Raw genomic sequence first — 243,246 nt, 5'->3', positions numbered from 1 at the left:
GAATTGTAAAAATAGTATTAAGTAGCCCTCCTAAAAGACTACCATTTTACACTCTAACCAATGATGTCAGAAAGTACTTAATTCCTCCCACCTTTACCAACTGCTGATTGTTGAGTTTTAATTTTTGCAGCAACCTCATGCATGTAAAATGATCTCTTTAATTGTATTACACCAGTCCAAGTAAAGTTAATCAGTTTTTCCATGATAATTGGCTATTTGTATTTCTTTTCTGTGACATAATTGTTCATATTCTGTCCATTTCTTGATTCGACTTTTATTTTTATCAGTTAGTAGGAATCCTCCCCACTTGCTAACACAGGGTCTCTCAACTTTGGCACTACTGACATTTTAGGTCAGATAATTCTTTGTTGTGAGGACTGTCCTGTGTATTGTAGGATCTTTTTTCCTTTTTTTTTTTTTTTTTTTAAGATTTTAAGTAATCTCTACACCCAACCTGGGGCTCCAACCAACAACCCCTGAGATCAAGAGTCGCAGGCTCTACTGACTGAGTCAGCCAGGTGCCCTTTGGGATCTTCAATAACATCCATGGCATCTATTCACCAGATGCCTGTAGCAGCACTCCAAGTTGAAGAACAATTGCTTTAGAGAATTAGTTGGTACCGGCACAATCATAAACACACTCAGGCATTGAAGCCCTACAGTATTAATAGGTGATCATACAGATGACCCAGGATATAATGATCATTTTAGAAACATAATCGAGGGGCACCTGGGTGGCCCAGTTGGTTAAATGGCTTCGTTCAGCTCTGGTAGTGATCCCAGGGTCCTGGGATCCAGCCCCTTATTGGGCTCTTTGCTCAGCAGGGAGCCTGCTTCTCCCTCTTCTGCAGCTCCCCCGTTTTGTGCTATCTCTGTCAAATAAATAAATAAAATCTTTTTTAAAAAAGATTTTATTTATTTGGCAGAGAGAGAGATAGCCAGTGAGAGAGGGAACACAAGCAGGGGAAGGGGGAGAGGAAGAAGCAGGCTCCCAGAGGAGTAGCCCGATGTGGGGCTCGATCCCAGAACGCCAGGATCATGCCCTGAGCCGAAGGCAGACCCTTAACGACTGAGCCACCCAGGCGCCCCAGTAAATAAAATCTTTAAAAAACAAAACAAAAACACCTTACAATCAAAGTGGAAACACAAAATTGGAAAAAATCTCGTGGAAAAGTGTGCTGCTCTCCCCTTACCTCCAGTTTGAGAAACAACATAGCAAACCAGAGTCCTGGAAAGGACCCTTTCTCTTATTAACAGATGAGAAGACACGTTTTTAGGCAACCCGCCCACAGTGTCACCCCTACTAAGTAATAGAATCAAGGCCAAAGCTGCAGGAAATCTCATTCCAGAATTTTCCAACACACACTGGCCTCATCCTTAACACATTGCACTCAGAAGTTACCTTCAACCATGAAGGAAGAGTATTGAGATTTATTCTGTGTGATTCTAAGGACCAAAATTAAAACACACGGTAAGCCGATTTCAAGTCATTATAAAGGTAAACGTTCAAGTAGTACGTCAGAATGTAAAGGCAGAAAAAGATAACTTGATATAAACACACAAGTTTTACAAACAGCGAATACTTCGGTGGACAAGACTTCCCTTGACAAAACGCTAAATCACAGCCAACATCTGCTAACAATGCAGATAATTTATGACGATTTTTGCTCGGATAACCAATGAATTCTACGCAGAAACAGTGCTCTCTCAGGGCTGAAACAGTCACGATCAGCGCCAGAACCCTATCGATGCCTTTTGTCCCAGCACTGTCTTCCGGAAGCGCTCCGGCCGCACGGAAGAACCTGTGCATTACAGCCGCGGGGTTAGAGCAGACGCCACAGCTGCGTTCCGCCGCAATTCTTAGCCGCCTACAGGAGGAAACTACAACTCCCATCAGACAAGGCGAGCCAAGTGGGCGGGTATTCGCCGCGCGTGGGCGGCCCTGACCAATAACGACGGTCGTTACAGCGAACAGTTTGGCCGCGTTTGTAAAAGGCCGCGGCAGGCGAAGAGAGAGGAGGTGAGGGCGGTCATCAGCTTGGGGGCCTGGGGCCGCGGGGGGGTGGAGCGCAGGGCAGGTAAGGGGGCCGTGTTGCCCGAAGGCGGGGGCAGCAGTGCGACGAGGGCGTAGAGCCGGGAATCCCAGCGGAGAGCCTGGCCAGGGAGCAGGGTGCCGGCCAGGTGATGCTTTTCTTGGGCCTACTTAGAACCGGAAGTGAGCCGTCGCGCGGGGAGGATGCCGGGAAGCAGGTCCCAGAGTGGTGCTTCTGGGGGTGGGCCGGGTCCCGGAAGCCAGGTCGGATTCCCAGACTCGCGTCCGCAGGGCCACGGCGGTCCTTTTCCGCTATTCCGAGACAGCTCAGGGCTAATGGAAACCTAGGAATCGGGAGGCCTGGCTTCTAGGCATGTCCCTTACTTTTACTTGTGGTTTGCCAAGGAATCCTGTAAACTACAAACTCATGTTAGATTATCTGGTTGCTGGCTGTGAGACATTCATCCAATCACTACCGTCTTTGAGCCAATTTCTTCAACTCTAAGGTGGTAAATAGTACCCACTTTACTGGATCATGGTGAGCAGTACCTGAGTAAATGCATGGGAAGGGCTTACTTGTACTCAGTAAAAGTTAGCAAGTTTTATGTTTTATTCATGGTAATCATTCGTTCCCTTCAGTTACTGTTGCTTCGCAAGCATTAAACAGCATCCACCAAACTGTACAGCTCTACAGCTGAACGGTACCTGGATTAAAACGCACCACTTCCAGGAAGCATTCCTGGGTTAGCTCTCCCAGCATCAGCCCGTTTACACCATCTTGCTGAGGAGGCTGTATTGTAAACTTGGATTTTTTAGGCAGGATTCAAATACAGGTTCTTTTCTTACCTTTTTTTTTTTTTTAAGTTGAGGTAAAATTGACGTGTAACATACTAGTTTCAGGTGTACCACCTAATTCAGTATTTGTATACACTGTGAAGTGATCACCACAATAAGTGTACTTGTCAGTCACCATACAAAGTTACAAAAAAAAAAAAGGTTTTTTTCCTTGTGATGAGAACTTTTAGGATTTACTCTCTTGGCAGCTTTCAAATATGCAATATGATATTATCTACTTTAGTCATTGTGCAGGACGTTACATTCCCATGACTTATTTTATATCTGGAAGTTTGTACCTTTTGACCCCCTTCACCCATTTCTCCTACCCTCCCACCCTCCGCTCCCCTCTGGCAATCATCAGTCTGTTTTCTGTATGTATAAGTCTTGCTTTGTTTTGTTTTTTTAGATTCCACATACAAGTGAAATCATATGGTATTTGTCTTTCTCTGTCTTATTTCACTTAGCATAATATCTTGGAGGTCCATCCACATCCTTGCAAATGGCAAGATTTCCTTCTCTTTTATGTCTGAGTAGTATTCCATGGTGTATTCCAGTATAATATTCCATTTAAATGTGCACACCCCCCCCAAATGTTTATCCGTTCATCCATCAGTAGACACTTAGGTTGTTGCCATATCTTGTCTATTGTAAATAATACTGCAGTGGACACAGGAGTGCATATATGTTTTCAAATTAGTGTTTTCATTTTCTTTGGCAAATACAGGTTCTTTACAAGTTGTGTTAATTGTTTGTAAATGCTTGCAATATAGAATCGATAGAATGCCGTAGTATAAAACAGTGAAATGTAAGTCTCCCTCCTACTATTTCCCAAGTCCTAAAGTCACTTCTGAGACCATAGACGTGTGTGTGTATCCCTTCTTTTTTCTTTTTAAAACCAAGAGTATCCTACACGAAGTGACTTTTTTCATCCCACAGTATATCTTGATATGTCTTCCTTATCAGTACATATAGATCTATCTGATTCTATTTGGTGGCTTTACAGTAGCATATTGTATGCCTGTACCATAAGTTTTTTAGTCAGCTCTTAGACTGTTTGCATTCTTGGGCAGTTCTGGACAGCTTTGCATGGGGTACCCTTGTACATGGGTACACGTGAGAGGAGAACTCATGAAGTCTTAGAAGTGGAATTGCTAAGTTAAAGTATCTGTTGTGCATTTATTTTATTTACATCCCTTTAAAGACGATGTTGCAGTTTACATCCCCACCACCCAGGTGCCGTGCCTGTTTCTCCACATCTTCGTGAACACAGTAATAACATTTATCTTTTTTTGTCATTTTGCCATAGTATTATCTTGTTTTAATTTGCCTCTTGCTTATTGTAAGATAGAATTTTGGATGTTTAAAATCATTTTTGTTTCTTATTTTTCACAAGCCGTCTTTTCATGCTCTTTGCTCATTTTTCTAGTGGGTTTGTTTTTTTCTTATTGATTTGTGAAAAGCTCTTGTTTTTAAAAAAATTAGTTCTTTAGCATTTGCATTCCAAATGTTTTCCCTCTATTTTTAATGACACCTTTTTTAAAAAATTTGATTTTTTAAAGTAATCTCTATACCCAGTGTGGGGCTCAAACTCACAACCCCAAGATCAAGAGTCACAAGCTCCACCAACCAGACCAGCCAGGTGCCCCTTTTAATGACTGCTTTATTAGGATTGCCTGGGTGGCTCAGTCAGTTAAGTGTCCAACTCCTGGTTTCGGCTCAGGTATTTGATCTCTGAGTTGTGGGATGGGGCCTAGTGTTGGACTCTGCACTCAGCATGGAGTCTGCTTGTCCCCTCCCTCCCTCTCTAACCCTCCTCTCTCTCATAAATAAATAAATAAATAAATAAATAGGTAAATAGGTAAATAAATAAATAATAAAATCTTTTTTTTTTTTTTAAGATTTTATTTATTTATTCAACAGAGACAGAGACAGCCAGTGAGAGAGGGAACACAAGCAGGGGGAGCGGGAGAGGAAGAAGCAGGCTCATGGCGGAAGAGCCTGATGTGGGGCTCGATCCGACAACGCCGGGATCACGCCCTGAGCCGAAGGCAGACGCTTAACCGCTATGCCACCCAGGCGCCCCCATCTTTTTAAAAAGCTTTATTGAAATATAATTCACATAACATCAAATTCTTAATTTTAAAATGGGTGAAATATTTGAATCGTATTTCCCTGAAGAGACAGATATGTCTAAATAAGCATGTAATATGTTGCTCAACATCATTATTCGTTAGAGAAATGCAAGTTAAAAGCACAGTGAGGTACCACTTTACACCTATAATCCAATGGCTATAATAAAGAAGACAATATAACACATGTTGGCCAGGAAGTAGAGAAACATGAGCCCTCCTACATTGCTGGTATGACTATAAAACTTTTTGGAAAACAATTTGATGGTTTCTTAAAAAGTTAAAGGTAGGGGCGCCTGGGTGGCACAGCGGTTAAGCGTCTGCCTTCGGCTCAGGGCGTGATCCCGGTGTTATGGGATCGAGCCCCACATCAGGCTCCTCCGCTATGAGCCTGCTTCTTTCTCTCCCACCCCCCCTGCTTGTGTTCCCTCTCTCGCTGGCTGTCTCTATCTCTGTCAAATAAATAAATAAATAAAATATTAAAAAAAAAAATTAAAGGTAAACCATATGACCCTGCAATTCCACTTCTGGGTATCTAGATACCTAAGAGAAATGAAGAGAAATGCATGTTAATGTTCTCAGCCGCATGTCCATAATAGCCAAAAATTGGAAACAGAACAGTTATCTGTCTGCTGGTGAGTGGATAAACAAAATGATATATCCATTGGATGGAATGCTTTTCAGCAATTTAGATAATGAAATACTGATACATGTTACAATATGGTTGAACCTTGAAAACAGCACGTTGTGTGAAAGAAGCCAGACATAAAATACCACAGACTGTATGATTCCATCTATACGCAATGTTCAAAAAAGCTAAATCTATACAGACAAGAAAACAGATTAGTGATTGCCTGGGGATGGGAATGGTAATTGACTGTGAACGGCCAGAGGGATCTTTTGAGGGTGCTAGAAGTGTTCTCAAACTAGATTAGAGTGGTGGATGCCCAACTCCACAAATGTAATGACTATCATTGAATCCTGTACGTAAAATGGGTGAATTTTGTGGTCTGTAAAATATACCTCAATAAAGAGGTTTCTCTCTCTCTCTCTCTTTTTTTTTTAAGATTTTATTTATTTATTTGAGAGAGCGAGTACAAGCAGGGGGGACGGTGAGAAGCAGGCTCCCCACTAAGCAGAGAGCCTGATGGGAGACTCGATCCCAGGACTCTGGGATCATGACCTGAGCTGAAGGCAGACGCTTAACTGACTGAGCCACCCAGGCATCCAAAGAGGCTTCTTAAAAACAAAAACACAGTTGACAGCATATTATACTTGGCTGTTCTGTACCTTGCTTTTCCATTTAACATTTCTTAAAGATCTGAAAGATCAATACATAAAGAACTTACTCAGTCTTTTTTTAAATAGCTGTACAAGTATTTTATTTTATTTTATTTTATTTTATTTTATTTTATTTATTTTATTTTTGGAAATTATTCCATTATATGGATACACCATAATTAATTCAACCAGTTCCTTCTTGATGGACATTAGGTTGTTTCTAATGTTTTGCTGTTACAAAAATGCTTCAGTGAATAGCCTTATGAATCCCACATTCCACATGTGGAAGAATATCTGTAAGGTAAATTCTTACTAGTGGAATTACTGTGTGAAAAGAAATGCAGAGGGGCACCTGGATAGCTTAGTCAGTTGAGCATCTGACTCTTGGTTTCAGCTCAGGTCATGATCTCATGGGTCTTGGAATCTGCTGGCATTTGGGCTCCATGCTCATCGGGGAGTCCACTTGAGGATTCTCTCCCTCTGCCCCTTTCCCCCACTCGTGCACTCTCTCTCTAAAATAAATAGATAAATCTAAAAAAAAATATTTAGAGAAAACGTCAGATAAGCCCAAATTGAGGGACACTGTATAAAATACCTCTGACTCTTCAGAATTATCAAGATTATGAAAAACAAGATAAGGCAAACTTATAGATCCAAGAAGACTAAGAAGACATGACAATTAAATGCAATATGGTATCTTGGATTGCAACAGAAAAAAGGACAAAGTCTAGTTTAGTTAATTATAATGCACCAGTATTGGTTTCTTCGTTTTGAAGAATGTCCCATGGTAGTATATGATGTTAACATTAGGGGAAACTGAGTGAAAGGTATCTGGAAACTCTCTTTTTTCTTTTTTTTTTTTAAGATTGTATTTATTCTTTTGAGAGAGAGAAAGAGAGAGAATGAACGAGCAGGGGGTGGGGAAGAGGGACAAGCATATTTCCCCCCTGAGCAGGGGAGTCCACTGTGGGGCTCGATCCCAGGACCCTGAGATCATGACCTGAGCCAAAGGCAGACGCTTAACCAACTGAGCCACCCAGGAGCCCCCTCTGTATTCTATCTTTGCAACTTTTCTGAGAATGTGAAATTATTCTAAAACAAAAAACAAAAAGTTTATTCTTGGGGTGCCTGACTGGCTCAGTCAGTAGAGCATGTGACTCTTGATCTCGGGGTTGTGAGTTTGAGCCCCACATTAGGTGTAGAGATTGCCTAAAAATAAAATATTTTTGATTGATTGATTGATTGATTTTAGAGAGCACGCACATGCATGCACAAGGGGAGGGAAGGGGCAGAGGGAGAGAATCTCAAGCAGACTCCCTGCTGAACAGCAGCCTGATGCTGGGCTCGATCTCACAACCCCAGGATCATGACCTGAGCCAAAACGAAGAGTCAGACACTTAACTGACTGAGCCACCCAGGCACCCCATTAAAAATCTTTAAAAAAAGTTTATTCTTGGGCACATGGGTGGCTCAGTAGCTGTCACTCTTGTCATGATCCAGGGGTCCTGGGATCACCTGCATGGGCTCCCTGCTCAGCAGGAGTCTGCCTCTCTCTCTGCCACCCCCTACACTTGTGCTCTCTCTTATGCACTCTCACTCTCTCAAATAAATAAAGTCTTTTTTAAAAGAAAGGTTTTTTTTTAAGTGCCATTAGTGGGGAAACTGGTGAAATCCAAATAAAGTCTGTATACAGTAGAGTTAGTAGTATTGTACCAGTGTTAAAACCTTAGTTTTGACAAATGTCTCATGGTTAGGTAAAATGTTAACATTTGGGGGGCGCCTGGGTGGCTTAGTCGTTAAGCATCTGCCTTTGGCTCAGGGCGTGATCCCAGGGTCCTGGGATCAAGCCCCTCATCTGGCTCCCTGCTCCGGTATGAGCCTGCTTCTTCCTCTCCCACTCCCCCTGCTTGTGTTCCCTCTGTCACTGGCTGTCTCTGTCTCTGTCAAATAAACAAATAAAATCTTTAAAAAAAAAATTGGGAAAGGGTGAGGGTATACGGGAATGTCTGTATGACTTTTTATCTTTTCTATAAATCTAAAATTATCCCAAAATTAAAATTAAATGTGCATTTGTAATTTTGAAAGATACTAACAAATTGCCCTCTACAGAGAATAATCAAAAAAGTAAAATAAAAAATAAAAGGAAAAAGTGGAATTCCTATGATGATGCTGAAACTATGGCACCTTAAGGCTTCACCGTGGTAATTGGCAAACCAGTTCCTCCCTTAATGAGCAAAGTTGTTTTTTTCTACTTTAATGATATGTTAAGGAATCATCATCAATGAATTTTTAAAATTACTTTTTGTTAAGCTCTTTCACATATATGTATTTCACATACATATGTATATTTTTTTTTTCTGTTTTGTAAATGAAAAACACCCTGAAGCTCAGAACTGAAACTTGGTCACAGAGATAATTGGTGGTAAAGGGCAAACTAAATCTTTCATGTTTTGACTTTGGAACAATATTCTCTTCTAAGAACCCATGTGTGGCTGAATGAAATTACCTACTAAAGCAGTTTATTGACCTGGAAAGGAAATGCTGTGTTAACAGGCTACTGTCTCTAGGTCAGGGGGTTTTAATGGGTGATTTAGCCCCCCGAGAGGACATCCAGCAATATCTGGAGACATCTTTATTTTTTTAACAGCTTGGGGAGGAAGAGTTGACTACTACTGGCATCTAGTGGGTAGAGACCAGGGAGGCTACCAAACATTCTACAGTGTATAGGACAGTTCCCCACAACAAAGAATTATCCAACCCTAAATGGTAGTAGTGCCAAGATGAAAAAATCCTGCAATAGATCATATTTCACAAAACTTTATTCACGTAGTGGATGCTCAACAAATAGTACAGTTGGGAGATTAATTCATAGCACCAGTGAAAAGGTGAGCATTCTTAGATGTTTTACAATTTGTTGATTTACAAATAGATTGTAGAATATGTGGAGGGAAAATATTTTATCAAGATCATCCTTTGGGGTCAGGGGGCAAGAGCAATACTAACAGCCTATTTCAACATCACAAGCAGATTATCTTAAAAAATATATCAAACTTTGGGGTTCCTGGTTGGCTCAGTCTGTAGAGCATGTGACTCTTGATCTTGGGGTTGTGAGTTCAAGCCCCATGTTGGGTGTAGAGATTACTTAAAAATAAAAAAATAAAATCTTAAAAAATTAAATCTTTTTAAAATAGTTGAACTTTAGTTAATAATATGAGTGCTGAATTGGTGCCTGCAAATTTCTTTGAAATGATGGGGCGTCTGGGTGGCTTAGTCAGTTAAGTGGTTCAGGTCATGATCTCAGGGTCCTGGGATTGAGCCCCGAGTCAGGCTTCCTGCTCAGCAGGGAGTCTGCTTCTCCCCTCTGCCCCTCTCCCCCACTCGTGTGTGCGCTCTCTCTCTCTCTCTCTCAAATAAATAAAATGTTTTAAAAAATTACTTTGAAACGCAATAAAAGAGGGATTGATGGATGGAAAAAAGAATAAATAGATATGTAATAAAGCAAATAAAGTAAAATGTTAGTTGTAGAATCTAGTGGGTGGGCATGTGGAAGTTCACTGTAGAATTGTTTTTTTATATGTTTGAAATTTTTCTTTTTTTTTTAAGATTTTTATTCATTTGAGAAAGAGAGAGACAGAGCGCATGAGCAGCAGGGAGAGACAGAGGGAGAAGCAGACTCCTCGCTGAGCAAGGAGCCTGACATGGGGCTCGATTCCAGGACCTGGAGATCATGACCTGGGCCGAATGCAGACGCTTAACCATCTGAGCTACCCAGGTACCCTATGTTTGAAAATTTCATAATATTGGAGGGGAAATCAAAAGCAGAGATTCACACTCTTCTTAGCAGACACTGGAAACCACATTGCTGATTTTGCTGGGTGACCTCAGGCAAGTTACTTTTTTTTAATGTCAATTTTTTTTTTAGAGATTTATTTATTTATTTTAGAGAGAGAGCATGAGCAGGAGGAGGGAGAGGGGGAGAGAGAATCTCAAGCAGACTCCTGACTGAGCACAGAGTCCAACTTGGGGGTTGATCTCAGACCCTGAGATCATGACCTGAGCCAAAACCAAGAGTCGGACGCTTAACCAACTGAGCCACCCAGGCGCCCCTCAAATTTTTTTTAGAATTTTATTGTTGTTTTTTTTTTTTTAAGTATTCTTTATGCCAAGTGTGGGGCTCACACCCACGATCCCAAAATTAAAAGTCACATGCTCTACTTACTGAGCCAGCCAGGCACCCCAGGTTACTTAACTTTTTAATTTTTGTGTGAAAGGTGGTGGTTGTTTGGCTTAAATGAGATGCTAGTATTGTGAGGTTCAAATGAAATAATGTAAAAGCAGTTTGAAAAGCTTAAAGCACTCTAAAATATACTGCATTACTATTAGGAGGGATGAGTACCTGGCCAGTTATATGTCATGGCTCTCGGTGTTCTTGACAACTCGGCATGTGATGACATTAGCACTGTTTCACCTGCTTTAAGTTGGAGGTACAAAACAACCATTTCCATCACACTTTCTGTCAAATATTTTTCAAGTATCTGCGGAAGATTTAGATTCCCATTTTTAGAAGAGAGAATCATACTATCTTTATAACCTTAATATTTTTTGTTGTTTTATTTATAGATTTCCAAGATCTCCACTTAGGGCAGTGGGAATCTTCTTTGACTCTGGAACACCAGGCAGGATCTTTGCCATTGGCTGGCCAAGAAGGAGGGGGCAGAATGTCTGCATTGTTACACCATAGAGTTCAAACTTCAAAAGACTTTGGGTTAAACAGTATCATTTACTCTGCAAATGATTATGTCTTTGCCTGTCCTCTATGATCATCACAAACGAATGAAACACCTTCCACGTCTTCCGAGTTCAGGTTACACTGTTTTCCAGAAGCTCTGGCAGCTGGTTCAGGTAGGATTGGGCTGGGTTTTGTGGGGACTGTTGGAAAGGAAAGAACTCATCTTTCCCGTTCTCCAGTTCTTGTTCAAATTAAACATCTGTGCATGTAAAAATTAGGTTACCTAATCTAGGTTGTTGTGTAAGACCATATTGAGCCTAGAGAAATGCTTTAGTTATTACATTAGGATTTTAAAAATATATAATGATATGAAAGGCCAGGGTTCCTTCACTTCTGTTTGATGGCTTAAGTGAATGTTCTGTTTGAGGGTACAATTTGAAAATGGTAGCTAACCTCTTTACGTTTTACTTTCTGTACGAAATATCATAATTGATTTTAACTTTGTGTATGTATGTGTATGAATGTATATTCATGCCGATGGGCTTATTGCTTTTTCTAGGGCCTTTGAGAAATGGAACCCAACTCTCTGAGGACTAAAGTCCCAGCTTTCTTGTCTGATTTGGGGAAGGCCACATTGAGGGGAATCAGAAAGTGTCCCCGATGCGGCACATACAATGGAACCCGGGGGCTGAGCTGCAAGAACAAGACGTGTGGAACCATATTCCGCTATGGTGCACGGAAGCAGCCTAGCGTCGAAGCCGTCAAAATCATCACAGGCTCTGATCTACAGGTTTACTCGGTGCGGCAAAGAGACCGGGGCCCTGATCACCGATGCTTTGTGGAGCTAGGCGTGTCAGAGACGACAATCCAGACGGTGGACGGGACAATCATCACTCAGCTGAGCTCTGGACGGTGTTACGTGCCCTCATGCCTGAAAGCTGCCACCCAGGGTGTAGTGGAAAATCAGTGTCAGCACATCAAGCTGGCGGTGAACTGCCAGGCAGAAGCCACCCCTCTGACTCTGAAAAGCTCGGTCCTGAATGCAATGCAGGCCCCCCCAGAAACCAAGCAGACCATCTGGCAGCTGGCCACGGAACCCACAGGTCCCCTCGTACAGAGGATTACTAAAAACATTTTGGTGGTGAAGTGCAAGGCAAGCCAGAAGCACAGTTTGGGGTATTTGCATACATCCTTTGTGCAGAAAATCAGTGCCAAAAGCTTGCCCGAGCGCCGGTTCTTCTGCTCCTGCCAGGCTCTGAAATCACACAAGTCCAACGCCTCCAAGGAGGAGGTGGCCCAGAGATGTATTCATTTCTTTGCTTGCATCTGTGCCTTTGCCAGTGACGAGACATTGGCTCAGGAATTCTCAGACTTCCTAAATTTTGATTCCAGCGGTAGGTGGTGTGTTGACACAGTTACTCTGTTTTTCTAAAATGGCAATGAAAGAGTCCCACTGATGGCATTTGGAGATTGTCCTAGCAACCTTCAGAAGCAGTTGCTAGATAATTCAAATGAAAAGCCTTCCTTCTTTTAATCCCAGTCAGCACACTTGCATAAAGGTTGGTTGGTTGGTTGGTTGATTGGTTGGTTGGTTGGTTGGTTGGTTGGTTGGTTGGTTGGTTGGTTGAAATTAATGATCAAGAGACTTGGGCATTTTCACAGAGACAATGAATCTAGGAAAAGTTAGCTTTGCTTTTTTTTTTTTTCCACTTTTTCACAGATGCCCTATGTTAATAAAAACAAAGAATAAACAAACAAACAAAAAAAACCCTTTTATTTTGGGTTGCTTGCTTGTTTCTTATCTTTGAAAATGAGGGAAGCTAGTACCTGCTCAAAAGATCTTTAAAGACTGTACAGCAAGTCTTTTGTTGTGGTTTTTAACAGAGTTTATCTTGTAGGTGCTTTTTATTTTCATTTCTTTTTTTTTTTTTTTGTAAGATTTCATTCATTTGTTTGTGAGAGAGGAAGAACAAGCAGGGGGAGCTGCAGGCAGAGGGAGAAGCAGGCTGTCCGCTGAGCGAGGAGCCCGATGTGGGACTCGATCCCAGGACCCTGGGATTATGACCTGAGCTCATGGCAGCTGCTTAACTGACTAAGCCACCCAGGCATCCAGATTTATTTTCATTTCTTAATGATCTTTAGTTGGCAGTAGCTTCCAACTTTTTAGTTTTATTTCTCTGTAAAGTCTTTTATCATGCTAATGTTCCATGAACATAAACCTATGTCTTGGGGAGTTCTTTAAAGGAAATTATTTTAAAGCAGGCGATCACTCCATAATTTATTTTTTATAAATTCATTTTTCTCTAGGCAGGGGCCCGTACTTACTCTTGGATGGTATTAATAATTAAGAAATCTGTTGTATTTTAGGTCTTAAAGAGGTTATTGTGCCCCAGTTAGGTTGCCATTCAGAATCGACAGTAACGGCCTGTGAGTCCACTGCCTCTAAGCCAAAGAAGAGGAAGAAGGAGGAAGTACCTGGTGAGAAGCTGTTTGGGTTATTTGGTGGTGTTGTCTTTAGAGATTGTTTTACTGTATTTTACATGTTTCACTGAATCTTAGCAAATACAAAAATAATATTTGTTATTTTTTTTCCCCGAAAAAAGTTTTATCCTCCATTGATGATTCTTTGTACAGTTGGTTCTTTTGGCATAAGTATAAGATCCAACCAGACTCTACTTTTATTATTGTATATGTTGTTTAGCCCTTAAACATTTGGACTAGTCTTACACCTTAATCTGCCTTAGGACAGTGTTATGAAGTTTTCATCCATAGAGTGTTTTTAAAAATTTGTGACAATGGTTAATTATATTTTCCAAACTAATTTAAGAGTATAGTTTCTTAACTTCATTTTCAATATGTGGCACCATATATATATTTTTTCTCTTTTAATGTAAGAGTACCAGTGTCGGTTAAGTAGCAAAATAATCAATATGAAAATACTGTTCTAATAAATAAGTATTAAAAGACCTAGACTCTAAACAAAAGAAAAATATTCCAGTCCACACCTGTGGGTAAACATTTTTGTGGGTAGAGTATTTTTAGAGGTGGGTCAGATTGTCATATACAGGAGTTTTGGTGGTGGGATGTTGGAGAAAGGTGGAGGAACAAAGTGACATGGGCATTTCTGTTTTTAAGAAGTAATTCTGACAGCAATATAGAGCAGAGATTGTTGTTACATGTTTACTTATTAGTCTTTCCTAAGAAAACCTGAAATTCAAAAAAAAAGTTCTTTTTTTTTTTTAAAGATTTTATTTATTTGAGAGAGGGAGAGAGAGCGAGCACAAGCAAGTGGGAGAGGCAGAGGGAGAGGAAGACGCAAACTCTCTACTAAGGAGGAAGCCTGACCTTCGGCTCTGTCCTAGGACCCTGGGATCATGACCTGAGCCGAAGGCAGACGCTTAACCGACTGAGCCACCCAGGCACCCCCAAAAAGAAAGTTCTGATCCTTTGACTCAATAGACCTGATTCTAAATAATTTGGTTTTTTTAAGATTGATTAATTTATTGTTTAGCTTTATTTCTTTCATTTTTATTTTTATTTTTTTAAAGATTTCATTTATTTACTTGAGAGAGAGAGAGCACAGAGGGAAAGAGAGAGGGAGAAGGAGACCCCCACTGAGCAGGGAGCCCAACTCGGGGCTTGATCCCAGGACCCCAAGATCATGACCTGAGCTGAAGGCAGACGCTCAATCGACTGCACAGGCACCCCTTTTTATTTTAGAGAGAGAGAGAGTGAGTGTGTATACATGTGTAAGCAGGGGGATTATAAATAATCTTTTATAAGAAAATAATCCTTGATACAGGAAAAACATTTTGTCCACAGATATTCATTTTACAGATATTTATAATATTGAAAAATTAGAAACAAGGGCCAACCTCTAGGGATAGTTAAATAAGCCATGATAAAGCTACTTGATAGAATATCAGGTAGCCATTAAAAATTATTATTAAAAGGGCGCCTGGGTGACTCAGTCGGTGAAGCGCCTGTCTTGGGCTCAGGTCATGATCCCAGAGTCCTGGAATGGAGCCCCACATCAGGCTCCCTGCTCAGTGGGGAGTCTGCTTCTCCCTCTACCTGCCTCTCCCCCTGTTTGTGCTCTCTCTCTCACTTGCTCACTCTCAAATAAATAAAATCTTTTTAAAAACTATTATAAAGAATTATAAAAATTATTATAAAGAATTATTATAGGGGTGCCTGGATGGCTCAGTCAACTGAGTGTCTAGGTCTTGGTTTTGGCTCAGGTGGTGATCTCAGGGTCCTGGGATCAAGCCCCGCAGGAACCCCACTTCATGCTCAGCGCAGAGTCTGCTGGAAATTCTCTCTCCCTTTCTGTCCACCCTTCCCCCTCCTCATGCACGCACACACACTCTTTTTCTCTAAAATAAATAAATCTTTAAAAAAAAAAGAAGAATTATTATAGGTGCCCCTGGGTGGCCAGTCGTTAAGCATCTGCCTTTGGCTCAGGGCGTCATCCCAGGGTCCTGGGATTGAGCCCTGCATCAGGCTCCCTGCTCCGCTGGGAGCCTGCTTCTTCTTCTCCCACTCCCCTTGCTTGTGTTCCCTCTCTCACTGGCTCTCTCTGTCAAATAAATAAATAAAATCTTTTTTTTTTTTAAGATTTTTTATTTTTTATTATTATTATTTTTTTATTTGACAGAGATAGAGACAGCCAGTGAGAGAGGGAACACAAGCAGGGGGAGTGGGAGAGGAAGAAGCAGGCTCATAGGGGAAGAGCCTGATGTGGGGCTCGATCCCATAACGCCAGGATCATGCCCTGAGCCGAAGGCAGACGCTTAACCGCTGTGCCACCCAGGTGCCCCAAATAAATAAAATCTTAAAAAAAAAAAAGAATTATTATAAAGAAATGTTTAGATAACTCAGGTAAGAAACAATGCTCAGTTAAATTTGAGTTTCATACAAACAATAAGTAATTTTAGTATAAGTATGTCCCATGCAATATTTGGAACATTCTTATATTTAAAAAAGTATTTATTTGAAATTCAGAATTTTTTTGCTAAATTTGGCAATCCTGATATAATCACAGTTACTTAAAATCACAAAATCAGTAAAATCAACTATTCATACACACACACACAAACACACACACACACACAGACAATAGCTCACCAGAAAATTGATAGTGATTTTCTGAGAGGTGGGAACAGTGGGTGAATTTTTTTCTTCTTTTCACTTGTAGGTCCCACACCCCGATTTTCTGTAAAGAGCATATAAAACTTAAAATGTTATGTATAAAGTGTAATGCTAATTCTTTCTAGAAGCTGAAGCTAACTTAGAAATTAACAAAGATGTTTTAGGTTTTAGACTCTTCAGAAATTAATACTGGATCAATTTCTGCTCTGCAGATGTGTTATTAAACACTAATGATTTGTGGTTTAGGTGCGCAGACGAACAGTTCACTACTGCCTCAGGATGCAGTGAGCAGTCATCTAAGGAAAAGTGGCCTGAAAAAACCTGTGGTTGCTTCTTCATTAAAAAGGCAGGGTAAGTTTCCCTTCCCCAGGGAACGCTAAGGAGGTGGGAGATCTTCCTAAAGAAGCCCAAAGGAATATATATGGAAAGAAATGTTGCATGTTATCCCCCAAAGAGGGCTAAGATAAACACGACCAGGCACTGAGGCTGAGGTCTGTTCTGTTCCACTGGTTTCCAATCCCACTCAAAGCCAAATCGTGTTCTTTTAAATAACAAATGCAGCAAAAATTACTTCGTGTTTTGGCAGCACATGTTCTGTAGGATATTTTCCTTTTGTTGCTTTTTACCCACATGCAGTTGGCATGGAGCCTCAGAGTTGAAGAAGAAACATATTTTACAGTTATGCAGTAATAAATATTTGTTGAGAAAGACAAATATAATCTCTTCTCCAAAGTTCTACGTTTGGGGGCACCTGGCTGGCTCAGTCAGTAGAGCGTGCAACTCGATCTCAGGGTCGTGAGTTTGAGCCCCACGTTGGGCGTAGAGATTACTTTAAAAAATAATAAGTAAATAGGGGCACCTGGGTGGCTAAGTGTCTGCCTTCCGCTCAGGTTATGATCCCAGGGTCCTGGGATTGATTCCCACATGGGGCTCTCTGCTCAGCAGAGCGTGCTTCTCTCTGCCTGCAGCTCCCCCTGCTTGTGCACGCTCTCTCTCTCTCTGACAAACAAAATCTTTAAAAAAAAAAAAATAAGTAAATAAAATAAAAGTCAACATGTGTTAAAAAAAATTAATTTTGAAAACATACCTAAAAACAGTAGCATGGGTATCATTTTGAACGTATGAGACAAAATGACTTAATTTGAACATAACTTATATATTTACTTTTCTCATCAGAATAATTAAATTTGTACATTTGGAAATCAACATTTTCTTTTTTTTTTTTTTTAAAGATTTTACTTATTTATTCGACAGAGATAGAAACAGCCAGCGAGGGGCGCCTGGGTGGTACAGCGGTTGAGCGTCTGCCTTTGGCTCAGGGCGTGATCCCGGCGTTGTGGGATCGAGCCCCGCATCAGGCTCCTCTGCTGTGAGCCTGCTTCTTCCTCTCCCACTCCCCCTGCTTGTGTTCCCTCTCTCGCTGGCTGTCTCTATCTCTGTCAAATAAATAAATAAAATCTTTAAAAAAAAAAAAAAAGAAACAGCCAGCGAGAGAGGGAACACAAGCAGGGGGAGTGGGAGAGGAAGAAGCAGGCTCATAGCGGAGGAGCCTGATGTGGGGCTCTATTCCAGAACGCCAGGATCACGCCCTGAGCCGAAGGCAGACGCTCAACCGCTGTGCCACCAGGCGCCCCTGGAAATCAACATTTTCTTAACTCTCATATATTATGGCTGGGTGATTAAAAACCAGATATCATCCCTGCTCTCATACTCTGGTTTTGAAGATAAGACCAGTACATAAATAGGAACTAATACAAGACCTAATCATAATTAACCAATTAATTAAGAAGTTACACATTCCAGGAATAACTGTTTTTGGAAGGTCAGGGAGTGTGATCAAAAATATCAGGTAGGGAGTGCTAGGTGGCTCAGTCAGTTAAGCAGCTGCCTTCAGCTCGGGTCATGATTCCAGGGTCCTGGGATCGAGCCCCAGTTGGATTCCCTGCTCAGCAGGGAGTCTGCTTCTCCCTCTCCTCACCACTTGTGCTCTCTATCTCTGTCACTATTTCTGTCTCTCTCTCAAATAAATAAAATCTTAAAATATATATATATATATGTGTGTGTGTGTATATATATATATATATATATATATATGACTTGAACTTTAAAAAATATCAGGTAGAAGGTTTTTGTTTTTTTTAAGATTTTATTCACTTAAGAGAGAGGGAGAGAGCATGAGTGGGGGAAGTGGCGGAGGGAGAGGGACAAGCAGACTCCCCTCTCAGTAAGGAGCCTGATACAGGGCTCTGTCCCAGGACCCTGAGACCATGACCTGAGCTGAAGTCAGATGCTTAACCAACTGAGCCACCAGGCACCCCAGTTAGAAGATTTTTAACAAATTTTCATCACTTCCTTTGGTGCAAAGAAAAAATAAAATAGAATAAAATAGCTTTTCATCCAAATTATCACTATATACATTTACCTAATGAGAATTTAGTTTCAAATGAATAGTAGCTATGACATCATCATCTCCTGATTTATAGATCTCTAAAGCAGCCATTATACAAGGCCATTCTTCAATTCGCAGTTGACTTTTTTCAAAGTTTTTTTTTGTTTTTCAAAGATTTTATTTTTTTAAAGATTTATTTATTTATGAGAGAGAGCGAAAGAGCAGGGAGGAGGGGGAGAGGGAGAAAGAGTCTCGGGCAGACTCCAAGCTGAGCGCAGAGCCCGAAGTGGGGTTTGATGTCATGACCCTGAGATCAGGACCTGAGCCAAAACCAAGAGCCAAAACCGACTGCACCACCCAGGCGCCCCCCCAAAGATTTTATTTTTAAGTAATCTCTGTACCCAACATGGGGCTTGAATTCACAGCCCCAAGATCAAGAGTCACATGCTCTTCCAACTGAGGCAGCCAGGCGCCCCTTCAATTTCCAGTTTAATGTTGAAAGGCTGCAAACTTACTGTGGTTAATAATCTTAAACCCATGTATCTCCACAGTTTTTCACTTCTTTTTTTCTAGAAGGATTCTTAAAAACAAACAAACAAACAAACAAACACCTAGAATCTTCCATTTCACTTAATGTATCTAAATTTCTTTGAATTTCATCTTATTGCCCTTTTCTGTACAAAATCCGCAGCTTTTTCAAACTTCAGCTAACTGCTGTTTCTATAAAAAAAGATAAAAGTTACTGAAAAGTTTTTGTTTGTTTTTCCTAGCCTGTGGTCAGCTGTTAGATGAGGCCCAAGTGACCTTATCCTTCCAAGACTGGCTGGCCAGTGTCACAGAACGCATCCATCAAACCATGCACTATCAATTTGATGGTAAGTACTGGTCACCTAATGTGGCTATTGCGGAAAGGAGGAGAAATTAAAGTAGTTGTGTTGTAGTTCTATTCTGGGTTTTTTTTAATTAAGTTTTTATTTTAGTTCTAGTATAGTTAGCATACAGTGTTGTATTAGTTTCAGGTGTACAGTATAGCGATTCAGCGATTCCATACCTCACCCAGTACTCATCACAAGTGTACTTCTTATATCCCCATCACCTAGCTCCCCCATCCCCCAACCCACCTCCCGTCTGGTGACCATCTCTTTGTTCTCTGTTGTTAAGAGACTGGTTCTTGGTTTCTCTCTTCTTTTTTTCCCTTTGTTCATTTGTTTTGTCTCTTAATTCCACATATGAATAAAGTCATATGGTATTTGTCTTCTCTGACCGACTTACTTATCATTATACTTACTCTCTGGCTCCATCCGTGTCATTGCAAATGGTAGTTCTATTCTGTTTTTGTTCTTGTTTTACGATTTATTTATTTAATGTAGGGAGAGAGTGAGAGAGCGAGCAGGGGGGAGGGGCAGAGGGAGAAGGAGGGAGGCTTAAGCAGACACTGCGCTGTGCATGGAGCCCAACAGGGGGCTCCATCGGAGGACCCTGAGATCATGACCTGAGCCCAAATCACAAGGCGGAGGCTCAACTGACTGAGCCACCCAGACATCCCTAAGAGCCACTCTAAGTTATATCCAGGCAGGTAGTGGTCCTGGATGTTTCCCCTCTGTTGGGGCTAGCCTCTTGGGCAGTTTTTTGTGTTTTGTTTTTTAAAGGTTCATCCATTTATTATAGAGAGGGGGTTGCAGAGGGGCAGAAGGAAAGAGAATCCCAAGCAGACATCCTGCCAAGCGTGGAGCCTGATGTGGGGCTCGATCCCATGGCCCCAGGATCATGACCTGAGCCAAAGCCAAGAGCCAGACGCCCAACCGACTGAACCACATAAGCGCCCTGGCTTTTTTTGTTGTTTTTTGTTTTTTATGTAAGCTCTACACCCAATGTGGAACTTGAACTTATGACCCTGAGATCCGGAGTTTCATGCTCTACCCACTGAGCCAGCCAGACACCCCCCACTCTTGGACAGTTTTTAAGGAAAAATCTGAACTCTTCTGACCCCTCCCCTGAACACTCTTTCTGCTGACTTTTTGTTGACCCTTGTGTCTTGCAAGTTGCTTTAAGAGGTTTGTTAAATATTTTCAAACATTTTGCCTGCTTTGGGATCATATTCAAAGAGAAAGGCCAATGCTTATTGGATCAACAGTGTCCTGACTTTGGGGTCTGTGGCACTCATGGCCCAGACCATCTCAGTGGGTGCTTGCCCTTACTTCGCTTGGACATGAATGCACATAGCAAATGCCTGGGGACAGTGAGCGGGATTGAATCAAGTTTACCTTCTCAGTTCACCCTCATTGTTCTCATCTCATTTCAGATACTCTTTAAGGGAAAAGTCTGGGCTGTGGTGGTGTTTACAAAACATAGGATTTGAAGAGTCCTCTTTGGTGGATGACAAGGGTCTGCTGTATTTGTTACAATGGGGAGGGATCAAGAGTAGGGCTGGTGACCGTGCTTGACTCATAAAGGCCAATCAAAGGCTTCTTTTTGCCTCCGTATAAAGCAGCCTCCGTGGCAGTTTTCGTTACTATTGCCACCCAGTTTCGTTCCTTGCGCTTCTCCCTACACGTCAGAAAGCCCACTGAGTTTCTCCAAACGAGTTTCTTCTTATTTGCTGTAGGCAAACCAGAGCCACTGGTCTTCCACATTCCTCAGTCCTTTTTCGACGCCCTGCAACAAAGGATATCTATAGGAAGCGCAAAGAAACGGCTTCCCAACTCCACCACAGGTACGGGATTTTTTCCCTCAGGAATAGCAGTAGATGTCTTGACTTTAAAGAACCTTGTTTAGAAAAACCGTGTGAGATTTTCAGGATTGGGACGTTGAGTCACATACTCAGGGCATGAAGCCAGTCAGCTGTGGAGTAACGATCACCCTCCTGAAGGCCCCACACTTATTCCAGTAAAAGGTAATGGAAAGACTCAGAAAGCACAAACTTGGTAAACGAATAATGAGGTGCAATAACGGTGCCCACCAAGAAGTTTGATGTTTTTTATTTATTTTATTTATTTTGAAGATTTTATTTATTTGGGAGAGAGAGAGCATGAGCAGGGCGGGGAGGGGCAGAGGGAGAGGGACAAGCAGCCTCCCCACTGACCAGGGAGTCCAATGTGGGGCTCGATCCCAGGACCCCGAGATCATGACCTGAGCCGAAGGTAGATGCTTGGCTGATTGAGCCACCCAGGCGCCCTGAAGTTTGATATTTTTTAGATATAAACCCATTCCAAAAAGCATTGCAAGCTCCAATCATTACTTGGGCTGGCTTCTTGGAAGCATATTGAAGTATGTGTCAAAAACAAAAATTTGATTTTCATGATTCCCAATTTTTTTTTTTTAAAGATTTTATTTATCTATTCAACAGAGATAGAGACAGCCAGTGAGAGAGGGAACACAAGCAGGGGGAGTGGGAGAGGAAGAAGCAGGCTCATAGCGGAGGAGCCCGATGTGGGGCTCGATCCCATAACACTGGGATCACGCCCTGAGCCGAAGGCAGGCGCTTAACCGCTGTGCCACCCAGGCGCCCCCATGATTCCCAATTTTTGATGAAGGAAGATTTTATTTGTAGAGTAATTCTTGGGCTTGGAACCCTTTATTAGAGTTACATTATTGTGCATATGTCTTGGTTTTCTATTATATCTTCTACTAGAAATATCAAGATACTTACTCGGTACTGTAAGGAAATAAGGGGGAGAAAAGGAGGAGGAAAGGATGGCTCAGTGGCAAATAGCCCAAGAGTAACAACAGCTGGAAATTGACGCTATTTCTTTAGTTAGTAGTTATTTGAGGATATGACAGGGACTATTTGAGGTCTAATTCTTTGAATAGTACGAGCTGTGAATCACTGTTTAGGGCCATAAAAATCTTTGTCTTCACAGCTTATCTATCTGAGGCAGCGTTGATTCTTTCTTTCACGTTAAACTTAGGTCTTCTAATACATTAATTTTAATACATCCTTTCGCTATTTTTGCAGGCGCTTTGGTGAAACCCTTTGTAATCCTGCAGACAAGGCAATAGAGTGGCAACCACGTTAACTGGCTTAGACTCCGTACAATCCTTTTAAGAACTATAATTTGACTTCTGATATATCTAAAGTTGTAAGAGATTGTAAGAGGCTGTCTTATAATGGAATCCAGTGTGTGTGGCTGTACCAGACAAAGAAATAAGTCTCTAAGGTAGCAAAAACAAATAGCGTCTCAAAGAAGCGTCAGAGACTTTATTGAGCAGAAATCCATATCATTTATTGTCACATTTCTCCAAACCTATTACAGATTTGCCTCTAGAATTTCGTTTTCAAAGTGCTGAGATTCTATAAGGAGAGGATAGCACTGCACTGAACTTTCTAGAAACTGGATAACAAATACAGTGAAAGAGAATGTTATTTTTTGGTAGTCTAATCTTGTTCCCTTTTTACATTGAAGCTTTTGTTCGGAAAGATGCCTTGCCACTGGGGACCTTTTCCAAGTATACCTGGCATATCACTAATATCCTGCAAGTTAAACAAATCTTAGATACCCCGGAGGTAAGAGGATATTTCTACAATAGGAGGGCAAAGAGGGGAAGAGAGAGAAGCAAGTGCAAGAAGTATGTTTGCACCAGTTCCTTGAGTTACAGGCACCAAAGAGAATTTCTTTTTCTCATACTAAGAGATTATTCAGAAATATTCATGGCTGTATGGTGCTGACTGTGATTTTAATGGTTATTTCCTATGGCTTGAAAAAGTATCTTAAGTTGGAATATTCCTTTTCCTTGCCTTTGGGATCAAAAAACAGAGATCATTTTTCTTATAAATTAAATAATGAACCCCTACTAGCTATGGGGAGCCCTAGATCAACTGGCAGGGAGCTAGAAAGTATATAAATAATTTGAGATGATATACTATTTGTAAAGTCAATGAACACAGCACAGTTAAATGCTTCTCTGCAAACTGCAATCTAGTCTTCATTAGAGAAATGACCCTTAATTAATTTGTGTTCTTTTTTGCAAGGGAAATAGTAGACATTTTTAAACATTTTCTTTTTCAAGCAGATCCTGAAAATTTGAGGTTTTCCCCTTCCTACAGTAATGGAATATTGTAGAAAATTCAGCATAGTGTGATTTGATACATTAAGATTAGCTTGATTGGAAGGCATTGTTACATTCAGAAAAAGAATAAGTTGTTGGGTAGCTATAGAACTTACTTGTGAACCCTTGAAAAGGCTTGTGTTAGCACTAAAAACACTTGAGAAACTTCTTTAAATGTCAAATGTCACAGAGACAGCTTCTGGCCTGGAGCAGGGGTTCAGGGAGGCAGCGTTAGGTGAGGGAAGAGAGCTAAGAATCATGGAGTGTCTGTCGGCTGGGCATTACTTACCTGCATCACCTCATTCAAACTCACAACCATGCGTTGGTATTAACTGTATTTTGCAGATGAGAAACAGGCCATGAGAAGCTCACCCTGCTGTTTAGTGGCAAAGACCAGTTCAAGTTCTGTCTGGCTCCGTCCTAAGGACGGTGTGAAGCATGCAAGGTGTGAGGTCTGCTGTAGGTGCTGTCAGTGGAGCATTTAGAAGAATGATGCTAGCAGAGCAGCAGGGGAAGGAATAAAACTGATTTGAGAGCAAGTCCATGCCCGTAGCCATTGGATAGCCGTGAAGATGTTAGGGGTTCAGTTCATATGCACTTTGGCTGGGGTTCACCTTAAAGTTACAGAAGAAAAAGGAAAGCCATGAATGATGTAAAGGAGAAAAGGCAGATTTGTCGACAGTATTTACTTGAAAATACAAGAGGAAGTTGTAATTAATTGGAGTGTACTGAACAAAAAAGAATTAGTGAAAGATGTGTTGTCATCCAGATGTTTGTCTACTTTAAGTTTCTCCTTTCTCACCTTTCTTGGTATTGTCTCTGTGTCCAGATGCCCTTGGAAATCACTCGGAGTTTTATCCAGAACCGCGACGGGACTTACGAGCTGTTTAAATGCCCTAAAGTGGAAGTAGAGAGCATAGCAGAAACCTATGGTCGTATAGAAAAGCAACCCGTGCTGCGACCCTTGGAACTAAAAACTTTTCTCAAAGTTGGTAAGTGAAATTGTGTTTCCAATAGTGCATCTTCCTCGGAGGGTCAGCCTTGTGCTTTGCACTGCCCTAGACTTTGCATCTTGACCTTAAACAAAGAAGACACAGTCATTCATCTTGTAAAGGCCATTATGGAGCAAAGTGTTTTATGTCTTTTGAAACAGTGCTTTTAAAATAAAATTACAGGGGCGCCTGGGTGGCTCAGTCGGTTAAGCGTCTGACTCTTGATTTCGGCTCAGGTCATGATCTCAGGATCGTGAGATGGGGCCCGGTGTCAGGCTCTGTGCTAGACTTGGAACCTGCTTGAGATTCTCTCTCTCTCTCTCTCTGTCTACCCCTCCTTACCCCCTGCTTCTGCACAGGCTCTTTCTCTCTCTCTCCAAAAAAGTAATTAATTAATTAAATGACAGGGGGCATCTAGCTGGCTCAGTTGGTGGAGCACATGTCCCATGTTGGGTGTAGAGATGACTTAAAAATAAAGTCTTTAAAAATAAATAGAATAAAATAAAAGTGGGATGCCTGGGTGGCTCAGTGGGTTAAGCGCCTGCCTTCAACTCAGGTCATGATCTCAGCATCCTGGGATCAAGTCCAGCATTGGGCTCCTTGCTGAGCGGGGAGCCTGCTTCTCCCTCTGCCTGCTGCTCCCCCTGCTTGTGCTCTGTCTCTCTCTCTCTGACAAATAAATACATAAAACCTTAAAAAAAAAAAAAAAGAATAGAATAAAAGTAACACATGTTCATTATAGAGAAATCATAGATTTCATTATAAAGCATCAAAGAGAAAAATAAACCACCTATAATCCCATGTACCATAGAAGACATCACCAGTAGATTTTAGTATCTACTCTCTTCTGTGCATGAAAAGAATTTATAAAACATGGGATCATACCTCAGCTGCTTTTTTAACATAAAAATATACCATGAACAGTTTTCCCTATCTTCAACATTATTTTTTAACTTTTTTTTTAAGATTTTATTTATTTATTTGATAGAGAGAGACACAGCGAGAGAGGGAACACAAGCAGGGGGAGTGGGAGAGGAAGAAGCAGGCTCCCAGCGGAGGAGCCTGATGCGGGGCTCGATCCCAGAATTACAGGATCATGCCCTGAGCCGAAGGCAGACGCTTAATGACTGAGCCACCCAGGTGCCCCTATTTTTTAACTTTTTTGTTATAAAACATACATAATATAAAACTTTTCTAAGTGTATGTATGGTTCTCAGGCATTCAGTACAATTAAGTACATTTACATTGTGCAGCCGTCACCACCATCCACCTCCAGAACTTTTTTGTCTTCCTCCATGGAAACGGTACCCATTAAACAGTAACTCCCCTGGTCCCTGGCAACCACCATTCTACTTGCTGTTTATTAATTTGACTACTTTAGGTACCTCATCTAAGTAAAATCATACAGTATTTGTCTTTTCTCTGACTGGCTTATTTCGGTCAGCATAACGTCCTTAGGTTCATCCATGTTGGAGCATGTGTCAAAATTTCTTTCCTTTTTTTTTTTTAAAGTGAGCACTGTGCCCAACATCAGGCTTGAACTCACGACCCCAAGGTCAAAATGTGCACACGTACTGACTGAGCCAGCCAGGTGCCCCATAGTTTTGAAAGCTATACTATATTATTTTTATTTATTTATTTTTAAAGATTTTATTTATTTAGGGGTGCCTGGGTATGGGTGGCTCAGTCGTTAAGTGTCTGCCTTCGGCTCAGGTCATGATCCCAGGGTCCTGGAATCGAGCTCCACATCAGGCTCCCTGCTTGGCTCTCGCTACCTCTCTCTCTGTCAAATAAATAAATAAAATCTTAAAAAAAAAAGAAAAGAAAAGAAAATGGGGGGAAAAAAGATTTTATCTATTTATTTGTCAGAGAGAGAGGTAGCGAGAGAGGGAACACAAGCAGGGGGAGTGGGAGAGGGAGAAGCAGGCTTCCCGCCAAGCAGGGAGCCCGATGTGGGGCTCGATTCCAGGACCCTAGGATCATGACCTGAGCCGAAGGCAGATGCCCAACTGTCTGAGCCACCCAGGCGTCCCTATACTGTATTATTATTATTATTTTTAAAGATTTTATTTATTTATTTGACAGAGAGAGAGGCAGTGAAAGAGGGAACACAAGCAGGGGGAGTGGGAGAGGAAGAAGCAGGCTTCCCGTTGAGCAGGGAGCCCGATGTGGGGCTCGATGCCAGAACACTGGGATCATGACCTGAGCCGAAGGCAGACGCTCAACGACTGAGCCACCCAGGCGACCCCCTATACTGTATTATTTTTAATTCTGCTAGTGTTTTATATTTTTTTCAAGAGCATTCTTTAACCTGAGTTTTTCTTTTTTTCCTAAAGATTTTATTTATTTGTTTGTTTGTTTGAGAGAGAGCAGGAGCAAGAGGGAAAGGCAGAGGGAGAAGCAGACTTCCCACTGAGCAGGGAGCCTGACATGGGGCTCAATCCCAGGACACTGGGATCACGACCTGAGCCGAAGGCAGACACTTAGCCGACTGAACCACTCAGGCGCCCTCCCTGAAATTTTCTTTTGGATAGATATACCAGTAATCACTTTTCAAACTTCCCTTGATTCTTCTTGTCTTAGTTTTTTTTTTTTTTTCTTCTTTTTTTTATTCCTGAACAGAGTAACATCTGTCCAGCCTCAAATTTTGGAATGATACTAATCAGTGTTTCTTTCTTTCTTTTTTTTTCTTGTCTTCAGGCAACACTTCCCCAGATCAAAAGGAGCCAACACCTTTCATTATTGAGTGGATCCCAGATATCCTTCCCCAGTCCAAGATTGGCGAGCTGCGGATCAAGTTTGAGTATGGTCACCACCGAAATGGGCATGTTGCGGAGTACCAAGACCAGCGGCCACCACTGGACCAGCCCTTGGAACTGGCCCCTCTGACCACCATCACTTTCCCTTGAGGCAAAACAAAACAGTCTTTTGCTGCTAAATTTGCACATCCCCACCCCTTGACAATTTTAAATACTAGTTAGGCATTTAGATGGCCCCATTCCTTAGTGAACTGCTCTTAGCTAAGATGCAATTTCTCAGCGCATTCGAGTGGATTCTGTTGAAGAAAAACTCTTCTTGTAAATGGCCTTTTGGTGCTGCTGTGTACAGTCTTCATTATAAATCGGGTGATATGTCTGGCTAGAATTTTAAAGGAACAAAAAGGAAACCAGCTAGCTCACTTTCCTTCTTAAAGGACTCCTATTTTGAGTTTGTTTCAACCTTTTTCTAATTCTCTAAGAAGTTAGCAGCACTCTGCCTTACACTAACAGTGTTGGAAAGTTAATAATACCCTGGTTAGGGCAGAATGTTAAGGACCATCCTGACAGAGTTCCAGTCATGCCCTTTTATCCTGTTCTCAAATAAAGCACAGTGTCACTAGTTTTTCCAAAGTATATCTCATGTTGGCCTGATTATAAAATTATAAACCATTGGGGAGATTTAAGTAATAGTGAAATAGGAAAAAGAGGTCCGTGTGTCAAGGGAATATTGACATCTCAAACTAATGCTTCAATTGCTTATTTCATTCATATTTATTTCCTTCTTTATTCTCGAAAAAGTTTAATAGCCAGTAAGATTCAATTCCTATTGCTGAATTTATTGATCGCGGAATGGAGATACTGAAAGACACAGAAGTGGAAGCCTGCCTTCAAGGAGAAAAGAAGGGAATGAACATTTCCTATATGCCTACTATGTGCCAGGCACTCTCATTTACATTCCCAATCATTTTTCTCATTTAGTCCTCATTATTCTTTGAATTTAGGCATTACCCTTTTTTTAAGTTAAAGAGCCTCTCTGAGGTTATCTTGGTGGAAACAGCATTAAAAATAATGTTTCCTTTTATTGCAAAGGACATGTTCTTTCTACTTTGTCATGTTGCTTTGATATAAATTCCTTGTAATCCATTGTCCTTGAGAACACAAGAAAAATCCATACAAAGGAGGCTCTTGGTTTTCTTTTGACTGCAAGTAACAAAAACCCAACTCTAACCAGCTCAGGCAAAAACTGTAATGAATGACTGGTTCATGGACTCTAAAATAGGGCTGGACAGCCATTCTGGGGTGGCACTGGGGTGTGACTAGGCCTCCAGAACCCTGGAGCCCTCATGCATGTGACACATCCCTGTCTCTCCTGGGGTTTTGGGCCAGAATTCTGGCTCACGAGATGCCTGAAAGTATGACTTCCACCTCCACACTAGCACAGGACTGGCCGCTCTGCTCTGTCTCTCCTCCAAAGGGCAAAGACCCAGACGAAAGACTCTGATTGGCATTTTTGGTAAAAGGGGGAGCTGGCCCCCTACAAAGGGGAGACGGGTAGGCAAATTAAGTGTCAGTCCTGTGTGGTTGAGGGGATGGCTTGTGTGGAGAGCTCACAAATGCTTTAGACGGTGGTGGAATTCCTTGAAGAGACTCCGGAGAAGTCCACAGAGAACTTAGAACTTGCACTGGGCTTTAAGGGAGAAAGGGTTTGTATAGATATAAAGAGAAATTAAAATTAGGTGAAGCAGAGCCTTCCTGACAAGGAAGAATACCTAAGGAAACATACTGGTTGGCCCGTTCAAGAAACCCTTCAACCTGAGTACTTTGAGGACAGTAGTCACAGCTTTTTGACCAAAACAGATCTGTGAGTGACAGACAATGCCTGGGTCTAGCAGTACTTGACTGTATAGCCACAGGGACGAGAAGAACCATAGAGGCCATAAAACAGGTGGCTGGGACAAATGATCCACCCAAAGAAGTGCACACTCAAGTGCTAAGGTCTTCACCCAGGACCACCCCAGCCCACCATCACAGCCCATCAAAATCTGGAATGGGGTTCAGAGTTACGGTGACCCTGTTTTATGACTTGACACCCTCTCTAACAGGTCAACTACGGGCCCACGAGTACCAATCAGTTGGACTGCTGCACCCACTCTCAACATTCAGACCCCTCTGGGACGCCACCAGCATTGACCTCACTTCAGACTGACCCCACACTACCACTACAGAGTGATCCTAGAGACTCCCACCAGAAGAGGATCTGCAAACCCTGCACCCACCTGCCTCCCGACCCAACCACGCTCGCACCTGCTCTCCATTGTATACCTCCTCCATTAGTCGTAGGAATCTCCATCTCTGGGAGATGGCTTGTTCAGCTGCTGCCTTTCAACACTGCAGCCACCATTTGTATTCTGGAGTCAACAGCTCAAAATCCTCCATGTTCACGTAGCCGCCTGTCTACTGCACAGACTGATGATCCTCAGACTGAGTGTATTAACAGGTCTAAGATACCGCCTTAACTTCTCCAGGCAAGCTGGCTGCGTCCCTAATGTTGTGGGCATCATGAGAACAACCCGCTGCTCCTCCATCTAGAACACTTTGGTTCTAACCTATCGTGTCCCTGCTTCTACCAGAATGCTGTCATCTCAGCAGATTGTAGCTTAGAAGAGTAATAGGTCACTCAGAGACCTCCTGAAAATCTGACTCCAAGAACTACCCACCTAAGTGAAGGTCTGTAGGCCTGCCACCTGGCTCTCTCAAGGTACCAGATGTCATCAGCCCTGTGGCCTTCTGGGCCCAGCAATTCCCAGTCACAGAAGTCGGTCCTGTCTTTCACTGATTCCTGTTCTGTCCAGTCTGCCAATAACCTGCAGCTTCCCTCCAGCCCACATGTGCACACACATGCACACACACCCCAGCCTCCTGCGTGAGTAGGTGCCTCCCAGCTCTGGCTACCTACAGAATGCAACCTAGGTGTGTCATCTAAGATGCACTGTTCTGTTAGCGTCTGGTTCTCCCCTGTCAGAGCCTAGAACTTGCCCTCTGCTAAGATAATCCAGGGAAATCCCACAGTATCTGCTGAAGGTGAGAGAATGGGCAGACTGCCCTCCTCCGGCGCTTTGAATGACCTGGACCCTCTCAAGTATGAGTCGCATATAACACAGGAAAACCAACCACAGAGAAAAACCTTACCCCTTAACCTATTTCTCTTTTTCTTTTTTTATCTCCCAGATTCTGATTTCCTAAGTTTTCTTCCTTTGCATTTTGTGATGTTTTCTGATACTCCTTATTGGAGGCTTTTTAAAAAAGGTTGGGTTTTTTGTTTTTTTGTTTTTAAGTAATCTCTACACCCAGCTTGAGGCTCGAACTTAAAACCCCAAGATCAAGAGTTGCAGGCTCCACCGACTGAGCCAACCAGGCACCCCTTGGATCTTATTTTAACCCTCCTTACCGACCTTCCTCCCTGTCTGCCTGCCCTCCCACCACTCAGCTCTGCAAGCTCCCTTCACATCTTTCTACCACCCCACCTGCCTCACCAAGGGAGCAGGATGCCTTGTTTTACAATAGTGCTTTAACATGCATAGGGATCACCCAGGGATCTAGTTAGAATGCATATTCCAATTCAGTTCTAGGGTGCGGTCCAAGATTCTGCATTTGTGTCATCAACCTGGATGCCGACAGTACAGGACTGCAGAGATGCAGCTGGACTCCAGGCTGCACTTTGAGTAGCAAGACCTAATGCCTGACTTGGTACTGGGACTCCCACCGCTCACTGCCACTAATGGAAGAGGGCAGTCCTGGAGGTCGGTGACACTAGCAATCAGTGGCGGCTGCTAGAGCACTAGCTAACATGCACCTAAGTGCTTCAAGGCAATGTGTTGTGTGAGCTGCTATATGGCACGCTCCCACGAGGTTGCTCCAACGGATAGGCACTAGTCTGCCTCCGAACGGGTTCCAACTCAACAGTTACAGAAATATAAAGTCTGTAACCACACACACTCCCTGCGCGCTTTTTCTCCATTCTCCCCAGTACCACTTTTTCATTGATCTCTCCACACCATCTTAAGTTTCAGATTTTAAGCCCTGGGTTCAAACCCTGACTCCGCCACCCGCTATTAACTGGGCGACCTTGGGCGAGTTACTCAGCCCTACGATCCGGTGTCCTCATCCGGATGGTGTGCATACTAAATAAGATAGTGTGTGGGAAATCCTCATTAAATACTAGCCTATTGTTTGCACTTCTCTCTTCCTCTTCTACCGTTTTTTTCTAACAGCTTTGAGACTCGAACGTTGCTTTTTTGTTTGATGTAACAGAAAGGCTGGAAGTAAGTATGAAGGGGTGTGTGTGATGCTGGTATTCATTTTGTTCCTATCTTTCCCCCTTTTTTTTCAAATTTTCTATGACGAACAATATTACTTTGATAAGTTCGAAAAAGGCAAGGTTATACCCTTAAAAGAGTGGGCTTAAAGATGACTGCACACTCCACAGAAAGGTTCAAGAGAAAGAAAAAGACGCCCCGGCGCCGCAGGCGGGGGCTAGTCACGCGGCGGCCACCCCCTGCCCCCTCCCCCGCGAGATGACGTCAGGCACGTTCTCCTCCCGCCCGCGCAGCCGCTTCCGGCCGGTTTGGCAGCTCTTTCTTCCACCAGGCGGCGCCACAGCACGTTCTGTTGCCGACGGCTTCTGCGCAGCCTCGCTGGCGCCCGGGACACGTCACCACCTTCGCGTCTTTTCTGGAGAGCGCGGGAAGGCGAGTGTGCAGGAGGGTGGTGACGACACTGGGGTTCCCCGCGTGGCCCTCGGGGGCGGGGCCGGGGACGTGGCGCGGGTCGGGAGGGAGAAGGGGGGAGGTGGCGCCGCGCGCCGGCTGACTGAGCCACGCCCGCCTCGTGACCCACTGTGAGGCCGGGCGGCTGGAAAGGTGCTGACGAGGCGGGCTGGACGGGGAGCGGCGCAGGGCCCGCCGCGGGGCCCTTCCGAGGTCGTTCTTCGGCCCTGGCCGCCCTCAGACGTGCCCCGGGTGTCCCGGGCGCCTTTAGACCCAACTTTGGGCTGGGCACCGACTTTCTGGCACCCTCCTACGGGCGGGTCCGAGCCCGCGCTGCGACCGGCGCGTCCTCGGGGCAGCGGAGTGGACTTGGGCACGTGGGGCCGGGCCGCACCCCAGCTGCGGACCGCGCGGCTCTTTGGGGAAGGCGTAGCCGCTCCCTCCCCGCCGCGGCTCACGCTGTCCTCCTCCCCCGCCTCCTCGTATTGGCCAGTCCTAGTTCGGGCTGGTCCTGGCAGCGGGGCAGAGAGACGTGGGTTTGAATCCGGGCCCGCCGCTTACTGTTTTCGTTGAGCGAGTCATTCAGCTACCTCCGAATGTCGGTTTTGTCCTTTCTAAAATACAGATCCTACCATTCACTTAACGGATCTATTAGGCTGCCCCTGGCAAGGGTAGATGATGATCAGTCAAAATTTAAAAATTAGTTTCCACTTTTTGCCACCGGGTCTAGCATTAATCCCTGGGTGCTCTTGTAAGACTTTGTGTAGTTCCGTGTACCGGTTTTTAAGAGGCAGAGCTTCCCTTTTCTTAGTATGAGCTTCACAGCCTGCCCAGTGTGAACGTGGGGCCTAATCAGAATTTAGGGAGGGGTGGTTACTGGAATTTTGCCTGGGCCCTAGCCCCTCTGAAACTACTTAATGAGGAACCACAGGATTTCCTGCTGGAAGCCGTGTCTAGGGCCCACACTGCCTTGGGGCCCCCTTCAGTTGTCTTTCTCTTGTTGCCGTGCCTTCTCAGAATCTTTCATCTCATGTTACATTGCTGTGGCCAAGTCCTTTTTCCTGGGATGGCCTGATCCCTGGGGACATGCGAGCCTCCAGTAGCTTATACGAGGCTGGTCTGAGTAAACAGAAGGCAACACTATCTCTTGGAAGGAGGAAAACGAATGCACCCCGAAGTGCTTATTTAGCATGTGTCACAGACTGTATTAGGTTTTTCACACAAGTTACCATCTCGTTTGATTTCCACAACCTGTCCTGTGAGCTAGGTGGAATTATCATCCCTTTATATAGAAGAGGAAAGTGTGGTTCAGCAGGTTAAATAACATGCCTCACAACTAACAGCAAGGATATGGTAGAGCCAGTGTGCTTGGAGACCATACTAAGGTTTGGTTGCATGGCCTGGCAAGAAAGAGGCAGTGCCTGGTCAGCCTTTCTCTAGGGTGTCTGATGCTCAGGACCATCCTAAAGGGTATGAGTGAAGACATATTACACTGTGGGCTTCACTTCCATGTCCCCACTCCCTGGCCACCCCTGCCATTTGTATGAAAGCGAAACCAGTTCAAGTGACAGATAAAGGGCAACATTTGTGGCTCCAAAAGGCAGAAAAGGGGCAGCTTCCCCCCCACTTTGCCTTAGTCATGGATGTGTTAATGGAAGGACTCCTGTATATCAGACTTGGGCCTTTTTTTAGCACTGTCTGGCAGGAGCCACCTCTCCTTGCACCTGCTACTTGTACAAACCATTGCTCATTTGCCAGTCAGCAACGCAAAAGGCAGAAATGTGGTGCCTGAAAATTTGGATCCAGTGTACCTCAGGGATGGCTGTGTTCTCTGTATTATGTTGTGAGAATGGAATCCCATACCACTGCTGAGGCTATATGTGGAACTGCAAGAGACAAGAGAAAGGCAACAAAGGCAGAGGTCCCCTTTCCAGTTTCATTTTTTTTAAGTCTTGAACTTGGCTAGTGCAAAAGATTAAAAAATTCCCAGAATAAGGCAAGGTAATAGGACTCAGGTATTTTGGAGTAGGTCCTTAAAAAAAAAACCTTGGTTTTGAGCAAGGCAGGTAGTTTCTGCTCAAGAGAGCAGACAAGGCTACTTGACCCAGGGCCGCTTTGACTAGGCGGTATTTTTTTCTTCCTCTTTGCTGCCAAAGCAGTCCTTTCTGTCCTGACTCATAGACATTTTCTTGAAACCTATTAAGACAGGTGCTTATAGTCTAGTTGGAGAAATATCTTCTGTTTTGCCTAATACAGCCTGCACACCTAAGTGACAGGAAATAAGTTTGCCTTTAGCCCAGTAAAATCAGATGGAATGGATAACTAGCTAACCAGGAAAGTAAACCTTGAAGTTGTAAATTTATTGCCTGAAAGTTTGAGGATACCCTGAACACTGATCAGATGACTCAGAGCAGTCTCAGGAAGGGCGGGCTGAAAAGTGGTTGTAAGTTAGGTTAAGTCTAATCAATTGTGTTATAAAGTATTTTGGATACCTGAACGCAAGGGGTTTAGCCATCCTTGGAAGCATAGCAGTAAGCCCCAGCACTAGAAGGGCAGGGCGGGTCTTGACTAAGGGCACTTGAGCTCCATGATTTCTTTGGTCAGACTGCTCTTGTAGCAGGGAAGAGAGGCCTTGCCCTAAAGGAGAGATGTGACTTCACGTTAGTTACTTTTGTTCTAAGTCCCACATTTTTAAAAAAGATTTATTTATTTGAGAAAGAAAGCAGAGCAGGGGAAGGGGCAGAAGGAGAAGCAGATTGCCTGATGAGCAGGGAGCCTGATTTTGGGTCTCAATCTCAGGACCCTGGGATCATGACCTGAACCGAAGGCAGACACTTAACCGACTGAGCCATCCCGGTGCCCCCTAAGTTCCACATTTACCAAGCAATTTTTAGACCATGGGGAAAGGTCAGCCAGTCGCCTCAATTAAAGCATTCCAGTCCCTTAGAATGTCTGCTATTCTTCTTGTGAATCCATGCACTGATGGGCATTTGGTTTATATGTCCCTTGGCTCTGTGTGAGCTTAGTTAATAGGTGTTTGAGAGATGGGTCCCCTTGCAATGGGCCACCCTGAAAGTATAAGACCCAGATCTGGGTTCTTGTTTTAGTTCAGCGAGTTAAGTACTCCCTTGTGGGGACCTGTGGGAAAAGGGTAGGAGGTGGGGGAGCAAGGGTCGGAAGCCAGCTTTGCCAAGGAAATACTACCCTTGTCTTAATTGTTGACCTTCCTGTTGCAGTCACCTCCAGGAAAATTATGAGCACAAGGTAGGAAGTGCTAAATTGTAGTTGAGTGTTAGAGGCATTGAGTGCCATGGATTTGGAGGAAGGTGAGATTACTGTGGGAGATTAAATGATGGTGTCCCAGGAAGGTCGATAAGACTTGCTAAATGGATGTGACTTCAGCAGATGGAAGTATCAGAGGTGGAGAAGAAGTACCCACCGCCACTTTAGTGAAGTTCCCCTCCAGGCCTGATGTAAAATACACAGTCATCTGATCCCTTAGCGGTTAAGCCGAAGGAAAAATGTCGTGGCAGGAGAGGGAGTGGTGGGCCTCAGAGAAAACAAATGAAAAATCAAGTGTTTGTTAACAATTTGTTTATTCAACATTTATTGATTACCATGTGCCAGGCACCGAGCTGGGTCCTATGGATACAGAAATAAACAAACCAAACAGAAGCCCTACCTTCGAAAAGTTAATAGTCCAGTGAGGAGAGAGAGAGAGAAAGGCTATGAAAGGAAGGAAGGAAAGGAGAGGGAAGGAGGAAGGAAGGATGGTATAGTATGTCGGATGTGGTACGGAGAAAATTAAAACAAGGGATGGGGAGGTAGGAGGATATGCTGAGATGTTTTCCTACCAATTTTAAATGAATTATGTGCAAGTTAATATAGAGGTACAAGGGACACAGTCTTTGTTTTGTTTGTTTTTATTTTTTTAAAGATTTTATTTTCATTTGCCAGAGAGAGAGAGAGAGCACAAGCAGGGGGAGCATCAGGCGGAGGGAAAAGCAGGCTCCCCGCTGAGCAAGGGGTCTGATGCAGACAGGATCCCAGGACCCTGGGATCATGACCTGAGTCACCCAGGCATCCCTGGACACACAGTCTTTGGTCATTTTCTGTGAGTTGGAAGCTGATCAGGTTGTGACCAAGGAGATAAAGTTTGTGAATATGACTCACTGCCTGGGAAGAAATAAGTCAAGATCTCTGAGTGGAGCATTTTCTTCTGAAAGCCAGAAAAGCCAGGTGTGAAGACAGAGGAAAATGGAATTGTTTCCTAGACCCCTAAATTTAAAAACTATGGTTCTAAGGAAAGTGTTGGTAATAGAGCTAAGCAGGGAAGAGGAAAGAGCTAAAGAAGCTCCTTCTCAGCTACTTTTCCTGCCCAGGGGGTGGAGACTGGGGAATGGGGAGGAGAGGAAGGCAGGCCTTGAGATGGGTGGCCACGTGGCTGTGGAATATGCTGAGACCACATGTGTTTCCTCAGAAGGTTCCCTGTTCACAGGTGCGGGTGTGAGTGAGAGTGAAACCTGCCCACCTTGTGCTCCACGGCACTATTTTTCTGAACCAAGAATTTCAGAACTATGAAGTTCATTGTACTGCTTGGTGCCAGAAATGAAATTGGAATGCAAAAATACTGGTATTCTGAAGACAGACTAGAAGGAAGTAGAAGTTGTGGTTGACTCAAAGAAAGACAGTATGAGTACTAGTGTTAACAGGTAGTACCCACTGGAACAAGGCGATGTACAGCAGGTCCTCCAAAGTCTACGCCAACCTGCAAGACTTCAGAGTGTGTCGTCACCTACAGTCTCTTTGAAGCTGGGGAAATGGGGTGGAGGTGAGGCTGGTAGCTGAACTTGGCTCAGTAATTTACAATCCTGGTTTCACCTACCACTTTATGTGGTAAGGCTTGTACCCCAAGTCTGTCAAATCTTACAAATTTGGTCCAAGGCTGTTTAAGACAGGGCCCTGTCTGCTCAGAATCTGTGCATGAGGCTTTCCTTGCATCAGTTCATGTCCCCATATTCTCCATGCTCTTCTTCCCTGGAAAACAAAACAAAAACCCCAAAAAGCTACCTCTCAGTAATTGGAATGGGTGATTTTCATACCTGTGTTTGAGTTCTCCTTGCAAGCTGACAGATTTCTGAGAGCCTCAAGGACACAATCTGGCAGTTTCGCATCTGTTGGTTATCTTATATTTTTCAGTGACGAAAACTGTTCCAAGCCAGGATGTCCTGACAGGAAACCTGAGTAATATAATACGCCTTCTTCTTGCTGATGTGTTCTGTGTGAATATATGGAAGCCACAATGGTGCAGTAGCTTCTTGCTGCTTTTTATAATCTGTGGTGCTCATTATCCTCAACCTGGTTGGGATTTTCCTCTGAGAATAAACTAATGCAGAGTGAATCTCGTGGTATCACTCTTGGTGATGCTGTACATGTGTAATAAGGAGCGGGCATGAAGTGCATGGGGCCTTCTGCTCCGCGTTCCTAGCAAATTTAACAATGCTCGATGGCAGTGTTCTGGCCCAGCATCCTCCAGGGGTATGTGGTATGGTTCTAGATTCCTGAATCCCTGCCAAGCTCAGCGAAAGAATGACTTGCTTTTAGATTCCCATTTGACTTCAGAACCTTTCATTGAATACATCTGGCATACATACATCTCAAATTTCCTGCACATTAGCAAAAGAATTCTAGCCAATGAAAGCTGGAAACTCAAAGCTATGACACTGTGATGACTAAATTAACACTCTGAAAGGTTAGTGAATCTTACGTGGATGACATTACCTAAAGTTTGACCTCTGGTTGTGATCTTTGCAATATAAAAGCTATTTCCCCAAAACATTAAAAAAGGGAGAGGCAGGAGAAAGCCATTCCTATAAATCTTATTTCTGATACACACAGCTAACCATGAAAACGTCCACAACTCAATGATATAATTGATACCTTGCAAATGGATTTAAAGAACAAAACTAGGGATGCCTGGGTAGCGCAGTCGTTAAGTGTCTGCCTTCAGCTCAGGGCGTGATCCCGGTGCTCTGGGATCGAGCCCCACATCAGGCTCCTCCGCTAGGAGCCTGCTTCTTCCTCTCCCCCTCCCCCTGCTTGTGTTCCCTCTCTCTCTGGCTGTCTCTCTGTGTCAAATAAATAAATAAAATCTTTTAAGAAAGAAAGGAAGGAACGAACGAACGAACAAAACTAATGAGTCCAGACACATGTACGAGCTGACGGTGTCCTAACAGGGTTGTTAGAGATGTGGCAGGAGCTGGGTCTCATGTTCGTTTCTGTCCCCAGCACAGGGCCTCAGATAGCCATGGATACATATTAGGTGTCGATTAACGGTCATGGAATTACTAAATGGAAATTTACTGGGGCTCTCTGCACTGTTAGACTCCACACACAAATAGACCTGCCCTGTGGGATCCTTAGCAAGAGCAGATACTTTATGAGGGCTGTCACTCGAGTTGATTGGCTAGACAAAGTGAAACCAAGGGATTGTGTTTTTAAACCAAATATATTTACTCTGCTAAATTTTACAACTGGAATGTTCTACTTTGGGTGGGGAGTTGTACAAAATGACCTCTAATTTGAGGTCTGTAGGTTTAGGAAAATACAGATTTTTTTAAGGCACTGAGATGAACCCAGCAGGGCGAGCTGGCAGGAAGTCAGACTGCAGTCCTTGCCTGTGAGGATGACACAGGCCAAAGGAGAGAAGGAAAACAAGGCCGCCAGAGCTACTAAAGCATTTTGCAAAGTTTTGCAGAGCTTTCCAGGTTTTTCTGGAAAAAGGAAGAAAAGAGAGTAAAGGGCAAGAAGAGGATTGGTTAACAGCTGGCTTCAGAAATGCTGACAAGTGGATTTGCCTACTGGTTTTATTTTTCTAAGTCAGGGATAAGGAAAGAGAGTGTGGTTGGCCTGGCGCTGCTTGCTGGCAGGGCAGTCTCCCCTGGGCTGTGTGCTGATGCTGTTGTTAGAGCCACTGGAGGAGTCCAGAGGCTGCCCTGCATGTCTCATTGAGAAGGAGATGTGGACTGCCCTCCAAGGCAGTCTGAGGGGTGCGGGAGGGTAGAAATGGCAGGAGCTTTGTTTTATGTTATTTTGCTTTTAAAATGTTTATATGTGGTTACTTTTTGAATAGGTAATTCATCTACATCACTCAAAACTAAAAAAATATAAAAAGATAGAATGAAAAGTCTCTGTCCTGTTCCCGTGCCCCACCTGCTCATTTCCCCCACCTCAAATAGATAAACCTGTAGTTAGGTTTTTGCTGATCCCTCTAATGTTGTTTTTATGTATATACAAGCTAGAACAAAGATATACTCCTGTTTATTCCATTTTATCTTTAATGGTACCGTGTTATACACATTTTCTGCACCTTGTTGGGGTCCCACCCCACTAACACTGTATTTTCGAAACATTTCTTTATCAGTAACATAGAGAGCATTGTCTTTTTTATTTTTATGGCTATACAGTTTTACAGGATATGGTTATGCTATAATTTAACTGGTTCCCACTGAGGGATATTTAGGTTATTTCAAATTACAAATTAGGGCATGGACTTTAAAGACAGATGTGCTTTCAAATCCCAGTCCTGATGTTAACTAGATGATTGACTTTGGGCCTCATTGCCTTATTTGTAAAATGGGAATTATTTTATATTTTTATTACCTGTCCCATACATTGCTGCAAAAGATTAAATAACATAATACATAATGAACTTGAGAGATAGTAGGTGTGCAGTAAAAACAATACATCTTGCATCTGGACATACTAGAACATATTCTTGAAAAAGAAGATATTTTGATTGTTCCTACTGAAATAGAGCAATCATATTCATTTAAATACATTTTTTTTTAAAGAAGGAGTGCATGTTTGTTGTTTTTAAAAGTCCAGATAAGTAAAAATATAAATTGCTTATAATCTTATCACTCAGAAAATTACTGCTAACTTTTGATCTGTGTCTTTCTAGTCATTTCTCTAACCAAAGGTGCATCTAACGAATTCTCAATGGAATGGTACTATACGTGCTATTTTGTACCTGTCTTCTTTAGTTAACAGTGCATTGCAATCATCTCTTCATGTCCTAAAATATTTTTCCCATTGTTTTAAATGACTATATAATATTTTATCTTACCATGATATACAGATATACAGTAATTTATTAACAATTCTCTCTGGGTAGACATTTTTATACATAAATATTTAATTTTTCTGGAATTAATTTTGATACATTATATAAAGTAAGTAATCTAAATTTCCTTTTCACAAATGGTTAGCCCAACCTTCTTTATTGAGTAAGCCGTCTTTACCCTAGCAATTCAAATTACTATTTTATTTTTATTTATTTATTTTTAAAGATTTTATTCACTTATTTGAGAGAGCACAAGCAGGAGGAGGGACAGAGGGAGAGGGAGAAGCAGACTCCCCGCTGAGCAGGGTGCCTGACGTGGGGCTCGATCCCGGGACTCTGGGATCATGACCCGAGCCGAAGGCAGATGCTCAACTGATTGAGCCACCTATGCGCCCCTCGAATTACTATTTTAATCATATTCTAAATCTTTATAAATGTATAAGTAGATTTGATTTTAGACTTTATTCTGTGAGCTGGCTTCTTTATACTTATATAGTATCACAATTTCATTAAAATACATTTAAATATGTAGTGGTACAAGTCCTTTTCATTACAGTTCTGTTTTTCAAGAATGTTTTGGCCTTTTTTTTTTTTTTTTGTCTTGGCCATTCTTATGGTTTTTTTCTTTCATAATTTTAGAATAACTTTGTCAAATTCTAAAAAATGGAAGTGAAATGGAAAATTGAGTTGTATCTAATTTATACATCCATTTGGTGATGTATTAGTTTACTGTGTCTGCTGTAACAAATGACAGCTTAAATTTGATGGCTTAAAACAACAGAAATTTATTCTCTTACAGCTCCAGAGGCCAGAAATCTGAAATCGGTGTCACTTGGCTGAAATCCAAGTGTTGGTAGGGCCGCGCTCAATCCAGAGGCTCTACAGGACATTCCATTAATTACCTCTTCTGGTGGCTGCCTAGCATCCTTGACTACTGGCTGCATCACTCCAGCTTCTATGGTCACATTATCCCCTCTTCTGTGTCTAATCTCCTCTGCCTCTCTGTTATAAAGGCACCTTTGATGGCATTTACAACTCACTCGGATATTCCAGGAAAGTCTCCTCATTTAAAAATCCTTAATTTAATTACTTCTACAAGGACCTTTTTTCCAAGTAAGGTAACATTTATACATCCCAGAGATTTAGACATGGATATCGTTTGGAGGGACCATTCTTCAGTTCACCACATGGAATAATTGACATCTTTATAATTGTGATTTATAATAAGAGATATATATTTGGTCTTTATCCATTTCTAAAACCCTTGAAATTTCGTGTTAAGAGTGAAAAACAGGGGGCGCCTGGGTGGCATGGGGCGCCTGGGTGGCACAGCGGTTGGGCGTCTGCCTTCAGCTCAGGGCATGATCCCGGCGTTATGGGATCGAGCCCCACATCAGGCTCCTCTGCTATGAGCCTGCTGCTTCCTCTCCCACTCCCCCTGCTTGTGTTCCCTCTCTCGCTGGCTGTCTCTATCTCTGTCAAATAAATAAATAAAATCTTTAAAAAAAAAAAAAAAAAAAAGAGAGTGAAAAACAGGGACGCCTGGGTGGCACAGCGGTTAAGCGTCTGCCTTCGGCTCAGGGCGTGATCCTGGCGTTATAGGATCGAGCCCCACATCAGGCTCTTCTGCTATGAGCCTGCTTCTTCCTCTCCCACTCCCCCTGCTTGTGTACCCTCTCTCGCTGGCTGTCTCTATCTCTGTCGAATAAATAAATAAAATCTTTAAAAAAAAAAAAAAGAGTGAAAAACAAACCCCTTTCAATGGCATTGGAGTTTGTGTTAATGAGGTGACTTTTGGAAAGCACCTAAGGATGAGAATTGGTTGCCAGGGACACCAACCATTTTGTTAGAGGTTTGGAGAGGGATTAGAGGTTGAATCAGTTGCCAATGGCCAATGATATAATCAGTCATATCTATGTAATGAAGTCTCCATAAAAAAGGATAGGATTTGGAGAGCTTCCAGGTTAATTAACCAGAATGCCTCACTTATCAAGAGGGTGACATACCCTAAGCTCCAGACCCTTTTGGACCTTACCCTAAGTATCTCTTTATCTGGCTATTCATTCTTATCCTTTAATATCATTTGTGATAAAGTGGTTATCTAGTAGGCAAACCGGTTTCCTGAGTTCTCTGACCCGTTCTAGCAAATTAATCGAACTGGAGGGAGGGTGTCCTGGGAACTTCCAATATCTAGCCTGTGGTTCAGAAGCACAGGTTACAACCTGGATTTGTGATTGGCATCTGAAGTGGGAGCAAGTCTTGTGGGACTGAACCCTTAAGCTGTGAGATCTGATGCTGTCTCCATGTGGATGATGTCAGAATTGAATTGAATTGTAGGAGGCCCAACCAATGGACACTGAGAATTAGAGAAGTGCTTGGTGGCGTTGGAAGCACACACATACACACACACACACACACGAATAATATTTAGTTTTTCCATGCAAATCATAATGTTTGTCTAGTTATCCTTTTAGGCCTTTAGGTAAAGACCACATAGGCTCTGCATGTTTCTCATATAAGGGCTTTTTTTACCGTTATATTTTCTTTTTTTATGAGATAATTGTTTTATTTTCTTATTTTTATTTATTTATTTATTTATTTATTTATTTATTTTTAAAGATTTTATTTATTTATTTGACAGAGATACAGACAGCCAGCGAGAGAGGGAACACAAGCAGGGGGAGTGGGAGAGGAAGAAGCAGGCTCACAGCGGAGGAGCCTGACGTGGGGCTGGATTCCATAACGCCGGGACCACGCCCTGAGCCGAAGGCAGACGCCCAACTGCTGTGCCACCCAGGTGTTCCGTTATTTTTATTTTTTAAGATTTTATTTATTTATTAGAGCACGAGCAGGGGTGGGGGGCAGAGGGAGAGGGACAGGCAGACTCCCTACTGAGTGGAGGCCTGACGCAGGGCTCCAAGATCATGACCTGCACCAAAGTCAGACGCTTAACCAGCTAAGCCACTCAGGCACCCCTACCATTATATTTTCTAACTGTATTATTAGCATGTGGAAAACCTATCATTTTGTGTATATTTATTGTGTAGCTATGTTGTAATTGTGATATATATATTATGAATGTGCCTATTAATTCTTGTATTTTTTTTCAGAATATTTTCTTGTGTTTTTAGGTAAAGTAGCATACCATCTGTGGATATTGAAACTTTTGTCTTCTCTCAAATATCTAGAGCTCTCATTTCTTTTTCTTGTTTTTAGTAGTTAAAATTTCTAGAATGATTTATTTATTTATTTATTTATTTATTTATTTATTTATTTATTTATTTTTAACTAGGATGCCCAGCATGGAGCCCAACAATGTTTTAAAATAGTGAGCATTCGGGGCACCTGGGTGGCTCAGTTGGTAGAGCATGCGACTCTTGATCTCAGGCCAGAGGGGCCGGGGTGGCGGGGCAGGGTGTAAATTCAAGCCCCATGTTGGATGTAGAGATTACCTAAAAATAAAGTCTTGGGGCACCTGGGAGGGTCAGTCACGTTAAGTGTCTTTCTTCCACTCAGGTAATGATCTCAGGTTCCTGGGCTCCATGCTCAGCAGGGAGTCTGCTTCTCCCTCTTTCCCTCTGGCCCTCCTCCCCATTTGTGCGCGCAGTCTCTCTCTCTCTCTCTCAAGTAAATAAAATCTTTTTTAAAAAATAGAAAAAAAAAGGTCTTAAAAAATAAATGAGGGATGCCTGGGTGGCTTACTCCGTTAAGCATCTGCCTTTGGCTCAGGTCATGATCCAGGGTCCTGGGATTGAGTCCCAAATTAGGCTCCTTGCTCAGCAGGAAGTCTGCTACTCCCTCTGCCTGCCGCTCCCCCTGCTGTGCTTTCTCTCTTAACCAATAAATAAAATATTTAAAATAAATTAATAAAGAGATAAATGAAATAGCATTCTTTCTTTGTTCTGGACTGGACTTCAACGGAGTAACTCTAGAATCACTCCATTAAGTATAATCAGACTATTGGTTTCCAAACTTTTGTAACAAGAAATTATATGACTTTCTAACCATCAAAAAAGAGGTTTTCAGGGATGCCTGGGTGGCTCAGTTGGTTGAGCAATTGTCTTCCACTCAGGTCATGATCCCAGGGTCCTGGGATTGAGTCCCATGTCGGGCTCCTTGCTCAGCGGGGAGTCTGCTTCTCCCCCTCCCTCTGCTGCTCCCCCTGCTTGTGTTCTCTCTCTCTGACAAATAAATAAAAGTCTTAAAAAAAAAAAAAAGAAGAGGTTTTCAGACCCCCTGGGTGGCTCTGTCAGTTAAGCATCCGACTCTTGATTTCAGCTCAGGTCATGATCTCAGGGTCTAAGATCGAGCCTCACCTCAGGCTCTGTGCTCAGTGCAAAGTCAGCTTGAGATTCTCTCTCCCTCTCCCTCAGCCCCTCCTCCCCCTAAAAAAAAAGAGGTTTTTCTATCAATTGGTTTTGATTCTACATTTGATACTAGATCAGAGCTTAAAAAATATAAAAAAGCAATTAATTCATTCTTTCCTGCTTTATTTTGCCCTGTCTACTGCCCTGATACTTTTAGGGCTTAGAACCAAGCAAGAGAGGTCCCTACTCTGGAACCTATACTTTACAGGGCTCCACATGTCACAAACACATAAAATAATAATTCTCAGCAGGTGTCACTTAGTTTTCTCTTGCTGTTGTAACCATAAATTTAGTGGCCTAAAAGAACACCAATGTATTATCTTACAGTTCTGGAGATCATAAGTCCTAAAATCAAGGTGTCAGCAGGTCTGCATTCCTCCTGGAAGCCCTAGGGCAGAATCTGCTTCCTTGTCTTTTCTAGCTTCTAGAGGCCACTTGTATTCCTTAGCTTATGGCCCCATCCTCCATCTTCAAATCCAGTGATGTAGCACCTTCCAATCACTTTCTTTTCTGCCCTCCAACCTTCTTGCCTTCCCTCTTAGGATCCTTGTGGTTACATTGGGTCCACACAGATATTCTCCCCAGTTAAAGATCCTTAATCCCACCTGCAAAGTCACTTTTGCAGGTAACATATTCACGGGTCCTGGGGATTAGAATATGGCCATCTGTGGGGGGCTATTTTCAGCATAGGATACCAGAGTTAAAACAAATTCTTGCAAAATAAAGTATGGCTTCCCATTAGTGTAGAACATTAAATTTCTTTGTGTTTTACTTTGTGATTTCAGAGGTACTCGTGAATTAGTGAATATTCACAGCATTTCACATAACAGCTGAGGAAATGGCCTTTTTCAATATTAAAAGACTCATTTTTTTTAAGGATTTATTCATTTATTTGTCAGAGAGAGAGAGCACAAGCAGGGGGAGCAGCAGGCAGAGGAGGAAGCAGGCTCCCCATTGAGCAAGGAGTCTGATGCAGGACTTGATCCCAGGACCCTGGGATCATGACCTGAGCCAAAGGCAGAGGCTTAACGGACTGAGCCACCCAGGTGCCCCAAGACTCGTATTATTCTTAAATTTACATATCTGCAACATGCATGATTTTTTGTAAATTAGAAATATATTGAACCCTAGAATTATAAACTGTTCTGATTTTATAGAAATATGTCATTATGTTTAAGCTTTTAAAAAACTAAACAAAATTTTGGATTTATTTAAATGTTTTATAATTCGGCCATCAAAAAAATGAAATATTGCCATTTGCAACGACATGGATGGAACTAGAGGGTATTACGCTAAGCGAAATAAGTCAGCCAGAGAAAGACAATTATCATATGATCTCACTCATACGTGGAATTTAAGAAACAAAACAGAGGATCATAGGGGAAGAGAGGAAAAAATAAAACAAGACGAAATCAGAGAGAGAGACAAACCATAAGAGACTTAATCATAGGGAGCACACTGAGGGTTGCTGGAGGGGTGGTGGGTGGGGGATGGGGTAACTGGGTGATGGACATTAAGGACGGCATGTGATGTAATGAGCACTGGGTGTTACAGAAGACTGATGAATCACTGACCTCTACCTCTGAAACTAATAATATATGTTAATTAATTGAATTTAAACTTTAAAAAATTCAAAAAAAAGGAAATTAATGTTTTATATTCATTAATATTTATATTTTGCCTTTTAATTTTAGTAGATATTTTTAATTTTTATTTATTTATTTATTTTAATAATAATCTTTTATTATGTTATGTTAGTCACCATACAGTATATCCTTAGTTTTTGATATAATGTTCCATGATTCATTATTCGTGTATAACACTCAGTGCACCATGCAATACGTGCCCTCCTTAATACCCATCACCGGCCTATCCGAATCCCCCAGCCTCTTCCCCTCTGAAGCCCTCAGTTTGTTTCCCAGAGTAATTTTTATTTTTTTAAAGTAATCTTTATGCCCAACGTGGGGCTCAAACTCACAACCCTGAGATGGAGTCACATGCTCTTTAGTAGATACTTTTAAATGTCTTAGAAGAAATATAATTTGTGAAAACATGAAAATAACTTTTAATTTTTTGATGGTTTACATTTACATTCTTATGAGTTATTCAAATTTTATATACTTCAAGCACAATCACATTTTAATTTTTAATCCTTAGGTCAGTGCTATGCAATAGAAATTGATGCAAGCTACATATATAATTTTAAATGTTCTGTAGTAGCTCTATCTTATAAGGAATATGGAATAGGTAAAATTAATTTTAGTAATATTTTTTAAGTCAATGTATCCAAAATATTATTTCATTTTGTAATCAATACAAAAATTATTAATGATTATTTTTGTAGTGAGTCTTCAAAACCCATGTATATTTTACCACATCATTAGAGATTTTGCCAAATGAATACAAGAAAAATAATTTAGTGGCATGTATGATAATTTAAGAATTATGTGTGTCTTCATTACTCATTATATATTATGTGTCTATCAGCAGTGCATCCTGACATAATGTAAAAGTGATTAAATTCAGTCAACTTTGGTATTTTTTCAAACTTTCAGCCATATAAAAACCATAGTTTCACTCACATTTTGCAATTTTGTTGTTACGAAAGTATGTGGCATATGATATATGGGCCTCCATTTGGACTCTTTTCTCAAGCCCTGAAAATGCTGAGGGTGGGCCTGATTACTTTCTCTCCATCGTAGAACCAGGTACAATTGGAGGGGGAATCTTTAGACAACATAGAAGCAGCCCTCCTTGATAGCATTCATCACTGTGCTTTCTTACTCTTGAATATCTTCCCACACTCCCTCTATGACTCCCCTCAACCTTTTCCGTTTCAATGAATTAAGTATTATTCACTAAATAATGTGGGTTATTTTTGCTATCTATAAGGAGTTTCACACATATATGTGATGTACAGTAAACCCTATGAGGTAGGAAATAGCAGATAAGGAAGCAGGCTGAGAAAGCTTATGTTAGGCAACCAAAGTTTGACCGTACCCAGGGCTTCTCATTCTAACTTCTTGCTCTTTCTGCTTCATTTTGTTGTTACTGTATATAAGGCTCTGTGCTAGGCTCTGGGAGATTTCAGCCATGGGAAGGAAATCAAGTCTCCTTGCCTTCAAGTTTACAATTCACTAGGAGAGGTAAGACAAAACAAGGTAAGTGAGAGAGGTACACATCAAGGGCTGTGGTTCTTTAGAGAAGAAAAAATTGCAACTATTTGGGAGAATAGAAGGCTTTGTGGAATAGGAAAGATTTGGGTTGGGCTTTGATGTGGGCTGGGAGAAATAGGAGTTAGAGAAGCATGCTAGGTGGAACAAATAGCATGAGCAAAGGAGGAGAATATAGTGGTGCCCTGTGGCTAAAACTCAGGGTCTGTGTTCAGGAAAAAGAGAAAATGTGGGAAAGGACAGGGCTGTTTTGATGAGGTCTTCCATGTCAGGTTAGGGATTCTGCATTTTATTCTGGTGACAGTGATGAACCCCTGAGACTTTCAGGCAAGAAAATGGCATGTTGGGAGCTCCGCATTAAAAAGAGGAAAAGTTAGACCAAAGAAACCAGGTAGGAGGCTGTTCAGCAGTCTAGGAGACACTCAGCCAGGGAGGTGGTGGGAATGGAAATGAAGACACATCTGTGGGACGCAGCACGACCGTAGAATCTATAGAAGTTGACTATCGATTGTCAATGGAGGGGCAGAGGCATGGGCGAGGAGTCAAACACACCGAACTTTTTATCCTGGATACGTGGGAAAAGAGTGTTTCTGTTGACATAAGCATTGAAGTCAGGAGGATAAGGTGGTCAGGAGGAGGAGTGAGGCAGGATGGGGTGAGGGTGATGGGAAGTTGATGAATTGGTTTTTTGGACCTTTCTGAGTTACTAGTGGGCCATCACCGTAGAGATAACTGGTCAGCTGTTGGAAAATCAGTTCTAGAGGTTAGGAGCAAGTTTTAAACTGGAGTAGGACTTAAGGGAGTTTTGCAGTGTGTTGGTATTAGAGTTATGGGAGGGGAGGACATGCAGGAGAAAGGAAAAGGACCAAAGGAAAAAGCCTCCTTGGGAAATGTCATCTGTGAGAACTGAGAGGAAGAAAAGGGGGAAGTGAGGGAGATCCTTCGTGAGTGACAAACCTGAAGGCAGAGACTAGCTGTCCCACAGGGTCCCCTGCATCCATTACTATGCCTGGCATACAGCAGACACTTAATGAATGTTTGCTGATTGAGTGAACAAATGAATGAATCAGAAGAGAGATAGTATATTAAAGGGGGGGGACAAAGAGGATTTTCAGATTTTCAGAAGAATATGGTTAATAATATAAATGCTGCTGACAGGAAAATGGCCTCCACTTTCTCACTCTTCTTTTTCACAAGCTCAAGTGGTCATAGGATCATGGTCCTGGTTTGGGCAGAGGGTGACCACAACCACCAAACAGAAGGGACCTCTCCCAGGGAAGAGATGGGCTCTAAAGACACTGAGGTGGCTGCTGTTGGAAAGGACACCAAATTAGCTGGCCTGGTGCTCTCCCGCCTTGCTCCAGCCCTCTTCTGTTGGCTCATGTAGTTACCAGTGTTTGGGTGCTGGGCCCTTCCCTCTGACTTAGTAAAGAACTATTTCTCATCCTTTGCCTGACTAAGGTGAAAGACCTGTGTTGGTTGGTTCCTTTTCATTCTTGTTTTTTTTTTTTTTTTTTTTTTAATGGAGGAGTGGTGGAGGGGCAATGGGAGAGGGAGAGAGAATCCCAAGCAGGCTCCATGCCCAGAGCGGAGCCTGACATGGGGCTTGAACTCGAATTCCTGAAATCATGACCTGAGCCAAAATCAAGAGTTGGATGCTTAACTGACTTAGCCACCAGGTGCCCCTGTGTTGGTTTCTTTTAATGCTGGATTTCCAGTGAGTGAGGGAGTAAGGGAATACCCATGTATAGAATCTGGCCTTACATGGAGTAGGGCAGATTGATCCCTGAACTTTAAAGCCATTCTTAGCACTGGCTTGTTAAGTATCCTTCTCCGAATGTACAGAAGGCTATAGGTTTTCCTTCCCAGGGCAGGGGCCTGAAGTGCCGCTGAAGAGAGGCATTTTGTGGTGCAATAAAACAGGGTTCAAAGGAAGGGAGCTGCATAGGGTGAGACCCCACCTCTGGTCTCTAACTAACCACATCCTCTCTCCCATTCAGACCCCTGAACAGTCTAGGAACTTTCTAGAAGTACATGCAGGGAGACAGAATGGGGTCACTGTGGTAAGAATGGCTGGCCACGCACAGAGATCCGTATGGTGTCAGCTCACCTCAAAGCTTAGTCTGGCTGGCCCTCAACCTTGCCTGGCTCAAGATCTGGTTTACTAACACACACAGACTGGATCAGCTCTCAGGGGGCTGACTCATTAACCCAGCTCTCAGGCACTGATGCACATGCAGGGATAGTATTTTGATCTCCGAATCAATGTGGTTTTTTTCTCTGTTTCCTGTTAACCCTCTAACCCTCCCTCCCTTTGAGATGGCAGTACTGTGAGGCATCTTTTGTCTCAAGGCACCACTGTACAGCACAATACAGGGAACAGAAGACTAAGGACTTAGATCTGTCTGATGAGTCCCCACCCTCCACCTCCATCAGATCAAGTTTTCCCAGATTGGGAAATGGACACTGTCTCAGGGCAGGGCCCCAGCACCTGGCACCTGTGGGGGTCTATACTTAGCCCTCAAGTTTCCCTGTACTTGAGAGCACAACAATAAATAGCAAATTAAAAACACCATGAGACTGAGAGAACAACTGCAGTAGAAGAGGAAAAACCTCTTCCCTTTCTTTTATGAGAAAGGGGGCCCCACATTTTCATTTTACACCGAGCCCCACAAGTTACGTAGCTGACCCTGCTGGCAGATTAGGCCAAAGGAATTAGCCAGAAGAAATCCAAGAATATTCTGGGGGTATTATGGCTTAAGTAAAAATGTAAGTTAGCCCTGCCCAAATTTGGAACAATGTTGGAGCTATTTCAAGCCATGTGAAATGTCAACACTAGTGGCAAAAGACTATTAGCAAAGCAAATGTGAAGTGAATGCACATGTGATAAGGAAAAAATCAAACTTGCGACGTGTGTGTGTTGGCTGTCCAGCTTCATTTGGAAGAGGAAAGTGGTGGATAAAAAAGTCTGTCTAGGTAGTACCCTCTTGAAGCAAGAGCTTCAAATTATCCTGATAATTTGGAATCAGATCTATCAAAGCTTCAGAAAATCTTGATTTGAAAAGAGATTTGATCTCTTCGCACTTTGTTCATTATTAGGTGCCAAAAAATTCTGGTTGTTGGCAATTTATTACTCAACAATGATCTCATGTTTATTTCAATTCAATTCTTAGGAAAGTTGAACCTCAAAAGGGTCTTCCTTTAAAAAAAGAAATCACTTCAGATGTTTGTCGTCTTTTTTAAATTTCCCATTCATATTCCTCATTTTCTTATTTATTTGCAAGTACTTCCTACATATCAAAAATAACATTTTGTTTGTTGTATGTGTTGCAAATAGGTTTTCCCAGTTTGTCCTTTATCTTTTAACTTTGTGCCTCTGGAATGTCTCCAAGCCACATCATCTCATGGAAATGAATGAGGTCATACTAACAGTAATAACAAAATCTCATTATTTCAAATTAATAATAACCTTACTTATCACTAATAATCATCAATGTTTAGTGAGCATGTATTAAATGCTTCAGGTGCCATTAATCCTCACAGTCTACAGAGCGGATACTGTTGTCTTTCCACTTTAGAAGTGAAGAAACAGAGATAAGAGAGAGTAATTTGCCTAATCACACAGCCTAGTAAGGAATGGAATATGGGTCTTGATCCCAAACTGTCCGACACCCATGTCCCATATTCCATCCCTGCACTGTCCAAAACCGTGGCGATAAATGGCTGTTGAGCACTTGAAATGTCACTAGCCTGGTTTGAAAGACCAAGTATGAAAGAAAGAATGGGAGATAGATGTCTCATTATTAATTTTAAGTTGATTACATGTTGAAACAATATTTTGAACACATGGGGCTAAGTATTTTCGTGTTTATTTTTATTTTTTTTAATGTAGCTACTAGAACATTTTAAATACGAAACTAGAACAGTTCTAACCACTTTCCTACACTGCTGTTCTTCACATGGGTGAAGGCAGTCTTCATGGTCCCTTGAGTCTTTTGTGGTTATCTTTCTCTTGGCTTTTAAATTTGTTGTTAAACTAAAACCTCCAGTTTTGTTGACCTAAAATCATCCCAGGACCTCACTTTCTTGAACATTCTCAGTTCCCTCCACCGTTTCTCGTTTGACCAGGTTTTCCCACCTTGTCATCCATATCTAGATATTCTCCAGTGCATGGCTTTGTCCCCCACAACCTCCTAAAGAGGGAATAGAGTCTTTGCAAATACAAAGGTGATGACCCCAAATTCACAGAAAGTAGGATAGTGGTTGCCAGGAGTTGGGGGCAATTATTGTTTAAGCTTGGGATGTTGGAAACATCCTGGAGATGGATAGTGGCCATGGTTGCACAACCATGTGAAGGTACTTAGTGCTACTGAACCGTTCACTTCAATTTGGTAAATTTTATGTGCCTTTTATGTACAATAATCATAAAAATGGAACTCCTACATATTACAACATGGAAGAACCCTGTCAACGTTACGCTAAACAAAATAAGCCTGATAAAAAAGGACAAATATTGTAGGATTCCAATTCCATGAGATAATCTAGAATGGGCAAATTCGTAGAAGCAATGTAGATCAGAGATTACCCATAGCTGTGGGGGAGGCGGGGAGCAAATGGCTGCTGCGAGGAGAGACGAGGGAGTGGGGGCCACGGGAGCGAAGCAGCGTCAGGGAGAGGGGTCGCAGACGGAAAGTCCGCAGGTGGTGCGTGCCGGGCGCCCGCGTCTTTGTGTGGATGGGCGGCAGCAGCAGTCCGGCGGAGAGGGGCGCGGGGCGGCCCAGGCCGGGGAGTGCCGGCTGCGGCGCGGGACACGACCTGGGCAGCCGGCGGCGGGGCGGGCAACGGCCGCCTGCCCCCTCGCGAGCTCCTTTCTACCCCGACCCTCCGTTAACAAAGAGCTCGGGGGAACCCCGCACCGAGTGCGCACGGCGCGCGGATGTCCACGAACTGGAAGTAGCCGCCGGCAGTGAATTGGCCAGTCCCGTGCCGCTCGGCCTGCGCCAGCATCTTCCCCGCCTTGCAGTCTCTCCCTCCGAGCCTGGGGCACTAGGTGGTTTTTTGTTTTTATTTTGCACTTGCTCCTTTTACCCTGCAAGATTTAGGATTTCCCCTCCTCTCTTCCTCTTCTTCCACCATCCCAGGTTTAGCCAGCCAGTATATACTTCTGTAATTTTCCCCATGCTCACGTAAAACCACACTCACACACACAGCACGCACACACGCGGTGTTCCTTGTTTTCCAAAATGGCATCACACAACCTACGCCACAGGCATCTTGCTTTTCTAGCACACCGTGGAAACCCCAAGTCCCAGCAGGTTCACTCTACTAAACGGCCGAATATTAATCCACGGCGGGAAGGCGCCTCAGCTCCTGTAACAGTTCTGTTGTTCGTGCCCTTCCCCTTTGTTTGCTTGGGTTTCACCACCACCAACGGCGCCACCGCCTTGAACACACGGCCCCCAACGCCGGAACAATTCCCGTGCACACCAGTAAGGTCTGAGAGCGCGTTCTCCTCGGGCCCACGAGCATTCTGCAGGTCCGACCCGGGTAAATATCACTACGTCAACACCCGCGTTAAGCCCGGATCGAATCCCCGCAGCGCCCTCTCCATTTTCCTCGCCGCCTCCTCACCATTTCCACCCGCTGCTACAGAAGGCCCTTTCTCCTCCCTTGCACCGAGAGCTTCCTCTGGGCCCTCGGCGCTCTCTCCTCCCACTCCGGGCCCTGTTCCACCCCACCCCTCCCCCTCGCATTTTCAATTTCATCCCGCGAAGGTGCCCTCAGGAGAAAAGAACCTGCCACTCCTTTCTGTTATTGCCCTATTTCTCTCCTAACATTTACTACACAACTTGAAGACTGCTGCTGATTAGTTTGCTATTCGATTTTTATATGCCCATGGCTCATAATCCAAAGATGGAATCTAAAGGGGAGAGCCAGCCGACCCTTGTCTGCTACCGCTTCCCCCCCCCCCCGCCCCGCCCCCCACCTCCGGGCCAAGACTGATAGCGCTTGTGTATTTTTCCAGGAGAGTTCTAGCGGTGTGTGTGTGTATTTCACAAACAGCCGCAGAGGTGCAGACTGCTCTGCACTGGCGCAGAACTTCTTGGAAGTCCACCTGCTCTCTCTGGCTCCTCACCAACTTCTACCCCATCCTCCCCTTCTGCCCTTCTCACACCACTGAAGCTGCTTTCTCTCAGGGCCTGGAAACCACTCTAGTCCCTTCCTGTGTGCTTCCTCTCTTATCTGATCAGGTGCCACCGGGCCCAACAGTGCAACCTTTGCCGTATTTACTTCTCCAGTCCCTCCTCTTTGTTCCTCTGACTCTGCCTTCTCTGGGCCTCATCTGTCACCTTGCCAAGCCACTGCAGTGGCCTCCTGGCTGTCCCCTCATGCGGTCTGGTGTTGATATCTCATCTTGCCCATGGTTGTTGATCCTATACTCCATAGCAAATACCAATGCACGGAAATGGGCCCTTGGCTTTGAGAGATTGATAAAGGTTATTGTGGGGAAGGAGCCCTGGCCGGGGCAACCAGAGGCCAGGGTAGAACCCCGACCCTGCTCTTTCTGGCTTGGTATGAACTTCAGCACATAGCTCTGTGTTTGTTTCCTCACGGATGATCTCTGAGGCCTTTCTGGCTCTAGTCTCTGTGAGGCTACAGTTGCAATTCTGTGTCCCCGTGCCCACCCCCACCCCCCACCTTGGGCTGGCCTTTTCTTAACCAGTCATACTATCCCTTCTCTTTCACTGCACCTCTGGAAAGCCCTCCGTATTCCGAGTACCCAGATCCTGCTTATTCTTGAAGACCTGACTTTTAGTCGTCCGTTTTGCTTGAGAAGCTTTCAGCACTGTACGCAAATGAGAACTCCTTTGTCATTGCAAGGCTGCTGTCTATAGCCCTTAACTCGTATTTTGTGCCTCACTGATGGCACTAACCACTCTACCTTGGAGAGTTATTCCATACTGCTCCTTCTTCGGCCATCCACCTCTCTCCCACGACCCCTAGCATATGACTTGGTACATAGTGGTGGATATGGTTTGGGGATTCCCAGGACCTGTGCCCAAGTTCCAGTTCTGACACTAAATAATTGTGTCACTTTGAACATGTCATACACCCTTTCTAAACCTCAATTTCCTTGAATGTAAAACGGGACTAATAACCTATTTTATGGCGTGTCATGTTGATTAGAGTAGGTAATATATGAGAAAGTGCTTTGTGAACTGTAACGCTATCTGCCGATGTAGATAAAAATAATAAAGATAAATGTTATTCTGATGCTGGCAACTGTGACTGCCTTCCCAAAACAGAATTAAAAAAAAAAAAAGGTAGGAAAAACTATGGAAAATGGGTTTTTCCTCTTAGCTGAAGTCTGAAAATTTGGGGACTGCATTTTAATTATTCCTTTTAGACCAGTTACCAGGTAGTATTACATATAGTAGTAAAAGCTAGCAGTAATCTAAATTTTGAACAATGGGGGAATGATCAAATTATGGTTAATGAGAATAAGTGGTCATCAGAATTATATTTTTGAGCAACATTTAATGACGTGGGTAACTAGCCATAATATAACATAACAGTGTTATTTTTTGTTTTTTTATTATTGTTTTTTAAAGATTTTATTTATTTGTCAGAGAGAGCACAAGCAGGGGGAGCAACAGGCAGAGGGAGAAGCAGGCTCCCCACTGAGCAAGGAGCCCAATGCAGGACTGGATCCCAGGACCCTGGGATCATGACTTGAGCTGAAGGCAGACACTTAACCAACTGAGCCACCCAGGCGTCCCTTTTTTGTTGTTTTTTAAAAAAGTGATCTCTAGGACCGCTTGGGTGGCTCAATTGTTAGGCATCTGCCTTTGGCTCAGGTCATGATCCAAGGGCCCTGGGATCAAGCCTTGGGATTGAGCCCTGCATTGGGCTCCCTGCTCTGCGGGAAACTTGCTTCTCTCTCTCCCACTCTCCTGCTTGTGTTCCCTCTCTTTCTATCAAACAAATAAAATCTTTTTTCTTAAATAAATAAAATCCTAAAAAAAGTGATCTCTGCACCCAACATAGGGCTCAAACTCACAATCCCAAGATCTAGAGTCATGTGTTCCACTGACTAAGCCAGCCAGGCATCCCTATAACATAGAAGTTTTCTTTAAAAGCTGGATACTAAGTAGTGTTTATGCAGAGAGGTGTAAGAGAGGAAGAGGCTTTCCCACCACTCTCCAAAGCTTTTATTAGGCCTCCAAACACGGCACCTGGTGCCAGAGAACTTGGGACACATTCCAGAGCCTGACTCTTACACAAATAGCTCACTCCTTGCCTCCCAAGAGTAAGGATTCAGGACGGAGGAACCAGAAGGCTAGTGCCTCAGAGGAACCCACAGCCTGTCCCAGATCCAGGGGACAGCCTTTGGCCTGCCTCTGTGTCCCCATGATCTCATGTTCCAGGTTTTCTGCACCATTTCTCCCAACTGGACTGTGGACTTCAGATGAATAGAATATCTCAGGGCTTTGACAATTTCCAGAGTGGGTTTACAGGAAAGGCCCCCTCCACCCAAAAAGAAGACTCAAAGCACAAACACTGGAAGAACTAAGTTCCAAAATGAGGGGCCATGGGCCACAGGAATGGACAAAAAATGAGCCATCAGGCGGTTGGGGAAGCTCAAGGGACTCCAGAGAGAAGGTAGCATTTATGCTGACCATGGAAGGATGGTAAGGATTTGGCAAGTGGAGATACGATCATTAATATAAAGCTGTATGGTTATTTTCTTATTAATATCCCAGGGTGGGGGAAGGGAGATGTTTTGTTTAAAATACTTTTTCCCCTCTTGGGGCGCCTGGGTGGCTCAGTCGTTAAGGGTCTGCCTTCGGCTCAGGTCGGGGTCCCAGCGTTCAGGATTGAGACCCGCATTAGGCTCCCTGCTCACGGGGAAGCCTGCTTCTCCGTGCTTGTGTTCCCTCTCTCGCTGCCTCTCTCTCTCTGTCAAATAAATAAAGAAATAAAATCTTAAAAAAATATATTTTTCCCCTCTTTATTACAATTTTTATTGTAGAAAGTGTGGGAAGTAAATGTAAGAAAAAGAATAAATGTTTCCTATAACCCTACCAACCTAGAGCAGTGGTTCTCAACCTTGGTTGCACATTAGAATTTCCTGGGGACTTTTGTTGTTGTTGTTTTGTTTTTAAGATTTTTTTTTTTAAGATTTTATTTATTTATTTGACAGAGAGAGAGACAACCATTGAGAGAGGGAACACAAGCAGGGGGAGTGGGAGAGGAAGAAGCAGGCTTCCAGTGGAGGAGCCCGATGTGGGGCTTGATCCCAGAACACCGGGATCACGCCCTGAGCTGAAGACGCTTTACGACTGAGCCACCCAGGTGCCCCAAGATTTTTTATTTTTAAGTAATCTCTACATCCAACATGGGGCTCAAACCCACAACCCCAAGATCAAGAGTCACATGCTCCACTGACTGAGCCAGCCAGGCGCCTCTCGCCTGGGGAGCTTTAAGAAATACTATGAACTATCTGTAGAGAATCTGATGCACTGGAATAAGGTGGGATCCCAGAGCCCACGCACACCCACCCCCACACACACAGCTCACGCCATCTGTTAGCAAATCCTACCAGCTTACCTTCAAATATATCCAGTATCTAAACCCTTCTTACCAGCTCCTCTGCAGTCGTTCTGGTCCTAGCCACTGCCGTCTGCCTGGATCGATCGATCTTTCTTTTTCTTTCTTTCTTTCTTCCTCCTTTCCTTTTCTTTCTTTCTTTCTTTCTTTCTTTCTTTCTTTCTTTCTTTCTTTCTTTCTTTCTTTCTTTCTTTCTTTCTTTCTTTCTTTCTTTCTTTCTTTCTTTCTTTCTTTCTTTCTTTCTTTCTTTCTTTCTTTCTTTCTTTTGATTTTATTTATTTATTTGAGAGAGAATAAGCAGGGAAGGAGCAGAGGGAGAGGGAGAGAGAATCTCCAGCAGACTCCATGTTGAGCACAGAGCTGAGATCATGACCTGAGCTGAAACCAAGAGTTGGATGCTCAACTGACTGAGCCACCCAGATGCCCCTTCTGCCTGGATTGTTGCTGCAGCCTCCTACCTAGCCTCCATTTCCTATCTTCAGGCCCTACACCTGACTCCTGAGTCTGTTCTCTACATTGCACTTTCCAGAGTGATTCTTTTATTATTATTAATTTATTTACTTACTTACTTACTTACTTATTTACTTACCAGTCAGTCAGAGAGAGAGAGCACAAGCAGGGGGAGTGGCAGGGAGAGGGAGAAGCAGACTCCCCCGGAGCAAGGAGCCTGACGCAGGACTGGATCCCAGGACCCCGAGATCACGACCAGAGCCAAAAGCAGACGCGTAACTGACTGAGCCACCCAGGCATCCCCAGAGTGATCCTTTAAAAACATAAATTAGGCCATGTCTTTTCCCTACTCAAAATCCCCCCATGGCTCCCCATCTCAGAGTAAAAGGCAGATCCTTAGAATGGTCACAATGCCCTACAAGACCTGACCTAGCTACTTCATTGACCTTGTCTTCTACTCTCAACGCTTTGTGCTTTGCTCACCGTACTCCAACCGCACTGCTTCTTTGCTGTTCTTTAAGCACAGCAAGCATGTTGCTGCCTCTAGGCCTTTGCTCTTGATGTTCCCTCTGCCCAGACTCCTTTGGTAGTTCTCATCTTTCCTTCAGGTCTCTTAAGAAATGGCAACCCATCAGAGGGGTCTTCCCTGACCACCCCAAATAAACCTGCAAAGTTTCCCTATCTCCCACATTTGCTACACTCTCTTTCTTCTGCTTTCCTTTTCTCCCGGACACTTTTTACCTCCACACCTATGATACCTGTTTTGTAATCCCTGGCCCCTCCCCGATTTAAAAACTCACAAAGCCTCTCTTGAAGAAAGCTTTTCTACAACTGTCTCAAACCTCTCTCCCGATACTCAACAGTCCCATTGTCTGCCTTTCCCCACCCCCAAGCCTGTGTTCCCCAAGCTCCTCCTTCCTCCTGTCTTCACCTACCAGCTCAGGAAAATGAACTCCCAAGGAGCTATACCAGGCTTTCTACCCCACAAATGACTCAAACGCAAGGTGCAGGCCAGACTTTGCTAGGGAACTCTTACATGTTTATTTATTCATTATGCTTTTTTACACAAAGGAGATCAAAACATTCCTATTGTTGGACAGTAAGATGTTTTCCAAGTTTTTACTATTGTAGGCAACCTTGAACACACCCATGATTGTTTCCTTGAGATAAATTATTTGAAGAGGAATTATTGAGCCAAAGAGTACATGATTTTCAAGGCTTCTGATATGTATTGGAAAATTTTCCTCCAGTTTATCTAATTATAGTCCCATCAGCTAGTATATGATGCCTTTTATGTTTTTACATCCTGGCAAAACTGGGTATTTAAGAAACACTGGGAGGTGAAAAAATTTTATCTTGTCTTAATTGACATCGGTGAAGCTGGACATCTTTTTATTTATTTCCCTTTTTAATTAGTTAATTAGTTAATTAATTTCCCTTTTAAAAAATGGCTTGCCTCTGCTTTTTTCTCTTCTATTGGGATATTAGGCTCTTTCTCCTGATTTATAACCCTCATTTTTTTTAAAGATTATTTATTTATGTATTCATTCATTCATTCATTCATTCATTTATTTGACAGAGATGGAGACAGCCAGTGAGAGAGGGAACACAAGCAGAGGGAGTGGGAGAGGAAGAAGCAGGCTCCCAGCAGAGCAGGGAGCCTGATGTGGGGCTCGATCCCAGGACCCTAGGATCACAGCCTGAGCCGAAGGCAGACGCTTAATGACTGAGCCACCCAGGCGCCCCTGAATGTCCGACTCTTGATCATGGCTCTGGTGATGATCTCAGGGTCATGAGATCAGGCTCTGTGCTCAGTAGGGAGTCTCCTTGCGATTCCTCCTTTCCCTCTCCCTCTGCCCCTCCCCCCCACTCCATGCTTGCTCGCTCTCTCTCAAATAAGTAAATCTTAAGGAAAAAAAAAAAAAAAGAATATTTATGGGGTGCCTGGCTGGCTCAGTTGGTGGAGCATGCAACTCCTGATCTTGGGGTTGTAAGTTCGAGCCCCATGTTGGATATAGTGATTACTTAAGAATAAAATAATTAAAAAACAAATTTACTATTTGAAATGTGTGTGCAAGTATTTTTTTTTTCAGTTTGTTTTTCACCTTTCAATTCTGTTTTGCACTTTTTAACATAGAAAATTTAGAAATAGGGGTGCCTGGGTAGCTCAGACAGTTAAGCTTTCAACTCAGTTTCAGCCAGGGTTGTGATCTTGGGGTTGTGGGATCGATCCCCACGGTCCCCAATGGGGGCTTAGTGTGGAATCCTCCCTCTCCCTCCCCCTTTGCCGCTTCCTCCGCTCCTGCGCATGCTCGCTCTCTCTCTCTCAAATAAATAAATAAATGAATAAATAAAATCTTATAAAAAAAGAAAATTTAGAAATATTTACAGGTTTCTAAATCTTTTTCTCTGCAGCTTTTGGTTTTGGTTTCGTGCTTCTAAGTGGCAAGTTTTAAATAGCCCCCATGATATTCCCTGACAGCTGAGACCTCATATTAACTGGAGAGGATTATAAACCTAGACATTCCAGCTCTCAATCCACCTACCAGTGGCTTTCAAACTTTTTTCCTGTGATTTATAGTAAAAAATACAGTTTATGTTACAAACCACTACACACAAAAATATTTATTTAAAATAATTATTTTAAAATATTTCGTGAAATATTACCCTAACTGCATGTGATATAGTCTGATATTTCCTGTTTGATTAATTATGTTTTATTTCATTTTTAAAAAAAGTGTTGATCTTGACCCAGTGAATTGATTTAACAACACATTAATGGAGTCTTGACCCAGAGTTTGCAAAACACAGATCCAAACCATGAAGAGGCTGATTTTTCTCTTTCCCCGGATCTTACCCACTTCGATGCCACTTGCATTCATGTTCTGCTCTAGGAGGGTGATGGAGAGGCCCATCATCAAGCCACAGAGGAGCCCTGAAGACCTGTGTACAAGCACTGAGGCTGAACTAAGCTTTGATTGACATCTAACAGGCAAAAGCAAAAAACTCTGGTGTGGGATTTCAGTCCTGAGGTTTAGAATAAGGTTCTTTCTAGTGCCATGGTCCTGAAATCCTCAGCCTAACTATATACTCCGTTAAACGTAGTCCTAGAAAACTCCTCTTGTCTACCACGTAATCCGGGATTTGGCAACAAATGGTCAACCGGATCTGCTCCAGCTCAGCTGTTCTTGCAATTAGAGCCCAAGAAAAGGGTGACACAATTTTCTTGGGCAGAGAAACTAATCCAGTGCATTCTTCGCATGTGCATTTAGACTGGCATGGAGAAACCAGCCCCTCCACGTAAAGGTGGAGAATCATTCAGTAATGTGCTCTGACAGAAGGCTGAGAACGTAAAGGGAATAAAGAGGTGATGAATCCATTAGAAAGTCCTTATAAGATACAACAGCTTGGGATTTGGGTCAGAAGACCTGAAATCAAGTCCCCGTTCTGTCTGGGATTTCCCAACGTTCTGTTCTAGGTCAAGTCAGAACTCCCCCGTGCCTCGCTTTTCTTATCTATAGATGGTTATAATAATAGCAGCTTCCTCAGGGATGCAGAGAAATACAATTGAAATAGCAGTAAGGTGCTATGCTATGGGGGTGGCTGCTGCTGTTGACTCACACACAGGCCTTCCTGACTTTGAAATGCTGGCTGAACTGCTGGTCATTTAATTTGGTTAGTGATTTGTGCCTATAGCTGAACTTGAGTTAGAGCTAATGGTTCTAATAGCCTTAAATGAGTTTGAGAATTTAGGCCAGGCACTTCTGGTTATTGCTTGTTAGGACTGGCTGTGCATGGGCAAGTTTCTATGCAGTGAGCCTAAATGCACAGTTAATGGAGCCAAATGCATGGTATACATTTTAATTTTCTCTTTTAGAGCAGCCTCATGGGTTCCTGGAGAGTGAACACAGCCTGCCTCCCAGGCAGCTCTGAGCTTTCTGGATTGTATGCTTTCTTTCTCCCTGCTCTTAGCTGCCCTCTGACCCGCTAAACACCCAAAGGTGCCTTTGGAAGACAAGCTTCTTAGTAGCCACGTTGGTGCAGTTAAGATGAGTTTTAACACTTTTAGGGAATCCCTGGGGTCATACCTGCAGATATGCTGCCAAAGTTTAAGTTTGCAAACCTGGGTAACAGTGAAACTGTGAATGGAACTATATGTAGTTTAAGGCTGAATTTATAGCTCAGGACACTTCTATAGGGGCTTTTCCTGGTGAGAGGGCACCCCTGTTCCCTTCTCCCCTCCTCCAGAAAATGTCCTGCTGGGGACACATCTGAGGGTCTGCTTGGTCATCAGGGATTCCCCTCGCTCTTCTCTGAGAAGAGCCAACTTAAGATGAGCCCCAGTGGCCATGTCTGGGATCCAGGACTCTGTTTCCCTGGGCAGAGCAAACTGATAGGGCTGTAGACACCTAACCCAGGCAGGCAAACTAGATTCTGTCCCCTGGGAATTTGAAACCTGAACAGAGAGTCTCTGAGCTTGGCAAGTGTGGGGCTGCATCACATGAAGCACTGCATTCTAGAGAGAAGGTCCCCCAGCTGCCCAGTTCCTGCCGGTCTGGTCCTGTTTGGTAGCTCTGCCTTTGGTTCAGTTCTCTGAGCCACCAGTAAAGTCCCATTGGGATCAGGTAGTCCAAATTATAAAAAAAAAAAAAAAAAATCAAAACGAAAACCAAACCAAGCCAAACAAGAAAACCTTTATAAAGATCATGGCACCCAAGGAGTAAAGAGGCATGGTGAGATGGAAAGAGCGTGGACTTTGGGTGTTTTTCTTTTTTTTTTTTTTTTTTTTTTTTTAAAGATTTTATTTATTTATTACAGCCAGTGAGAGAGGGAACACAAGCAGGGGAGTGGGAGAGGAAGAAGCAGGCTCCCAGAGGAGGAGCCTGATGTGGGGCTCGATCCCATAACGCCCTGAGCCGAAGGCAGACGCTCAACCTCTGTGCCACCCAGGCGCCCCGGTGTTTTTCTTTTTTAACTCTTTCCACACCCAGGGTAGTTTTGAATCTTGATTCTTTAACTGGCCAGCAGTATAAATTTAGGCATTACCCTTCTGAGTCTTAATTTTCTTTTTTTTTTTTTTAAAGATTTTATTTATTTATTGGACAGAGATAGAGACAGCCAGCGAAAGAGGGAACACACGCAGGGGGAGTGGGAGAGGAAGAAGCAGGCTCATAGCGGAGGAGCCTGATGTGGGGCTCGATCCCATAACGCCGGGATCACGCCCTGAGCCGGAGGCAGACGCTTAACCGCTGTGCCACCCAGGCGCCCCTGAGTCTGAATTTTCTTGACTATGAAATGTAGATCACCTACCTCATAAAATATGTTCTTTAATTAGTTGAGTGATATTTATTGTGGTCACTCAGGGTACATTTTTGCTTATTTCCTAGACCTGGGCTGCATGACAGTTGTAGCTTCTGGAAATTAGTGATATTAAGATACCTTAGGTATCATTATATTTGAACATTTTATTAAACCAGGAATCTCTTTCTTCCTCTTCTTTAAGAATAAAGGATTTAAGGCGCACCTGGCTCCAAGGTGATGGAGCATGTGACTCTTGATCTCGGGGTTGTAAGTTCGAGCCCAAAGTAGGGTGTAGAGATTACTACTACTGTTACTACTACTACTAATAAACTTAAAAAAAAAAAGAGGGGGGTGAGGGGACGGGGTAACTGGGTGATGGGCATTAAGGAGGGCATATGACGTAATGAGCACTGGGTGTTATTTAAGACTGATGAATCACTGAACTCTACCTCTGAAATTAATAATACACTTTATGTTAATTAAGTGAATGTAAATAAAATTAAGTTTAAAAAAAGGGTTTTCTTTTCAAAGTAAGAAAGGGGTTTACTCAGAGTGGTTTTTGTTAGTTCACCTTGAATCTCACTGGACAGAAGGGTTAGGGGTGCGATGGTAGCAACTGCACATTGAGAATGGTCCTTTTTAAAAAAATTGTGGTAAAATACATGTAACATAGCATGTACCATCTTAACCATATTTAGGTGTGCAGTTCAGTGTCATCAATTCCATCTGTGCTGTTGTGCAACTATAAGATGGTCTTCTCTTAATGTGATTGAAAAAATTTACTTGCATTGTAATTTAATCTATGTGGCTTACTAAAAATTTACTGAAAATATTTATACGTCACTAAAAACTTTTTTTTTAACTGAACTGTTTTAAAGTAAGTTACAGATATAATGACATTTAACTATTCCATACAGTATTCTACTATGCACCTTTTTTTTTTTTTTTTAAGATTTTATTTATTTATTTGACAGAGAGAGACAGCCAGGGAGAGAGGGAACACAAGCAGGGGGAGTGGGAGAGGAAGAAGCAGGCTCTCAGTGGAGGAGCCTGATGTGGGGCTGGATCCCAGAGCTCTGGGATCCCGCCCTGAGCCAAAGGCAGACGCTTAACGACTGCGCCACCCAGGCACCCCTATACGTCACTAAAAACTTTAAACACAAAACTTTAAACCCTTTGTCAGACTGCTTGTCTCTATTTTTCTGGAATAGAAACTGTTAGTATGACTGTGACTTAGTACAAACTGGGTCAAGTTCTAAGCAGTTTTGAGCTCTGTGCAGGATAACAGCCCTCAGAAGTTAGTGCTGGGAGTGCCTGGGTGGCTCATTGGGTTGGGTGTCTGCCTTGGGGCTAGGGTCATGATCTTGGGGTCCTGGGGTCTGGCTCCCTGCTCAGCAGGAAGTCTGCTTCTCCCTCTGCTCCTCCCCCCCAAGCTTGTGCTCTCTCTCTCTCCTCTCAAATGAATAAATAAAATCTTTAAAAAAAAGTTAGTGCTGGAAGATAATTTAGGAATCACCCAATCCAAGGGCCTTAATTTACATGGTTGCCCGTTTCTTTGTCATTCAGGCATCAAATCTTTACTGAGCCTGTGTCCCAGGAGCTAGGGTGGGTGCTGGACGGACACAGCCAGGGTGACCAAGCTACCATTCTTCCCAGTGGGGCTCATGGTTGTCCAGAAGTGGACATGACACACAGTACTATAGGACAGTGGGCTGGAGGGCAGGAGAGAAACACAGGTCTGCAGGTGATGAGATTTAAAAATGTATGGGTGCCTGGGCCGCTCAGTTGGTTAAGTGTCTGCCTTTGGCTCAGGTTATGATCCCAGGGTCCTGGGATCGAGTCCTGCATTGGGCTCGACGGGAGCCTGCTTCTCCCTTTGTCTGCCGCTCCCCCTGCTTGTGCACTCTCTCTCTCTCTCTGTCAAATAAACATAAAATCTTTTTTTTTTTTTTAAGATTTTATTTATTTATTTGACACAGAGAGACAGCCAGCAAGAGAGGGAACACAAGCAGGGGGAGTAGGAGAGGAAGAAGCAGGCTCCCAGCGGAGGAGCCTGATGCGGGGCTCGATCCCAGAACGCTGGGATCACGCCCTGAGCCGAAGGCAGACGCTTAAGGACTGAGCCACGCAGGCGCCCCGAATAAACATAAAATCTTAAAAAAAAAAAAAAAAAAGTAGCCTGGGGCCAGATGTTGAAGGACTTCAAGTGACATGGAGAAGAGTTCGCATTTTATTTTTTTTCCTGCAGGTAACCAAGGCCGTGGGGTGGTAGTGGAACTGGAGTCTGATCTTAGACTGGGGACTAGGGCGGTCAGATGTGTGCATGTCAGAGCCAGCGAGGGCGGCGGTGCAGACAGATGGTAGGCTGGAGGGATGTGAAATGGGACTGGGGGTTGTGTCAGAAGCCTGTTGCACTGGATGGCTTGGAAACACGAAGGGTCTTTTTAAAATTACACAGTGACAGAGCCAAGTTCATAGCCCCATCCCAGGTGGGCTATGTGACTAAGTACAGTATGAAGGATTTTTCAAAACTCTGCATATCAGACTTTGCTGATATTTCCTTTCAAAGACGACTCCCACCCGGTTGTGTTTTTCCTCTTGTTCCATTGCCAGTCCCGCCTTCCCCCGTCCCCCCCCACCCCGCCCCCCCAGCCCTGCTGGAGGAAAGTCCCTCCTCTGAGAATATAGTAGGAATGAAATTTGCTAGAAAAATGTGAAGCATTCCTAACGATGCCACCTCCACACCAGCAGCAGGCTTTGCAATGCTATCTTTGTGTCTTCAGATAAAGAGATCAAAGTTTCTCCAAGATCTGATTTCCCAGGCTGATTTCCATGAGGACGGATGGGGGTGGGGAGGATGAGGATAGGCAAATCTGCCGAGAGACTGCAGATGGAAATTTCTGTGAAGGTGAAGTCTCCATTGTGGCTGGCAGAGCTGGATCTGCACGGACAAGCAAACCAGCCTCGTTCTCTGACTGTGGGATCAGACACAAAATCTGGGGCAGAGTCTGACCTCAATAGAGAATCCTGGAATGTCTGTGCTGGAAGGGGCCTTAGGTCTGTCAAGGCCAACCCACCTGTTTTACAGATGGGGAAACTGAGATCTCAGAGTGTCAGACCAGACCTAGAGACGTGCTCTTGGCTTTCTTTTTTTAATTGAAAAATATTTTATATGTAGCATTGTGTAAATTTAAGGTGTATAGCATTTTAATTGGATACATTTATATATTGTAATATGATTGCCATTACAGCAATAATTAGCACCCCTATCATGATACGTAATTATCCTTCCTTTTTAGTGGTTGGAATCATTAAGTTCTAGTCGCTTAGTAAGTTTGATGATTATAATACGATATTGTTGTCTATATTCACCATACTGTGCATTGAATCTCTATGGTTTATTTACTGCTCATTTCAAGTGCTCTTGGCTTTTAAATCCAGTATACTTTCCACAATCCCCAGTTGGTTTCATCCACTAGCATGTGTGTATGTGGGTATAGGTTTATTAATAAATAAAACTTGAGAGATTAATAAAAACAGAATGTGCCCTAAAGTAGCAATAAAATGCAACAATTCAGAAAGACCTCAGGCCAAAATTCTCAGCCTTTAAGAAACTCTATAGCCCTGGGTCACCTGGGTGGCTCAGTAGGTTAAGTGGTTGAACAGCTTACTCTTGATTTTGGCTCAGGTTTTAATCTCAGGGTTGTGGGATTGAGCCCTGAATCCTGAATCAGGCTCCACCCTCAGCGGGAGTCTGCTTCTCTCCCTCTCTCTCTGGTCTTCCCCCTATGCATGCACTTTCTCAAATAAATAAATAAATCCAAAAAAAGAAAGAAAAGAAAAGAAAAGAAAAAAGAAAAGGAAAGAAAGAAAGAAAGAAAGAAAGAAAGAAAAAAGGAAGGAAGGAAGGAAAGAAAGAAAAAGAAAGAAAAGGAAAGGAAAAAGGAAGGGAAAGGAAAGGAAGAAAAAAGAAACGAAACTCTATGGTCCTGGCCCCCTGCCTTCCTTGTAGTGGGTCTGTTCACTCTGGCAACCCCTTGTCATGAGTTTGGAACACTGGCCAGCTTCAGCTGGTTATGATAGAAAGGTAGAATGAACTGGGAGAGGGCAAATGAGGGAGCCTGAGGCTGGGGGATTCAGTCTCTATTAGACCAGTTAATTTTTCATTCCAGTGATTCTCATCCCTGGTTGCACCTGGGCAGCTTTTAAAAATACCAAAGCGCGAGCCCCCAACCAGACCAATTACAAAAGAATGTCTGAGGATATAGGTGAGGCATCAGGATTTTTCAAAGCTCCCCAGGTGATTGCACTGGGCAGCCTAGGTGGAGAGTGACATCCTGAGGTTGCATCCTTACTCCAACCAGCATGCCCCCAAAAGTTAGGCGATCTTTGTACAAGAAATTGGGAAAGCGGTTAGGGCGCCTAGGTGCCTCAGTCACTTAAACGTCAGACTCCTGATCTCAGGTCATGTGAGATCCAGTCTGGCCTAGGGCTCGGAGTTGGGCGTGGAGCCTACTTAAGGTTCCCTCTCTCCCTCTACCCCTCCCCCCCCCCTTGAAAGAAAGAAAGAGAGAGAGAAAGAAAGAAGAAAAGGAAAGAAAAAAGAAAAGAAAAAAAAGAAAGACGGTTGGGAGGGAAAAAGGGAAAGGGCTGGCTGAGTGGATAAAGATTACTTAAAGGCTTAGAAAGAAAGAAAGAAAGAAAGAGAAATTGGGAAAGAGAATGCAGATTGCTGTGTGTTTCAATAGCATTAAAAAACATTTAAAATGTATGTTCCTGAGGGTGGGTTTTTAACTTGGGTGTCCTCTGCCATGTAACAGCTCCTTTACTGAGTCAGGGCATGTATCTGCAGTGCACCCCAACTAGACACCAATGTCCTTGCCACCAGGGAGGCAGTTTGGCCAACTGGTTAATAATGCGGGTTCTAGGGGTGCCTGGGTGGCTCAGTTGGTTAAGCATCCAACTCTTGATTTTGGCTGGGGTCATGATCTTAGGGTCGTGAGATTGAGCCCCACGTCAGGCTCCGCACTCAGCGCGGAGTCTGCTTGAGATTCTTTCTCTCCTTCTCCCTGTGTCCCTCTACCCATTTGCGTGCTCTTGCTCTCTCTCAAATAAATAAAATATAAAAAAAAGTAATAATAATAATAATGGGGGTTCTGGACGCTGACTTACTTTCTTACCTAGGGCAAGTTACTGAATCAGTGCAAAGTGCCTGGCAAGTAGTCAACCTTGTAAAAACCTGGAGCTATTATTATTATTATTATTATTTATTATTATTATTATTATTATTATTATTATATATGGCTTTGTACCTTCATCCTTCCTTGAGCAAAGTAGGTGTCCAATAAAAGTTTGTTTGTTGATGGGCATAGAGTAGCATTCTCCAAGAGAAACATCATGGAAGCCACAGATGTAATTTCAAATTTTCTAGCAGCCATATTTTATTGTATTTACTCATTTGTTTATTTTTTAAGATTTTATTTACGTATTTGACAGAGAGCACAAGCAGGGGGAACAGCAGGCAGAGGCAGAAGCAGGCTCCCTGCTGAGAAGGAAACCCGGCCGCCGGCTGGATTCCAGGACCCTGGGATCATGACCTGAGCAAAAGGCAGATGCTTCACCGACTGAGCCACCCAGGCGCCCCAAGCAGCCGTATTTTAAAAAGTAAAATGAAACAGATGAAATCAATTTCAATAACACAGTTTACTTAACTCAGTACATCCGAATATTATTGTTTCAACATGTAGTCAGTGTAAGACAGTATTAATAAGTTATTAAGGAGCTATTCTATGCTTTTCTCCCCATACTAAGTCTTTGAAATCTGGCGGGGTATTTTACATCTTAATTCAGACCACGCACATCTCACGTGCTCAGCAGCCACGTGCTGGTGACAAGTGGCTGCGTATTGGGACATCAGGGGTTCGTTGTTTCCTGCATGTCCCCACACCGGCAGGTTGTAAGTTTCCATTAAACGTGCTCCTCTGGGTTGGTCCTGTCTCCTGATCCCTGCTCGTAGGGGCATCCGTGCTCTGCCCAGGCCTGGTGTTCCAACCTGAGCCCATTTTGAAAAAGGCCCCGGTTTGTAGCCTACTACAGTAAACCCCAATCTGTGTGAACAGCCCTGTGCCTTCGCAAGATCCATTGGGCTCATCCTTGCTTCAGCTCGCCTGCTGACACGAGGAAGTTTGTAGCCGTAAAAGGAAAGTTACATTTTCTGTCTGAATTTTTACAAAAAAAAAAAACAAAAAGGCCTTCTGCCCAGAGGCAGGGCGGGAAGTTCCCAGGAGCCTCTGTACCTGTGAGCCTTCCCACCCAGGCCCCGCCCCAATGGGGGTGGCAGCGCCCGTGGCCCTGGCAGCCGAGCAGCATGAGTCATCGTGGTCACTCGTTAAACCTTCGCTCCAGTCTCAGAGCCGCTTTTGTTTTGCAGTTGAATAGGCAGCCCAGAACAGACACACGCACGCGCACATTCACACGCACACGCAGGGAACCAAGCCGAAGGCGTGGTTCTTAAGCGGAAAAGCGTATTGTTTGCCATAATTACTATCATATCCTTGAACCTGGCCCTCCACTGCTATTCCAGGGCTCTCTGGGTCTGTTAGGGAAGCTGTCTGTGGTTGAGCTTAAGGCAGGAGGTTGGAGAAAAATTCAGATCCTCAGCGAAGAGCAGAGCAAGGCAGGAATTGGTCCTCCTGTGACTGGGGGGATGTCCTCAGCCCCCACGGGAACCTGCTGCTTGAGCCAGAGCACCAGAGCCTCTCCTGGTCCTCCCACCCGGGGGGGAGATTCAGCCTCTGGATGCACAAATGGCCAGCAGTTTTCACCTATGGCTGCCCATTAGAATCACTGGGGCAGCTTTTAAAATGTCTGATGCGCAGGACAAAAATCGGACTGATGAAATCAGACGCTTTCAGGGCCTTTACTCTGACCAGGTGGATTTATAATTTCCGGATTCAGCCGGAAACCTAATCTCTGCCTAGCAGCCCTGCAGTCCTCCCTAGTCAGCTGGGCCCAAGGGCAGTGATTCCACACCTCCCCTGCTCTCAGGGCTCCAGCCTCCTACTTCTGCAAGTCTGGTTGAGAAAGGACAGAAGTGGGAAATTTTCTCCACGGAAATCTTTAGTAAAAGGCGAAAGATTTATGCGATCTGAAGAGAAACCAGAGTATGGGAAATTTTCTCCAGAGACACCAATCCGCACCCATCTTAACATCCTTCCCACCTACTTGAGAGAAAGCAGAGATCAAGACTAACAGAGTCTTAAATGGGAGCCCATCCCTTCCACACCCTTTGTGCTTTGCTTGGTTAGGTTTTCCCCCTGTTGCTCAAACTTTTAGTCTTTCTGTCTTTTCCTTTTCTTCTTATAAGCAGCTTCGTGCCACTACTACCTGCAAAAATCCAAATCCTTCCTCAATTCTGTCTCCCTTTCAGTTTAGTACCTCATCTCTCTTTTTTTTTTTTTTAAGATTTTATTTATTTATTTGACACACAGAGAGAGAGAGAGAGACAGCCAGCGAGAGACAGAGCACAAGCAGGGGGAGTGGGAGAGGAAGAAGCAGGCTCCCAGCGGAGGAGCCTGATGTGGGGCTCGGTCCCATAACGCCAGGATCACGCCCTGAGCCGAAGGCAGACGCTTAACGACTGTGCCACCCAGGCGCCCCTAGTACTTCATCTCTTGGCTTCTCTTCCCTGCTGTGCTTCTTGAAGGAGTCCTTATGACAGCTTGTACTTTGTCACCTCCCCTCAACCCACTGCAGGTAACTTCAGCCCCATCACAACACTTGCACACCTCATACTCACTAAGGTCATCGGTGACCTAGATGCTAAATTCTTGGCCTGTTTTCCATCTTCCCCCTCTTTACTCTTTGCCTGTGTTCATCAATTCATCTTCCTTGAAACCCGTCTTTGGTTCCCCATTACTCTTCTCTTTACTGATTTCCATTCATCCCTTGATGGTTTCCTCTTCCTCTGCTCAGCCTTGAGCTTGGCATTCCCCAGTTCCATCCTTGGCCTTCTCTCCATGCAAATTTCTCTAACCCAAGGCTTCAGCTATTGCCTGTATGATGTTAACCCTCAAATCTTTGTGTCTAGCCCAGATTTCTTGTATGCCCAGCTGTCTGTCAGACAGCTTCACACTAATACCCCTCTGAACAAGTCCAACATGGAACCCACTGTATTCTTCGCATCAAATTTGCTCTTCCTATAGTCATCACACTTAACAGTGAAGCACTAAAAGTATTACTATAAAAGTTAGGAACACCAAAAGATGCTCACTGCTATCACTGTTATTTAGAATTGTTCTGAAAGAACAATAGAAATTTGAATAGAAAAATCTATTCAGGGGCGCCTGGGTAGCGCAGTCGTTAAGCATCTGCCTTCGGCTCAGGGCGTGATCCCGGCGTTACGGGATCGAGTCCCACATCGGGCTCCTCCGCTATGAGCCTGCTTCTTCCTCTCCCACTCCCCTGCTGTGTTCCCTCTCTGCTGGCTGTCCCTGTCACATAAATAAATAAAATCTTTAAAAAAAAAAATCTATTCAGTAAGTCTTCTGAGACAAATAAATAAAAGCAATACATATTGGAATGACGGCAATTATCAATATTTGCAGATGTGGAAAATTCCAGAGTATCACTTTTAATACAATTAATAAAAGAATTTTGCAGGGTTGCCTGTTACAAATTAGTGACACACTAAGAAGTGGCATTGCTTTATGCCATTATTCCTTCATTTAAAAACTTTTATTGAGAGCCTACAATGTTTCTTAAGCTCTAGGGCTACAGTTATGAACAAAAGATGTGTGGTCTTTGCTCTCATGAAGTTTATATTCTATAATAAGTTAGATATTTAAATATATATATTTAGATATTATATTTAAAAAATCCCACTTAGAATAGCCACCACAAATACAAAATCTCTAGGAATAAACTTCACCAGCAATGTGTATGACCTCTCAAAATTAAACCATTCTGAGACATAAAGGGAATCTTTACAAATGGAAAGAAATACTATGTATCTAGATTGGAAAATCTAATATGAATCTAAATTAACTTATTTTGGATGTTCTTTGGTGCAATAAATTTAGTCAGAAGTTTATTTTTAAAAAGATTTTATTTATTTATCAGAGAGAGAGAGCACAAACAGGGGGAGGGGCAGGAGGGAGGCAGGCTCCCCACCGAGCAAGGAGCTCGATGTGGGACTCCATCCCAGGACCCTGGAATCATGACCCAAGCCGAAGGCAGACACTTAACTGACTGAGCCACCCAGGTGTCCCTAGTTAGAAGTTTAGAGGAGAGAAAATCATCAAGAAAATGTTGCAAAAGGGCTAAGGCTTGTGTTACCAGTTGTTACGGTTTAGTCCATAGATGCAGTACCAGCGGGGTGGAGCTAGCACAGGAAAAGACAGGCCCATCGATAAAACGGAAAGGAAAGTATAGAATAAAACAGAATATATTATCTAATAAAGGCCTTTTGCATCAATGGGGAAAAGGATGGATTCGTCTAAGGAATGACAAGAAGTTTCATGTTGATGCCACATCTCACAGGTTGGAGGTGGCTGCCTGAAGTTCTAGGAGGGCTGTGAGGCCTCATCTAGGCTTTTCGAGGAGTTCTGTGTTTGATTAGAAATGTCTTCCAGGGGCCCGGGAGGGGGAGACTACACTCAGACTACATATTTGCCATTCCTGGATTATTTAATAAATATCATTGGGACAACTAGCTAGCAATTGCAGGGAAAAATCATTAGCTTTTCCTATCATATATACCAAAATAAATTTCAGATGGATTAGATTTAAATGTAAAAAATGAAAACATAAAATACTAGAAGAAAGAACAATTTTAAAAAGTAATTATTGTGGTGAGGGAAGGACTTCCCAAGCGTGACGCTTAAAGACAGAAACCACAAAGTTAAAGATTGATAGGTTTAGCTACTTAATCATTAGGAACTTCTGTAGAGCAGAAGTTAAAAGGAAACTGGCAAGGCACCTGCGTGGCTCAGTTAGTTGAATGTCTGCCTCTTGATCTCAGCTTGGGTCTTGATCTCAGGGTGGTGAGTTCAAGCCCCACATTGGGCTCCATGTTGGGCTCCACGCTGGGTGTGGAGCCTACTTCAAAAAAAAAAAAAAAAAGAAAGAAAGAAAAGAAAAGAAGAAACTGGCAAATTAAGAAAAAAAAAGCAGTATATCTGATGAAGAGTTAATATCTTGCTATATAATGAGGTCTTCAATCAATAAGCAAAATATGAAGACAACCAATAGAAAAGAGTGAAAAAGATGTTAATAGGTTACTCACCAAAGGAGAAATGCAAACAGCTGAGAAACATAAGATTTTTATTATACTCACCAGTAATCTAAGGAATGAAAATTAACACAGTGCTGTGCCTTTTTTTTTTTTTTCACCTGCCAAACTGGCAAAGAAAAATCTCTAGTGTGGTAAAGAATGTGGGAAACAATATTGAGAAAATTCCAGCTAATGGGGCCTAGTCACCTTGGACACAAAATCTACCTTGTAATGGTTTCTGATTAGTTTTTTCAGAGAGCAGTCAAGTTATTAAAGGTAGTACTTACTGGGGAGATCTGAGAAAAGTTGCGAAAGATCTCTGTAGCTAAACTATAATTCTGTAAATTTGTGGTTAGCTAGAATATCCTGTCAGACTGTTTAGTTCTAGTTTCCTTTTCTTATTTTAAAATGTCTCTTCCTAAGAAATGGGTCATGAGTGCTTAGGCTATTGTCCTCTAAAAAAGCTTTAACTTCTTGGATAAGCAAATCCCTTGCTAAAATTTTGGGTATAAACTGGCCCCTCCTCAGGATACGATGAGACAGCCCCCTGCTGGGCACCACAATGTTGGCATGAGGCCAGGAGGCCCACCCACACGAGTTGGCTCATGTGGGGAACAGAAGACTCACAAGTCTCCAGCCTTCTAAGCAGGTGAGACCCACCTCATGTCACACAAACGATAAAGCCTACCATTGTCACCTTGTTCTGGGTTGGCAGTTTTCTCCCAAGGACATTTGGTTGGGAACTGTCCTGGGACTGTGACATCAAAGATCATCTTCGTTCTGACTCACATGTGATTTCACTCTCATTGTATAATACTCTAATAATCAATAGAATAAAAATAGGAAGATTTTATTAATACTATAAAAATGCTAATCAGGCACATCCTGATGTCTTCCTGGGCCAAACGAGCACATTCACACACTACTGGTAGGAAATGAGAGGACAATTTATTTGACTTTGCATTGGGCAAAAGGAAAGGATAAAACCAGTAAAAATACTGATGCTGGGGAGGGGGTGCCTGGCTGGCTGAGTCGGTAGGACATGCCTTAGGGTCCTGGCTTTCGGCCCCACATTGGGGGTAGAGTTTACTCAAAAAAATAGACAGTATTTTTATATAAAAATAATAATTTTAAAAGCTATTGCACATCAAGAATATTTTCAATGTTCCTGACGAAGGGCTAATATCCTCAATATAAAGAGTGCTCTTACAATCATTAAGATAAAAGATGCCCATCTCAGGAAGAAAATGGGCAAAGGAGATACTGAGGCAATTTATACAAGAAAAATATAAATTACAAAAATCATGAAAAAAAAGTTTCAACATTGTTGGGGTTAATGTAGGGCATGAAATCAGCCATAATACCTGGCTTGCTAAAACATAATATGGAGGCCGCAGAGGGCAGAGAAGTTTTCGGAGAGGGGCGTAGGCCTTCGGAAGGCCGAAGCCTGCGTGACCACTCTGCCATTGCAGTCCACGGGGAGTTGCCTTCCCGAAACTTTCCTAGCCCAAACAGCCACCTTGTGATCTGAGAGATGTAGGCATTGCCCCTTAGGCTATGTTTAGCGGAACTCGTCGAACACGCAAATTAGCATATCAGGTCTTTCCCGTAAACAGATCCTCCCAGGTTCAGTAAGACCCCTTGTACGCATCGTGTGCCTAAGGAACACTGATAAGGATTTGTGATTATCTTGAAGGACCAACAAAAGCAGGAGCAAAGAAGAGCAAAGGGTCTTCACCTCTGGGTGATGAGAGTTACTGAAGTGAGAAGTATAAAAAAAAAAAAAATCAGCCTTTCCTTTTTTGAATATTTCCTGAAAAATAATCAGAGACGTATCTCAAGATATTGTTGTAAGTATAGTCACTGCTGTATTATTTAAAACAGAAAATGTAAAAACAACTTAAATGTCTAGATAGGAGATTGGTTAAAAAAATTACATCAGTGTAATGGAGTACATATGGCTAATAAAAAATGCTACTATGAAATAGTGTTTATTGTAGTAAAAATGTTCATGATTTATTAAGTTAAAAAATAGGAAATAATGAAAAAAATAGGATATAGTGGAAGAATAGGTTTTTCAACAAACCATGCTGGGACAACTGGCCATCCATATGCAGTACAGTTAATTTGGACCTCTACTTAGACCAAATATAAAAATTAACTCGAAATGGATCAAAGACCTAAATCCAGGTCATTAAGATTTATCCTTATGTTTTGAATTTTATAATGTAAGAGCTGGAACTATAAGAAGAACACATTAGCATAACTCTTCATGACCTTAGATTAAGCAGTGGTTTCTTAGCTATCACACCAGAAGCTCAACAACCAAAGACAAAATAGATGAACTAGACTTCACCGGCATTAGAAACTTTTGTGGTTCAAAGGAAACCATCAAGAAAGTGAAGAGACAAAAAAAAAAAAAAAAAAAAGAAAAGAAAAATTAAGAGACAGCCCACAGAATGGGAGAAAATATTTGCAATCATCTCTCAGATAAGAATCTAGTATACAGAATATATAAAGAACTCTTACAAATCAACAATAAAAAGAAAAATAACCCAATATTTAAAATGGGCATATTTGAATAGACATTTCTCCAAAGAAGATATTCAAATGACCAAATAAGCACAAGAAAAGATGCTCAGTGAATGAAATGAAAATCATAAGGGAAATGCAAATCAAAACCAAAATGAGGTACCACTGCATGCCCAGCAGGATGACTACCAGAAAAAAAAAAAAAAAAAAAAGAGCTTTAGCAAGAAGGTAGAAAAATTGGAAACCTCATACTCTGATGGTGGGAATACAAAATGGTATTGCCATGGTAGAAAACAGTTTGGCCGTTCCTCAAAAGTTAAACAAAGAGTTACCATATGACCCGACAATTTCACTCCTAGGTATATACCCAAGTGAAATGAAAACATATGTCCACAGAAGAACTTGTATACAAGTTCATAACAGCATTATTCATAATAGCCAAAAAATGGAAACAACCCAAATGTGTACTTTTTTTTTTTTTAAGATTTTATTTATTTATTCGACAGAGACAGAGACAGCCAGTGAGAGAGGGAACACAAGCAGGGGGAGTGGGAGAGGAAGAAGCAGGCTCATAGTGGAGGAGCCTGATGTGGGGCTCGATCCCATAACTCCGGGATCACGCCCTGAGCCGAAGGCAGATGCTTAACCGCTGCGCCACCCAGGTGCCCCACACCCCAAATGTGTATTAACTGATGAATGGATAAACGAAATGTGGTCTAGTTAAACAATGGGGTATATTCAGCCAAAAAAAGGAACGAAGTACTGATACATGTTACTACATGGATGAACCTTGAAAACGTGGTGCTAAGTGGAAGAAGTCAGTCAACAAAGGCCACATATTGTATCATTCTACTTACATGAGATGGCTGGACAAGCAAATCCCTAGAGTCAGAAAGTAGATTATTGGTTGCCAGGACTGGGTGGGATGGAGCGGGTGAGGAATGAGGGGTGACTGGTAAGGGGTATGGGTTTCTTTTTGAGGTGATAACAATGTCTGGCAAAAGACAGTGGTGATGATTGCACAACTTTGTGAATATACTACCACTAAATTCACACTTCGAAATGGTGCATTTTATGGTATCTAAATGATACCTCAAATTAATACAAAGAAAAATAACATACAAATTAGTCTGTAGAGTATGACCTCGTTTTATTTTTTTTTAGAGAAATGAGTACAATCCCATTTTAAAATGAGTAGCGTATATATGCTACTTTAAAAGAGTAGTATATCAAACAAATAGAGGATGTTAACAGCATGGATTTCTTTCTTTTCTTTCCTTTCCTTTTTTTAAGATTTTATTTATTTATTTGACAGAGAGCAGAAGCAGGGGGAGCAGAAGCAGGGGGAGCGGCAGGCAGAGGGAGAGGGAGCAAGGAGCCTAGCGTGGGACTCAATGCCAGGACCCCGGGATCATGACCTGAACTGAAAATAGACACTTAACTGACTAAGCCACCCAGGCGCCCCAATAGCATGGATTTTCATATGTATTACATACTCACGTACATTTTATAAAACGTTTTGCCATCTTAATGGGAAATTGGGCAATAAAAGTTATCGAAGACAAAATAACGCGCAGACTATCTGTCCATTTAGACTCTCCTAGGGGCAGTTTTTCTGCCCTGGTGGGACAGTCCAGAATAGTGATTAAGAAAGCAGCTTGGGGGGAAAATTTTCTAGCCTTCTGGCAGCTTGGGAGTCACATTGCTTGGGTGCAAATACTGGCTCTGCGGCTGACTGGCTCTGTAACGTTGGACAGATCACCTACTTGCCATGTGCCTGTTTCTTAGCTGTAAAATGGCATCAAAATATTTACCGTATAGGATCCTGTAGATTCAGACTTAATTCATTTAAAGTACTTGGAACAGTGCTTTGCATATAGTAAGCCTTTTTTTTTTTTTTTTAAGTAGGCTCTGCATCCAGTGTGAAACCCAATGTTGGGCTCCAGCTCATGACAGTGAGATCAAGACCCTGAGATCAAGCTCTGCTTTGAGATCGAGTCAGACACTTAACCGACTGAGCCATCCAGGTGCCCTGCATATAGTAAGCTTTTGATAAATGTTAGCCAGTCCTGGAGATGTTGCTTGGTGTGGCTGATTCCAGGCTGGGGAATGATGACATCCGACTTCACTAAGGTCCTGTGGGGATCCAGTGAGAGAAGGCTCCTTTAAGGGCACGTTGAGCAATCCCAGAACATGCTTTTAAAATTTATTTTATTTTTTGGGGTGCCTGGGTGGCTCAGTCGGTTATGTGTCTGACTTTGGCTCAGGTCGTGATCTCGGGGTCCTGGGGTCTCCCCGCTCAGTGGGGAATCTGCTTCTTCCTCTCCTTCTTTCTCAGCCCCTTCCCCCGCTTATGCTCTGTCTCTCAAATAAATAAGATCTTGAAAAGAAAAATTAAAAATTTATTTTTTAATCGAAGTATAACTGGCACACAATAGAAAATGCATTTTTTAATTTATTTTGTTTTTTGTTTTTAAAGATTTTATTTATTTCTTTGAGAGAGAGCATGAGAGGAGGGGCGGGTCAGAGGGAGAAGCAGACTCCCTGCTGAGCAGGGAGCCAGATGCTGGACTCGATCCCGGGACTCCAGTCTCATGACCTGAGCTGAAGGCAGTTACTTAACCAGCTGAGCCACCCAGGCCCCCTATTTTATTTTTTTAGTAATCTCTACACCCAACGTGGGGCTCAAGTTTATGACCCTGAGATCAAGAGTCACATGCTCATCTGACTGAGCCAGCCAGGTGCCCCTAGAAAATGCTTTTTGAAGTAGAGGGGAACTAACAAAAGAAGGCCCAGGTTTTCACGTGCATGGGGGTAGGTGTAAAAAGGTATATCTTCTCACTGTGGTTGAACTGCTCAGGGAATAACTAATTTGATTTCTTCCACCACCCAAGAGTGACTAATGGGCTAGTGTGTTTGCTGTCACTAAAGTACCTCCACCCCCACCGAGGTGTACTTAGCCTGCTGGCAGATGTCTGAAGTACTCATTTGCCGCCGGGAGAAGGGCAACAGCTATAGCCACCCTCTCCCTATTTTAGTAGACATGGGTCCAGGAAGCGCTCAGGGAGAGCCAGAGCCCTCTCATAAAGCCCTTACTCTTAAAAGAGGAGAAGGGGACTTGGGTCTGCCTAGGGGACTAATCCTGTCTATATATAGCCTTCTCTTGTGTGTACCCTTTGTTTTCCTCTCTACTGTCCTTACCTCCTCCCCATAATATCTAAAGGTGACAGCACCTTCTGGGATATTCAGAGTAAATCTTCCTGGTAGTTCCTTCCTTCTGCTTCCTCTTCAGTCAAGCTCCTATGAGTGGTTACCCAAAATGCCCAGCTGCAGCCAGTTTTTTTGTTAACTTCTGTTTTTCGGTCTGAGAGTGTTTACAGAAGGTCTGTGTGTCAGAAGTCCGCCCTGTGGCAGGAGGCAAAAGCAGGGATGTGTGCGCACAAAGGCAGTATTATTTCCCAAGGCAGCCAGAGAATCGTGGATATTATCTTATTCATTCTTCCCAGATGGAAGACCGAGACCCAGAAAGACCCAGAAAGCTTGTCCAAGATCACCCACGGAGTTGATGCCAAAGCCAGGACTAGAACTCAGCTCTCCTGACCCTCAGCAGAGTATAATTTTCCTCTTAGAATGTTGATGTCCAAGGGCAGGAGCCCCAGTTAGGTGTCTCAGAACCCCAGGCAGGTAACAAAGAGGACAGCCGGGGTCAGAATTATGAAGAAACCGTTATTTCCCGGGTGCAAGGATACCCAAACAGAATGACACTGGGGAACGACAAGTCATTCTGTATGGGAGGCTGAGGAGAGAGACAAGAGACTGGCGAGCCTTGCTTGCACTGGTGAGGCTGGTGGGAACAGATCCTGAAGCGTCCATGAGCTATGCTGAGAAGTTTGGATTTTCTCTTGTAGACCACGAGTGGAGGAGGGACTTGATGGCCTTTAAGTAGGGGAATGATGTGGTCAGATTGGAATTTTAGGAAGGCCCCTCAGGTGGCCAGGCCACGCAAGGTGGCCAGAGAACTTGGCAGTGAAAGGCTTCTCTGGTGGTAACTGCCTATTTATATGTCTGGCTAGGTGCTGTCTCATTGGCAGGAGGTGACAGGCCCAGTGATGCTGGACAGTATGTGGCTCACTACTAAGGGTAGCCAAGAGTAGCAGGGAGTGAGGTGGCTTCAACTCACAAACCTCAAGCTTTTTTTTAAAAACAAAACAAAACAAAAAAACCTCAAGCTCTTAACAAACACTGGTTACTGTCCAGGTGACAGTAGCTGCTCTCACGGTGATCCCAAGAGTGGTGATTCATGCCCAAACTGCTGGCTGGGGTGGGGCGCATGGTGGTGGGGTACATGTATGTTGAGTGGGGCGAGAGAGGGGACCGGGGGTTGGGGGAAGACTAGCCCTCCAAACATGTGGGACAACTCCTGCGGCTATGACACAACAGGTGCTTGTCGACCTGTTCGGTCTTCTTGACTGTGGCAGTGGTTGTGGTGTAACAGCTGGTGGCCGGAATGGGGCTGGGGAAGGAAATATGGCAACTGCAGAGGGGCTTATCGATTTCTAGTCCTCAATCCAGAAGAGGCTGGGGCATGCTCAAGCTGCCCCAAAGAGAGAAGGGTCCTGAAATGTAAGTCCTGATTGAAAAGGGAACAAAATGAATTAAATTCTAAGAGTCAAACTGGCTTGGCATCTGATAGTCACTGCTCCAAGATCCTCTTCTATCCATAATCCTTGTTTTTATCATCTTTTTTTTAAGTTTTATTTATTTAAGTAATCTTGGGGCACCTGGGGTAGCTTAGTCAGTTAAGTGTCGGACTCTGGATCTCACCTCAGGTCTCGATCTCGGGGTCATGAGTTCAAGCCTGGCATTGGACTCCATGCTGGGTGCGGGGTCTACTTAAACACACACACACACACACACACACACACACACACACACACCCCAAAACCAGCAAATCAAACATTTCAGTAATCTCCACACCCAATGTGGGATTCAAACCCACGACCCTAAGATCAAGAGTAACACACTCCTGACTGAGCCAACCAGGCGCCCCTCCATAGTCCTTTCTTTTTTTTTAAATTTTATTTATTAAAAAAATTTTTTTTAAAAAGATTTTTATTTATTTATTTGACAGAGACAGCCAGCGAGAGAGGGAACACAAGCAGGGGGAGTGGGAGAGGAAGAAGCAGGCTCTTAGCAGAGGAGCCCCTGAACCGAAGGCAGACGCTTAACGACTGCGCCACCCAGGCGCCCCTCCATAGTCCTTTCTTACCTAGCTTTTATTTTCAACTTCCTATTGGTTCCTTATTATCTGCCTTTAGTGAAGTTCCTTTCAAAAAGAACAGTCCTCCCTACCAAAATCTTTTCTCCAGTCTCCCCCACTCAAGTTATTGTCCTATTTTTCTCTCTCCTTTGGACCCTCAAGCATTTGAGCCATCTACGCACGTGTCTCCACTTCCTTACCCCCAGGCCGTCCTCTCCTGATATAATCTGGCTTCCTTACATCACTCTTCTGAAATTCTGCTCCCCAAGGATACCCATGATTTTGGAAGTGTCTTCCCCAGTATCCTCTTAAAGTGGTCTCCGAAAATGATTGGGTGGAAGGAATTAAAGAGAAAAAAAGCAACAAAAAAGCTATTAGAAATTAGTAATTTGTTTATCTTAACTGTTAATGTTTAAATTTTTTGTTTTCCTTTTTTTAGATTTTATTTGAGAGAGAGCGAGCACACGTAAGGTGCACACAAGCACGGAGGGGGGCTGAGAGGGAGAAGCAGACTTCCTGCTGAACAGGGAACTGGATGCAGGACTCGATCCCAGAACCCCGGGATCATGACCTGAGCCAAAGGCAGATGCTTAACCGACTGAGCCACCCAGGTGCCTCTAAATTTTTTGTTCTCTAACATAATATTGAGAGTTATGCTTGTATATAGTTTATAAGTAAGCATGACTAAAGTACATGTATGTAATTTATAAACAAACATGTAATAGTGTATATGCTAAAGACTTCTTACTGAAGGGGTGCACTTAAAGAAAATTTTTGAAGCCCACTGGTTTTCAGGATAAAGCTCAAACCCTTTATTATGGCATTCAAGGCTGTTTTAGCCTCGGTTGATTTTGTGGCTTCCTCCATCTCCCCTTCCCTCTTTTTGTCACATACTGTGCTTTACCTATAATTAGCTACTACACACCTTCCAGTTGTACCAAAACATCAAATTTTAGTTCAGAGTATTTTGCACAAGGTAAATGTTCAGTCAATTCTGTGAAACCTCTCTGTAGCATCATTGTCCTTTGTCAGCTTTGAAACTTTCCTCCTTGACTCCTCTCAAGGGCACTATCCAGGTTTTTCTCCTGCTGTTTTGACTCTTCCTTCTTCATTGGCTACTTCTATATTCATTGTACAGATATTTATTGAGCCCCTGCTAATATGTTATGGTGACCGGCACTAGAGTTACCATGGTGAACGAGGAGACTAGGTCCATTACCCTAAGGCTCAATCTCTAGCCCCTTCCTCTGGTTCACTGTCTCCCTGTGGCTCTGACTTCCCTTCAGTTTGTCTCTTTCTAGCTACTTGTTGAATATTTCTCCCTGCAAATAGTCACATCACCATGTCTGAATTCATTGGTCCCTTCCTTCTTTCTCTGGCCTCCACACTCCGTTTCGATCTCCCTTCCATTGGCTCCTTTCTACCTGTACTCCCAGTGATACTACTGCCCAGCCTCTCACTAGAATCTGCTTGAGGCTGTTTTTTAACTGCTCTTCCAGGCTTCATCCAAGTTGCCTTTCATCCTATGCCTTGCTGCTTAACTCATTATTTTACAAATTCTCGCCAGCTTTGCCTTTGAAAAGGTGAGAGGGGGAAGGGGTTGAGGACAATTTGAGGTCTACTTTTTATAGGGCATTTGAACCACTTCACCCAGCGAATTTTAAGGACTCCTCAAAAATCATTTGGCCTGAGTTTGAGGGTTCGACTTAATTATTCACTCCTGCACTACTTCATGCTACCTGGTTTATGCTTTCTCTCCAGAAGACAATGGGTCTGGGTCTTCACTAGGTCCTCCCTTACCTGTCCTGGCCCCTCAGTCCAACTGTCCTCTCTCAGCTTGTCATTTAGTACACACTGCTTTGTTCTCTTTTAAATGTCTTTTCTGTCCAAAGACACTGTGGACAGAAATGGATCTTTGGCTTTTTGCAATCTAAGTATATTAAAGTTTACTAGGTTGTAAGCACTGTTCTGCTTTACATACCAGCTTATTATTTTTTTCACAAGCCCAAGAGATGTGTACTTTTAAAACACCTCCATGTTACAAAGGTTAAATAATTTGCCCAAGGCCACAAGTAAGAGGGAGAACTCACATTTGAACTCAGGTCCAGAATTTGGGTTCCTTTCAGTGACCGACTGCCTGACTTCACTGTGGGTGTGAAGTGCATGGTAGACCCCAGTCTTACCTCCAGAGACTCTTGGAACCAGGTCTGTACCTCAGAAAAAGGCAGATATCCTGTAGAGAATAAGCCTCAACAGATATTTATTGTGTGTGATACTCCCCTCCCACAGGAATTTCTCTTTGCTGTTAGTGATCTCCCACAGTGCCTGGGGTTTGAACTAAAAAGCTCTTTTGGCATCTAATTGTCCATTGTCTCGTATTGCCGTTTCTGTCTTTGCCTAATCGTAGAGAATTTTTCTTCTCTCCTGAAGTGCAGTCTAGTCCCACTGGCTGGTGTGGACATGAGGTTATTAGGCCTTCACAGCAAGATCTTCCTAATCCACTGGTGAAGATAATCAGTGGCACTTAAATCTAAAAATCTTTTGGGGTTTTGTTAAAAATGCAGTCTTCTGATTAGATTTGGGGGCGGGGCCCAGGAATCTGCATTTTTACCACCACTCTCTTAAGCTACAGTTAATGCATCTAGCTACATTCCTGCCTGTGAGGGCTGCCCCATTTTGGCAGGATTATTTCCTGGTACCATGATTTCTCTAACATTGCACACAGCTGAAGAATTACAAGCTGGGCCTCTTTTGTTTCTGGATTCACCACTTGGCAGGTGTAATAACATCCTCTGACAGGCTGCTTGCCACAGGTGCATGCTTGCCACGTGCACCCCACTGGTACCATCCCCCATTCAGTCCCGGTGCCCAAGACCCCTCCATCCTATTACCACCCCTGCCCTCTTCCCAATCCTCAAACCCACCCTTGACCCTTTCCCTTCCCCCCACCTCAGCCCCTCCCTTCAGCCCCAGCCCAGTTCTTTTCCCTCCCCCACCTCTGCTCCGGGTCTCCCCCCAGGCTCCTCCCACCTTAGAACATTTTTTTTGTTCCTGGCTAAGTTTCCCCTGTGAGATTGGGTTGGGGGGTGGGGCTGGCTGGACGGGAGGACACACTGCCATTCATTAGAGTTCCTACCGAATGGACTACTTTTTCCAGCTCAAAAAACCCTTGTTTTCTACCAGAGAAATGGGCAGAGGCCTCTCTCTGGAACTTGGCTGGAGGGATGTCACTCTCCGGGAGAGTCCCTCCGTCTGCAAATATCCCAAAGCAGGCCCAGCCTGCCGTGTTCCTTTGTTGGGACAGAAGGGGAATGGAATCTTACCAATAGGTGAAAAGGGCTAGAGAGAAAACCAAGGATGGGCCCACCCTTCTCCCTACAAAGGCCTAACGCTAAAAGGGAAGGGAAAAAAAAAAACCACCAACAAAGAGTTTAAGATAGTAGTTCCCAGCTTTTTCAAATATGAAGCATTTTTTAACCAATCCATTTTTTAATTTTTAAATTCTTGACATTACAGAACTAAACTGAAATTTATTAACATTCCACTCTTACATTTCTTATTGACAAACAGAAATAAAATTCATGAGCCAAAAACCCAAAACAAAACTAAAAACAGGGAAAAGCTTATAAAACTAAATATGGATCCCAGCATTAACAGCTGAACAGAGAATGTGATTTTTAAATTCTTAGCGGATGATAAAGTTGTGTAGAAACTGAACACTTACAAATTATTTAAAACCTGGAATCACTGACCAGAAATTACACAGTTGGATCATGGGAAAACAGCAGAAAGGGGTTGTAAGTGAACCTACACTGTTCTAGCTGCACCCCATGCCCTTCTCGGAGGAAAGCCTGGCATTAATTAGATATTGGGCCAGACTAATACTGGCAGCAGAACCAGTGATAGTAACCTGCCTACCAGAGGAGCCTTCCACTGGATTGGCAATTTTGATCTGGGCCCCGGACATCTGGCGGATCTCATTAATGTTGGCGCCTTGGCGCCCGATTATGCAGCCAATTAAGTTATTTGGAATGGTGAGTTCATGGGTGGTTTGAGTAGATGCATCCAAACTTGCCCAATAGCCTTTCACCTCTGGAGAGCTGGAGTCAATTCCGGCGAATCCGGTCCCGCCGTGCATCATGGCAAAGTGAGACTGTTGTCTTGCCACCTGGTTCAGCTTGGCCAGATCGAGCGGAGAAATGGTGTGTTGTCCTTGAATCGAGTAGGCATCTAGAGGTGGTCCCTCCAGGTCATGGGTGGCATGGGGGTAGCCCGCAGCGTCGCTGCACCGATCTTGGCCGCCCGCGCAGATGACTGGAGAGCTGGCCGGCATGGGCTGGTACGGAATGGTCATGACTCTCCCTTGCGGAGACTGGGAGAGCGTCTCCAGCATGACCAGGCAGATCTGCTTGACACACTCGGTGACAGACTGCGGCACGCCAGCAATGGTGATGGCCCGCTCGGTGGAGTTGGGCAGCATATCCCCCGCCACCTGGACCTGGGCCCCCGTACTCTCGCGGATCTCTTTGATCTTACATCCGCCTTTCCCAATCAGGGAGCCGCACTGGGTGGCCGGCACCACCAGCCTCAGGGTGACCGGGGGCCTGCTGGCCGCCGTGCTGTTGGTCATGGAGCTATTGATATCTTCTTCCAGCTTGTCGATGATCATAGCGAAGGCCTTAAAGATGGCATTGGTAGGGCCGGTCAGAGTGATGATTCTCTCCGGACAATTCCCCTCCGAGATGTTGATCCGCGCGCCACTCTCCTCGCGGATCCTCTTAACCGACTCCCCTTTCTTCCCAATGATGCTTCCTACTTCCTTTCCGTGCATAAGCAGCCGAATGGTGAGAGTCACATTTAGTCCACTTTCAGTCACACCGGCATCCATGGCGAGCGGCGGGCGGCGTTCGGGGGAGTTGGGCTCGTTACGTGGTCAAGTCTTTGGTGGCTGGCGGGGGGAGGGGAGATGTAGGCCCAAAACTGCCGGCGCGAGGCGAGCGAGGGCCGCGGGAGCGAGCGGGCGCGGGCGGGAGGCCGCGGCGTCGTCGCAGGGGCGGGCGGCGGCGGCGGAGGGGGCGAGCGGGGCCGGGAGCGGCGGGCGGGCGGGTGGGCGAGGGCGCGGCGGTGGCGACTCCGGCGGCAGCCTCGGCGGTCTGGGCGGGGCGGGAAGCCCGCTTTCAACCCCGCGTACCCTCTGACCCCGGAAGTGCTTGCCGCGCAGGACCCCTTGAAAAAAAATGAGGACCCGTCTTTTTTAGGTCACAAGATTGCGCCAACCTCCACATGGTAGTTTTAAAAAAATTTTTTAACAGCCTAGCATTGCAAATAAAGCCCCGATGTGCAGACGCTGTGAGCCCGGCAAAGTTTTAAAACCGATATGCATTTTATTAACTCTAGCGGCACTGGCAAATGTTTGGAAATGTTAGCGTTGCGAATGGGTATGACACATTATTTTCCCGCCTTACAAAACGAGTTTGGAAGCGGAGCGACACGGGCAGCCCCGGCGGTAACTGCAGGCGGCAGCTGGGACGCCGCGGATTTAAAACGTGCGCGTGAGGAGGCTAGAGCGCGTGCGCGAGGGTGTGGGGAGACGGGAGGGGCAACCGCGGTCTTCCGGGGGGGAGGGGCGGCGAGGCGAGGCTTGCGGGGTGGGTGCGCGCGCGCGAGGGCGCGCGAGCAGGCACGTGGGGCCCCTTCGTCCCCGGTGCCCGGGCGCCCCGCGCCAGCCCCCACCCCTACCCCGGTCCCCCAGCGGCGGCCGGTGAAGAGAAAGACCGAAACCCACCCCTGCCGCCCGAGTTGCGGCTCTGCTGATGATTTCTGGGAAGTGCTGGAAACACGGCCATAAAAAAAAGAATGGCGTCCATTTACATAATGCTTTGTTTGCATTTTACAAGTTTCTTTCGGTTGAACCTGCAGAAACCCCACCTCCTAGTGTCGTTTTAGTCGTGGCAGTCTCGTCAGACATTTAAGACAATGGTGTGCCTCTTGGGGGCCGCATTTATTTAGGGGTGCCGAGTAGTGCTGTGGGGCGTTCTTGCGGTTTTCCCCACGCCGTTTAAGCTCCCGCTTCTGCCCTTCCCATTTCCCCCCTTGGTGCAGATGCCGCGCCCCGCTCTCTTCGGGGACGGCCCTTGTCGGGCACCGCCATCTTGGAAGGCCTTTCTTGCCGGTTCGCCACTGCACGTTCCTCTCGCTAAAGAAAGGTCGCTTGGGTGGCTCGTATACGTTTGCTTCTATCCCTTTCTCTTCCCTTCGGCTAAACCAGACAGAAAAGGCACACAGACGTGTGCGCAACGTGCTTCAGGATCCTTAAAGGAAAGCGGCTAACGTGGCGGTCCCTCCGCCCCCCTTCCTTCCCCACGGGGTGGCCGCCATGTTTCCAGAACACAAAATGGCGGCACGTGGCCTGGATTCGTCGCCAACGAGAAATTGGGGTCGACCGGGTCGACCCGAAAGCTCCAGAATGGCCCCCCCTCCCCAACCCCGTGCGTGTTGGCTGGAGCCTTCCCCTCGCAGCGAGTGCTCTGACCACCCTGGTCCAAACCTCGGCTGCCGAATTTTAATGCATTTCCCCTGTTAATTTAAAATGGAAACGTTTATAACTGAAATGTAGGCATAATACTGAGTCTCGTTAGTTTTAAATTTAATAATGAGTAATGGGGGGCAGTACCAGTGGATAATTTGGGCCCCCAGTACCGAAGCATTTAGGAATTGCTGCTTTAAGAAATGAGATGGGAAGTTACTGATTTCCTAGACTTTTAGCACAGGTTGGTGTGCTGGAGAGACCAAGAAATGGTCTTCTAAAACAACTTAAAAAAAAAAAAATGTCCATGAAGCAATTCAGATACCAGTGACCTTTTTCAGAGGTCAGCTGGCTGGTGAACCTCAGTTTACCCACAACTGGTGTTAACTTTTAGTGTGGAGGGACAGAGACAGATGTTATTGTGCATTTACCAGTGCCAGATGCTGTACTAGCATTTTACTGCTTACTATCTTTAATTTTTACAATGATCTGAGGTAGGTGTTACCTCTTTGTTTTTTTTTTTTTAACAGACGAATTCACTTAGGCCCAGAGATGTGAAGTGACTAATTCAAGGTCACACTGTGGAGGATGGAATCCAGACCTTCTGATTTCCTTATTGGTGAGCACATTTTCAAATTTTTCTGTAAGTCATGATTTTAGAATTCAGGTGCTATTCGAGTGTTTAAGTGAGCTTGTCATTTAAAGGAACCCCTCAGGTAAACTTTTGGTGCATAGTCACCCACTGTTTGTTTGGGGATTCCCAGTTTTTCCTGGTGTGAGCTATACCTGTAAGAGGCGCAAATGCTATTTTTTTTTAAATGAGGTGTTTGGGTGACAATAGGGAGGGGGACATGATTCAGCCCTGCCCAAAGGCTGAAGCATCTGTCAGTCCAGCCTTGTCTGCGGCGCATTTAAATCTACGTGGCTCTGTGGGAGCAAGCAGTTTCCCTGTGTGACTCACTTATTCCTTAAGCCATCCGTGGGCATGACTTCCGCCTTCCTCACCCCAATGTCCCAACCAAGTAAAAATACATAATTTTACTTTGGCGCCAAGTCTCCATTTCTCTGCAAATATTGACAGAGCATGACAGTGTTAGGTAAGTCATAGTCTGTGAACTCTTCAGTTTAATGTAACAAATAACTTGTAGGTCAAAGAAGGAATATGTGCCTGAATAGGGCTCTACATGTGTGGGTGTTAGAGATGGAGAGAAGGGCTTTTTGCTTCTTTTTACTTACGTTAATGTCCTATATCATGGTTTCTGAAGTGCTTTTGCAGTACTTTGTGTAATTCTACAAACAACTTTGGTAGGTGGGTACATAAGAGCAACAATGACAGTAATAGCATTAAGTGCTTAATTTGCCAGGCACTGTTTGAAGCTTTATTCTGTATGATAATTCAGTGGCTCTTATATTTTTTTATTTTAAAGATTTTATTTTTAAGTAATCTCTACACCCAACGTGGGACTCGAACTCCCAACCCCAAGATCAAGATTGCATATTCCACTGAGTCAGCCAGCCAAGTGCGCCAACAGTTTTAAAAGCAAACCACCATAAGAGCTAAATTTTACAAAATAACTCATGTATGTGCATGTATATAAAACAAAATCTTTTTGAAACAATACGTAGTCTTACTATATGCAGTGTGCTCTGGTAATTACATGAAATAAAAAGGCACATCAAAACTAAAATGAGAAACCCATTGTTAGGTTGTGACCAAAACGATTAATGTACACATTTAATCCTCACAAAACCTCCTGATATGGGGGTGATGTTAATTTCCATTTTGCAGAGATACAGAGAGGTGAAGGATTTTTGTCTAAGGCACAATTAAACAGTAAAATAGGGATTTGAATCTAGGCGATCTGAATCCAGAGTCTGTATATATACCACTATGCAAGATGCGGTGTCTGGGGGCAGCTGGGTGGCTCAGTCATTAAGCGTCTGCCTTCGGCTCAGGTCATGATCCCAGGGTCCTGGGATTGAGCCCCCCATCAGGCTCCCTGCTCAGTGGGAAGCCTGCTTCTCCCTCTCCCACTTCCCCTGCTTGTGTTCCCTCTCTCACTGCCTCTCTCTCTGTAAAATAAATAAATAAAATCTTAAAAAAAAAAAAAAAGTTGTGGTCTCCGCAGAGGGCCTTGTCTTATAGAGGAGGCAGAATTGTTTAGGGAATTAAAATTATTAGTAAATGTTAAAAACTCAGGAGACAAAAAGAGAAATTATGTATAATTGGGAATTATGTATAATTAGGAATTAAAACTACTCTGGGGGCGCCTGGGTGGCTCAGTCGTTAAGTGTCTGCCTTTGGCTCAGGGCGTGATCCCGGTGCTCTGGGATCGATCCCCACATCGGGCTCCTCCGCTGGGAGGCCTGCTTCTTTCTCTCCCACTCCCCCTGCTTGTGTTCCCTCTCTCGCTGGCTGTCTCTCTCTGTCAAATAAATAAATAAAATCTTTAAAAAATAAATAAATAAAATAAAACTACTCTGGTCCCCTAAATCTGCCACATACTTCTTTTTTTTTTTTTTTTAAAGATTTTATTTATTAATTTGACAGAGAGAAACAGCCAGCGAGAGAGGGAATACAGCAGGGGGAGTGGGAGAGGAAGAAGCAGGCTCCCAGCGGAGAAGCCTGATGTGGGGCTCGATCCCGGAACGCCGGGATCACGCCCTGAGCTGAAGGCAGACGCCTAACGACTGCGCCACCCAGGCTCCCCTGCCACATACTTCTTTTCCCTAAAGAAGATGTATACATTGGGTCTTTCTTCCCAAGGCTGCCTATTTTAAACTTTTTTGCCTGAAATTTTCCATTAATTTTTTCTCATCTGAGTACCTCTAGGATTCTACTAAACTCCCCCCAACCCCCAACAAAGACTTCCCCTTCCCAGCTCTCAGCCTCTCTGTTTCCCCCAGAGTCCTACAGCCCTCTCTGCCCCTATAGGCCACATTTAGCTGTTGATTAAATTGTAATTGGAATGTGTCTTGGTGTTGATAGTGTGTTGTACAGACTACAGGTGCTGTGTGTGACCCGGAAATCTGGTAAAGAGGGCACTGGACTTAGGAACCTGTGTCTCTGGCCCCTAGCCCCAGCTCTGCCACTGTCTAGCTTTGAGATGTTTACAACCCAATCCAAGACTGGCTTTGGTTTTCCCATCTGTAAAACAAGAGATTAAATGATGTCTTCTGTCTAGGCAGTGATGATATTTGATGATCTTTGTTCTTTATCTCTGGAGGGGGGGAAGATTATGTAAACACTTTACTCACTTATGGTAAATTCTCCACTCCCTTCCCGAGACCTGCACTATCTTGTGGATATATGAGTGAATTCCACACCACCCATTTTACAGATGAAGCCACTGAGATATGGAACAATTGACTAAATAGTCACTGCCCCACCCCTGGAGCCTCATGCCTGACTCTTCTCCCATTTGAATGACTGCAGGTTAGTTAAGGAATTTAACGAGGTGGTGAAGGTGAGTCAGGCCTAGACTTCGGAAATTGAACCACAGGATTTATATTCTGTTCAGAGGAAGGATTTTTGCTCCCTTTTATTTAACATTGGCATGTTATGTGAAATATTTTGAAGTGATTTTACGTTACTTAATCATCACAGACAACTTTGCCAGGAAAGTATTATTATGCCTATTTTATGGAAGAGCTATGTATGGATCAGAAGGATGAAGTGACTTGCCCAAGGTGACATAGCTTGTCAGAACCTGAGCTGGGCCTCTTGACTATTGTGTCTTGTTCCTCTTCTTGGCTTCTGATGCTTTGACACATGGAATAATTTTATCTTTAACTCAAAAAGCTTTCAATCCATTCTTTATTCTTCTGTCCCAGAGCAACCAGTCCACTTATGTTAGGTTCCAGATTTTTTTGGTTTAAGAAAACCTCTTTGCTCTTTTTCTCTAATGTTTACATTTATGGGTGTGGGAAGTGGTGGGAATTATTCCTCTGGAGACGCTGGAGGCAGGGACCACATTTTTTCCTCCTAATCTACCCGGTCTAGCAAGTATACTATAGCTTTTTATTTATTTATTTATTTATTTTTATTTATTTATTTATTTTTTTAAAGATTTTATTTATTTATTTGACAGAGAGAGACAGCCAGCGAGAGAGGGAACACAAGCAGGGGGAGTGGGAGAGGAGGAAGCAGGCTCAGAGCGGAGGAGCCTGATGTGGGGCTCGATCCCATAATGCCGGGATCACGCTCTGAGCCGAAGGCAGACACTTAACCGCTGTGCCACCCAGGCGCCCCATACTATAGCTTTTTAAATTTGCCCTACCAACATGTAGCATTTTTTCAAAAAGTATGATTTTTCTCTTACACCTTCAGAATTAGCTTCACATTTTTCTTTTATTTGAAATTGTAGTAAATTGAGAGGGCCTTGACCCTATCACTTTCTGGGATACTACAGAGTATAGCCTAAGAAATATATGTGTGTGTTTTTAATGATATTTACCACTTTAATTAATTAATTAATTTAAAAGATTTTATTTGAGAGAGAAAAAGTGGGAGAACACAGAGGGACAGTGAGAGGGAGAAGTGGACTCCTCACTGAGCAGAGAGTCCAATGTGGGGCTCGATCCCAGGACCCTGAGATCATGACCTGAGCTGAAGGCAGATGCTTAACCAATTGAGCCACCCAGGCGCCCCTATACTTTATTTATTTTTTTAATTACTACTTGTCTTTTTGTTTGTTTGTTTGTTTAATATTTTATTTATTTGAGAGCACGAGTGATGGAGACGGGCAGATGGAGAGGGAGAAGCAGACTCCCCGTTGAGCAGGGAGCCCAATGCAGGGCTCGATCCCAGGACCCTGAGATCATGACCTGAGCCGAAAGCAGATTCTCTTTTCTTTTCTTTTCTTTTTTTTCTTTTCTTTTCTTCTTTCTTTCTTTTCTATTTTTATTTTTTTAAAAATATTTTATTTATTTATTTATTTGACAGAGAGAGACAGTGAGAGAGAGAACAGAAGCAGGGAAAGCGGGAGAGGGAGAAGCAGGCCCCCCGCCGAGCGGGGAGCCCAACATGGGGCTCGATCCCAGCACCCTGGGATCATGACCTGAGCCGAAGGCAGACGCTTAACGAGTGAGCCACCTGGGCGCCCCATCTTTTCTTTTCTTTCTTTCTTTTTTTTTTTTTTTTAAGATTTTTATTTATTTATTTAACAGAGAGAGAGAAGGCACAAACACGGGGAGTGGGAGAAGGAGAAGCAGGCTCTCCACTGAGCAGGGAGCCTGATGCAGGGGTCAATTCCAGGACCCTGGGATTATGTCCTGAGCTGAAAGGGAGACACTTAACTGACTAAGCCACTCAGGTGCCCCTGAAGGCAGATTCTTAACCAACTAAGCCATCTGGGCATCCCACTACTTTTTTTTTTTTTTTTAAAGATTTATTTATTTATTTTAGAGAGTGAGAGGGAGCATGTCCATGCATGAGAGAGAGGCAGGGGGTGGGGACAGAGAGAGAGAGAGTCTTCAGACTCCGTGCTGAGTGCAGAGCCAACTCAGGGGCTCAATCTCATGACCCTGAGATCATGACCTGAGCCGAAACTTAGAGTCAGATGCCTAACTGACTGAGCCACCCAGATGCCCCAGCGTAAGAAATATTTCTTACACATTTTGTGGATAGTAACAAGAGTAATAATATTAATCTCATATGCTGATGATCTTGTGCTGCTGCTATGGGGTTATTACTGGGTTTCCTCAGAAACATAAGAAATATATTGGTGTGCTTTACAGAAGTGCCCAGGGAGATACAACAACATTTTTGTTCTAAGTTCTCCTAGTTGGGGAAAGTAATGCCCATGGGTTCCCCAGGGTTACTCTGACTGAAATAAGGCATGGAGAAGGGAGTGCAGAGAAAAGTTAAAGGGAAAATGAGAACAGAGTGCAAATGCAAAGTACAGAAAATAAGGAAGGAAAAAAGGTAAGAAAAGGAAAGGGAAAAGGCTAGGGCAGAGGGAAGAGGAGAACACAGGATCGGTGGAAGGGATGTGAAGACGACAGTTCAGAGGTCCGTTTGCTCCTCGTGTTGTGTAGGAAGCATAGGCTGCTGTTTTGCACCAAAAAAGAGCAGCTGATATGAGAACTCCTGAGCACCATGTCTCTTTTTATCCTCTCTTCCCAGTGTCTGGTAGGGAAAATTTCTTTGTTTTTGCTATCAGCTGGGGATGTAGTTAAGATGCCAGTATTTTTAGTATTAGCCTCAGTTCAATTGGTTTATCAAGGAAAATGTGCTAAAAAGATCACACAGGGGCGCCTGGGTGGCACAGTTGATAAGCGTCTGCCTTCGGCTCAGGGCGTGATCCCAGCGTTCTGGGATCGAGCCCCACATCAGGCTCCTCTGCTAGGAGCCTGCTTCTTCCTCTCCTACTCCCCCTGCTTGTGTTCTCTCTCTCACTGGCTGTCTCTGTCAAATAAATAAATCAAATCTTAAAAAAAAAAAAAAAATCACATAAAGTATTCCAAGTCATATTTTATCTTTTTTTTTAATTTAATTTTTTTTTTGTTATGTTAGTTCCAAGTCATATTTTATTTTATTCATTCCGGCAGCAAATACTTTTTTCTTCTCTTAATTTATTTTTAAAGTTAACTCCCAGCGTGCGACTTGAACTCAGGACCCTGAGATCAAGAGTCTCATGCTCTACTGACCTAGCCAGCCAGGCACCCCAGTCAGCAAATACTTACTGATTGCTTGATAGTTCCCAAACACTAAGGATACAAAAATGAGTGAGATCCTGTCCTTGCCCTCAAGATGTTTATGATCTGGAGAGGGACACTGACAAGTAAACAGACTGGCAGTACACTACATCAATGTATTAGGAGATAAATAGGCAGAGGATGCTATGGGCTTAGAAGAGGGTCCTTGATTCATCCTTGGAGGGGATCCAGAAAAGCTACCTAGAGAAGTTGGCACTCAGGCTGAGTCCCAAGTTGAGAAATTGCAAGGTGGAGGGCAGGAAAGGTTAACTCTTGAGAAGGGAAGCAAAGGCCTAAAGGCCGACAGTGCACAGTCCATTCAGAAGTTGAAGGCATTTCCAAAAGGTATGAAGGATGTTTGCATGATCCAGGTTTTGGTGATTATTGTTCTACTGCTTCAGAAGTGTACATTATTGAAACTCGATTATGCTTTACTAGAGCACAGAAAGTTCAAGTCTTACTTTGTAGCAGTAATTCTCTTTTAAGATGAAGACATTAGAAACTGTACTTCTGGGGGCGCCTGGGTGGCTCAGTCGTTAAGAGTCTGCCTTGGCTCAGGGTGTGATCCCGGCGTTAAGGGATCGAGCCCCACATCAGGCTTCTCCGCTAGGAGCCTGCTTCTTTCTCCCTCACTCCCCCTGCCTGTGTTCCCTCTCTCGCTGGCTGTCTCTCTCTCAAAGAAATAAATAAGATCTTAAAAAAAAAATTGTACTTCTGGTCTAGAGATTCCAAGGAGAAAATGTAAATAAAGCAGTTTTTGAATTAGCAAATGATTGGTAATCCTCTGTGCAGTAAAGGAAAGAAGGTATAGAGCATAGCATATCCCTTTCTTATCCAAGTTTTGGATTTGATTGTGTTCTGCTTTGTTTTCAAAGGGGGTGTGTATGGAAATTTAGGGTCTTTGTTTAGCTGGATGGGATGTTTGAGTTAGGGAGGAGGGAAAAGAGTTCAAGAATAATTGCTACTTTATGGCAGAACAAAAGAAATACATTTAAATAGCTCATTTCTCTGAGCCCACCTACTGAGCACAAGCAAGACTTAGTTGAGAACTTTGTTTCAGAGACACAGTTAATTCAACCAGACAAAGCATTTGTTCAGCATTATTTGCTGTGTAAAATCTGTTGTGTCCGGATTAAGCACGTTGATTTTTGTTTTTTTGAGACATGGTTATAGCTGCATTAAATAAAAACCTTATGTGTATTCATTGGACAATACTGGGATTTTACCTGGATTAAAGGAAAAAAAGTACTATGTGGAATGGGGAAGAACGTGCTTAAAAAATAGCACACAGATTCAGTGGTCATTTCTCAGTCATCTTGACCTCTCTGTAGCACCTGACACTCCCTCCTTGCACATTAGTTTCATTTGGCTTCCAGGATGCCACTCCCTTGATTTCCCCCCTGCCTCACTGGCCCCTCCTTCTCAACCCCATCCCCCTTTTTTGGCTCCTCATCCCCAGCGCCCTTTTGAATCCTCCTAATCTTCTCAGCCTCTAATGATGGAGTACTCAAATGAGTCCAGGCATCTCTTCTCCGTTTACACTCATTCCCTAGGTGCTCTCTTTCAAGATTTTAAATACCATTTGTACCTTGACACTTCTCAAGTGTATATGATCAGCTTGGATGTCTTCCCCTGTACTTAAGACTCTCATATCTAACTGCCTACAGGATACCATCTCCACTTGGTTATTTAATAGCTTCTTGAGCTTAACATATTCAGCAAATTAATATTGAAACTTCTCTCAAAAATGTACCTCTGGAGGCTTCTGGTTGGCTCAGGCGTTTGAGCATCTGGCTCTTGGTTTCAGCTCAGATTATGATCCCAGGTCATGAGATGAAGCCCCGCATCAGGCTCCGTGCTCAGTGGGGATTCTGCTTGAGGATTCTCTCCCCGTATCCCTTCCTGCACTCACGCGTGCGCTCTCTCTCTCTCAAGTAAATAAATAAATCTTCAAATGTGTACCTCTGCCAATTCCTCCCCATTTTAGTTGTATTGAATATATGGAGGACTCTCCCTTGACTCTGTTCTTTTTCTTTTCATTTTTTAAGATTTTATTTATTTGACACAGAGAGAGCGAGAGAGCACAGGCAGGGGGAGTGGCAGGTAGAGGGAGAAGTGGCTCCCCATTGAGCAGGAAGCCTGCCGTGGGGCTCGATCCCAGGACCCTGGGATCATGACCTGAGCCAAAGGCTGATGCTTAACCGACTGAGCCACCCAGGCGCCCCGACTGTTCTTTTCTTTTTCTTACTTTCCTCATCCAGTCCACTAGCAGGTCCTATAAGCTGTATCTTAAAAAACATCCAGGATTTGAACACTTCTCACCACCTCCCCTGCTACCTTTGAAACAGACTTCTAAGTGGTCTTCCCTTGGTCTAATCTGAACAGTGACCGGAGTAATCCTGTTAAGCGTATATCAAATCATGCCACTCCTCTGCTGAAAACTGTCCTCTGGGTTCCACCCATGTTAAAAATTAAAGTCCTTACAGTGGTCTGGGAGGCTACAAAGGATATTCAGCAACACCCTTTCCAGGCTGCTCTGACCTCATCTTTGACCACTTTCCCCTTGTGCTCTGGACACATTGGTCTCCTTGCAGTTGCTCCAGCATGCCAAGCCTTGGACTTCTGTAGTTGTATTCTCTGCCTGGAACACTTCTTCCGGTTACCAGTATGGCTCCTGTCTTAACCTCCTTTAGGTTTCTGTTCTGTCATCTGGTTTGTGAAGCATTCCTTGGCCAACCTATTTAAAGTAAAAGCCATCTCCTGCCCTCTGCCTTCGCTCTTCCCTTTCCCTACTTTATTTTTCTCCACAGAACTTATTACTGTTTGATGTACTCTTCATTCATTCATTATTGATATATTTATTGAGGAATGCCTACTATGTGCCAGGCACTATTCTAGGGACTCGACTGTAGTTTATTATTGTTCACCTGCTACTCGCGTGTAAATTTCATGATAGCTTGAACTTTGTTTTGATTGTTGCTATATCCCATCTCCTAGAATAGTTCGTGCCTAGCACATGAGAGTTGAATGAATACGTTTTTCAAATTTTAAACAAAAATGTATTGAGTGTATAGGGGTTGTGTACCAGATAATGAAGAAAAGATCTGTATGAATAACATATTGTTTCTGCCTTCAAATGACTCAGTCTAAAAAATGTTTATTTTGACCTGAATAGTGTTGTGCTCTCTAACAAGATAAAGTGATACATCATTTTGGAATTAGGGAGGTAAGGACTGGTTTGCAAGGGTACGGATCTCTTCAGAGATGAAGTCCTCCTTTGTCAGGCTTATTGATAATTTGAACTGTTCCTGGGAGGGCAGGATTGCTGATAGCTCACTGCGTTACTGGCTTTTCGAGTTACAGTTTCTTTTTGGTCTTGTCTTATTAGAGCAGGAGTTTCTTTAAAATCCTGTTAACAGTCTTGGTTCATTTAGATATCTTCTAGGAACCCTTTATCATAGCCACTTCTTCTCAGGATAAGTGAAGGAGTTTACTGTCTTTACCTTTCTCCATATCTGAAAATTCTTTTCCAGAAACCCTGGTCACCCACATCCTAGCTATTTGGTCTTGAACCTCTCAAAACCTCAGTTTCTGCACTTGTCAAATGGAGATATCTTCTTGTGAGGATTAAATGACTAAAATAAAGACATTTTGAAAATGGGGGAGTGGAAAGGGGAAAGAGAGGACAATTTCTTTTCTTTTTGCGGGGGGCAGAGGGAGAAGGAGACAGAGAGAATCTTAAGCAGACTCCACACCCAGCATGGAGCCCGACATGAGGCTTGATCTCACGATCCTGAAATTATGACCTGAGCCAAAGTCAAGAGTTGGATGCTTAACCGACTGAGCCACCCAGGCGCCCCGAGGACAATTTCTTTTTTTAAGTGAATAGTGTATATTTCTATTTTGAAAAAAAAATTTTTTTTAAAGATTTGTTTATTTTAGAGAGAAACAGCAGGATTGAGAGTGTACACAGGGGAGAAGGGAAGGGCAGAGAGAAGATCTCAAGCGGACTCCCTACTGAGTTATGGGGCCCAATCAAGTATGAGGCCCAATCAAGCGTGGGGCTTGATCCCGCACCTCTGAGATAAGGACCTGAGCTGAAATCAAGAGTTGGATGCTCAACTGACTGAGCCACCCAGGCGCCCCTTGAAAAAATTTTTTAACATGGCTATGTTTCTTTTCTAGCGAGAGTAATTAAGATTTTATTTTTAAAAACAAAGATGTTCCTATATTGTTTTTTAATAGAGTAGGGTTATTTTGTTTGTTTTTTTGTTTTGTGCAAAAAGTTGATTTTATTAAAGCGTGGGGACAGGACCCATGGACAGATAGAGCTGCTTTAGACTAGGAGGTTTTTAGAAAATACTTCCTTGTCTTTCTACCCAGATGCTTCTGTATTATGAGGGCAGTGAAATACTAGAACCCCACCTCAGGCTGCCCATTGAGCTGGTCTGTAGATATAGGCAAACAACCATTTCCTTTAAGTGAAGTTGGAACTCAGGAAGTAGTATTTGAAGAGGCTCAAAGGGATTGATGATAATAATAACAGCAATAATAGTAATGGCTAACTGATGAACCAGGTACTTTATGTAGATTGTGTTATTTTAATAGCATAGCTATCACACGAAGGCTGGTGCTGTGAGAGATAGAGCAGTATAGGAGTAAGAAGCATAGACTCTGGGGTCAGGCTTCCTGCCCTGACTTCTCAGCTTTGTAAGTAACTAGCTGTATGGCTTTGAATTAGAAAACTGTCTCTTTTTCCTTACTTATAAAATGAGGGTAGTAGTACCTGCCTCATAAGGTTGTGATGGTTAAATGATATAAGCCATGTAAAGCGCTTAGCATAGTGCTTGGCACATAGAAAGTGCTCACTAAATGTCACTGTTACAATAATTAAAGCAGATGGAGAGGCAGAGGCTTAGAGGTAAGGTATGCCTAAATGATATAGCCAATAAATGATAGAACAGTAAGTTGCTCCTGGGAAGTCAAACTCCAGGGCTCTTGTTCCTTCTTTCCTCCTTTCCTTTTTTTTTTTTTTTTTTGAATAGGCTCCACACCCAACATGGGACTAGAACTCACTACCCTGACATCAAGAGTTTCATGCTCTACCAACTGAGCCAGCCAGGCACTCTGTCCAGTGCTCTTGTTTTCTTACCATTATACCGTACCACCATCATGGATTGAAGAGAAAAGATTGGACATGAACTGCATTTTTCGAACTTGAGGTGAGCATAGATCTGAAGGTCACACCTGGGTTCAGACCTACATAAACTTTATTTGTGATCTTAAGCATCTTATCACCATGGCATGTACTGGTTATTCTCTGAGTGATTCTTCCCTAGATCCAAAGAAATGAAAGAGCGATGGGTCATTTATGGTCTTCTGCTGAGGGGTTGAGTGTTCCCTGGCTGAGGCCAGGAAATGGAGCTGAATCTTACTGCTTTTGGGCCTAAGTAAGAGCTTCTCCTGTCTCTTTTGTTACTACGATTGTGTTTCCATTACAACTGGTAATGATGGGAAGCAGAGCAGTGTATATACATTGAGCACTTTATGTGCCATGCATTTGACATGGGTTATCTGATCTATTCCTTAATGTAACCCTATAAGGTGGTCACTCTTATCCCCATTTTGTAGAAACAAAGAGGTTAGGAAACATGCTTTAAACTCACATAGTCAGTGCTGGGATTTGAATATGCGATCTGGCTCTAGAGTCCACATTTTTAGCCTCTACGCTCTACCGTTTCTGTTCTTTTCTTATCTGTCTAAAGTACATAGTATGGGGCAGTTGGCTTTGTAGGGCCAGTCCTATTTTTCCCATCTGAAAAATGGGAAGCTTTCGACTACTGGGCTAGAAATAAGGAGGCCTGTGATCTTAACCTTGTCATCAACTTGCCGCATCCAGGACTTCACTTTTCTCAGCCTCATTGTCCTCATTCATTAAACAAAAGGGTTGCTCTAGGTGGTCTCTGAGATCCCTTCTAACTCTGATGTTCTGATTGATCATTTGAAGTGCTCAGCTCCTTGATTTTGGAGTGGTAGTATTTGTGAGGTTTTAGGGATCCTGCTTTGTGCAAGGGAGAATGCCAGATTTCAGGACAGAATACTGCCTTCCTGAAGAAGGTAAGTCTGGGCTCTTTTTTGAGGCTTGTTGCCTAGGGAACCTAGCCTCTGGCCAGCAACAGTCAGGAATGCTTTGATTGAGAGCTGGGTACAGATAACTAAAACAAGCAGCACATTTAGGTTTCACTTTCCACCCTCCCCTGCCCGCCCCTCCCCCCTCCAGGTACCTTTCCTTTACAAGCTCCTAGTTTTATACACTTTCTGTATGTTACTACTTTGTTAAGAAGTTTGCTACCTAATCTTCATAGTAATCTTATGAGATAAGTACTGTTCTAAATTTACAGATAATGAAAGTGAGGCTGGGCGCCTGGGTGGCTCAGTCGTTGAGCGTCTGCCTTCGGCTCTGGGCGTGATCCTGGCGTTCTGGGATCGAGCCCCACATCAGGCTCCTCTGCTGGGAGCCTGCTTCTTCCTCTCCCACTCCCTCCTGCTTGTGTTCCCTCTCTTGCTGGCTGTCTCTCTCTCTGTCAAACCAAAAAAAAAAAAAAAAAAAGTGAGGCAAATAGAGTTAAAGAATTTGTCTATAGTTACTCAAGTGGAAAGTGGTATCCAGCCCCCTGTGTTGTACTGCCTGGTTGGAATTAAAAAAAAAAAAAAAAAAAAAAAGCAGAGGGAGGACTCTATTAGTGATGTTTGTTTTTTGTTTTATTTAGAATGATAGACTCTTGGAGTTGGAAAGGGCCTTTGAGGTAACAGTCAATCTCCTTGTCTCCTGTCTGCCATTCAGTTACAGGAATGCATTCCATTATCCCCCTGACACATGATCACCCAAGTTCTTTTTGAATGCTTCCATTGCTGGGGAGCTCATCACTTCTTGAGGAATCCCATTATATGTTGAACAGCTCTCTTTGGTAAGTTATTATTTCTTGTTTTGAATTGAAATCTAATTAAGATGACTTCTCATCAGTTTTAGGCCTATTCCCTGGAACCATACAGGGTAAATATAATCCATCTTTCACATGCCAGTCTTGTGAATGTTTGAATACACTCTTCCTATTTATAAGGCATTTTGCAGTTTTCTCATAGCATCTAAACTTGCTTTCAGTTTGGATTGGTCTGCACAAAAGCAATCTCTGTTTTTTACCGCTTTGCAAGTACAGCCTTGCAACAACAATCTATGCTTCACTTCTTATGGTTAGGCACAAAATATGGGCCCTTTCCACATCTTTGGAGAATGAATGGATAGTGAGCTCAGTCTCTACAATTGTATATGAGTCTGGAGGGTTTGCAGTCTCGTACTCTTGTAATCTCTAGAACATTAGACTGTCAGAGCTACATGCTGTCAGAGCTCACAAAATGGCTGGAAGTTTATCCGGGCATTTGACAAAACTGCATTTACTTCTTCAGGCCACTAGGTGATGAACAACTCACAAACCCAGACTTCCAGGGATGGTTGTGTACAGGACAGTTTCTGTTTATACTTGGAAAGGGCATCAGAAGTCATCTCGTACAACCTCATTAAAAGGTCTTTTTTGGGGGAGGGAAAACATGCCTTGTGTACACTTTATCTTTCCCAGCTTTGCTCCAGTTTTAAATATTAATTTGAATAGGATGTTTCTTTCTCTGAGTGATTTTCTTAGAAAAGGGGCATGGATGGTACTTTCAGGGTCCTTATATGTCCAATTGTGTGCGTGTAGATACATGTGTGTGTGTGTGTGTGTGTATAGTAAGAGTTTATTTTTTATTTTTTCTTAAGATGTTATTTATCCATTTTAAGTGGGGGGAGGGAATGCGTGTCCACACAAGTGAGAGGAAGGAGAGGGACAAGCAGAGCTCAGAGCCCTAAGTGGGGCTCAGTCTCACGGTCCCGAGATCATGACCCCAGCTGAAATCAAGAGTTGGACGCTTAACCAACTGAGCCACCCAGGTGCCCCAAGAGTTTATTCTCAGGTAATCTCTGCACCCAATGTGGGGCTCAGACTTACAACCCTGACATCAAGAGTCGCATGTTCTGCCAACTGAGCCAGCCAGGTACTCCTGAATTTTACCATAATGTAGGAATGATGTCTTGGCTGGGTTTAGGATTCTCAAATAGTAGTTCTAGTCACTACAAAGTCTATATGCAGCTTTCTATTGTCTTCAGTTTCTAGTGATACAGATGGGAAGTCCAGTGTCAATAGGATTCTTTTTCCTTTGTAAGTAATTACCTGTTCTTTCTCTTTGGAAGTTTGTAAATTTTTTCTTCCTGCTTAGCATTTCATCTTGATATGCTTTAGGTGTGTGTCTTTTTTTTTTTTAAGACTTTATCTATGAGAAGCAGGCTCCCTGCTGAGCAAGGAGCCTGATGCAGGGCTCCATCCCAAGACCCTGGGATCATGACCTGAGCTGAAAACAGACGCTTAACGACTGAGCTACCCAGATGTCCCTAGGTGTGTCTTTTTAAAATAACTCTCCTTGCCACTTGCTGAACTGTTTAGACTTGAAAGTTTGTCTTTTCATAGTTCAAGGAAGTTTTATTGCTTTCCTTCCATCTGTTTCCAACCTCCTTACTTTACAGATGAAGAAACCAAGTCCAGAAAGGGTAAGTGCCTTGCTCAAGGTCTCTCAGCTAGTTAATAGTGAACCTCAAGCAAATAAGTTGATTTCTTTGATGAATTAGACTTTCATTGTATTGACTATTGCTCTGTTGAGAGGGCCATCATGAAAAACGTGGAAATTTTTTAGTGAGACAGGAATTTTGCTGAGGGTTCATGGGGAGATGAAGAAGGAGGAAGAGATGATAAAGTTCATTACAATTAAAATGTGGCCCATTTGGGGTGCCTGAGTGGCTCAGTCACTTGGGTGTGTGACTCTTGGTTTTTGCTTGGGTCGTGATCTCAGGGTCATGGGATCAAGCCCCACTTTACAGAGTCTGCTTGGGATTTTCTCCCTGTCTTTCTTCCTCCTCCTCTGCCCCTCCCTCCCCCTAGGATAAATAGATAGATAGAATCTTTAAAAAAAGATGTGGTCCATTTGAAGGACTATAAAATTCACAAGGTATCCCAGTTACTAGAGTTACCCCAGAGCTCTAAAACATAATAAAGCCAGGAAGTTGATTGAACACTTGGAGAATTAGATATCTAATTGTCAGGAGTTGGATAAGCATGGTCATGCCCTGTTGTAAATATTGGAAAACGTGTAAGTATCTGAAGGCTTGGAGACAGACATCATAAACTGTCTTATCAGTGGTCTGGTTTCTGTTTTGAGTTCCAGCCTGGGACCCTTTTCTGCTGGGAACCACCTGTTCTGGCTCTGTTGATCTTTGGATTTCCCCAGCTCTCAGTCCCTTTCAGTTTTGAAATGAAACCTACCCAGAGGGTGAGGTCAGGTACCGAGAGGACTTTGACAGCTCACACCAGGTTGTTTTTTTCTAGAGTCTGGTATGTGACTGTGTGAAGTGTAAGGCTCAGCAGGCTGTGATATAGACTAATTGATGGTGAATCAGCTGTTGGGTAAGGCCCAGGTAGTGCTATTTCTTTGGGTAACCAGGAAAACATGTAGACCAAATATGTTGTCTTTCATCCTTGGACAGTCGAAAGTTAAGAGTACAGTCATCAGAGATCTGCCATGATCTTGCTGCCTTTGGTTTACTGAAGAAGGAAACACATTGTTTCAGTGTCCTTTCTCTTCCTTTTTAGAACCTCCTTTCTTTTCAGGAAGGAGCCAAGTCCTTGGCTTCTTTCTGTTGCTCCAAAACGTTTATACTGTGCCTCCTGGAATTGCTGCTTTGAGTGAAGTGACTCCTCTAGATAACCCTAGACACACATACCCCCATTACGTGCCCCCAACCCCTTCACAGAATTTGGCTTCCCCTCTCCCGTGTTGTGAAACTGGTTTCCACTATACTACAGCACTTCACTTGGAATCTTTATAAGCAGTACTGGCTCTCTAACTCACCCCATACCACTTCCCCCTGATTTTGCCTGATTGTCCCTCAGCCACATCCCTCAGTACTGCAAAGCTACTTGTAGACCTTCAAGTACCTTTTCTCCATTGAGACTTTTACTGGCCAGCAAGGCCACCTGGTCCCTGTCCTTGAGGTTGGCATGGTGTTTTTTTTTTTTTTTTTTAAGATTTTATTTTTAAGTAATCTCTGAACTCAATATGGGGCTCAAACTCACAACCCTGAGATCAAGAGTCATATGCTCTACTGACTGAGCCAGTCAGGTGACCCTCATTCTCCCATGTTTGTTTAAGACTTTGGTGTCTGACCTCTCCTCCTGGGACTCTGGCCCAGGCTAGGATTGGTGGTCAGGCTTGGCCTGGGTCTAGTGATTCAGGGTAGACATGGAATTAGGCAGCTTCGTGTTAATAGATAGGAAGCCTTAAGATCTGAACACCAAGGCCACTGGGGGTGGAAGAGACAGAGAAAATTTAGCATCTGAAGCAAAAGATATCCTTTGTAGGCTCCCTCTTTTCTCCCATTTGTAGGCTCCCATTTAAAAAAAAATTAGATTTTTTAGAACAGTTTTAGGTTCACAGCAAAACTGAGGGGACAAAGATTCCTGTTATTATTATATTAAGTAAGCTCTGTGCCCAAGGTGGGGGCTCAAACTCACGACCCTGAGGTCAAGAATCACATGCTCTACGAACTGAGCCAGCCAGGTGCCCTGAGATTCCCATTATTTTTTGGAAAACTGATCTTTAATGTTATAGGGAATGTAGTAATATAATCTAAAAAAAATTAAAATCTGTAGATATTTTGAATTCTCCTGCTCTCCCCACACCCATTTCAGTTAGTTTTGTATTCCTCAGAGGTGGTAACCTGTTAGTGTTTGGCATTTGTACATACCAGACTTTTTTCTGTGTGTTTACATAAGTATGTATGAACCCAGAAAAGTATTACTTTTGTGTCTTATTTATTTATACAAACAGGGTCACATTTTATGGATCATTTTGGTATTTCTTTGATTCAGTAAGGTGCCTTAACAATATTTCATATTGGTACATAAAGATATTTCTCATTGATTTCAGCTACTGTATAATATTTTATAGTGTAGATTTGCTGTATTTAGTTATTTTCCTATTGAGAGCTATTAAGGTATTTCCTTTTTTTTTTTTTTTAAATAAAGGATTCTTGTTGTGTTTTAAGTGTCAGCATTCTATTCCTAGGCCTTTTTTTTTCTTTTCTCATACTCTTCCTAGGTGATCTCAACCTTTCTGACAGCTCCACTTAACCATCTACGTATGGATGATGCTCACATCTTTCTCCAGACCACAGTGTCCAGCTGCTCATGTGACCAGCATCATGGGGTTGTTTTACATACTCGCCACCATGCAGCCTCCCGCTCTTCCCTACTTGCTCCTCATCCAGTGTCCTGCCACATGGTAACCGACACGCAGTTATTAGCCCAAAGGCTTGTAGTCATTGTCCGACTTCGCTTCCTCTCCCACAGCCAGCAACCAGCCTGTCACTGGAACTTTTCTTCCCTAGTGTTTCTTGGATCCAGTTGCTTTCTTTCCTTCTTCAATGCCACTACCCTGTATCTTAGTTTTATGACTTATAAAATAGAGTACTTGTGAGTATTAAATAAATGAATTACACGTAAAATGCTTAAAAAAATAGATCGGTCCCCAGTAAGTGTACATGAGCGGTGGTGGTCCTTGTCATCATCATCGTCGTCATCCTTGTTGTTGGGTTCTTCTCACCTTAGTGTATATAATACATTTTCATCTCTTCCTCCAGTCTTGATTTTATCCTTCCCCACCTTCATTCTACTCTGCACATTGCAGCCAGAGTGATCTTTATAATATAGATGAATGATCATGGTCTAACTTTCCTGCTTAAAAAACTTCAGTGATCTTGCCATTGGACTTCTACATGAATTGTCACCCCCACCTAGAATGCTTTTTCCTTTGATCTTTGAATGATTGTTTTTTGAGGGTTTGTTGTTGTTTTGTTTTGTTTTGTTTTAAGATATATGTTTTTATTTTTGTTTTTTATTTTTCCTAAAGATGTTATTTATTTGACAGAACACACAAGCAGGGGTAGCAGCAGCGGGAGAGGGAGAAGCAGCCTCCCCACTTAGCAGTGAGCCCGAAGTAGCTCCATCCCAGGACCTGGGATCATGACCTGAGCCAAAGGTAGATGCTTAACTGACTGAGCCACCCTGGTGCCCTGAGAGATCTGTTTTTAAATGTCCTCTCCTCAGAGAGACCTTCCCCTGACCACCTAATTATTCTAAAGTAGCCACCCATATCCTTTCTATCATATCACCTATTTTAATTCTTTCCATAGTACTTATTAATATGTGATATTTTTCTAGTTTATTCATGTATTTGTTTATATAGTCTCCTCCAATTAATTTTTATTTATTTATTTTTTTGAGTAGGCTGCATATCCAGCCTCAAATCAAGAGTCACATGCTTTATGGGGTGCCTGGGTGGCTCAGTCATTAAGTGTCTACCTTCAGCTCAGGGCGTGATCCCAGGATCCTGGGATCGAGCCCTGCATCAGGCTCCCTGCTCTGCTGGGAGCTCTGGAAGCCTACTTCTTCCTCTCCCACTCCCCCTGCTTGTGTTCCTTCTCTCGCAGGCTGTCTCTCTCTCTGTCAAATAAATAAATAAAATCTTAAAAAAAAAAAAAAAAGTCACATGCTTTACTGACTGAGCCAACCAGGCACCTCTGGTCTCCTCTAAGTAGAATTAAATTCTCTGAGAACAGGGATGTTGTCTGTTTTATTCACTGTTTTATTTCTACTATGTATAACAATGTCTGGTACATTGTAGATACTCAATGAATACTTGTTAAGTGAATTATAAATCAGTTTCATATGTCTTATGAGGCCCTTTTTGGTCTTTGTAGCATCTTCTGGTTCAGGACACCTTCTGCTTTGGCCTCTCCATCCCCCAGCTCATCCCATCTCTTCAGATGTGTTTTCTTGCTGCAAGACCTTTGCATATGCTGTTCCCTCTACTTAGAACACTTTTCCTCAAGTACCCAGCCACTGCCTAGGTATCTCCTATTCAGCCTTCAAGTTTCAGCTTAGGTGTAACCTCACTTGACTGCCCTTCTTAGTCTTACAGCTCTACATGCATTACCTTTGATTATACATACTGTAATTATCTGTCTCCCTCACTAGATGGTAAGTTTTGTTGGGCAAAGGCCTATGTCTTGCTCACCATTTATTCTTAGTTGTAACTGCTGTGAGCTGGAAGCATCTCTTGAGGTGGGGTGCTGGGTAGGACTACCCAGAGTACCAGCTGAGGGCTAAGAAGGTGCGCTTTTGAATGTCAGGGTAAGATCTAGTCATTTGGCCCTGGCTCATTGTCATTCTCCTTTTTCCATCTTTGGTGATTCCAGTGTTTGCCTGGATGAACTATCTAACATGCTTGAAATGAATCATCGAATACACTTGTCTCTCCCTGAGCATATTCATAAAAATTAGTGTACCTGGCAGAGGACTTGCCCATGAATGGGGCATGAGTGCTGAGGATAAAAGTTGGGGATCTGGGTAGGCAGGTTATTTACTCTGAGTGGCTGATGGCAGAATAACTGAGAGTGGAGTGGAATTCTAAGCAAGGAAGGAAGCAAAAGGCCTTAGGGATAAGGTGAGGCAAAGATGAAACAGGAAGCTGAATCATTAAGTCAGAAACCTAGAGAATCTGGATAATGGGTGGAGCGTAAGAAAGGATAGGGCAAGCAGTTCACGATTAGGGCCATAAATAATCTTGGGGATTACTTAAATCATCTTTTGGCATTCTTACCTCTTTAGTGTGGAGCCAGCTTTTGGATTAGAAGAAGGATCAGGTAGTTGACATATAAAGGTTTGAGCTAGATTGCGTATTACTTTGTATTTTATGTGTTAATTATCTGAAAGCCAAATCCTCAGAAATCCTACTGTACCTTTCCTCACACTTCAAATTCTGCTCCCTTTTAAACATACCAGGTTTAACTAGCTAATTTTTGAAAAAGTTTCCTGTATAGAAGCCTATAGCAATCCTGGTGCTCCTCTTAGGTAGGCTGAGGATATTCCCTTCAGGTAGGGTGAGCACTCCCTCGGGCTGTACCTCCTCCCACCAAACCATGCGTAGGAGCTGGCCTCAGCAGCCCAGGGAATTCAGGACTCTGCCTAGCCTCACTCGGTCTGTGGATTTCTGTCTGAATTTTGGGGAGGGACATAGTGTAAAATATAGGGTGGGATTCTATCAGCGAGGCATAGTGGGAGTAGTGGAAGACTGGCTGGATGTGGATAGATGTAGGATCTGAAGGTGTATGGGCAGTGGGCTTCAAAGTTTCTGACCTGGAATGGTCCTTGAATTTATGGCAGCGTTAGGGTGCTTTAATGTGCCAAGTAGAGAATCTTGGTAAGTGGTGCCTGTCATTAGTCCTTAGAGGTGTTCTGTATATTTTTCTGTGTGGCCTGGAGGTCTTCTATAGACTGACTGGTAATTGGCATCCTGATGGGTGCTTGGTGAGGGGAAATCATGGGGATAGGAACAGTACTTACTGAAGAGAGGTATATTCTCCTTTGAAGGTTGGATAGACTGATTGTGTGCACGTCTTGGGCAGTCTAAGCCCAGTCATGTTGCCTCCATGAAGCAAGGCATCTGCACTCTCCTCCTAGGGCTCTGCTGGGAAACCAGCCTAAGAGAGCCAGATATGGCCGTAGTTAGTGATTCCCTCAAGAATGCTCCCTGTCTTTGACTCCTCTTTTCCCTAAGCCTCATGCTCTGATGTCCTGCCTTCTATTTTCTGCTCTGATGTCCTTGCCTTCTATTTTCTGTTTCAAATTTCATAATACATTCTGACTCCTCTTTCTAGATTACTCCATGTCCAGCTTGATTCTTGGTTCTACATAGTGCCCTAATTTTGACATTGTCAGCCAACTTCAAGTGAGGGCCCTCCTCCATTAGTCCTGTTTGTAAAACTATGATTTTGAAGCTTTAATGCATCAGAAATACCTATGGGGGCAAAAGAGGGGCGTGCTGGATACTTACTTAAAATGCAGATTCCTGGTGATGCCTGACTGGCTCAGTCAGAAGAGCATGTGACTCCTTATCTTGGGGTTGTGAGTTTGAGCCCCACGTTGGGTGTAGACCTTACTTAAAAAAATAAAAAAATAAAGTAAAACGCAAATTCCCGACCTCTGCTCCCTAGCTTTTCTGATTCAGTAGGTATAAGGTGGTAATCAGGAATCTGCATTTTGATTGGCCTCCCAGATGACTCTGACTACAGTCATCATCTACAGACCATATTTGGAGAAACTGGCATAGAGGACTCCGCTGACCTCCCATCCCTAAAGGGAAAGAAAGAGGATTTGAACCCTTTACTTGGATTTAAAGGTCCTAGGAAACTTAGTCTGTCATGGAGTGGGAATAACGGATAACCGTCTCTATGTACCAGCGCCTCATCTCGTTGCCACAGTACATGTAGAGCCAGATAAGCTGTACAGGGCCTTATGACTAACCCGTGGCAGGTCAGTAACTCTGGGATTTACAGGAAGCTTTGACTTTGGACTCAGAAAACAGGCTAGAACGTGGACCCTGAAGGCTACCGGTTGTACTGCAGATTTTCTCTAGGGTGCATCTCTTTTCCTGTGCACACTGACCCTGTCCTAGTGTAGGTGGTCTTTATTTGGTTCCCAAGCTGTCTTCATGCCAGGTTGTGGCCATCCTTTACACAGCTGCCACTATCCTCCTGTAAGACAACCCAACTCTCCTTTTCAAGTCCTCTGTTACGTTCCTGTTACCTATATGATCAAGTCCAACTGTCTTAGATTGGAATAAACAGTCTTACAGAATTTGGCCCAAATTGTGGCCTATAAGATCGAGGAAGATCTGGTCCCTGCCTTTTTCTCAAGTCTTATCCCAAGCCCTTCTCTCATCTCCTGTGACACCCTCATCTGCGTGTAGTTCCTGATCTCCTCTTCTACTCTCTGGTTTCAGAGCCTTTGTAGTGCTATAGCCTCTGCCTAAAACTCGTGTCTTTACCCTGCTCTTCACCTTATTAATGATCCCTTACTTTTAAGTGTCAGTTAAACATTATCTCCTCTTAGAAGTCTTTTCTGCCCGTTCTGTACAAAGCAACTCCATGTTACTTCTTATCTTCGTACCTCATTTGCTTTAGACCACTTACTGCTTCTTAGTAGTTTGTCTTTCTCTCCTATTAGATTATAACTTATAATCTAAGTTCCATGAAGGTAGGGGCCTTCTTGCTCATGGTTGTATCTTTAGTGCGTAGAGTCACTCAGGAAGTATTTTTTGACTATAAATTATTTTTCACCTTCTCATCAGTAGCTGTGTGGGTACTTTGTGGCCTTGCACAACTCTCACCCTTTCATGTGTTGTGGCCTCTGCTGGAAGCACCCTTTCTCTCATCAGCTGGTCAGATTTTTTTTCTTGTCCTTGTCCACTTCTCTAAGCAAGTCTTTGACTTCCCCAGGCAGTGCTGGTTCAATAGAGACAGCACTTTGGTTCTCTTGAACGGACTTCTTTCCCTGTGTAGTGATTTCAGCTATATGAGAGATAGGTGGTATTGCCCTTGGTTTATAGATGATAAGCCAGAAGCTCTGAGAGGTGGTTTAACTTGGAAATGGCAGAACTGAGATTCCAATCCCAATGTGTCTGTAGAGCCCTCACTCATTCTACCTTGCTGTGATCTAAAAGAAACTGAACAGGGGCACCTGGGTGGCACAGCGGTTAAGCGTCTGCCTTCGGCTCAGGGCGTGATACCGGCGTTCTGGGATCGAGCCCCACATCAGGCTCCTCTGCTGTGAGCCTGCTTCTTCCTCTCCCACTCCTCCTGCTTGTGTTCCCTCTCTCGCTGGCTGTCTCTGTCAAATAAATAAATAAAATCTTAAAAAAAAATAAAATAAAATAAAAGAAACCGAACAGCAGACCCAGGGACACCGAAGTGAAAGAGATGTTTTTTGCTTTTTAATTGGGTAATGAAAGAGTGTGTATGTGTGTGTGTGTGTGTAGTTTATTTGTCTTAACACTTCCTTATAGTTAAACACAGTAAAAGATACACTATTAACAAGCTATTTATAAAGATGATGGAGTAAAGGGTGACCAGAATATTCAGGGGACAATATGTATTTCATGTGTTTCCTTGATCATCTTTGGTGTGACAATGACACAGTCAACATATACCGTAGTAGAAATAAGTCAAGATGAAACACTATTAAATTCAAACCAAAGCAAGTATCAATGATCATTAATAGTTGCTTGGAGGATATATAAAGAGTTAAATCTGAACATTTTTGTTGAGGGAAAAATATGCAAAATTGGTGTGCATAGTCTTTAACATATTTTGCTTAAAAATACATCTTACTATATATCATTAAGATACTAGTTGAATAGGGATGCCTGGGTGGCTCAGTCAGTTAAGCGTCTGCCTTCGGCTCGGGTCATGATCTCGGGGTCCTGGAATCGAGTCCCACATCAGGCTCCCTGCTAAGCAGGGAGCCTGCTTTTCCCTCTGCCTGCTGCTCCCCCTGCTTGTGCTCTCTCTCTCTGTCAAATCTTTCTGGAACTTTGTTAAGATTTTATTTATTTATTTGTCAGGTGCCCCATAAATAAAATCTTAAAAAAAAAGATACTAGTTTAATAAATTGTAGTGAATATTGCCATATTATGTAGCTGTTAAAAAGAGTGAGACGTACAGGCACATACACACTCACACCCTGATAGGGAATGATCTCTAAGATCTGTTATTAAGAGAAAACTAAGGCAAAGTGCAGAAAAGTGTTTGTGGCATACTACTATTGGTGTTTGTGTGAAAAAGGGGGAGGATTCTATTTACTTATTATACCCAGATTACCTCTTGCTTGTTTTGTTTTTGTTTTTGTTTTTGTTTTGTTTTTAAAGATTTATTTATTTGAGAGAGACAATGTGCATGTGTGCGAGATAGAAAGTGGGGGAGGGGGAGGGGGAGAGGGGAAGGAGAGAATCTCTAGCAGACTCCCCACTGAGCACACAGAGCCCAGTGTGGGGTTCAGTCTCATGACTCTGAGATAATGACCTGAACGGAGATCAAGAGTTGGATGCTTAACTGCTGAGCCACCCAGACACCCCAAGTTTTATAAAATTTTTAAGTACTTTGCTTTACCCTATAAATGTGATCCTGAAAAGTTGAATGTGTGTGTCTGTATGTGTGGGGTGTGTGTGTGTGTGCGCGCGTGTGTGTGTGTGAACAATGACGGGCCGTGGAGGCATTAAGTTGTATCTCGCTAAACTTCACAGGAAAGAGGAAGAAGGAAGATCCTTTTTGTCTAGTGAATGATCCCTAACTTAATATATTTGAATTTTTGTATATGACATTTTTCTTGAAGTGAAACACATCTCTCCTGAGAATGGAACAAAAAAAGGGGAGATTGTGTTTGAAATTGAAGATACCTGTGTATGTCAGGTTACCCCACTATTTGTCTATCTCTGTTCTTCCTGTTCATGCACTAGAAATCTTGGAGCTCCCTTTTATAACATGTTTCCTGTGTGTTGATTTTGTTTTTCCAAATGGAGTAAATTCTTAAAGGTGGGAGGCATATCTTATGATTATATCTTACAGTAACAGCATAATAGAAGTTGCTCAGTAGCTACATATTCAAGGATGATAAGAGAGAGGTGGAGAGAAGGGAAGAGGCTCCCCTGTCAAAGAGATGATGCTTTTGGATTTTCTCTGACTCATCTTGTTCTCTTTACTAGTAAAGAATTTCTTCCACTTGTATACTAAGTGTGTTGGAGGATTTGGGGTGTGTGTGTGTGTGTGTATGTATGTATGTATGTATGTGTGTGTGTATGTGTTGGAGGTATGTTCCTTGCTGAAAGCCCAGGAAGGAGCAGAAGCTGGAATGGGGCATGAAGGCTGTTGACCTAATGGTGTGTAATGAGACTTCTGTGTTGCAACCCTGAGGAGAATCTCAGATTTCTGACCTATTCCTAATTTCAAGCTTGGGTATTCAACTGTCAGTTGGTCAACTGGACCTGTGCGTGCCCTAGACTTCCTAAATTTAGTAGCATGTGGTATGAATGTTTGATTGAAGTGATTTGTCATTTTTGGTGAGAATATATGAAAACTCTTAACACTGGGCCTTGTGTATTGTTGGTATCCAAGAGGTGACAGAGAGTATGTGAGAAATATTTTGAAACTGTTAAGTCTTTCCTTAGGTCCCCTGCCTCTGTTCACGTGCCTCCTACTCTCAGGCTAAATAGGGGATAGCAACATGGATTCCACCTTTGGGAAGTTGCCAATTCCTTGTTGGCAGCTTTATGCTCAGGCAAGAGGTGTAATTGGCTTCCACATATTTGGCAGCAAATATATCTGGACCCTGTCCACCAGATTACTCAAAACCTTACCCCAGATTGAAAACGTCACCTTGGGCAACGTTCTTGGTAGGGACCTAGACTTGAGAATCTTACTGGGGAAGGCTGTGAGTCTCTAGGGGAGTCATGCAAGGTGGCGAGTGTATAGGATTGGACATGAGTTTAACTTAGCCAGGATAGCTTGTTGGGTGTAGCTATGGAGGAAGGGATAAAGTAGGGAATAAAATGAGCTCAGTTCTGTGTCATTTTCTGCTCCTAGGAAGATGTAGGCACTTGTGTGCACACACCAGCCTACTGTGGCTTGTCACTTCCCTTTGAGAGTCAGTCTTACCCCTGGCTTCCCTGCAAGCCGTTTGGGGTTTAGTAGGAGGTGAAACACGGAATCTGAATTAGATAGCTTTGCTTTAAGTCTTTTTTTTTTTTTTTTTGAGATTGTATTTATTCATTTGAGAGAGAGAGAGCACAGGCAGTGGGAGCAGCAGAGGGAGAGGGAGAAGCAGACCCCCTGCCGAGCTGGGAGCTCGACATGGGACTCAATCCCAGGACCTGGAGATCATGACCTGAGCCAAAGGCAGACGCCCAACCATCGGAGCCACCCAGGTGTCCCAGCCCTGCTTCAAATCTTACAGATCTGCAAGGCGGAAGTGTGCGTCCCAGGATCTGTTTCCCGTGTGCTGAAATAAGGAATCCCATCCAGGTGTATAGAGGTTTCCCTCCATCCTTCTTGGGCCCCTTCAGGTTGCCTTGATCTTAAGCTTTTGTCCTTTTCTCCTATCACTGGCCTGGCATCTGGAAAGAGAAGGGAGAAGGGTGAGGAAGGAAGGGGAGAGTTAAAGAACTTGTAGGGGTAGGTGGATTTGTGGTCCTTAAATCCTTTCTGGAACAAAGTGTAGGGGTGCCTGGGTGGCTCATTTGGTTGGGTGTCTGACTCTTGATTTCAGCTCAGGTCATGATCTCAGGGTGTGGAGCCTGTTTGGGATTTTCTCTCCCTTTCCCTCTGCCCTCCCCCCCAACAAAATAAATAAATGAAAGTGTAGGTGTGGGGAGAAGGATGAGTAAAAGGTTGCCAGTACCACTTGTCTGGCAGTCAGCCTGGACCCTTGGTTGGTATTGTCAAGTTCTTTCTGTGCTGTTCCTCTATCCCATTTAAAGCATAAGCATATATACACATGTAATTTCATATCAATGGAATCGTATCTTAATACCATTTTTCTTCTTTATACCATTTTGTAATCTTTATTCACCTTTCCCCCTGCTTTATTGAGATATAATTGACATATAACATTGTGTAAGTTTAGGGTGTACAATGTGATTTGAAACACATATATTTTTAAATTGTTATCATAATATGGTTAACACATCCATCACCTGACATAGTCCCCTGCTTTGTGTGTGTGTGGTGAGAATCTTTTCTCATTCTGTAGTTTGTTGTAGACACCTTTATTTATTTATTTTTTAAAGATTTTTATTTATTTATTTGACAGAGAGAGAGACACAGCGATGTTGTAGACACCTTATTATGTAAATGCATGTAGAATAAATGGGTAAATTATATTTCAATGTGTGGATGTACCATAATGCTTTTTATTCTTTAATATTTAATCTGTTTATCTTATCTGTTATCTGTGGGGCCTTCCCTGACTCCCTTATTTAAAATTGTAGCAAACCCTCTTTCTTTCTTATCTCCCTTCTTTCCTCTATTTTTGTCTATAGCATTTAACACCACCTGATATACTATATACTTTTCTAATTTGTTTATTGCCCAACACCTTCGCTAGAATGTAAACTCCATGAAGACAGAGATTTTTTTTCTTCTTTTTTTTTTTAAGATTTTATTTATTTATTTGACAGAGAGAGAGAGACAGCCAGCAAGAGAGGGAACACAAGCAGGGGGAGTGGGAGAGGAAGAAGCAGGCTCATAGCAGAGGAGCCTGATGCGGGGCTCGATTCCTTAACGCCGGGATCATGCCCTGAGCCAAAGGCAGACGCTTAATGACTGAGCCACCCAGGCGCCCCTTTTTTTCTTCTTTTTTATTCACTGCTCTCTAGCTGTTACGTAGGACAGTTCCTGGTACACAGTTGGTGTTCAATAAATATTTGTTGAATGAATGAACTTGTTGGACTTTTGGTGTATTTGTTGGACTTTTTATTTGCAGTATTTTTTTAAAGTAATCTCTGCACCCAATGTGGGGCTCAAACTCAGGACCCTGAGATCAAGAGTTGCATACTCTATTGACTGAGCCAGCCAGGTGCCCCTATTTGCAGTATTTTATTATTATGTACATTCTGTGATAAACACCCTGTATATAATCTTTGTACACTTGTCTGCTTATTTCCTTAGGATAAATTCTAAGAAATAGAATGGCTCAGTTAAGGGATATGCACACTTACAATGTTGATTCATGGAACCAACTATCCTTAAGAATGTTAACTTCTACCAATAGCACATGAGATTGCCTACATTGTCAGTAATACTGGGTTGTATGTTTTTCATCTTCCCCATCTGACAGGTGAAAAGTGGTCTTGTCACTGTAATATGGTAGTTGAGAATGTGACTGATAGATGTGATATGATATGGTATGTGACTCTGGAGCCAGCCTGCTGGGGCCTGAATTCTGACTCACGCACTTACTGTGTGACTTTGGGTAAGTCATTTAATTTATGTCTTTCTCAGTTTCATCTTTGATAAGGTAAGCGTAGTGATAGCACCTGTTTCAGGAAGAATAAGTCAATGTACGTAAAATGCTTCAAATAGTAATGGAGACATGTCACTCAATAAGTACAACTTAATATTTTTTTTATATTAAAGATTGAACATCTTTTCAAATGTATTTTGGACATTTATATATTTTTTTGAGTCACCTATTAATATCTTTTACATATTTTCCAGTAATATTTTCTTAATAACTTATAAGAGGTAAAGTGTTGACTATAATATATAGTGCAGAATTGTTCCTAGTTTGTCATTTATCTTTTGACTGTATTTATGCAATTTTTTTCTTTTGGGAAGCTTTACATTTTTAGGTAGTCAAAATCATCTTTTTTCTTAGAGTTTTTCCTGCTGCTAGGCCAGTATTTAGAAAAGGCATGTCTCCCTACCTCAAAAATGTAAAAAATACTCATTCTCTTTGAGTACTTGGTGTGTTTGTGTGTGCGTGTGCACATGTGGACATTTAAATCTTTAAATTTAATCGTTAAGTCTTTGATCCATCTGGAATTTATTTGATACGAAGATAGCAGTTGAGATCTAGCTCTGTTTCTTTTCAGTTGTGTACTGTCCCAGACCTATTTATTAAAGAAGAAAGACTAGGAGCCTTTAATCTTTTCTCCCCTCCCCTAATCTGAAAGTAAGATATCCTAGAGTTAGAGGATCTCCATCTCAGAGAATGAGTTTCGTGTTTGGACTCAGTCACTCAGTTGCTAAGCTGTGGGATGAATATGCTGTGTAAAGCAGTTTGGGATCAGAACTCACAGCCTGACTAAGCCTTGAACTGCTGCATTCACTAGTGTAGCTTCTCCGCTGCCTGTTCTCTGGAGCTTGAGGATCTTCTAAATGGATCTTAGCTTGAGGACTGCTTTGAAGGGGCCTTTGTTAGTTTGGAATGATAAGTTCTGTGTTTTTAAAAAACAAATGAAGTGATTGTAGTGGATATTTCCTCACTCTAGCCTATTAGTAGGGTATTGATGAGGGGGTATTGAATGGTAATGAACACACTGTGTTCTACTTGTGCCCTCATCAGCTCTTTTTGGCACTCTCGTCCCATCAGGTTCTTCCCTCTGACTCATGGTGGAGGGAGAGCCATTCCTATATAACAGAGCGTTCATATATCCCATGGCAGCTGTCATCTGCCAAAGACGTCGAAGAAGGGTAGCTGACTCTTACTGCCATATGTTAATGTGTCAGCAACTGTTCCAAGCACCTTACATATATAAAGTTTTTATGAGATTGGTGCTCTGTACTGGATTGAATAGTGTCCTCCCCAAAATTCATGTCCGCCCAGAACCTATGAATGTGATCTTATTTGGAAATAGGATCCTTGTAGATGTAATCAAGTTAAGATAAAGTCATAGTGGATTAGGATGGGCCCTAATCCAGTGACTGGTGTTCTTATATGAAGAGGGAGATATATAGAGGGAAGACGTCGATGCGAAGATGGAAGCAGAGATTGGAGTTGTGCTGCCACAAACCAGGGAATGTCAAGAATTACTGGCAACCATCAGAAGCTGGAAGAGGCAAAGAAAGATTCTCCCCTGGAGTCTTCACAGGGAGCATGGCCCTGCCGAAACCTTGAATTTGGACTTCTAACTTCCAGAACTGTGAGAGAATAAATGTCTTTTGTTTGAAGCCACCCACTTTGTAGTGTTTGTTATAGCAGCCCTAGGAAACCAACACCTGCTCTTTTATTATCTCCATTTTCAGATAAGGAAACAGGCCCAGAGAGATCAGATACTTTGAGATCTGTCTAGGCCACTGCTCTGCTGGCGGGGCACTTACTCTGAAGTTCCTCATGTTGCTGTTGTCAGCTCTGCATCTTCACCATGCCCGTCACACCTTCTGGTAGTGCTGGGACTGAGCTCCTGGAAGGCTCCTTCTCTAACACAGCAGGCCACAGCCTTTCCCCATTCTTGCCCATTTCATGCCCTAAAGGAGAAACTCCTCTCAGAGGCTTCTGGCTGTAGCCTGATTATTTCAGCAGGTTGCTTTGTGGCCCCACACCTCCAGGTGAAATCAGGTTTTTGTTTTTCATTTCCATGCAATGTCAGAGAAACGTGGGTGACACTTGTGGAGAGGGTCACTCAGCTGCTTCTGGCAGTTATTTTTATGCTTTGCGTTTCTGGCCTGCTATCCTTCCTAGAATTCCTGTCAGTAGACAACTCAAGTCTTTTTGTTTTGGAGCTTCAGAATGTCACACACAGCTCACATGGCACATATCACAGTTCATGGCTGTGAGCAGAGAAGGAGCAGCGTCATGGCTGCATTGACTCTGAGGGCCCCGGTCACCTGTTCTTGATAAACCCAACACATCCCTGTGGCTCTCTTCTCTGCCAAAGTGAGTGGGGGGCGGATAAGGATATTATCTGACCCAGCCCATCCCCCTAAACAGCTCCTTGTTTGCCCATGACCTCTTTTGCTGGCATCCCAGAAGGGATCTCCTCCCTCTGCATCCCATTGCTGGCTGCAGAATCTTGCCTACTTTCCAATACGAACCTTTTGCTTTGGATCCTGCTCTGATTTTTATTTATTTGAGAGAGCGAGAGAAAGCAGGAACAGGGGGAGGAGAAGAGGGAGAAGGACAAGTGACAGAAAGTGCAAGCAGAGGGAGGAGAAGATGGAGAGGGACAAGCAGACTCTGCACTGAACACGGAGCCTTAGGTGGGGCTCGATCCCACAACCCCGAGATCATGACCTGAGCTGAAACCATAAGTCGGACGCTCAACCCACTAAGCCACCCAGGCGCCCCAGTCCTGCTCTTATTCTTAACAACTCTCACTAGACTGAGCTCCAGGGACTCAGGAACCATATTTGTTTTGTTTGCTGCTGTATCCCAGGATTGAGCAAAGACCTGACACTTCTCTAGCCCCTCAAGAAATATTTATTGAATGAAAAATTGAATATTGGCCTTGAAGCTTTGGAATCCTGGTTTTCCTTGCTTCTTGATAAAGCTAAGGACCAGATTAAGAACTTCAGAGGCCTAAGCAATAGAAAGATTATGTTGTCCCTCAAATTTCAGCCCTCAGTATGTATTTCAAAAACAAACACAAAATCAGTATAAGGAAATCCAGTGAAGTATAAAGAAAATAGAGCAAAATTCTGTTTTTTACCATGGTGACTAATTAGATAAGTATAATTTAAAACATTTGCTATTACTGTCTCTGCTTTGCCAGTTCTCTAAGCCCATGCTTTTGGATAATCCTGCCTGGACCAATCCTTTTCTCCCCTTGACTTCACCTTCACTTCCTCTTTATTCCATCTGCTAAAGTTGCCATCCAGTCCCTTTGACCCCAGAGGGGCGTCTGGCTCTTGAGACCCCAGCCTAGGCTAAGTTCCCTGGGCTCCCTGGGGGCTTGCCAAGAAAGTCAAGTAGAGCACGCACACTGCTAAAGAGTACCTTAGAGAACTTCCATGCTGAATTGTGATTTATAGTCAGCATAGCACATTGTGCCAAGTGATTACACTTGGGCCATTTTTAGTTGTAATAATCTGCTTCTGTGATCCTATATGTGGAAAGTCCAGAAATGTTCCTGTGGTCCTCTTTCCTGGATCACTGAGAAGTTAAGATGTAGTCCCACTCTGCCACCTGTATTAATCTGGCTTTGTTGAAACCATTCAGAGAAGCAAGGTATGATTCTGGAAGTGTAGAGCCCAGGCCTCCTACAGGCTATTCCAAGGCTGTGACCGTAATCAAATCTGTTGCTGTTTCATTTCAAAGAGCTTAAAATAGTGTTGGAAACCTCCTAGGAAAAAAAGCAGCACTGTAACTTCTTGGCTAAGGAAGTGGTGTGTGCTGGCCAGAGCAGATGCGGTAGCCAAGGCTCCCAAGTTCTTTTCTGGACCTGTTGATTTGAGGTGTGATATTCGGCAATCTGAGCTGTGGTCCTATAGCTCTGATGGTTCATCTTCAGCACAGAGAGTGATGTGGGCCATGCCTGTGGAGAGAGAGGCTGACATTGGTCCCCTATGATCTAGGGGAACCTCATGATTAGGTGTCTTTTCTTTCATTCGAATATCTAGTTCTTTTTACAATTTTTACAAAGATTTTATTTAGAGAGAGAGAGTGAGAGCGAGTGAGGGGAGAGGCAGAGAGAAAGGAAGAGAGAAAATCTCAAGTAGATTCTATGATGAGCAAGGGGCCCAACTCGGGGCTGCATCTCACCACCCTGAGATCATGACCTGAGCTGAAATCAAGAGTCCGATGGTTAACCAACCGAGCCACCCAGACACCCCTAATTTTTAAATTTTTAAAAAGGTTTTTATTACGTAATCTCTGAACGCAGTGTGGGGCTCAAACTCACAACCCTGAGATTAAGAGTTGCATGTGCACTGAGCCAGCCAGGTACCTGTCTAGCTTTCCTTTTTTAATGTAGAAATCCTCCCCCTCCCCCACAGAATTAATATAGGATTAATATCATACACATTTTACTTGAATTCATTTAATCAGAATTGCTTTCCTTTTAGTGGTGTGATTAGATCAGTTCTTTTTTTTTTTTTTTTTTTAAAGACTTATTCATTGAGAGAGTGCATGAGCAGGGAGAGGGAGACAAGCAGACCCCTTGCTGAGCAGGGAGCCTGATGTGCGGCTTGATCCTAGGACCCAGAGATCATGACCAGAGCCGAAATCAAGAGTCAGATGCTTAACTGATGGAGCTACCCAGGCACCCCTGATCAGTTCTTCTAAGGGATGGGAACTTTGATAGGGTTTAGGAAAAGAAGGTTAGGTTTGTGTGGGGCACACACCTTGGCCTTGGACAGCCAGAGAGTAACATTAGGGCACCAGGTGCACGATAAGCCAGATGGGGGAGAACAAACTCCTATCCTTGGAGAGCCAGGCATGTATTAGATGCTTTTCATGTATTTTCTTATTTAATTATCATAATGGAAACCAATAAAGTATCATCTTCCCTTTTGCACACGGGCAAGCTCAAAGTCAAAGAAGTTACGTAACTTGCCCAAGGTCAGACAGCTAATAAAAGGCTGAGCTAGGATTTATTTCTCCTCAGGTCTGTCCAGTTCCAAAGCCCATGCTGTTTTCACAGAGCTCTTCTGTCTCTGACAAGATTTTAAGGAAAGAAGAGAAGATGGAGAGATGACATCTTCTGCCTCACAGTTTTACTCGTTGAGGCGTGTTCAGCCAGAGCATCGTGTTTATAGAATGCTAGGCTCTATATATAGAGATGCTGCAACAACATATGTGGGAAGGATACCAATCGGCTCTAGGGGAGGATTTAAAAAAAGCCTTTGTTCTTTACCTCGAAGTTTTCATTGCAGTGTAATCCACAAGTGTCAAAACACCACTGGTAACTCTGGTGTACTGCTTAAGAGGCCCTGTCCTATTCTCCAAATAAAATTTGTTGTCCCAAGGAGTAAGCCATGATGGGGGCAGAGGTGAGGGTGTGGTGTGTCCTTACTGTATGTACTGGAGCTGGTGACACCTGTTATGTGACTATTACAGTGAATTATTACTGAGTAAACAAGAGGTGTCTCTCTTTTGCCTTTCTAAGGGAGACCAGATGGCACTGGGTGCTGGCCCAGGTCCAGGAGAGCCTGGCCTCTGGGCTGGCAGAGGAGACAGCTTGAGTGTGTCAGGTGATGGAATAAGAAGAGACAAGGCTGGACTATCAAGAGGTAGAGTTTCAGGGGCACCAAGAATGTGTGCTGCTGCTCGAAGACTTGCTTCAGCTCTTTGCTAGTGCTTGGAATTCCACAAGTGAAATTTATTTCCCTTGATTTAAGTCTTTGAGACACTATTGAAAATGAGAGTCCAGGAAGGGGTCTGATTGTGAAGCATTTTGGTCATGTAAGTGGAGGTGTGAATGAGTGGCTGTGATTGATTTCTGAGAACTGGACTAAGGCAGGGACAGAGAGGAAAGGGCACTCTGCCCTAGTCGTAGGGAAAGGAAGGAGACACTATTGAGTTTGAGATAAAGGCCCTGAAAAGAGAAGTTGGGTCCCTAAAGAAACACCTTGTTTTCTTTACAGTTTTGACTGAGAAGACAAGCAGCTGAAGGTGATGGGGATGGAGGCTTATGATTCCACGAGGGGGTGTTGGGTGGAGAGACTTCCCATGAACATGCTGGCTATTCAGGCATGATGATGTTTGGAGAACAGCTGACAGGCAGACTGTAACAAGGAGTGTAGGATCTTTGGGTCTGTGGTTTGCTGTGATGTCCTCAGACAAGACCGGCACAGATCTTAGGAAGTGGGAGGCAGCTTCCCAGAAGTGATGTAAAATGGTGGCGCAAAAGAGGCTGCTGATGACAACATGGGCAGGGCACTTCCTCAGAAGCCACTGGTCACAGACAACTTCTGGTCTTGATTTCCCAATGTGCTGTGCTGAGATAGGGCTTTACCAGAAAGCAAAATACACCATGTCAAGAGCAATGACAAAGCATTTGGGGTGTCCATGCAAAGGGGCAGTTCTCCCTTGTCCGCTAACTTTGTGGAGCCAAAATAGCTAATCCAGAGGCTGCCAGAATAGCACCTGTGATTCAGAGCTACAACTTTTTTGGCCTGAATTCCTCCAAAAAGAGCCTTTCTAGTTGACTGTTCATCATCTTTCATCTAGCACTGCTTTCAAACAGCCTTTGTGATCTGAATTCTCACATCTTTTCTCCCCCAGGGAGCCTTTGACAGAAGCAACTCAAATCTCAGTGCCTTTTCCAGCTCCTCGCAGTTGGGTTCATGGATGCCCTTCACCTTCAGGCTTGAACTTTTACTGTGTCCATGTTCCTACCCTAAGTCTAGAGCATTTTGTTTGGACTCAGACTTTTGGTTTCATTCAGACCTCTGGGTTCCTTCTAGCACATTTCCCTAGAAGGCTATTCTAGGAATGGTCTCCACCCCTCACCTCCTGAAGTTTGCCAGGGTCTGGACCTCCCTCTTTAGTGGAATTAGTACAACTCTGTGGAGTTTCTAGATGTAGTATATCCCTTCATCTCTCCCCAACCATCATAGCCCCATACAGAAGGTCTAGTGATGTAGCTAGATCTGCTGATCGCCAGGATTTTGGAGCCAGTGCCCCCAGCAGGGAGGGACTCCTGGATAGGTGTACTATACTGTGAGTGACAGCTCTGTCCATTACTCTCTGCCTCTCTTCTATCTCACCTTTATTTTGGCTTTTTCCTGAGAGGCTCAAGCTCTGTTCAGTGCTCTGCTTGGACCCCCTAGCCTTGTCTAGGTCTATAACTCTGCTGTCAACCCCTCACCAGAGCCTGGGGCTTTTGCTTTCCAGCCTCTCCCAGGCCAGGTCCCTTCTCTGATACTAGAGACTTTTCTTCCCCACCCGCACCCCACTAGAGACTTTTCTTGCATCTAGGCTTCTGTGGGTAGAGTCTTGCCCATGCACAGATCTCCCAGTTTTTGACTATCCTGAACTCTGCCTCCTACTCTTTGGGCTAATTTGATGTCATGCTAGTCTGTTCAGCTGTACTTCTGGAACAAGCTTCTTAGCTTAGTTGGGGCCTGTCCTGAATTTCATGCTAGTTCTCCAAATGCCTCTGCCTCAGAAACAGCTTTTATTTTTAATTTAATTTTTTAATTTTTTTTTAAAGATTTTATTTATTTATTTGACAGAGAGAGAGACATCCAGGGAGAGAGGGAACACAAGCAGGGGGAGTGGGAGAGGAAGAAGCAGGCTCCCAGTGGAGGAGCCGGAGGCGGGGCTCGATCCCAGGACTCCAGGATCGTGCTCTGAGCCTAAGGCAGACGCTTAATGACTGAGCCACCCAGGCGCCCCCTCAAAAACAGCTTTTAATATGCATTTATAAAGCTTCAAAAGGGAGATAGAGAATATAACATTTTCCAAATGTATTTAACTAGAGAACCATTTTTTTTTTGAAGGAATATTAAAATTTCGCAGAATATGGTGTTTGCTGGAGCATAGTTTTGGAAAGTATGAGGGCTTATCCTAAAGAAATGGACATCAAATTGGAGGAATTCCAGGTGAAGGTAATGTGACAGTCAGTGAAAAAGCACTATTTGGAGGTAGGAAATATCTCTTGGTGCTCTTCATTCAACAAATGGCTGGCTATTGAGTGGAATCACATCATGTGTTTGACTACCTAACTGTGTGTCCTCTGCATAAGGACAGCTCTGATCTGGAGTGTAGCTCTGTGGTGGGGAAGAGGTAGGGATTCTACATTCTTTCTCCCACATTCAGATCTTCTTCCTTTTTCCTCCAGTTAAAACAGGAAGTAGTGAATGGGGTGATGCCATCATCAGCTTCTGGATCCAAGGAAGGAGACCTCTCTGAGGCTGCTTTCCCCAAGTTTGACTTCTTCCAGGATTTCTCTAGCACTCCTGAGCACCCCTTCCATCTCACTCTGGAAGTATTCATCTCAACATCCGTCTCAAGTCTCACTGCTAGTTCAGGGTTTTGACTTCACATACGGGATCAGTGCCAAGTGGAATGGAGCTCATTCTTATGGAATAATTATGGCATTGTAAATTTTCTGCTTTGCCTATGAAATCCCTCTTTTACAGCTCATGGGTAGTCTAGACTATTATTTCTTTCAACCCTTCAGTGGAGAAAAACGCATGCACTGCAGGCAGGGCAGTCTTTCAGGTGGAGATCATTTAAATCTGGCAGGGTGGGTGACCAAGTGCCAGGAGCTCCAGCTGGCAGAGCTGGTACCAAAGAGGAAACTAGTCACTTCTTCTGTATGCCATTCTCAACCAGGATAGCCAGGAAAAGACCACTTGAAGTGGACAGATGTCTCTAAGACTCCTGATTAAGAAATTTTAGGTCCCTTTGAGACCCTGATGTATGTATGTGTCTTTACTGTCATGAATGAGATCTTCGGTTGGCCAATCTTAACTGAGTTGGATGAGCTAATCGTGAAACAAACTATATGCAAAGATTTAGCTTTGATCCTGCCCTTGGGTATGATGTTCATCCAGTAATTAGCATCCTCTACCCACAGGCCCCACCCCAGAGGCCTTGGTCCAGGGCCCTTGTCCATTCCTGCCACTTCCTCTGAAATGCCACAGTTTTAACTGAAGATCAGGGAGCAAACTCACTTACAGGAAGATTGAAAGAAGGCTTGAAATGGGCATTTAGAGGTCTTCAATAGAGCCAGTTATTTGGTCATCTGTTATAAGTATTAGTTGGCACATAACTATATAAATGTGTTAACTATAACTTCCTATAACTGTAGAAGGCTTGTTTTCCCCAGCAGGCTTCCTGCATGAAGGAAGCCTACATAAGATTCTATCCTTAGCCTCCTTCTCTCCTCCGTCTATATACTGTCCCTGGGTGATATCACCTGTGCTTATGGTTTTGGCTACCACTGATATGTCAGAAACTCTTAAATCTCCCTCTCCAACCTAAATCTCTCTTCTGCATTCCAGACTCATGATGGCCAAACTCTATTACCATCATAACCTGGGTGGCTCTTAGGTATTTCAAACTCAGCATGTCTCAAGCCAAATTATATTTTTCATTATGCCATCCTCTTCCCCTATTCTCCTATTCCTTTCTATTCCTATTCCTCCTTGGTTCTTAGGAGCATCACCATTCAAGGTCATTAGTAAACTTGCTTCTGCATCGCTGTCTTCCACTATTTCCCCACCAGGAATTAAGAAGGCTCTGACTGTACTGTAAGATGTTTAGAATGTCCCTTCCTCCTACCCTCCCTCACTTGTGTATGAGCACACTCTTTCTCTCTCTTTGTTTCTGTCTTGCTGGGGTTCTTGTCTACAAGATGTCTATAGTTGAATTCAATAGAGAAGTTAACAAATAGGAAAAAAAAAAGAACGATTGAAGGTTACACTGCAGTTCAGATTCTAGGTAAAATGGAAGTTTTGGAAAGGAATCATCTGAGAGCTAAAACCTTGGGAGAAAGCTTCATGGAAGAGATGAGAGTTGACCGAGGACACGCTAAGGATAGGGACCAGAACACCTCTACAGGAGCATGTGGAATGGGGAAGGGATGGGGTATAATCCTCAGCTTATTTTTTGTGCAAGCAGAGTAATTGGCACCTCCCCCAGTGGTTTCTTCTGTAAATCACCACAGAACCTCATGTAGTTTGGTCCTTTAAAAGTTTCTGAGGATTGAGTATCCTATTGTAACCCATTAGTTAGCTGGAACCATCTTTTCCCTTAAAAATTTGGCTCAAAGTGTCATTCTACAGCTTGTAGAGAGTCTGATTCCTTCACCCAGATTCTTCAAATTCCTTGGAGCTCATGTATTTATGGTCATTCTAATTTTGAGCTCTTGATTCTACTAAATTAGTTCATATTATAGATGGTCTTACCATTTCAAGTATGCTGTTCTCTTTCTATCCACATTCACCCAGATGTAGAACTCATATCTCCCAGCTAAATCCTTTGTGTGTATAGCAGACTTTATTAAAGATTTAGGGTAATGGAGAGTGTTTTACATTGCCACAAAGCAAGCAACTTAAATTCTGATACCAGCTATCCCTCCTCCTTTTTTTTTGTTTACCTCTCCATTAGGGATCCATCATTATTCATATCACCCATGTGATTGGTTTGGCCTCTTATAATCTTATCTTTCCTCTGCAAACCTTCCTAACTCTGTTGCCACTAAGCATTCCAGATACTTCTTACTCTATTATGCAAAGCAATTGAATTCTACTCTCTCTTCCAAACTTTACTCTGTATGTCCAAAGCCCACTGGAATGGGTCTACTGAGTAAAAAGTTCATCCACTTCTTTAGCCACACAAGTATTTGTAGAAGCTTTGATATGTTCTTTCACATTATTCTTTCCTTTGAAAGCATTTCTTGTTTGGGGCGCCTGGGTGGCACAGTTGGTTAAATATCTGATTCTTGGTTTCAGCTCAGGTCATGATCTTAGGTCATGAGCTCAGGGTCATGAGCTCAGGGTCTGAGATCGAGCCCCGTGTCAGGCTCCAAGCTCAATGTGCCGTCTGCTTGAAATTCTCTCTCCCTCGCCCTCTGCCCCTCCTACCCATGTGGTCTCTCTCTCTCTCTTGCTCTCTCTCTCAAATAAATATTTTTTAAAAAGGCATTTCTTGTTTCTTTTTTATTTTTTTAAGATTTTTATTTATTTGAGAAAGAGAGAGCACAAGCAAGTGCACAAGCTGGGAGGAGGGGCATAGGGAGAGGGAAAGCAGACTCCAAGCTGAGCAGGGAGCCCAGAGCAGGACTTGGGGATCATAACCTGACCGAAGGCAGATGGTTAACCAACTGAGCCACCCAGGTGCCCACATTTCTTGCTTTAAATAGCATTTACTACTTTTTCTTCTTTCTTTTTTTAAAGTAAGCCCTGCACCCAACGTGAGGCTTGAACTCATGACCTTGAGATAAGGAGTTGCACACTCTGCCAACTGAGCGACCCAGGTACCCCAGCTTACTACTGCTTACCTCAGAAGTGGTTTTGCTTTGAAGGATCTGTGGAGGGAAGGTAAGAGGATGTTCCAGGCAAGGGCAGTAGTGTGTATATAGGCAGCAGTCTACATAAAACCTGTTGTGGGCAATGAAAAAATTATTCCAACTGAAAATAAGAATTTTTAAAAAGATTTTTTTAATTCATTTATTTGACAGAGATTATTTTTAATTCATTATTTGACAGAGAGCACAAGCAGGGGGATGGCAGGCAGAGGGAGAAGCAGGCTCCCCACTGAGCAGGGAGCCCGACAGGGGGCTTGATCCCAGGGTTGCGACCTGAGCCGAAGGCTGATGCTTAACCAGACGAGCCACCCAGGTGCCCTGGAAATAAGAATTTTTGTTGGTTGAGCAGAGCTCAGAATTGATTAGAAAGTCCAGAAACAGATCTCAGTTTTAGTAGGAAAGGATAGTGTTTAGGGTAAATGTCTAACCGTTAAAAAAAAAAATCCCTCCTCTCACCTTCTAACAAAATATATTCTAGATGGATTAAAGGTTTTTAACATAAAAACTAAAGTAATAAGTGTACTAGAATGTAGTTATTTTATATTTTATTTTTTTAAAGATTTTATTTATTTGAGAGAGAGAGCGTGAGTAGGAGGGAGGGGCAGGGAGAAAGGGAGAAGCGGACTCCTTACTGAGCAGGGAGCCTAACACGGGGCTTGATCCCAGGACTCAGACCATGATCCGAGCCAAAGGCAGATGCCCAACGGACTGAGCCACCCAGGCACCCTGAGAATAGTTATTTTAGTATGGCATCCAAGGCAGGAACTATAAAGGAAAAAGTGTAATGTATTAGCTAAAAAAAAAAAAAAAAAAAAAAAGGAAAACAAACACCATAAACAAAAAGTAGATGAGAAACTGGTTAAGAAGAGTTTTTTGGGGGCACCTGGGTGGCTCAGCTGGTTAAGCAGCTACCTTTGGCTGGGGTTATGATTCTGGGATCCTGGGATGGAGCCTCGCATCAGGGTCCCTGCTCAGTGGGGAGTTTGCTTCCCCCTCTCCTTGTGCCCCTCCACACTGTTCCTGTTCTTTCTTGCATCCTCTCTCTCAAATAAAACTTTAAAAAAAAAAGAGTTTTCGACATATATCAGTGTGCACAAAGCTCTTATAAATCAATAGAAAAAAAGCAAAAACAAAAAGAAAATGGGCCAAAGTCATAGAAGAATAAATACTAATGACCTGTAAAACCCATAGAAAAAGGGTGTTTACCTTATAATCTAGAAAACACAAATAGAAATGAGACATCATTTTCAACTGTTAGATTGACAAATATTAAAAATAATATTTATTGCTGGTGAGAATTTGAAGAAACAGGAACTCATACTCTGGGAATTTAAATTTATACAGTCTCTCTGAAGTTCTATTTGGTAATATGTATCAAATTTGAAGTACACTTTTTTTTTTAAAGATTTTATTTATTTATTTGAGAGAGATAGAGAGCATGAGTGGGGAGAGAAGCAGAGAAACAAGCACACTCCCCACTGAGCAGGGTGACCTGATGCAGGGCTCAATCCCAGGATCCTGAGATCATGACCTGAGCCAAAGTCAGATGCTTAACTGAGCGAATGGGGTGCCCCTGAAGTACACACATTCTTAAACCAGCAATCTGACTTCTAGGTATTTATCCCCAGGGCAATGTACAAAGATATATTTATGAGGATATTTGTCACTACAGAAGTTATAAAGCAATCAAAATGGCCATCAATAGGGGATTGGCCAAATAAACTGGTAAATCCATACAATGATAAATGAAGGAAATCTATAATTATTGACACATAAAGATGGCTATAATATATACATGAAAAAATATATAGCATATGGACAATAAATAAATAAATACAGCCATAGCTATGTGTATATATTTTAAAAAATCATATAGCAGGGGCACCTGGATGGCTCAGTTGGTTGAATGTCCAACTCTTGGTTTCAGCTCAGGTGATGATCTCATGGGTTATGGGATCGAGTCCTGTGTCACGCTCTGTGCTCAGAGGGAAGTCTGTTTGAAGATTCTCTCCCTTTGCCCCTACCCCCCATCAAATAAATAAAAATAAATCTTAAAAAAAATCACACAAGACATTGTTAACAGAAATTATCTTTTTTGATTCAGGAAAAAAAGAAAACATTTAAAAAAATAGGAGGGGCACCTGGCTGGCTCAGTTGATAGAACACGCAACTCTTGATTTCAGGGTTGTTAGGTTCAAACCCCATGTTGGGTGTAGATTATTTGAAAAATAAAATCTTAAAAAAAATAGGAAATGGATTCTGACTTGATGGTGGTGGGTGGGCTGAAACCATTGTTATATTATGCCAAAGTGTGTGTCTATCCTGTGAAGTTGGAAAATGACTTGTCATGATAGAAAGGGCGTAACTGGAAAGGAGAACCACTCTTCTGGAAAGGGGAGGTAAATTTGTTTCTTGGAGTTGAATTTGAAGGGCCAGAGTTACCTCCAAAAGGAAGTATTCTGTAGACTGGGAATTCCCATTTAGAGGAAAAGGTACTTCTAAAGTAGAGGCAATAAGTAAGAGTGGGACTCTAGATTTGACACCATTGAGATATTTAGGGGAGAGCTGGTCTTATCTTGGTCCTCCCTTTCTTGTTGGTAGTCTTGACAGGTCCTGGAGAGGAGTGTGTGGCAGTGATCGCAACTGGAACCTGAGAGTAGAGCTTGAGGACAGGCAGGAGTGGGCAGTAATCACCATAATAAAACAATAGCCACAACATTATTTCAAGATCACTCTGCAATTTAAGAAGGCCATTGTATAGTGATGTGGCTAACATAGTCCTGTATGCTGTGCATTATTTTTTTTCTTCTTTTGTATGGACACTAAATCTCAATCAGATAGTAGAATTAGGACCTAGATTCAGGTATTCAGACCTCAAATTCCGTTTCTCATTTCTTCACTTTCCATTTCTTCAAGATGAATTTTCCAAGGAGGAAAAGACTAGAGCAAAAGCAGCAGCCTGGAGCTAAGGATACCCACAGTGAAGAGGTGGAAGGAAGAAGAGAGCCAGGGAAGACACCATGCTACTCACAGTCACTGTCCTGTCCTCTGGCCCTTGTAGGTCCTGACATTCCTTTAAGCCAGAGAATGTGGGATGTTCTGTTGATTTAAGGGAAAAAAACAGTCCTAATCTGTTCATAAATAGCTTGAGGTGTTTTGGAAGTCAGGTTGGCCAATTTGGTTACAGTAGAGTTAGTGTGGTGGCTTAGTAGTTTATTGAATTCTGGCTTTATTTTTTTGAAAGCAATACAGTAGGAGCATATTGACTTAGACCCATGAGGGAAGGGCTTGTCTGATTTAATTACATGAAAAAAAAATTTTTTTTAATTAACATATAATGTATTATTTGTTTCAGGGGCACAGGTCTGTGATTCATCAGTCTTACACAATTCACAGCACTCACCATAGCACATACCCTCCCCAGTGTCCATCACCCAGCCACCCCATCCCTCCCACCCGCATCCACTCCAGCAACCCTTAGTTTGTTTCCTGAGATTAAGAGTCTCTTATGGTTTGTCTCCCTCTTTGGTTTCGTCCCGTTTCATTTTTTCCTCTCTTCCCCCATGATCCTCTGCCTTGTTTCTCAAATTCCACATATCAGTGAGATCATATGATAATTGTCTTTCTCTGATTGAATTATTTCACTTAGCATAATACTCTCTAGTTCCATCCAAGTCGTTGCAAATGGCAAGATTTCATTTTGCTGCATAATACTCCATTGTATATATATATACACCACGTCTTCTTTATCCGTTCATCTGCTGATGGACATCTGGGCTCTTTCCATAGTTTGGCTATTGTGGACACTGCTGCTATAAACATTGGGGTGCACATGCCTCTTTGGATTACTGCATTTGTATCTTTGGGGTAAATACCCAGTAGTGCAATTACTGGGTTGTAGGGTAGCTCTGTTTTCAACTTTTTGAGGAACCTCCATACTGTTTTCCAGAGTGGCTGCGCCAGCTTGCATTCCCAACAGTGTAGGAGGTCTCCCCTTTCTCCAGTCCTCACCAACATCTGTCATTTCCTGACTTGTTAATTTTAGCCATTCTGACTGGTGTGAGGTGGTATCTTGTGGTTTTGGTTTGTATTTCCCTGATGCCGAGTGATGTGGAGCACTTTTTCATGTGTCTGTTGGCCATTTGGATGTCGTCTTTGCAGAAGTGTTTGTGAAGTCATTAAGTTTGTTTAGCTTTGGAATCACATGTTAATTCACTTATGCACGTATGCACTAACTAGTCAAGACCCTAAGAGGACCTGCTCTAATCAGTAGAAAATCGCAGTCTCAAGTTACTTCAGTTTTCTGACTGACAATCTTATTTATGCAATTAAATATTTTAGCTAACCTATTCTGATAGTATAAACACAAAAAGCAGTCGTCTCCTGTCAGAAATTCTGAACCAACAGGGTCCACTTTAGAGAGGTTCTTGGGCAATTGCTAGAGTGGTATCTGCTAAGAATTCTGCAAGGCATTCTTGCTGCCCAGTGCTTGGAGCATGTGGGCAGTCAGAAAACTGTGGTAGGGGGGCGCCTGGGTGGCTCAGTCAGTTGAGTGTCTGCCTTCAGCTTGGGTCATGATCCTGGGGTCCTGGGATCAAGCCCTGCATTGGGCTCCCTGCTCAGTGGGGGGGGGGGGGGTCTGCTTCTTCCTCTCCCATTCTCCCTGCTTGTGCTCTCTCTCTCTCTGTCAAATAAATAAATAAAAAATCTAAAAAAAAGAAAAAAGAAAACTGTGGTTGAATGAATGAGGAAGGAAAAGACTGAAGGAATCTTTATCTCTGAGGCATGTTGAGCTGTATAGAACAATCTTTGTACTATAGTTTGACTTTGGTGGTTTGGGGACTAGTCTTATCATTTGATTTTATATCAGGGAGAGAGGAAACAAGTACCATGGGAAGTTTCTGCTCTGTGAGCTGGTGACTCCACAGAGGAGGGATGTTTCCAAAATCAGTAAGCTGGTGTCACTTGAATCCCAGTCACATGATCTCTCTCCTTCTAAAAAGATCAGGCTGCTGAGAAAGTCTCTAGAACAAGTGAGGAGGCCCATGGAGGTAAGAGATTTCCTATTGGCAACCTGGATCTTACCCAAAGAGGGCAGCTACTTTATAAGTCCTCTGTGGGAGGCTCTCCACCACCCTTCTTCTTTACTGCTTGGATTCTAAATCAGGAGCCTCTCTGGCTCATCGCTGGCTTTTGCTTACCCAGCCGGGCCTTGCCCTCTGGCTGTGTGCCATTGGCGATTTTTAGCCCAGCTGGAAATTACACCCTCTGCGAGGGCAAAGCAAACTGGGAGGTTCTGGCTCTGGCTCCAGAGGGACTGGAGCCTGTCACCTGGCCCTGCCCTGTGTTTCCTGGCGTGCATTCCTGGCCACTTTTTACCCTTAGCACGGTGCTGTAAGCCCATAATTCTGCCTCAATAAAGATTTAAGGACTGGCTTCTTCAGAGGGACTGTGGGGGGCAAGAATGTCAGTGCTTCGGATGAAGCTCCTGATACCAATCTCTGTGTCCTGCTTTAGGAGAATTACTGGTCTCATGTAGATGATCTAACAGTTCTCTTGGGGGTGGTTGGAATATGACGATTCTTCAGTATCACAAAAGGATGTACCACCAGGTTTCTTTAACCTGATCTTCAAAATTGAACCTGCTTTTCAAAATAAAATTCGATTTTCACACTGTAAGTAGCATGCAGTTATTTACATCAAAAAACCTTTGAGGGGCACCTGGGTGACTCAATTGGCTAAGCATCCCACTCTTGATTTTAGCTCAGGTCTTGATCTTAGGGTCCACACTGGGCGTGGAGCCTACTTAAAAAACAAAAACAAAAAAAACTTTTGAGGTTTTCTAGGCAAACTTCCTTGTTTCAGGTATGAGCAAACTTTGGGAGGTCCAACAAGGGCAAAGCTGTGCCTTTGTTGAGGAGCTGATGCTCAGATTACCTGAAAGGAATTGAAGCAGAGGAGAGCAGACATTGTGTGAGAGGAAGTCTCAGTCCCTCCGGGAGAAGCATTTCTTGGGGTATTTTTTAGGTGAGGGGGTGGAAAAATACATTCCTTCCCCTTGAATGCCCTGCTCACAACCCTTGGGTTGGGTAATTCCTGCCTCACTGACTTTTACCTCAGTCCTTTCGGATTGAACCCAAAACGACATGGTAATACCTCAGTATTTGAAACTTTGCAAGGTACATTTAAGTGAGTGAAAACTTAAATTATAGGAGTGACTGAATGTAACTTTATTAAATTCCGTGTGTGAAAAAAGCCTTATATTACGTTAGCAAAATGTCAGTAGACATTCTTTAGGGGCCTAATTTAATTAGTCGATTAGGTTGATTAGAATTATCTGATCTATAATAGGTACTTGTAAATTCTCTTCATTTTTCAAATATGTATTAACTAACTCAAGATAAAGTAGTAGGGTATGACAGATATAGACCAATGCTGTGGGAACTCAGAGGAGAGATTGTTTCTAATTTCTGGATCTAGAGAATCAGGATAGTTTAGGGAAAACAGATTTCTTTGTTTTAAAGAACACTTTAAATAATTTTGCTTATACTCTAGTCAGAGTATTGATACAAAGATAAATCTAGTCTCATTTATATTAATAAAATTTATTTTAATCTATATTATTAAAACTGAATTAATAGAAACATAATGTATTTCCTTTCACTATGCTTCTTTGCTAATCTCTAAAGCAATTTTCCAAAGCACAGACCTTTGGCAAGTAAGAGCAGTCCACTCTTATGGGCAGAGAGACCACTCTTACAAGAAGCTTGTTTAGGAAGTGAGGGCAGTTAGTGAAGGGGCATCACATGGCCTAGGGAGGGTTATTTATTTTTTTGAGATTGGAGCATGTCCTTGTGCTGTAGGGGAAAGAGCTAGTTAAGAGGGAGAAGTTGAAGATAAAAAGAGAAATAAAATTGAGCAGGGCCTCTGGGGGAAAGGGTCTACTGTATCCTAAACACTGGCGGAGAAATGAAACTTGAACTGAGCAGAAGACAAAGACTACCACTGAATTTAACTCCATCACCACCATCACCACCATTTATAGCTTTCCTACCTTTTCCTAGCAGTCTGTTGAGCGTTTTCAAGTCTTATTTGACAGTGGCGAGGGATATGATGGGACAGAGGGATTTGTGAACATTTGGGGGAGACAGAAAGTTGGAGTTTCCTTCTATTGGGCTTTGTTTTCTCTGAACAGAAATCGAAGTCATCTCCTGGGAGCAGGTGGGATAGTGGGGACAGTGACATGGTTTTTAAAAGCTGTTGAACTGGGGCGCCTGGGTGGCTCAGTTGGTTAAGTGTCTGCCTTTGGCTCCGGTCATGATCCCAGGTGGGATGGAGCCCCACGTCAGGCTCTCTGCTCAGTGGGAGCCTGTTTCTCCCTCTCCCTGCTGCTCCCCCTGCTTATATTCTCTCTCTCGGTCAAATAAATAAAATCTTAAAAAAAAAAAAAAAAGAAAACATTTAATGCTTTTTTTTTTTTAAGATTTTATTTATTCAACAGAGATAGAGACAGCCAGGGAGAGAGGGAACACAAGCAGGGGGAGTGGGAGAGGAGGAAGCAGGCTCATAGCGGAAGAGCCTGATGTGGGGCTCGATCCCATAACACCGGGATCACACCCTGAGCCGAAGGCAGACGCTTAACCGCTGTGCCACCCAGGCGCCCCAAGAAAACAACCTTTAAAAACTGTTGAGATAATAGTGTGATCTGAAGACACGTAGGTGAATAGCTGAGTGGTGCTGAAGGCCCAGGTAATGTTGGAGATGATGACTTTCTAGAGGAGGAGCAGCCCTCGTTACTTAATCGTTATTTTAGCAGTGTTCAGCAATTGACGATTAAAGCAGAGGACTTTTGTATTCAAATAGGGGCTGTGTTTTGTGATCCAAGTGGAAGACTTGGAGTAAGAGGAGTTCAGAATATTGCTAGCTAAGTGGTTGTTGTCAAGGTGGTTAGAGAAAAGGAGTGACTCCACAGGAGGACTAATAGGCAGCAAAATGATGGTTGTAGGTGTCAAGGAGCTGGAAATCTCAATAAAGTTGAAGAATGAAACTGTAGAAGTAAAGACAAGGAGAGGTAGAAATATAGAAGGATATAGGAGGCCATGACCAGGCAAAAGGTCTAACTTGGAGTGTAAAGGCACACTGTGATCAAGGGGCCAAAGGTCTTGATGACCAAGAGGTCAGTAGCTGACAGCAGTGAGGAGGAGTGTAGTTGTTTGGTATAGACGTTGGCAAAGAAAGGATTTTTTGTAAGGTGGTAGGAATAATGACTTGAAGCCACATTGAGACAGACCATCTGTTTTTCTTCTTGGTACCACTGGGAACTGAAGAATGATTTTATGGCAGAATCTTCATTGCCCAGAACCAAGTTTCTCAGGGAGTGCCAGGTTTCACCTAGGGGGAAGGAGGCCAGAACCATCTTTTAGGCCTATTTTTTGCAGTGTGTGCCTAAATACTGTGGAGTGGGGGGAGGAGAGATATTCTGGCTGAGTGGGACAACCTCCACAAAGTACTGCGCCTTTAGGCAGAGTTTGCAGGAATAGGGACGAAGTACTCTTAGCAGGGAAAATCCCATTCGGCCATGAGGGTTTTTTTTTGAACTGTTCAGGATCAGATTGAGTCAGTGCTAATCTGTAAGAGGCTGAAGGGAAACTGTGAAGGTTTCTTAAAGCTTAAAACTCTACAAGTCAATAGACTTTTGAGGCTTTCTATTCCTGTGGGGTCTGGAATTTACTTTTCCTTCCACAGTGACAGCAAATAATGCCCTAAAGGCCACACAGTTTGAAAGAGTCTGGAAATACTCAGATTATTGTTTGTAAAGATGTTTTTGGGTTTTTAATGGTTCAGGATTCTTTTGACATTGTTAGAACATGATTCCAAACATTTAAGAAAGAGCCTCCAAATAGCTGGAAACAAACAAGCAAAGTCTTTACAATTCTTTTTGCTCCTTCTTTACTTGATTCATTTATACCACCTCCCTGACCAGATGTGAATAGCTCAGAAAATGATTGCCTAATCAGTCATTTCATCACAGGAACCCAAGCAAGATTGTGTGGCCCCCAGCAGAAGAGGCCACGTGGCTCAGAGCTCAGGTTGTGCTGCTCCCGTGACAGTACTTTCCGAATCGTTTTTAACTGGGTTTGCCACATAAAAATGAGGAACTTCTGTCTGGCAAAAGTCATTATAAACGAAGTTAGAAGACAGCCAACAGAATGGGAGAAAATTTTTGCAATATATGTAGTAGGTGATGAATTAATATCTATAATCTATAAAGGGTTTCTATAAATCAATAAGGAAAAAAACAGACCCAATAGAAAATGGGTAAGAATACAATAGGTGAGACACAACAGGGCGGACTGTAATTTCATCTAAAAAATTGCTTATCCATTTTATCCATTCCAGATGAAACTGGAATTTCATTTAGGAACTGAGCACAGACTTCTCTGGATAGGAATATTCACTGTCTTGGTAAATATCCATGAATAGGGGACTATGAAATACTATGTGGCTGTGAAGACTTTTTTGTTTTCTTTTGAGAGAGCACACATGTCCATGAGCAGGCTGGGGTGGGCAGCAGAGAGAGAGAATCTTAAGCAGGCTACATGCCCAGTGCAGGGCTCGATCTCCCAACCCGGAGATCATGACCTGAGCTGAAATCAAGAGTCAGACACTTAACCAACTGAGCCATTCAGGTGCTCCAGCTGTGAAAACTTTGAAGTTAACTTTCTGTATTAGTGAAAGGAGCAAGGTGCAGAGGAATATGAATAGAATGTTCCCATTTATTTTTTTTAAAACATTCCTATTTGATTTGGATGTATTTATTCTGTTTTGAATTTTATAAAGGATTCCTTTAGATTAAAAAATATTTAAGGTTTTATTCTTCTAATTACAACATTAATGAATGAAATGTCAACTTTTGTCTTCCCCTTATGTAAAAGATTGATCTAGTATTTTAAATCTTAGCCTCTGAGAAGAATTTAGAGACTTCTCACTACCTTTCCCTTTCCAGAAACTAAAAAAATTCCTGAAGGAGGCTAGTGGGCCCTGGTATCTACAGTTATACTTCTTCCTGTGAGGAACAAAGGAATTCAAAGCTCAGAATTCTTTTTCCCTAGGATTTGCTACATTTTGGTATTCACACGCTTGTAGAGCCTCTCTGCCTCCCGCCTGTGATGCAGTGGAAGGGGCTGAGACCTCCTCTGGTTGGAAGGCTATGTCGTTCCTTCCCTTGGAAGAAAAAGGAACATTACCTGATTGGCCCAGGAAGGCAAGACTTAGAGCCAGCCTGAGTCTTGAGAGGAAACCTGCTTCTTGCATTTGTCCTTGCCTCTTCTTTGGAGAAGACTCTCAGCCGGTTTTAATCTTAGTCTCAGGCCCCCACCAACCTAGGTGAAAGGAGACCTTGAAGCAGGTAGCTTAGTTTTATCTATTTCACTGGAATTTGAGGCTCTAAAACTCTAGCCTGGAAACAACAGGAATTCCATCACAGGGTGGCATAAGGCCAAAAACCTCTTTGTCTTTCAGAGACAGGCAACACTTTTGGGACAGAAGCACCGCTTTCCTTAATTATATTACTAGTGTTAGTAGACCCCAGTATGGGTGTATGGGGATTGTTTGAGGCTTGTAACATAGGCTTTTCTGTGAGCTGGAGAGTTTACATAGAGTGGTATAATAGAAATGTATTTAAAACCAAAATTGACTCCAGCCAGTTCTGTTCCAAAGAGGGGTGGCCCAATTCATATTCATAGGGGAAAAAAATTATTCCATTCTCTTCACCGGTACAGAATGCTGGTGCTGAGAGAGTGAAGTTCAAAAACTTCCTTTTGTTCCTCCGTGCTGGTCAGGCATGGAACCTGGAGTGGATGGTTCACAGTGGGGCTGACTCCAGGTATGGGTCATTGGGTGTCAGAGGGAGGGGGATGGAGAGCTCAGTTGCTCTGAATAATATACGGGGAATTTAGTTTCCTGAGCAAAGGGGAGACACCTCCCAAATATGAGCAGTGTCTGGGGACGGTGAAGGAGCCACGAAGCTTGGTAACAATATAAAACCCCTCTGCCTCTTCATATCTTTGGGAATGTCTGATGAAGACACAGGCTCGAAAGAGTCAGTTTGTGTATGTGTATTTTTTTCTTTTTGGTAAAGCATGGGTAAAGGGAGCTGAGTCCCAGCTCTGGGACAGCTCAGCTCAGAAGGAAGAGACCAGCTTCCATGAGTGACATAAAAAATCCAGCAGGAGCTGGAGTCAGAGCCAAAAGAGTCTGTTAAGAGCATTAGCTGCTGGGAATTTGCAGAAATTGTGGGAGAGTCATTGGATGGGGGGTCCAGGCCGATTTTAAAACATGCCCACAGGGAGAGTGGTTGCAGCTGACATCTGATTGCTGTGGTGCTTGCTGTATAACTCTTACAGAATGTTTAGCCTTGATCCTCCCCCAAGGATCCTTATTATGGAGGTCTGTGTGTTAGATATTCCAGGAACTACCCTGATATTCTTCTTTCTGCCCAGTGGAAGCCATTCTCAGTTCAGACTCCAAAAGGGAAGCAAAACTTTCCAACAAAGAGCTGGTTATTCTCTTCCTTCCCTATATCACAAACCCTGTGATGCTGGTCAAAGAGTGAGAGAACTTGCAGCTTTGCTGGTCACACCAGCACTGAGTAGGGCACATCATTTGGGAGTTGAAGGGAGGCAGAACAGTCTTCCACAAAGTATTGGGACTTGGAGACTGCTCTGAGTATTTAAGCAAATATTAAGACTCCAATAAATGCCTCAGAGCAAGAAGCCAAGGTCTCTGAGCAGCTGGAGTAGGACCAGGGCAAATCCAGCCAGTATCACACTAAACAAGGACTCTTGCTCACTTCTTAGGGAGGAACACCCAACTGATGGAAGAACATACGGTATAGTCTTAAAATCCACTGTAATTCCATACTTTGAGGACAGTAGTGATTAGTGGGCTTTGACAGCCTAGCATGCCTTCTCTCTTCTTAGGTGAGAGCATATTGATTTTCCTTTGGGGGGCCATGTCCTTCTCTCTTCTAAGACTGGATTCAGGTCCATCCCTTGGCTCTAGATGGAGGACACATGACTGCCAATCAAAGAACAGCAGTTGATGTTGGTATGGTCTCAAATCCAGGTCAATTAGGACTCTGGACTTGCTGGAACTATTAAGAAGTGAATTCTCATTTTTTTCCAACTGGATTGCCAAGCCTGTAGAATGTGCGTAATTCTGAGGCTGCTAGTGGTCATCTTGCCACCCCAGGGGGAGTGCTGGAGCCAACACAGGTGAAAACTGAGTTGTGAGGTGGAGACGGAGCCTAGGTGGCATCTTTCGAGCACCTGGATCTAACCATGCTTTATGCTAGTCTCACTCTGGACGTTTACATGGGTCTAGGCTTTCCTGTTTTATTTTGGAAAGTGTGATTGGGATATTTGACACCTGCAGGCAGTAGAGTCTTAATTCATGTTACGAATTGTATATAGTTCTCATTACGAAGTGTGGTTTGGCCTTTCTCATCAGACCCTTTTGTCTTAAAGTGCTGAATTCTAAGTTTGTTGTATGAATCAAATGAGACCATATATATAAAGGACTTAGCGTTATCCTCTGTACATAGGAAAAAACCCAGTAAATATTGACTACAGGAAGCAAGGAGGGAGGGAGGGGGAAGGGAAGGAAGATCAGATGCTGAATTAAAAGGACCCTGAAGTCCCTAGGGTAATATTCTAGGAACCCTCAGGACCTCTCGGGTCTCCCTGATCTAAATGCCCCTAGTGCCCTACACTTTTCCGTCCGTAAGCCTTTATCATGGTTTGTAATGATATGTAATATTTTGGTTAATGTCCATCTCTCTCACTGAACTGGCAGTTCTATGAGGGCAGTGATTTTGTTCACTTACGTCCATAGCAGGTAGTTCAATGTGTGGCATTCAGCAAACATTTTTTTTAAGATTTTATTTTTTAGAGAGAGAGTATGTGTGTGTTGGCAGCGGTGAGGGGGTGAGGAGCAGAGGGGGAGGGAGAGGGAGGGGGAAGGAATCTCCAGCAGACTTCCTGCTGAGTGCAGAGCCCTACCCAGGGCTCAATCTCATGACCCCAGATCACGACCTGAGCCGAAACCAAGAGACAGACGTTTGAGCCACCCAGATGCCCCTCAGCAAACATTTTTTGAAGGAATTGTCATCTGTAGGTACCCACGTTGGACTGGCTGTCCTCCATTATCGGGGTTGGGGCTGTGGCAGAATTGGCAAAATCAGGGAAAGCTATCCCTGTCCCCTCTGTATCTCCTACACTAGTGATATCCCCAACATGCATACAGTTGGTCTTAATGAGATAATTTTGATTTGGTTGTGAAACCTGGGCAGGTGGGAAAATGTTCCCTTCTTCATTCCTAGAGTACTTGGCTGGTTTAATAATTAAATTATATAAAATACATTGCAGGAGAAAACCAAATTTCATATACATGGGAGCCCCATAAAAAATGAGGCCCAAAGGGCAGTCAAGTAATTGAAGTTTTAGATAACATCCTGAGCTAAGGAAAGGGGTAAGAGTCTGGGGATGCAAAGGGAGGGAAGACCATTCACAAGAGGAGGTGTTTGGAAAACAGAGGTTGCCCTTTTGTGCAGATAATAAGTTTCTTAGGTAAAAAGGTGTCTCTGGTATAGTGTCCTGGCATAGGCCCCCTCCCAGGGTAAATTTAGTCAGTTGGGAGAGGTAAAGAGCTTTTCCTAAGTTTGCTGTGTTTTGATTGCTTTTAGCTCAGAAAAATCCTTATGCCAAAGAGACATATTTTGGGGTGGCAAAATCTGCTCCCCTTCCAACCCTTTACCGGATCTCTAGTTATTTTATTTTTATTAGCTCATTTTATTGAAGAATTACATAGTATGGTAGTTGGAAATAAATGGAAAGCAGAGGAGTTGGTCAGGTCTCAGTGCTCAGTGATTAACAAGCAGCCTTCCTTGCTCCTGTGTCTTAATAAAATCATATATTTAACTGGGATAGTCCACTCTCACTCAGGCTTGCTCAGGAGTGTGTTGGAGGCTGTATGAAGGCCCAGGAAATTGATGAGGGGGGCGGATGCTGGAGACTTTACTCTCTAGCAAGGAACAAAAGCAGTTAAGAGGTGGCCTGGGGAGGGCAGGTAACCTGAAGCTCACTCCTTTAGCCCTGGTGTCTGGGCCCAGTGGGCGCTCCAGGCATCCCACCCAGCCCCCTGCCCGGGCACACAAAGCAGCCTCCTTCCAGCTTAGGCTGTGGTTCATCCCTTCCCCCAGCCTGCTTTCGCTGAGGTGGGGAGAGTGTTTCCCAGGGCCCATGTGACTTCCCCTGGCAAGTGACGATTACAGACGGTTTACCAGTCAGTAAAACTGCCAAAGGCTTTTGTGCAGTAATAATCCTTTTCCTGTTTAAAACTCTGGGGATTTTCTACTCTTGCCAATAGTTTTTCAAGTCAGCAATTACGTTGTGGATTATGTAATGGCTAGGTATTAAAAATAGAAAAGACCAGAGTTTGCATCTATTTTAACCAAATCAAAACAGAGCAGAGGGAGGGGAAAGAAGGAGAGGGAGAGACCAGAGGAGGAGGGAAAAAGAGATTACGTGACAAGAAGCAGCGAGATCCCATCATGTGACTGGGCAATCCAGCCCACAATTTACTGTGCTCTTTTCCTGCCGTTCTTGGCCCAAGGGGCTGCACTCCCTTCCTGAGGCTGCACTCCCTTCCTTGGTCTCCTCCAGGGAGAGGACCCTGCGGAGAATTCCTTTATTCCTCAGCTCATTCTTGGGTGTTTGCCTGCCTCTGACAGGCAAAATGACTAAGGGGGGACGGGATTGATTTTGATGTGATTAAAAACTGTATTTGCTGTGAAAATGCACTTTTATTATAGATACTCCCAGCCCTCCAACTTCCCCACCCTCACTCCTCTTCCCACTGGATTGCCATCCCTAGGCCCTCATCTAGGAATTCCAGGGCTTGTTGTTTGAATGTGACTTCTCACTAGTCCCCCACCCTCACCCCGAGTTAAGAGATCTTTGTGTTTTTCTGGGAACCTGTTGAGTAATTTTAAGGGCCCTCTAATGAAATTTTAGGTGCCGGGTGGGTCTGGAGTGGGGGGATATATTTGGAAGGTTTCTTCTAAGGGCCTGACAGATCACACCAAAATATACCAGGCTTCCTGCTGTGTCACCTCCAATGTCGCTCACTCCATCCTGGATACAGAGGCAGCTGCAGAGGGAAGTCTTGAGTTACTCACCTCTAGCCCTTGGGCCTACGTAGAGCACATGCTGAGCAACCTGATTTGGTAGGTCTCTGGTGGCAGGCAGTGGTGGGTACTTTGAAGACGCAGCTTACTGTTTCCGAATATTGAACCCAAGTAGGTTTGGTGGGGTTAGGGAGAGAGACCTGAAAGTCCAGACCAGCAATAGAATCAGTAACAGGCAATATTAGAAAGTTGTGTCCTCATTGTTACCTTCCATCACACTTCTTCCTTGGAGTCTTCATCTGAACCGGGGCGGATGAGTGCCAGCAGCTCAGAGTAACACTGGTCCTGGCTTCACCCAGCACTGCCCAGACTAGTGGGAGTACAATGAAGGGAAGAGAACTCTAATTTGGGGATTAGAGGCATAATTTCACTAGATAGGTGGAGGGTGTGGGGACCTTCCTTAGGGCCTTTCAAATCATAATACCAGCTTGGACTAGGAAGTGCCTGTGACTCGGCGCTTCCTTACTCTTGTAGGTTTTTAGTTCGCTGTTGCGGATTCCTATCTGCCCTTTCCTCCAGAGGCTGACTTTGGTAAGGACCACCAAACATCTGGTATGGTTCAGATTTTAAATTGTTCTAACCCACCCTGTCTGTTAATGCACTTGAACATGCCTAGTCAAGTGTCCTGGCCTTGGGTGTGGTAAGTGTCACTGCAGCATCGGTTTTCTGTTATTTGACAGGCTGGCCACTCCAGACCCAGGTAGTGAGCAGAAGTTATGGGTCACAGTAAGTATTTGTCCTCTACGTCCCATCCCACCCCTGAGGCTTTGAGCAAGGTTAGGAGTCCACTGAAGCATCTCCCCTAGGGGCCATTAGGGGCTAGGGTCAATTGAAGACTAAATCATTGCAGGGCCCACCAAGGAACCTTTTCTGTCTAAACTCAGTTTTCTGTTGTGGTCTCCTTCCCACTCCTATCCCCCACGACCTCACAACTTGACCACAGCAATGTTATATACATTGGCCATCCCCATCCTGAAGGCGATCACCTTTCCTATCATTATTATAATATTTAATGGATTTCCACCCCCAACACACACACACACACACACACACACACACACACACACACACACTGTAGTAGTGGTGCTTCTGGTGTCTGTTGCTTGAGATAATGCTAGTGGTCACAAGCTGGTATAGACAAAGTAACACATTCTAACAGATTTTACTTTTTTCATCCAACTGACAAATTAGAGACACACTAGTGCTTACGTGTGTTGGATATTCATTTGGGCCACAGACAGTGTTAAGGTATAAAGGATAGTTCTCTCGCATTAGCTCCCAATAACAGGGCTCAGAGTTAGACAACTACCTCCCTTTATTGCACACACCATCACACTCCTTGGACCCCTTCTCTATCCCATTCCAGCATCAGGCTCAGAAATGAGTTTGGGGACGGGGCACCTGGGTGTCTCGGTTGGGCATCTGCCTTTGGCTGTGGTTGGGCTCTCTGCTCTCTGATTGGTGGGGAGCCTGCACCTCTCTCCCTCTGCCCCTCCCTCCGCTCGTGCCCTCTCTCTCTGTGAAATAAATAAATAAAATCTTTAAAAAAATAAAATAAAATTTCTCAAAATTTAAAAATTATTAGCATAAAATTTTCATAGTCTTGTTTTCATTTCTCTACAGTATCTTCCCTTTTTCATTCCCAATATTGCATATTTAATGCTTCATGCTTTTTTCATGGTTAGTTTTGTTAGAGTTCTGTTTTGCAAGAACCAGCTTTTGTGTTATATCTATTGTTTATTTTTCTGCCTTTCCTTCCTTTCTTTCTTTCTTTCTTTCTTTCTTTCTTTCTTTCTTTCTTTCTTTCTTTCTTTCTTTCTTTCTTTCTTAAGATTTTATTTATTTACTTGAGAGAGGGGGAGAGAAAGAGAGAGCGTGCACAAGAAGGGGAAGCGGCAGAGGGAGAATGTGGGACTCAATCCCACGACTCTGGGATCATGACCTGAGCCGAAGGCAGACCCTTAACTGACTGAGCCACCCAGGCGCCCCTGACTTTTATTTCATTAACTTTTACTTCTTAATCACTTTTTAAAAGATTTATTCATTTATTTTAGAGAGAGAGAGAGAGAGAGAGAGGTGTACGCGGTGGGGGGAGGGGCGAGGGAGAGGGAGGGAGAGAATCCCAATACTGGGCTCAAGTTGGATGCTTAACTGACTGAGCCACCCAGGCACCCCACTTCTTCATCATTTTAAAATCAGTTTTGTAATTGAAAAACAATACAAAGGGTCACTTTTTCTTACAAACTATTAGAAAAAGATCAGTTACCCAAAAGAAAGAACAGAGGATTGAAAAAAGAAATCTATGTGGCTTATAAACATAAGAGAAGAACTTACAAGTAAAATAATGCATCTTTAATGATGGACCTCTAGGCTTGAGTGGGGAAGAGAGGCGTCTTAGAGCTAGTGCCCAATGGAGGGAACCCTGGATAATAACCCAGTGCTCCTGTCCCCACCCCCAATCTTTTATTTACTGGTTGGTGTCAGGCAAGACACAGACCTCTGTTTCCTCCCTTGTAAATAGTGACTAATACAGAATGGCCCCACCTGCCTTACTTACTTCATTGGCTGTTGTATCAAATCAGATACTGAATGTGAAGAGATGACACCTGAACTCCCACTGAGCCCTCTTCCCGCAGTCTTTCTTCTCCCACAGGGGGCAGTAGGAAGGGCTTGTAGAGGAACCCAGCCTACCCTGGCAGGGTTAGTTACCAGGCCGTGGTCCTTAAAGGAACATTATTTTGAAGGGAAAGAAGGGGTCTTATTCTCTGTTTAGCTCACTGTGCCTGCTGTCTCATTTCTTCTTCAGCTCAGTTTTATTTTTTATTTTGTTTTGTAACTCTGTATTTGCGGAGAAGTGCACGGGAGGGGTGGGTGTCCTAGAAATAAGCTCCAAGAACCGGGAGGCAGGAAAGGGTGGTCTGTATTAGTGGTTCTCAAATATTTTGGTCTCAGGACCCTTTTACACTTAAAAATTATTGAGCGTGTAAATATTATACACCTTTATTTATGTGGGCTGTTGCTGTAGATATTTACCATAATACAAATAGGGAAACGAATATTAGAAAAAGACTTTAAAAGTATTTAATTATGTAAAGATAACAATAATAAATCCTTTACATATTAACATACTTTTTATAAAAATGTATTGTCTAAAATAAAAATATTCAGAAAGTCATTATTTTACAGTTTTGCAAATGTCTTTAATGACTGGCTTAACAAAACACAGTTGAATTTTCGTATCTGCTGCTTTATCAGTCTATCATGATAAGTTGCTTTGGTTGGAGTAGTTGAATAAAAACCTGCTTCATACAGATTTGTAGATGGAAAAAGTAGGAGTATTTTTAATAGCCTTTTCAGATAATTGTGGATATCTTTGATATTTCACCAAAACTGGACAAATGGCAGTTTCTGAAAGGTAGTCGCAATGTGAGATCTGAAACCATATTAATGAACTTCTCATCCTCAGCTATGTTAAACTCCGTTCATCTGTCTTACACTTTGAATGGTTCTTTAGTTCATGCTTGATTTTGTGGCATCATGCATTGCTCATTTGGAAAATAATGGGTCGGTGATTTATGCAGATCTGCCCAATGTAGACACATTTCAATCCATAATATTACATTCCTTAGTATTACCACTGATGTCATCAGCAGAGTCTTTAAGTGCCAGGAAGCTGTGAAGCTCATGGTGTGGAGACAAGTTTTCTAAAATTCTAATTTTCACTTGCCAGTTCAAATTTTATCATTGACAAAAAATACTGTCAGTTTTCCTTGATGTGACAAGCTCACTTCATTCATTTTTGAGAAAATGACTGCCAAATGCCCAAGTCCGAGTAATCATAGTTTGTCAGTTGTTCTTTCCTTTTTTTGGGGGGGGGGAGGTGTCAGTTATTTTTCTAATAAAAATGTTTCATGAACAAAGGAGGTAGTTCATTTCTCAATTCAAACGATCACATAAATTTACCTAGTACTTTGGTATGCAGCAGAAGTGCTTTATGCACAGACTATCAACAAGATGCACTCATGGGTCATTTTTTTTTTTTTTTTAGGATTTTATTTTTAAGTAATCTCTACACCCACCGTGGGGCTCAATCTCACAACCCTGAGTTCACGAGTCACAGGGCAGCCAGGCACCCGAGGGTCATGTTAAAAAATCAGAAGTTGTTGTTCTATCATGGGCATTCTTATGTGAGGCTGGCCTTTTTGTTAAACCAAAGTGCCTGGGGTGAGGAATATGACTTCACTGATTTGTGTTAAGTCCCCAGCAGTTTTACCCACTGTTGCTTTTGTATTATCAGTTCAAATGTCAACTACGTGAGTATGGCAAAAAAGTCTTGGTATTATTATAAAAATGTTTTTTTAACTCTTGGGCCACATTGGAAGGGTCTTTGGCACCCCCAGGACTCCAGGGATCATAATTTGAGAACCACCGATGTGTGAGATCATGGGCAATAATAGTTTGTGGTTTTGAACCCCTCAGTATCCCTAGGCCTCAGTTTTCTCAGCTGTTAAGGGGAGCCGGGGCTGGGGCCAGCTCTCATTTTCTACACACTGTTAGACCCTGTTCACTAGTCCTTGAAGCCACTTCTTCCTTGTGATACTGCTCACTTCTCCCTCCCTCTCTCATGTTTCCTTCCCCTCCAATTCCCCCGCCCCCCAGCCTACCTCTTACAGGTGGGGATCCTCCTTATTATTTTCCCTCCTCCTTTGCTCCATGGGTTATCTTATCCCCTCCTTGATCTTTAACCATCACCTGTAGGCTGATAGCTCCCAAATCTCTATCTTCAGTCCAGATGTGTGTCCTAGGCTCCAGTGCTATGATTCCAGCTGCCCTTGGGACCTCTCCACCTGTATGCCCTACAGGCATGTCAAAGTCAACATGTCTAAACTGATTTCATCATCTTCCCCAACACGTTGCCTCCTCTTCCAGAATAGCCAGTCTTGGTTAACCTGTCATCTACCCACTGCTTAAGCCAGAAGCCCAGGAGCCCTCCTCTCCTTATCTGATCCCCTCACTTCCCTCATCTAATCACCCAGGCCTATCAGTGCTGCCTCCTAAATATTTTCTCAATCTTTTTCTGCTCTCCAGTTCTACCACCAGTCGCTCAGGTCAGGCCCTCCTCACTCCTTAACCAAACTATTGCATGAGCCTTCTCCCTGGTCCCCCTGTCCCCCTTTCTAATTTGTAATCTGCAGCTCTGGCTGGAAACTACAAGATTATCTTCTCACAGCCTTTTTTGTTGTTGTTGTTGTGTTTTCTGTTAAATAAATACATATTGATACTTATCATGCCAGGCACTGTGTGGGGTGCTGGAGATAGAACATAGAACATAGGAGAGGTAGTCCTTGGCTTCCAGCACTCACAGTGTAGGAGGGGACAGAAAAAAGTACAGGGCACAGGTAATCAAGACACAGCGTGAGGGGGAAGTAAAAGAGGGGGTGGTGCTTGGGAGCCTCTACAAGTCTGAGGGCTAGCGGAGTCCAAGGGGTGGTCAGGGAACACTTCCTGGAGGAAGCAACACTCTGAGACTACACACTTGGTGGGAGTTAGCTAGGAGTGGTGGAAGTGTTGTGGTGAAAAACTTGCCTGGTAATTGTTCATCTCATTTCCCTGCATAAAGCCCTCTTCCGAGCTTCACCATTGCCAGCAGGATAAAGTTCAGATTCCTTATCATGGAACACAATCTGCGTGGCCTCAATGACCACTCCCCTGTATTGAGTCTGAGGTGCTTTCGGTTAGTTCCCCCAGACTCTGGCTAGCTCCCTCACAGCTCAGTTCCTCATGCCCTCCACCCTTCCCACCCACCCTGAATTACCAACGTCAGTTGACTCAGGAGACCTTCCCTGACCCCTCCCATGTAGACTTTGTGGCTCCTTCTTCTGTGCTCCCCGCCTATGCACACACCTGGACACCTGTGCACTCATCACATCATTAGAGCTCGTCCATGTGTATCTCTGACTCTTGTTCCTACCTGCCAGTGTAGAATTCCAGGTCTTGCCTACCTCCCACACCCTCACCCCCTGAGCATTTTGGGCGTCCCCAGGGTGTGTGTCTCCCATGTGCTGGTGGATAAGGTTGGACAGCTACACCCTCCTACTCCCAGCTATCTTTTCCCCTCCTCCAACTCTGCAACCTCCCTTTGCCCCTGCCACACCCCATGGAGCTATCAGTTCGGCTGGACATTGCCGCACCCATTAGACACCCCACACCTACTGGGAGCCAATGACACTCCTGTTGGCATGAGGTCAGCTGGCTCCACTGTAGGAGCTGATCTGTGAGGCTGTTGGCACCCCCATTGCTTTACAGAGCCTTGAGGTTTGGTCCCATAGATATGTGTACATCACAACTACTACTTCAGCTCCAAATTACTTCCTCCTTTCCACAGAGCAAAGCTTTGGCTCTGGGTCAGCTCATTGTGCTTGTCTCCTTCTTCCCTTAGAAAGAGTTCTTTCCTAACAAGTCTCTCAACCCTTCATGCAAATACAATCCCCAAGGTTCTGCCCTTCAGTGGGCCAAACAGGTGTGACCTGCATCACCCTCCAACTCCAGCCTGGAGGGAAAAAAAATATGTGTATTTATATATTTAAAATAGTAGATGATAGAAGCAGTACTGAATAGAGCTTCATCATTAAAACATAAAAGCAGTTTAGAAATACATAAAATAGGGGCGCCTGGGTGGCTCAGTCATTAAGCGTCTGCCTTCGGCCCAGGGCATGATCCCAGGGTCCTGGGATCGAGCCCCACATCGGGCTCCCTGCTTGGCGGGAAGCCTGCTTCTCCCTCTCCCACTCCTCCTGGTTGTGTTCCCTCTCTCACTGCCTCTCTCTCTGTCAAATAAATAAATAAAATCTTAAAAAAAATACATAAAATAAAAAGGTAAAGCTCCCCTTTTAGCCCTTCCCCTATCTTAAAAGCTTACCCTACTGGTAGACTCTGTTAATTCTTTGGTGGGAATGTTCAGACTTTTTGCTCTGCATTTACACATATGTGTGGATGGCATAATATTTGAGAAATTAATCTCTTTCCTCCTCTTGGATTTCCCCCCTTCCCACTCTCACATTCTTGGAGCACATTTCCTCCTGAGCTAGCTCCCCAGATTGGAAAATGGAATCAAGTTTCAGGTGTCTCTGGCTTTTGTGTGCCAAAAGCTTATGCATTAGGAGAACTTAAGGGTTTGTGGACCAGTACATTGAAGGAAAAGGATTCTTTTGCACAGACTGAATACCCTGGCTAGAAACAAGAAGGAAGAAGGATTTCAGCTGGAATGGAAAGACCCCCAACTCTTTGCAGACCTCCCCTCCCCAAACTGACTCAGGTCAGGAGAGACAGGGGAGAAAGATCTGGGGTCTCCAGAGTCCCACCTTGCCTTCTAGCCAATCACCTGAGCAGGCGGGAGTAAGATCCCAGAGAGTAGTGGCCACTTGGTGGGACCGAGCTGTAGGGACACAGGCAGCCTCGTCCAAGATTCTTGGATGCCCATGGGTGGCAGAGAGCAGCAGAGGCTATTAGATACGGCTTCAGCCAGCTTCACAGCCACCTCCTCTGTTCCATGCCTGGCACTTCTCGGTATTCTGGAGAACTCAGACACACCTAGAATTGTTTCCTTTTGGCACAATGGAAGCTTACCAGAAACATTGAGTTGAGCTATAGAAACTAAAATTTGGTTTCCTGCACACTTGAATTTGTGAACCGAGATTCATTCCTATGGTTTGTGCTATTCATATTCTGCCACTTTTGAAAAAAAATTGCAATATACCTTTAAAATGTTTCCATATCAGTAGATATAAATTTATCTTGTTCTTTTTAAAAAACAATATTAGGGATGCCTGGGTGCCTCAGTCAGTTAGCGTCTGCCTTCAGCTCAGGTCATGATCCCAGGGTCCTGGGATCAAGCCCCGCATCAGACTCCTTGCTCAGTGGGGAGCCTTCTTCTTTCCCTGCCTGCTGCTCCACCTGCTTGTGCTCTCTCTCTCTGACAAATAAATAAATAAAATCTTTAAAAAAATATTGTTTTCAAAAATATACATGCTCATAGTAGAAAATTTTAACAGTACCAAAGGAAAAAGCAAAAGTTCTCCAGTTCTCTATTCCTACTCCCTAGATATAACAATTGCTAACAACTTGTTCTTCTTCTTTTAAGATTTTATTTATTTATTTGACAGAGAGAGTGCAGGCAGAGGGAGAGGGAGAAGCAGGCTCTCTGCCGAGCAGGGTGCCCTATGTGGGGCTTCATCCCAGGACCCTGGCATCATGACCTGAGCTGAAGGCAGATGCTTAATGGACTGAGCCACTTAGGCGCCCCGCTAACAGTTTCTTGATGGTTCTTCTAGAAATTTTTCTATGCAGTCAAGAATGATATGTAACCATTTCTGTATAGCTCTTTTTATATACAAATAATCCCAAACTATGCTTATCTGCAACATATTTGATTCTTTATTTAGCATTTGATCTTATTAAATAAATTCTGTTATTTAAGTGGGTATAGTTCAACTTCATTTCTCTTAATAATGTCCAGTATTCTATAGAATAGATGTGCCACATGTATGTAACCAGTTGATCGGATAAATGTCCAAATTTTTGGCTATTACTAGTTAAGAGCACAATGAACGTAACAATATCTAATATTTGTTGACCACAGACATTATTCTCTGCATGCAGTAAGTCAGTAACCCTTGTAATAGTTCAATGACATAGGCCCTATTATTGCCCCTGCTTCACAAATGATGGGATTAAGTCACAAAGAGATCAATAACTTTCCTGTAGTCACCTATCTGGTAGGTGGTAGATCTGGGATTTGAACCGGGCAGTGAGGTCCCAAGCCTGTACTCTGGATTAGTACACCCCAGGCCCTGTGTAGATGCTGTGCACCTGTGCTAATAGAGCTATGGAATACGTTTGTAGCAACTCCTGGGTCAAAATAAGTGCATGTTAAGCTTCAATAGTGCTAAATGGTCAGGAGGTTATTATATGAAAAGACTAGTGTGTTTCTTTTCATAATCAAGTGCAGAGCCTGCTTGTTTCCTGAGAACAGAGGGGCTGCAGAGGCTCCTGTGCCCAGAGGCCTCACTAGGTGAGAGCATTTTTTCTGCCATGGCCAAGTCTTTAGGTCTGAATCCTGTATGGCCTTCTTCCCTCTGGGCTCAACAGGGCTCTCTCTAATTAAGGCCACAGACACAAGCTGCCAGAGAGTCAGCTCCTGGACTCCTTTTCTCTTCGTACCCTCTTAGTCTCTCAGGGGTGAGTTACCCCCCCAACTAGAGCAGGCCCTGGTTTCCCATTCCATCTGCAGGGAGAGAAAATGGCAGCCACCTACAGAAACAGAACTGGCCGCTCTTTACTTCCCCACCTGCAGCTCCTACATCAAATCACAGGGGGCTCCATTGTAGGACCTTTAGTCCTGGATCCATACCATACCTGCTCAGAGTGTGTGGCATAGATTCTCCATAGCAGTGGCTTTTTTTTTTTTTTTAAGATTTTATTTATTTATTTGAGAGTGAGAGTACACAAGCAGGGGGAGGGTTGGACAGAGAGGGAGAAGCAGACTCCCTGTTGAGCAGGGAGCCCAATGTGGGGCTTGATCCCAAGACCCCTGAGATCATGACTTGAGCCGAAGGCAGCCACCCAACCAACTGAGCCACCCAGGCACAGACCCCCCCCCCGCCCCCCGCTTTAAAGTAAACTCTACGCCTAATGTGGGGCTGGAACTCCTGACCCTGAGATCAAGAGTCAGGTGCTCTAGGGGCAGCTGGGTGACTCAGTAGGTTGAGCATCTGACTCTTGATTTCGGCCCAGGTCATGATCTCAGGGTTGCAAGATCGAGCCCTGCATCAGGATCTGTCCGTGCTGGGCATGGAGCCTGCTTGAGATTCTTTCTCTCCCTCTCCCTCTGTCCCTCCCCTCTAAAAAAGAAGATTCAGTGCTCAACTGAGTCAGCTAGGTGCCCCCATGACAGTGGCTTTTATAGGACTATATCAGTGATTCTGAAAGGGGGCAATTTTGCCCCAGCCCCACTAGCAGGGGACATTTAGCAATGTTTGGAGATACTTTTGGTTGTCGCAAATTGGTATGTGGGAGGGTTGGGGGGTACTACGGGCATATAGTGGGTAGAGAGAGGCCAGGGATACTGCTAAACATCCTGCAATGTGCAGAACAGCTGCTCACAACAGTTGTCCAGCCCAAAATGTTAACAGTGCTGAGGTTGAGAAACCGTCAGCTACAGAAGGGCAGACAGTTCCCAACATGGCTCCTGCTTCGTGTGACTCCTGCTTCTGTTAACAATGGCAAACACTTATGACTTGTTCACTTGTATCTTGCGACTGTTTTAAGTGCTTTATCTCCATTAACTCATTTAATCCTCACAACCAGTATGTGAGGCAGGTTCCACCATTATGATCTCATTTTGCAGATGAGGAAGCGGAGGCATGGAGCTATAAAGTACCTGGTCTAAGGTTCCCATGGTGGCAGTCTAGGTTGGGTCTCCAGATAGCCTCTCACACATGCTAATGGTAAGCACAGCAGGACCTCTCTCCCCTCTTTGCTGCTTCTAGAACCCTGGGAGCACCAGGGACTGTTTATATCTTTACAAGGAGTGGGGGAAAAAGCAGTTGACTGGTCTTTTCTCCCAGATTCTGACTTCTCCCATTTCTGATGGCTTTTGTATATTTTTTCCTGCAGACAGTTTAACCAAAGTGAGTACTGATTGCAGAGATTATGGACAACCATGAAAATTAACTTATTGAATTTACATAAAAAATCCTGTGTCCTTCCAACAGTAGTCTCTTAGGGCTCTTTCATTCTATAGGCTCAACTGCTTAGATGACAGAGTCGCTTAAATATGAAAGCAGGAGGACACTCAGGAGGACAAGGAGGAGCTGGTGAGTCAAGCTTGGGACACCAGGGACACAGGACTATTCCGACTAGGCCTGCAGTTTTGATGAAGGGGGTGCTTTTACAAAGGAGGCCTCCAACAGTCAAGATGGGAAGTTGTAAATGGGGTGAGGGTGGCGGAAGAAGTGGAACGGGATCTGTTGGATCAAAGCCAGAGGAAATACTTATTGGTTCATTAATTATAGGATGCCATAGGATTGGCTTTGCCTCTGGGTGTAGGGGTAGTAACCTATGCTTTAAACAAACAGCCCCATCACTCAACAATAATTAGCAGTAACAATAAGCATCTTCAGTGGGACAGGATTGACAGGTGGCCCACAACATGCAGCCTCAAGCCTGGCCGGGAGCTGAGCTTGAAAGCCACACCCGTGGAGCCAACCAGTGCATGCTCAGGGAGCCCACAGGGTCATGGGCACAGAGGTGACATGTTCTTTCTTGGGCCATTTGCCAAGAACTTGCTATGTCCTAAGTGCTGTAAGACACAGACCTTACCCACGGTTTAGAGAATTGAAGAGACAAGATGAGGTTTGAAAAGTTAAACAGCAGCATAAGAAATAGCATATACATCACACATAAGGGGTGTAGATGCTCACAGTCAAATGGGAATTCTGGACAGGGCTCCCCACCGGGCAGATGGTAGGGAAGGGGTCTATGTCGCACCGCCATGTTTCTTTCAAAAGTGGGAACACAAAGAATAAAGAAGGAAGCAAGAAATCATACTAATAATACTAGTCAGAGGTATGTATTATTGCCATTTTGGTTCATGCCTAAAGATCTTTTTTCTGTGCATATATATGGATGTGTACATACATTCCATTACATAAATGGGTTCATATCATACATACTGTTCTGTGACTTGCTTTTTATACTTAGCAATACATTGTAAACAGTTTTCCTTGACAATAAATAAACTTCCTATGGATCTCTAGTATTTCAGTGTGTACCTACCATGATTTAATCCCTTATTATTGCCCCTTAGGTGACTAATAGTAAGACTAATAGTAATAATAATACCGACTTTGTGTACATCCTTATTTTTATCCTTAGGATATAGTCTTGAAGTAGAATTGCTAGATAAAAAGTATGCACACTTTCAATGATCTTCATATTGCCCAATTGCCTTCCAGAAAGGATAGATTAACTTAGGCTCTTAACCACCAGTCTTATGAGAGCATCTCTTTGCCTACATCTTTCCCAAAATTAGGGAATACTACTTTTTTTTTAAATTGCAAATTTGATAAGCAAAAATAGTATTTTATTGTTGCTGCTTTATTTTGCTTTTCTTTTAAAAAAATTATTGTTTTATTACTTGGACTGTTTTTTTTTTAATATTTTATTTATTTATTCGACAGAGATAGAGACAGCCAGCGAGAGAGGGAACACAAGCAGGGGGAGTGGGAGAGGAAGAAGCAGGCTCATGGCAGAGGAGCCTGATGGGGGGCTCGATCCCATAACGCCGGGATCACGCCCTGAGCCGAAGGCAGACGCTTAACCGCTGTGCCACCCAGGCGCCCCTTGGACTGTTATTTTACAGGCCAGTTAGTCATAGGTAATTCTCTTTTGAAGAATTGATTATGTGCTTTAGTTTTCTATTGGTATGTTCTTTTTTTTTTTTAATAGATTTTATTTATTTGACAGAGAGAGAGAGCACAAGGAGGGGGAGTGGCAGGCAGAGGGAGAAGCAGGCTCCCCACTGAGCAGGGAGCCTGATATGGGACTAGATCCCAGGACCCTGGGATCATGACCCGAGCTGAAGGCAGCCACTTAATGACTAAGCCACCCAGGTACCCCATCTATTGGTATGTTCTTTTTTTTTTTTTTTTTCATTTCATTTGTGCAGTATTTTGTTATTATTTGGTGTGGCTTATTCTTTTTTGTCTTTTTGATTTCAAGGAGAACTTGATATATATTCAAGCTACTAACTCTTTGTCTTTCTTATGTAACAAATATTTTACCCTAGATTGTCATTTACCATTTAGTTTTGTTCATATTTAAGCATTCCTAAATCTAAAATGTCCATGCTGTCAAGGTGGTCTTCATAGCTTTCCAATCCATTGGGCTGGCGGTGGCTGTGACTAGAAGCAGAGAGGCCCATGGGCAGCCCTTGCGCTGGTAACGGGGTGGCAGGATGAGGCCTTCAGTCAGGGCCAGGCTGGAGAGGATTAAGCTGGACAGATTCAAGGCAGAATGAGAAGTGGCCAAGAAGTGGTAACCTTGGGAGAGGGGAATGAGGAGGGAGCAGGAGGAATCTGGGTTGATTCAAGGGTGCTGACCTGGATGGCAGAGTGAGCAGGTGGGGGATGAGCCAGAATCAAGAATACATGAAGAGTTAGGGGTGGGGGACAGGGGCGGAGAGCGTTATAATTCACCTTGGGATTGTTGATGGAGTTCCTGGTGGAGAGAACTCATTGGTGTTTGGATCTCTAGGCCAAGCCTACATTTCTGTCTTTGTGTCGGCTTAGAAAGGTTTTTTTTGCTACAGAGTTATATGTTCATAGACGTTCTTAATACTTAAATGGTTTCTTTAAAAAATTACATTTATAAGTAAAAAAGGAAAAACAAAGAAAAAATTTACATTTAATTCTTAATCTAGATGAAATTTGTCATATTTTGGTGAATTGTGAGAGTCAAGGACTTCTTTTTCCTAGTCACTAATGATTCAAACATCTACCCTTAGCGTCCTGACCTGAAATACTGACTGCCTCTTACAGTACATTTCCATGTGTACCTGGGTCTTCTAGGAGACTCTGGTCTGTTCAGTGAATTGTCTGTTCATACACCAGTACCTTCTGTTTTGTTCATATTTTCTTTAAATATATCTTAATAGGTGCTAGTGTGAGGTATATGTCATCACACTATTTTTCTCAGAATTTTCTTTCTGAAAGTCTGATACTCTTTTTTAAAAAAAGATTTTATTTATTTATTTGAGATAGACAGAGAGAGAAAGCAGGAGCAAGGGGAGAGGCAGGGGGAGAAGCAGGCTCCCAGCTGAGCAGGGAGCCCGATGTGGGGCTTGATCTTAGGCCCCTGAGATCATAACCTGAACTGAAGGCAGACACTTAATGCACTGAGCCACTCAGGCACCCCTCTTTTTTTTTTTTTTTTTTTTAAGATTTATTTATTTATTTTAGAGAGAAAGAGAGTGCATGAGGAGGGGAGGAGGGGAAGAGGGAGAGAGAGAATCTCAAGGAGACTTCCCGCAGAGTGTGGAGCTCGATGCTAGTTCAGTTAGATCACACGACCTGAGCCGAAATCAAGAGTCAGATGCTTAACTGACTGAGCCACCCAGGCACCCCTCCCATCTTCTTCTGGAACTGTATTTAAAGGGTGTTAAGGGGGGAGCCACACTTCAAGCCAAGTCTATACAGTGGTATAGAGAGCAGAATGGTAAGGAGTGGTGGGTCATGTTCTGGTCCTCCCCTCAATAGCCATGGGACTTCTGTGCCTTAGTTTCAGCAGTTGTCAAATGGGAGTAGATGATAACTCCTACCTCACAAGGTTGTCATGAAGATTACATGAGGCAGTACATGTAAGTGCACAAAAAATGTTAATTGTTGTTTTTGTTGTTATTAATAATGAGGAGGAGGAGGAGGCAGTGGTTCTTAATGAAGGATACACATCAGAATCACCTGGGGCACTTTTGCAAAATACACGTGCTCAACCTGGACAGATCTACTGAGTCAGAATCTATATTTTAAACACCTCTCCAAGTTATTCTGTTGCTTATCTGTGGTTAAGAACCACTGGGCTGGAGGTGGCCGTGACTGGAAGCAGGAAGACCAGCGGGTGGCCCCTGTGATAGTGATGGCTGGAGAGGGTCAGAGTTGGGCAGATTCATGGCAGAGTGGAGAGGTGGCCAAGATGTGGTGACGTTGGGTGGGGAGAAAGGAAGGAAGGGGAGGAGGCTAGGGTGACTCATAGGTGCTGACCTGGATGATGGAGTGAACAGGTGGAGGATGAGCCAGAAACCAGAATACAGGAAGGGGGGCAGGGGTACAGTGGGCCAGACATTGTTATAATTCTTCTTGGGATTGCTGATGGAGGCTCCTGGTAGATATAACAAGTTAGTATTTGGGTCTCTAGGCCTGGGCCTGTGGTGTTTTTCAGGGAGTCATTGGTGCGAAGGAGGTAGAGCCATGGACGTAGTCATAGAGCAGATGTTGAGGGCAGAAGAGGGCCAAGTTCATAAGCATCCGCCTCTGGGAAGGCCTGTGTCCACTTTTTTTTACTACCTCCCTAGAAATAGAGAAGTGCTTATTTCATGTGTAATAACCCTTGCTGAGGACTATTGGGGAATAAACTCTCACTTGAAGCTTAATAATAACTGTGGGTCACTTCCTCACAGTTCTCAGAGTTTTCCATGTCCCCTGATAGAGGAGCTTATCTTTATTGTTCAGTGTCCTCGGACAGCACTTTCAGCTAGGGCAGTGTCTTCTGACATCCCTCCATCCTGCCACATGCTGTCACACATACTCAGCTTATGATGGCTGGCTTCAAAGGCTCTGGCTTTCTTCAGGCCATTAATATCAACCAGTTACTCTTTGGTAAGAATTTAGGTCATTCCAGTACCTCTCCCAGAGACATTTGCATTTGGAACTACATGTGTAATAGAAATAATGGAAGTTGTTGGATTCCTGAGGGAAGGCAGTCCTGGAATGAATTAATCATTTGCTCATTCTAGAATACCCCTGTCCAGTAGCCCTTGCTGCATTGATAGGAATGTTCTGTGGTATACAGCATGATGGCCATGAGCCATATGTGGCTACTGAGAGTTTGAAATGTGGCTAGTATAACTGAGGAACTGAATTTTTCATTTTAATTCATTAAAAGTTAAATTTAAATTGACAAAAGAAAAGCAGGCACTATCACTGAGAGATAGGGGCGCTAGGCTGGACACCACCCCCCTCAACTCTCCCACCGTCAAGTGTCCCCCAAAGGTAACTTTGAAAATGGGTCTTTGGAATCAGATCAGCTTTCTTCTCCCACTCCTCTGGCCTCAGCCCCTCAGGTTACCTCCCCAAGAATGTAGGCATCAATAGCTATCCCCCACAGGCCTTTCCCAGCCCTTGTTCACCCTACTCTTTCTTACCATAGTACATTGCCCATGCCTTTCCTTCTGCCCTTGCTGCCCCCTCCCTATTCCTGCTCATGTCACAGCAAGCCCCATTTCCTCCAAGAAGGCTTCCCTTACTCCTGTGCCTTCCAGGGGAGGCCAATTTTAGGACCTTGAACAGATTCCTTTTGACTTCTCACCGGGGTGGGGAGGTAGCAGGGATGGGTCTCAGGAAGATGTAGCTACAGAATGGATGTTAGATTACTGCGTTTCAAACTTCCTTGACCACCACTCCCTCTGAGAAATATGTCTCATGTCCCAACCACCACACACCTACATACAGATATATAAAACCGAAGCAAACGTTTAATAAAAGTAACAACCTCGCTGTATGTGATGCACTTGGATATTTTCTGTTCTACTTATTTTTTAAAGAAAATTGCTGGTTGTGACCCACTAAACTGATTTCATAACCCAGTAATGGGTCACAACCCACGGGGTGAAAAACGCAGAGTGAGCTCATTGCTCAGAACAGCTGCAAACACAGGCCAAGTGGCCCCATCTAGACATCACCCTCTGGGTTCCTTGAAGAACTGGTGCATAATGGCACCGGCAGTCATGTGCCCCTGGTGGTGGTCCACCTGGTGGTGCTCTGCTCTGTCTGTGGAGGCTCCTTTCAGGGGCCCAGTTGGTCATACCATAAAGCGGCCATGGTCACGGATGCCGTCTCAGTGCTATGGCAGGAGGTTGAAGTCTGTAAAGTGCTCCAGAAACCTGAAAGATGCCAGCTCAGTGTCAGGTATCACAGGGCTGTACATTTCATCCCTCTTGATGAAGCTCCTCCAAAGCTCCCGGGCCGAGTGGGGCTCATCAGTGCTGCTCACCTGGCAGGGCTATGAATAACAACTAGAATAAGGGCAAAACATGGAGCTCTGCATGCAGCCTCACAATAATAGAAACGTCTTACCAGCCAGAGAATGGATGAGAAATATATGGAAGGAACATTCTGGTGGGATTGAGTCTTGAAGCCTCATCTCTCTTTGGACTTTAGCCCTGAACTGAAAGTTATTGAAAATAGAATCTGCAGAAATATGTCAAAATCCTTGCATCTAAACCAGGTGTTTTAGCCTTCTGAGGGCATCAAGTCTGTTAATACTTAGCACACTGTTCTAATAAGAGTGGCTATCTGATTTCCCAACTACTACAGAAGAAAAGAAACAGCCTGAAGAGTGGGGCTGGTAGGTTGTTTTTAGAGACAGACATGTAGATGACAGGAAAGTGAAGGCCATGGGGAAGGACAGAGGAACAATAACGAAACATAATCACATTATTGTCTAGTTCCATAGGGAATGCTCATAATGACCACTTAAGTGGAAAAAGGATGGTTTTCTGTTTGTTTTTTAAAGATTTTGCTTATTTGACAGAGAGACAGCGTGAGCACAGGGCAAGGTTGGGGGGCAGAGAGAGAGGGAGAAGCAGACTCCCTGCTGAGCTTGGAGCCCATGGGGCCTGATGCTGGGCCCTGAGATCATGACCTGAGCCAAAGTCAGACACTTAACTCACTGAGCCACACAGGTGCCCTGGAAAAGGATAGTGGTGTTTTTTTTTTGTTTTGTTTTTGTTTTTAAAGATTTTATTCATTCACTTGACAGAGATAGTGAGAGAGAAAGCACAAGCAGGGGTAAGGGGAGAGGCAGGCTTCCCGCCCGAGCAGGGAGCCCGATGAGACACGGGGCTGGATCCCAGGACCCTGGGATCATGACCTGAGCCAAAGGCAGTTTAGCCGATGGAGCCACCCACATGCCCGAAGTTTCACTTTTTAGGGAAGGTATTTTATTGGAACCTCAGTGATTCTGGATAAATTTGATGCTGTTGAGTTGATCCTGATTAAGGCTAGCCATATTCCTCATGGGTTTGAGGCATGCTCTGATCTCAGGTTCACAGGGCAGGTCCTCCCCACCCAGCCCTAGTCTGCTTCACAGGCTAAAATCTTTCCATTTCAGTTGGATTCCTTTGTTCATCAGAGTGAATTTGTGTGTAAATACTTTCTCATCTGAGAGCTTGCTGATAGTGGCTCCCTGATGCCCTGAAGATAGATGCAGAGAGGACACTCTGAGATGGACACTCCCTGGGGATGGCAGGCCTGGGTGGGGTGACCTAGATGTCCAGAGGGCAGGACAAAGCCACTGGGTTTTGGGCTGGATTGAGTTTTTAAGGAGTAGCAGGGGGCAGGTGGAGGACAAATTCCCCCCTTTTCACTGCATTGCCTAAAGATGGCCCACTCACTGAGGCAGGGCCAGGTATCTGTTTCTTTGGTAGCCTGTCCCCTCAAGGCTCTCTGGCCACCTGGTCCCCAGATCTGCTTCTGTGAGTCACCCCGAATGACTTCAGGGGTGCTCCAATCAGTGAGCGAAGAGAAAAGCCAGGTATTTCTGAGACAAAGATTATTTATTCCACACCATCTGAGAGAGGGACGTTAAGTAGAAGGCAGTGGGATTGGAGATGTGTTACACCACCAGGAGGTTTCTGTCTTAACAATAGATGATTATATAGTATGCATGCATAATACATTACACATCCTCTTGTTGATATTTGCAAATGCTGTTTGATTACAAAATGATGAAACATTTCTTCTAATGGGAAAGAATAATAATAATAAACTAAAATAACAATATCAAAAGTCTTTGGAAAGATTTCAGAGGTTTGCAGAGCCATTCACACTGATGTGTCCCCACGGCCAGAAGTAGAGGAGGGCTTAGTCAAGTGGTGGTTCTAAGAAACTGTGTAATTAAATTCTTTATTTTTTTAAGTAGGAATATAATGTGAGGGGTAGAAAAAAACCACCCAATTCTAACTAGTGGAAATTAGATTCTGATGATGAAGTCAAAATGATTTTTATAGGGAGAAGGGTGGGCAGCAGCAAAAGAAGACAGATGAGCTTAGATTTTTAATGAACCTATTGTTTTTTCATGTGTATGTGGTACCTTGCGTGTGATACACCCATATCAGGATACACAGAAGGAGCAAAGTCCAGAATTAGCAGTGATTGTAAAGTAAGCATGTACAGCACAAAGGTTGCTTGTCTGCTTCCTTATTGAAGTCTGTATGAGCAAGAGGATGAACAAGGCAAAAACAGGCCCTCTGTTAGGGAGAGGCACAGAGTGTTAATGTAAGAGAGAAAGAAAAAGTGCCCTATTTCCATTTGTTTCCAATTCTGCCTCTCTTGAGAATAGCCCCAAATGGCAGGAGGTGGGGGTGGGGTGGGGGGGTCATAGGGAGTGAAATGAAGTACCCAGTCATAGAGGAGATGTTAGTGGAACTCCCTCAACCCCTGCTGGGGCAAAGTCCACCTGTCTTCAAGAAATCACAGCCCAGTGTGGAAATTGTCACGGTAGGGATGAGTTCAGGGCAGTGCAGGGTGGGGCCCTTCAGGGAGGGCTCCTGGGGGTGGCAGGCAGAGGCTTCCTTCCTTGGAAACCAGCTCCTGAAACCGTGACTCTGCTCTAAAGCATTTTTAGGCATCTGAGGGCTGCTGTCTTTGTCAGTCCAGTGCTCTCCCTGGCTATTTGTTCCAGGGGTGGCTATACACGAAATGCACCCCAAGCGAGTGCTAGGACTGGCCAGGCTGGCCTGGTAGGTTCAAGGGTGTGGCCCGCCCCACAACTGGGGCCCACGACACCATTCCTGAGCTTCAGGGCCCAACACTAAAGTTCCTTGTGTGTGCCTCCTTGGTGCCTGGCACTGTGCTGTGTGTTCTCTGGTGGCGTCAGGACACATCATATCCTGGGAGGTGGGTGGTGTCAGGCCATCCCCATTTCACAGTGAAATAAACAGCCTGGATGTTAAATATCTTATAAAGTGCAGAGCCAGGACTTGGAGCCAAGGTCTCTAAGGCCAAAATTGGGGGTCGGGGGGTGGCATTTCCATACCCAACCCTGGTCAAGACCAGAAGTGACTCGGCTGAGAAACCTACCCTTGGGAGGAGATGGAGCCAAAAATCCAGTAACTGGCCACCTCAGCCCAGGGGAAGGGCTAGTAGAAGGACCGGACCCACTCGTGGGCCCCCCACTCTCACAGAGCTAACACCTGCCTGCAAAGTGCTTAGGGGTCCCTCCTGCAGAGGGGTCCTTGGCAGCTCACTCTTCATGAAAAGTTCTCTCAACCAGTGGTCATTTTGGAGAAGGAAGGCGGTAGTTTAGAAACATGTTTTTAGGCAGCGGTGGCCTTTTCCTCCCCTAAAAACTATTTTTTTTTTTTAGAACAGTTTTAGGTTGATAGCAAATTAAGAGGATGATACAGAGATTTCCTCTGTAGCCCTTGCACCCAAACATGCATAGCTGTCCCCATCATCAGCATCCCCCACCAGATCTGTACATTGGTTACAACTGATGAAGCTATGTGGGGGCTCTTTTTTCCAAACAAAATTTCCTCTGAACATGCTTAAAATTGAAAACAGATACAAAAGGAAGTATTCTGTGTGAGGAGATGGTGGGGAAACCTGCACATGCCTCCTGTTTCCTGACCCCCTCCTACTACTCCGCCCAGATTCTCCAGAACCCAGATGTAGTTTATGGCTCCTGTGCTGAGGTGGGGAGAAATGATGCTACTCTATTAATGAGCTCTTCTCCCAGTCTGTGCCTCTGGGACATATGTTCCAAGTGCCACATTTTAAAAAAATTATGGTAAAAAATAGATAACATAAAATTTACCATTTTAACCATTTTTGAGTGTGCAGTTTAATGGCATTAAGTACATTCATATTGTTTTGCAACCATCACCACCATCCATCTCTAAACCTTTTTCATCACCCCGACCTGAATCTCTGTACCCATTGAACAGTAACACCTCATCCTCCCTCCCTCCAGATTCTGGCAACCAGTGTTCTACTCTGTCTCTGTGAATTTGCCTATTTTAAGTACCTCATAAGTGGGATCAAACATTTTTTGTGTGTGTCTGCCTTATTTCATTTAGCATAATGTCTTCAGGGTTTATCCATGTGGTAGCATGTGTCAGAATTTCCTTCCTTTTTAAGGTTGAAAATATTCCTTTGTATGTACATCCCATATTTGTTTATTCACTCATCTGTTGATGGACATTTGAGTTGCTTCCAGTTTTTGGCTGTTGTGAATAATGCTACTATGAACATTGGTGTATGTGTTCTGGTCTCTGATTATAATTCTTTTGGGTATATACCCAGAAGTGGAATTGCTGGATCATGTGATAATTCAATGTTTTAATTGATTAATTAATTAATTTATGAGAGAGAGGGAGACAGAGTGGGATTGGGAGGGAGGGGCAGAGGGAGAGGGAGAGAGAGTGGTTTTTTTTATTTTAAGGATTTTTTTTATTTGAGAGAGAGTGAGCAAGCACGAGTGGGGGGAGGGGCAGAGGGAGAAGCAGACTCCCTGTTGAGCAGGGAGCCCAATGAGGGGCTTGATCCCAGGATCCTGGGATCATGACCTGAACTGAAGGCAGATGCTTAACCAGCTGAGCCACCCCGGCACCTCATGCAGGGAGAGAGAGTCTTTTTTTTTTTTTTTTTAAGATTTTATTTATTTATTCAACAGAGGTAGAGACAGCCAGCGAGAGAGGGAATACAAGCAGGGGTAGTGGGAGAGGAAGAAGCAGGCTCCTAGCAGAGGAGGGGCTCGATCCCATAACGCTGGGATCACGCCCTGAGCCGAAGGCAGACGCTTAACCGCTGTGCCACCCAGGTGCCCCAGGGAGAGAGAGTCTTAAGCAGACTCCATGCTGAGCGAGGAGCCTGATGCGGGACTCGATCCCACAACCCCGATATCACGACCAGAGCGAAAACTGAGAGTCAGACGCTCAACTGCTCAACCGACTGCACCACCCAGGCACCTCATATGTTTAACCTTTTGAAGAACCGTAAACCATTTTCCATAAAGGATGCACCTACCATAAAGGATGTACCTACATTCCTACCAGCAACGCACGAAGGCTCCAATTTCTCCACTTCCTTGACATTGTGGCAGGCATTTTTATTTTGGGGCTCCTAGCTGAGGAGCCTGATGTGGGGCTAGATCCCAGGACCCTGGGATCACGCCCTGAGCCGAAGGCAGATGCTTAACGACTGCGCCACCCAGGCGCCCGTGTGGCAGGCATTTTTAATCTCTTATTCATAGGTGTATCTCCAGAGACAGGGACAGGGCCTAGCACGTAGTAGATACTCAATAAATATTTGTGGAGTTGAATGAGTGGGAGGCCTTAGGTCTCTGGAAAGCTGTACCAGGGAGCCCTTCTACCTGTTAACCAGTCAACAGAACCTTCCCCTCTAGTCCCTGCGCAGCTCTAGGAGAATCACCCTTTTGATTGGCTAAGTTACCTAAAATGCGCACTGGTGTCAAAGAGGAAATGGTGGCACTGTGGAGATGAGGGAATCTAACATGCTGGCTAGCATGGGAGTCTTTCAGACTGTGGGTCTCCACTCATTTGTGGCTCCTGAAACCCCATTTTTAGTGGTTAAAACCAGCATTTATGAATAATGAAATACAAAAGGTATACCAGGGTATACCCCATGGAAGAAAGAGTAAATATCATTTTGTGAAACTTTTGTTTTTAGTGTGATATTTATGTATGTTTATAATGGATCGCAGAGAATTTGAAAAACACTGTTGAATAGGGTATACAGCCTGTGCTTAAAGAATTCCCCATGCAGGGGAGGGTTTACTGCCGTACAACAGAGCGCATGCTGCTTGGGGGTCTGCTGGAACATTGGAATGTTCTTCCGTTATTGAGCAGAAGCCATTCAGCTGAAAGATGTTTCCTCCGAGGTCCTTCTGTGTGCTAGGACCTGTAACAGGCCCTTGAGATGAGAGGAGTCGAGGGTGCCCTCAGGAGTTAATGGAGAAGAGAGGTAGGAGAGCAATAAAGGGGCAGACAGATGTGGGAAGGGAGGGGAGAGGAGGGCCGGGAATGCTGCCTGGAGGAGGCCAGGAAGGAGCCAGAATGAGCCTTGAAGAATGAATAGGAATTTGCTACTCTCTACCAAGAGAAAAACTTATAGGAAAGTATGAAGATGAGAAAGGGCAAATTGTGTTCAAAAAATGGCAAGTAACCTGGTCTGGCTGGAGTCCCGGGTCCCTAAGGAGGTCAGAGATAGGGATGGCCAACTTGGGCCACATGAGGCAGGAGAGCAGGCAAAGCTCAAATGTGAAAAGGTCTTTGTGTCAAGAGCTTAGGTTTTCATCCTACAGGCAGAGGGATGTCTTTTGAATATTTAGAAAACAACTTGTCAGGATGTATACCGGGTTCTGGGGAATTAGGGTGAATGAAACCTGAGAAGCCATCATCCCAGTGTAGGTAGCTGGTATGACGTAAGGAAACACAGAGACAAATGGTTCTAGAAAGTGAGATGAACAGTGTGGTGGGATATAACAGGTCCTATGAAAAAGAGTGAGAGGGGCACTTGGTTTAGACTAGGGGGAGGCTTCTGTGAGTAATGGTTCAGTTGCGGCCTGCTGGTAGGAGCCTTCTCCGGAGAGGTGGCAGCATGGGCCAAGGCCGCCGTGCGGAAGGCCCGGAGCAAGACGCAGCAGAGAGAGCGGGTGGGAGTGGCTGAGCCAGCCCAGGGAGGCCCAGGTACCAGATGGGGCAGGCCTCGAGTAAGGATTCGGGATTTTATCCCAAGGGCAGTGAGAAGCCATTGGAGTTTGAGCAGCTGTAGGTGTGTGTGTGTGTGTGTGTGTGTGTGTGTGTGTGTGTGTGTTGTGTGTGTGTTTGTGTAGGGGAGAGGGAGAGACAGATTGAGAGAGATTATTTATTTTTACATGAAAGGAAAAGTACATGCAGGGCAAAGATCAGAGTCAGGAGGTCCAGAGGAAAAGAAGGAAGAGAGACAGTGAAGGGCTGTGGAAAGCCCACCCTTATTTTCTGTGGATCTTGGAGCTTGGCTGTCTGGACCTGGGGTTGGGAATAGAAGTGACAGAAGATGCCCAAAGGATATGACACTTGGGGAAACACTGGTTTCTTCTGCCAGAGGGCAGGGAGTAGGGAGGAGAGTCTTATTTTATTCTTCAGGACTCCTTTTCCTGGTTTCTTCTTAGTCAGACTGGACTGAACACTGTGTTGCCACCTCTGTATCTTTGTCCAGGCTATTCACCCTCCCCGGAACACGATTCCTCCTACTTTCTTTCTTCCTAACCCAAGGTGGCTTATCCGTCAAGGCCCAAAGGAAGGCCCACATCGTCTCTAGGGCTTTCCCCACCGTTCCGGGCCCCCCTCCCTGCCAAGCCCAGCCCTGCACTGTCTGTGGCCAGCAGGAATGGGAAGAATGGTGCTCCTGGCATGTGTTGTGACACTGCACCTATGAGGAACCCTTTTGAGCTCCAGCTTTGAGCAGGATGAGAGTCTTCCCCACTGAATGACCTCACAGTCCCCTCCTACTCTCCTGGCCCCCAGTGAAAGACACACGTGGCAGGAGCCCCAGTCAGTGTGTTCAAGTCAGCATGAGACTAGCTGTGAAGTCCCCAGAGGGGGTTCTGATGGCCTTCATGTCCTTCACCATCTGGAGCAAGTGGTCCCTAGGCCCTGAGTGGGGAGGCGCTGGGGACTGATGTCAGAACCACCTCCCAGGGTCTGCTTGGATGAGGTCTAGAAAACTCTCATCACACTTCCAAATGAGGGCTTTCTGCTGCTCGAAACAGTGGACTGGGGACATAAAGTCTCAAGGAACATTTTAGGTGTCCCCATATGAACTTGCTGGTCTGGGCGGCATCAGCCTACTCTAGGGGCAGCCTCTGGTGAACAGACTCTGTCCTGAGCACACTTGTATTTTTAAGATTTTATTTATTTGAGAGAGTGATGGAGAGAGAATGCAAGCTGGGGGAGGGGCAGAAGGAGAGGGAGGAGCAGACTCCCTGCTGAGCAGAGATCCTGTTTGTGGGAGTCTATCCCAGGACCCTGGGATCGTAACCTGAGCTCAAATCAGACACTGACTGAGCCCCCCAGGCGCCCCGCCCTGAGCACACTTGTGTCTGCCCAGAGGTGGCAGCGGCGAGGGTTCTCAGTGCTGCCTTCTTACCTGCTGGGCAGCTGGGCTGCTCAGGAGAACTGTTCACCACTGTTAGCTAATCTGCCCCTACTGCCACGTAGCCTGGACCATGGAGAATTAGCCTTGTGGGAAGCAGCCCAGCCATTACTCTCCCCCGCAGGGCAGAGTCTTCGGTGTCTTTTGATTGGGATTTATATTAGATACCCTGTTTGTTTTCTCCAGTGAAGGCATCTGTATGTGGGGACATCTGTGTCCCACTCCATAGGCAGGACTTCCTTGGTCCCAGTCTCCACAGGTCTGGTCTAGGATGATTGCTTCCTTCTCTGAGTGTCCCTCTGGACTCCTTGCACTTAATTTAGTGCATGCCACATAGTCTCCATTTTAATTCCGGCTATCCCACATTTCCCCTCCAAGCGTGATGGAAATTCCACCCACCATTGTTGCATGATGCTGAGGCAAACGAGCAGAAACAAATATAGATTTATATATGATTTCTGGGATTAATGTTACTATCCGAGTCATGCCCAGGCCTGGATTCTGTCTACCCAGCTTTGCTGCATCTCCCCTACCACAGACTTGTGACAAAGGTCTAATTGCTTAATTGTCTTCTTCCCTAGTAGACTCTTCGTTCTCAGAGGGCAACAACTGTCACATTCATCCTTCCTATCATTGTGAGGTCAGTTCTCCATATGTATTTGTTCAGTGGACCAGTGTATGAATTTTAAACTTCTTAAGGGTAGAGACTGAGTCTTTCTCTTTCTTACCAGTTCCACATCTCATTCTAGCCCAGAACTAAGGCGATAATAAGGCTAATAGGTTGGCTATTGGATGGGAGTGCTGGAGAGTCATCTGGAGAAGTTTCTCAGGTCAAACTCGATTTTGATCCTCAAAGAAACAAAGAAACTCAAAATCTAGACTCCCAAATATCTGGAGTGCCTGTCAGGGAGAGGTCAGACCCTATCACATGTGAGCTGTGATCCTGGGCATTGGGAAGGTGGTATGGTAAGGTGGGAAAAACTTGGGTGGTGAAACAGGAGAGGGGACCAGTGGTGCTCAAGTGCCAGGAACTGAGGAATTGGTTAACTCCACTCTCTGCCCGCAACGTCCAAATTTAAAAGAAACAGGAAGAGAAGAAAGAGAAGGGACTGAAGGGAGGGAAGGGGGGGAGGAAGGCAGGCGAGAGAGAGAATGAGCCTGGGCTTGGAAGCTAAATCAAAGTGGATCTGAATCCCCTTTTCATCTCCCTTAAATATGGAACTCCCAGACATGGTATTAATCTTTGTGAGTCCTAGTTTTTCTGCATCTGTGGAACGAGAATTAGGTTAATGCATGTGATAGGCCCCACACTGTTCTTGGCACATGGTAGACACTCGGTAAATAATGGGAATTATTAGTACCATGGCATTATGTATTTAAAAAAAATTTTTTTTAGAGATTTTTTAATTTATTTGACAGAAAGAGTATGCATGCATGAGCAGGGGGAGGGGCAGGCAGAGGGAGAAGCAGACACCGCGCTGAGCAGGGAGCCCAACACAGGGCTTGATCCAAGAACCCTGAGATCATAACCTGAGCCGAAGGCAGACGCTTAACCAGCTGAACCACCCAGGTGCTGGCATCATGTTGTATCGGTGAGGGTCCAGCCTAACATAAGCCAAAAATGGTTATTTATTAGAAGACTCCCAGCTCGTAGCCTTGAAGACAGGGTTGGCTCTGAGGCTTCAGGAAGACCAGGAAACTTGAACCTGGGTTTTCAAAAAAAGCAAGACTGCCTTTAGGTAGAGGCCATGCCAGCCTCCTTGTGTGATACGAGACAGAGTCTCATGGGCTGATCTGGGTCCTGTGCTGACTGTCCCACTGGGGAGTGAGGGAGATGGAGTTCTCCCTCAGAAAAGTGAGGTGCTGTATCCAGAAGAATGGAGGAAAGATTGCTAGACAGGCAGAACTGTTGACTGTCACACACGAGACTCCCCACCCCCCACCACGCCCACCCCCACCCTGGTGCTCCCGTAGGCCTGCCTGGCAAGCCCTCAAGTGCAAAATGATGTAACTACTGCTTACCTTACCTGTTTTCTTTAAATTCCTCCATCAGTTTTTCATTTCAACACACTCTCTGGCCAGCCTGGCCCCGCTCCGCCCTGAGCAGGAGGGTGGCATCTTTACTCAAAGGGCTACCCTGCTCCAGGGCCCCTAGCCTCCTCCCCGGCTCTCCCCAAGAGTCCCAGACCCAAATCCTCACCTGCTCTTTACAAAGTTCTGTACGCCCTACAGAAAAGAACCTCAGGCCAGCATTAAAATTTTCATTTGCTTTTTCCTACTTTTATTTTTTCAATACTGACTCTTCTTTTTACTTTACCCTTGGCCCAGCCCTGCCAGAAATGTGTTCTTAGGAAGGCTGCTGGGAGACCTTGGGTTTCCAGTAGGAAGAGAAGCCTCAACTGGGAGAAATGGGAAACCCAAGTACTGAGGATCGCCAAGTGTCCTTAAGTATGGAGCCCTCCACAGGGCCAGGGGAGGGAATAACTCCCCCGCTTTGCCAGCCCTTTCTGCTTTCCTCCTCTCCCCTTTTTCTGTGCCCAATATTCTACTGCAACAATGATATCCACTCAGGGTGTCTAAAAGGGTCCCACTTCGGAGGTAGAAGATTTCATGATGACCGCCTTAGGCCCGATAAGGGAGAGAAGCAGGCCTACTTCTTGGGACTGATCAGTCAGCATATTTGCCTTTGTGCCCCTGTCTTCCCCTCTCTCCTGGAAGATTCCTAGTACCAGTGTTCTCATACCCTGCCAAGGCTTGTCCATTCCAGGAGCTATTGCCTGCTGTGAGCCTACCCCATCCCTTTGCCCCTATTAAAGCTTCTTTCTGTATCTCTTGTCTTTTCAGCCTACTCTTTGTTAGATGAGTTAATTCCCACAGGGGTGGTAAATTCAAAATCCCAGAAAACTTGCGTTTTATAGGGGAGATTTAAAAGGGCAGAGTGTCAGTGTCAAAGGGTAGCTCTAAGGATTAGCTCCTCATCGTGGGGGCCCCCTGGATAGTATAGCTTTAGTGTTTGAGGGAGGGAGGGAAAGAAGGATAGACAGATGAATGAAGCGGTGAGGGTGCAAAGAACCGACGGGGACAGACTCACAATCACAATCACCCTCTCAGGAGTCTGTCCATCACATAAACGGATGGCTGCCGGCCTGCCTACACGGGCCTGGCTTGGGGGGGGCAGTCGGACTCTACCAGCCTGAGCATCACTTAAAATTAAGGAAAAGGATTTTGTGAAAGAAAATTGTTAGAAGCAGTAAGATGTGGCGTTTGGACAGGGGAATTTTTTCCTTTTTCTTTTCTTTTTCTGAGATCTAATAATCCGCAAACCACAAAATTCACCCTTTGAAGTGTACAATTGAATGGTTTTTAGTGTATCCACAAGGTTGTGCAACCATCGTCGCTAATTGCAGAACATTTTCATCACCCCAACAAGAAACCTCGGACCATTAGTAGTCGCTTCCCATCCCCCAGCTCCCAGCAACCACTAGTAGACTATACTCTCTGTCTCTAGGGGTCTGCTTATTCCGAGCATTTCATATGAATGAAATCCTATAACAAATGCCCTCTTGAGTCTTGTGTCTTTCACTTACTATAATGTTTATCATGTTGTAGCTTGGGTCTATGCTCCTTTCCTGTTTCCTGCTGAATAATATTCCATTGCATGGATACGCCACATTTTGTTGATCCTGCTGGACGTGTGGAGGGTTTCTACTTTTTGGCTATTATAAATAATATTGCTATGGATATTTATGTACAAATGTTATTGTGGACATATGTTCTCAGGTTGTTTTTTTTACTTTTTTTTAGTGATACTAGGAATGGAATTGCTAGGTCATATGGTAACTCTGTTTAAATTTTTGAGGAACTCCAGTGGGTTGGGGATTTTTGATACGTTCTTTTCTGATTATAAACAAAAGTTCATTGTAGAAAATTTACAATATATACAAATATACTCAGAAGAAAATGAGATTCTCTGTATGACCCATTAATAACTACCTTTAATATATTAGTGTATTTCTTATCTTGTTTATGTACATCACTTAAAATTTGTATTGAACTTAAAATATAGTTTATGTCTTAATTCTTTCACTTTACCTTCTACTGTAAGCATTTTCCATGTCAACAAATATTATATATTGTTTTTGACCGCATTCTATCATCATTTGATGCATTATAACTTATTTAATTAACTGCTATTCTTGGACATGTAGATAATTGCCACATTTTTGTGATTATCACACGTGGTGCAGTATCTTTGTGTATAAATGTCTATCTACATCTCTGATAAGTTTTTTTTAATATGCTAAGCATTTCTTTTTTGTTGTTTTGTTTCAATCTGCTAGGTGTTTTTTTGTTTTGTTTTGTTTTGTTTTGTTTTGTTTTGTTTTGTTTTGTTTTGTTTTGTTTTAGGTAAGCTGTATGCCAAACATGAGGCTTGACCTCATGCCCCGAGATCAAGAGTTGCATGCTTGAGGCACCTGGGTGGCTCATTTGGTTGAATGTCTGATTCTTGGTTCCGGCTCAGGTCATGATCTCAGGGTGATGGGATCAGCCTCACATCAGGCTCCATGCTCAGCTGGGAGTCTGCTTGAGATTCTCTCCTTCTCCCTCTGCTCGCACACACTCTCTCTCAAATAAATAAATGTTTTAAAAAAAAGAGTTGCAGGGGCGCCTGGGTGGCTCAGTTGTTAAGCGTCTGCCTTTGGCTCAGGACATGATCTCAGAGTCCTGGGATCGAGCCCTCCATCGGGCTCCCTGCTCAGCAGGAAGCCTGCTTCTTCTTCTCCCACTCCCCCTGCTTGTGTTCCCTCTCTCGCTGGCTGTCTCTCTCTCTGTCAAATAAATAAATAAAATCTTAGGAAAAAAAAAAAAAGAGTTGCATGCTCTATTGATTGAGCCAGCCAGGAGCTCCCATATATCTCTGATAAGTTTTGAGATACAATAAAATCTTAGAAATGAAATTTCTGGGTAAAAGAATGTGAACATTTAAAAAATAAACCTTTCATTTTGAAATAATTTTAGATTTACAAAAAGTTACAAAGATAGTACAGAGAGTTCCCATGTACCCTTCACACAGCTTCCTCTAACATTAATATCTTATCTAATCAGAGTATATTCATCAAAACTAATAAATTAGCATTGGTACTTTACTCCAGACTATATTTGGCTTTTATTAGTTTTCTTACTAATGTCCTTAATCCATTCCAGGATTCAGTCCAAGATACCATGTTGTATTTAAGCATGTGAATACTTTGAAGGCTTTTGGTGTGTGTGTGTGTGTGTGTGTGTGTGTGTGTGTGTGTAAGAAAGTTGTGTCAATTTATATTCCCATCAATAGTATAGGGGAAAGACCTTGTCAACCTAATAGGTATTGTAGCAACAGCAATAACATCAATTTAGCAGGTATTAATTTTTCATTTTTTTAAGTATATGGATATGTTATTAGATAATATATTCAGGAGAGTTTTAAAACCACTTCATAAATGAGAACATTTAAATGGAATGATGGCAGCTTTAGAAATACACATACAGTTTTGGAAACAATGTTTGTCACTCTTTTTAAATATTGTTCTTTCTAGATTTTTTCTTTTTTTTTAATTAAAAAATTTAAAAATGTTAATTCCAGTATAGTTAACATACAGTGTTATATTAGTTTCAGGTGTACAATATGGTGATTCAACAATTCTGTACATTACTCAGTGCTCATCACAAGTGCACTCTTAATCCCCATCACCTATTTCACCCATCCCCCCAGCCACCTCCCCTCAGTTTGTTCTCTGGCTTTGGTTTGTCTCTTTTTTTCTTTGTTCATCTGTTTTGTTTCTTAAGTTCTGCATATGACTGAAATCATATATTTGTCTTTCTCTGACTGACTTATTTCACTTAGCATAATACTCTCTAGCTCCATCCATGTTGTTGCAAATTGCAAGATTTCGTTCTTTTTCTATGGCTGAGTAACATTATATTGCATATATATATAACACCTCTTCTTTATCCATTCATCTATCCACGGACACCTGAGCTGCTTCCATACTTTGGCTATTGTAATAGTGCTGCTATAAACATGGAGGTGCATGTATCCCTTTGAATTAGTGTTCTTGTATTTTTGAGGTAAATACCCAGTAGGGCGACTGCCAGATCGTAGGGTAGTTCTATTTTAAACTTTCTGAGGAAACTCCATACAGTTTTCCACAGTGCCGCACAATTTGCATTCCCACTAACAGTGCATGAGGGTTCCTTTTTCTGCACATCCTGTGTTTTTTATTTTAGCCATTCTGACAGGTTTGAGGTGATATCTCATTGTGGTTTTGATTTGTTTCCCCCTGATGTTGAGTGATGTTGAGCATCTTTTCATGTGTCTCTTGGCTGTCTGTAAGTCTTCTTTGGAGAAATGTCTGTACATGTCCTCTGACCATTTTTTAAGTTAGTGAACGTCTCTTAATGGCTAGTGGGTTTACAGGTTTTTCTCATCTGTTTGGTAACTACTTGTACTTTTTGTTTTTTATTTCCAAATCATTGATAGGGCCTTTTGTCAACGTCTAAGCCTTTAGCTTCCATTCAGGCTGACATGCAGCCAGTGTCAGGTAAACATCTAGAAAGCCATCACTGCATCCTGCAGAGTCATCAAGGCAGTGTCACCCAGGAAGGGGAGGCCTGCCAGATGTTTCCTGCAGGCCTTGTCTCTCCTGCAGAGGCCTGCCCGGGTCTGTGGAACCTGGGTGACAGTGAGGTGTGCTTTGCTAGTGACCCAGAGGCCAGCTGTGTACAAAGAGTGGTACAGGGTCGGCAGTGACGTGTTGTAAAGAGCATTGTCCAGGAGTCCAGAGAATGGGGGTTTCGTCCTGGTTCTCTTACTACCTGTGTGAACTTGAGCAAATCTGCTCTGTTTTCTGGGCTCCCTTTTTTTTCATCTGGTTAATGGTCAGGATCTCAGGGACCGAATAGACTGTTGCAGAGCACTTTGTAAAGGACTGTACAGGTGGGCGATGCAGTCATAGGAAATGCTGTCGTGAAGGGGGCTGAGTAGAGCCTTATGTGGGTAGTATGACTCTCAATCCACCATCCCAGGAGGGCAAGAAATGCTCCTGAGATCAACTCAGTTCCAGCGTGAACTCCCATCTTACTGACGGGGAGGAAATTCTATTGCTCTCATTATAGGCCCCCTCCTAATAAGGGCACCCAAGAATCCAGGAGGCTTCTGGTGCTGCCCAGGAAAGGGGCACTTCTATAGTCTGTGCTCTCTCTCATGGGCCCTGGTACCCTGTGAGGCTAAGACTGCTGTCAGGCCCTGCTTGAGGCTTTTGTGCCCAGGGCCCTGCCTCCCCACCACTGAGGCCCACTGCTCACTGAAGGTACAGAGCACTAGTCTGGATCCTCTTCCCACTCCCCAACGTCCCCTTTCCCTCTCCCCTTTCATTTTCTCCCTCCCAGGGTGGCCTTCAAGACATTCCTCTGAGTCTGCAAGGAGCTCAGGCTCAGGAAAACAGATGCAAAGGAGAGAAGGGCCCAGGGGTGGCTTCTGTCTGGTCCTGAGTCTCAAAGAGGACAGATCCCAGACCTTCTTGGAATGAGAAGGCAAAGGAAAAACGCAACCATCTAAACACAAATTAATACCTGAGAAAATAATCTGGCCACACCAAGAAGAAATGGGAAGATATGTCCTTTTGTCCAAATACTGTCACAACCCCGTGGGGTGTTCTCAGGCATATCATACATTGTCTCTGAGCCTGTTTCCTCCACCGTGCAGTGAGGGGCTGGTTCCATGACCTCTAAAGCTGCCGTGGACTCTCACCATCCTAGAGTCAGTACTTCCTGGGAAGGGGTGAGGTTTTCTTTTACTTTGACATTCTTGGCCTTTCCTAGTCACTATCACGTGACCTGACCATGACCCCTCTAGCAGCATTGTGGACAGACTTCCTGAGGCCTGTTGTTGGTCTGATCTGTGAGTGTCTTTGTAGCTCTGTGTAATCATCATGGTGCATATGAGCTAGCTCTGGGCTTGGCCTCAGCGCTCTCTCTGCGTTATCTCATTTAATCCACATAACTGTTTGTTGGGTTGGTCCTACTGTTTTCATTTTATGAAAGAAGAAACAGAGGCCAAGTAGCTTTCCCACAGCCAGATGGTAGGTGAGGGACAGAGCTAGCTTGATTCTGAAGCTGAGCTTTCTAGCCCACTGGGCTGTGTCCCCTCCTGGAGGCAGAGGGGACTAGAAGGCAAATGTCCTGGGAAGACTGTCTGACCATCTTTAGAACCAGTCTAGGAAAATCCTCCCCGAAGCAACTCCCAGGTACTTGTGTCTCCCTGGGGCCTGAAGAGATGGAGAGAGTGTTGGGAGGAGCACAAGAGCCCCCTCCCTAGGGTTCTCTGGGGGTGAGAGCAAGCATTCCTCAGAGTTCCGGGGTTGCTATTTGGATGTAAGGCCAGGGACCCTGGCTGCATGCTGACCCTGCAGAGGGCTGTCCTCCTTTCTTCAGTCGCTCGGACAGGTACATGGCTAGTTGTGTTCATGCAAAGGTGGTCTGAGAGTGCCCCAGCCTGCTTCCTTCTTCTGCTGGGGTGGGGGTGATGACGTCTGGGTTTACATCCACTCACTGGGCAGATACTTGCCACCGTCATCACCACCCACATGCAGGGCTCATTACCTAGAGGCAGGTCCAAGACAGCTTGGAATGGTGTAGCTCACACTGACACGAGCAAGCCTCCCCCTCAGTAGTTCTATCCCACCAATCCCTCCACTGTCGCCACAGAGTTACTCCTACTTCTCTCCTTTTCACCCCATGGGCTAAAAATTGGCTATGGAAAAAGAGAAAAACCCCAAGACCTAGTGATCTTCCAAAGATGCATTCTATTTAACTTCCCTGATGAACTTGTTGGGAAATGGTATCTTAAGCCAGGTTATATTCACTCAAAAATCATGTTGGATGGGATGCCTGGGTGGCTCAATTGGTTAAGTCTTGGACTCTTGCTTTCAGCTCAGGTCATGATCTCAGGGTTGTGAGATCAAGCCCCACGTCCGGCTCCACGTCTTTCTGCCTCTCCTCTCCCCCTGCTCATGCTCTCTCTCTCTCAAATAAATAAGTACATCTTTTAAAAGAAATCATGTTGGACTGTTTCTTCTCATTTGTACTTATTAAGCCCTTCCTAGATGGCACTGGGCCAGGCACTGTGAATATAGTAGAAATCCAAGACAGAAGATCCAAAGCCCATCTTTCATTTTACAGGTGGGAACAGGACAGCCCAGAGATTCTAAGGAGCTCATACAAGGTCACAAAGCTTCTTGGGGGCAGTTGTGGGTTTGGAACTTGAGGTTCCTGACTTTCAGCCCTGTGCTCTTTCGACAGCATCTTACACAACTTACAGTATGGTTGGTTGCAGGGGCAGAAACAATGGCTCTGGAACAATTTTAGAACTCTTAGAGGGGAGCAGAGTTCCCCTTGCTGGTGATTTCCCACCCACAGTGGGCTTGCTGCCAGTGTCTTTATGTTTTTTACTTATAGATGCTTGTCTGGGAGCTGTAATTTTCTTTTGAGACACTGGGAAATCCCATGTTAAAAAAATGATTTGGTGAAATTGAATTCTTACATTTTGCCCAGTTTGTGCTTCTTCAGAGTGAGTGAGTGTGTGTGAGTGTGTGAGTGTGTGTGTGTGTGTGTGTGTGTGTTATGGGGCCATTCTAGCACTTCCTGTCCTCAATTTCATATAGGTTGATCTGGGTTAGGGCTCTCTATATGTGCTTTGTACAGGGCACAGTGACGAAGCGGGAAGTGGGAATGAAGTGTTGAGAAGAGTTAACTCAGGCTCATGTGGAAAGGAGATGCCATCTTACTGACTGGGACACTCCGAATGTGGAGGGAGAGGGGGTCTGCATGGCTGTCCACTGGTGGGGTGCGGTGGGGTCTCAGGGTGAGAAGAAAGAGGCTGATAAGGGGTTTTCTTAACCCAGAAGTGTCCAGGTTTTGAAGGCTCCTGACTCATTGTCAATATCAGTCATTCATTCACTCAGATAATTCTGGAGAACATTCAACAAATGATGATCTACAATCAGCTCTGGGCAAAGGCCCTGTGTCAGGTTCCAGGAAGGATGTGTTCTATATCCAGGGATATGTCTAGGTTGGTCTTCGTGGTATAGGAGAGAATCCATCTTCTCCAGGTCCCATGGCCTGTGTGAGGGCTCCCAACTCTATCTCATTGGCTCTGGAGTTGACTCCCAGCTCCCGGGGTTGGGATGGGGATGAAGACCGCTCATCCACACTGCTGCCTCACCAAGATCAGATCGGAGGGAGCTAGGTACTGTGGGGCTGGGCCTGGCTTCTAAGGAAAAGTACTACCGCAATGCCTCTGAGAAGCCAGTGGGCCAAGAAGCAGGGCTTGGAGGAGCATGGGTTTCCGTCCCTCCCTGACTTACACCAGACTTTTTGTTAGAGAACATGAAAACCGGGCCCACTATCTGGAAATGAACCCAGGTTTGGATCTCATGAGAGCTCAGAATAGAGTCTCAAAACAGAAGGCTGGGAGAACTTGGTGCAGGCAGGGATGCAGGCCTGAGGTGGCCAGTCCTGGGTCAGAGCGTCCCTGGGCCACACAGTGGGGAGAGACAGGGCTGGGTGGGGCAGAACTGCGGTTGGGTCACATTTCTAACTCTTGTTTTTTTGGAGCTATGAGTCGGACAGATTTTATCTTGCCTGTTTTGACCCTCCATGAGGCAACAGCTGGGGGCCAGGGGAGAGACAGAGAGCAGCAAGCATGCTGGTTCTTCTTTTGGTCCATTTAGCAATTTCCTGTAATTTTTGAGCAAGAACAGGTATAACCCTTTGTGCCCTGAGGTGTGCAGTCTCCAACATATATGCCTGAGGCCCTGAGGCCATCTAGAAATTGACCCTGGCTCAGTCCAATCAAAAATAAATTCATTGACCACGGGGAAAGGTCAGGCGTCCATTATATATGCAGCCTTGGCCGGGCTCTTACCTTCATCCGGCTGTTCTTTCAGCAAATAGTTTTGGAGCACTTATTTTTGTGCACTGCACAGTGAAGGTCAAGGCTCACATTTTATCTGTGAAGACATGGGACCACAAGGAGAAAACCACCACCTGGCTTCTGTTTCTAAATGAGTGAAGCTGGTGGCAGTTTCTTGGCAAATTCAAATGTATCTGCTATACACAGATCCTTTTCCTCAAGTAATTCTGGGTGCTTTCCAAACTTACCAATTCCCTCAAGAATGGGGGAGGAGGCCAGGAAGCTCTCCAGGGAGAGGAACAGAATGGTTGAAGGCCCTCTGTTAAAGGGAACAAGGCCCCTTTAAAAACCTGAGGGAAGGCACTGTGACAAGGAAGGAAAGGTGAGTTTGCAGGTTGGGCTCTTGGTGGGTGAATGGGGTGTCTCTGAGCCTCACTCACGATCCCACTTCACCATCCCTTTTCTTCACCTAGGACACCCCTTTCCTTTCTCAGTTCTCAGTTCAGGCATCTTAGCTTCCAAGGAAAACTGCCATGACAGCTACTCTGAGAAGCCAGTGGGCCAGTTCCATTACCCAGCATCTTGATTCTTACCCTATATCTCTCCATTATATTTCTCAAATTGATCTTTCCGAAAGACCTCTAGCTCTGTTTTTTTTTTTTTAAGTAGGCAGGGCTTGAACTCACCACCCTGAGATCAAGACCTGAGCTGAAGTCAAGAGTTGGCCACTTAACTGACTGAGCCACCCAGGCGCCCCAAGGCCTGTAATTCTAGACTGGGAAGACTTCCACTGCTCCCCATTGCCTTCATCACTATCAGAATCACCATTTTTTAAGCTTTCTCCATGTGCCAGTTAAAACCCCTCTAGATCTGGTCTTGCTTTCCTTCTTGGTCTTCTCTTGACCCCCAAGGGCTAGCTAAAGTGAATCACATGCAGTGGCCTGCATTCTCAAGCCTCAGGGCCTTTGTTCTATCTTCCTGGAGTACTCTCCCACATTCCTCACCTAGCCAACTCCTACCCATCCTTCAAAGCTCAGATCAACGGTTTCAGCCCCCAGGAGGCTTTGTAAGGGCATCCCCCTTCTGCTCTTGCCCAGCACTCTCCACAGAGCTCTGTCTGTCAGTTTAGTTCTAGTTTCCTAGTTCTGTTTCCCCTATTAGAGCTTCCCAAGAGCCTAGCTTGTTTCTGCATCCTCAATACCTAGCATAGAATCTGGCACATAGTTAGCAATAAATAAAAATCAGTAATGAAGGAATGCATGAGTGAACAAATGAATGAATTCTGCTTGGAATTGGGGTGTTCACTAGGGAGATAATGTTTGAGGTGAGTCCAAAAGAATGACTAAGAATTTGTGAAGCAGGGGCGCCTGGGTGGCACAGCGGTTAAGCGTCTGCCTTTGGCTCAGGGCGTGATCCCGGAGTTCTGGGATCGAGCCCCACATCAGGCTCCTCTGCTGTGAGCCTGCTTCTTCCTCTCCCACTCCCCCTGCTTGTGTTCCCTCTCTCGCTGGCTGTCTCTATCTCTGTCGAATAAATAAATAAAATCTTTAAAAAAAAAAGAATTTGTGAAGCAGGAATTCTAATTTCAGGGACAGGGAATTGCCTGTGCCAGGCATGGAGGTTTGGGAGAATGGGGTGTGTTAAGGGAACTACGGCTAGTTCTGTAGCTGAAGCAGAAGCTGAGTGTGCAGGATACGCCAGAGATGGATCTGGAGAGACAGGACAAGGGACAGCGACTGTCAGGCTCTGGGAAGCCTAACTTTGCCCAGCACAGAGCAGAGCAGGACACAGAGGGCGCTTTTGATGCTCGAGGAAGGTGAGCGGGAACGGCCAGTGCCAGGCCCTGGGGAACTGGGAAGAAGGTAGTGGGGGTGTGAGCCCGAGCAGGCCAGGGCACAAAGAGCAGGGGTGGACTTGTGTGGGGTTTAGATGGCTGTGACCCGTAGCCAGAGGAGGTGTGAGGCTTGTGGGATGGTGACACTGTGGTTTCTGGCTTGGGTTCCTGTGTGGCTAGTGAAACCACTCACCAAGATGTCAGCCTGGAGAGGAGCAGATTTGAGAGCAAGAAAAGGAGTTCAGTTTTGCTTATAAGACCTGAAAAATGTAATTGGAAGGGGCCATCAGGTTTGGAGAGCTTTTTGAGGTCCCTGTTCAAGGCAGAGCTGGGGGGATGGGGTCAGATCCAGGTGTGCTCAGATGATACTAGCTCCTGAGAGCTGATGTTAAATATTCAGGAAATTTGTGAGATAATAGTTAAACCTTCCTATTATTAAAAAATTAAATTACATGAAATTACAATTAAGAAAATTGTATTAAAAACAAAGGTACTCAACTCATCACTTCTAAGAATTTCAGAATATTTTATTGTTTATGGCTTTAAGATTATTTGTATCTGTTATGTCTCTGGATATACTATATGATGTGGTGTTACTGTGCTTTTCTCCCTAACTCCACATTCAGTGGCATCACATTGGTAGCTTGAAATCGGCCATGGTGGGAATATTTGCACCATGGAAATTGACAGACACCACACATCAGGGCCTGATTTATTGCTTTGGTGACTGTCTAGATTTAGGAAAATTATGGAGAAAATGTTAATAATGCACTTTGAATATATATATGGTGGCTATAGCTATTATGTTGTGAATGGCACAGAGAAATTGAGCAGATGTTCTTCCAGTATTCAAAAAGTATTACCTGATTCAGTAAAGAAGTTGCTTACACCATTGACAAAGGAGTGAACTTGCAACATGTATCATCATTGTTTCACTTTTTCTTATTAGTCACACAAGAAAAATATCAACCAGTATTCATGTTAGAACTACACTCATTTGTCAATTATAATTATAGGTTAGTTATGGATTTAGTGGTTGGTAAAAATCAATGAAAGCTTTCTGTAACACTCAATTTGCTCTATGCAATTTACAGTATAGACTACTGTATATCTTATTACTACTTGTAAATTGCTAAACATCCTTTATGTCAGTAAAGTTTATAATGAAGTCATATATGATTACGGCTTTTCTCCAGAGGGCCTGTTGTTATGTATTTACCAGTGCACCGCTGGGCAGATTGCCTTAGGCTGAGGAGTGACCAGAGACCAGACTGGACTCTTTGGAAAGATTCCCAGAAGAGGGAGGGAATCATCGATGGCAAGAAGCTCCCATCAGTGGAGAGACCAGGGACGGGTGAGTGAGGCTCAGGTGGAGGGATTGGGCTGGAGGGAGAGTTCTGAGAAAGGATGTAGAAGTGAAGAGGGCCTGGTGTGGGAAGCAGCTGGGCCCGACTGTTTCCTCTGCCAAGGAGGGTGCAAGCTATGTCCTGAGAGTGAGAGGCACACGGATGAGGAGGTGAGGTGGGGTGAAGGTTTGGCCCAAGTGGGCAGCGAGGGACACAGAGGAGAGGCCTGGGAGGATGAGGCTGACTCAGGAAGCCAGCAGAGACCACAGCAAAAGAATTGTAACCATGAGGGCGAGAAGATGGGGTGTGAACCAGATTCCAGCCATGGGCCAAGCCCTGCCGTGAAGGTTGCTGTATTATCTCCCAGGACAATCCTAGAGGAAACCAAGGCTGGGCGAGGTTAAGTCCTTTATCCAGAGCCGACAGCCGGTGAGTGGCTGAGTCAGGATGCAAACTCAGGCACCAGGCTCTGTTGACAAGGCAGGAGCCTGCACAGTGGCACTTCTCTCCATGGCAGAGCCCCTCAGACTATGCAAATAGCAATCTCTCCAGGGCAGAGATTGGCAGTGTAGGTGTGGCCACCTGTCAAGGGCTTACAGGTGCCATAGTTCTGGCAAAGCCTCCTCAGCCTGTGGCCCCAGGCTGGTCTCTGCCTCCCAGCACATTCTTGCTGCGCCACTCCACAGTGTCTACTGAAAGTTCATAATAATGAATTGGGGCTTGCATTTTTTTTTTTATATCTTTGTTACTTTATTTTCTAATAATTTATTTGATTGTATTTTTTAAAAATAAAGTACATGACAGATTGGGAACTTACAAAATTGGTCCTTCCCCTTAGAATATTTGAGAAGCACTGTTCTAACACCCCTTCTTTTCTTTTCTTTTCTTTTCTTTTCTTTTCTTTTCTTTTCTTTTCTTTTCTTTTCTTTTCTTTTCTTTTCTTTTCTTTTCTTTTCTTTTCTTTTCTTTTCGTAATCTATATGCCCGAGGTGGAGCTCAAACTCACAAACCCAAAATTAAGAGTCACATGCTCCACCAACTGAGCCAGCCAGGCGCCCCTCTAACCCCCCTGCTAATCCCATTGCTCCCCTGCTAGAAACCCTTAGTGATCCCCATAGGCTGTAGCAGAGGTTTCAAATGGTGGGTGGGGGCCAGTTTGTGGAACTTAATTGAATGTGTCACTACCAGCATTAAAAAAAAGAAAAGGCAAGTGAATTAGAAGATACCAGATGATCTTACATGTGGTAAATACATTTTTGTTTCAGTTACTTATATATTTCATGTATTATAATGCATACGTGTATTAGTGTATGATGAAAAATGGCTCTTTCTATGCTCACAGTAAACGCAAATGTTTGAATGCTGCTGTTCTGCAGATACAGACAGCACCAGCATGCCTGACAGTCCAAGACCGGAGGAGAGAGTGACTGCTGAGGAAGGAGCAGGCAGTGCTTCCTGGGAAAGGGTGAAGGTGAGCAGCGTTTGGAGGACGTCCAGGTTATGGATGAGCAGAGGGAACTATATGAGCGAAGTCAGAAAGACCATGACTTGCATGCCTAGATTGTGTCTCCAACTTTAAGAGGGCCTGGGTCATGCCACTGGGAGCTTGCAGGCAGCATAAGGGTTACAGTCCCTGTGATGGGAGCTTGGGGGGAGCCCCTAAGTCTGCCAGGGAAATTAAGGGAGACTTCCCAGAGGTGGCAGTGCCTCAGATGGGAAGGGTTGGGGTTCTCCAGAAGAACAGGCATGTGGGGAAGGCTTGCCTGGTCAGGGGAATGGCTTATGAAAAGGCACAAGCAAGCCCATCATGTCTGGGGAACCATGAGCCACTTGGTGCAGGTGGACCATGAATTAGGGAGGAGGCCTTCACGTACCCTGTTGTGGGTTGAGATTTTATTTTGGGATGAGCAGCCATGGAGGCATTTTGAGCAGAAGGTTGACATGAGCAGACTTACGTCTCAGGACGCGGGCAGCTGTGAGGAGGGGATTAATGGGGAGGAGATCTGCAGGACCAGTTCTGCAGTGGTTGGGCCTGAAGGAAGGCAGTGGGGGTGCAGGGCAGGGAGACTCAGGAGGAGGAGCCGGCGGACTGTGGCCACCCATCCATGACTGGATTGGGCCCTGAGAAGAGGGAGGAGGTGAGGGTGCCCCAGCTGTGGCTGACTCAGGAAACTGGCTGGGTGGTGGTACCTTCTGCCCAGAAAAAGAACACAGGGGGCCAAGAGGGTCTGGGGAGAAGGTATAATGAGTTCACTGTTGAAAGGGGCACCTGGCTGGCTCAGGTGGTAGAGCATGCGACTCTTGATCTCGGGGTCATGAGTTTGAGCCCCACGTTGGGTGCAGAGATTACTAAAAAATTTAAAAATAAAATAGAAAAAAGAAATGGAAGCAGTGAGTGTAGGTGGATGTGGCAGTGGGCAGCTGGAGCAGAGCAGAGAGGTTAGGCCCAGGGCACAGCCTGGGGAGAGTGCAGAGCGAAAGAGCGCTGTGGAGGGCGCTTTGGGGAGAAGGGAGCCCACAGGAGACTGAGGAGAGTGGTTTTGGAGGCACAAGATCCAGAAACTTGGGTCCCGGGAGCTAATGGGACAGAAAAGACTTAGGAGGAAAAGCAGTGATGCAAATGCTTCAGAAAATCAAATTCCTTGAGGGAGCCACAGGATGTGGCCATTGGGAGGCCACCGATGTGCTGGGCAAGGGTGCAGCGATGGGTCGGGGGGCAGGAGCCAGGGGCTTTGGGGATGAGTGGGTGACACGGTAAGGCAGGCAGGAAGCAAGGCTGCACCTTTGTGCAAATCAGAAAGGTGGGCTCCTTCCTCCAGGCAGATCAGCCCCTCATCCCAGGACGCTGGCCTGGCCAGAGAATGCAGGCTGGACTTCAGCCCTTCTAGGCAATGGGGAGGAGGGAGAGAAGGAGTCATTGACCAAGGTGGGTGCTGGACCATGGGAAGGATTTATTTTTTAAGACGTGAGAGACTGGTGCACGTTGACTTGGCTGAGAGAGGGGAACCCATTAAAAAAAAAAAATATATATATATATATATATATATATATATATATATATATGGCAGGGACACCTGCAACAAGCAGCTGGGTGGGCGGGTGGGCAGCCAGGCAGGAAGTTACACGCCTCTGGTGCGCCAGGGGCAAGGCTGGTGTTGCTGCCATGGCATGGGGCAGGGACTGAGGAGGAAGAGGGTTGTGTGCCGAGCCCAGAGCCTGGGGCCCAGCGTGCAGGTCAGTCCTGCTGGCAAGAGTTAGCTGAGAATCTCTGCAGCGGGGCCTGGGAGAGGACGCTGAGCAGAGACAGCAAGACACAGCTGAGACTGCCTGTCCCGGTTGACCAGTGGTTGCAGCGCCCAGGACTGGGTGACATCTAGACTGCCCGGGCTTTGGGTCTAGAACTGGGCAGACCAGGCTGGAGAGGGTCTTGGCACAGAGCTTTAGTTTACTTTTTTACTTTTTACTATGGAAAATCTTCAGACACACCCGAAAGTTGTGGGAAACTCAAATGAACCCTCTTATACCTATCATTAGCCTTCAGTGATTATTATGATTGTCAATGTTATTGTATGACCTCCCCCTCTAAGTACCTCTTTAAAAACTTTACAAAAATCATTTAATAGATTTTATTTTTTAGAGAAGTTTCAGATTCACAACAAAATTGAGAAAAATGTGTAGGGAAATTTCCCATATATTTCTGGTTGAAAACTTTATTTGGAAATAATTTTAAGCTTACAGAAATTGCAAGAACAAGTTTCTTTATTTTTAAATAATGTTTTCCTTATTAGAGAATATATTCTCGGAATGTATATAGAAGAAAATTAAGATCATTCATGATCCTACCGCCCCAAAATAAGTACTATCACTGTTTTGGTGTATTTCCTTCCAGTCTTTTTTCTGTGCTGTTATGTACATATTTTTAACTGGACTTTTTTGTCCAGAAAATAACCCAGCCCCCCAAAACCTTCCTGTCTGGTGTGTCCATATGAACTGGCTCAGTCCCAGGGCCCTCACCCCCAAAGCCTCCCACAGAGACTGCAGAGAGCAACCACAGTCGATCTAAGCCTATGGTTTGTGGGTGCTGTCATTCCTTGGTTTCAGTGCTCATGCAGCTTTCCCCTTAACATTCCTTTCATTTTTGTTTTTCTTGGGTAATATAGGTTGATTTCTGTGGGATGAGTCGCCCAGTGCTCCTTGGACCACTGTCTTGCCCACCTTCCAGGCTCATCTCTGGATTCAGGGCCTCTGTGTCTGAGCCTGTCTTCCCAGCTCACCTGAGCGCTCTGTGAGGGTAGGGCCCTGCTGATTCATCTCAACGTGAGGCACAGTTGGCCTTGAGAAGTATGTATGGAATTGAATCAACCCACTTCTTTGGCATTGCCCATTCCCATCCATGCTGCATACTCTTGCCTTACACTAACTTACAGCAGGCAGCATGGTGTCGCACACGATAGGTGCTCAGTAAATGTTTGTACTGCTACTACCAATCACTTGGGGCTTCCTATACATGTTAGGGCTCTGCTGGTTTTCCTTTTTCCCTTTCCTGCCTCCCCACACTTCCTCCAGATGGTAAAGACAAGACACCACTTTGACATGCCAGAGGGAGGGTGCCCCCACTTTGTCCCCCTGTCTTCTCTAAGTTAGGAGTGAATCTAAGCTGGCATTGGCTTCACAAGAAGCAGTTCCCTGCTCTGAGGCTATTTTATATGTTTGCATTGCTCACAATACCAGTTATCATTAGCAGCAATTAAAACTATTTCAGGATCAGTTCAAAGCTGCCTTTGAGGTATTTTAAGTTGGACCAAAGTCCTCCATGTGTCTAGCTCTACGCCAAGTTTCCTGGTGTCATTAGAAACCCACTTGTATTTGGAGAATACCAAATCTGTATATTTTGATTGCCTGAACATTTCATAAATTTCAGGGGTGTCACTCCCACCCTTAATTAAGTGAAGGGGACCATGGAGATGGGAGAGGTGGAGGGGGTCTGCCAGGCTCCTCTGGCCAGGTGGAAGCCCTGGGCCCAGAGGGAGGGTGGCAGAAATCAGAACAGAAAGAGATGAGGACTTGGTCTAGGGTGGGGGCATCAGGGCTTGGGAAGAAGGTGGGAACCTACTTGGAGGGCCAGCCTGTCGGGGGAGGGGGAGAAGGGAGGCCTTCAGAACACATTAAGTGATATTCATATTTGATTGAAAGATAAAGGTAGGGAAAGAACCACTTTTGGCCTATTGGATTTCTAGGGAGTTAGTCAGCAATGTGTTCTGACTCTTGGTTGGCTGTGGCCCTGACCCCAGGCCTGGAGGACTGGCAGTAGCTTTGAGGCCTGAGATCACTGTTCTGGAAACATCCCCTGGATCCTTTGGGACCCTCCAGGGCCACGATCAGCACCAAGCATCTTGCTGCCTGCTGACAGAGTGGGTTCAGCTCATGGGCTGCGCTGGGTGGTTTCCTGGTAGAAGGGTTCTGAACGGATGGTAAAGAAGGGTGGAGGGCAACCCAAATGGGCAAAAAGAGGTTGTGGAGCAGTGGAGAGCTGGGGAAGGGCCCCACGGGCAGAAGTGCCTGTTCAGTCAGGGCAGTGGCAGGGACCAAGAGGGGGACCAGTTAAGGAAAAGTTATCTTTGCTAAGTGCCTTTGGCCATGACTGATGTGAGGACTGGATACTTCCTGCTTGGGAACGGCGGTGCTGGTAGTCTGAGGCTTTGTGGTTTGGGAATAGGGAACTTGCTGGTGCTGTGGGTTTCTCCACATGCATTGCTTTGGTCAGAGCCCACCAGCCCCCCTTGGTCTCTGATCTGAATCCTTAATTAGATTTTTGAGCAGAATTCACCTCTTTGCCCTTCTTTTCAGCTTGAGGACCCGATGCCATGCCCCACTGAAGCAGAACGCCAGAACCAACTGTGGCCGCTGCTCCTAGGAGCCGTGCCATCAACGCTGCACACCCACCCACCCATACTGGCCCTGGAACCCGGGCCTCAGCACAGACGGTGGGGCCGGCAGTTAGGGCCTTGCTTGTGGTGGCAAGTGCCCAGAGAGGGTAAGAAGGGAGGGCATCATGTCCGTGGCCCACACAGTCGGAGGGGGAGGCAGAGGGCAGGATGACCCACTTTCAGAGCGGCGTGGCTGTGACTGGGATTGCTTCACGTGGTCAGTCTGCATATACATGTCAGTCTTAAACTCTTCAAAACGGGCTGTTAAACATCTGTATCCTGTTTTCATTAGCTTGTAAGCCATGGTGATGGGGACCTGCCTAGTTCTCTGAGCCAACAAGTGTGCCCAGAGGCTAATAAACAGCAGGTGCCTCCAATAAATCTGATTTTAATACTCAGTGTAAATGTGTGTGCAAATACATCTGTGAAATGAAAGGTGGGAGCTGAATTCTATGCAAGTTACACAATTTCATAGCCATTTTGAACTGAGAACCGTAGTGTGACTGTGTTTGTATGGCTGGCATAGGGTTTACATGCACAGGAGCTGTGTACAGTGTGCAGGGACGGTGTTTTCATGGACGCCTGTATGAGTGTGGTGTGAAGAGGCAGGTGTGTGCGTGTGCGGATGTGGGTGTGGGAGAGAAGTCCCCGTCAGATCAGGTGGAGACAAAGCCGGCTGTGTACTTTATAGGGCCTGGCTCAGAATGGAAGTGTGGGATCCCTTGTTCCAAACTGTTGGGACTCTCAGGACAGTCAGAGCAGCACGCCAAAGCCAGCTCAGCCTTCCTGAGTGCAGAGTCCCATGTGATGTCACACGCTAAGTGCCCATGGAGCCTGCCCGGGATGGAGAACGTGTACCTCCTGTCTCCCCTCAGTCTTCCTTTGCTGCCCTGGTAAGTCCTTGAATCCCTCTGCGCTCTCCCCATCCAGCTCCCGGGTGCCCTTGATTTGGGGAGTGGGGGTGCTAGCTAGAGGCAGCCTGGAGAGGAGCGGCAGCGGGTGGCCTGCGCGTCTCCTGATACTCCTGACATTTCAGTCTGGACCTCATCACGGCCACCATGAAGTGTGTGTCTCTCTGCTCTTTGCGCAGAACAATCTCCTGAGGACATCCAGGTCCCCTCCACAGCCCCCCACTGCCCACTGAGGGCTTCAATTCCTGGGGGCCCTGATGGGGACCAGGGAGCTGGGGGCAACAGTGGGCCAGCAGAGCTCACAGGCCCAGATTCTCAGTGAGGGGGAGTAGAGGGTGGGGACTCCCTGAGTCCTTCCTGTTTATTGTCCTCATTTGCCTCCTTTCCAGTCAAGTGTGCTGTGCCTGCTTCTGAGCACACTCAGGAGATGCTGATGGGTCATGAAGAGGGTGTTCCCGCCCCAATACCTATACTTGTCAATAATTAACCATGATTTCCTACGTTCTGGGAGGAGGCAGTGGCACCTGGTCTGCCCCAGCTGGTTTAGCCCATCATGGTAGATTAGCATAACAATTCCAAGGTCCCTGAGTGGTTCTGGGGTGTTCCAGGTATGGCTTCTCCCAAGGGTTAAGGGAACTTGAGAAGTTACTTCACCATGTTCCTGATCCTAGCCAGAGACCGCTCCCTAAACTCAAGCCCTTCCCGCTCTCCTAGTAACCGTGAGACGCCTGCGCGCTTCCGTCTGGGGATCCAGATGGGACTGTACGAGCAGAATGCCTGAAGAGCCTCTCTGAGGAGGGCCACCTGCCTCAAGCCAAAGGGCCCAGGAGGATAAAGGTTGTTTGGGCAAGTGTAAAGGGCAGGGTGGGCAAGAAAGGGGGATTTAGGCCCACGTGATTGGGCAGGAGTGGAGATTTCCATACATTTGTTAATCACCGGCCACGGGGCTTGGTCTGCCCCAGAGAGACGGAGTGACTGAGTTCCCCATGCAGGGGTGTGATGACCAGCTGGCTTTCCAGGAAAAAAGAATTTGCTAATGTCTGTGGTGTCAATACTCCCACCAGGTCCAATTCTAAGCTACCAGCTGGTTTAGGAACTGACTTACAGAACTCTTGAACATTTAACAACCAGCTCTCACTGCCCATTAGATCACCGTCCCCACCAGAGACCGTCAACCACACAAGCCCCCAGGACCCACCCTCGTGCCTCCCTGAGCCCAGACTCCCACTTCCCTGCCTGTATTTACAAAATGCCACTATCCATGCCCTGGACAATGCCTGAGCCTGGGCCTGATGCTCATATTCCTTGTGCCGCAGTCCTGGAGGAAGGCTGGCTGGTCGGCCTCGTGGGTCAACATGATGCCGCTGAGGTGACAGATGTGAAATGGCTTTGCCAAAGCAAACACCAAACCCAGCCAAGTGCGACTGTCCAAGTCCCAGGGACCATCTATCTCTAGTCCAGAGCAGTGGGGAGGTCGGCCTCAATGTCTCGCGCGATGGTTTGACAAGCCTCAGTTTAGAGCATCTAGCAGTCTGCCAGCTGACAAGCTGCCCTGCCTCTCACCTCCCTCAGTCACGCGCAGCCTCCTCACACACTCCCACTTCCAGGGGACCAGCTGTGCCCGGTGAGGAATACCAGGTATCCAGGAAGCCACTACTAGGTCCATTCCCTGGACCACAGAAGGATACAACGCCCATCCCAGGGGTTGGGAGTCTATCCACAAAGTTCACTGGCAGAAGGGGCTTCCTGGTCTTGTGGGTGGCCAGACCACTTCTCTGGGTGTAGGTTTTTCATGGTGCAATCTTCTTGGAGACCCACCTGCATTTGACACCTTCCCAGTGAGTCCATTTCCCCCTCCTCTGGGCTTCTGGAATGGCACAAGGGCCCCACCTTAGTCAGGCAGCTGTGATGAGAGATGTTGACCCAGCTGCCTCTCTGCTAGCTCACTGTGTCAGGTGGAAGGGGCTGAGACAGCAGCAGGGACTGAGGATCTTTCCGAATAGCCAGGGACCCTGGGAACGTCCAGAGGCAGGACTGGGGCCAGGGTCCTGTGGGAGTCAGCCAGGCACTGGGGGATGAGTGGTAGAGGGAACCGATGAGAAACAGGCTCTGGGCCAGGAAAAACAGACCAGAGCCGCAGGTGTGCCACTGTTCCTGCTACTCTCCTGTCTTAATCCCTCTTGTTTGGTGACAGCACTCAGCCAGGTCTGGAGGCCGGCACGGAACACCTGCTGACCCAAGAGTAAGTTTCTGTGGGGGCTGGAGACAGTCACATGTCTGTTTATGTGAACCTCACACTCTGGTTCATTGCAGGAGACAGAGCTCTGAATGAACCAGCACATTACACTGCAACACATGCTCAGCCGGGAGTGGGCACATGTGTGAGAAGAAAGTAGAAGGTTCCGTGGAGGGGGTGACATTTGAAGGAGGTCATAAAAGTGGGTCCCCCCAACAGCCCCAATCTCTCTGCACAGGCCCAGGTCAGGCTCCAACCTTGGGACTCACAGATCTGCCATCTAGGAATCCCTGGGGTGGCCTAAGGCAGTTTGCACTCCTCAGCAGGAGGTCACACAGCCAACTTCCTCCATCCAAAGCCTTCCAGATCCTCACCACTGGCTTTGCCAACATGGCGGACATTTCCTCTGCTCAGAACATAAGGGAGTGAGATACCCTGGCTGCTCTTTCCATGGATGCAGGGATGGGGGAGAAGGAGGGCTATAGAGCTTGGGGAAGGGGCTCTTGGAAGGTTCCTGGAAGGTGAGAGGGAACAGGAGGGGAGGAGACAACATCAGTGGCTCAGAGGTTGGGGCCCCTCCCGGAGCTGGAGCTGCAGCCGGAGCCCATCCGGGTCCTGGTGTACACTCCCAGAAGTTCAGGGTTGGCACCAACCCACTTCAGGGCCTTAATGAGGGTGCTCTGGCTGAGGCCTGCCCCCCATCCCCCAAAGTGCTGATTCTGAATTAGATGTGATCAATGAGGGGGAAATGACTGTAGCAATCAAGTGCATGGCAAATGCTTGTGTGTGTGTGTGTCCCCTCACTTAAAAAACAATTTCTGGGCATTATTGATTCTGGGACTATCCTCTATCTTCCCCTCTAGAGAATCTTATGGGATTCCATACTTGGTTTAGAATGTATGAGAAACTCCTACCCCAGGCCTTGCACAAAGTAGGAGCATAGTGAATGTATGCTCCTTTTCTTTAGCCACTCAGAGTGGCCACTTGAGGTTGAGGGCAAAGGGGCTTCCCCAGGCTAGAAGCTGATGGGCCTTTGGTCCTTGCCTCCCCCTTCCGTCTCCAGCTGATGACAGACACCGGGATGTCGTAACATACTCTGTGTCCTCATCTGTTATTCTCGGACACAGGCTGGGGAGGGTACCTGAGTGGGTCCCCTCTGACTGGGGCTGGACTTTCTTGCACCATGGGCTGGCCTGTACCAGTCCCAGGGATGGATGCAGAAGGGTGAGGCACTGATCCTGCTCGTTGGGCAGGATGCTGGCAGGAGGGCGGGCCGAGCAAGGGCGGGGCTTCCAGAACAAAGGAGAATGGGGAGCCCTGGGGGCCTAGGCTAGGCATCAAAAAGGCTCTGCAGAGTGAGCAGGCTATAGCAGCTGCCTGCCTCTGTGCCCAGCAGTCAGTCAGATAGTTCGTGCAGGACCCTTCTGCCTGCCCCAGACAGGCAGCAAACAACACTGCTCAGAGAGGCCTTGTTCTCCAGCGTGATTGCGCCGACACTGCTCCGCGGTTTGCTCTACTTGGCGTGGTTTGCTGCTACAGTTCCAGAGGAGGGCACAGGGATGGCGGGGAGTGGAGCCAGGAGCCGGGAGGGCCGTCGGGAGCGTGTCTTCATCCCGGAGCCCTTCGATGGAACCAGTACGGCCCCACACCTCTGGCTGCACCGCTTTGAGGTCATCAACGACCTCAACCACTGGGACCACGCCACCAAACTAAGGTTCCTGAAAGAGTCCCTCAGGGGAGATGCCCGGGAGGTCTACAGTGGACTCAGCCCCAAGGACCAGGAAGACTATGGTGCTGTGAAAGAGACCCTCCTGAAGGCCTTCGGGGGGCTGGGGGCCACCCGCAGCCACTTGCCCAAGGAGATCGTCTTTGCCAACAGCATGGGTAAGGGCTACTACCTCAAGGGGAAAATTGGCAAAGTGCCTGTGAGGTTCCTGGTAGACTCTGGGGCCCAGGTCTCTGTGGTCCACCCCAGCTTGTGGGAGGAGGTCACGGATGGTGACTTGGACACCCTGCGGCCCTTTGAGAATGTGGTCAAAGTGGCCAATGGGGCTGAAATGAAGATTCTGGGCATCTGGGATACAGTGGTGTCCCTGGGTAAGCTGAAGCTGAAGGCAGAGTTCCTAGTGGCTGATGCCAGTGCCGAAGAAGCCATCATCGGTACCGATGTGCTCCAGGACCACAACGCTGTCCTGGACTTCGAGCATCGCACGTGCACCCTGAAGGGGAAGAAGTTCCGCCTCCTGCCTGTTGGAGGGTCCCTGGAAGATGAGTTCGATCTGGAGCTCATAGAGGAGGACCCCTCTTTGGGGGAGGGGGGACAGGAGCTCTCCTACTGAGAAGCCCCCTTTTCTTTACCCCCCAAACATTGGTGAGAAGACGCACCACAGTGGAGGGGAAGGGCAAATATCCTCAGGGGTCACTGGGTTCTGCCGACACTCTGGAACCAACTCTTGCCTCCTCCTCTCCCTCCTCCTCCATCTGCAGGGGCCTTCATCTGTCCCTGGTGAGGGAGGCTTCCATCTGAAAAGGCACAGGTGAGGGAGAACAGGCTGGCTATCTCAGAGGGAGGAAGAGTCCTTGTGGTGGTCAGGCTGCTATTGGTGGCAAAGATTTAAGGCAGGACGGTTCCAAGAAGGCTAGAAATTACTGTCTTTCAGAGAGGACTGGGGTACCTCTTAAGATCCCCGAGATGTGGCTCAGTCACCTCTAGGTCCATGCAGTCGTTCTCAGTTGAACTGAGCCCTGGCTGCAGGGTCCTCACAAGCAAGACCCAGCTCTTGCAGGTGAGGGTCACAGCTGCTCTGGGAGTCTTCCCTGTTGGGTCTTCCCACCTACCAGTATGATGTAGTTTCCTTCTGTCATTTGCTTTGAAACTCATTGAGCCTTATGCCAATAATTCATTACTTCAAAAACCAATAAAAATTGACTCATGGAAAAACCACGTAATGTGTTGATTGGGGATGAATGGAATGGATGTGAGCGGCTGGATAAAATGGAGAAACCATCAAAGAGAAGGAAGATCCAAGTGCTCCATGAGTGATTAGCCTGGAGCTGTAAGAGAATATATACACAGCACTGTAGGTATGGCTTGGATTTCTAAGATAGCCTCAGTTTCAAGTATTTTTACTTATTTCTTCCATAATTCCTCTAATCATTTCAAACTATCATATTTTCGCATCCAAATTGCCTCTTCTACCCAAGAGCGACCCTAACATTATTTGTGAGGTACTGATTGGGAATTGGGAATTATGGTTATTGTAAACAAGTGGGAAAGTACCTGCCTGGCAAATAGTTCTTACAACCACCTGGGAGACAGAGGCAGACAGGGCAGGGCACAAGTATTGACCTGCATGGGGCAGCCCAAGGGAGTCTGGAGGGCAGAAGTGGAGGTGACCGTGGGGGCTCTGGTATCATGAGGACAGCTTCTTCCTGGAGGGGCATGGAGCCTGATGCTAGAGAGACGGGATGGAGTGGGGAGGACATTCTCAGATCTGAGAATGGGGTGTTCATCTTTTTTAGGGGTCTTCCCCATAGCTGCTTCTAAGTGCCTGCCTCTCTCTTTGGAACTCAGCAGGGCTGAGTATCTGGAAACAGCCAAAAAGGATCTGCAGGGAGACTGAGGGTACAAAGCCTCAAGAGCTTTTGATGGGAAGTGGGAGGGGACATCTTCCTTTCACGAGGTGGAATGAGCCTCTCCTGGAAGTTTCCACCTGAACATCCCCAAGGGAGAGACAACTAACTGGGCAGGAGCCAGAGGCACGGTGGAGTCTTCTTCTTCAGAAGCCTCTGGGGTCTTGAGCCTGGCCCTCCCGCAGCTGCTCGGAGCCAGGGGCCCTTGCTCCCCAGTCCGATGCCGGCTGTGATTCTCCTGGGAACGGAGGCCCAGGCGCAGCCCCTCTGCCTCATGATTACTGCAGCCCATTCCTGGGCAAACATCTTAACAGGAATCAGCCGCAGCAGGCTCGGCTCGAGGGGGCGGTGGGTGGTGCTGGATCGGTAGGAAGTCTTCTTCAGGGCAAGTGAGGCCTGGAGAGGCCCGGCCATGGAGGTGGGAGGAGCCGAGAAGAAGGTAGGAGAACGCTACAGAAGGAGATGGTCTCCTTGTGCCTCCCAGGTCCCTTTCTCAAGTTTGGTTTTTAGCTCCTAACAAATGTGGCTTCTCTCCTAGGCCAAACCCTCCCCTGAGGGGACAACCCAGGTGGCACCTCCCTGTGACCTATTTTCTCCAGGTCCTTCAGACCTGAGGCACATGCTGAGCTGAAGGAAGGAGGGTGGGGAGGCGGACAGGGGATGGGGAGTTGGGCGCCAGCCGGAATTTCAGGGCAACACCCAGGTTGTCCCCTCTCTGCCCTTGCCGCCGCACGGCAGGCTGCTGAGCCCTGTCCTACGTGAACGGGAACAGGGTGACCTGTGGCCCAGCTGCAGAGACCTTGCTGCTCTTGAGTGAAGGGAGCCTGTCCCCGAAGGAATGTGAGCCCCAGGGTGGGCCCAGCTTGGGGGGGGGGGTTGGTCTGTGACTTCCTAAGCACAGGCCCTCATGGAGGAGGGAACCAAGAGGTGGCTCTCAACCGGAAGTGAGACTGGAGACCAACGCTGTGCTTGTGAGGTGCTTTCAGGTGCAAATGCGTGAAGGTGGAGCCTGGGCTGCAGGGGCTGGGAACAGAGCATCGAGGGGGGAGCGCTGAGAGCAGCTAGGAAAAGGAGGTTGTGGACACTTCGCAGAGGGCTTGTTGCCCGGCGGAAGGGTTTGCCCATAACTTGCATGCAAGTGTTTTAACCATGGTAGACCAGGAAGACTCCTCCGGCTTCTGGGCGTATGATGGATACAGCAGGAGCAGCAGAGAATGCAGCTCTGGAAGCCAGGGTGGTGTTCAGACTTAGGGTCTCAATTTGAGATGATGGAAAGGGGGAGGCAGCAATGTAAAGGTTGAATCCTGGCTGCACGGGAGAAGCACCTGGGAAGATCAGTGAAAGCCAGTTCTTTAGGGTCCTGGCTTGCAGGACCTCAACCAGGCTCGAGAACGTGTGGTCTGCATCCCAGCTGTATTCACCCCCTCGTACCTCAAAGGGTGATACCCGGACCAGCAGAAAAGCAGCACCAGTGTCACCTGGAGCTTGTTAGGAATGCAGAGTCTCTACCCTCACCTAGACTTCTGCTGGCGAAAAACAACAACAAAAAACCAAAAATAAAACCTTTCCAGGTGATTCCCATGCCCAGGAATGTTTGGAAAGCTCTGGCTGAGAACATTCGGATACCTCTAGTTAAGGGGCAGCTCATGGCTCCCACAAGGCACCCACTTCTCTAATAATGAACACCACATCCTGAATAGCTCTTAATTCCTCAGTCTATGCTTGATAAATCCCCTGCCTTTATCCTGCAAACATTTTGTTTTTAAACTTTTTTTTTTAAAGGTCTTATTTATTTGAGAGCACAAGCAGGGGGAGCAGCAGAGGGAGAGGGAGAAGCAGACTCCCCACTGAGCAGGAAGCCCGACACAGGGCCCGATCTTGGGACCCTGAGATTAGGACCTGAGCCGAAGGCAGACACTTAACCCAATGAGCCACCCAGCCGCCCCCTGAAATGATTTCAAAACAAGAGTTTAAAAATATGGGGCACCTGGATGACTCATTGGGTTAAGCGTCTGCCTTCGCTCAGGTCTCGATCCCAGGGTCCTAAGATCGGGTCCTAAGATCGGGCCCCACGTCGGGCTTCCTGCTCAGTGGAGAGCCTCCCGCTCCTGCTGCTTGTGCTCTCTAATAAATAAAACCTTTAAAAAAAAAATTCAGACTTTCAGAAAAGTTGCAAGAGCACTACAAAGAATTTCCATCCATTTTACCTAGTTTCCCAAATAGTAACTTTTTTTTTTTAAAGATTGTATTTGAGAGACAGAGCATGAGTGGGGGGGAGGGGCAGAGGGAGAGGCACAAGCAGACTCCTCGCCACGCAGAGCCAGCGGCATGAGATCTCTCAGCGACCCTGAGATCATGACCAGAGCCAAAATCAAGAGTCAGCTGCTCAACCAACTGAGCCGCCCAGCCGCCCCAGGAATTCTCTTCTGTAACCGCAATACGGTGATCAAAATCGGGAAACTAACATCAGTATACTATTACCTGATCTGCACACCTCATTACATTTTCCTGATTATCCCAATAGTGACCTTTAGAGCAAAAGAAACCACTGTCTCCCGTCCGGCATTCAATCCAGCCACACGCTGCATTTAGTTCCCATGTCTCTCTGGCCTCCTTTACCTGAATGAGTGCTCAGGCTTTGTCTTTGTCTTTGTCTTTCATGCCCTTGACATTTATGAAGAGGCCAGGTCAGTTATTTTGTAGAGTGTGACTCCACATTTGGGTGCCTGACGCTTTCTCGTGACCAGATTCAGATTATGCGTTTTTGGTAGGAGTGCCCAGAAAAGTGATGTGTCCTCCTCAGGACACATCGGCAGGTACCGGCTGCCTGTTGGTCCCATTACTGGTGACGTTGACTTTCATTGGTTGGTCAAAGTGTCTGCCACGTTTCTCCACTGCAGACTATTCCGTCATGTTAGTTACGTTTTCTGGGTTGCTGCTGTGAGACCATATAAATAGCTTGTTTCTCGTCAGACTTACCCACTAGATCCATTGACAGTCCTTGCCTGCCAATGGTGATTTTCTAATTCTCCTTGTGTGTACTAGCTGGCACTCAATTCTGAGCTCTCCCTTCCTATTTATTACTTATTTAAATTATTTATTTTTAAGTAGACTCCACACCCTGCATGGAGTCCAATGCAGGACTTGAACTCACAACCCCGAGATCATGACCTGAGCTGAGATCAAGAGTTGGACACTCAACTGACTGAGCCAGCCAGGCCACCGACCCTTCCTGTTTATTATTTGTCACTGTAAACTCAGACTCTTCCTTTCTTCAGTGAGTTATCCTCTGTTACTACCATTATTTTAACACCCGAACAGTTTTAGATTTCGCTTTGGGAGCTCTTCAAACTGGCTTCTATCTTCTTGGGCCATGTCCCCATCATAATCTGAGCCCTTTCTTATTTTCTGTCATGAGATGTTCCGCGTTCATCTTGTATCTTCCCAGGACTAGCCTTGGGATCAGCCGGTCCTCCAAGGACCCGCGTTCCTTCTTGTGGAGTCCGATATTCAGAAACCAGGACCTGGTGTGTTCTTACTGGGGCGTCCTTACATTACGTGGCCACTGGTGTGGTCAGGTCTAAGAAAAACACATAGTTCGTCTAGATGTATTTCTACATCTCTATCTGTATTAAAAATGAGTTCATACTGATACCACCAATTCCATCCCAGGACGATCGGGTTTAATCTACCTTCTCCCTTTCCATCTTTGCAACTTCTTTCTCCGATGGGAAATCTAGCTGCAGGTGACTTTATTTGCTCCGTCTTCGCATACCCGGAACGTAGTTTCAGACTTGCTAACTCCGATGCCTATGAAAAACAGACCAGCAACCAGTTATTAAGCACCTACTCAGTGCCAGGTGTGGGTGGTCCTTGGCAGCAAATAAGAAGAAAAATAAATGATGAAATCAGATCGCAGTCATCTTAAGGAGAGCAGAGGCTCCCAGGTGTGTAAAGCCCTAGGTGCCAGTTGGAAGGTTTTACTTTGTCTTGAGGACACATGGTGTTCGTCAGGAGAGCAGCTGGAGTCAGACTGGAGGTCATAAATCTTCCTCCGTGGCAGTGCTGAGGGCGTGGCCAGCCTCCATGGCCCAGAGCAGTGACCTGGCCTGCCCACCTGGTCCTCCACCACTGAAGAGACACTGAAGCAGCTGTCAGCTGATGCCACCACACGTTCTAGTCCCATCAGTCACTGTCCGATTCAGGGTCCACTGTTGCCAAGCAATCCAGGTAATGAAGGCGGCTTCGCCAGCCGGGCTGCCAGGAGGGCAAACTCTGGCTAGGCCTCTCTGATCAGCCCCTTCACCCAGCTGTTCTGGTCCTCACTGTGGCTTCACACATTGGCTCTCAAGTTCGCACTGCTCGGGTACTGTGGGCCGTCTTCCCTGAAGCCTGGCTGGGGGCAATTCTCCAAGGCACAGGCTGTCCGTGGGACTTGTCTGGGGCCAGCCTTGCCCCGCCTCACTTCCCTGGCTCCTGTTAAAGCACCTTCTGCCCTAGGAAGTATGTGAGATGAGCCGTGCCCTCTGGGGATCTGCAGTCTGAGGAAGGAGGCAGCCCTGCAAAAGAACCCCAGGCCTTAGAGTGGCCCGGTGCTGTGTCCCCTCCCCACTGCCCTCTGCACGGGGCCAGGAAGGACTCCACAGGGCAGATCTTTAAGCTGAAGACAAGTGGTTGTTTTCCAAGCAGCAGAGTGGAGGGAGGAGGGTGAGGAAAGGGAGCAAGGACCAGCGGGGCTGGGGCAGGCTAACGGGGTGATTGGGGGTGGGGAGAGACAGAGGGCCAGTGTGGAGGGTCTTGTATGACTCTTGAGATGACTCCAGAAGGCCAGAGATAATTGGTGATGGATTTCTTCAGCTTTAAGATGCACTCAATTAAAAATACATTATCAATTTTTTAAAATTTCAAAGTTTTAGGTTTATTTTAATGTGTATTAACAATATATACTAATAGCTTATCCTTTTGTGAACATTTTAGCCTACATTGGGCTTGAAGTAGATAAAATCATGAATCCACCATCCATAAGCCAGAGGAAATAGAAGTACCATGATCAGGCAATGGGCATACAGGCAAAAATTTTGGAAGCAGTATGAAAATGACTGAAATTTGGGGAACAGGTTATGTTTCTCCTCACTAGAACGTAAGCTCCAGAAAAGAGCGCTTTTGTGCCCCATTGTCCCCACCGGGCTTGATGCATACCTGGGCCTTGATAAATAGTTGTTGAAAGACTTGACAGGTGATTGAATGAGCACTGTACTGACTCACCAGGTGCCCCTTCCTAAGCGACATCAGGCCAGCCGTAGGTCAGACGGCACGGAAGAAGGTTGAGCTTTCTCTCGAGGACCCTCCACAATGATTGCACACCGTGGAGACCCGTCGGGGCTTTGTAGACTTAGAACATTCAGCTTCAGAGGCCCAGCGGATTTGTCGAGTCACAGGGCTGTCGGGGACTTTTGCAGTTATCCTGCTCAGGGTCCTGCCTCTAGCCTCCTGGGAAGGCGTGTCACCGGCTGGGCTCCCCGAGAAGCAGACCGGAGGTGAAGTTCATTAGGGATCAGGAAGCAGGATAGGGCAGAAGGAGAAGGGAGGCAGTGTCAGTAGGGGCCTCGGCCGGCGTCATGAGAAGTTCTGTAGCTGAAATGATCCTGGCGAGCTGTCTGGCGCTGAAGCAGGGGAGCATTGTGTTCCAAGGCAGACCGCCGTGGATGGCCGTGACCTTGGGCAAGGCAGCGGTCTTCACCCAGGCCATCCTTCATCTCTGCAGGGAGATGGGGGTGATGGGTCTGCGTCTACCACGGGTGTCCATCCGGTCTCAGTACATTGTCAATTGAATCAGTTTTTTGGAAAAAAATTTTTGGAAAACAAATTTTTTGGAAAATCAAATTTTTGGAAAAAGAAAAAACATCCATGTATGTGCCAATGGTATATCCTGATTTAAGAAGCAGTAGAATGTATGTGGGGGGTGGGGGTGGTGGAGGTAGGTCCTAAAGTAGAGAAAATACTTGATTCCCTCTCTACTAACCATGCCTGGTGGGAGATGCTGCAAAGCATTCTGGTACCACCTGTTCAGACACAGCCGGAGAGCGGCCGTGACGGATTAGTGAGGTCCGCTCTGGGAGAAGCTTGGAGGGCGAGCACCTGATTCCCCGACTGTGTGCAGCCAAGGGCCTTCATCCCTAGGTCACGGGGAGCTGTGGAAGGGTCTTCGGCAGGGAGGTGACGTGACGACCTCTCCACGTGTAATGCAGCCGAGCCCCAGTTTACAGACAGATGTGTGGGAAACGGCAGTTCGGAATGTTTTTCCAAAACTAAAACTAATTACATCCAACCGAGTCCCCATTCGGCCAGGCTGTAGAGAAGGTCACTCTCGGTCCTTTCGGGGGCTCTCCCAGAACCTGATGCAGCACCGAAGCTTTGTGGGGAGAGGGGCAACAAGTCAGGGATGCCCCGTACACCTTTATCATGGAGAGGCCCGTGGCCCTGCTCACGTGGTCCCTTTAGGCCGCGTGGCAGTGCTGCTCTCTGCCCAGGAGCACTGGCAGCCGGGGCCTCAGGCCTCGCCTTCCTAGGGACACCAGGCAGCCCCTCCCTGGGATGCCCTGACACCTCTCCAGGGTGAGGCCACTGAGCAGTGTGTAGGTGCCTGTCCTCTCCAGGCCTGACTGCCATCCCTCCCCAGTCGAGCCACCGTGTCTTCCTCCTCTCCTCCTATGCGTCCGAGCCCAGCCCTCCCTGGCTGGGGCATTCGAACAGATTCTCATCCATGGGTTTAGGCAGGAGCAAAAGTTGGGGAAGAAAAGGACCATAACTTCCAGGCAATGCTGGCTTTGTAGCCCAGGACCAGAAGCAAACCCTAAAAGACTAAATTACTTGCCTGAAATGGAGAGTCAGGGGAAGAATCTGGAGCAAAAGCCCACCCACTGGTGTTTTCGTGCACCCGCGTCCTGTGGACGGGCACAGGCATAAGACCGGATGGAAGGGGCTGTCTGCTGGGGAAGGGCGTCTGCGCCGGCCCGGGGGGCAGGCCGAACGGGCTAGTAAGCAGGCTCTGTGGTGGGGGGGACCAGTTCCCGAGGTAACGGGTGGTTTTGCCCCTCAGGGAACATTTGACAAGGTCCGAAGACCTTTCCGGTTGTCACAGATTTCAGGGAGGAGGTGGGGAGGGGAGCAGTGCCACGGGCGTCTAGGAGGTCGAGAGAGGCCAGGGATGCAGCTCAGCCTCCCACAATGCACAGCGCGGCCCCCCAACAGGGAATTCTCCACGCCTGCCCGCCAACAGCGGGGCCAAGCTGAGGAACTGGCTTGAGGTAAGTCAGTTTGCTGATCTGGCAATGTCTAAGTCTTACGAAACCCCCGGAACGTAGGTTTTATCTCCATTTAACAGAAGGGAAAATTGGCATTAGGGGAGGTTCGTTGGCTCGACGTTGTTCAAATGGTAAATGGCTGAGCTGAGTTAGAGTGTAAGCCCGCCTTCCTTCAGAATGTTCCGTTCAGTCTTTGGAGCAGTCCGCACAGAGATTTGGTAAAAATGAATTTATTTTCATCTATTATAAATAGAGCCAGGAAGACAGAGTGGGCGGAAATGAATGTGAAAAGTGGAAATGTTTAACAAACGGGCCTTGGTTAGCTAAACGGTATGTAGAGTATTGGTAAAACTTTTGAACACGTTGGTTGGACACATTTTTCTCAACTTATGAAAATTAAAAATTTATAAAAATTACCAAACAAGTAGAAGAGACATAATTGGCTGAGAATAAACTTAGGAGAAAGCACTCCCCGGAAACCTCCCCCAAATTCCAGATCCTTTGGTTACTTGATTAATTTGTCGTTGTTTACATTCCTTTTAGTAAATTGTTGTTTTTACAAATGCAGTGAGTGCTCATTATAGGAAAACCAGAAAATTAGGTCAATCCAAAAATAGATGAAGAAACTTCATGAAGAACCTTCTACCTACTCACCCTCCTGAGGTCAAACATGGCCTGTTCTCCCAGGACCTTTCTCTAGGGACATCTATAGGGGTGTATTTTCCTTCATCCTTTCACTCCCTCATTCTCGTTTTTGCTTTCATCCTTTTTAGCAAAAACAGGATTACATAGTACTTTCTCCTTCGTAAACTTCCATACTTTATGTATCCAATGCCCTATTTTGGATCTGCAGAACGTTTTCAGCATTTTGCTGTTATAAACCTCACCATACAGTGAAGAAGAGGAAGGTACCACGGCCACATACAAACACAGATCTCACAGCCATGGTGTCCGGCGAAAGAAGCCAGACCCAAACACAGACGTTGTGATTCCATTTATACAATCTGCTAAAACAGGCAGAACCCAGCCACCGTGTGTGGCGACACGCTCAGGAGGCAAGGGGAGGTATGTGATGACGGCAGAAGCAGGGTGGCCAGGATGATGGGTCCGGAAGGGCATCTGGGAACACGTGGGGGCCAGCAGTGTCTCGATTCCTGACTGGTGTTCATGTGGGCATTTACTGTGTAACAAGTCACTAAGCAGAACGTTTATGTTCTGTGCACCTTTATCTATGTGCGTGGCCTTTCACCATACATTTTTAAAAATGAACCAAATTAAGATAGGTGGTGGAAATATTAACTAGAAATTTAAAAGGGGGTAAAACTATTCTGAAATTTAAGCAAAACACTTGGGAAGGCACAAAAGGATACACTCCATCTCCACACTACATCAAAATCCCAATTTTTGAAAAATAGGACTATATTCTTATTTTACTTCAATTAGCCAACACACAGTACGTCGTTAGTTTCAGATGTAGAGTTTAGTGGTTCATCAGTTGCATAGAACACCCAGTGCTCATCACGTCACGTGCCCTCCTTAACACCATCACCCAGTTACCCCATCTCCCCAGCCCCCTCCCCTCCAGCAACCCTCAGTTTGTTTCCCAGAGTCAAGAGTCTCTCATGGTTTGTGTCCCTCTCTGATTTCTTCCCATTCAGTGTTCCCTCTCTTCCCCTGTGGTCCTCTGTGCTGTTTCTTATATTTGTGGACTATATTTTTAGACCAAATTGTCCTTTGGGCTGAATTGTGTCCCCCTCTTCCCCCCCCCCCCCGCCCCCACAACTTGTTCCAACCAGATTGTTTTCTATCAAATTGCTTTTGTTTTTGACCAAGTCATGTGGATAATTCTAAAGTCCAGGTATTTTTAGGGGCCCTCTGCCCTGCCTTGCTACAACTCTGCCAGTGATCATGTCCTTCCTTTGTAATAAACACGTCACTCACTGGGTTTCACCATCGGCCCTCTATCATCCTGTCTCAGCTGTGAGCCTGAAGTCTGTCTCTTGCTTGTATTCACTCATTTACTCTCTTGTGCATCCGTCCACCAGTGTGGATGGCTGAGTACCCTGTGTGCCAGGTACGGTTCTAGGTGCTGGGACAGCACTCTTCTGGAGAGTTCTGTCTCTGTTCTTACAGAGCCCCATTTTAACATCAGACAACAACATAGAATGTCCTGTGGTAAGAAGAAATGAGTCAGGATGGGAGGGATAGCGGGTAGAAGGGGAGGAGGGATGTGTAGTTTTGTACAGAGGGGGTCCTGGGGACCTCATGGATAAGGTGACCTGAGCGAAGTGAGGGAAAACCATGGAAGTATTGAGGGAGGGCCTTCTGGGCAGAAGGAGTAGCAAGTGCAAAGGCCCTGGGTGTTCAGGGCACAGTCATGGAGTAGGGTGCAGGACCTGAGGTCCAGGAGGGTGGCCGAGGCCAGGTCAGCTGGGGACTTGCCACTGAAGAGGCTCTAATGTTGTGCTGAGAGATGGAGTGGCACGGGCAGCTTTTGCACTGAGGAAGGCTGGGATCTGGTGGCTATTTTAAAAGGGGGGCTCAGTCTGTTAAGCGTCTGAATCTTGATTTTGCCTCCGGTCGTGATCTCAGGGTTGTGGGATTGAACCCCACATTGGGCTCCAGGCTGGGTGTGGAGCCTGCTTAAGATTCTCTCCCTCCCTCTGTCTCTGCCCCTCTAAAAAAATAAAAGGATAATGGGGGTGTGGGAAGGTCCTGGGAGAAGGCGGGGGGAGAGATCAGCTTCCCGTGACCTAGGGGCTTGGCTCTGTGTTGGCCCCTTCACTCTGGAGACTTGCCACTGAGCCCCCTTTCTCTCTGACCTGTGGCAGTAGGTGGCACTCCCCTCTGGGACTGATGTCCGTAGCCAAGGACGGGCCTGCGCTCGTCTCTCAAAATGCATCTTGTCTGAGACGCCCCCTCACTTTAGCTGTCAAGAAATTTTGGATCCTGGTTCTGTTAGGCAATCTGGGTGTCCTCTTACCACCCTGGGGTCATCAGATGTAGAGAATGTGCCTTCCATACCGGAGTTCGAATTATTGTATTTATGTTGAACAGAAGAGGGTCGGGCACAGTGTCCCATTCATGTCAGTGGATGCCTGCTTGTAGATAGACCTGCGTCCACTAGTCTAATCTCAGTGGGACCACAAGTTAGTTAGTTAATTAGTTATTTTTAAAGATGTTATTTATTTTAGAGAGAGAGCACAAGTGGGTGGCAGAGGGAGAGGGAGAAGCAGACTCCCCACTGAGCAGGGAGTCCGATGCAGGACTGAATCCCAGGATCCCGAGGTCATGGCCTGAGCCGAAGGCAGACGCTTAATGGACTGAGCCACCCAGGCGCCCCAGGGACCACAAGTAATTTATTAATACTGAAATTTGCAAGTGATTTTCTCTTTATACAACAGAGCAGAGTCCAGGCTAGTCCTGTGAAAACAGTATTTTCATTCACTTGCAACCCGATGAACTTTCTTGAGTTGGGGAGAAGGGGTGGTGTTCCTTCTGCTTCTGACAGGTGACTCAGACCCAGGTCAACTCTGCCACTGCCTCCGGCCTCCGTGGAAACCCCCAGAGGAACCCCAGTTCCTCTAGACAAATAGGCATTACTTTCAGCCTTGAGGCAGCTCCCTTCTATTCTTTGGCAAGTTTATTTCCACTGCTTAAAAAAACCCACACTCACCTTCCCTTTCCACGCTCTCGACCCCTATTACCTTACCCTTGCTTAGCCAAACTCACTGCCCTCTGCTTGCCAAAGAAAGGACCAGAGCGTTGTTTTGTTTGTTTGTTTGGTTTTTGTTTTTGTTTGTTTTTGTTTTGTAAAGGCTGTGCTCTTTACAACTGTGTTCTCCTTGTTCTCAACGAAGGTGAATCTGAAATGACTTCTAAAATTACATATATTAAAATAGAAGAAATTTTAAAAATCAAGATCAAGAAAAAGACTAGGGGGAATTTGAATACATACACACACACACACACACACACACACACACACCCCACAGCGTCTCACATAATTACTAACGGTGAGGTGTGAATTTGGCTCTGAGCTTCCTGGCAGCCTAAGCAATAAGAGAAAGGTGATCCATTTAATGATTCATTTTTTCCCTGAGGAAACACACACCCATTCTTCAGGGAAAGCAATGGGATTCCTGCTCTGAGTTCTGACAAGTGGTTTCGCCCACCATTGAGGGCTGTCAGCATGGTGAGGAGGAAGCAGTGCCTCACCCGAGTCCTCTCTTGGTCATCTGTCTCCACTGATGACTCTTCTGGGCCCCATGCTGTTCTATGTCCTGTGCTGGTCTGTGCTTGCCCTGCAGCTGCGTTAACCAAAGCTTTTAATTACACAGTTGCAGAGAATTGTCACAACCTCGTGATTTACGCTTGAAACGTGGCATCTTTGTTGACTGGCTAGGGCTCTGGCAACCGTCATTCTGAGTTTGCTGTTGGAAAGGCACCTAAGCACCTCCCACTCTTCTGAAGAGATGCCTGCAAAATGGAGGCATTTTAGCAAGGGTCTCTCTGGCTTCGCCAGCCCTGTCCTTCCCGGTCTCTCCTTGAGAGCCTCGGAGCCGCCCTGCAGGGCTGGAGGGGTTTGAGGATTTGACTTTTTGAACAGCAACCAGGGGAGGTACCACCTGAACAAACACCCCCTTCCCCACCTTGGCCACACTCCATCCCTGAGTCACCCTCTCTTCTCTCCTTCTGCCATTTTAACCACTTCCTGCTTGCCGTTCGTGGTCTAGATAGCACGGCCAGGATGATGTACTTGAACACTTCCCTGCCATCTCATGTAATTTTCCCTTCCAGGCTGATTTCTTTTCTGAACGTTAGAATTTTGTCTTCTGAAATCTAAGCTCCATTGCTGACAGCGCTCGTGAAATAACCATGATTGCTCATATGTACTGAATGCTCCTGCAAGTCAGGAAGTGCGCTAGGCTCTTTCCATGCCCTCTGTCACTTAAAGTCCCCAACAGCCCCGGGAATAGATACTATTATCCTCATTTTCCAGAATGGGAAAGTGGAGCCCAAGACCAGTTGCCCCAGGTCACCCAGAGTGTAAAGGGTGGAGCTGGCATTGGCCCTTGGGTCCAGCTGACCAGAGTCCGTGTGCTTGACCGTCACCCAGGACCCCCTTCCAGGGTTTCTAAAGGACACCGCATTCCCCTGAGGAGCTCTCGTTCCACTGTCGATCAGGACCAGTGCCGGCGCTCTGTGATAATGGCATCTTCTCCCTTCTGGGCGATGGGAATATCGGCAAGGCAAGAATTTGTCAGACGTTTTTTAAATGACCTTTCCAGCAGATGGTTTGGGTCCCCCAGCCCTCCTGGCCACTGGGCAAGTTGGGGGGACTGCCCCTGGGTGTTACCCAGCCTGGCCATCTAGGTGACTAACGGGTGGTTGGGCTGGTGTTTGTCCCTTTTCCTCTGGGTCGCCTAGGCCTTCCCAGGTGTCTCCTCTCCCAGGCCCATGGTTTCCTTGAAGGTAGACGTATTCCTGACACAGAGCTCCCTACCATGGGTGTCGCTGCTCACCTCTGCCCCCAGGTGAGGCCAAGAGCATCCTAGGAAAGCCTCCTCTCTCCTCCCTCAGGGCCTCAGTGAACCTCTCCAGTCCCTGAGGCCCCAGGCCACCAGCTCCGCCTTGGCCTTGGGGCCACACCCTTTGCTTTGTGCTGGCTCTTGCCTCAGTTGTCCCACTAAATCCTCAGCCTGTCTTCAGCAGAGATGCCGCCCTCCCGCACAGTGAGGGCGGATCCCAGAAGCTGCGGCCCCGCAGAGCCTGTCCTCCCGTCTTGCCGAAAGCGTGTCCGGCCCTTGCCCCCAACATGCAGCTGCTTTTTCCTCTGGGCAACTGCTCACCCCTAGTCAGCAGTGAGCCTTCCCGTCTGTTCGGTCAGTGCCAAGCCCTGAGCAATGCTTCCTGCGGAGCCCCTGCCTGCGGGGCCCTTGGCCACTGGAAGCCGAGTGCCCTTGATGGGCGGGAAGGCCCAGTGGGAACGAGGGGCGGCTATTCCAGAGACTCTTGGCAGAGAGCCTTGCTGCCTCCCTCCTCGTCTAGGTCTGGGTGACGTCTAAGAGGTGCACCCAAGCGGCACTGGATTAAAGGGAACTCCAAGGCTCCGGAAGTGTGTTAGGTAAATGGTGGTTGAATAAAATGTTGCCGCTGGGTCCACAACCCCAAAGACGTGGTAGAGAAAGAACTTCTTCAGCCGCATGACTTCCTCCAGCAGCGCGCCGGGTTGTTGTCCCAGGAGCCCCGTGAGGCTCACGAGTCGGGGGCTGTCCCTCAGAATGGACAGAGGAGAGTTAAGATGGCAGCGAGGACGGTGACTTCGCACTGGCAATCGCAGTTGTCTTGTGTGTCCCCGGTTTCCGCCTCGTTACCCGGAACCTAAGGCCCCTTCACAGAAAACAGATCGCTGCCTCCAAAGGCTTTAAAAAGAAAAGATGCTAACCGGGGAAACTGCTTCCGGGTGGACGCAGCTCTTGCCAAGGGGAGGCAAGGGGGTGTGGGCCCGGGGCCGAACACCTCGCCTCCCTCTGCCTGCGCCGCCCCGAGACGGTATAACGACCGCAGCCGCCCCAGGGCTGACGCCGCAGCTCGCGGAGGCAGAGCCCGGAGGCGTGAGTTGACCATTAGGGTTTCGCGGCCGGGCAGCCGTGAACAAGCGAGTAGGTCTGTCTTGTCAGGGAGGCGCTGCGTGCGCGCCGACTTGGGGGGGACCTGCGCTCCCGCCTCCTGCCCTCGGCCACGGTCAGGAGCGCAGGGCGCGGCGCTCGTCCCTGCTGCTGACCCGTCACTCTCCGGCGGGTCTGGCTCCGAGCGTGTCCACGGAGGCGGCTTCTGGAGTCCCACAGCCTAGACTGGCCCGGCCGGGCCCTGCTTTTTGGAGAAAGCGGAGGGCGAGGCTACTTTTCCCAAGTTAAGCACCAGAAAGATGCTTTCTTCTAAGCCCCGCAGGCCGCACACCGTCGTGGGTAACTTCTAGGGCCCCCTAAAAACCTTTCAGCGTTTTTAGATGGTTAAAGAATAAGAGGTCACTGGTCAAGAAGGAGAAAGCCACCTTTCGTCTCTCTCGACCCTGAACGAGTGCTTCCCGAGGGAGCGGGGAGTCGGGAGGGGATGGGCCTGGCTCAGAGGCTTGCTGGGGGAGCCTGGGGCCAGAGCCAGTCAGCGACCCTAGAACGCGGCGTCGAAGGGCAGGGTTTTGTGTTCTGTCCCTAGATGTGTCCCTCAGCTCTACGAGGGAGCCCGGCTCAGTCCCTGTTTGTTAAATGAGTGAATGTCCATTAACCACGTGGGTTCATATGTGAAACAACCAACCCCCTAAAGCAGGTGCCTCGTCTCCTCTCAAACGCACGCGTCCGTCACAGTTGGCTGTCCTCCCTGCATGTGTCCCATCACCCGCCGGGTGCTCTGCCCGCCACACCCCAGCCCTGCGGGGCTGCCCCCTTTCCCTGCAGGCCTGCTCCTAACCTAGCAGATGCGCGCCTTCTCCAGGGCCCACCTGCGGTGCCGCCACCACTGTGACTTCTCATGGCACGTCCCTGCCCCACTGTACCCCACGAGTGACTGTGTGGCGTTAAACTGTGACTCCGTCTCTGTCTTTCCCCGCAGAGCGTGAGCATCATGGGGGTGCCGGCACGGAGACCAGCGAGCCCAGGGCGAGTGTGGAGCAGGGAACAGGCGAGAGCAGCAGCCCCAGGCCATCGGCTCTGAGCGACACAGGAGCTCTGCCCGAGCCACACCACCTAAAACTCGTATCACAGCACCGAGAGCCGAAACCTTCTGGCCAGTGAACGTTCCATGACATTGAAATCTGATGAATTAACTCAGTTCTGTAAGTAAAAACCATGAAAGGGTACAAAACATCAGGAAGACCAAACTTTAATAATGAAATAATTTATTTGTTAACGGTGGAACAATACAGAAGTTTACATATACACAGCAAAGATTCTCTAAAACACGTAGTAGTTCTAAAAATGCATGTGCTAGCTGCAGTAAAAAGCACCATTCTCTAGATCTTGACACAGGATTTACAGTGGCTTCATATTTACATAAAGAAATAAACATCTGGAAACAGAATTCCATACTCTCCCATCTGCTGCTCCCCTGTTCAGGCTGTGTTTACCACTAGGGAGGTGGCCCCAACATTGACAGTTCACAGCAACATTCCCGGAGCACCAATTCTAGGGACAAGCGTCAAGGCAAGTTTGGTTCTCGGGTAAAAGCTAAAATGAAGAATGCCCCATCAACGTACCACCCCCATCGAGTAAGAAATCAAAATTAAAAATTTGGATAAACCTTAGAATTGGGTGTCTTACTAATTCTCATTTTATGATTTTGAGAGAAGACAAAGGTACTCAATTTCTTCAGCCATTCACTAGCTGACTCTAGCAGTGCCAGGCAGTTATTTCTTCTTTCAGAAGAATATAAGCAAATCATCCACGTAGCAAATATTAATGAAGAAATCATGATAAACCGCACACTGCACACACACACACACACACACACACACACACACACACACCCTCCCCGTCCCCAGACAGCTTTGAGAACAAAACATCCCCTAGTCACAGAGAGCTGAATGAGAAAAGCCACCCCATCTGAAAGGGTCTTCGGGTCATCTTCTCCCAGAAAGGATTTGAAAACTCAGTAGCCAGCTACGGAAGCATACTGCATCCAAGACTTAGACACAGGAGAAAAAACAAAACCCAGATTGACCTGCAGGAAATCGCCTTGCAGCCGTTGACTTCCTGGGGTTCAACACACAGGGCAGGTAAAGGAGGAAGGCAAAGAAGCTTGGGGAACAAGTAAAGACAGATTCAGGAATAGATTATAAAGCACAATAAAAGTGGTATTCTTGCCGATACAGTATGGTATAAAAACCTAAATAATGTGTTTGTATATACTTTTCAAAAATAAGTTTTCTCTTTAAAGGATGGGGCAGAGGCAAGAAGAAAAAAGTCCATAACACCCACTCGCGACCCCCCAAGACCCCGCTAGCGCAGTTACTTTGAGCATCGCCATCCTACCTAGTTGACACTTTCTTTTCCCCCCACCCCAGGATCTGCTCTTGGCCACTTCAGGGACGGATCAGAGAGGCCCGCAGGAAACCCAGGTAAGGACCCTCTGTTTCTTTTGAGAAAAAGTGGAGGTTAAAGGAAAATGCTTCCCTTAGAAGAAAGCCATTCCAGTGGCCGAAGGCCGGGTCAGGGCCCTACCGCAGTGCTCAATTTTGAATGAACCCTGAAATCGAGTCTGGGGCAGACTGGGAGAGGAATTTAGGTCCTGCTCAAAAAAGTGATTCAAAGAGCGTCACCAACTAGCGTTAGGTCTGCGACTAGACACAGGAGTCAGCGTCACTAGCAGCACCTGGAAGAATTCAAGATCTCTGCTCAGCAGCAGCAAACCCTGCACACAACCCCCTGGGGGCTTCGCTTGCTGTTCTAAGCCAACAGGCGGGGAAAGCTAGGCTTTCTGGGCTGTTCACAGAAGCACACCGATGTATTTTCTCACTGCATGAAATTGGACTACATACTCTTATTTTCCCATCTGCATTGCAATGGTATCCGTGAGAGTATAGATTTCTTGTTTTTTAAAATCAATTTGACATAAAAATATGCATGTGCCTATATTTACACACATCTATAGTTACGTACAATTGTCAAAGTCTTAAAGGCTGGGGTTTCTAGCTTTGCCCCTCCCCACCCCCCTAACAACCCTCATAGAAAGGTTTTTCATTTTGCTTAAAAAAACCCAAAACAACCAAACAGACTCGAGAGCTCTGAACAGTCACGCTGGTGGATCAGTGAATGCGACGACAGGTTGGCAGGTCAGGGCTGCTGGGGAGCCGTGGGGGGAAGGGGAGTAGCTGCCTCGGGCTGAGTTTGCTGGTCCTGAAGGTTACAGTTTTGGTTAGAGAGAGGCCTAGCTAGCTTGCTGAGTGGTCCACCTCGAGCTTTGAAAAGTAAAGTCTAACCCTGGTGTCAGTTTATCACAAGTGCATTAAAAATATATCAATTTCCACATTTATATATGCAATCAATCAAATTGAAAAGGACCAGACAAACAGTGCAAAGATCAAATAATGACTGTTTTATATTGGGACAGTACATTTCATATTTCAACGAAAAGACAAAAATGCAGTTTAACTTAAACACAGAAAATAACGGCATCTCTCAGATGCCTTATTTCTAAATCGAACAAATAACACAAATTCTGTTCCCTTCCCTCCCCCAATGCAAGCCCACAAGTTTTGCCCAAAGTCTTGAGTTTTCGATGCCTTGAGGCATCCAGCATCTTGGACTTGTGAGGCGCTTGAACGTAGCAATTAAAACGCTTGAGAGGTCTAGCGAATGGCATTCGAAAGGGACCTCAAAGTGCAGATATATCTTTTCAAACATGTTACAGGCTGAGCTGGCTCTTTGAACACTGTCACTCTGCTTAAATTCAGGAAGCAGGCTTTAAAAATGCAAAAGGCATACAGTTGTAGTTCAGTGCAAATCTTCAGCTGGTCATTGGAAAAGATTCCAACAATTTAAAAAAAAATCCTTTGTCACCTGCCCCCCCCCCCAAAGCTGAAATGCAGGAAAAAACAGAACAAAACAAAAACAAGTACAGATGACTTTGGAATCATTTAGGAATCGACTACTTCCAATTTAAAAAATTTAATACATTAGAAAATCATTAAAATGAAAAAACAAAAGTAATCTTGCTTTGTTTAGACCGCTCTTCGGGTATAGAAGGAGCTTCCGCGTGGAGCGCGTTTGAACTTTGAGTCGCGTGGAAGGTGGAGGCGCTGGAGGTGGGGCGAGGCTGGGGGGCCAGAGACCGCAGGCGGCGGGAGCTTGGGGCGGCCGCCTGCTCGCCGCTGCTTCAGCCGTGGAGCCCTTAGGTTGCAGTGCGTCTGTGGATTTTAGGAATGTTCTCGTCACTTTGTGACACACACTCTGTTTCAGCGTCACAGGTTTTACAAATGGTTCAAATTCAATGAAAAAGATTTGCCAGAGGCTGAAAACCTCGGCCTCAAAAATATGAATGCAAAAATATTATGGGGAATGAACCAATTTTGTAGATACCTACATACAAAGTTTCTAGAACATCTATAAAAGCACAAAGTCATAAGAATTTTTTCCATTACATTAGTTTATATAAAATGAATAAATAGTATTTATAGATTTAATGTGTCTTATGTACATATACATGTGCTCTGTTTTAGCTTAAATAAAAATGCTACAAAGTGGGAGACCACTTAGGGAGAAATCATAACCAAAAAGAAAGATCAGCCTTTTAAACTAGCTACCCAGAAGCCTCCATAAAGAAGTTTCTGGGTGTATCCAAAACTAAGGAGAGGAATTCTAATAACACTGTACCATCCCCTCCCGTTCACGGGCAACAGAGTAGAAATGCAGACTTTTCCTTTCACTGATGGACACTAGCTCAGCTAGCGCCAGAGCTCAGTTATTGCTGAGAGTTAAATAGGAAAATAGATTAGAATTGGACCAAATGTCACTTATTTGGGGGTGAAAAAAAAGGCATAATCACTCTGTGTTAAGTGGGAAATGGAGATCTCGTTTATCTCTGAGGTAGGAAAAAAAAATGTTCCAGAGACAAGTAGCATAACAAACTCTGAGGGAGAAAACGTGCCTTGGGAGAGCAGTACACAGCGCGGCCCCAAGAACATCGCGCACAAAGAGACTGTACCGTCTTGTTGGTGAGAACAAACTGCTGGAACTTGTATGAGCTGTGCGACCCCAAAGACATGCTATCACGGCGTCCACTTGCAAGTGAGAAATACTGCTCCCCTCCACACGCGGGTTGGGGGTTAGCACGGGGCGGGTGTGAAGGGTGTGTTTTCTGGAGGTATTCCTGACTCCTCACTGGGAGGTGAGGTCCACGGTGAAGTGCTCTTAAATGCCGCTTTCAAAGCTTACTTTGGAGTTCTGAGATCGGGATCTCAGCTTTAAAAGTCTGTTTTCCTTCAGTTTCCTAAGCACAGGACACATTTGGACATTTCTGCTAGGTGACTAACATAGCCAGAAAACTTTAAGAAACGTTGGCTAGACTACCCGGGGACAGTAAATAAGAGGGGAAATTGCTGAGCTGTGAAAGTTGCTTATTCGGTCTAAGAATTCTTGGGTGCTTCAAATTGATTGGAATGTACAGTCTGGCAGACGAATTTGTGTGGAGAGAAAGAAGCTAGTGGATGCGATCAGAAACCCACAATCCTAAGCACTTCCTGCAAAACGGTTACAGAGCTGATTCTGGTAAAGGTGGTACACGGAAGCTTACGTGCAAGGGGACTGTGGCGGTCCGACACTACCTAATCCGAGCGGCCGGCAGAGCCCTCCGGAGGCAGCCGCGGTGACCCACGCTCTCAGAGGCCCAGACACGTCTTGTGATTGTCCTGGAGCCTTATCCTCTTCCTGCTGGAGCTGGAGTAGCCCTCGTCGCTGCCCAGGCTCTGCGTGCTCCCCCGCTCGTCCGAGTCGCTCACGCTGCTGCTCCAGTCCAGGTCGCCCGGGAGATAGTCTGTGCTTTCGACGTCCACGTCGATCTCTTCTGTGGGGAGACGAGGGACACGGGTGAAGGCGGGCTTCGGGACGCCGGGGCGGGACATCCCAGCCCGCCCCGGCAGGCCCTGCTCTGGGCCTGGTGCCCTCGTGCCAAAAGGAAAAAGGGACTCGGTACTGGAGGTCCCCTGCCTCGACGTCGCTAGCCCTCGGGCCGGGGCTCCGTTCCTCCCCTGCGCTGCCTCTGGGGACACACGCGTACCCCGCCCCCCGCCCCCAGACAGACACAGGCCGGGCGGCGCTCACCCCTGTCGGAGTCCGAGCGCTCCGAGGAGACGGTGGAGCCGATGCTGTCCATCCGTATCCTCTCGAGGCCCAGCTTCTCCAGCTGCCGCTTCAGGTGCCGCTGCTCTCGCTGAAGCTGGTCTATTTGGTGAATGGCTTTTCTGTCACAATCTTCAAGTTTCTACAAGTCAAAGGGGTAGTTGTTGGAGCCCGCAGGCTGATTTCAAAACTGGCAAGGACGCTGCATCTTGCCCTCGAGCCGCGAAATAGGCTGGGTTTCCTGAGAAGCCATGTGGTGTCCCTGGGGTTCTGGGGGTGAGCGTGGCCCCTCTAACGCCGCGGAAGAGCCAGCAGCCCCCCCTTGTCTGTGGTGACACCCTGAACACTGCTCTCTGCACTAGAGCCCGGGGAGGGACGGGAGCGGGAACACCGCCATGCAGGAGGAGGGCTAGTCAGCGACATGTTCTAATTATACCAACACTTGAGTTATTCCAAATCTCAGTTAACTTCTGTTTGGTAGCAGGAAACAGTCTTTTGAAGTCCTGATTCCAAATTGTCCAACATAAGAGCTTAAACGCATTTCCGAAGACCACTTGTTTTTATAAATCTGTTTAACTGTGGTTATGTTGCTCTAACCAGAGGTTCTTTTTCCTTCCAGAATTGTCATGTATGCAGGCCACCAACCATAATTAAAGAGACAGTTGTCCAACAATGACTAAAGGATTATAAAAACATGCTAAACAGGGAGTTTTGGCTGTGGCTCTCAGGAGTCCGAATGCCACTCCACTCCCTCCCCTTCTGCTGTTCAAGCTACGTGCCACCTGCAGACTCTGTTTCAGATCCTCTGCGAGGTGCTGGGGATACAAGGTGAGCATAAAGACCTCGTCCCCTCCTCCGACAACGGAGACAACCAGTCACACAAACCATGGTCAGATGACAACTGTGATAAGTGCTGAGAGAGAGATCCAGTAATAACTCCACCTGTGGCAGGAAGGACGTAAGCAGGTCAGGAAAGGTTTCCCTGCACTAGTGATACCTGTGTTGAGATCTGAAGGATGACAAGAAGTTAACTAGGTGAAGAAGGGAGGGGAAAGCATACCAAACAGGGGGAACAGCACGTACAAAGGCCCTGGGGTAAGAGAGCATGACAAGTGCAAGGGGCTGAAAGGGCATGGGGCACAAAATGCTGCTGTCCAGGCAGGTGAGGGCCAGGTCATGCAGCCTGGGGCAGGCCTGCTGACAGTCTGTCCTGAGCCACTGAAGAATTTTAAACAGGGTGACATGTTGACTTGAGCTTTGGAAGGATTATTCTTGGGAAGCACAGAGCTTAGCTCAGAGGCAGCGAGAGGAATACAGGGAGGCCTCCGAGGAGTTCACCGCAGTAACTGCTGGCGGGGTGAAATGGGAGTTGGCCTGTGAAATGTTTAGGTCTTGGAGAGGACTTAGATACATATGGCTACAGAGCAAGGGCTAGCAAGGATGACCCTGAGTTTCTGGCTTAATCAAATGGACAACTGGAGGGCCCTTTACCTTCTGCTACACAGGGGTGAGAAATACTCAGTGGGGCTCTGGACATGTTGGGTTTGGGACGCCCAGGATCATCTATGAGGCAGGTTGGAGGGTTCTCCAGAGAAAAGGGCTGTCCTGGAGATACGCATTTGTTATCCCTCATCAACAGACAAACCCTTACTGGACAGGTAAAGCTAAAGAGGAATCCCAAGGATATACTTACCTTTATGTGCAATTTGGCTTTTGTCAATAAACTCAACGTAGTGTGTCGGTTCGATTCGGGCCCAAGCGGAACCAGCCCCTTCAGCTTCTCCAGGCACAAGCGAAGATGGGCCCGCCTACACAAACAAGGCCACAGTAGCATTGAGAATGTCACAGTGGGCCAGAAGGCACTCTGGAAGAACACATTCTAAAGGCGTAGGAAGTTGCCCAGGCCCAGTAATGGCAAATGCCACCAAAGACCTCTGGCCAAATAAACATCTTTGGAAATTGGACAACTCTGGTGAAAGCCATGGAGAAGCCAAAACTGGGGTTTTCTCAAGTATCTTTATAATACAGGTGTTAGGGCAGGGACTACTACTATTAGGCATATTTATCAGGTTAGCTCCAGGTTTCTGGGTTATAATGTGACCTGACAGAACATGCCAGGATTTGAATCCTTTCAACCCATACTTCTCTTCCCATTCATGGACTACGAGAACTAGAGCACTGCCGTATATAGTCTGTACACGTGTGAATGACGTGTATGGTTATTCATTATAGCTTGCTTTAGCAAAGACCAAAACCACCCAAGTCACCAACAACAGGGAGCTGGTTAAATAAATTATCGTGTATTTATGCAGTGGAATACTACGCAGCTATGAAAAGAACCAGAATGTTCTCTGTTTACTACTAGATAAGAACTCTCGGATCTCTTGCTGTTCATTTCACAATATATGAAACCATGCCATCATGCCATCTTTGGACAAAACAGGAAAATTGTTTTCTTATATGGACATAAAATCTTGAATAGTAAGAAACTACTAACAACGGCAAGGAGAGAGAAATCAGGGCACAGGCAGAGATAAGGAAAGGGAGTGAATTTTTACTGAATAATTTATATCTTTTGGTTTTTCAACTGCTATTTAAAAAGTACATTTTTTTTAAAATAAAGAAAAAGCACATCCTCAGCATTGCTACCCTGCACAGGCGTGCAAAACAGCTGGAGATAACCACATGCGGGCCTTGGAGGGGGCACAGAGGCGCAAGGGAGAAAGACCCGAGGAAGCAGAAGCCACAGGGAGTCACTCGAGAACCTTTAGTCACAGACTGACCAGAGTCCCTAAAGTTTTGGAAATTAACAGTTCATCTCTTTGTGCTTTATTCGAGAACCTAGCAGATCCCATAAATGGGAGAAGCAGACAAATTCAGAGTTTTTGCCTCAGCCCACCATGTCCTTAAAGCCTTCGCAGGCCATTCCAACCCACAGCGACTCCTCCACTTTCTGAGTCCTCACTGGTTTATACTAGTCAATGGGAAGTTCAGTGTTCTGCCTGGACTGTTTGGTATTTGCTACCTAACCACTCATTCATGGCAAACTCCTCAGAAAGTTAGACTGCCACTTAAGCACTGCTGAGTTACTACAGTGCCTCCCCCTCCCACCTCCTCAATAAATGTCTGCTGAGGGGCGCCTGGGTGGCACAGCGGTTAAAGCGTCTGCCTTGGGCTCAGGGCGTGATCCCGGCGTTACGGGATCGAGCCCCACATAAGGCTCTTCCACTATGAGCCTGCTTTTTTCTCTCCCGCTCCCCCTGCTTGTGTTCCCTCTCTCGCTGGCTGTCTCTATCTCTGTCGAATAAATAAATAAAATCTTATAAATAATGTCTGCTGAGTGGGTTATGTGACCCTTCAATAGACAGTAAGCTTCTGGAGGACACAGGCCATCTCTACTCCACCTCCACACCTTCAACAGTGCTTAGGCTCCTAGGGTTTTAGACACATGCCCCCAACCCTCACACAACCACCTGGAGCAGAGTTCCTGGGAGCCTGGGAGGCCATCCTCCAGCTGAACTGGGAGCCAACCTTAAAGCTTAATTTGCCCTCCCCTCCCCTTACAATTTTTGACGGTATTAGCAAAAGTTGGGACTAAAAGATGAAAACCGCTTCAGAAAGCTCCAAGAGGTCCACATGTATGATAGTGACCAAGGAAGTCCATTCACACCCTTCATATCAAGACACTGGGATGTTCCCCCCAAGGCAGATCTAACAAGCCGGCATAAGACCTCCTTCCGAGCCCCCTGCCTCATCTGCTTCCAAGCCTCCTTCCTTGTCTAGCTCTTGAAGGAGCTGTCCTAGACTCTCCGAGGGCCCTCTAAGCCTTGACAGACTTGAGTACAGCATTCACTCTTGAGCTAGGAAGATTTAACGGTACAAAAATGCCTTACTCTTTGACAAGACTTCCACTTGCCCTGAAACCCTGTCTATTGGAATGGCCACAAGCAAAGGCTCCCATAGAGGTTTGCTCCTCCCATCACCACAGGAGGGAAAAGAAAAGCAGAACCTGTGTGTAAAATGTACCTGTTCACCTTGGATAATAATACTCAAGAAGAGTCATGAAAATAGATGTTAGAAACACCATAAGTATAGTCACTTATATAGTTATCCAAATTATTTCTCCCAAAGTTTATACACAAATTGTCAAGTCAGGGAAAAAAGTTCAAAAATTAGATATAGACATTTTTCAGCTTACTTGTTATCTGCAAAGACTGCATGATTCAGAACAGTGTCCTATTAGTCATTTTATGATGTGGGTTTATCTACAAATATGAGTATGTAAATTTTTTAGGAAGTTTGTCTACTGATAAAAATATAATAAAGTCATCTTTCCATGCATCGTCATTTCTAGTTACACAGGGAGTCTAGCCCAGAAAGTATAATTCTCACTACCCAAATGTGGGTTTTTCCAAAGAACACTTCCAGTTGTGAAACTAGAAATAAGCCATTTGACTAATTCAAGCTAAGGATAATACATGTTCATTCAGTGTTTTTTTGGCCTGGTTCTATGAAAATAAGACCAGAGCTTTTTCTGGATTTTTGTCGCGATCCAAAGCCAAGTTCTGTCTTTGGTAGTGCCTGCCTTGGCCTCCTCCAGCACCTCACTGCTCCAGCCCAACGGCTGCCCTGCCCCACCCACCTGCCGGCAGACATCCCCAGGCTGGTACCTGGGCCAAGCACAGGGGAGGGGTGAGGTCTGTGGAGCAGCCTCAGTTCTATCATGTAATAGTGAAATTCAACTCCTGAACCAGATAAACAAGCACACGGACCCCTCTGGAAACCACCTCCCCGAGGCTCCTCAACCCTGAGACACACACATGCACACTGCCGCCTGGGATCTGGGATCCCTCAGCCAGCCTTGAGAGCACCCACGAAGCGCGAGACCCAAAGCAAGTAAGACAGGCACCTGTCTCAGCTCCTCCTCCCCAGTCCTGACTACTCCCCTGCCCAGGGCTCTGGTCCTCAAGGCCGGGATCAGTGTCCTGTTTTGAACTAGATCTAACTCCCCCTCCTTGGGGAACCAGCAGAGGTTCTGCCACGTGTACTTAACAGGAGGCCACTCAATACCCCAGTCTGATCCTTACTTAGACCTCCTCCCATCCCATCTTCTTCAGCCAGTCCTCCTTCTGTTGCCAAGAGCTGCCCCCCTGCTCCCCACCCCCACAGAAGAGGGTTGTGCCAAGTCCTGGCTGCCTCCTGCTCCCAGCTGCCTCTTCTGTTTGCTCTGATCCAACTGCTTTGTACCTGGGTCATGAACTTTGACAAACTTTGTGTGCTGACTCCTCAGAAATAGCGCTTTAATTATTCTGAATGGACAGATACACCTTTGGTCTACTGTAGCATAAAAAGACCAATCTTTGATCTGAGCTATAATCAGTAATGCTCAGAATCAAGTGTGCCCTATAACCAGGGATAACTAAATTAGATACAAACTATAGCTTTTCTTCAGTAAGGTTTTGAAAAGGATCTCAAATTTTACTTTTGTTTTTAGTTCTTTTAATAGTCTGAATCTGTCCATTACCACACAACCAAAATGTTGGCACAGTATGTGAGAGCAAAGGTTTGGGACCCTGGCTTTGCCACCTACTTCCTGTGTGACCTTGAGCCAATCACTTGACTCCACGTGGCATCAGCTTCCTCAGCAGGAGACAGGAACACCACCTCAGAGGGCCTGTGTATTAAATGGGACAAGGTACGGAAGCCCCTGGCCAGGGTCTGACTGGAGTGCTCTGTATATGGCAGCAGTTATTCTTTCCATTCTAGCTTCTTCTGTAGACCGGTAATTACCGGGAACAAACAGATTCGTAGAGCACTATAATATTCCTTTGAAAATCAACAGGAAACTCAAAGTGTCTCACTAGGTAGATAGAGGCTATCTGATAAAAATCCAATTCTTCCTTAAAGAAAACAGTGATCTTTTGTCATTAAAAAAATTTAATGGAAAATGTAACCTATTTTCCATGGCAATACAGATCTTGCTTATGCTTAAGGTATCATTTTTTACATTAAAAAAAATCAGCAAGGACAGTGAAGGAGACCATCAACGAATCTAAAAGGCAACCTATTGAATGGGAGAAGATATCTGCAAATGCCATATCCAATAAAGGGCTAGTACCCAAAATATATAAAGAACTGATACAGCTCAACACCCAAAAATAAAATCCAATTAAAAATGGTCAGAAGACATGAACAGACATTTCTCCAAATAAGACATACAGTCAGCCAACAGACACATGGAAAGATACTCAACATCACTCACCATCAGGGAAATGCAGATCAAAACCACAATGAGAGATCACCACACACCTGTCAGAATGGCTAAAATAAAAAAACACAAGTGGGGGCGAGGATGTGGAGAAAAAGGAACCCTCTTACATTGTTGGTGGGAATGCAAACTGGTACAGCCACAGTGGAAAACAGTCTGGAGGTTCCTCGGAAAGTTAAAAATAGAACTACCCTATGATCCAGTAATCGCACTACTAGAGCAAAACAACTAAACACTAATTCAAAGGGATACATGCACCCCTGTGTTTATAAGCAGATTTACAACAGCTGAAGTATGGAAGCAGCTCAAGTGTCCGTGGATAGATGGATGGATAAAGAAGATGTGGTATAAATATATACCCAACATAGTATTACTCAGCTGTAAGAATGAAATCTTGCCATTTGCAACGACATGGATGGAGCTAGAGAGTATAATGCTAAATGAAGTCAGTCAGGGAAAGACAAATACCATATGATTTCACTTATATGTGGAATTTAAGAAACAAAACAAATGAGCAAAGGGGAAAAAAGAAAAAAAGAGGCAAACCAAGAACCAGTCTCTTAACTATAGAGAACAAACCCATGGTTACCAGACGGGAGGTGGGTGGGGGGATTAAGGAGGGCACTTGGGACGCACACTGGGCAATATGTGAAGTGTGGCATCACTATACTGTACACGTGAAGCTAATATTACACTATATTAACTATACTGGGATTAAAAAAATTCAAAAACTTAACAAGGATCTTGTAAAGCTAATGCATGCAAAAGACAAGACTCCTTCTTGGCCACACATCACGGAGAGTCTTGGCTAGAAGGGAGCCCAAGGCTGAGAGGGAAGCATCTGAAGGGCACCCGATCCTCCCTGCCCCGGCTGCACTGCCACAGCCCCAGGAAAAGCCAGGGGCACATACTGACCTTGGAAGTCCAAGCACAGCTCTGGATGTGCTCTCTATATCCAAAGCACCTAAAATCTCTCTCCAACAGCAAGAAGGATAGCATATTTGGGAATAAACTTAAGACGGCTTAGGAAGGATCTCTAGGAAGGAAACTAGAAAACTTTGCTGAGAGACAGAAGAAAATCTGAGCAAATGGGAAAAAGTAGCACCTTCCTAGATGTGAAACCTAAAAGCAAAGATGCCGGTGTTATCCAAGTTTGTCTACAAATTTAACATAATTCCAGGATAAAAATCCCAAGTGTTCTTCTTAATGCTGGGAAATTAGTCCAAACTCCATGTAGAAGAGTACATGTATACGGGATTGCCAGATTTTTGAAAAAGAAGAATGAGGAATGTGCTATACCAGATAAAAAATTGTATTATAAAGCTTTAATTAAAAAACTATCCACTAATACAGGAATGGGCAGACAAATCAAGTGAACAGAATAAAAAAATTCCCAGAAACAGACTGAAGAATAGGTACGAATTTAACATACAGCAGAGACAACACTGCAATCTAAGATTTAGCTATAAAATATATTTTGATACCACACCGTCCTGTTGTTAGTTTTCCTTAAGTCGTGTCAGTCATGAATTATGGAAAACTAAGCATCCAAGTGAAAGGAAGTCATCGATGGAGTCTCCGGGCTGCCTGAGGCACCCCTCCTCCTCCCGGAGCGTTGGCACTGACGAAGGCCCGTGGGCTGGCCGGCGCTCTCCTCAGCCTGAATGCTGCTCTTCTTGTTTCTGCCTCCGGACTTAAGCTCCCTCTAGTCTATCCGTGTCTCTCTCCCTCTCAGGCCGGCAGACTTGCCAATTGGGGCATAAACTGGGAAGCAAGACTACAGGTAGACTGTGCCATCTGTAGACAGTGCTCCTGAATTTGCTAGGTTCCCCCAAAAGGTCTTCCTGACTTGAACGTGGTCACGAGTGGGAACGGTATCCAATCAAGCGTGTGTGAGGAGGCACTGCTGTCAGAGATTACTTTTTAACTGAAGGTGTAACTGAACACCCTCCTTTCACAAGAAAGTGTAGGACACAAAGAAGAATGAGAAGGTCAGAGCAGAGTGTACAGGATGGCAGCCAGTGAAGGGGGCAGATAAGTAATTAAGCTCACAGGTGGAAATGTGGAAACATACACTCTGGTCTTCCAGTCACTTCCTCCGCCTGCCTCTCCGAGGAGGATTACTGTGCACTGCTACTTTCACAGGCACTAGGATACCATGCTGAGCACCATCAAGTCCCTGCCTTGGAGCTTAATATTCAGTTAGAGATCAAACATAAATTATTGCAGAATTATTGATCTGAGCTACCTTCAGACTATGACAGTTGGCAGCTCTCACTGAAAGTTCTAGAACAGGCTCACCTTTGCCCTCTACCAAACCTATTCCTTCTTTTCCCTCACCCATATCTTGTTTGACTTAAAAGGTTGTGAAGCTTTCATAGACCATCAGAACCTGTTTTTTCCCTTTCCAAACAGATCACATTCATTTCTTCATTCATTCACACACAGCACACTTCCTATGTATCCAACTTTCATTACCAAGTAATGGGAAAGACCAAGACTTTTATTTCGTGTTAACCCACTGGAGCCTAGAAATAATATATCTGCAGATGCTGACCTGAGAGTAGAATGTGGCATCTTGGCAATCCATGTCCCTTCTCTTTGAGAAAAGCCCCACCTAACAAACAAGGCACACAAGACCTTGCTGAGTACTACTTTTCATTAAAACTGGGCTTCAGATTCTTCACCAAAGAGGAAAAAAGCAAACAATAAACAATAGCCTATTTAACTCTGAAGTTTCACCATCTTACTTCCTAGCTTTGTGTGGGCACAGACTTAGCCAATTAAATAGCTTCATAGATTCTACAGGATAATTGGAGGTTTAATAAAACTTTCAGATATGTCACGTATGAGCTGTATAGTGAGAAAAACAGGTTTAGCACAGAGTAAGAAGCAACAAATCATCTCACAGGGTCAAAAATTACTCCCTAAAAGTGATTACAGGTCACAAGAGATACTTCCTCCAGATTTGGGTTTGAGGAAAGAGCCTTACCAGGTTAAGCAAAAGGTCCAGGTGAAGACTACAAGTCATGCTTTGAGGGAAAAAAATACTCTCCTCCTTTCCCTAATCTCTTCACAAATAACTGCCAGATGCATCATTATCACCCACTTAACTGGAACCTTGGAAAGTTCCGAAGATTTGTGATAATAATCTTTATAAAAGATCCAGACGTAGTTCTATACGCTAGCTGCACGGGAACAGGCCACTCCATGAACAAGGCAGAAATAGCATTTCACGGTGGCTACATTTTGAAGTTATAAGATCACTTCTCTATGAATGAAATGAATGAAATACATAGTATATTCATTAATATTTCCTTTCTAGAGCCCAATTTAAAAAAATGCACACAATACATGGGATGGTTGGTGCTTGCCAGCTTTCCCACCTTTGACTATTAAGGTCTATGATAAAGTCAGGCAGTGCCCCCACTGCTCCAGCAGTGACTGGAATTTGGCTTTGTCTTTTCTCCCAGTTTTTCCAAGGGCAGATGCCATCTATCCAAGAGGTACAGTCCAAGACAGACAGATTCTGGTGGTACACATCTGCGTGTTCCTCCACACCATCCACGTAGGCCAGATTTGCACACTGATAGCTGCATCCCTTCTTCGTAAGAACCAGTCATGCCCTCAGCCCCATGTGGCAACAAAGCAATGCGGATTTGTTACAACACCCTACAGTGAAGTCTGAATGTGGTCAAGAAAGTTCAGAAACAGTAAGAGTGGTGCAACGTCTACCACAACTCGGGCCCAATGCAAAAGTTACACCCCTACCCTCTTCCGACAGAAGCAGCTTGGCCACTTGAAAAGCCAAAATAACGAAAGAGACCTGCAATGAATTGGAATATCCTGCCAGAAGAGACCTGACTGCAGTGGTTTCTCGTACCAGACCAGATGCCTCTGAAATACTGTTAGACCAAATGAAAATAACAGCTTAGATCAGGCTGCTGAGTCCTCCCCACAGAGCACGCACAAAAATCTTTTGTCAGGGGGTCAGAAGACTCTATCAGAGGTAATCTCTCTAGACCAGCTGCCTAATTCCAGCAAGGCCTGCATATGTACCATTCCAGAAAAATGAGTGTCTATTATTAAAGAAGATGCCAGAGCCTTCTTTTGGAAAAAAAAAAAAAAAAAAAGTCCATTCTAGCACCTGACTCCTGACCCCCGCCCCCCCAGCTGCAGCTTATATGCATTCACTCAGCCTCCATTGGCTGAAGGGCATTCACACCAGAGGAATTCCCAGCTAAGAGAAGGAAGACAGGAGAATGATCAACAAAGCCATATAATAACAAGATTAAAAAAATTTCCTATACTCCGAGAAGAATTAATTACAATGGGAATACAACAGTGATTTAAAAATATATAAATACAGGAATACCTTTTAAAAGAAATATGCAAGATGTACAGGGAACACTATAGAACTTCAGAGAAAGAAAACTGATCTGAATGAAGTCACAGACCAAATCCTGGAGGGAAAGAGCTAATACATGGACATGAACTTTTAATGGCTAATTTATACTGAAATTATTAAATTTTCATTTTGAAAATCCCAAAAGGATTTGGAGGCTGGGGAGATGGATTGACTATACAAGTCATAGAGAAAAATAAACTAGTGAAAATAGCTAACAACATGGTAAAATTAAAAAAGAAGGGAGGAATAGGATTTGCTTTACCAGATCTTGAAGTGCATGATAAAACCTCAAAGACTGACACAGTGTTCACTGGCGCAGGAAGAGCAGCGCAGATGATCAGTGGAACAGAAGAACCAGTCTAGAAACAGACTTAGCCATGAACAAGAATTTAAAATACAGTAGAGGCAGCAAGTTCAAACAGTGAGAGAAAATGGATTCTATTAAAGGAAATGATAAACTGGACAATAATAGGATACTCAAAGGGGCAATCTCTTTCATACAGATCTTTCATAGTATATAATCTTTTCAAAATAAGGAAAAAAACCCAAAACACCCAAGTAGAAAGCTGGGCAGAGGTTATTAACAGGCAATACAAACACACAAAGATAAAATTATTTGTGCTAATAATGTAAGAAATGCAAATTAAAACAAGTTGCTGGTTTTGTTTTTTAGGTATCAAATTCATAAAGGTCTTAAATTATAATATCACCTTGTGAAGGTATATGGAAAATACAGCCTATAACCTGCCTGGTGGGCAATCCAGCAGTCAATATCGAAAACTGTAACCATGTGTATATCATTATTTCCACAACTATAAATTTACCCTAAGGATAGAATTACGGTGTTGGACAGAGATTTATCTACAAGGTAGTTTAAGGAAGTATTGGTTTTTGTGTGTTTGTGTGTGTGTGTGTGTGTGTGTACAAAGATTTTATTTGAGAGAGAGAGAGTGAGAGAACAAGTAGGAGGAGGGGCAGAGGGAGAAGCAGATTCCCCGCCAAGCAGGGAGCCCAACGTGGGACTTGACCCTAGGACCCCGGGATCATGACATGAGCTGAAGGCAGATGCTTAGGTGACTGAGCCACCCAGGTGCCCCAGAAGTATTGTTTATGTTAGCCAAATACTGGGAAGAACCTAAAACGGGACTGGTTATGTGAGTTACGGTACATCCATAGGAAGTAATACTGGGCATTCACTAAAAGTAACGTTAGAAAAGGAGACTTAAGGACACTGGAAAATATTCATAATGTAGCTTGAAAAGACGATAGAAATCATTTACTAGGTGATCCCATGTTGATTTTAAAAAAGCATGCACAAAGGTCTAGATGGATACAGAACTTCGCAGGAATGTTAGCAGCTGTTACTGCTGCAAGAACTGTAACAGGTGATTTTTATATTTCTGTGCTTTTTGGAACTTCCCATTTTCTACACTAAACTATATTTTTAAGTTAACAACTGTGGAGATACACTTCAAAGTTCCACTGCTGTCCTCTGGCAGCTAGAATTATGGATGATTTAAATTGTTTTCAGAAAGACTGTCTAGATTTCTCAAAATTTTCTGTAAGATTGTTATTTATTTATTTATTTATTTATTTAAAAGATTTTTATTTGAGAGAGAGATTACAAAGGGAGTGGGAGAAGCAGACTTGTCCCTGAGCAGAGAGCCTGATGCATGCAGGGCTAGATCCCAGGACCCTGGGATCATGACCTGAGCTGAAGGCAGATGCTTAACCGAATGAGCCACCCAGGCGCCCCTATAAGATTAGTTTTGAAAAGAAAAACCACACACTCACTTAAAGTGTTTCCTTAGGAGGCTAGACCCACAAAAACTAGTTACAGTTCAGAGAAGCACAGGCTGAGTGATAGACGCAATCTATACTGATAAACTGAACCCTCTACCCCAGGGGCTTGGGCTTCATCGGGCTCTGTATTTCCAGCACCTAGGACACAGCATCTTCAGTACTCCATAAATGCCCAATCTAGAGAATGGAAGATACAAGCCTTCTAGAATGGTGGAGGTGGGGTATTTTCCTACCAGCACCAAGGATATCAAAGTGGTAGTGTTGAGTATATTGTCCTCAGAGCGGAGTCCTGATGAACACCAATTACTCAGAATCTCTAAAGTTCCACAGAAAAGGTTTCTGTTTAAAAATGTAACCCAAGTATAATCAACTCTGCAATATCAAAGAGGAAAGCAAATTCCCATTGTTAGAAGTTCTTTTCCTAAGTTTTTGTTTTGTTTTTTAAGAGCCATGTCAATCTTTTTATGTGATGTTTTAATGTAAAAAATGGCTAAAATATATATGCACTTAGCAAAGCGGGATTCTTTTATAGGAATCAACTACTAAAACCAGGAGACTACAAGAGCAGCTGTTCAACTGGCTTCAAAACCCGAAGATTCTTTTTTTTTTTTTTTTTAAGATTTTATTTATTTATTCGACAGAGATAGAGACAGCCAGAGAGAGAGGGAACACAAGCAGGGGGAGTGGGAGAGGAAGAAGCAGGCTCATAGCGGAGGAGCCTGATGTGGGGCTCGATCCCACAACGCTGGGATCACGCCCTGAGCCGAAGGCAGACGCTTAACCGCTGTGCCACCCAGGCGCCCCTACAAAACCCGAAGATTCTTAAGCATCTACACTCATAACGGGAGAAGAGCCGGACAACTTTAAGTTCCTCCCCTGGACTGCAGCAACCAATGTTTGGTTAAATTAAGAAATTTAAGTCTTTACTTCCTTCTTTTCTGTTCACATGCTCTGGACTAGAGAAAGAATTATCAAGAGCTTAAAAGACCAAATTCCGAAAAAGAAAGAATAAGGAAACTAGATAACTCTTCAGCGAGCAAAAGTTGACTGGTCACATGGAAGCAGTCTGAATTAAAAGCAGCTTACCCAGTGGGGACTCCAAATCCAGTTTTCTAGATTCTTTGCCTCCATAGCCTCTCATGTATACCTCAATCTGAGGACACAGTGTACTCACTGAAGCTGTCTCTGCATCTTTCCCATTAGACAAACCACATTTCTCTAGGATGGGGACCATGCTGATTTAATACCCCCAGTGTGAACTCATGTAATACCTAGTACTGAGCACAAGTTCTTGAGACACTGTAGGCAAAACAACAACAACCCACCCCTGAACTGCTACAAGGTAAAACTGGCATTGTGTGGCATTCTTGCAGAGGTAAGAGGCATAAAGTAGTAAGTACAAGAGCCCTTACCTGAAGAGGTTAAAAAAAAAATTTTTTTTTAAAGATTTTATTTATTTATTTGACAAAGAGAGAGACAGCCAGCGAGAGAGGGAACACAAGCAGGGGGAGTAGGAGAGGAAGAAGCAGGCTCATAGCAGAAGAGCCTGATGTGGGGCTCGATCCCACAACGCCGGGATCACGCCCTGAGCCGAAGGCAGACGCTTAACCGCTGTGCCACCCAGGCGCCCCAGAAGAGGTAAAATTTTTATAAGAAAAATGAGTGCCTAATGGAATAAAAAAAATAAATGCCTAAGTAAGGTGGGGGAGGAGAACTAGAAGACTTTTCAGCAGAAAGAGTTTACCCAGTTCACCCCAAAGGCAGAAAGTTGAGAAAGAACCTAAAGATGAGAAAGAGAGGCCGCATCTATCTTTCCGCCTTAAAAGACACTTTTGAGTTCCCAATTCATGATAAGTAAATCCCTAAAGCATAAAGGAAGCTCTGACTTCAAACACAGTCACAATCACAGAGAAATTAAAAGGGAAGAAGGGGGACGGGGGGAAGCCCGTGTGCCACGAGGCCCTAGCACACATACAACTCCTTGGCGGAGTCACGCTAATGCTCGCCCCGTTCCAACATTCTCCTTCCTAGTAAGTCAGTCTGCCCTTTCACCGCGAACCGTGTCATTCAGATCCCGACTTTCAGAGTCAGACGCCCTCTTCAAAGAAGGTTTGCGTGAAATGCCCATATGGATTTACAGAGCCATCATTACACATCATCGTCTGGTTCGTGCAGGGCACCGAGAAAGCCGCTCAGTCTGAATGGGTAGCCTGTACTTCACGCTGATGGGAGCTCAGAGCCCAGAATGAAGCTCGTTCAGTGGTTCTCAGCCCTGGCCGCCCATGAGAATCACCTGGGGAGCTTTTAAAAAACTACCAGGCAGAGTCTCAACCCAAACCAATTAAATCAGAATTGCTAGGGGTGAGGTATGGGCATTGGTTTCGTTCCTTTTTTTTTTTTTTTAAGCTCCGCAAGGAATTACTATTAATTTTTCCCCCAGCATGGTGAAAGCAAGTGGTTATGTTTTTAAAAAAAGTCTTTATTAGAGATAAAAGATTTACTTTAAAATACTCCATAGAGAGGGGTAGTTTTGATTATACAAGACTGACAAAATGTTGATAATTGTTGAAGCTGGGTAATGGACACACAGGACTTGATTACACTGTTCATTCTCATATACTTGAAGATTTCTGTAAGTTATTTTATAAAATTGGCAGAAATAAAATTTGTTACAAAGGTGGGTAATTTAATACAAAAATATTTTTAAAAAACATCAAAATAAAAACTTCGCAAGTGACTCTAACGTACAACCCGAGTCCAGAACCACTAGGCTACATCGTTGAAGGAGGAGCAAGCTGGATTTAGAAAATAAAGATTTAAGCAAACAGCAAGAGGCAATCCAGGTGAGAGAGATCAACTCAGGCTCAGCCAGATGGATCCCAGGGAGGGTGGCAGGCCTCCTCTAGTGAATCACTGTCTCTAATTTGTGCTATGCATATATTTGCCTGAATTTTGAGAATCTTTATTCACAAGTAAACTGTAAATACACACACATATGTATGTGTATTTATATATATCTGGGTGTGTACATGATTTAAGACAGAACCACCAATTATATTCAGTTGCATGTAATTTAAAAAAAAAAAAACACTATTTGTGGAAGCACTGCTCATGACCTAAAATGCTTTGGCCTGTGAGACAGTCACCCAGAAAGGCACTCCTGCAGGAGGAGCAGGTTGCAGGAGTGAGGGGTGAGGGGTGAGGGTGCGCTCTCTGGAACCTGCGAGCCCTCCATCTACCTAAGTGATTTAGGGGCAGTGCTGCTTCGACGGCCTGAGGAAACTCTGACATCAAGTGCTACTTGTGGAAGAACCAAGAAAAGCATCCAAGTCTCCAAGACCAGAGGATACATCAAAAAAAGACCCCCATCCCATTCCCCAAATCCCCCACTCACCTATTCTTCTCCATCTCATTGTGAGTTGATCTGAAAGAGGGAACAATACGAAAAGAGTAAGATTCTTCTTGTCTTAAAGGACTACTTCAACACCATGCAATTATTTTAACTTCTTTTTCTCCAAAGTTGGTAGAAGAGAAAACAGAAAGGGAGGAAAAACTCAGTGGGCTGCTAAAGAAATGAGTTCCTTTGAGGAGTTAGATAAATGTAAATATGTAAAAGAGAGTTCGAGGAGAAGTGACAAACTTAAGAGGCATGCAATCCCTAGTGGAAATGCAATCCATTTTAAGAAAGGAAATAAAAGGGGTCTATTTATACGAAGAGAAAAACAGCTGCGCCATGTGACGTGAGTTCGGGTGATAGAATACTGACGCTTTCTTCAGGCTGAGGGTAGAAGAGTGGAGGTGGCATCCCCTCCTAGTCCTGCAGTTTTTTCTAGGTGTAGTAGATATGCCAAAATTTTATGCTAAGTTGCTTAACAATAGGATACAATTTTAAGTGGATAAAAATAATTCCTCTTCCCTCAATCTTTCTACTCCCTGACGTAATTATTTGATCATGTACGACCTCCTGAAAAACACCACTGGTCAACAGCAACCAAATGAGTCCAGGAAGGGGCTTCTAAGACTTAGCTCAACATAAAGACGATACAGACTGGTTAATGCCAGTTAGGATGAAATGGGAAGTCTAGCTTTGCCACTGACTGGTACTGTAGAAGAAATAAAATTCTTTACCATCTTGTCCTTGGTTAACCCCTCTGTAAAATGGGAGTAAAAATAATTGCCAATTATCTACTGAACACACGTAGATCAATGAGGTAGCAACTGTAAAAGTGATTAGAGAGCCTTGGAGGAAAGCTGTGGTGGATGTGAAATCCTATTATTAAAGTGTTTATAGCTGACCTTGAATATAAGGCCTGGTCTAAGAATTTATGGACAGGTTTCCACCAAAGTCACACGAAGTCGGTCAATATGGTCACTACAGTGTCTTCCCCACACAACTCCTCCCTAATTATAAACTTGAGGAACCTCCCAGCATTATAAAGGAGCTGAATCTTGACCTTTCTTAATGGAAATTCTCTGGAATCTAACCAGTTCAGGAGGTAACTCCCTGGCTCAGGCCAGAACCTTCCTGGGCCTATAGAGAAATTCTCACAGTAATCATGGAGAAACAGGACCTCCGCGAACGCTCTGCCGCTCATTTATCTCAGAGGGGCAACCACCACCACGTTCGTTCATAACAGAGAAGGGCGGTGAGGGCGTGTGTGGGGGGGGTGGAGACTTGGAATGAGAAATTTCCAATCCAGCAATAAAATTTCTCTTCCACAAGGCTCTTGGGACACCAATTTTTATTAACGAGGAGAACCAAGAAAATAATGACAGTATTTTAAGTTTTAGAATATTTGTTTTCTAGGTAAAGGACCTCAAAATTGGTTAACTTAAAAGCTTTACATTGATTCACTTGGTTTTCCCTCAGCCTCCTTCACTTACATTTTTCTGAAGGTTTACTTCCTGCAATGGCCGGCAGGCTATCACAGTTAACAAGAGGCAGGCCTGCACTACAAACCTTTGGCTTTAAAGCACGTGGCATTTTAGTTTTAACACGGAATAACAAGTTCAAAGTCTGACAGGTTTTTTAAATGGATGAAAGTATATGATAGCAGCTGGTCAGTATTTCCCTGTTTAACTGTAGGCAAGGACCATCCCAGGAAGGTGGTGGAGGAAAGAAGGTGGATGTTTGAAAAGAACATAATCTCGGGCTAGAGAAAATAGCACACAGGGCACTCTTATCAAAAATTTCTGGATTCTTTGAAGATACATACAAGAAAAATTCTGAATCCCCAAGATAAATTTCTTAAGAAATTCCGTAGGAAGGACAACTCCTTCCAGACTTTGAATAGTTTTGGAAACTACAGATCTTATTTGATTACTTAAGAGTACTGAACACATTGTGATTTTTACAAGGGGACGCACATCTAATTGCTAAAGCATTACTGAAGTGCATTTGGGTGACTGAAACTGAGTTTGTCTTTAATGAAAATAAGCCTTTTCAATAACGGTCAGAGATTGCTTGCCAACTCTGTTAATGGGTAAACATTTATATTTTTAATTAAAGCATTATAAGAATACATAGATACCTGTGTCAAAATTATTTTCCATGTGGTTACTGAAAAGATTTGATAACTCTGGAATCGCTGGTAAAGGTCAAATGTCACCATTAAAAAAATATATTCTAACAAGGGGCGCCTGGGTGGCTTAGTCAATTAAGCTTCTGACTCTTGATCTCAGTTCAGGTCTTGATCTCAGGGTCATGAGTTCAAGCCCCACACTGAGCTCCATGCTGGGCATGGAACCTACTTAAAAAAGAATATATGTATACATATTTTCACAAAAAAAGATAACTAAGCCAAATTACAGAGTGTATGAAAATGGGAAACGTTCTTAGGTTCAAAAAGATTCTCTAGTCAGCTCAGCTATATAGCCACTGTTGTATAAAAGAGCTAGGTGGCAGGTCCTGAACTTCCTCTTTCATGAGTGCCAAAGCCTGCTCTACAATTTAACAAAATATACCTTTAAAAACTCTGAATTTCAGTTCTAAATAATTAGTAACTGATTTCAAAAATCAGTAGGAAAGAAAAAAAGATTCCACCTCCCTGTATTCCAGTAGTTCTCTGGATGATTCTGAAACAATCAGTATTCACAATTTCATTTGTTTTTGTTTTTTAAACAACTAGAGAAACTGGATTAAGATCTGCATTTTTAGTCCCCAATAAGTTGGATATGTGGCTAAATCTTTTTTTTTTTTTTAATGTCCAGGGAAAAGTAGCCCCCTGACTCTACAAGAAAAGAGCACAGCATTTCAACCTGAATTAACAAGAATAAACTATCATTCAGTGGTTATGTAAACCAGCAGTAATCTCTCCATCGCCCTTACCTCAGTTCAAAATCCTGACCATACATGGCCTTGAAGAGAAGTCTAATTCAAATTAAGGGGGTCAAACTGCATTCTCTGGGGCGATGTCTCAGTGCTCAGGTAAGGGTCATTCCAAATCGGGCATGAAGGAAGTGATCACATTTAAACAAAACAACCTGCTCTTGCTTCATGTTTGCTTGGTGTCATCTTCAGGTTTAATCATGGTCTCTCAGAGATCCTTGCACCACTGAGGATATTACACTAATTCACTATTAGTCAAGAATATGGGAAACTGTGATAGCCTCTGGTCTGTAACCATGGAAAGCAAACCAAGCCCATTAACAGAAGAAAGCTCTTCCAAAACTCAGAAGTTGCAGCGATTTTTTCCATAACGACACTGGATATTAAAGAGAAAGAATCTGTTTCTTGGCTTGCAGTTCTCAACTATCATTATTTTTCTTTCCTAATCACCTTTGGGGACCAGCCTACTTCTCTTTCAACATCCCTTTCTCTTCCTCTCCCCACCACTGAACCTCCTTCAACTTTCCTGTGAAACTTAGGGAAAAATAAAGTGCTAAGGATTAAGCCTTGACTAGTAAGGTGGACAATTCCTCCCAAATCATGAATGGGCAAGAATAAAAGCAACAAACGGACTACCTTTTTCAGGAAAAATAAACCAAAAGGCTTCAAAGTTCTTCCAACCAAAATGCAACACAACTATAAATTGTTTATACCACTGCATAATACAAGTCAGTACTGACATTCTTCTTACAGGCCCTTAATACCCACACACAGATCTATTAGCTACCACCTTCAGGTAATGTGAAAGATGGGAGGGAAAGAAAAACCCACGGGGTAGTTAATTACCAGGTTCATCCCTCACGTGCCTTCTTATTCAAGAGCTCAGCACATGTGTGCTGCTCACATCCTGTGGTTCTACTAACGCTAAGTAACAATGGGATGAATCAAGGACAGAAGCAGCAGCAAGAACAAGTGAGTTTTAGGTTTAAGTGGGACCTCCTGGCTTTTAGTGGTCTGTGTTATGCCACAGAGGCTAACCAAATATAGTTACTTGCAGGGAGGAATAAGGATTCTAAGTCAGTGAAGAAAATGTGAATGACTTTAGTTTACTGGAATGAAAGGTGTAAGTAAATAGACCTAACAGATTTCCTAGCTAACTTTTATTTTAAGGGCAAAGAAGGGGAAAGGGGGTGTAGCATTGATAGAGTACTCAGAAGTACCAGGATCTATACTCAGGGTTTTAATGTGATTTCACTGACCATTAACCATACACTTCCCAGTGAAATTCACAGATTTTAAGAACTATAAGGCTAACAAAAGGCTTGTGGCATACTAATATTTTAATATTAATCCTCCATCATCAAAAAAGCAGGTTTTAACCTTGATCATTCCTCTTTGCCATTATAAGTAGATGTAACAGATTATGAGACAAATCACTGCATTTCATTTACATGTGAAATATGAAATCCTACCACCTATGCTAAATCAGACTTTAACATGTTAATAAAATCTTCACTATGAAAAGCAAAAGAAATGGATAATGTCCAGCATTTTCAATTACAAAAATCTGCCCTGAATCTGCAACTTCTGAAGGCAACATATTGTCATTGTTACTAATCTCACTGGAAGTTTCCACAGATTTTTGTTCCAAAAGGGAAAAAGAGCAAAATTAAGTTAAAAAGTTCATAAAGAAATGTAAACCATTTCCATTTCTCTTTTCTGTCCCCTCAACCCAAACAGAAGGGCTGCTTCCTCCAATGGCTTAAGACCATGTGTGCCTTACTGAATCATGATTGCTACTTAATGTATTTACTGGGTTATAATCACAACAGGCAACTTCCATTCTGCAGTTTGTATCATCTGCAGTATAATCTAAAAAAAAAAGAAATATTTACCAAATTACCTGCTACTGCTGTTATTCTTCTTGGATTTGTTCCTCCGTTTTAAGGCATCTCTGTCCTTGTTATTGTATGGTAACATGGAGGCATAACCATGTTCAGCTTCTAGAAAACCGAAGGATCCAGTTAATGAATGAGCCTAGAACATTCAATACTCTCTCCCCTCCACAGTATTTCCTTCTTAAATTTTATTTTTCATTAAAAGAATATCGTGTTAAACAAACGATGCAAGGTGGAATTCTTAGAACAATGATTGTTTTTTTAAATTGTGTGAATACCCTCAGTTCGGAGCAGGTGTAAGGAGCATTCCAGCTGCTCATTGTTGAGAAAGACACAGCAAGTCGCTAAGCTCATGGAGCTTGGGTTCCCCATTGGCAACATCCAGCAGGTTGGCGTGCTTTAAGTGGAACCAGCCTCGGGCGACGGTCCGGGGCAAACACCCGGCACCCAGAGGGAGGGGAAGGGGGGGCTCGGGGAATCGCTGCTCCTCCAGCTGGGCCCACTTGGGGGCCGGTCGGGACCAGCCCGGGTGAGGTAAGCCAAGGGCCTGGCCGGGGGGGACCCCGAGCACCCCACTCGCTCTGCGGTGGGGGACGGCGCTCGGGACTCCGGGGGGCAGAGGCCCCTTTTCCACCCTCATTCATTGCCTTTAGGGCAGCGGCGGCCTTCCTTCGGACCGCGCGTGGGGAGAGCTGGAGGGGTTGGGAGCGCTCGCGGTCGCGCTCTCTGAGCCTCCAACCACCCCCAGAGCGGCTGGGCGCCCCTACCCCGCGGCCCGGCTCCTCAGAGCCCCTGGCCTCGGCTCGGGACGGACCCCTCCCGTCCCCGTGCACCTCTCTCCCGCCGCTCCAGGTAGTCAGCCGCCTCCAGCAGCATCTGGATGTTCATCCGAACCGCCGCCGCCATTCTGCACCGGGGGCCGGAGCCGCGGGACCAACCCCCACTGCCCACGGGCTCGCCGCCGCCGCCGGACACCCGCACCCTGCTGTGGACCCCGCAGAGCAGGGTTGGGAGAGCCTCTCTGGCGACCACGCTCGCCGGAAGCGGGAGGGGGGTCCGGTGAGCTGGGCACCGCCGACACCGTGACAGAACCCGAAGAAGAGCAGCAGCCGCCACCGCCGCGGAGTGTTTATCTCCGACTCACCATCCCCCCGCCCCCAGGCCCTTCTCTTGACAGGCCCGCTTCGGCTGCGTTCCTCATTGGGCACCCTAAAGAATGCCCCACCCCTGGCCTTGTCCGATTGGGGAAAAGCGTTATGTCCCCGCCCCCTAGAGTCCGCTCCTGTCTCTGGTTGGTCACGCTTGACAAGGCCCGGGCTCCACCCCCTCTTTCCAATTGGCGACAGGATTCGCAACTCCGCCTCGTGCTCCTCCCCTGTTTTCCATTGGTTCTATACCGACAACCCCCTTTTGCTTTGTTAGTATTGGCCCAGAGCTACAGAAAGCGAGCCACTTTGCCTATCTCCCATTGGTGCAGCCGGCTGAAACCTCCCAGCTACGATGACGTCACCTTCCTCCGGGCCCAGCGAGCCCTGAGTGGCTGGTGATCAGCGGCACCGCTACTCCTCCCCTGATCTGGCATTGGCTGGGAGGGCTGACCAGGGCGCCGGCGCTGATTCATCGGCCGCCGCGGAGCTCGGTTCCATCCCGCACATCCCGACCCCGCCTCGGACCTGTTGCCTGGACCTGTCCCCGGGGAAAAGTTCCGAGGGCCTGCCGGGTATCCCTCGAGTGGAAGGCTGACACCGCGCGTCGCCTGGGCGCTCTGTCCCGCTCGGGTACCGGGCCGGAGCCCTTGGTCTGGCGGCCACGGTCCCAGAGGTTCCAGGCTTTCCGGGACCTGGGCGCCTGTGGGCCCCGCCGCAAATCCGCCTGAAGGGAGAGCAGTGCCGGCAACCTGGTGGGCCCGGGGCTCTCGCGGGCGCCACGTGGCTGTGGGGCTTGAAGGAAAAAGCTTGGCTCGCGTTGAACGCTCGCCGCCCAGCGTTTTTTCTCTCTCAAAGCGGTGGAATCGGGAGGCTGTTTACAGAACTGCGCGTCTCTAAAGGCACTCCCCACCCCTACCCCAAGTGCAGGTATACTCACTCCCTCACGCGAGGGGGTGCTTTAAAAGCTCAAAAAATGACTGCACCTACAGAATGGCGTTGAATCCTCAGATTCTTTGACCTAAATCTCGTTCAGGGTCTTTCCTTCCCTTTTAATTCTAGATGAAAACATTAAAAAAAAATTATTCCTCTGTTCAAGTCTATAAATGGTGTTTGTGTGGGGGGTGGTACCAATATAAAATATATAGAACTAAAAATTTAAGGATTATTTCCTAAACCTATCAAGATTTTTTAGATGAAAGCTAGCTATCTTGAGAACCAAGTTTCATTGTTAATATACTGATGTCTCCATTTTAAAAAGGAGGAAAAAAAATGTCTTGGTAAGCTTTAACATACTTCATAAAGCTTTTTAAAAAAGTTTACTGTTGGCAATATGTGAAAATAATAGCTTACTATGTATCACCTGCATTATCACTAATCCTCAGTATAACCCCATTAGATGGGATAATTACATTCTGAACACGAGGAAACAGGCCCAGAGAAGCTAAATGACTTTCCTTGTCATCCATTTAGCCAGAGATGGATACTGAACCTTGATCTGTTTCGCCTAGAGCTCACGCTACTGCCTTGAACAAGAGTTAAGAAATAGATTTCCAGACTGAGTCACAAACACTGACACTCAAACACTGGGGGGAAAGAAAAACATGTAAATGTAATCATGATGGGAATTTTTTAAATGTGACCTTTTTAGTGGTTGACAAATTCATTAAAATTAAAGTCAACAGAATGAACAAGTAGAATAAATGTAAACCATGCCTGACATATAGGAAACATTTTCTGGTTTTAATGGTTAATTCAATCTAAAAGGTTATTCTTTATGAAAGCTAATACACTGAAGATAAAGGTTTTCAAGAAAGCGCGAAGAGTCAGAAAGGAGAATGGGGATATAACTTTTTTTAAAATTAAGACAGGTTTGTTTAATATTCCAAATGAAGGTCTATATGATTATCCATTAATCAAAAGTAAACTTCAAAACCTGGCTGTTAAAAAAAAACCCCTTTTACAACCAGTTTACAATGTAATTATTACTACATATAACATTTCTAACAAGTTTTTTTTTATATTTCATTTATTTATTTAAGAGATATAATACAGGAGTGGGGGGAGGGGCAGAGGGAGAGGGAGAAGCGGACTCCTGGCTGAGCAAGGAGCTCCATGTGGGACTTGATCCCAAGACCCTGAGATCATGACCTGAGCCAAAGGCAGACACTTACCCGACTGAGCCACCCAGGTGCCCCATTTAATGAGCGTTTTTTAATTGCAAGTTATTTGTAAAAAAAAATTTGAAAGTCATAAGGAAATGAATACAATTCTACTGAAGTACCAAAACTGACAACAGTAAAAACACTTCGTTATCTTAAATCTGATTTTACATACTTTTATATTTCTGTGATTTTATCACGAACATTCAGCATATTTCTTTATTCTTTCTCTCTTATCCTCAACTTTTTTTAGCCCAGTCTTATTTCAATACCATGATCCTTCCCCTTGAATCAATGTGATTGAAAATCACTACATAAAAAGGAAAAAAGGTGATCAGAAATAGCAAATTAATAATTCAAATACCAAAGGGTTTATCTTTAAAAAAAATTTTTTTTAAAGATTTTATCCTTAAGTAATATCTACATCCAACATGGGACTTGAACTTACAATCCCAAGATCAAAAGTTGCATGCTTTTCCAACTGTGCCAGCCAGGTGCCCACCAACGGTTTTATCTTAAACCATGGATAAAATACTAAGTTATATAACAATCACAGAATTAGATGAAAGAATGGACCCTTTCTATTCCCTGGTGGTGGTGGTGCAAGAAATTATCAATTAGCCAGTAACACCAACTAGGAATTGGTATCATGAATTTTAAAGGGTATTTGGTGCCATCTACTGGAGATCAAGTAGTATAAAACAATGATTTTGTTTTGTTTTTCTAGGAATTATTTTACACAAATGTACACAATGTCTAGTTAAGATAATCTAAAAGTACAGGTTTTTAAGAAAGAAAAATCCTAAAACAAAGTATAGCACCTAGTGCCTCAAAGGCATTATAAAAGCACTGACCACTAGGCACGAACCCAAAAATAAAAAATGGGAATTTCAGAATGTTTGAACCTAAACTCTGTGACCAGAATTTTAAATAAAAAGTTATGCATGAATATGGGCTGTCCAAAAATAGTTCACATTTTCAAGCAGGCATCAAGATAAACTAATAGAATTGGGAAGGAGGAAGAAAATGCTGAAAATGGGGAAGCATAAACGCAGAAGATACTATACTTGTTAGATAATCTTTACTGCATCTTTTAGAAGGCTAAGACCCAGCCTCCTTCCTCTGCGGGGCTTATGTTCCAGGAAGGCATATAAATGCCAATGCCAAATGGCAGGTTCATTAAATGCTATGGGAATTGTGATAGAGAGAGGCCTCTTCAGTGAATCCCTCATGGCAGGAAGACTACTATTGTATTAAAATCCTTAAATGTCTAAAAAGTTCCAAACTGTAGGAATTAAAAAAAAAACCCTATTTGTAACTGAGCTTGACAGCTAACCACTATGACATTAAAATGAATTTTGTTTTATATGTTTCTGAGGAATTGATTTTATTCTTTGAAGTATAAGAATCAGGACTGAAATTTGCTACTTCCTAATATTAATCCTCTTCTTTGTGGCTACTTTGGATGCTCTGTTATCATGGTATTACTGGGTGATCTAGTATCATGATATAAGCTTTAAAAACCTTTAAAAATGCTGCTTTCCAAAAATGAGTTACTCGAGTATTTGTGATTTTAAAAACAGAGCAATAGCTAAACAACCAGTGGTAGTACATTCCAGAAAACACTATGGTAGCAGTTAAAAAAGGAGAGGTATATATATTGGCATGGAAAGATCTCCAAGGTAGTATTGAGTAAATAAGCTGTAAAATGTTCCTATAACATATTGTTTATGGGGAAAAAAAAAAAAAAGCCCAAACCATGTACTTTGCTCCTTTGCAACTTTGTGACATACATAGGTACACAGGCAAAGGTCTGGAAGGATACACTGCGGAGGATTCAAAGTGAAGAAGGGGTAATAGGACCAGGACTGTGGGTACTGTTCAAAAGGGGTTTAGCTTTGTCATGATGTTTTAAGATTTTTACAGGAAAAAATGTGTCCATTTATTACTTGGGTAACTAAAGGTTAACATAAAGATCAAGGAAGTGGTTAAGTGAAAAAAAGGTTACTGAACTATCTTCATGGACTGAGCAGATGTTTTTGGGTGCTTTACTCTGTGCCAGGCACTGTGTGGTGCTGGGGCTACAGTATGAAACAAGACAGAAGCCCCAGTTCTCAGAGCTGGACGTCTAGTGTAAGAACCAGATTGTAGTACATGTACACAGTATGTCAGGCAGTGATAACTGCTATTAGGAAAAGGAAACTTTGCAGACCGTATGAAGAAACTGGAAGCTTCACATATGCTGGTGGGAATGTAAAATAGTGCAGCTGGTTTTGAAGACAGTTTGACAGTGCCTCAAAAAGTCAAACATTAATGTATGAGCCAGCAATTCCACTCCTAGTTACATACCCAAGAGAACTGAAAATATGTTCATACAAAAACTTGTATACTAATGTTCATAGCATTCTTTATAAATGCCAGAAAGTGAAATACAAATGCCCATCAACTGATGAATTATATAAATGTGTTAGATTCACAGAATATTAATTGACCATAAAAAAGGAACGAAGTACTGACACATGCTACAATATGAACAAACCTTGAAAACATTATATTAAGTGAAAGAAGCCAGATATAAAAGGCCACATACTGTATGATTCTATTTATATGAAACGTCTAGAATAGGAACATCTTTAGAGACAAAATGTACATTAGTGGTTTCAGGGGTGGGGAATGAGGGTGGCAGGGAGGGATGAAGAGTGACTGTTAACTGGGTATGGGGTCTCTTTGGAGTGATGAGAGTATTTCGGAATTAGATAGTGGTGATATATAACTGAATATACTAAATATACTAGGGGCATCAGGTCATGGTCCCAGGGTCCTAGGATCGAGCCCCGCATCAGGCTCCCTGCTCAGCGGGGAGCCTGCTTCTCCCTCTCCCTCAGCCCCTCCTTCTGTTTGTGCTCTCTCTCAAATAAATAAATAAAATCTTAAAAACAAAACAAAACTGAGGGGTGCCTGGGTGGCTCTGTCAGTTAAGCATCTGCCTTTGGCTGGGGTCATGATCCCGGGGTCCTGGGATCGAGCCCTGCGTCCGGCTCCCTGCTCAGTGAGGAGTCTGCTTCTCCCCCTCCTCCCCGCTCATGCTCTCTTTCTCTCTCACATAAATAAATAACATATTAAAAAAAAATAACTGAATATACTAAAACCCACTGAAATGGTACCACTGTAAAAGGGTGAATTTTATGGTGTGTGAATTTTATCTCAATTTAAATGTTAAAATAAGTGAAGCAGGGTAAAGGCACAGAGAGGGAAGTAGGGTTGCTATTTTGAGTAGGATGGTCAGGAATGACCTTATTTTGAGCAGAGACATAAAGCTACCCATGCAAATCGGGGTGGAAGTCGGGGAGAATGGAACATTCCAGAAGGAAGAGCAAGTGGGAAGACTCTTGAGGTAGATTCACACATGTTCTCAAGGAACAGCAAAGTTAGCAGCATGGCTAAAGGCAGCAGCGAAGGGGGTGAAACCGTGGGAAGCCAGAGTTCAGACTGCACAGGGTTGAACACTACAGTAAGGACTGTACTTTATTCCATTTTTAAAAAGATTTATTTATTTTAGTGAGAGAGAGAGAGTGAGAGAGAGTGCATGGGGGCGGGGGGGGGGGAATGACAGAGGGAAAGAGAGAATTCCAAGCAGACTCTGCAGCGTGGAGCCTGATGCTGGACTCGATCTCATGACACTGAGATCATGACCTGAGCTGAAATCATGACCTGATGCACATTTTAAAAGGTTCACCTATGCTGCTGGGTGGAGAGTAAACTAAGGCAGCAAGAGAGGCTACTGCAGCAGTCCAAGCAAGAGAGATGACTTATGTTAGTCTAGGAGGTAAGTGGTCAGAGATTCAATGTCTATCAAATCACCATGATGTATACTTTAGATATCTTAAAATTTTATATGTCAATTATACCTCAGTAAACCTGGGGAAAAAAAGCAGCAGTTGGATTCAAAATATACTCTGAGGTCAGAGCCAAAAAGTTTGCTAATGAATGTGGGGTATGAGAAAAAGAGGAGTCAAGAATGACCCTAAAGATTTTGGTCTGAGCAAAGGAGTGAAAGGATGGGTCATTTACTGAGATGGGGAAAGCGTCAGAGAAGATTGGGCAGGGAAATGACAATTCAGCCAACCTTAACTTTGAGGTG

General features: G+C 44.7%; 4 protein-coding genes and 1 pseudogene across 24 annotated transcripts; 2 read left to right on the top strand and 3 right to left on the bottom strand.

Annotated features, from left to right (window-relative positions):
* The first annotated feature begins 10,901 nt into the window (after positions 1–10,901).
* Positions 10,902–31,574, top strand: C7H2orf42 (chromosome 7 C2orf42 homolog). The gene is made up of 9 exons (XM_045788194.2): positions 10,902–11,181; positions 11,568–12,402; positions 13,376–13,486; positions 16,406–16,510; positions 19,319–19,423; positions 21,154–21,261; positions 22,952–23,052; positions 24,424–24,586; positions 27,287–31,574. Exons 2-9 carry the CDS (start codon positions 11,580–11,582, stop codon positions 27,493–27,495), a joined length of 1,725 nt encoding a protein of 574 aa, XP_045644150.1. The 5' UTR covers positions 10,902–11,181; positions 11,568–11,579; the 3' UTR covers positions 27,496–31,574.
* Positions 31,575–70,214: 38,640 nt separating this feature from the next.
* LOC123786167 (U5 spliceosomal RNA) lies at positions 70,215–70,306 on the bottom strand (annotated as a pseudogene).
* A 14,367-nt stretch (positions 70,307–84,673) lies between these two features.
* Positions 84,674–86,244, bottom strand: PCBP1 (poly(rC) binding protein 1). The gene has a single exon (XM_045788193.2). It carries the CDS (start codon positions 86,090–86,092, stop codon positions 85,022–85,024), a length of 1,071 nt encoding a protein of 356 aa, XP_045644149.1. The 5' UTR covers positions 86,093–86,244; the 3' UTR covers positions 84,674–85,021.
* Positions 86,245–86,877: 633 nt separating this feature from the next.
* On the top strand, positions 86,878–194,281 carry ASPRV1 (aspartic peptidase retroviral like 1). 19 transcript variants are annotated; one of them, XM_087863485.1, is made up of 13 exons: positions 86,889–87,183; positions 88,261–88,349; positions 99,475–99,651; positions 101,274–101,397; positions 116,299–116,433; positions 117,907–118,105; positions 122,009–122,132; positions 182,126–182,257; positions 183,626–183,720; positions 188,097–188,283; positions 188,868–189,069; positions 191,282–191,329; positions 192,804–194,281. In XM_087863485.1, exons 6-13 carry the CDS (start codon positions 117,983–117,985, stop codon positions 193,660–193,662), a joined length of 1,770 nt encoding a protein of 589 aa, XP_087719611.1. In that variant the 5' UTR covers positions 86,889–87,183; positions 88,261–88,349; positions 99,475–99,651; positions 101,274–101,397; positions 116,299–116,433; positions 117,907–117,982; the 3' UTR covers positions 193,663–194,281. The 19 variants fall into 19 exon arrangements, with proteins under 19 accessions (XP_045644134.2, XP_087719613.1, XP_087719611.1 ...); XM_087863484.1 differs by lacking the exon at positions 86,889–87,183 and adding an exon at positions 87,190–87,410; XM_087863489.1 differs by lacking the exons at positions 86,889–87,183; positions 117,907–118,105; positions 122,009–122,132 and adding exons at positions 87,190–87,410; positions 102,630–102,681; positions 102,787–102,915.
* A 15,859-nt stretch (positions 194,282–210,140) lies between these two features.
* MXD1 (MAX dimerization protein 1) lies at positions 210,141–236,976 on the bottom strand. 3 transcript variants are annotated; one of them, XR_006777859.2, is made up of 7 exons: positions 236,632–236,976; positions 235,804–235,903; positions 230,967–230,996; positions 216,787–216,901; positions 215,076–215,235; positions 214,549–214,818; positions 210,141–213,163 (listed from the first exon to the last, which is right to left on the bottom strand). XR_006777859.2 is itself a non-coding variant. In XM_045788175.2 (6 exons), the coding sequence occupies exons 1-6, from the start codon at positions 236,702–236,704 to the stop codon at positions 214,634–214,636; spliced, it is 663 nt and encodes a 220-aa protein (XP_045644131.1). In that variant the 5' UTR covers positions 236,705–236,976; the 3' UTR covers positions 210,141–214,633. The 3 variants fall into 3 exon arrangements, 2 of the variants coding, with proteins under 2 accessions (XP_045644131.1, XP_087719609.1); XM_045788175.2 differs by having other exon boundaries at positions 210,141–214,818; XM_087863483.1 differs by lacking the exon at positions 236,632–236,976 and adding an exon at positions 236,077–236,603 and having other exon boundaries at positions 210,141–214,818.
* Positions 236,977–243,246: the final 6,270 nt, after the last annotated feature.

Source organism: Ursus americanus, chromosome 7 (genome assembly GCF_024610735.1).
Source record: "Ursus americanus isolate L20-20 chromosome 7, mUrsAme1.1.p, whole genome shotgun sequence".
NCBI lineage: Eukaryota > Metazoa > Chordata > Mammalia > Carnivora > Ursidae > Ursus > Ursus americanus.
This window is presented reverse-complemented; position numbering and strand designations above follow the sequence as displayed.

What these genes read in the sequence shown, in the direction of transcription:
- C7H2orf42 (XM_045788194.2), top strand. Translation starts at nt 11,580, where the DNA reads ATGGAACCCAACTCTCTGAGGACTAAAGTCCCAGCTTTCTTGTCTGAT. An exon ending in CCTAAATTTTGATTCCAGCG is followed by an intron (nt 12,403 to 13,375) that starts GTAGGTGGTGTG and finishes GTTGTATTTTAG; the next exon opens with GTCTTAAAGAGGTTATTGTG. An exon ending in TTCTTCATTAAAAAGGCAGG is followed by an intron (nt 16,511 to 19,318) that starts GTAAGTTTCCCT and finishes TGTTTTTCCTAG; the next exon opens with CCTGTGGTCAGCTGTTAGAT.
- PCBP1 (XM_045788193.2), bottom strand. Translation starts at nt 86,092, where the DNA reads ATGGATGCCGGTGTGACTGAAAGTGGACTAAATGTGACTCTCACCATT.
- ASPRV1 (XM_087863487.1), top strand. Translation starts at nt 117,983, where the DNA reads ATGTCAAGAATTACTGGCAACCATCAGAAGCTGGAAGAGGCAAAGAAA. An exon ending in GACTTCTAACTTCCAGAACT is followed by an intron (nt 118,106 to 122,008) that starts GTGAGAGAATAA and finishes TGCCTTTCTAAG; the next exon opens with GGAGACCAGATGGCACTGGG. An exon ending in CAAGGCTGGACTATCAAGAG is followed by an intron (nt 122,133 to 182,125) that starts GTAGAGTTTCAG and finishes TGTATTTACCAG; the next exon opens with TGCACCGCTGGGCAGATTGC.
- MXD1 (XM_087863483.1), bottom strand. Translation starts at nt 236,179, where the DNA reads ATGTTGCCAATGGGGAACCCAAGCTCCATGAGCTTAGCGACTTGCTGT. An exon ending in ACACCTGCTCCGAACTGAGG is followed by an intron (nt 235,904 to 236,076) that starts GTATTCACACAA and finishes TCGGTTTTCTAG; the next exon opens with AAGCTGAACATGGTTATGCC. An exon ending in AATGAGATGGAGAAGAATAG is followed by an intron (nt 216,902 to 230,966) that starts GTGAGTGGGGGA and finishes TTGTTTGTGTAG; the next exon opens with GCGGGCCCATCTTCGCTTGT.